The sequence below is a fragment of the Aricia agestis genome, chromosome 3, assembly GCF_905147365.1.
Source record: "Aricia agestis chromosome 3, ilAriAges1.1, whole genome shotgun sequence".
In the NCBI taxonomy this organism is placed as follows: Eukaryota; Metazoa; Arthropoda; class Insecta; order Lepidoptera; family Lycaenidae; genus Aricia; species Aricia agestis.
Genome location: NC_056408.1, coordinates 17,151,855 through 17,370,780, shown reverse-complemented (window position 1 = coordinate 17,370,780; position 218,926 = coordinate 17,151,855). Strand labels below are relative to the sequence as shown.

Below are 218,926 nucleotides of genomic sequence, written 5' to 3'. Positions count from 1 at the left end.
AAATATAACAATATTTTCTGGTATCTGGTATGCGGTATGCGTCGTGCATCAAATCTCACTCGCAGCCCAACTTCCGACTTCCGAGCACCAGTTTTTACATACGCGGGAAAGCCATGCTTCGGCACGAATGGGTCGGCTCGACCGGATAAATACCACGTTCACACAGAAAACCGGCGTGAAACAGCGCTTGCGCTGGTTTACGCCAGGTGAGTGAGTATACTGGAGGCCCAATCCCCTCTCTCCTTTTCCCTTCCCTTCCCTAGCCTCCCCTATTACCCTCCCTCTTAAAAGGCCGGCAACGCACCTGCAACTCTTCTAATGCTGCGAGTGTCCATGGGCGACGGAAGTTGCTTTCCATCAGGTGACCTGTTTGCTCGTTCGCCTCCTTATTTACTAGAATTCTAAGTTAAGTCTATACTATAATATTATGAATGCGAAAGTATCTCTGTCTGTCTGTCTCGCTTTCACGCCAAAACTACCGAACCGATTGTAATGAAATTTTGTATACAGATAGTCTATAGCCTGAGAAGGGACATAGGCTACTTTTTTACTGGAAAAAAGGGTTGTAAGGGGTTGAAAATACGAAAATTTGTTCAAATTAAGTTAGTTCCAAAAATGCATAATAGATGGCGCCGTGCGTCTCTTACATCGCGCTAACGCTTGCCCAACATCTTTCTGTAAGAAGTGGTATCATCATAAGTTCAAGTATATTATAAAATCCATTATTCCCCAAATTCCGGAAAAACGTCTCCTGACCCCTTTCGAATAATAACACGAGACTGCCAAGCGGCACTCTCCTTCCCGATGAAGCAAACACTTGGACCCATCTTTTATGGTCATTTTATGGAACGTACCCCAAATGATTTATATTTTGGTAAGTTTTCTTCGAAATTTAGTGGGTTTTAAACACTGACCTCCAATAAACAAGTACGCTGGACTTAATATCAATTTGAAATATCAATATTTTCGATTTCGAACGTGGAGGGTAGCACAAGACAGGAAAAACTGGAAAAGATTAGAGGAGGCCTTTGCTAAGAGGTGGACAGATGAGGAGGAAAATTAAATTAAAGACAATAATTAAAAATTGACTAATATATTTGAATAATATTGAAAAGAAAATTTAATTATTATATACTTATACAAAATTAGTTTAAATTTAATTGCAAAAAATATAAAAATGATGTATTAATTATTATAAGTAAGCTGTTATAAATGAAAATGTGTAATTGACAATATTGTAATTTATCTAGTATGTAATTGACATTTTATTTTGAAAAAAATATTCTAATGCTTAAAGGAATTATTGTAATGACTTGTCTGATTAAAGGCTTTGAATTTGAATTTGAAGTTTTCTGAAAAGTGAAACGAAATTTAGTGGGTTTTAAACACTGACCTCCAATAAACAAGTACGCTGGACTTAATATCAATTTGAAATATCAATATTTTCGAGTGATATCGATACGTGAATCGATATTTTATGGAAAATATCGGTAAAATTAAAATACCGTTATACAGTCCCTCTTTAAAGACGCTTTAGGAGAAAATTTTTTGAAGAGTTGGCAGCATAGGTCGCGGCGCGGCGCTCTCTCGTAAGAAATATCGGTCGATAAAATCGCGGCTGTGTGCAAGGAACGCGCGATATATCGCGCCTGTCTGAGGGAGCCTTTAGTTCTTTTTGTTTTAAATATTAAGCTGACAATTGACATGATTAAGTGTTCTCTGCCATATTATAGTGATAATTCACTAAACTCTGCGGGGCTAAAATGGTCACATTTAGCAATTCCTCTCAATTAACTAGCAAATGAATTGTCTATCTAAATAATTATGTCAAATTAGTACGAATTACTAGACATGCATGCAACGAAAGCAGAGTTGCATTTTGCGATTTAAAAACATGATTCATATTATGATTAGTATTGTGATTCATGTTATGATTCGTATTATGATTCATATTGTGAATCACATTATGATTCGTAAACTGGTAAATATATATTTTTAACAGTTTCTTAGGAATCGATACAAATATTTATTTATTTATTTTTAAAAATATTTTCGAGTGATATCGATACGTGAATCGATATTTTAAGGAAAATATCGGTAAAATTAAAATAGCGGTATGTAACAGTCCCTGTATAAAAGATGCTTTAAATAAAAGGAAAAATTTTTTTGAAGAGTTGGCAACACAGGTCGCGGCGCGGAACTCTCTCGTAATCGGTCGATAAAATCGCGGCTGTGTGCAAGGAACGCGCGATATATCATGCATTATACCGCGCGATCGATCGCGCGAATCGCGCCTGTCTGCGGGAGCCTTAAAACTACAGTTCGACTAGGCTTTATTTGAACGTGGGTGACATTGACGGGAGCGCTGCTGCTGCTGGTAAAGGAGAACCATGAGGAGAACTATTATATCTTAAACACATGTCAAAAATGACTTTTTTGCAATGCTTTTTAGTTTTTTGCATGATAGAAGCGTTTCTAATCTGTCAAGAAAGTGAAGAAATTAAAAAGTAGCAACATAATAGTGTCATCCCTTTCAAATCAATCTAAGAAAAAAGGGATGACACTACGACGTTGCCACTTTTTAATTTCTTCACTTTCTTGACACGTTCAAATAAAGCCTTGTCGAATTGTAGTTTTAAGACTCCCACAGACAGGCGCGATTCGCGCGATCGATCGCGCGATATAATGCACGATATATATATTAAAATTGTCTTTACTGCAAAAAACCACAAACTACTAACAAAAAACTAATAACGTCACTCAACGAGTGCGCTTTGAAACATAAACAGTTTATTGTCCAATTGCATTTGACGAGATGATTGGCCGGACTGAGACGATGAATCATGGAATTAATATGTACTTAGTTGTACGTAGTACATATTAATTCCATGCGATGAATTCAATGTATAGGTACTGGTTAGAGCTTAGGAACACTTTCAATGTCAGATTCGGAAACGTCATCATGACGCAACATTTATAAATTATAAGTGTCAATTCATAGTTCACTTTTCTTTTCTCGTCATTGGTATCCTGAGCCAGTAAATAAACAATTTAAATTAAATTACATAAGAATTTAAGTTAATTTCATCAAACTGGCATCCAGGAGATTACTGTTTATAAGCTTTTATAGCTTCTCACCAACTACGTATCGCACCAGTTTATATAGGTTAGAACTTCATATGATCGGGTGTTAAGATTATTGATTTTGTAGCTAGCAGATCATTGTTTGTTTATCTTCTCATCTTTTAACATATACCATATCGAAAATAGGGAACGAACACATAGGTTAACATCAATTAATTGTATTCGTTCAAGGACTGTTGTTCTTGTAAGTATATGCTATGAGATTACATATTTTTTATTCATGAGCACATTCCTACAATTATTTTTATATAAACTGGATTTTAAAAAGGAAAGTCTGAGTAGAACACTTCAGATATACCTATGTAGACATAATTTATTTCCTATTCTTTATTTTTTCTCTATGTTCACAATATTAGCTCTACTTTTGATAGAAGAATAATTTAAAATCAAAGTAATTATTCTACTCCCTTTAACGGCGCCGATAACTCGTGATAAAATGTAGTTATTAAGTGTATACAATTTATATGTATGTTAATCAATATATTATATTGTATGGGCCCATGTAGCCTGATATAAATAAAAATAAAATAAATAAAATTTAACATAAGAGTCATGAAATCCATCCATCCATCATATTATGTTTAACCTAAGTTTGTAAAACTGTTGTTTACAGTTACCATTTGAGTCAAAGGCGACAATACTCGGGCATGACTGTGCCACAGTGCGCTCCTCGGTCTCCGGGCCGAGGGCAAACCCCTCTTGATGCCCATCCTGGCTCAGGGGCTGATACACCCAACCAGTCTATACTCAAGAGATATGACAATATTGTCAAGAGCCAAGAAGATAAAAGAAACTACAGGTAAGGTAAACTATAGTCTTTATATGTTATGCTTTTATATTGTTTTAAATTTACTTCATATTATACAAATTACTCTGTGAAATATGTTTCTTTATTTTTTTTTACTGCTCCTATAAATATTGTGTAACATAGATAAAATATTGTCTTACCTGTATAGTGTAGCCATTTTAGTATAATGTAGGTCTGTGTAGTCATATTATTGATTCAACATTTAATTTTCAGGGGTCTCCAACTGTCAAATCGCATGAAGGTTTTGCTGGTTAGTGATCCCACCACAGACAAGTCGGCTGCTGCTATTGATGTCAATGTTGGTATGTACACATTAAGTAGATTGAACAGGAACATTTAAACTTCTTAGTTCTCTTATTAGGTAATAAATTATTGTAGATGTTACATAAAACATGGTAATTACTTACAGCAAAGTTTTACATCTATATTGTTTTTATGTTAAAACTTAAAACTAATACATTGATGAAATGGAAAAATTACATTGTTTACATAGTTAAATATATTTTTTAAAAGCTTGAAAATACAATTTACAGTTAATAAAATTGTCCATTATTTTTCTTGGGACTCAAAGTGGAGTGGTGAAAAAAAACTGATTTGGATTACATTCAATAAGGATAATATTATCCTTATTGAATGTAATCCAAATTGGTTCAGCAGTTTCAGTGTGAATAAGTAGCCGACAAGTAGACATTTAATATGTAACATAATATTATATGGTCTAGTGGTTAGAGCGTGGCTCTCAACTCCACAGGTCGTGGATTTGAATCCCGCGTTGGAAACATGTTATTTCCAAGTTTTAACGACAGTGCAGGCTGATCATATGATTGTCTGACAAGTAAGATGATCCATGCGTTGGATGGGCATGTTAAAAGTCGGTCCTGCGCTTGATCTATCGCCAGTCGTGTCGGTCTTCCATCCCACTAGGTTATGAGAGTGATAGGAATAGCGAGTGCTCTTGTGTACTGCACACACACTTGGGCATTATAAAAACTACTCCTGTGTAACAGGCCAAATTCAATGAAACTGGCCACCGTCACCGAAACCGGTGTGGGGAGTATTATTATAAGAATTTTTTGTTTTTAGGATACTTAAGTGACCCAGAAGAGTTACCTGGGTTGGCACATTTCTGTGAGCACATGCTGTTTCTTGGGACAGAGAAATACCCAGAGGTTTGTAATAGCTTACTTTTTTAATAATATTTATGCTGATGCAAGGGACATGTTTTTTTAGTGGCATATTGAGCATTCAAAAGAATTTTGAGGAATGTAGTAATGTAAATATTCTGTAGTGTTTTGTAATGGGACATGTAAACCAAATTTCACATTTAGTTACATAATTATATACTTACTTTAATGAAGATTATTTGCTCATTACATTTTTAGGAGAATGAATACAGCAAGTTTCTCTCTGAACATGGTGGGATGTCCAACGCCTCAACATCTTCAGATCACACAACATACTATTTTGACGTCCTACCTGCACACCTCGGCAGAGCTTTGGATATGTGAGTTGAAATTACTTCCCAGACTGGCTAGAAATTTGGAATCCGGCAAAGGCATTTTTTCTTTAATAATTATAATATAGTATATTATCTAAAAATTACTTAATAAACTAACTTAAATCTACTAATAAAGATCCAGATATCATATGCTTAACTGAAACATTTGTAGAAAAGGGGACAGCGGCAAATATTCACTTACATAACTACACTTTGGGTGCGTTCTATACTAGGACAAAAAAACAAAAAAGAGGTGGTACCTGTATACTTGTCAAAAAAAAATAAGTTTTCACACTACACTAATATTGACTTTTCATACTCTACTGATAATGATTTTGAATGTTGCGGTATAGAAATAGTAGATCTGAATATGATTATCATCTGCATATACAGAACCCCAACGTCAGTAGTCAATACGTTTTTTGGAAAGCTTGACACGTTATTACATAATTTAATAAAAAAAACAAATAAAAATATTATCATTGCAGGAGACTTTAATATAAATCTATTTAAAAAAACTAAAGAATCGGATATCTTACTTGACATTACATCTAATTACAATCTAAAAATACACTTTAATCAACCTACAAGACATATGACATGTATAGACAATATAATAAGTAATGTGACTAATGCTAATAGTGAACTCTTACACCTAGGTCTATCTGACCATAACACTGCACAACTTTTCTCGATACCAGTAGAAGGATATAAAAGCAACATACATGCCAATATATATTATATAAAAGAGCTTATAATAAAGATAATATAAAAAAAATTAAAAACTATTTAGCACGCATTTCTTTTAATGAATGTTATAATTTACATGATTTTAATGACGCTTTTAATAATTTCTATGACATGTTTCTACTTTTATATAAACTTTGCTTTCTCGTGATGCGTATAAAGGTTTCTAAGAAACACAAAACGCCAAACTGGATCACAAAGGGGTTAAAAATAAGCTGTAATACTAAACGCAAATTGCAATTTAGTGCCTATCGAGATAAAAACAAAAATACAAAATATAAGTACAAAAAGTATAGCAGAACATTAAGAAAATGCTTCAGATGTGCCCAAATAAAGTCTCACACAAAATACGTAGCAACAGCCAAAAATAAGTGCAAAGCTTCCTGGAACATTGTAAAACATATCTCGAACAATAATAATGAAAAAAAAATATATCACGGAAATAATTAATTTAAATAATAATAAAGTTGACACGCCATTAAGGATTGCAAATACATTTAACGATTATTTTATAAAAACTACTAATGTTAATATTTCGAACTCGGCTTCTAAGGCAACAAGCAATATTGTTGAAAATGCTACCAGCATTTTCTTAAGTCCATGTACGAGTGATGAAACCAAACAAATTATCACTTCTCTAAAGAATACTAGCACAGTTGGCTATGATGAAGTCTCTACAAAAATAATAAAGTAATGTAAAAATGTATTAGCTCCAGTTTTGGCAGCACTTATAAACAAATCTTTTACTGACGGCGTTTTTCCTGATAAATTAAAAACTTCGATTATTAAGCCCCTGCATAAAAAAGGTGATCGTAGACAATTAAACAATTATAGACCAATTACCTTAGTATCAATTATGTCTAAAATATTTGAAAAGGCTATGCACAAGAGATTAACTTCCTTTATAAATAAATTCAAATTACTAAAAAATTAACAATACGGATTCCAGAAGAATAAATCGACACAACAAGCTTGCTTTAATATTACGAATCAAATTATTAACTGTATGGATAGTAAACATCATTGCGTAGTAATGTTTATAGACATGACTAAAGCATTTGACTTTGTTTCTCATAAAATATTACTAGATAAACTTAGCAAAATGGGTATTAGAGGACCGGCTCTTGAGTGGATTAAATCATTTCTAAAGGATAGGATGCAATACACAGTCATAGAACACATCAACTTAAATAATGAATTAGTAAATAGTAAATCTGAAAGTCTATTAAATAAATTTGGAGTCCCTCAAGGCTCAGTGTTAGGTCCACTATTATTCCTATTTTATATTAATGACATTCCCATTATGACTAATTATAAATTAACATTATTTGCTGACGATATAACATTGCTATTTACATTCAATAATAAAACAGACGTGAACAAAATCGAAAATGACATTAATTTAGTACTTCATCTTATAATTCAATGGCTTACATCAAATAATTTAAAAATGAATATTAACAAAACAAAATATATACAATTTACAAACTATAGTAAAAACCATTACAATTAAAATTACAATATAAAAATGAAATTATAGAACGAGTAGATGAAAACATATTTTTGGGTATACAAATGGATAAATATTGCAACTGGCATGCACACGTAAACAAAGTATGTTCTAAACTAAACAGATTCGTATATGTTTTGAGAAGACTTGCGTGGACAGTAAGTGCTCAGACTGCAATTATGGCCTATCACGGATACGTCTCGTCAATCCTTCGCTATGGACTAGTAATTTGGGGAAATTTAAACCAAATAAATAAAGCATTTATAGTGCAAAAAAAATGTCTCCGAGCCATAGCAAGGGTTCCACCATATGAATCGTGTAGGCCTTTATTCAAACAATATAATATAATGACCTTACCGAGCATGTATATTTTAGAAATATTCAAATTTGTAAGTAACAACAAGCATATCTTTACCCAATTAGTAGATCAGGTACCTACCGACGAAATTTTTTAGAAATTCGAATAGGTTAATCATAGACAAAAAACCAAAGACGAGTGTTTTCTTAAATAATGCATATGCAACGTGTGTAAAGATTTATAACAAGGTACCTGCACACATAAAATCAATGACAACAACTAGCTCATTAAGGGAATTAAAAAATATATTAATACAGAAAGCATATTACGACATCAAAGAATTTCTTAATAATAAGTAATAATTATTAATAGAACTACTGTAACTAATTCAATTTTATTTGTGACATTTAAAGCCCTATTTTAACTTCTCTGACATTATATTTTGCTTAATTGTATTTATATTCTGACATGATATATTGACTATTATTGAAATTGATATTACTTTGTAATGAAACTGACATAATATAAAATTATTTAGATTATACTGTATAATATTATGTTTTCTAATGTATAAGTAGTTAGATAAGTAGTTGGTTTAGTTTTAAGGTTATATTGACATGCGCTAACTTTGACATTATTTTAGATTATTTGACTTTCTTTACTTAATTTTGACATTTGTAATAATGAGAAATTACTTAGAATATCTTACTAATGAATGATAATAATTACTTATAAATTATCTGTCGTAAAAATGTATGAAAAACTTAATAATTTCATTGCACGCCATTGTTATGGTTCTACCATAAGAATTATTAAGACCTTTATATCAACAACATTCTGGCAATAAAGACATTTGATTTGATTTGATTTTGATTATTGTTAGCAAGAAATTGTTTTTTTTTTCTCCAAAATCATGCGATCAGTCTTTCAGACTATGAGCAGATGAGTTTAACGAATTGTGGCAGGCGGAGATTGTTCCCCATTGGGCACATCTCTATATTGATTATTTTGGATCTTAATCCAGTGTGTCTAAGTCCAGGATATTTCGCCTTTTAAGGCGATTAGTAGTGTCTCTGTGTAGGAGCATTTGAGCCAGCTGATTTGGGTGGTTTTTTAGCCGAAGTTTGTACTTTGTGCTGAGCATTTTAATTTCCTCTTTCACTGTCTGAAGGCCCAAGAATTCGTGTACTTCTGAGTTTTTAATGAACCATGGGGCGTTGCACATCTGTTTAAGTACACAATTTTGAGCTCTTTGGATTATGCTTATATTCGAGGCACTTGCTGAGCCCCATAGTTGTAGACCCCATAGAGGTCCAGATTCGCTTGATAATTGATTTATATATAAGCAGTTTGTTGTTAATAGCCAGTTTAGATGTTCGTCCAATCAGCCATGAGAGATCTCTTGAGCGGATGTTCAGCTCTTTTCTTTTGGTTTCAATGTGCTTCTTCCAGGTTAGTCGGCTATCAAGATGCATACTCAGGTACTTAACGGTATCACTTTGGGGAAGCTCTCTTTCTCCGAGTTTTACTGATGGACATTTGTCCCAACACAAAGTAAATGTTACTTGGATGGATTTGCTAGCACTAGCATTTATCCTCCATTTTTTGAGCCATGAGTCAATTTTTGAGAGACTATTCTGCAATTCTAGCGAGGCTATTGTTGGGGATTTATTTGATGCTAGAATGGCTGTATCATCAGCATATGTTGTAACTCCTTGGGTCTGAGGCATGTCAGATGTAAAGATGGTATAAAGTACTGGACCGAGGACCGAACCCTGTGGTACTCCTGCTAGTATATTATAGAAGCCAGATGTGCTGTTACCTTCTTTTACTTGAAAAATTCTGTCAATGAGGTGAGAGTTAAGCAGATGGTAAAAAGAGTGCGATATGAGTCGTTTGATTTTGCACAGCAGACCTTTGTGCCACACTCTATCAAAGGCTTGTTGAACGTCTAAAAAGACCCCAGCACAATACTCTTTTCGTTCCAGGGCCGCTCTTATGGTGTGACAGACTCTATGTACCTGCTCTACTGTAGCGTGTTCAGCTCTAAATCCAAACTGATGGTAAGGCTTTGACACGAGTCCAGGAGTCTTTTCAAGATTATCTTTTCTAGCAGTTTCGAGAGAATTAGCAGTAAGCTGATAGGTCTGTAGGAAGTTACGTCATGCTGTGGTTTTCCCGGTTTGTGTATCATTGACTGGGAACTGGGAACCATGACTTGGGAAACATTCCATATTAACGGATCCTACTCTAAGTATGCTGTTGAAGAGCATTGTGAGGTACAGCAAACCTCTCTTCGGAAGTTCCATGAGAATCTTTTTGTCCATGAGGTCAAAACCTGGTGTTTTCTTGTCCTCTTGTGGATTTGTTGGTTTTAGAGGTAAGTCCATTTGCAGGGGTTGTTTAAGAGTATCGTCGATGTCATTTTCAGAAAATGAGTGTTATGCTTCATTGGGAGTGAATATTTTGGCTAGGTGTTCTGCAAAAATATTAGCTTTTTCTTGAGCTGATCTCGCCCATTTGTTACCTTCTATTCTTATAGGAGGCTTAATAGTTTTTGGCTTCATACTGGACCTGGTTGATTTCCACAGAGAGTAGTTTGTTGCCTTCGTTGCTGTGAGAGATGTTAAGAGTTCTTCAATCGTAGCATTTTCGGCCTCGGCGATGCAATGCTTCAGCTCTCGTGTCGCTCTATTTAGGGCGGTTTTGTCATTGGGATGTCTGCTGTGGTGCCATATCCTTCTTAGTCTTCTTTTTTCTAGAATTTTTTTTCTAATTTCAAGGGAGACCACGTTTTGCCTTGGCTTATTATTTGTAACAGGGAGGGGTGCTACTCCAGCATGCCTCTTGGATTACCTCGGTGAGTATTTCAGCTGCGTCTTCTATATCTTCTTCGGTTTTTAAAGCTACTTTTAATCTTAAGTGATCGTCTACAATTCGTCTAAAGTTGTCCCAGTCAGTCATCTTACTGTATAATTTTGACGACTTTTGTGTGTATAGCACAGACGAGCTCACTGTAAGGATTACAGGCACGTGGTTAGAAGAACCGTCAAGGCATGTCTCTACTTTATGAAATAATCGAGCTAGTCCTTTCATCACAAAAAAGTCTATAATGTCTGGAAGCCTATTAGGGTCAGTAGGCCAGTGCGTCGGTTCGGCTGGAGTAATCGCGTTTATTTTGTGTATCTCCAAGCACTTCTTGAGCTCCCTACCTCTTGTGGTAGTTAATCTGGAACCCCAGTGTACATGTTTGGAGTTCCAGTCACCTCCAACTATAAATTGAGTCTCTAATTTTTCAAAGAACTCTGTAAATTGCCTTTCAGTAATTTTATGTTTAGGTGGGCAATAAATTGAAGCCACATTAAAGTTTCCATTTTTTGTGTAAATTTTTACCGTGGTTGCTTGTATGTGTTCTGTTTGAAATGGCGGCATTTCATGGTGTTCTAGTGAAGATCTTACTAATACAGCTGTTCCTCCATGTGCCGTGCCGTCCGGATGATTTGTGGTATATATGTTGTAATTTTTTATTTTTATTTTGTTATTAGATGTAAAATGAGTCTCAGATACTAATAATATGTCTAGGTCATGATATTTGATAAAGATTTCAACTTCTTCTTTGTTTGGGGATAGACCATTGGTGTTCCAAGTTGCTATCTTGAATGTGTCAATCATTTTGTCAAGGTGTTGACAAGTGTTGTGAGAAGCCCCATTAAGGTGCTCATTTGCTGCAGTATGAGATCAATTTTTTCCGCTTGTTTTAGGTATAGTTGTTCTAGTTGGTTAGTTGGCAAGGTTTTTGCATTAGGTGAGTCATTGGTCCCGGGGACGTCAGTCACTTTGTTTTTTGTTACATTTGCATAGGATTTTGATGCATCACTTATTTTATTCACGTCCTCTTTAGATATGGTATGCATTAGTTTAGTGGGGTTTTTCTCGGATTCGTTTCGATTGTTAACAGGCCTACCTTTATTTGTTCTTCTGGCCATTATTTCCTTATACACCTCACAGCCTTTGTAATTGGCCGGGTGTGGACCAAGACTCAAGGCACATATTGCTGGAGTGTTTTTATCTTTCTTTGGGCACTCCCGAGTAGCATGTGAATCTGCACATTTAAGACAGCGATATGGCCGCATGCAATAATTTTTTGAATGCCCAAGTTGTTGACATTTCTGGCACTGAATTACGGTTGTCCTTTTTTTTGGATCTTCTGTGGTAACAACTTGGTGATAGATAATTCTTATTTCTCTCGCAGCATTATTGTTGGGTCCATTTACTAGATTTACAAAGAAGGTAGAGGTTGGTTTTTTATTTGGTCCATATCTACAGTTTATTATTTCACCACAGATTGTATTGCCTGTTTTCTCGAATGCACTTTTAATTTCGTCATTTGTATGGTGTAAATTTTTTATGACTAAGCGACAATTTCTTTGATCTTTCCTGTTGAAAGTATGACCAATAAGTCCGTTATCTCTTATTATTTTAATTAATTTTTGATACACTGATATACTTTCACTTTTTATGCTTAGTTGATTATTATTAATGTTCTTGTATGTGAAGGATGTTTTATCTGTAGCACTCTCCAATAGCTCTGTTAGCTTATTGATATCCTGTATGCCATATAGGATTATTGGTCTCGGTTTGGGAGTTCTTTTCTTAGTTGGTTGGTTTTCCAAATTGGGCTCGTCAATTGGCAGGGTCTCATATCTGTTGGACGTTATGATGTGCTCCGGAGATTGAGAGCTCGACAACTTTCTTCTTTTTGGGTTCCGTGGGGTTGGGACTTTTTGCCAGTCTGGTGGGCCGGGAGTAGAGTTGTAGGTCTCTTGAGAGTCACTGGCTTCTTCATTTACATCTTGATTACTGATTGATGGGGCGGAACCCACTGAAGCACTCCTAATGCGAGTGTTGAAGAGACTGGGGTGGAAAGCCTGCTGCACATACTTTTTGGTATGGGTGGTTCTTCTTTCTTCTTTATTAATTCTTCTTTTGCTTCTGTATCTTCTTTACCTCCTCTTGAATTAGAATCTTCCATAGATAACAAAACATTGCTCCCCCCCAGAATACGATGGGAGCTGCCTGAGTTGGACTCAGGGAGGGATTCTCCGGCATAGCCGGTACCCTGCTGGGGTAATTTTTCCTTATGTTTTGTCGCCATGTTTTGTATTTTTTCTTAGGGTTTGTTTCCCTCAGGGTCTTATATCGCTGGCGTTTCCCGGGTGCCAGAGCCACTCTTTTAGAGGAGATTTAATTCCTCTCGGCGTGTGGTCGCCGTGGTACAGGTTCCTTAACCGCCGCCTGTGACTCGGCATTGCTGCTTGTTTCGAACCACCCAGGGGACACGTGTAGGGTGATTCTTAGGAAAAGATGGTAACTCCTACGGACGCAAGCAGTATCATCCCCCGAAATTGTATAAAATACTTTGCATACTAGCTGTGAGGAATTTCAGGAAACTAAATGGCGCCCGTAACACTGTTGCGCAGAATATCAGTTATCTCGTGGGCACTGGAAACCCTATACAGCAGATGTTCCTAAACTCCTTTATTTCGTGGCCCCCTTTTAAGGTATTGGTGTATACTGCGGACCCCCTGTAACCCCCTCCCCCTAAAATACTAATCCATGACACTTGCTACTATTTTAAGATTTTTAGTAACAGTCGCTGTGCTTTTCAACAAATTATTCGCCTATGCCAGGGATGGCGAACCAATTACACGCGGCATGAAATTGTGACCACGTCAATGATCACAAATGTCTATGACATCACTTGAGTAATTATTCAGAAAAGTGGCACGTTTCTACGATATATTTGAGTTCAAGCATGTAGTTCCCGCGTTGCTAGCAAGGGGACTTTAGCTAGGCGGGCGGGTAGCGCGGCATCGGCGAGTCTTGACACACTCTTTCTGTATATTATGGAATATGTAAGTTCTTACAAAAATAATTTCTGAGCTTCTCATAACATTGGTTGCCATAGGAGAAGTCAAGTCGGGTCACCATATACATTTTTATACGAGGGCTGCTATTTATGTATCCGGAACTGGCCACTTACAAGAACAATATTTAAAAAGTAATTACAACATTTGAAAATAGAACTCTTTGGTTGAAGAATACATTTTGTTTCATGTGACTGTCAATTATTTTTCCATTGTGGCGTCATTTTGAAAATTGCGTGTCTTCATTTGCCATGGATTTAACGCGTGAACATTTTCGTGCAATGATTTACTACGATTTTCGGCGTGGGCTAAATCAACAACAGTGCTTCATTCAACTCACCGCAACTTTTGGAGATGAAGCACCATCAAAAACCACTGTTTATCACTGGTACAGTGAGTTTAATCGTGGGCGGTCTATGCTCACGGATGAAAATAAAAAAGGTCGCCAAAAAACAGCTGTTGTCCCACAAAATATAGATGCTGTGCGGGAACTAATAATGCGTGATCGTCATGTTTCATATCGCGAGATAGAGGCGTCCTTAGGCATAAGTATGACGAGCATACATAAGATATTACACGAACATTTGGCTGTAAAAAAAATATGTTCGCGTTGGATTCCGCACAACTTGACAATCGATCAAAAACGGGCTCGTGTCGATTGGTGCAAAAAAATGATAAAAAAATACAACCGTGGTACGTCAAAAGCCGTTTATAATATCTACACAGGTGATGAATCTTGGATCTATGCATATGACCCCGAAACTAAACAACAGTCAACGGTGTGGGTGTTCCAAGATGAGCCGAAACCAACAAAAGTTACTCGTGCAAAAAGTACTTTGAAGCAAATGGTCGCCTGTTTTTTTGGAATTAATGGACATGTGGCTACAGTGCCATTAGAGAATCGTAAAACGGTTAATTCTGAATGGTATACGACCATTTGTTTACCAGAAGTCTTTGAAGAAATAAGAAAGGACAACCGACAACGCAGAATCATATTACATCACAATGCTAGCTGTCACACCTCAGCTGAAACAACTCAGTTTTTGGAGGGTCAAAAGATCGAATTGACTGGTCATCCGCCGTACAGCCCTGATTTGGCACCTAACGATTTCTTTTTATTTCCATACGCGAAGAACAAATTACGTGGTCAACGTTTTTCTAGCCGCGAAGAGGCTGTTGATGCGTTCAAAATGCACGTTTTGGAGATACCTCAATCAGAATGGAAAAAGTGCTATGAAAATTGGTTCCAGAGTATGCAAAAGTGTGTCGATCATCGCGGCAAATATTTTGAAAAGCAATAAAACCATATTAAATGATATATGTTTGTTTCTTTTTTTAATTCCGGATACATAAATAGCAGCCCTCGTAGACCCCCGTTAACGACTTGTGGACCCCCATTTTTTTCCACGCCAGCGTAGATACTTTGGAAATCAATGCTATACAGTTTGCTGCATTGTAAATTATACTATATCCTTTCTCGGGCCTTAAAGTATCTCCTTATTTATTTAAAATAAATTCTTTATGCGGTATAGGCGTGATGAGGTAACAGACAGACACACTTTCGTATTTATTTAAATGTATGTATGTATTAAATAAAGTGAAATATAAATGTATATTTCCTCCACAGTTTCTCTCAGTTCTTCATATCCCCACTGTTCACGGAGTCGGCTACTGGTCGTGAGCTAAGCGCGGTGAACTCTGAGCACGAGAAAAACGCGTCGTCAGACACGTGGCGGCTCGACCAGCTCAATAAAAGCACTGCCGCACCATACCATCCCTTCCACAAGTTTGGCACCGGTAAATATCTGCTTTATAAGGCGTCCATTACACGGTAGGTTTTGCTGCCAGTTTTACCACAGTCATGACTGTGAGTGTTTAATAACCTGCCGTGTAATGCAGTGACTGATGGTTGCATGAAATTAATTGACAGTTATCTGGCTATTTTGGTTTTTATGTCATGCAACCATCAATCATGATATTTGAGTAAACGTTTAACCTATCAACTCCCAAGCGGCCGAATTTGACCGCGTAAATAATACGAGTAGATTTCCAGGAATCAGCAATCGAAGGATTAATGGCATTTCGTCCATCACGCGTCAGTAGTCATTCAGTCGTCCATAATTATCTTGCGTGAAAACGTGTATTCTTTGTGAAGTATTGTGAAGTATTTGTGTGACTGACAATCAGTCAAACGAAAGTCATGATTGATGGAATTGACTGACCAGGGCATGACCGTCTAATGTACGCCTAAGCGGGCTCCTAGACAATTTATCAAATAAGTTGTTAAGTAAATAAAATAGAATATTTTATTTACTTAACAACTTATTTGACAATAAGATTGAAAGGCGGGCGCGTTCAATATTAATCCTAGACGCACACGCAGATTGCACAATCACGTATGGTGCAATATTATTAATAACATAATATTATTATATTGCACCATACGTGATTAAACGATGACACAAGAAAATTTATCGTCTAGGGCCCGTTTAGTATCAATGCAAACCGCAATGCGACCCGTAGATGCATTTCTAAATTTGTATCGACTTGACAGACTTTAATTGCTTGAGACGTCTTGCCTGTCAAATCTATACAAATTCGGGAATGCATTTACGCGTTGCGTTGCGGTCTGATTTGTTCCTAAGACGTATAAACAGTGCGAATAAAAAGTGAGCTCAGGCCTAACCGAACCTACACTAATTGCTCTTTGTAACGTTATGTAATTATTATTTAATCTTGCAGGTAATAGGGACACACTAGAAACGATCCCTAAACAAAAAGGTATCGACGTAAGGAAAGAGCTACTCAAGTTTCACCAGAAGTGGTATTCTGCTAATATCATGACACTCGTCGTTTTCGGTAAAGGTTAGTTTTAACGCGTTTGTCACTGCTATACATATATAGGAAGAGTAGAAGTTGCTGATGATCGATAGTGTTGCTATTCGTTGTATTTCCAAGCCTCTCCAATCTCCATTAAATTCCAAACGAACAAAACCAAATAGTAAGACTGATAGTAGTTAACATCTTACAGAATTTACTTTGTAATGAAAATAATGTAGCCACACAAGTAAGGTAGTACTTGGTACACTTTAACGGGCTTCCCAATGCCTTTATAATATTTTACAAATACCGTTTACACTAATTACATTTACAAATAACTAAATTTATGTTTACTTTCAGAATCCCTCGACGAATTAGAAGAGATGGTGGTGAAATTATTCTCCCCCGTGGAGGACAAGTCCGTGACAGCTCCGTCTTGGCCGGACCACCCCTTCCCTCCGGAGTTGAGGAGGAAGCGAGCTTACTGCTACCCGGTGAAAGACCTCCGATCACTGTCTATCGACTTCCCCATACCGGATACGAGGAAACATTATAAGAGCGCAGTAAGTATTTTACTATGATCAAGATCTTTGATGCTGCTATGAATGATTTATATTTTATACAGTACTAGCTTTCCGCCCGTGGCGCCGCCCGCGTGGATATCGGTTAAATCGCGTTTCAAAATGAAACGTACCTATTTTGGTGAGGGATACTCACACACCACGTACTGGCGCCGTTGTAGTACATGCTATGTATCAGAGATGGCGCTGTATGCGAAAAATAATTTTCCCTGTTTTCCTGCTTTTCTCTTGAAGTTTTTTCTGATTTTTTTTTTCAATAGACCTCACGGAGCCCGAGACCTTTCCAACAAATGCAAAACCGTGGAAATCGGTTCGTGCGTTCTGGAGTTATAGCGTCAGGAAGGAAAACCTGACTTATTTTTATATATTAGACTTAGGGTGGATTCGACCAAACTGGAGTAAAATTTTACTCGAGTATAACTGTCTCCTAATCTAAGAGTAAGCTGGTTTTGCTTTTTTCCAACTTCTAATCCAAGAATGAGGTAATTACACGGGAGTAAATATTTACATGGACTATTTTGGTGGAGTAAATATTAAACTGAGAATAGTTGCACAACAGGCTTCAACTGTCACGGTCGGTGTCATTGTGAACTATAATTGACATTTTATTTCATACTCTTTGAGTAACTTGGTAAAATTCAAACGATAATACCCTAGAGTAAATTAAAGGAGTAAAATTATTCTCATGATAGTTATACTCGTGTAACTTCAAGTTTGATCGAATCAGGCCTAAATGATGCCCGCAACTCCGTTGTGCAGGAATTCGTTTATAGTGCTGGAGCCGTACATTTTTCTGAGATAAAAATTATCCTATGACCTTCCCCGGGACTCAAAGTATCTCCATGCCAAATTTCAGCAGTGTAAGCGTAAAGAGGTAACAGACAGACAGACACACTTTCGCATTTATAATATGAGTATGGATTCTCTGAGCTTACTTCACTGTGCCATTATCCCAGTACTGTAGTGCCTAAGACAAAATGCGGTTTTCTCGTAGGCATAGTCCATATAAATAATTATGTTGTGTCATGTGCGGATTTCTTCACATTGTTTTCCTTTATAATTTGTTAGTTGATTTCTATCAGGTGACTCGTTTGTTCGTTTGCCCGTTGTTAATGTAACATACATAAGATCTCGCCGGTCGTATCGGTCTTCCGTCCCACTGGGTTATGAGAGTAAAGGAATAGAGAGTGCTCTTGTGTACTGCGCATGCACTTGGGCACTATAAAATTACTCCTGCGTAACTGGCCTGGTTTCAATGAAACCGGCCACCGTCACCGAAACCTGTGTGGGAGCTATTATTCTTATACTTGAGATGAGAACCTGTTACCTCTCAAATAAACCAATGGTCCATCAAATAAGCAGAAGTAAATGCATGCTCTTGACTTCAATACTAAGTAATAATGAACCGTTTTCAGCCAGGCCACTACCTGTCTCACCTGCTGGGTCACGAGGGGCAGGGCAGCCTGCTGTCGGCCCTCAAAGCTCGCGGCTGGTGCAATAAGTAAGTTGACAAAATTAAAATTAAATACTATAAAGTTATAACCACATTACAGCATACAATTTGCATGAAAATAAAAGCTTGTCGCGCGATTTGTAAATACACTAGTATCAATTTAACCGAGTAAAAACGTGGGAGAGCCGTGCTTCGATACGAATGGACTGGCTCGACCGGAGAAATACCACGTTCTCACAGAAAACCGGCGTGAAACAGCGCTTGCGCTGTGTTTCGCCGAGTGAGTGAGTTTACCGGAGGCCCAATTTCCTACCCTATTCCCGTCCCCACCCTCCCCTATTCCCTTCCCTGCCCATCCCTTCCCTCCCCTATTACCCTATTCCCTCTTAAAAGGCCGGCAACGCACCTGCAGCTCTTCCGATGCTACGAGTGTCCATGGGCGATGGAAGTTGCTTTCCATCAGGTGACCCGTTTGCTCGTTTGCCCTCTTATTTAATAAAAAAAAGTAAATTGATATTATATTTTTTATTATTATATAAAACCTCGCGACTTTTCAGTCTGGTGGGCGGCACCCGTATCGGCGCGCGCGGTTTCGGCTTCTTCGGCGTACAGGTGGACCTGACCGAGACCGGCGTCAAACACATCGACGAGATTGTGCAGCTCGTGTTTCAGGTACGTATCCTTACTAATATTATTAATCCGAAAGTGTGTCTGTCTACTACCTCTTAACGGTCAACCCGCTACTGATTTTGATATAAATGTAAATTTATTCTGAATAAAAAATTAAAGATGCCCTAAGTCCCGGAAGGATATTATTGTAAGATAGAAATATCCCGGAAAAATTTACGGTTCTCGTGCTATTAGATTTCTGTGCAACGCTGGGGAATAACCTAGTATTATATGAATAGTAGGATTGCCATGACGCGAAGACCAAGGGCCAGACATGGTCACGATGTCCCGCCTTAGCAGGGGAGCTCGTGGCGTCGGCATGGGGCTGCCGTCGCCCATGATATCGAGTCCCGGGTAGGCCACGATGCGCTAGGTGTTCCAGCGCATCGTCGCGGAGTAATGTGGAATGGTGTCCATGAGTTGAGCCTGAAGAGGCAGAGGTGGTGGGGCTGCGGTCGTGTATCACGCGTTTCCCGGTAGTTCCACCTGCAGGAGCAGGAACTCCGTTGGGGTTTTAGTGGGCAGTCCCGGGTGCGGCTTCCGTCCGCCCCGGGGAGTCCCACAAACCTCGATGGTCCTCCCCAGGCCCCAGGGATGCATAAACGCATTCCCCCAACGAAAAAAAAAAAAGGATTGCCATGACCCTACAGTTTAACTGTATTTACAGTACATCGAGATGCTGAAGGCAGGGGGTCCGCAGCGGTGGGTGTGGGAGGAGCAGCGTGACCTCCTCGCCATGGAGTTCCGTTTCAAGGACGAGCAGGACCCTCGATACTTCGCCACGGGGCACGTGCACGCGCTGCAGGTGAGAGAGACAGATATAGAGAAAAAGACGCCAGTGCATGGGTGAGAGAGGGATAAATAATAATAGGGTGTGATACCAACACTACTCTTAACGCTAGTCAGCATAAGACGTGGAGAAAGAGATAGATATTGAAAGTAATGTATTTGACATGCCATGACATGACATCACTGGACAAATTAACCATTTTGGTTTTCCTACTATATTAGATCAATTAATATTGTGGGTTTCTAAGTCTCATGGGCATAAGTAGCTTTTGACTGGCTAACGTTAACTAGTTTTACTTTTATTATTATTTTTTTATATATATATATATATATATATATATATATATATATATATATATATATATATATATATATATCTTCAGCTTTAATATATATATTAAAGCTGAAGAGTTTGCTTGTTTGTTTGAGCGCGCTAATCTCAGGAACTACTGAAAGTTACCAAAACTCTTGTCTGCTTCAGGAGTACCCCATGGATGACGTGCTGAGCGCGTATTACCTGGTGTCGGAGTGGCGGCCGGACCTCGTCGACGAGCTGCTGGCGCTGCTCACACCGGACAATGTCAGAGTCGGCGTCGTCGCCAAGTAAGAGCCTGTCCACACGGGCGTTGCGTCAGCGTTGCGTCGACGCAGCGCTGCGTCATTGCAGCGTTATTACTTATTACGAAGCAGTCTTAATGTTAACACCCCCTCCCGCTTCGTCTCGGGGGCTGCTGTCCGTCATATTTTGTGCGTTGCGCGCTGCTGTCACGACGCAGCGCGCCGTGTGAACACCTTGGTTGTTTGTATGTAAAACAACGCAACGGCAGCGCTGCGTCGACGCAACGCTGACGCAACGCGCCGTGTGGACTGGCTCTTAGGGTCAATTCAGACCGTAAATTATTGCAGTTATTGAATGAAAATTTTGAATGGGGACTGATAATTGTCTACTGACAGTCATACAAAAGTCAAATCTGTATCCACCAATAAGTTGGTTATAAAACATGATATCTCTTATGGGCCTTTTCTATTCAGCCCTGTAGGGATGGGAAGTAGGAAGGGATTTGAGCAGGGAAGTGGGGAGCGCGAGAATGTAAATAGTCACTCGCGCTGCCGCCTGCCACTCGTCATGCCGCTGCCGCTGCCCGAAGCGGCAAGTATGTAGAGGGCTGAGTGTAAACGCTCACTCGCGTCGTCACTGCCGCAGTAGTATGCAGGGCAATAGCCGGCAGCGCGAGTAGCGGCGGCAGTGGCCGAATGTAAACGTCCCACTGGTTTAGACGTCAAAATATTGGAGTATATTGTGATGAGACACGTAAACTAGCTTTTACATTATTTATTTTGTTAATAGACTTGTAATTGTTATTCTTTTCACAGATGTTTCGAAGAGAAATGTACCCAGGTTGAGCCGTGGTACGGCACGAAATACCTACAAGAAGACATTGAGGAGAGCACCCTTAACGTAAGCATTTTAAAGATTCTTCCATATTTCCATACTAATATTATAAATGCGAAAGTGTGTCCTGTCTGTCTGTTACCTCTTCACGCCCAAACTACTTAACCGATTTTACTGAAATTTGGCATGGGGACACTTTAAGTCCCGTGGAAGGACAGGATACTTTTAATTGTGTAAAAATGTACGGTTCGCGGTCGATTAACGAATTTTGGCGAAACGGTGTTGCGGGCGTCATCTAGTAACTAAAATAAAGTATTGTAAAAAATCATGCAGTGATCCGCACCAATCAGTGTTTGTGCGTCTTTCACTCGCGCACGCGTACAAATTAGAGTACGATAGCAATATTTGCGACCGGACTTTAGACTCATATATTAAGAGTTTCTGGCCAAGCCTTATGCATTCTGTGATGATGATGATGATGTTCCAGCAATGGAAGTCGACGAAGCCGACGGAGGAGTTGCACCTGCCGCCGCCGAACGAGTTCATCCCCACCAGGTTAGACCTGGAGACCAGCTTCGATCCCACCACTGATGGCATCGAACCCACCATTATTAAGGTAATTACTTTTATGTTTTTAAAATCTTCAATTTTTGTATTGGTGTCGTTTTTGGCAAAAAAGACGACGTTAGCAGCTGCTCGTAGCTTCGTGAAAATGATACATTTTTGAATGTATAATATGTATATATATATATATATATATATATATATATATATATATATATTTCTTTTTTTTTGCAATATTATGTTGTAACTAACTGACCCAGAAAACGTTGTTTTGCCATAGAAATCTAGTATCAATATAAAGTAGATAAAAAAACTATTCTCAGGACTAACGAATGTATACACAAAACTTCATTAAAATCGGTTGAGCCGTTTTGGAGGAGTTCGCACAAACACTGTGACACGAGAATTTTATAAATTATATGGTGAGGTAATAATTATACTTTTGTTTTCAGGATACGCCGCTTATGAGACTGTGGTATAAAAGAGACAACGAATTTTCACTGCCGAAAGCATTTATCACATTGGATCTAGTAAGGTAAATAATATTTGCTAACATTTTTAGTAAACATTAATTTAAATTTACTGCTATTGTAAGTTGTGGTAAGTTTCACATTTCTGTCCCTGATGTGGCTGTTCGTACGCTGATCATATCGTTCAGAAAAATTGGATTAAACTTGGATATAAAACAATTTCAGATTTTTTAAAACTTATTGTGTAAAATAATATAGGGTTAACAATAAAAATATTTAAAAACGAACTATACCAGATCCAACATAATCAGAGTATATAATGTGGCAAATGTTTTATTGTCAGTCCCCTGGCATACTCGTCACCTGCGCACTGCAACCTGTGCTCGCTGTGGGTGCTGGTGCTGCGGGACCGGCTGCAGCAGTTCGTGTACGCCGCCGAGCTCGCCGGCATACGGTGGAACATCTCCAACGGCAAGTTCGGCCTCACCGTGAGTATCTCCCCTGGCACAGTCCCCTGGCTTATTCGTCGCCGCCCACTAAACCTAGTGTGACCCTGATTGTCGGCCCAATACCTTGCTCCAAAGCCAAACGAACCTAAGGTTCTAATAATGTATGATGCCTTGGTCATACTTTCAAGATTGGAATACACTAAAGCCGGTTCCTAGTATGTCGAGCAAATACGTTATTTATGTTACACATATCGTGCCTATTTTGGCTAATTATAGCATTCAAACGATTACAAAAAATTAGAGGGGCATACAGGCCCCATAAAACTTAACTGTCTAACATGGCCCAATGTTAAAAGGCCATTAGGTGACATACAAATTGAAAACCAAGTGATATTTGTTTTTGCATTATTCACAGATAACAATAGACGGTTATGACGACAAGCAGCACGTGCTGCTCGAGAAGATCATCGACCACATCGTCAGCTTCGAGGCCGACCCCAAGCGGTTCGACATCATGAAGGAGAACCACATCAGATCCATCAAGAACTTTGACGCTGAACAGCCCTACAAGGTAAACTAGCTGACCCGGCAAATGTTGTTTTGCCATATAAATTATTTCTAGTATCAATATAAAAAGTAGATAAAAACCTATTCTCAGGCCTAACGAATGTACATATAAAATTTCATTAAAATCGGTTGAACCGTTTTTGAAGAGTTTGCACACAAACACTGACACGAGAATTTTATATACAACACATTGAATGACCTGTACAACGTGTCATCCTTTTCTGTTAACCCATCAATCCCCAAGCGGCACTCGGCTGTCGCATAAAAATTGAAAATCTGTTGTGTCTGCGATTCTTACGATTGAGGTATTACGTGTCTTTTCCAAAAGTAATAGACATTGACAGGACATTCTATAGCGTATCCATCGTGTAAATATTTTACCACGGTTACGTGCTTAGAGTGACAACAGTGTACTCGTGCTGGAGCTACAGAGATAAATAGCGATGAGTCAATTGATATCTACATGATCTGCTAAGGAAATCTAAGAAAATTGCCTGGAAATATCAGTGACACAGCTTGGATTATAAAGTTTTTACTATATTGTAGCATGCTGTGTACCAACAAGCGCTGTGTATGTCGGACATCGTGTGGACCAGGGGCCAGCTCGCCGATTCTGCTAAGGGTAATTATAAAAAAACTAGACGACGCCCGTAACTCCGTTGCGCCAAAACGCCTTATAGCACGGGAACCGTACATTTTTCCGGGTTAAAAAGTATTCTATGTCCTTTCCCGGGACTTAAAGCAACTTCATGCCAAATTTCAGCAAAATCGGTTCAGCGGTTTGGGCGTGAAGAGGTAACAGATAGACAGACAGACACACTTTCGCATTTATAATATTAGTAAGTATGGATATACTATAATATAAGAGTTACACGACTGTTAAGCAGGAAGAATTCAGCTAGCCTGGATTCGAGCTAGGGCTAGTTCAACTCGAATCAACTCGAGCTACAAACTCGAGTTGATAAAGCTCTTGTTTGGATTTAACCAAAATGCATGTATAGTTGGTTCAACATTCTACAAAGACTACAGCAGTTGGAACTGAACAGTTGGTCTGAACAAGCACTAAAACAGTGCTTGTTCAGAGCGGGCACCGCGTGATTTGAACCCGCGCGGTTAAGGCAACGCCTTGATAATTTGGCTGTAGTGATATCGATTTTTCTCAGCAATGACTAAAGCTAAGAAATTAAAGTTCATTGTCACTATTCATCATGTCTTTGTCTTTGAATTACCCATAGCATAACACGATTGGTCAACTTTTATAACACATAATAATCAATCAAAAAGGCCTCTGTAAAAAAGGGATTGCTATTTTTCCAACAGGAGAGTGATTTAAGCTTCCAAAATTTGTAAATAGATTAGTTAAAGCATACACTTTAATTTGCCCATATCTTATATGAAATGTGTTTATGGTTTTTAAATTACGCTACAAAAACCATTTTGTCGCTTACGCCTCTTCCATTTTTTGCTGTTTTATTGCTTGTTTTCTATGAGAGGCCAGGCCGGCCTCTCATAGAAAACAAGCAATTTAAAACATATCCAACACGGTTTTTTACTTTAACACGGCGTCACCTTAAACAGCTCGCAGCTTATTACCATGGCGTTCACACTAACCGCTCGGTTGCTGTATGGGAAACGCGCGGTTCCCGCTGTGTCGGAACTAGCACTTATTGCAAGGTTTTATAGCAGTGTTAATTTACAGATTTAACCCCGGAGGACCTAAACGAGTTCGCGGCTCGCCTGATGCGAAGCGTGCACGTGGAGGGGCTGATGTTCGGGAACATAACGCGGGAGCGAGCGCTCGCCATCGCCGACACTGTTGAGAACAAGTAGGTAATGGCTGTGGATGTTGTTACTGACTGTTGTGAATGTAGAAACTCGGTATAGGTCGCACACAAGTTTAAGGCCGCGTTTTCACTGATGAGGAGCGGGGCGGAGAGGAGCTTAGCGGTGCCGAATTGACCAATCACCATGCTCGAAATCTCCGCTCCGCTTCCGCTGGAATAGCACGATTGGTCAATTCGGGCACCGCTAAGCTCCTCTCCGCCCCGCTCCGCGTCAGTGGAAATGCACCCTAAGATCGCTGTGCGCCTTATACAATTCGTACAATCATCACACTTTGTTTTCACAGGGTTATAAAACAAACAATAAAAGCGTAATTGCAATATTATCGCGAGCTTGAAACAGACTTACAGAATAGCACACATAATTCTGTACTCTACCTACGTTTATGTACGGAACTTTGTGTGTTTTGCGATTATTCCTTGCATAACTCCTTTTTTCCTTTTTGTAGTCAATTTGACAAAAGTTATTGATTACTCGCGCTTTCTATGCTATCTTTTAATGGGAACAACTCACAATTTATGTCCTTTTATTGCAGGTTACCAAAAGACGCGACACCGCTTTTAGCGCAGCAGTTACTGCTGTGCCGAGAGGTAGAAATTGAAAAAGGTAAGCGTATTGCAATAAATAACTACTTAACTCCTAAAGAGTTCGAATATTTTTATATGGAGCCTGGCATATCTAGCCGCCGACCATTTTGATTTTTTTTTCAAAATTTCGGACCAAAATTTACTTTTAAATATCTCGGAAACGTGACACTTTAGGATACCACTTTTATCGTGCTCGAAAATTTTGAAAAAAATCAAGATGGCCGTAATCGTAACGATTTACGATTACGAACCTTTGTGGCATAGGCCATCTTGATTTTTTTCCCTTTCTTATTCATATCTATAGCTTAAAAACTTTATACACGGTGTAACTAAACTAAGTAATAATATGGGTATGTGTCCCTCGTATAGAGTTTACTGTAAAAGTAGCAGCGGTGAAAGAGTACCTTTTTTCAACTTTTGTATGGGCAAACTCATGACGCTGGCGCTCTTGCCCATGCAAATCACAAAAAAATGTTGCTCTTTCAGCGATGCTTCTTTCACAGTGAACTTGACACACCCTAAACTTATCACTTCGGGCCTAAAGTATTATCACTTAGTTTTGTTACACCTCGTACTGCTTAAGGCTGCCTTCACGTTAAGTCGCAAGCTTCGCGGCAGCCGCGCGACATCCGCGCGGCTCCATACTAAAACGAGCCGCGCGACTCGTTTTAGTATAGCAGTCGCGCGGCTGCCGCAATACTCGCGACTTAATGTGAAGGCAGCCTTAATAACTTTAGGACCTACAATAAAATATTTTAATAATGAATATGTTGTCAGGCGCGTGGTACCTCCGCTCTATCGAGAACAGCGTGCACAAGTCGTCGTGCGCGTCGCTGTACTACGCGTGCGGCGCGCGCGAGACCCGCGCCAACGTCACGCTAGAGCTGCTCGCGCAGGCGCTCAGCGAGCCCTGCTTCAACGTTCTAAGGACCAAGGTGAGGGGGGAGAAATTCACTGCGTTTCCACCAGAGATGTGTTGCGAGGAATTGTTTGCGTGTTTTTGAGAACCAAGGTCACGTCAATGAAGCCATTCTCTTGGTTCTCAAAAACACATTCCTCGCAACACATCTCTGGTGGAAAAGCAACCTTAGGGTTGAGACAGATAGTAAAAGATGGAGAGAGCACGATAAATAGAGGGAACAAAAAAAAGAGAAAGAAAGAGACAGAGAGAGAAAGAAAAAGAGAGCAAGAGCAGCAATAGCTCAGTGAGCTAGGCATACAAAAATTTTAAGGCCACCCTTTTTAATGTGATTTATAGTAAAATAGATGCTGTTCGCATTTTTCCTCGTCGCATGGACGCCATGTATCTACGTTTTAGCGTGAATAGGTAGCATGTCAACCACACTTTTTCACTTATAATTTTTACGTAATTTACTAATTTACCTCAGGAGCAACTGGGCTACATCGTGTTCAGCGGTCTGCGGATCTCCAACGGCGTGCAGGGGCTGCGGTTCATCGTGCAGAGCGACCGGCACCCCGCATACCTCGAGCAGCGGATAGAGGCGTTCATTAGGAGCCAACAGGTTGGTTTATTCATTATTGTGTATATAGCAGTAGTAATACAAGAAACTAGTTACAAAAGTTTGTTACTTTTAAGAGAAATACCCAAAAATTTGAACGCTCGGTGTCAACTAATGGTCTTGTAGGGTCATTTATGTTCAAGTGTCCTTAGGATCTAAGACGCTTGAGGACATTTAACGTAAGGGTGGGTGGCAAGAACGGACATTTGATCGTATTTATAAAATTGAGGTATTTGCATTTATGACCATTTTAGTTTTTTTGAGGGCTGTACTCCATGGTTTGAGAGTAGCTATTTTAATTAGGTTTGTGCCATTTATGTCCTGTAACCTACCTTTATCTTGATACACTAGTTGCTGAAATTTTACATGTCTGTAGCCATCTTAAATATTACATTAACCATTCAATATATTGTACGTAATATGTTTCGACAGGAGTATTTAGAGAACATGAGTGAGGAGGAATTCCTGAAGCACCGCGCGGCGCTGGCGGCGCAGCGGCTCGAGCGGCCCAAGCGGATGGCCACCAAGGCCTCGCGCGCCTGGAGCGAGATCACCGCGCAGGTACGCACACCTTCAGCTGCAGAGTGTTAAGAGAACCTTAGGATTGTGAAGCTGACCGCATCGCATTCTAGAATTTGTTGTATGTAATGATGTGAAACCTCACACATTCGTCCGCACCGTACGCGCCGCATTTCGTGAACTATGCGGTGCGTTCGGCGCGTACGACGCTTACGGTGCTGATAAATGTACGATTAGCATAAGCAGGAACTTTCGATAGTCGATCGTTACGCTAACGAAATTAAATTTTAAGAAAATTATACAAATTATACCATCTATAAATATCAGCCTTTACTAAAGTGGGCAATAACGCCCCCTTGTGAAGGCCTAAAGGGAGGCGACTCAGAAAAAAAATAGGGGCGTTGTGTAGAGGCTTGGGGGGTGATTTGTAATTTCATTTCATCTGGATGCATTTGAAATTAAATGCATCTATTCCCTCACATTAGTTTTAATTTTTGGCTAGCAAGTTTTGGAGGCGATTTCTTAGAATATAATATTTTGTCAAACAAAAGTCCCGGAATTCCGGGATTGGAGAAAAATCGGGAATACAAATTAAGTCGGTGGTAATGGTAAAAATATGGTTTGAAAACGACTAATTTAGAATTTTGTATTAATTTTTATAAATTTTGCAGCGAAAGCCCCTTAATTTATATAAAGATATTAAGTAAGTAGGTGATACAATGGGGGCGTTAAAAAATAATTTGTTCTTGAAGTGGGCAGTAGACAAAATAAGTTTGGGAACCCCTGATCTATATTTTTGACATTCAGTTATAAACAACTGACAATTGCTCTTGCTTATCCCACTTATCAAAAAGGAAGTACGCTGCAACCTCGCCCATTATTCGTCCGCTGATGTGATTGGAATTACGACAGTACAAATAGTATTTTTCAGAATTGTGTAGGTAGATCTTGCATAATAATGGCACAGCTCAGTATATATATTTTTTTCTAAAAGTTAAAGATACAAGACGTAATTGAATATCAATAAATTGCAGGTGTACAACTTCGACCGGCCGCGAGTTGAGGTCGAGGAACTGAATACCATCACCAAGGAAGAACTACTGCAGTTTTATAAGGTCAGTTACAAGAATTACGTTATGTCTCATCATAGAAATTAATTCAAAGACGGCATAATATTATGTAGGAACATAATATGATTTGCATTGAGTGTGTTCCTACTTCCTACATATTGCTTTTTTTTTTTTTCTTTTTTTTTTATGAAATAAGGGAGTGAAACACAGCGCAAGCGCTGTTTCACGCCGGTTTTCTGTGAGAACGTGGTATTTCTCCGGTCGTGCCGGCCCATTCGTGCCGAAGCATGGCTCTTCCACTTATAAAACTTATAACAAGTAACTTCGATATGATGTTGTCTTACATGATACGTCAAACAGAAACTTCTGTTGCTGGTGCTGTGTATGTCAAAATACCAGATATTGGTCCTTCGAGCCGATCAGTCACTTTTTTACAAGCTAATCTTCTGTCACAGAAGCACATATGCGAGGATTCCACTGACCGGCAGAAGCTGTCGGTGTACGTGGTGTCCACGGCGGAGGGCGGCGCCGGTGTCATGGAAAAGGAGCAGGAGGAAAATAAGGTAAGTGTATTTGTTATGTGAGTTGTCACTGATGTATTGTAACAACACTACTAGTGCGAACGATTGTAAGTTGTAACTAATTCAATGCTTTACGTATTGTATTTAACTTCTTAACGAAAATTAGTGATGAAAATGAATAGAATGGAATAAACGTTTATTTACAGCTAAAATAATTATAAGATACATAATAATATTAAATAAAAATTAAAAAAAAAACAATAGAAATATTACAAAATAGTGAAATAGCATAACCGCAAATTGGACCAAACTCGGCAGTGTTGGCACACCCAGCAGGCAACCAACGCCGGTCTTCCGCTTGACCCATTCCGTGACCTCACAGCCATCCCAACTTCTAAGTGACAAGTCTTACATAATATGACATAACTCAAAAATCATTAATTATTTGCATTAATTTACAATCAAGTGTAAACCATAAAGATAATATACCTAGCGGAATAGAGCAACAATCTCGAGCTGTCAATCGTAACCAAAATTGGTTTCATCTGTGTGTAAAGATATAATAATAATAATAAATAATATTATTATTATATCTTTACACACAGAAGATATGTGTACGTATACACTTACACAAGCATGATTGAACATGATTTCTATGAGATTAAATTGTCAACGTGCGGTACGTGCCGACTGGAAGTCAAAAAAAGAGTACCGCTGTCATGTATCACACGTCTCTTTTTACCACGCACTGATAGTGACATCTCTCTTGCTCAGGCCTTTGTTTCTCTATTCCGCTAGGTATATTAACTTTATGGTGTAAACATGCTTCATTAAACATAAAACAACAATTAAATTGATTTCAGTTTTCACCAACAATTATATTAGTAAATGATATAAAATGTATATCATAAGACGCTCAACGTTGCTAATACCAGTAGCTCTACCATGAGTTTTAAGCTATAGTATTTATCGATACCGACTACGTAAATATTTAGTATGGCTATTTTAGTTCCGAGAGTGACCGCTAGAGGCGCTGTAAAATTTGCCATACTAAATATTTATGTAGTCGGTATCGAGTATCGATAAAAACTATAGCTTTAAACTCATGGTAGAGTACTCCATTATATAAGTACGCTGGACTTATGATGCCCAACTGCTTTTTGTGCCTATTTGAAGCGGAATCAGCGCCCCCAATGCGGGGAAGAGAACTAAATCTGACGTAAACATACTTGCAAATGGCCGCTTAATCGCTATTGGTTGTAGAAACTAGTTTTAGTTCCAAGTACTCTCACTGCTGCTATCAGCGCCAATATGGCGACTTTCAAACGTCATTTTAACGTCAGATTTAGTTCTCTTCCCCCGCATTGGGGGCGCTGATTCCGCTTCAAACAGGCACCAAAAAATAGCTGTCATTCCAAAGGGTATCATAAGTCCAGCGTACTTGTATAATGGAGGTCAGTGTGGTAGAGCTACAGTAGTGCGATATTGTTTCTGTATGTACGTGATTTGTATTTATTACCGCGACGGCAACGCAACAAAGATAAATAATGCGTTAGTTGCAACAACTCAAAACAACCGAACTATGCGACCTCTAATAGTAAATATTCTACCTTCTTTTTAACTGACTTTTAAAAAAGGAGGTTCTATATTCGGCTGTATTTTTATGTTAAATATTTTTTGCAGGCGGTGAAAATAACAGACCTAGTGGAGTTCAAGTCCCGAAGAAGGCTTCATCCTCTACCAGCACCGTTCACCAATATACCGCGGAAAGGCGCGCACTGCAAGCTGTAGTGAACTTGCCACTTGTGTTAATACAACTTACGCGGGTTAGCTTATTGTAATTACTTATTTTTTTGAGTTGATCGCACATTTGTCAGCACCGTACGCACCGTACGGACCGCATAATACACGAAATGCGGCGCGTACGGTGCGGACGAATGTGCGAGGTTTCACATCATTTCATACAACGAATTCTAAAATGCGCCTCCTTCGGTGCATGCGTGCTGATTAATGTGCGATCATCTTTATAGTTACATTGATCTACTAAAAGACGCATAAAATACAATTGCCATGTTATTGTCACATAGAATGAATTACTCTAGCGAAACCTCACTAAAACGACACGACACGACGCGAAACTGCACGTTCCATGGAACTGACGATTGTTATACGTCAGTTTCACGTTTGTAAAACATCTGAGGCCCGAGTGTGAGTTTTTGTTTCACATTCGATCGTGAACGCGTTTGGCGTTTACTAAGATTTTATATGGGATTTGTACAACGCCACCTAGCGATGCTCACGGGAGTGAGCCCAGCTCCCATACAAAATCTTAGTAAACGCCAAACGCGTTCACGATCGAATGTCAAACAAAAAAGTCACACTCGGCACACCGTTCTATGGAAAGTGAAGTGTCGCGTCGTGTTGTGTAGCATAGTGCGGTCGCACCTATACCCGTCGATCGTGGAAAAACGAGACACAATAGAATTTCTATTGTGTCTCGGTCACCGGTGAGTGGTGACCGTATGGGGCTTGATGAATTAAAAGGTTTAACCATAAATTTTATTGTAATTTTATGAAATGTATTATTTCACCCCTACTAATAAAAATCTGTACCCAACAAATAACTACCAACTACCAAGGTCTGCTTACTATACAATATAACATTGTGATGCGACCGAGGTTTACGTAAGCCAATTTTCGCAAAAAATTAAAATTTCTAACACCAAAAATATTAAAATATGTATATAAAAATTTTATATTCTGACATAACATTGTGTTGAATGAGCACTTAAAAATGTTGCATACGTTTAACGTGGTTTTCATCAGCTAGCAATGTTCTTAAACTTATGTGTATATTTTGTACGTTTTATTTCAATTCTATATTTTCTAAAGGCCAGAAGTTAAGACTAAGTTTCTTACTAAAAAAATATTTACACAGCGGAAAATATGAACTACTACTCGAGGACATGTCGAAAAGGTCACAAAGTGCCTTTGTTTGACATGTCGAAAAGGTCACAAAGATAGCGAACCTTGAGTTAAATATACGCTGCGTAAATATTTTATTAGTGTCAGAGAATAAGTCTATGTTAATTAAAAAGACAAACTAGTTTAAGAATTTGTTTTATTTAAGAATATCAATTTTAAATTCATTATAAGTTGTTTTTGTTCGATTGTGCAAATTTAATCAATTTTACAAGATGGCGGCTTTCATTCTGATTTTACCTACGCGCGCCTTTCCTTTTCTTGTAAGCTACGAATAATAAAAACTAAGGAAACGTAACTCCCATACTTCAACGGTTTTGAATTTGGCTACTTTACGCACACAAAAATATGGAAATAGCAACGACACACTAACACTCTTTACGAAATAAAGCCGTTGACATTAATTGTCACTTCTATTATTTACACAAAATTGTGTACCGAATACATGCATAAAGTATGCATGTATTCGGGTCACATTTTGTAGACTCGTGGTCAATTTTTTTGACACAGTTACTCTTCCTTAGTTTTTATTATTCGTAGCTTGTAAGATTATACCACTGTGCTATTTACAATACTTGACATAAAGTATGGAAAATGCGAGCCGCTCCACTGCGGTGTGATATAATAATTATATGCTGTATGCTGTATCAGCCGTTAAAGGTACCGTTCCGATCAACGCGGTAATCGACCGCGACGGACAAAAATTCAAATAAAATGCCACTTTATAACCAGAGGTTTCATTTGGCTCAACGCCATTACAAACCAGCGGCGGCGTGGGTCGCTACACCGATGTCGGTACTCGGTAACCTATAGCCTAGTCCAGGGGTTCCCAAAGTGTGCACCGCGCCGTGGAAAGGCAAGAGGGGCGCCGTGAGTCGATACTCCACCATAATCCGGAAACCGGAAATATTATAAAATTAAATTTTAATATTAATTATGTAAAGCAGGTAAATGATTAAACTTTTAACTATTAACTTAACGTTGATTAGTTAAAAGATTAACGTTAACTATTATTTACCTGCTTAACCTAACTATTGTGTCCCAACACCGGTGTCCGATCATTTAATGTTGTGATGTATAGCATATTTTATTGACAAATTGGCTCTCAAATTTTCTCTTTCTCACGGTTGTAAAATGGCAGCCATTTTAGTTTTTCTCAGACTTTAACACTAATCTGACCAATACTAATGACACGGCGCTCTATTCTACCGGGCGCCGTATTAAATTGCGGCGTGTAACTGCGCCGCAGGTTGTAAAAGATTGGCAACCCCTTTCCTAGTCAAAAAAATGGCATTTTATTTGAATTTTTGTCGGTCGCGGTCAAATGGGATAGGAAAGTCACCTTAAGACAATAGAACTACTGTTTTCCAGCGCTGTTTGCAAATTGCAAGTAATATTAGCACTTTTGTAAAAGTAAAGTCGACAATTTCATAGTCAATTGAAGAAATGTGAAACGCATTGTTGTTAACAAAACTTACAATGTGATTGTTGCAAACTTTTAGGGTCAATTTATCTACCGCAGAGTCGAAGCGCATCGAAGCGAATTTCCAAAAACTGAGCACAGCGGGGCTAAAATGATCGCTTTGAAGAATCATGATATGAATCATAATATGATTCATTTTTCTAAAACCGCAAAATGCAACTCTGCTTGCAATTCATTTCTGTATTTTTGTACTGATTTGACATTTGTCAGTTTGACAGTTTTGACAATTCATTTGCTGAATTGATTGAGAGGAATTGCTAAATGTGACCATTTTAGCCCCGCAGGAAATTCAACCTTGTCTCCAGAGCGTAACGCACACATTACTTCTGCGAGACCAATCGGCCTTGGTCGGGCGCATTCGCGCGAAGTCGAATGCGCGCGCATTTTTAAATCCTTAGAAGTAATAAAGTGCGTTAACGCCTTGAAGTTAAGGTTGAATTTGTTTCAGTCAGTTTTGATAATTCGCTTCGATGCGCTTCGACTCTGCGTTAGTATAAATTGACCCTTAATAAATACTTATGTAATTAATAGTAAATATTACGTGAAGGTCAGAGCGAATTTATTACTGCAAACGCTGGAGTGCAGCATCAGCACATATAGTTAAAACGTTTTGTTCGACGTTTGACAAGGTTTCTGTCAATATTGTTATATTATGACGTGTGCAGCATTTCGGATCTTGGTCGGATAGTTTACTGTATGTGCTAGCAGTGCCCTCTGCTCCGACCTTTGCGATATATTAAGCGATAAGGACAAAAATTACTTTAGTCAAAAGTATTTTTTATAGATCCCTGGTTTACAATGCCCGTATAGTATGCACGTTTTAAAACTTAATACAATCTTAAAATATTCCAAACAATAAACGTTTTATTTATTTAAAAAGTTTTAATTTCTACCCCTCTAACTAAAAGCAAAAAATGTATTCGGACAAAATTATATTTTACTAGCTGTCCCGGCAAACGTTTCTTTGCCATTTAAAATATTTTGCCCGTATTTATTAAGAGGCCGGGGTACCCTCGAAAAATATTTAACATGTTAGAGTTATTTTTCAGCTTAAAATAGTAATTACCTAGGTTCCTGCACAAACATTTACTTCAAAATAGTATAGAGTAAAACACTAAAAAATATATAAAATAAATAGTACTTAAATTTACTAAGTACAAAATATTTTTTTTGTGTTTAAATATTTTGAAGTAAATTTTTATGCAGGAACCTAGGTAAAATTACTATTTTAAGCTGAAAAATAACTCAAACATCTTAAATATTTTCGTATGAGAAAATGATTTTGGTATTGCGTATGTATGAGAATTTCGAGGGTACCCGGCCCCTTAAAGTGACTAAATAAATAATTTACTATTATTTATTCAACAAATGCACTTATCAATATAAAAAGTACACAGTAGCCGATTTTCAGACCCACTGAATATGCATATAAAATTTGTTTAAAATTAAATCAGTAAAGCCGTTCCGGAGCAGCCCGCGGGCTAACATTGTGACACGAGAATTTTATATACATATAAGATTTTCCAAAAGACCGACAAATATCGAATGGTCTAGCGACCAAGAAGCGAATCGAACCACGTCGAAGAGTCAAATTGACAAGTCGAACGAGTGCGCGCGAATTCGCCAGAATGCCTACAGTGATTCGCTTGTGGGCGCATGGATGCGCGAGAATGTACATACACACACGGGCAAAATTAGCGGAACATAGGTAAAAAGGGCCAAAACTTGAACTCAAGTGGGTCGGGCTGTCTGAAAGCCTTTTTTATAGCTTCTAAGCTCATTCAAGAAATAAAATATTGAACAAAACTGGCAAGTTGACAGGTTTTTATAGCAATTATGCCCTAATAAGTGTTTTTCGATTATTGACGTTGTAAGTGTTCCTGATAAGAATGGCGTTTTAGCGGGGTGAAAGGTATGCTCAGCTCATTTGATTGTTTGGTTTTTGGAAGAACACATTGCTTAGATACAAAATTAGTGATTTCCCAGCATCTGCGACAGCTAGAGCTGTAACCACGATAGAAAAAGGTCACACCTACCGTTCGGTCAGTCAGGCCTTAGGTGTGTCGGCTTCCGTGGTTCATCGTAACTTTCAACGCTTCAGAGAGACTGGATCTTACGTTCGGAGACGATAACAAGGCAGATATCGGGTGACAATGGTTCAGGATGACCATTTTGTAAGGAAACAAAACTTAAGAAATCGACCTCAAACTGCTATGCAGACACGAAACCTGTCGGAACAGGTCCAAGATGAACGTGTAAGTGATTGTACAGTAAGAAGAAGACTCAAAGAAGTTAAATTAAACTCAAAAGTGCCAGCAAGGGCAACAAAACTTGAGACAGGACACCGAAGAGCCAGGCTAAGATTTGCGCGTGAACATCAAAATTAGACAAGTGAGTGAAATCTTGTGCTGTACAGTGATGGGAGCAAATTCTGTGTACATTGTATTGACAGGCGATAAAGAATGTGGATAAATCATAAGGAAAGCTACAGGCCATCAAACTTACCGGAAACAGTGGCCTATGATGCAGGCTTCGTAATGGTTTGGAGTTGCATATGATTTGGAGCCCGCATGGAGCTGATGATTATAGATGATGGTACTTTGACAGTATAGTGCTATAGCACCGACATCCTGGAACTGCATGGTGTGCCTTTTACACAGTTTTAGGTAGTAATTTCAATTTTATGTGCGTCTATAGAGTAAGAAAATCGTGCATTATTACCTAAACGATGCTGGCGTAGCCCAGGTGGAGAGGCCAGCGTGGTCTACGGATGTGGATCCGATTGAAGACGTGTGGCACATCAATGGGTGAACGGTACGAGTTAAAACTCCAGCTCCAAAATGTGTCCAGGAGCTCGAGTTGGCGCTACTGGAGGAGTAGGAGAATATCCCACAGGAAATGATTGACAATTAAAATGCAAGCATGGAATGGCGTATCCAGGCCCTCTTGAGATCCATAGAAGGCATTACACGCTTTTAACATGGCATTTCTTTAATAAAAATGGAGAATTTATCTTAAAAACTTACTACTGAAATTTCAAAGATTTTCTTAATTTTTTGATTTTTGCTGATTTTTTTCTATTTTTCACGTTTTTATGCCCTAAATTTATATAAAATTTATTTTTTAATAATCAATTAGTAAATAAATAAATAAATATATAAAAATCAGTGAACAATTTAAAAAATATTGAAAATTTTGTTATGTTCCTCTAATTTTGCCGGTGTGTTTATGTCTACGAAAACCGCATAGGTGTCTACGAAATCTATAGTGTCTACGAAAACTGTACAGCTGTCTACGAAAACTGTACAGGTGTCTACGAAATCTATGCATGTGTCTACGAAAATGGTACAGGTGTCAACGAAAATTGTACAAATGTCTACGAAAACTGTACAGGTGTCTACGAAATCTATAGTGTCTACGAAAACTGTACAGGTGTCTACGAAAACGGTACAGGTGTTTATATGATAACAGATAACCGGTCTATTAAGTGTACATAAATGTCTGCGAAAACCGTATAGGTATCTACGGAAACGGTACAGGTGTCTACGAAAACTGTACAGGTGTCTACGAAAACTGTACAGATGTCTACGAACACTGTACAGGTGTTTATATGATAACCGGTCTATTAAGACCGTGCAGGTCTCTACGAAAACTGTAATGTGTCCGCGAAAACCGTGTAGATGTCTACGAAAACTGTGTATGTGTCTACGAAAACCGTGCAGATGTCTAAACAAAAACCATGCCGGTGTCTTCGAAAATCCTTCACCTGCCTACAATTAAAACTGCACCCTTCCCAAGGAACTCTACGAGAACTTGTAATACAACTGTACCTAACTACGGAAACTTGTTAAATAGCAATCACATGACGGAGTAAATTTTGCCATATATTTTGGCAAAAATAGTTTAAAAAAAGCCCGTGATATATGAAATCGTTTTTCAATCAATAGCATGTTTCTCCGCAGCAATGGCCGCAATAAATTCGGCCACAGACGATAAATTCAGACAAAATGGCGGCCACACATCACCTGTCAGCGGCACGCGCCAAAACTACCCGCTTTACATATTCAACGGCTCTACGGGCTTAAAATAATTTCAAAGTTGATAAATATTTTATTTATTTACTTGAGCAGTTTTTTACGCTCTCATCATTATTAACTATGACCTACCTGTAACATAAAACCAGGGTCCACCCTAGTTTCCGATTTACACCTTCGATTCATTTTGATATTTAAAAAACAAAAACTTGAAACTCTACTAAACTGCCGTTTAATCGCATGTTTTGGTTTTCTCTCAAGTTATTTTATGATTGTACTAAAAGTGCGCGCGGTTTTGCCCGTGTAAAAACAGTTCCCACGGTAATCGTACTCGTTTGTCTACGCCTTTGGAGAATATTAAATGAACACAATAGTACTTCTCACTTTTATAAACGTAAAAATATATTATCTAAAATATATTTTTACGTTTATAAACGTGCTACGAAAGTATGACGTCAGTCTTTCGTAGTTTATACGCATCGGGAGACAACTTTGTTCGACAGGTATATTAAATATTGCGTTTATGAAAGTGGTTTCATAACAAAAGTTGCTTTTAATTGCATAAGTTATCGAATTGTATACAAATATTAAGAAATAAACGTTCGTCGCGCCAGTCCACTCTCGTTTTCTGTCAATTGACTTTTCCAATGTGCCAGACAAAGACAAGCAGATAGAGCAGGCGTTGTGTGGAGTTGAGTATTCAAAATATGGGTGACGCGTTCTAGAATGGGATTAAATTCAGAAAAGCATGCAGATTATGAATCTTGCCAAGAGTTACATTGGTATTTTTTTTTACACTGGGGCTGTGTAAATTTGCTAATAAAAAGGTAATAACTTTATAATAAGATTTCATGACATTTCTGATGAAATTTAAAAAAATAAGTATATTCAGCAGAACATAACACCTCCTCTTTTTTAGAAGTCAGTTAAAAATTGAATTTAAACAGCATATCATATTGTTGGATGCACTTTCGGTTGAGTAATTAGATCTGCAATACCTTTTGTCATTGTAATTACTACATACAAAACAATCGTAAGGAGGGCGGGCAAACCAGTTGGGCAGCGTAAAGGGCCTGTGTGCGCCCTGTCCCTACGTGCGGACAGGCCTGCATCTGTGTGCACAGGTATCAATGATAGGGTGACCAGCGCGAACGTTTTGCCACAAAATATGTAGCTAATGGAGTGGTGTTTTTGGTTAGGATCGCTTTTTCGTGGCAAACCAGTTGGGCAGCGTGAAGGGCTGTGTGCCCTGTCCCTACGTGCGGACAGACCTGCGTCTGTGTGCACAGGTATCAATGATAGGATTGATAGGGTGACCAGCACGAACGTTCTCTACCAAAAACACCACACAATTGTGTGGTGTTTTTGGTAGAGATCGCTTTTTCGTGGCAAACCAGTTGGGCAACGAAGGGCATGTATACCCTGTCCCTACGTCAGACCTGCGTCTGTGTATGTGATGCATAGGTATCAATGATAGGGTGACCAGAGCAAACGTTTTGCCACAAATGTGGATAATTGAGTGGTGTTTTTGGTAGAGGTCGCTTTTTCGTTGCCAGTTGGGCAGCGTGAAGGGCTCGGTGCCCTGTCCCTACGTGCGGACAGACCTGCGTCTGTGTGTGTGTGCACAGGTATAAATGATAGGGTGCCCAGCGTAAACGCAAAGTGACAGAGCGTTTAACGCTCTGTCACAAATGTGGGTATTTGAATGGTTGTTTTTGGTAGAGAACCTTTTTTTGTTCATTTGAATCAATAATGCGATACGATTTCTCGTCGAGAAGGAATTTTAGGAATATCTTATGTAAGACAGTTTTGTATTATGGGAGTTTTTAAAAATAGCTACTTATCCTTTTTAGGGTTCCGTAGTCAACAAGGAACCCTTATAGTTTCGGTCTTTCCGTCCGTCTGTCTGTCCGCGGTTTTCCTCGGATACTATAGGACCTACAAAGCTGTAATTTGGCATGAATGGACGTATTAATGATGCCGACAAAAAGTACATGAAATCTAAAAAAAATATTTTTTATGGTACCTTCCCTACACATCAAGCGGGGATGCATTTTTTTTCGTGTCCATCCCATCATGTAGAGTGTCGTTGGATAGGTTTTTAAAAAAAATATTATGAGCATTCATAGATCATTTTTCGATTTAGGGATCCGTTTGTGAAAATATATTAAGTGGAAAAAATCGTTTAGAGTCCCCCTCTGGCCTCTACCAGCTAAACGGTTGCTTCTAGAAATGTGAAAAAATTCTCGGGAGTAGGAAATTTGCTGAATTTAATAGGAAAACTATCACGGCTAAGAAGACTTCATAAGTTATTGATTAATAGTCGATCAACTAATAAAAATGTATTCGGCGAAGTATAAAGGAACTTTTCGTCCAAATTCATTTGAACGTAACTGAGATGATGTTGTTAGTAGTGTAAAACACGTTATAAATGTACATTTATTGACCATACAAAAATTATCAAAAACTAGTGGTACTACGGAACCCTACATTGCGCGTGGCCCGACACGCACTTGGCCGGTTTTTGGCCCTAGAGTTTGCAGGTCAATATGTATCTCTCTGAAACAGATCCAACCATTTATTTTGTTTTTGATCTAAGTACACAAAATATAAAAAAGCTGAATTTTTTTACTATTTAACTACCATTATAATATTATCTATATATTAATACGTGAGCCAAAAACTTTGTATCCCTTTTGGCGAAAAATGGGGAAACGTAGGGGAATAAAATTTTGCACAGTTATAGTTTATATGGTGAAGGAGTGCATCGAGCTAATATTATTTTGAAATTATTCTTTTATCATACATTTTTTAACAAATAAAACATTACACACACACTAGGAAAAATGACAGATTTTTGAGTGACAAGCCTATACATACGAATTATACTCTTTTATTTATGGTTGAAGTCTGTTGGCAACAAGGTGACAAATAATTGAAAATGGATTAGGTATTATAGTTTTTTTTTATTGAATCTAGACAATAATATAGATACTAGACAATGCACGGCCAGTCTGAGATCAGCTGAGACCCAGAGACAAGAGTTGAAAAAATTTGATAAAGTCAATATTTTTTTTACAAAATATCGGTAGTAGTCCTAATGTCGTTGAAACTAAGGTCGAATTTCGACCATTGGGTGATCTCTAGTATTTGATAATTCGTACTTACTATCTGACCCGAAAATATAAATTGAATAGAAGCTTGCAAGACATAATATAAATATTTATAATTACTTCAATTTTTTTTGTCTAAAACTAAGTATACTACCATTTTATTCTTTTATTATAATTTATTTTCTACTTTCCATACAATTTATCATTAAGTACTCGCAATTAAGCGACACACAGTTTTTCTAACTACCCACAATCAGCTTAATCTAATCGACCGTTAAGGAGTATGGGACTACTTAATCGATTCTGCCTCTTAAATGAGCTTTTCCCAAAATGGGCGATAACGACCCTTGTGGGCGCTAAAGGTTTAAAGGGGGGTGTGAAATGAGTGGGAACCCCTGACTTATATAATTAAAAGCGGGCAATAAATATAAAGTTTAAAAGTGAAAAAGCTTTCTTACACACAGCGTTTTGCTTGTTTGCTATGCGTTAAAAATTTTCATACGAACCGATCGGAGCAGGTCGGAACTACGTATCTTTGTTAATCTTTATTAGCTTTTCTCTCTATAAAACTTTAAATATTAATAGAGTAAGTATTTATAGCTTTCATTTGTTCTTCATTAAAGATTTTGTCGCCCCAACTTTTTACAACAAGTTTTAACCTGGGGGCAACACAAGACGTATTTGGGGGTAAAATATTCGTTGCCCCAGCAACACCGGCCCCCGAAGACTTGACAAAATAAAATGATTGCCCCCAGTCCGCGCTTGGGCACCGTCGTTTCCGCCCGTGTCGTGTGTTGTGTTGTGTGTGAATATACCGCGCAAGGAATATCTCTTCTACTATTTTAAATACGGTAAATATACACTATATTGTATATTAAAATATATTATATTTAGAATTATATATTTAGAGTTTTATTAACAATATAATTGAGCTTTCGAGAACTTTTGCGTCCTAACGGAAGGCTGTTTTGTGAAAATCGCTCAGCCCCGCTTAAAGTTTGACATCGAATATACTACGAATTCCGATAGTTATTGATTGAATAGTTTATTCGTGGGAATATTCTACGAAAGCTCCGGTTGAAAGCTCAACTTAATCTTGTAGTGTATATTGTTTTATTAACTTTCTATCGTATGTATTATCTTGTTTATCTTGTTTTATATTGTTATGGTATGTTTTGGCCCTTGGGCATTTTTATTTAGCATATTAAAGTTTACTGTACATAGGTACATGTACAATTTCTAGGAATGCTACTAATTATTTCTAAAATTAATTCAAATGAATACCAATGCGCTATATTTTTATAATTTTTGTATTTTTATTAAAATGTCATTTTCTTATGATCAAAGCTCAAAGAAACTTTACTGTAGGTATGAACATTAGGAAACTGGTCTTATACGGCTATAGGCCAAGCGGTAACTGGAGAAAACGAACGTAATCGAGATTTAGTACTTTTGGTGCAGACGCTTGGAAAACCTTTAAAAATTCATCGCTATCACTTCTGCAAGATATTTAATACCTCACCTGCTACTTGAAAATAAATCATTTCCACTTAGCTATGAAATTTTAATGCGCACCTACCCATTTAAAACAACCTTTTCTGATAAATAGTATGGTAACGGGCTACTGCTGGTAGTTACTAGGAAGGAACTGTACATTTTGAGGGATATTAACTATCCTATGTCCTTTCCTAGGACTCAAAGTATTTCTATGCCAATTTTCATTAAAAATGGTTAGCGCTTACGGCTTAAGCATGAAGAGATAATAGACATAAAGGCAAGACATCCTTTTTTCGCGAAAGTACGCAATCAAACGGAAGAAACAGAGTTAAAACTGCCTACAAAAAAAAAGAAAACAGTATGAGAAAGCAACTTTTATGTCATTTGATAATGCATTGTCAATCGATTTTACACATTCAAACACCCCACATTCAAACAAAAGGTTAACAACAAGGTTCATTACTAACATTCTTAAAGGTTCGATGACTAAACGGGTCAAGGAACTGTCAAAACTGACTCTATTTTATTGACTACAAACATTCTAATAGTCATTAGTTTAGTACTCAATATTGGTTTAAGTTTACAACGTTCAGCGCTCGGACTATTTACGACTTATAAATTGTAATTAAGAAATCATTAACTGTCCTCTAATAGTTTGCGTCAGGTTCAAAGAAACTTGTACCTACTAATGTCTAATTAAAGTTAAGTAGAGGTAAATGGGTATAAAAGTTTTAGTAACGACTAACGACGTTGTACTATCGGGGAAATTGATTCATAGATGGTGGACCTAGGTTATTTAGTAGGGTTATGTTAAGTTAATGGGTAATGGGTATTGACTATTGGGTATCAACGATTTAGTACCGGTGTTGTACTATCGCTGTGCAGATGGCGGATCTATGTTATTTGGTCGGGCTACATCAAGTTAATGTTAGGGTTATTTCTTAGCAATAAAAATATTTTCACATCGAATAGGTTTGCTTGTCTTTGAGCACAGCGCTTCTCAAACTTTTGGCGGACACCTTTCTAAGAAATAACATTTTTGACGCCCCAAAAAAAAATGTTTTGTGTTTGAATGAATTGTTTCCATGCGGCGGGGCTAAAATGGTCACATTTAGCAATTCCTCTCAATCAATTCAGCAAATGAATTGTCAAAACTGTCAAACTGACAAATTTCAAATCAGTACAAAAATACAGAAATGAGTTGCATTTTGCGATTTTAGAAAAATGAATCATATTATGATTCATATCATGATTCTTCAAAGCGACCATTTTAGCCCCGCTGGTCTGATGATAATTTATGTATCGCTCACGGAGGCGTTTGAAGGCGATTGCGGAGCCCCTACAGGTGGCAGGGGCTCCGCGAGTGAGTTTGCGGAGCCCGAGGCGTCCGCGGTGCTCCGCGGACGCCTCGGGCTTTGAGACTCACTCTTTGAGAATAGCATATTGGAAAAGACAAATTCAGTGGACCTTGAATAGTTATACCGTTGAGGTATATTATAGTTATACGCTTTATTAGTAGAAGCACAAGGAGTGTCAGAGTATGAACGCCAAAATGTTCACCACACACGCAACAGATTAATTAAATTCCTAACCTCTGAATCAATCTTTCGCAATTAAATAGTTAATGTGAGCTGTAGCTAGTGATGTTTATGTCGATTTAAAAGTAATATTTAACGTGTTATTTATGTTTGCAATAATTATTGTAGTTATGCTGGCGCCACTTTTATTGGTCACATAATTAAGTCGTTTGTGTATATTTTCCTAGAGCACGCTGCGACTTTAATTAAGTCCGATATTTCGTATATAGCAGCGGTTCTCAAACATTATTAGTGGGCGAGCCCTTTTAAGAAGTGACATTTCTAGACCCCTAAAAATAATGTTTAGTCTTTGAGAGCACTGTCTCCATGCTGGTGTCTGATGACATTTCTAAAAACACTATAAGTAGATATCGCTCGTAGTCTCTACAAGGTATTTGCGAAGCTCCAGGGATCCGCGGAGCACACTTTGAGAATGGCTGGTTAAAACATGGGCTGGTATAGTGAAATTAACATTTAAACTTTTTTTGATTAAACTGCGTTAAAAAGTTTTAAATGTCAAGAAAAAGAGAAAGAGTTTTAAATCAGATTAGGAATTTGCATATTCTTTTGGCATGGTTATCTTAATCGAAAAAAATGCGGATATATATATAATATGAACTTGATAATGATATTAATAATTAATAATCTTATTATATTTTTGAAAAACATAAACAACCTTCGAACTATTTTTTCCATTTATTAATGAGATATCGAATATCGATAAAAACGGGACATCGCTAGTTTAATTAAGGACCGATTAATTAACTGCCACACTAATAGCTACCGATTGGTAACAGCTGTTTGCTCCCACAGACTGAATCGATTTTATCATTTTGACTGTTTTCTTATTAAAAGAACAGTATTAGGGCCTGTTTCACCACTTCCTTAATATAATTGCCAGATAGGTTATCCACAACTTACCTGACAGATTCTCCATACTCTATCTGTCAAGTTAAGTTGTAGATAGCCTATCCAGCACTTATCAGGAAGTGATGAAGCCCCTTATAAAGCTTGTTATAAAGTTTTGATTCAGAGATCCAGACAATGGAATATTGTAAAGTAGTGCAATTTCTCATTAATAGAGACGCAATACCTTCTAGACCAAGGGTGGCCAACCTTTTCGACACTTGGGCCAAAATTCGGAAGTAGAATTTTACCCCGGGCCGCACAGCAGCCCGTGGCAGCCGCGTCCTCTCGGCAAAAAGTAGATAAGTTTGCGCGGCTAGCGGGCGCTCAGTACGTTATTTTAAAGTCAGCCCCACTTTATGTAGATAAAGCATATTGTGTTGATTTTAAAAGTAAAAAAATATTTATAGTAGGTATGAAAAAGGTTATTTTAGTACTTTTTTTACTTTAAAAAAATGTGCTCGGCTCCGCGGGCCGCAAGGTAACAGACGGCGGGCCGCGTGTTGGCCACCCTTGTTCTAGACGAAACTAATCAAAGCGCAGACTCGAACTTTAAATGAAAGAGCACATTATGACGGGCGCAGCGGGCCGAACAGATTTTCCATACATTTTATGACCTAACGCGCACTTAATAATAAAATATGTATGGAAAATGCGGCCCGTTCCGTTGCTCCCTGTACTGTGCGCTTTCCTAGTCTCGTCAATAAATTATTATTGTATCTCCATTAACGAGAAATGCTGCAATATATTAAATGACTTATAATGATAATCGAATGTTACTTAACTATTGTGTCAGAGTGAAATAATACTTCCAACTTAACGAGCTGGGTCGAGAAGACAATGGATATTAATTTAATCTACTCTCCACCCACTCTTAAATCTGAAATGAGATCCTATCTACAATTAAATGTAGAGATTTAACGCCATACTCAGAGACATTTAATTATGATTAACGGGGGTGACTAACCCAAAATTTTCGATTTTATAATTCATTTTTATACTTGATAATAAGCCCCGAATTGTTTTATTTTCTAAAATTAGATACTACATTATATTTCCAAGAATTCGATCTGGGCAAAAACACGATACCATACATTTTTCTCGATAGAAAAAAATCACAAAGATGCATGATCTAATTTTCACGAATTTTTCATTTATTGCCATAACCGTACGTTGAACTAAGTTATCACATTGTAACATTGTAAATGTTAACACATTGTATAAAATTCTGTCATTGAGAAACCGACCTAGCGGATTTTTAAAATGTTGTGTTTACTAAATAATATTATAATTAAGTACATCTACAGTTCGGAAAATCGAGGCACAAAACTTCAAAATATGTAAAATTTGAAAAAAATATGTATGCAACGCGCCTTGTTAGTTAGATTATACTTAAGTAAATTAGTATTTTCGTTTCGCAAAATATTTTTTAATATTTTTATAATTTCGTCTAATACGTACGGTCTACTGCAGTCTGCATTAGATATGGATAGCGTTTACAGTTTTTACATTACTAAAACAAAAGGAATCCAGTATTCTAGTATTTTTGTGTACATAATATTTACATTTTGTGTTTACATAATATTGAGTAACGACGCATTTGTAACTACATTTTGGCGAGTGTTCATATTGTGAGAGCGAGGCCACATTGCTCTTTTGCGGTGCGGCGCCAGTCTCGCTCCGACGCATAACGTACATTTTTTTTTTTACATAAGCCAATACATACTTCGTCGCCGTACGCAGTACAGGAGATTAGTGTAAATAACGGTTTCGCACTACGTCCGATCCGAACCTGGATAAAATGGTCCTGAGTAGTGAGTACTGAGTAGACGTAGAACTAACGCACTAACTGCCGCACTCAGAATTCAGATACATTTAATGATAATAATTAAACTTTAATTTAATGAATAGTTTGACAAATAATGTATGGGGTTCATGTCAAAATCATAACTTTATTACAGTTGACTCATTAATTTCTATGAGTGCGGCAGGTAGAGCTATTTCTAAGATTAATAATTGGGAGGCTTATAAGTTATAGCCTATATTATGTAAGTTGTAACGCTGAACACTGTCTTGTATTGGGTTATCGAGCGTCGACGCAGATGTGGTACAAATTACAATGCGTTATTCTGCTCAGACGACGCACCGCACCGAAACAGTGTGGCCTCACTTCAAGTGCGTCGTCGTAAGCTTATGTAATTGACTTGCAAATATAAAAATATAAAGTTTGAGCTGGCAGTGTCACTCGTTGCGTTAACAAGAGTTTTATTTCCGTCGCGATTTGTTTACTTCGACTTATTTTTAAGCTCTTTTGTTGAACGTCGAAAATGATTTTCCCTTTATCCCGCGAGACGCGTCAGAAAATATTTAATTGTATCTTTAAGTCGTTCCGAAATATTCGGCTCAAAAAATACTTTATTTCTTTTTTACAAGAATCAGGAAGATTATATTCCAGTGGCTACAAAGATTGACGTTTTTCTAAACAAAGCGTGGTAAAATTGACGATGTTTTAGATCCCATAGTCTATTTGCGATAAGACGGCAGAAGATATCTTTGGAAGTCGGTTTAATTTGCCTAAATAGAGGAATGATTCTTAGTTCATACAGTATACCTAGTCCGTAAAGTCCATCAACATAGTTACTCTAAACGAATGGTTCACTCCCTTGATAAATATCACAACTCAACCCTCACATTTAAGTCCATTGTTTTAATATTTACTCAAACCTGAGTCATATTTTCTCGGAATTTGTACAACCGGTAAAATTATTTCACCTCTACATTGCCCAAATATTTGTGATAATTTTGTGGGAAAATAAACAGAGTTATCTGACATTGGCCGTATCGACTGATATCGACGTTATTATGCCACAATATAAGCAATTTACAGTAGACCGACTTCATATCAGACCCAATCGGGCGCACGCACATAGTGTCTAAACTCTAAACACACCATGCCGAAATTACGTCGCGTTATATTGTATGCGTAGCGTATTGCTGACTTAATCATGCCGAACTTCGGCCGCGTATTTTCGGCCTAGTGTGTTTGGACACTAAGGGTCAATTCAGACATTTCAGACCGCAACGCAACGTGTAGATGCATTTCTAAAATATTAGTATGGATTTGACAGATTTGCAAGACGTCTCACGCAATTGAAATCTGTCAAATCCATACAAATTTATGCCGCGCCGCGCCTCTCCTCGTCGCGTTGCGGGCTGAATTGTCCCTTAGGTGTGATTTTAAATACTTAAAAATAAAATATATCAAAAGATTGCAGTATTCCTAGGTCGCGCTCGCCACAGATTACATAGTATAATATGCGCTCGCGTAGAACGTTTTATGTTGAGCATAATATTCAAGAATACTGCTACGTTACTTTACTGTAAATATCTATAATGTAACTGCTTACCGTGAGATTTTGTTACACTTCGCAACTTTATTGAGCCGAAATTCTACGCTTCACGCGTAGAATTTCGGCTCAAAAAACCTGTAATTTTTTTTGAGGAATAAATGTCCTTTTCTGTGTCGCAATTCCATGTCCATCGCTATCCCGTCGCACAAACAATGGTCGCCGTCAGTCTCGAGTTGTAATAATTTACTATTATTTATTCAACAAATGCACTTATCAATATAAAAAGTACCCAGTAGCCGATTCTCAGACCTACTGAATATGCATATAGGTAAAAAGTAAAGCCGTTTGGGAGAAGTATGGTGACTAACATTATGACACGAGAATTTTATATAAGTACTTATAAGATCAAGTATAATAATATGTATATTTTGTATATATATTTTGTTTTTTTTTATGATGATGAACTAATGTTCTTCTATTTTAAATATGAAATGTTAAAATTGTACGAATAGTTATTTTGTATACAAGTCAAAGGAATTTGTTTTAAGGTATTTCTCACGTTTTCTCTTCCACGTCTAGACAGGAAATAATCTAGAATCGTATTTGCCTATCGAAGGTGTTGTACTGGAAACTTCTATCAAAAGATAAAATCGAAACGCCAATACAAGACGAAAAGTTGTTTAGGAAAATTGGTTTTACTTGGTTGTTGTTTGTATATTGTGTTTATAATCTTATAAATAAAAAACTTTATAGTTCCACGTATCTCTATATTTACAGTTGATTAAAAAAAATACCATTTCATGATTTTAAAAATAATTTAAAAATTAAGGGCCATAGGGTATAAATAAGTTATAATGCCATAAAAAATTGCGGATTCTAAGTAATAACTACTTAATAAAGAAATTTGCGCGCAACATCTAGTTTTTTATTCAAACATTTTTTAGTGCTTTTCCATGGATATTTAGATGCAATTAAGCTGATGATGATGAATGGGTCATAATGTATTCAACATGTTTAGCCCTCGGACCTGGCGGAGAATCGATAATGTATTCAAATCGTATGCGAGCCCATCTCTATTTGTATAAGTTATCTCCTCGCCGCAGAACGCGCTATTTACCAGTTAGGGCTGGGAAATTAAATGTCGATATTTGACAAGTTGACAGTTGACACATAATAATATGTAGCCGTACGTTTCCTTCAAAGTTTTAGCACGAAGTATAAATTCTATACATTAATCGTGGCCGAAATTTTAAAAACAAAATGATAAAAAAGTAACAAAAAATCTAGTTTAACTCTAAAATTTAATTGCCAAGAATATTAATAGTCCTATTATAGCTAATAGCAATAACTAAATTTTACGATACACCCAACTCATTCTCATAATTTTTTAAAATACCGCGAAGAGGTTACAACCGAATCAAAAATGCACACAAAAAAGCGCACAAAAAGCCAATAAATTCTACCCTTGATTTCACCGCCTATTATAATTTTTTGTTCAATTGTTTGTCCCGTTGTTCGTCCCGCGGGCGATCTTTGTTAGACACGGTGTGAGGTGGCTTCCGAACGTTTACACGTTTTGACAATTTCATTTACTCGACAACCTTACAAAAAGACAATAATATTGACATTACACTGATAAAGCCTGAATAACCGTGGAGAAAGTTAGGTTTTGCATTGAATGGGCGTTACGTAGTTGACAATAGGGAGACAATAAATGACTTTGGGTGCTACGAGGTACATTCCCACCTACATTGTGTGCAATATTCACTGTGCAGAACGCTCCGGATGATGGTTTGTCTGATATTAGAACAAAATAGGTTAACAAATTTGCATGGAATTCAAGCTGCATACCGCACGATTAAAATCACAGATGTAATGCTTTAAAATATTTGTCGTTTACACTTCATTAAAGCGAATAAATTAGTTAAAGTTACCAGTAACTTTGACGAAAATATCGCTCGATATGCAACATAATATCAGAGAAATAATAATTTATGTGATTAAAAATTTATTTTAAAATTTTTTAGTCTCGCTATAACTCGAAAACGACTTAACCGATCTGCCGATTTTAGTCTTGAAAATATATTTGTGCAGTCCGGGGAAGGTTTATATTAGTAGGGAATTGAGTTTAGATCACCGTTTTATCAAGTTACATATAAAAGTATCGATATAATGATATCGACACGGCGCAACACTACGCGATCCGCTATCTCGGCGTGCAGCAGCCGCGTTGACTCAGCGCTAATGAGAGAGTACTAATTTGCTTCTATTGCCTGGACCGGGGGGAGGGACTTTTACTTTTTAAGGGACATAGGCTACTTAGTATGACACCGACGTAGTCTGCAGCTTGAAGGCTTTATTCAAATTAATTTGTAGTTGTAAGTTTTATTATGATTCGTAGGCAAGAGGGGAGTGATATAGTCCCTGCAAATAAATAATAGATAATTTAAAAATCAATGTACTTTGTTAAATAACTTTTAACGAAGAAACCAGAGGCGTATATTTGTTATACCTACAAATTTATGAACGAAAACATACTTAATTAACAATATCTCAGTAATTTTAGTGATGTGAAAAGTTTCGATAACTATCGATAATTCAAAGCGAAAGCTTGAAGTAATAATGAATGAAAACTGTAATCTCAAAGAAGTTAGATTTATAAATATTAAATAAATACTTAATTCAATTCAATTGTATTTACTAATAACCGTAGCATTGAGCCATTGACTAACAATTTATCAATTATTATCAGTAAATGCTACGGTGGTCACAGCTACAAATAAAGTCTATTTTTTTCGTGTTCGCTGAAATCTTTCACAGTAAATATAATATTTTTATAGCGAACAACACAATTTTCAGAGAATGGTTCTCTGAAAATTGTTACACACTGAAAAGATTTTAATGCAGTTTTCAGCAATTCATCGCCTGTAAATAATCAAAATGGAGATTTTATTGTGCCACTTCGTTTATTTTGTTAGGTCGGTTGCAATTTGCCGTTTCCCGTGACGGCAATAAACATTTAACAGTGGCGACGTGACCGGAGTGAGGAAGTGTTAAACGCCACCACCTTTACGCAGTCGGGCAAACGTTTTCCAATCTGCTTCTTGAATAGCCTATTGAGACGATAGCCCTATTGACTTAGGGCTTAAGAAAAGACCTATTGTATGCCCTGAGTGTCTACGCTTAGGCTTTGCACTAGTGCCTAGAGCAGTTTTTTTTTAAATTTCAGTTGCACACTTTGTGGTTTGTAATTTTAAGAACGTAGGTTTTAACTTTTTGTATTAAGTATGGTAATAAATAATGAAGACGTAAGTGGAAGAATCGAACAAGTAACATTTCGTAACATACGGTCAATAACTCATTTTTTCCCTAATTATTTTAATAAAACTTGTGACTTATTATACTTCATAACTTAACATAATATATCTGGCTACACATAATTATAATTAATACTTTTTCTTCAAATATTTTTTCCGGCCCTAAAGCCTCCATTAAAACAAAAAACCGGCCAAGTGCGAGTTGGACTCGCCCATGAAGGGTTCCACAGCAGCAATAAGGTTTATTTTTATAAAATTAAGAGGTTTTTGATTTATTTCCATATTTTAGTTGATTTAATGAAAGTTAAATTAAGGTTTACCATTTATGACGTATAAAAAAACTACTGGCTAGATCTCGTTTGAACCAATTTTCGTTGGTAGTTTTTGTAGTAATGTACATCATATATTATTTTTAGACTTATCATGCCCGTACTTTAGAAGTTAGAGGGGGGGGGGGGGGACACACATTTTACCATTTTGGAAGAGTGTCTCTCGCAAACTAATCAAGTTGGAAAAAAATGATATTAGAAACCTCAATATGATTTTTGAAGACCTATCCATAGATACCCCACACGCCTAGTTTAGATGAAAAAAAATTTTTGTTTCAGTTGTATCTATGGGGACCCCTAAAATTTTTAATAATTTTTCCATTTTTGTATCAAAATCTTAAAGCGGTTCACAGACTATATCTACTTACCAAGTTTCAATAGTATAGCTCTTATAGTTTCGGAGAAAAGTGGCTGTGACATACGGACGGACAGACAGACAGACAGACAGACATAACGAATCTATAAGGGTTCCGTTTTTGCCATTTGGCTACGGAACCCTAAAAACGGGAAGTTTTTTCATGTTATCTTACCCTATTCATCCACTCACGTCTTGAATTAAGTATAACAAAGCCATTTCTTTTAAAACGCATATAAAATAAAATAAAGTATATTAATATACGAAAATTACTATAATAAAGTTGAATAACATTCTCTATCTGTAAAACACACACCGAATTTGTATGAAATCATAAAAAATCTAATATATTATGTCTGTAATGTTTTGATTATGAGTTCAACCCAATTCCAAAACCCACAGACCACTAAAGAGTTACTTCATAACCACAGGGGTCAGTTATTATGTAAACACCCAATAAAAAAATTTAATCAAATAATAAATATTTGGAACCGAACTATTTTATTGCATATCACGATTCACGCTGTGTTCGGAGGGCGGTTCTAAGAAAGGATCTTGATTACAGATAACCATTGTTTCACCCACGTTTCACCATTTTTTATCTTTCACATCCATGGATACTAATATTATAAATGCGAAAGTGTGTCTGTCTGTCTGTCTGTTACCTCTTCACGCTCAAACCGCTGAACCGATTTTGCTGAAATTTGGCATGGAGATACTTTGAGTCCCGGAAAAGGACAATAGGATAATTTTTATCCCGTAAAAATGTACGGTTCCCGCGTCATAAACGAATTTTGGCGCAACAGAGTTGCGGGCATCATCTAGTAAACTATATTTTAACTAAGGTTGGATTGCACCAACTAACTTTAACTATAACTGTAACTTTAACTACAATGCTAAATATCAAATCTTTGGTTAAAGTTAAAAATGGTCGCCATCAAGACGCCATAATATTTAACCATAACCATAGAACTCGACAAGGTTTTAAAACGTGTCGAAAAAAGGAACTAACACTAACGCTGTCGTTATACAAAATCGCCATTTTTGACAGTTCTCCTTTACCAGCAGCGCCCCCGCCCACGTTCATTTATAACCTTGTTGGACCAGCTGTCATCTCTCAATTTCTCCGGTCAAAGTTAAGGTTGAAGTTAAAGTTAAATTTAGCCTTAACTATAACCATAACTTTCACCTTAACTTAAACGTTAACCACTCCTCTGGTGCAACCCAACCTAAGAGTAGATTTACAGAACCCTAAAACGGAACCCTAACCAGCTGACTTTTTGTATATTGATAGTTATATAATTTAAGAGTAACATTGTCCTACAAATAGACCAATCCATATTTTAGGACCATCAAATCAAAGTATGAAATCCATTCTATCTCTGTTAGCTACCACTTTCAAGATTTTTCGCAGATATACAATTGTTGTTCGTTTTATCAAAATGAAGCTACTCACAAAAATTAGCTTGATAGTAATTAAAAAATAATATTCTGGGGATCCCTAACTAAAAGGAATTGAAGGGTAAATTAATCATAATAGAATGTATTTTTTCTTGGTGTAGTAATTAATTTTTCTTGTATTTATTTTGCTGCAATAAATACTTCTTAGTTCTTTCGTCGTTTTCGGAACTATAAGTTGACAAAATTTTATCAAATTGGTTCAGCTGTTGAAACGTTAACACTTAATAGACAGGCACACTTTTGCATTTATAATATTTAAGTATGAGTTAATTTTAACAAATAAAGGTCGTGAAATTTTGCAATGCAACCAAAAGGTAATAAATTGATCCATGAGGTTACGTTACGAGTACATAATAATATACGGTACTCGGCGAAACATGGTAGTAGCGGTCATTGACTTCCTGTTAAAAAGCTTGTCATTTTCTATATAAACCGCGATTGATAACATTTCACATTTCATTGTCAATCGCGGCTTACATAGAAAATGACAAGTTTTTGACAGGGTGTCAATGACCGCTACCGCCATGTTTCGCCAAATACAGTATTGTGGTATAGGTATAAGTGAAGACTGAAGAACCACGTTAAAGGGAATGTCCGGACAACATGTCCTGTCCAATCCCGTCACGTGGTCACAACTCCAGTTTCGTCAAACAGAGACCACTCTAAATGGTAAAAAAACGTGTCGCGATGTCGCGCGGTGTTAACGCGACGCTCACGGCCCGGCTTATTGGCTCTCAGCTCTAGGGATGCCAAACTATCGATATCAATAGAATTGTAGCTGAATAAAATTCAGCTACAATTTTTTTGGCTTTATTTTTATGTGAATGCGGTACAGCTCTAGGGTTAACAGAACTATAGATTTGGACAGAATTCTAGCAGAAATTATTCGAATAATTCTTGATGTAAATACAAAAAAAATAAGTTTAAGGCAAAGTTTGAAGTTAAAAGGAGGCTTAAAGTTGATTGAGTTTCTGCAAAGACCGCAATGACTAATGAGTAATGTAGTAGTAAGACTAGTGAGTCACCAGCCACCCCTATAATATAATTAAACTAGTAATTATTCCGTTTAGGGTTTTCCTAGAAATTTAAACAATAATGTAATTTTTGAAGCATTTTGTAGAAAGATTCTTCGCGATTAGAACTTTACATGGCAGATAACAGTATTTTATATACTTTTTTAGTTCTATCTCTTTAAGAGCTCACCTGACTCTAAAAATCAAACATCGTCCTTCTCTCTTCACACTCACGCCCGTCTTTCATATGCCAGGTGAAAAAGGACGGCGCGGAATCATCGCCGAGTTAGTTTTACTTGAATAAAAGACGAACTATAATGATTATGAAAAAAGTGTTTTGAGCAAATTTAGGTTTTATCAATACCTTTTTAGATATTAAAAAATATTAAAGAAAAGACAGCAAACTTCGAAGATCCAAGCAAAAATGTGTCTAAAACAAGGTTTTTTGTAAAAAAGAAACTATCGAGTATTTTTTGAGTAATCGTGTTTTCGTCTTGAGCATTTAATCTTTATGAACTGAAGTTACTTGTGTCAAAAAATCAGTTTTCTAGACCTTACAGATTTTGAGATCTAGGTTAAAGTATGTAGTCAAGTTAGGGTCATATCGGCTCTTAATTTCGTTTACCACCTGTAACTTTTGAAATGCATTTGAACTCTGTATGGACAAGTCCCACCACTAGAAGACAAATGTTGACATATCGATCGACCGCGTCACTAGTGTAGAAAGCTTCACCCCTGTGTCCACGGAATGCGTTCTGATGATGTATGGGCCTCCACCACCTGGTTTCTTTGATTTATCGCCAAGATAAGACATTCAACCGGTTTTCTGGTCACAAACTATAGAATGCAAGTGGTAATTTCTGTGAAATATTGTAGCCATTACGTATCAATGTTTTAAAGTTATAAGTTCACTGCCTCCTAAACTTTTACTGTTTGTTTCACAATCTACAGATTTTCTTTCTCTTTTACCAAGTATTAACAGGAACTGTGAATTTCTTGGGCTAAAAAAAGTAAACTACTTAACTAAAAAAAATATCTTATTTTCTTCCCTGAAACCAAAGTGTTTCCCTACCAAAATTTATTAAAATTGTTTGGCGATTTAGACGTGAAAGGTAACAAACATACAGATATACTTTGGCATTTGTAATATCATGGTAGAATAGTAGTTACACAAGGTAACAAAAGAACGATAAAGATGATTGTCCAAAGCTACAATTTACAAAAACGTCTCTGGAGCTTAAAATGTCGGAGCAGATACTCGTAAGACACCAAAAACGTAGCCAGCGAGGACCCTCGAAATTAATTTTGGGAATCGCGCTTCCATCTTACAGGACAACATAATCCCTCCCTTTATTTGACCATTATTTACAGCTGCGCGGGATCCTGTCATTAAAATCTCATTAAAATCGGGACTTCAAAAACTTGTTACGTAATGCGACAGTATTTTTGTTTTCATCAGTTTTCATCGCGTCTGGCCGACGCTCTTTGAAGAATTTAACGAAACTCGTCACCAGCATTACTGAACGCTTACATTCTCATAGCTACGGATTTTTCCATGATTGGACGAACATTACGCCGTTGTTCATCACTTTATCCTGCGTATTGATGTCTGTTAATCGTCTTCATCGCCCTTTAAATCATACTCAAGTCAACGATATCAAAATACTTAAATACGACGTATGCCGTCAAAACTGTAGCAATGTTTTTGTATGCAAAATGTGTATCGAGAAAATATTGTCGTCTTTTTTTGTCTTACAGTAATAGCATATACTACGTTCTAATTCGATGACATAAGTTTCATTTCATGTTTCAATTCTTCGATTAATTAAACCACTTGGCGTCTGGCGTTAGCTAATTAAACGCGCTATAAATCTTTCATCAAATTTACAGAAACCGGGTATGACACGAGGTTATTTTTCTATTTACATGAGTAATGTATTAAATATAATATCATTAATATTTAAAGCAGCCTGTTGCATCGGGAATTGAAGGCGCGACCTCATCACATAAATTAATCTGCGCTGACTCGGCTCGGTCCCGCTGACGTAAATTCTCATCTGCTCAATGAAGCAGATTCCTGGTTCAGAGGGATTCGTGTCACGAGTATTACGGAGATATTCCTTTATTAAAATGCGTATGATTTAAAAGGTCGTTGTTCTATCAAAATTTTACCGAGCCATTGCGCTGCGAATAGACTAAATTGTAACTTTCTTATCAATGGATTATACATAAAATGTGATTCTAATGGGTATTTAATGTGTATATGTTACTGTAAAAGCTCGAACTGCAGTAAATCCTAAGATTTTCTAGTAAAACCTAAGATCTACCAATTCCTAATGGTAAATGTCCGAAAAGGTTTGCGATACGAACTTTTACCACCATGTAGTTGGTAAATCTTAGGATTTACGTTAATGGCACGGTATATGTTGAAAAAAAAAAAAAACGGCCAAGTGCGAGTCGGACTCGCGCACGAAGGGTTCCGTACTGTTATAGAGCAAAAACAGGCCAAAAATTGTGTTTTTGGTATTGATGTACCTACCTGTTTTGTCTAGAAGTTCATTAAGGTTAATAATTAAGAATTACTCATTGTTTTATTCCTAAAACCAACACTTACCAGTTGACAGTAGTAAAACCTAGCATATATACCGAATTGAAATGGTAAATGTTCGAAAAAATCGTCGTATTTTTAGAAATACTTACATTTACCAACTCGTGTCGGTAAATCCTAAGATTTACACTCAAATCTTAAGATTGACCGAAATTCGAACTTTTACATTAACATATACATATAACTATGTATCTCCAAACACAGCATATTTAAGTCATTGAACAGATTACGTTGATATTGCCTGAACAATGAATAATTGTAATAACAATTAAAGCCATCACTAGAGTTGATCCAAAAATCCGCCGTCGCGTCGTCTTATCAAATCATATATAATATACTCTACTCGGCGAAACATGGCGGTAGCGGTCATTGGCTCCCTGTCAAAAATTTGTCATTTTCTAATTTCTATACAAAGCCACGATTGACAACATCTGACACTTCATTGTCAATCGCGGTTTTTATAGAAAATGACAAGTTTTTGACAGGGAGTTAATGACCGCTACCGCCATGTTTCGCCGAGTACAGTATAGTTATTTGAAATCAGAACTTATGAGGTTACTATTTTCTATGACAAGTCTTTAAATAGCAAGTACCTAAATACAACTTGAAAAGTAATAAATATCATAGTTGATACAATATTATTGGTGTAGTGATCCAACTAATAGATGAGCTCAGGAAAAGTTTTCTTGTACGAACTCGATGTGGTTAACAACATAATATAATGTTAAACTTTCAGACTGATATTACATCAAAAGTAGCGATCTAAGATTAAAATCATTCCGATACCGGATGTTTCTAAATACGATTTGATCTCATTTAAGAACTATTAACGTCCGCAGTTACTAGTTTTGCAATAAACGCTGCTCAAGTTTCGACGAATAAGAACTTCAGTTATATTTTTCTTTGAAGCTACCGATACCAGTTCAGATGATTATTATTTAGTTTTGACTGAAAAAAGTCTGTGATTTAATTTATCTTTCGAGAATATCTTTCTTAATCATATTATAAAGAGAAAACCTTAATTGTTTGTTTGCTTGTTTCGAGCTCCAAAATTATTATCGTTATGTAATTTAGCACTTTGCCTAGCGTATTAGAACACGCATTCGGCTTATAAAAATTGAATAGTAGGTTCAAACTTTGAAATTCAAAGATTACATTTGGGGATTAATTGTTTACTCACTAATCCTTTGACAAGTAGGTACAAGTGACAGATGACAGCGATAGTGATGCGATAACGGTGTTTGTCGACATCGATAGTTCACGGCTATGACATGATACCGTCAATATTTGTCTATAATATTAACATTCACAAACACGGAGAAATGTAATTGAAAATTTTACATGGACATTTTGACAAACGTGATGGCATTCATGTTAAATAATATTATAAAATATCTGAAATTATATCATACATAACTGTGTTTGAAGTGGTTTTCTTATTTAGGAGAATCGTTCCTTTATTTTCCCATAAAAAGTTTACCACGATGCGAGTCACACAACTTGGTATTAAATGTCAAAAGAACGAAATTAGCCAAAAGGCTAGTCACCAAGCCTTTTGGACCATAGTAGGTAGGTAGGGCAGAGCCAGACATAATATTATTATAATAATAATTATTAATACGCGTAACATGTCAACCTAAAACACAGACAGTATTATTTAATAATTACTTCTGTTACACAACTTCCTCATTTGCGAGTGTCAGTAGAGCGACACTCGCTATTTATCAAGCGGAGGTGAGAAATATATGAAATGAATTTGTCTCGTCGATAGTAAGCTAATTAACTTGTCACACCACTATCTGTAGACTGTAAGGCTGGTTGCATATTATTGGTCAATAATAAAAGAATCGGCTCCAACGATTTTCATTCATGAATCATTTCTAGAAAATGTTATTTTCATCGGATACCGAGCAAAGCTCGGTCAAACAGCTAGTTATATTTATGCCCGGTTTCTTAGGTATTTGATTGGAGTTTATGAATTGGCTAACGTCAAAAGTTTAACCAATTTCTGCATAAACTCAATTTCAAAAACCTGAGATACCGGACATTAATCAAGTTCTTCCGTCGACTGCTAACTGATAAAGCTAGTATTTTTCACGAAAAGCTAGTAAGAGCTCGTCCTCCTAGAAACAATTGACAGCGTCGTCTTACATTATCGAACTTTGAAGTAGTTTGAAGTGAGATCTCTCATTATACACTTTCAAAATTAGAGTTGTCATAACTTTTCGATAGTGTTACGAATACGCAATTCTTCCTCTATTGACCTAGCGCTACGTCGCGAACATCTGCAACACCAGTACACACGCAGATGCATAAATTAGAGGCAATAAGTGATCGCTTTGAACTTCTCCGTGTTCGCAGCCACTCGCTCAATTGATTTGACATTTGCTTATTAAACATTGCTCGTCCTGACATTCGCACATTGTTCGAAATTGGCAAGGTAGACTTTTGTGAACTGAAGACTGAAGAGTCATAACTCATAATAAACGTTCATCATTAAACTACAAACAGACGATCGAACTTGGTCTGAGCTGGACCACGAATACGGTGCGCTCCGAACCAAGTTTTTTCTATTGTCTTTTTGCTATTTAACTTTCAATGTATCGAGAACTTTGCATCGACCAAAGAAAAAGTTTTACAAAAAACCAGATTTAAATAACGTTCGTTTTGTGTTACCTACAGGTGTACATGAGCACTGGTAAGTGGTAACTTACCATAATTTATTCCGTTGGTATTCTGATCTAGTCCTACTTACTTTGGAGACATAGTTATTATTGTGTTAAAATATTTTAAGATCTAAACAGTGATTTCTAACCTTGCAGCAAGGAAATCTTACTACACCGCTTTTCATCATGTTATGTACATAGCAAATATTTAATTATTAGAGAGAAAACAACGCCTCAATTGGTATTTGCTTGTTAATTTAAGTATATTTACAGAGAGAGACTACAGCTATTGATATATCTCACGATAGGCGTAAATACACACACACAAACACTCACGTTCATACACCTATAATTTCTCAGTGAATGAGAAGTCGACCAAGCTCATAGTGGTAGGCAAAGACCGAGTCTGATAGGGTTATGTAACAAAAGGAGGCTGCTGAACGAGATCGATAGAGATCTGATCCTGCTCGACATTCCCACCGACATCGTGGCAATGCCGCAAGTTAACAGATCGTTTTACTCCCTGCTACTAGGGCTATATTATATGGAGACATAAATAGTGCCTCCATGAAGAGCTCTGTCAGAGCAATGTGCTGGGAGAGCGGCGGAAGTTTTTAAATAGAGTTTCCGTGTCTCTTCTATGTGCGGAAGTCTGTCAATCGCAGGGGTTTTAGTGGGTAAAATTCCCACATATCCTACCCAGGAATCTTTTTGAAGATTTCCCCTGCGTCAACAAAAAAAGGGGTATGTAGCAGTAGACCCCACCCGTATCCGTGGTAGAGCCATATTAAAAACACAGCAGTGTTCTTGAATTTTTGTTGGAAATAAGTTTTCCGCACGCGTGACGTCATATTTGTTCTGCTACGTAGAAAGTTCCGAGTCCAAAAAATAAAATTCTCACTAGAACACTTGTTTCTCTCATTGTCATTTGCTCATCATTTAATTTTCAGATGAAATTGTGGTAAATTGTCGCAATACCGTTCTGATTACTACATCGTGTGTCACTCCCCTTACCTCTGACCACTCATCAGCATAATCACTCGCGTCACACAACAATATTAATCATTAAGATCAATTAAACTTATGATCAAATGGTGGACCAAATGGAGAAATGTTACTATTTTATAACAGGATTGAAACTATAGAATATTTGCATCCCATAGGAACCGTACATTATGAAATATTTCCCCTATTTTTAAGTAACATACACCCTTCTCAGTAGCCAGTCTCATCCAAATCAGTCCACTGCAGTTTTGGAAGCAGCAATAAAACATATCCTCTGATATTAACGATTGAAGAATTATAGAGATCACATTTTTCAACTTATCTTTAATACGAGTTCAAAGGTCGCCTTACAACACTCATTAAGATAAAAATCGCGCCCCGCCCACCCATTTGTAGCCTAAGCGCCACACAATAAATAACAAAGGTCCAAAAATGCTACCTTGGTGCACCCCATACATCATCTAAAGGTTAAATTATGGTGACTCTGTATCGTAAATTCGAAACTAAATGGTTTTTTACTAATTGTGAAATGATATTTCGAGATATAATCGATAATATGCTATAATTAATAAGTAATATTAGATCTGAGATTAATAGTCGTTTAATAGGATTGTGAAATGGCTTTTTAATATGCTCAATATGTCATGAAATATACATATGTGTGGGCTTGATTAAATATTTTGTCATGAATCATGGTAATGTCATTTGCATGATTTTGTACATGATAGGTATTGGCCCACTTCTAATTTTCACCATTGCATCTGCTTTGTGGTCAGGAAAAGGGAAATGTTAGAAGGAAGATACAGAAACTTCCAGCGCTTGGTAAATTAATATAGTAAATAGACATTTAGGCTGTCTATTTTCGATTTTTCTGTTCCTGACGCCACGTTATCTTTCTCTTCTCTTCTCTTCTTCTTTAGCTTTCTCCCATCATAAACACTGTTAGTTTTTATTTCATTCAAAAAACTTAACAAATCTAATCAGGATATGATTCTCAAAGCATACAATATACTGCCAAGATACTGCCATACCATTAGATGACGCCTGCAACTCCGTTACGACAATATTTGTAAGTCGCAGGGAACCGTACATTTTCCGGGACAAAAAGACGTATCATATTATTACGTCCTTTCCCTGGAATCAAAATATGTTCATCAGTACAAGATTTCAACAAAATCGGTTCAGCGGTTTCGGCGTGAAGAGGTAACAGACATACAGTAGACAGACAGACACACTTTTACATATTTTTAACCGACTTCCAAAAAACGAGGAGGTTATGTGTTCGGCTGTGGTTTTTTTTTTTAATTTTTTTTGTATGTTCGTTAATATCAGTATGGATATTCTTTAAAAACATCCCCCTGGCGCATAGGTTAAAAAGGAACAGACTTTTTCCAACAATATTGTTTCAGCTGTCCCTAGCTTATGTTCGTCAATTTATTGCACAGGTTTAGTATCGTGTTCAAGTTTACGAGTACGCGTAATCATATTAAGTCCATATTTTATCGTCGGCTGAGTATGGCTTCGTTTTATGTTTTAATAACAAGCTACGGTCCATCCCGAGTTATTCAACCTCGAGTATCTATGATAGTAATCCTTAAGTTGTTGGTATTAAGGTTCTGTGGGGGTAGAATAGTTTTGAACAGAACAGCTTTACGATAAAATCGTCTTGGGAGTTGAGACTCAGTTTAGCTTTACCTAGCTGCCTTTAAACCCTTTTGTTGATGTTTTGTTATTACAAAATATTATTTATTGTACAACCTGTACGTCGGTACTTTTACAATTTACATTTTACACTGCAATTTACCCTATTACATAAATGCCCTATATTCTTTATTTTCAATTTTTCAGACAAAGGTTAAACATTGTACTAACTATAACGTCTGGATATAAAACTTTAATTCATATAGGTAATAGGTTTATATAATATATATTTCGCTATATATATGAATTAAATATATATTATATTTCGCTTTACTTATTATTTGTTTTGTATTTACATCATCCCAGTTTCATTGCTTGTATTGTTCTTTATTGTTGTTTGTCTTCAAAATTGTCCTGCCCATATTTTACTTCAACCTTAGAAGATTCAAGTTTGATAATTCGAGACGCTTTAACGATTTTATGTTTTAGTTCATAAAGATCGTAATTTGAACAATCTCGAGTTTTATGTGTTTTCATCATACAAATTTACTTTCTCATGCAATTTGTATGGTCAGCATATTTCCTACGGTCCTGTCGGCATTAATTTCGTTAAGAGGGCGACTAACCCAAAAAATCAAACATCGTCCTTCTCTCTTCACACTCACGCCCGTCTTTCATATGCCAGGTGAAAAAGGACGACGCGGATTCATCGCCAAATTAGTTTTTTCTCAATAACTCGATAAAAGTATAAGCACATTAACTAAGATACAGCGGACAATCTAAACACTAAAAAATACAATCTAAAATATACAAACTTAAAGTATAAAGCTATAAAAAGAAAAACTTCCCCAGGTCGTCCCCATCTGGCAGAGTGCCTAGCAAGCTGACAGCATTGCCACGTTGGATGGCAATTGCTATCCGCTGTGCCAGGTAGCTCCCGGCTCTGGGGTCTCGGGTAGCTTCAATAAGCTTTTTAGATATCTGTCTAAAAAGCTTATGTGCCCCCGGACCCCATGCGCCTAGGGTTTCTACCCCAAACGGTTCAAATATGAGATCTCCGCTGAGGTTCTCATATTTGTGCCGCTTCAGGTTTTCTGCCTGGTTTGCGGCTGCGCCCGCACAGCTCGAGGTTCCCTGGACATGGGACGGGGCAAGTGTGTCGACACAAGTAGCGTCCCACACAAGGGCCCGTCCCACATTCCAGGGGACCAGGGTCATTCCGTCGGGTCTCTTCCCATCGTCGCGCGCCAAACCGGAGGGCTCCAGTATAGCTGGCATATCGGCAGTGACAAGAGCCCGACGAATGAGGTCGTTCAGGCTGTGATGCCGCGAAAAGCGCCCAGCGCTTCGCGAGCAATACAACCCGTGGTGACCGTAACTGTCTACGTGCGCGCCGCAAACACACTGATGGGGGACGACATGGGGAGCACCAAGACGCAGGGCAGTTGCTAAGCGGAATGTGTTACGGTCCAGCAATGTTCCAGTGTTTTTAGATGGTAGTCCCTGCAGCCAAGCTCCCGATTCCCATCTCTCCACAGCCAAAAGTCGAGCCCGTTCTGCGGCACTGGTAGACGTGTTTAACAGTTTATTACACACCAGTTCGCAGATGGGCCCGTCCCAGAGCCTTTGGGAAGATGTGTTCTCGGGGACCTTACTTCCGGCATTAGCAATGTCCCAGGCATCCTTGGCCTCGTCAGCAAAAGGAATAACTAAAGGGCTCTAAAATTCTGGTTATTGTTGCGCGATTTGCATGGACTGAGGACAAGAACGCCGGTAATGCTGTGTTTTCCGTATTCCCAGGCCACCGAACCTTACGGGGAGTGTAGCTTGGGTCCAGGAGCGTTCATCAAATTTGATGTTTAAAATTGTGGAAAGCGTATGTTTTAGGGTGTCATCTAAGCTATGGAGAAGTTGTGGAAACTTCCAGAGCTGACAACACCGCAAGACATACGTAAATTTGGGGACGAATAAACAAAATCTAATCAAAGTGAATGCCATATGACTGTTAATTTGGAGGATTCCTTTTTTGTTGTACTAGGTATTGTTCAACTTAGGGAATAGTGCAAGTTTCATCAAAATCGGTTCAGTAGTTTTGGAGACAGGGAGTTTTAATTCTCAATTACGTACAATTTTGAAGTCGGTTTTATCTTTTTAATTAAAATACGGTTATGTTGAAAGGTACGGAGATACTTTGAGTCCCGGGAAAGGACATAGGATACTTTTTCCCGGAAAAATTTACGACTCCCTCGCGATAACCGAATTTTGGTGCAACAAAGTTGCGCGCGTCATCTCTAAGTCTAGTATAGTTTTCTCTCTTCCCTTCTAGTTCTTTACTTAGTAAGGTACTAACTATAGGATTAATTCATTTCTTGAGCAAAAGGTCAAAGAGATTGGAATGGTAAAGTTCCACAAAACGAGTTCTCTTGAAACAAGAGCTATCCAAATTCCAAATTCAAATTCCCAATTCTTGGATTGGTGTCGAATTTATAAAAGTAATAAAACTTGTAAACAATACCCAACGCCACGCTTAAAGCTAAGCCGATTATGACGCAACACTGATATTATCTGAACTTAACACTTGGAGTTGTGTAACTACTGTGCTACGCCTCACCGGATCATCATATTTTGTGATTATTGACTTTATCTTTTGATTTATTTTCATCACCTCTGTCAATATTATCATTAATTTTATCGTCTATTCCCATGCAAGACGTATTTTCTCTCGGGGTCTTTACACCAGCAGCTTCGGAAGAAAGAGAGGAAACGTAAGTTGATCTTTATAGTTTCGTATGTATTACCTTTTCCCATTTCTATACAAAAGTAACTAATCGTCTAGATTAAGTATATAAATTTTTGTTTTTATTGTTATTTTGAGCGTCTTCTTTCTGAAGAGTTCTGCTTTACTAAACTTACCCTTATAGGGTATGCAGATGACTGTATGCCAGACTATGGCGGAGTTGAGGTCATTATTCATGCGACTATACCAACAGGGAGTGAACACCATGGGATTGGTAGATCCCGCGTCTGAAGAGTCATACCTCGACTGATGTCACCAATAATTTAATTCGTCGAGGATGCGAAAACCATTTCCTCATGTTTGTTTTCCTTGTTTATTGATAACAACAACAAAATTACCTATTAAAAATATTACTGACTATGTATAGAAAGGGGTTCTCTAACATGAAACGGTACTGGGATATAACAATAAATAACCTAACACTAACCATAATTGAGATGTAACCCGTAACCACAGCCTATCCACATCAATCCCAGAATCGGGAATGCCCTATAATTATTTGAAATTGGAGATAAAGTTATTACGGTAGCTATATTAGGTAGTTTTTGTTACAAACTAGTAATACATACTGCTTATTAAAAGGAGTCCACACCGCCGTTTTTCCATACAAACGCTGTCCCCTGTTTCCTCCCTGGATAATGCCGGTAGAGTTATGATTTTTTTCCTGAATATCTATGGCCACTATTAGCATGTCCCTTTGTTTTCTTTTTTTTCATAATTTTATTATTAAAAAAGATAAGAACGTCCAAAAACCCAAAAAAATGGCCAGATTTTCCTCTGTGTTCAAACACCCAGAAAACAAAACTGGCTAAAATATACAAAAAAAAATAAAACATAGGAACACAGCTCAAGCCTTGCTTTAATTCTTAATGAAAAAAATACTTAAATCAGTTAAGTTTTGGAGAAGTAATCAGCGGACAACGAATCGAAGATTTTCTGTTATTTTATTAGAACTTTTGTCGTGTTTTCTTTATCGCGCTCTGCGGTGGGAGACTTGAGATTGGTGAGACAGCAATACATTTTCAAATACCTATTTTCAATTTCTCTCGCCCCTGGTGTATCCTCTTAAGTAGCAACATTTTTCTTATACTCCAACACTACTTGAGCCGCTCGTCTTTGTCTATAATGTCAAAAATTTTATTTATAATTTATTTAAAGGCTTAATCCCATCCTAAATTACTTTATCTTTCAGACGCATTGTTCTAAGATATTGCGGCAGACATTTCAATTCTGGATACCTCAGATTTTGAAAATAACACTAATTGTGATTTGTGAGTATAGCACGTACAAAGTTTATTATTTTAATATCTGTCTTTAGTGCTGTGGAAACAAGATAGGCCTAGGCTAGAAATTCTTGATCTGGTGAAAGAGGTAAGCTAAGCCTTCTTCATAATATTACCTATCTTTCTATCCGGTAACCTTGCTAAAACTTTGAACAAAACAATATCTATCCAATAAAGACACCCTCATTGCATGACATTCCTGCAGACACAGAGTGGCTATATTATAAACTATAGCCTCACGCGAGCCCCCGCTAGGCCTGCGTCAGTCCCTCGTCAGTCCCCACTCTCCAGTCCCCAGTCCATGTGGCCCTCGCGTGCATGTGGCCTGAGTGACCGGACCATACCACCCACGGGACAAAGTGAAAAAACACTGGCGCCACCCAGCGAGCGTGTTTGCTGTACTAGTTTACTCATTATTGACTGCACGTTAAAATTACTACCTTTTTGTCTGTCTGTTATTGGAGATTTTATGAATGGAGGCTGAAGTGGCCTTTACTAAACGAGAGCTAATAACAGCTTGCAGTGAAAAGTTGGGTGTTTTTTTCTTATGAAATGGTCTAGGAAACAATAATAACTAATATTTTGACCTTTTATTGTAACTAGACAATCGTGTATATAATATTATATCTTCGGTTTTCGCTCAACGACTGCAAGTATCTCCATAAGCACGTGGTTTTTCGAGGAAAAAAAATAACCTAGGTCTTATTTCTGTTTTTTTATTTGTTTCTTTGAACTCAACAGTAACATAGTACCAGTCACTTATTATACAGTTTACTACTGAATATTAGTAAGTAGTATTAGTCCCACTAACTAGTACTGTACTTAACTACTTACACTATTCATTGTTTTATTAAAACGTGAACTAAAACGTAATTTCTCACTACAGATTGAAACAACTAACCGAGGTAACTATAAAGTTAACTTAACCGCTGGTTAAGTGTTAATTAATCTAACTCGCGGGCTTAGCAGCCGCTAACTGCTCGTTAATAAACGGCCTATTACGATGGTGAACTACTGTTTATAGTTAAAGTTATTACTTAAGTATGGTGTCAAACATTATAAAACTAAAGAAAATTAAAAAGGAAACTATGATGACTTTAGAGATGTTTCATAAATGTGCAACGTGATTAAAGTTTAAACCGAAAGAGTTACCGCCCGCGTTAAAATTGAAACAGGCAGCTTGGTTCAGCTGCCTGTTTCGATTTGAAATCTAGTCCAGTTTAAATGTGAATTGACCCAAATTCATCGAATCTAGCTAAATCCTTCGATCGTGGATTCTTGGAAATCTATAGTTATTCTATTGTGTCTCGCTCACCGGTGAGTTTATGGGCCTTGTTGGGTTAAATCGCTTGACATAGTATCAAGTCCGTACATAAATTTGACTTTTAACTTCTCTATCAAAACTCTTTACACTGGCTATAGTAAAGAAATGGCGCCCCCTCAATTTCCCTATATTAAAGTTTTGTTGTGCAGTTGCCACCTACGCAACTGTAAAGCGAAGATTTTATCAGCAGAGCCAGAGTATTGCACATTGTAACTTATATTACTCCATTATGGATCTGAGTCACGTCAGATTACAACCAAAAAATACCTTACGGATTCAATTACATATTTTTGACAGCTGTCAATAAAAAACACTGAAAAAGAATTTTATAAACTTTTAGGTGCACGCGGGTGCCGCACTATGCAACAAGACACGACGCGACACTTCACTTTCCATTTCCATAGAACTGACGATTTACAAATGTGAATCTGACGTTTTGCAAACGTCAGTTCTATGAACGTGAACCCCACGTTCCAGATGACGTTAAAAATGCTCACGCTCAAAACCGTAGTTTTTCCCGTTCCACTAGCATGTGAGCGTCAGTGATACAAACCCAAGTGGAACGGATTATGGAGCGTTTTGAGAAAAGTTTAAAAAAAGAACATATAATATTTTTTTATACATACTTACATTGAACAGAACTTGGATATTACGATCCTTTTCTTGAAGTCGTAAATAAAAGTAATTGTTTATAGTTACATATTTTATTTTACAAATAAAATACATAATAATATATTTGTTTCGTTTTTAGTATTACATTTTTTACATAAGTAATCATATTTTAATATAGTTAAACTTTTATTATATTTCAGTTTTCACATTGAATCATATTTCAATAACAAACCACATTCCTACTTTGCATATTGACTATTGTCACATAAAGTTTTTAAGTAACAATACCGCGTAATACTAAGTCAACAGGTACGAGTTACGACTCAGGAGAGACGAAAATTAGTAGGTACTTAATATATTTTATAAGAAATCATTTGACCATTCATTTAAAACAATTTCTTTTCCAATCAAAATATTTTATTACTTAAATATTATTTAATATTATAATATTTTTATTAATGAAATAATATGAAGTTTTTTTGTCTCTACTCTCTCATCAAAACTTTCCGAACATGGCTTTCGCGATATAGTTACGTTAAAATTAAAAAAAAAAACTAGAACGACCACTTTGACCCATCTTCGTCGAGGGTCGTTTTGAGCGAAAATGATGACGTCATGAGTGACGTCATAGTCGCGATCAACACGACCGCGGTCGTCAAATGGAACGGCAGAAGGGGACGTTTTGAGCGTTTTGGTCAAAATTAACGTCTTCTGGAACGCAGCCAGTGTGTCGCGTCGTGTCGTGTGACGTGTCGCCTTAGAAGTTTAGTGCGAACCTTTGCTAGTTGTTACACAATTTTAAGGGCCTGTTTTTCCACTTACTGATAAGTGCCGGTTAGAATATCCAAACTTATCTAACAGATGGAGTATAGAGTATCGGTCAGATAAGTTGTGGATAACCTATCCGAATTCCGACACATATCAGTAAGTGGTAAAACAGATGCTAAATATTAAACATTTATAAAGTCATTATTTTTAAACTCACGTACAGTAACAAGATGTGAAACATGAACAGTTTGGTTGTTTTTTGAGCTTTGTCAGTTATCAGCTAGTCCTAAAGTGGCCTATCTGATATACTGTCAAAGGTAGAACGTTGACAGGTTTATCGGCCAATCATAGTGTCATCCAATGCCAAATTTTTGTGCATCATAACGTTTCATGATTCATCAGTCATCATTCCCTTACATATAAAGTACTTAAACAATCCCACTATAGGTTCTTACTTTTTGTCCATAATTGACAGTCACTACAATCCAATGGAACCAAATCAGTTCATTCCAGTGCATCCAGTGCCCGTTTACTAGCAATCCAGCACTGGATTACTGGATTGGAATAATGTAAACCGGCCATGACATGAAAATAGTATAATCGGGCACTGTTTCAATCGTATTAAAAATCAAACAACCTGTCATGAAAAAAGGCTTAACCCAAAAACAATATTGAATCATCGAAGCGAAAACTTCGTTAATTTTCCCGCCCCGTCGCACATATTGGATTATAATTTATAACCTAAAACCGGAGCACTTTTTCCTAGTGAAACAGACAAACAATGGGTAATATTTACTCATTAATTGTCTGTTTGGACGGGATTGTTTGTTCTAATTACGTAAAATTGACGTTTCATATTTTCAGGCTCTCATTTCGCCATTTTGATTACAGTTGGGCGTAATAAAACGAGAATGAATTGTTGAAGAGGTCTTAATTAGGTTCAGTCAGTATTAATATAGTTATAATTTACTTTAATTTCAGTGATTTCGTTCACAAAACATTCCGTTCGTTCCGAAGAAAATTAAAATTACTACTTAATTACATTTAGCTACCCCAATAACGTGTATTATTTGAAATGTCTAAAAATACCCTTAATTGTATATTATGAACGTCTAGAATTTTTTGTGATGAATTTTGTAGATTTAGTTATATTTTTTCTAGTATTCCCTTTGACTCTACAATAACTCTAAAATCCTTAAAACCATGACAAGAGTAATTAAAACCGTAATATATTTTTTCTTTAGAATTACAACGGAACCATATAAAGAGGTGTGTTTTGTGATATTCGCACTCAACCCCTCGGCTACCACAGGGGTCTGTGTGACCCCACTGACCGATACAGGTACACATTAATTGCGTAACAGATAAAATCTACAGTTCAGTTCCGCCCCTCATTTTATTTTAGGTCATAAATTCCACAATTAATACGCTTTTATACGGTTGATTAGATCATTTTTTTACAAATGAAATTTAAATAGAATAGCGTAAACGTGTAAACAAATTAATTTATAAGACTTAAATGTCTACATTGGAAATTACAATATAATTTTACGAACACTACACAATTATTATCTTTGTTAGTGAATACTGATTTTAATTGCTTTTAATTTCAAGAATTTTAGATATTATGTAGCTAGATTATTTTAACACTGCAATCATGTATATATTCAAATGGTGTAATGTTTGGTCCTCGTCGGCAGCAGTAATTGTAAAATCAAAAGACACCCTCGTGCGCCCCAGCAGGGGTGCGCGCCGCCTGACCGGTTTACTACCGGAATTTTAAACTACATTTAGTTTTAATCCCGTGCAACATACGCATGCACGAGATTATTAGTGTACTTATTGATTACCCTCGGTATTTTAGGGTTAAGAATGAAAAATGTCCACCCAGATATACCTACACAAACACTAAATTAGTACAATATTAAGTTTTCTGTTCTATTTAAGTATTATTTAATTTGTTATTTTGATGACAGTTTTTATTAGATGGTTACTAGAACAAGAGATTCAAGAAAATGTAAATAAAGCAATTTGTTTACATATTAATGCTTCATTGGGTAGTGTATTTCTCTAAAACTACGATAGTTTCCATACTTATTAGCATTTATACTACAAGCTACGAAGAAAGTAAACTGCAATATAGATCCATGAACGTTATTATAAATACTTACAGCAATTCAAAATTGAATTTAAGGTGCGTCCAGACGGCGCCACGGCTGCGTGCTATAGTAAATTAGTAACTTGATTCAGCTTTTCTATTTAATGGGACACCGGAAAATTGTATCTGTGACCCACCACGTATTATGAAGACAAATGAGGACATTACTGTAAACATTTGAATTTAATGCTGGACATTAGCGTTCATACGTAATATTGTCAAAATAATTCATAGTTAACATTTAATACATCACTAGCTATTTGACCGAGCTTTGCTCGTCAAAACACGAATAAAACGACATTTTCTAAAAATGATTCCTAGCTAGATCGAATTATCGCCCCCGAAACCCATGAAATTTAGTACATATATAGATATGTACTAAATTTCATGAAAATCGTTGGAGCCGATTCCGAGATTACAATTATATATATACATATATATATATACATATAATTATACAAGAATTGCTCGTTTAAAGATATAAGATACATGCATTACACTTATAAAAAGTCGAATGTTTGTGAATGTTTAATATCTGGAATGGCTTTGGTAGAGTTTAGTAGAGAGAGGCCTAAAGCCTAAGCTCTAAATTATTTGACAGGCTACTGTTTATTTCGTAAACGGTAAAAGCAGTGGCGCCATTGGACTCAGTAATAACTAGGCCTTAAAACAAAGTGAAGTATTGCACAAAGGAAATAACTAATGAAGAAAAAATAATGCAAAACTAAAATAGTCGAAAAACATGTGTCCATTTCGAGAAGTGCGCAATAGAGTGTCTGTCAACCCCTCGGTGCAGCACGACCCCAAGTCCGGAGCGCGGGATTACTTAGCCCCGGTGACTGAGCAAGATGAAACATCACATATCAATTATCCCGTTAATCACCGGATACTGGCGGGCCGAGAGTTACGCTAAACGTGTCCTTACGACAAATAAATACTGTTAAATTGATGCTATATATTTCATATTATGTGGTACGCGTTATTTTCCTAAACAACTAAAGTTTATCTTATATTTTATTGCCTTACCCGTAATTAACTTTCAATTAAAAATAACAGTATTTTTTTTAATTTTAATGTAAAACATGTTGTCTTATGTTTTATCTCTTTATTTCCTTACATCATTACAATCATAATATGATGCTCAAAAGTTTAAGATCCTTATTAATAAATAGATCTTCGCTAGTAATAAATAATAATCATCCAACCAAAACAAATTCTCAACATAAAAATTAGAACGCCGAAGGTATTTAAATAGAAATAAATCAGTTTTTGCCCCGAAAGCTCAAATATCATCCCAGCCTGACCCATGTCAGATTTCATATGCCACAAAAAATGGATAAAACCACAAAAACTGAGACAAAAATACACTCATCTCTTTTTAAGTGTGAAAGACAAATGAACGGTCCGTACGGTCGATGGTACCCCGAGTGTGTAGTCAAGTGTTACATATATTGTGTGATGTGGACGACCGCGGGTTAAAGTCCCAATAGCAACTTACTTACGGCCGCTTTCAATATCCTATCTATCCATAATCCTTGCTACTAATAGATAGGCAAATCTATCTTTTTGTCCATACTTGGGTTTCAATAACGTACTGGCAAATACTATTTCCTATCCCAGTTGCCTATCTATCGGCGGGAGGACGGATAGCCTACTTTGTTACCTGCATTTCAATTTGATTTTCTACATCTCAAAATGAACATTATAAAGATATAGTTGAAATCTATATTCGTTAATGCGAAAGTGCGTTTGTCTGTTCGTCTGTTAACTCGTCACGCATAATCCGTTAAACCGATTTTACACACATACTTGAGTCCTGGAAAAGGACATCTGACTTACAATCTTGAGGCTAACAACTTTGATATTTTAAAAGTATGCTGAACCTTAAATTTCGCTCGCTAGAATAATATTTTCAGCATTCGACTTTTTCCTTTTGCAATAAAAATCTTAAATTTATGACAAAAGTATGTTCTGCGTTTTAAAATAATGAATCACTTCCATAAATTTCGCGCCTAAATGCGCCAAGGACAGACGTTTCCTTTTCTTTTTTGTGGTTTTTGGTAAAAGATGAAAGTTTAAACGTATTTTAATACTTCTGTTAAAGTAAATATTTCTTTAAAATCTAAAGTTTATTATATTTTATGTGACTCAATAAAGATCGATAAATTTTTATTAGTTGTTACGTAGTTTACTAGACTTTGCCGGAGGCTCATGGCCGCCTTCGTAACTAGACTATCCTATAGGAACTCTACATTTTGCTGCGATCTAAACAAGTTTATGTCCTTCCAAATAAAATAATCCAGTGACTTTGGAGCCCATGGGGAACAAAACACACAAACCAACTAGGTACGCCACTTTATAATATTGAGTAAAACTCATCTCACTCAATGAACATATTAATATCACTAACTTTGACCGAGCTTTGCTCGGTATTCGATAAAACACGAATAAAAAGACATTTTCTAAAAATGATTCTGGGTTTAACGACTTTCGTCTTTGCCCGATACGCAAAAAGGCTTGACCGGCAAGGACAAAACTTTGTAGAACTATTACCTTAAACATACTTATTTCTGATTTTTAGTATAAACTCAACACAATCTAAGTTCAATTCATGAATAGATTTTGTTAAGACGCAATACAAGTTTCATGAAGTCAAGTTCACCCCTCTCCCTTATAAATAGATTAAGGCTCCGTCTCCAGAGACCTCATTGTCTCCCCCTCCCCTCTAGACTTACTAGAGGAGGGGTCAATGACCTGCAGCTTTCGCCGCTGGTTCAATTGGTAGTTATTGGTAAATGCGTTTGACCAATAATTGCTCTATTTTGTGAGGTGAATTGATGGTCGTTGAAATTGGACAATTACTGAGTTACTTACGTAGTATAGACTTACAAATTAGATATTTTTACTGCAATATGTTTGTTGTTAGAGTCGATTATTAAATTATTACTGTATTTCTAAGAATAATAATATCTAGCTAAAATCCAAACTTATGAGGGCTCGCGTCGTCACACCTTGACTGAAGATAATCTGTATTATAATACATCTACATATAAATATAAATTACTATGCTAAAGCACAAATCAATAGGCGTGATAGTTTTTCCGAATAGTGTACCACAAAATGTACAGATTATGGGATATAGCCTAGCTCACTTCGCTCGCCCTGATTATAATAAAAAATATGCCACAATTAACATAAAGTCGCACAGATTTTGTACACCTTTTGACATTTTATATGTCTTGATTCGCCGTTTGTACTTTAGAATAATTATGAAAGTAGGGGTACATAACCTTTGGTGCAATGCGCATATTATTATTATCACTGCAACCAAACAAAACTGCTATTTAGTATAACAAAGAAAGTGTTACTGCTGCTCATAGAGCTTTTACAAAGTTATTCTATAGGGTATTTTTATCTTGTTCTTATTGCTCTCGAAAGAGGTTTTACTCAAAGAGTCCTTAACGATTTAGCATCAAACAACTCAGCCCGATGGTATTCAAAAGCTTCGAGGCTTACACGAAAGCTCTATTTATCTTGTCACGTCGGAGCTTAAAAGCTTAGTTTTTTTGTAATGACCGATGCATTTTAATGTGCCTTGAAATTACGGAATAGATTTCATCATTTTCGACTTTGGAAGCTGTGAAATTGTTTTAAATTGTCGTTACTTTCATTCATGTGTTAATTTAATGATAGGTAATCTATGTAGTTCAATGGATAAGAAAATGTTGCTCTTGTGCTGGGCCCCCGCTACTATATGTGCAATATACGAGACTGAGAGACTGAGAGCCGCAAGGCTACGAAGAGCCTCAAGGTGGAATCTTCTCGGCTTGGCAAGGACGAAGGCAGGAGGTGCGATGAGGAGGGCTTCATACTGGTGGAGAGGAGGAAGAAGCCCGCCGCCCGCAACCATCGCGGCACCGCACCATATGTACCTGAGCTGCGTCTGCGGAGCGAGGTCCCCGCGACGCCCCTGTACATATCCCGCCTGCACTGGTCCATGGAGGTCCAGGATGTCATGGACTACATCCAGAAGAAGACGACACTGCGCCTGAGGGTCGAGCGTCTGCAGTCTCGCCACAAGGTTAACTTTAGCTCCTTTGTGGTGAGAGTACCGACGAATCTTCTGTCGACTTTCGAGGCGCCGGAGTTCTGGCCGATGGATGTAGTCTATCGGAGGTTCCGGGGGAGACTCCGGAACGAAGCGAGTCACGTCGCCGGCAAAATGTGACAGTGTTAATTTTTAAGTATATATAAAATATGTATGTTAGTTTTAAGGTATTTATTATATAATTATATGTATGTTAGATTTAAGGTATTTGTTATATGGGCCTCTGATGCCTGAATTAAATGATTTGATTTGATTTGATTTGATTTGAATATGTGTACAATACACACGTGTGCCATCCTCTAAGGGCGCCAAATCGTCATCTTTAGGGGTGCCAAAACCGAGGACCCAAAAATTTGCGTCAAGTATAGTAGATACATAATTTAGCTGAAGCCTTCAGCAAGCTGCACCATTTATATTTGAGTTTTAAAGTTAGACTCAATGTTCTTATGTTTTGAAATTACGGTTTTACGGTTTAAAATATAATTTATCATGAAACCAAATGCAGCGTTGAGGGTAGAAGTGTGTTTGACAGTTGACAGCTCGTCGTCCAAGCGCGAGTCGTTAATCGTTCGGCGCGCGGCAGCAATGCGACAAATTTAAATACTCATTAGCCTGTCACTGCTTCCGGATTAGTCAGCGTGAAGACCCTGAACACTTGTCACTTGAAGTAATAATTATTAGAGGATTATTATAACGCACTTTTTTCGGAAAAAATGCCGAAATTACTAGATGATAAACTAAGATAAAACATTACCCCCATCTCTTTCGAAAATGTATGCCTGCTTCTGCTGTTTAGTTTTCACTCCTGCCGGCAGTCTGTTGCTTTTATAAAAAGCGTCTAGAATTTTTGCTCTACACTTTTGCCTCTTTTTATTATAGAATAGAGATTTCTGGTATTTTGGCAGTCTAAAGTACCAGGAAGTTTGTCCAGTGACAACACCTAGTACTTTGCATTATCCATTTAGTAGAGTTCAGAGATTATTGATTGTATTTCTTCTTGATAAATGATACCTATATAGCCGAAACTCCAGGTATTTTGGACTACGCCTTCTATTTACTATTTGAACTATCCCAACAATTCAAATGGTAGTTAATGCGTAAATATAATAAAAAGACTTAACGAGCACCCGATCCTATCTGCTGCGGGTTACGTTACGACAGCAGTCGTCAACTGGTGGCTCTATATACAAATTATAATATTCAAAAATTATTTCTGAGAAAAATTACGTACAATTATTGGTAATATCTTGTTAGTTGTTATGTTGTGATGATTAATTACTGTAATTAATGTACATCAGAAGAGCTGCAGGTGCGGCCGGCAACGCGCCTGCAGCTCTTCTGATGCTGCGAGTGTCTATGGGCGACGGAAGTTGCTTTCCATCAGGTGACCCGTTTGCTCGTTTGCCCCCTTATATCATAAAAAAAATCATTTGATACTATTTTTCACAAAATGCATTAAAACATAAAATAATGATAACTCATCTGAAAATTCTGAAATAGCCCTGACATTTGGTAGAGCTGCTCTATCACAGTAAAAACATTATGATATAATTAAAATAAGGATTACCTACATTATTCCGATCCAGTGATCCAATCAAGCACTGGATTACTATAACGTAAACGGGCACTGAAATGCACTGCAATGCAATTTTGAAAAAAAGGGCTGGATTGGATCACTGGATTTATTATAAACCGACGATTTTGAAGAGAAAAATCAACAAAAGCAATTTAACAAAGACATCAGAAACAACGATTTTACCCTTTAGAGTTTAGGTCATCGACCCTGCCCTTTAATTAGATTTACCACACCTATCAGTCACTCTATTGACAGTTGAGATTACGTAAGAAATGTTGACAACCCCTGTCACGAGTGGATCAGATGAAGGCATGCGTGGATCTGACCCCAGCGCCTAATGTGGTCACCAGCTGCGATAACCCAAAAAGTTCCATAACACTATGGTATATGGTTGATATTCATTTGACTACAACTCCTAAAGAATTTTCATCAACTGCACAAATAAATTTAAATCCTACCACAAAGAAAATACAGCTCGAATTCTATTGTTTTTTGTATCTGTTGCTTTGAAAAGATTTATACAATTTTAATAAACGTAAAAGATGAAGATAATTTCATCAAAAATCTTTGTTTAAATTTCATAGATCTTTCCATAGATGAATATTTTTACAGATCCTTATTAATAATTAGCCTAACCTTATCGAACTTTAAATAATATTAAATGTATATTAACAAATAACAATACTTACCTATAATATAAGATAATATTAAAAAAAAATAACGTCGTACGACTATCAAAGCAGATTCAAGTATCAAAGACTCTTTGATTTGAAGAGAGTTCTGATTTCTCACTTCACCTACTTAATAAAGGAAAGAACACACTTTTCCGGAATTAAAGTGTAATATAATATTATGTTAATCAGAAGGCTTTCACGTTAAATAACTAGATACGAAACATATTGAGTATGTTCTGAAATATTACGCAGTATACTAGCTCATGACATCTAGATTCTAGAGGCAACTCTAAACTGTTGATCTGTTTCAAAATATACGTCAGTGCATTCATATGACTTTATTGGTATGGATGTAATACGTCACACTTGTCTCACAAGTATCACACCAGTATAAGCGTCGGTTACATGACGTCATGAACACTAGCAGTATACTGGGTTTTATTTCGGAACCTAGGCATTGTAGATACATTGTGCTATTTAACGAGAAACTCAATAACTTATAGACTGAGAGCGAGTGTCCGCAGACTTACATTAAAGTAGCAAACTCAATATTAATGTCAGGTACTTATACTTGCCTATACTATTACATCTGCCGTTGATGGAATGGGCATTTACTATTAGCAACGAGGAATCCTGGGCTGCTTCGCCCGCCTAAGTAAAGAATTTTCAGGGAAATTTCCGCAAAAAATAGCCTATATGTGTACACGTCGTCTATTCTATACTTATGCCAAATTACATAAAAATTGGTCCAGTATTTCGTGAGACTGATCTCACGAAATACTAGGAACACGAATCAGTATACCTGGCATTAATTTTGTCACTTTACCGTAAGTCTACCGAATACTCGCTCTTAGACTATTGAGCTTGGGACTATTTCTAGAAAGCACAGAGTTAAGGTTATTCGTAACCAGTTGGTTATCTTATCAGCAGCATCTGCAACCTCGTTTCAGATCAGTGTTTACCGTGTGATATCATGTGCATGTGCAGAGATGAAATAGGAAGTTGTGTAATTATAAGCTCTTAGCAATAATCCTCTTATTATTAAAAAAACAATAATGGACAGATTACAAATTTTATAGTTCTTTAAGATTTATATTAATTAATTAACTATTAATTCTATTAATTAAATAACTGTACATTTAAATAAAGTGGTATTTTTTAAATCATTAAAGCGGTAAATGCTTATTATTAATGATTGCTTAGATTTTATAGAAATTCCTCGGCAGCGTCAGAAGAATTATATTTCTACAATATTATAAAATTGCATTAATCGACTAATTAATTTTAAAAATACTTTATTTGCACAAAAATAAGTCATAATGACCGTTTTTTTTTCAATTGCAAAAATATTATAATCAGCGTATCAAAAGAAAGCGTTCGACAAGGCCGAATATCTCTTTCTTCGTTCCCAAATATTGCAAATACATGCCCGTATGTGATTCATGCAGATCAATATTTACACGGAGTTAACACTAACACGCCACGTCTGGTGTTTTTCGTTCCCATGGGCATGATCTCTTTGTTAACATTAGTATTGATTAGGTCGTGTAATCATCATTTTCGTGGGATTTTCGAACGGCCCTTCCAGGAGGTTCGAGAAACTTATGTTTGCCTTCAATTTACGTTTCACCTTCTCTTAGTTCTAGATTTTAGGGAGAAGGTTTCTGCGCGATCTATTTCTTTAGTGTCTTAATTTTAACCTGTCCTTTATTTACCTGTCGTTTGGGTAACGAAAATCTTAACTAGATAATATGATATTAATAAGATCTCAAAATCAACTCACAACTTATATTGATATATCATATATTATAATGACTGGTTTATTTATTAGAAAAAAATATAGATAGAGTAACGTCATCTACGTCAATTTAAAATGTCCTAATGGCGCCAAACAAACTCCGAAGGGCCATATTTTACGCTTTTAGCCAATCGCGTTATAATTTACCATGCCTTTTATGCAATGTATATACAGTGTGTAACAAAAATAAGTGATAATACTTTAGGGTGTGTACGTGTTCCTTGTAGAGAGTCCACTGTGAAAGTAGCAGCGCTGACAGATGATTTTTTTTTCACTTTTGTATGGGCAAGGGCCCGAGCGTCACGAGTTTCCCCATACAAAAGTTAAAAAAAATTTTGGTCTTTCAGCGCTGCTACTTTCACAGTGAACTCTCTACAAGGAACACGTACACACCCTAAAGTATTATCACTTATTTTTGTTACACCCTGTATAGGTCTGTGGTATAAAATTCTCAAAGAAAACTACAATAAACAATCTTTTTCATATTCCATTCATATTCCAGCCTTGTTTATTACCGTACCTTTAATAACCCCGAAAACTAATCTAAATAAACCTATCAGTCTATTTACTGCTTCTAAAAGAGAGTTCACGAGTTCACCGTAGTCCGTATCGAATCGTGCTACATTTCCCCATCAATCAAACCCCGACTTCGTTATAACTCATACCGTATAAAGGTAGGAGTCCCCCAGGGATCGATTATAGCGCCTCTCCTATTCTTAATATATATCAGTGATAACTTACAAAACTAATATGGTATGTATTATATCTAGCTGATACACCCCACGGGAACCGAATGTTTTTCTTGGATATGAGATACTACTTTTGTTTATACTATTTATAATATTAGTATGGATACAATCTTCAGCTTTTTCAAGCCTGTATATTACAGGCTTGAAAAAGCTGAAGATTGTATCCATACTAATATTATAAATGCGAAAATGTACCTGAAATTTGGTATGGAGATACTTTGAGTCCTGAAAAAGGACATAGGATACTTTTTATCCCATAAAATTTACGGGTCCCGTGCAATAAAGGAATTTTGGCGCAACGCTTGCGGGCGTCATCTAGCTAATCAATCAGATAATTTTTATTCAGAGTTAAGTTTTACAATATTCTTTCTGAACGTCGAAACCACAGAACAATTAAAACACCCCCGCCCACTTACCATTTCTACTGTTTTTATTGTTCTGTGGTCGAAACTATAGTGCCTATGATACATCCGTAAAATGATTACAAGACTTCGCCAAAAAAGATTAAAAAATGGCTCTCGTAAAGACTTACTATTGTGTTCAAGTTGGCGTATAAATCAAAGTACAATCCGAAGCTCGTTTCAATGAAGGACGTAATGAAAGTATTTGATGGTAATACGGCAGATAAATCTTCGGCAGATAAGATGTGACACGCCCTGATGGATGGTAGGATGTTCATTGTTGCGACATCGCGTAACTTATGACGCGGCGACTCGTTTGCGGCCTAGAGGTCTTTTAAAATATGCTACTATATAATAGGACTGGCAACTAACAGGCATTAGTGTCAAATATTCATGAAACACGGGGCTGTTTCTCCACTTCCTGATAACTGCCGGTTAGGCTATCCACCACTTAACTTGACAAATAGCGTATGGGGAATCTGTCAAATAAGTTGTGGATCCCTTTTATCAGGACTTTATCGGCACTTTATAAGGAAGTGGTAAAACAGGCCCTAAATATGTTATATGACCATAATATGATGAGTCTAGACCTAGACACCTAGAGTCTAGACGGACAACGAAAAATTAGACACACAAAGGAAAAATTCTTCTATTTAACTTTCTGTAGATTCGAGAACAGCATCCTATGAGCAACGAAGATCACCAGATTTGATCACCATTGTCTATCCCGAGTATGCAGAGGTTCCTACAGTAATCAAAGACAAGACAAGTTTCAATTTTAATAATTAATTGTAGCAAAGCAAAATACGTCTTTTGACTTTTGAGACATCTCAAGTCACCATAGACATAATCTTATGTCTATGCAAGTCACATAGTCAAAGATAATATTCTGAAGTACAAATTCTGAAATAGGTAATTAAGTTTAGTTAAAATAAATCGTGATTGTACCTAATATAAATAAATGACAATAAACATGGTCGACATGGCATTGAAATTTTAACCATTCGCGTAAATCCATAGTTATAATTATAGAATTATAGGTAATTTACTTTATAATTAACAAGTGTAGTTAACGTTAAAGCCTGCGGTTAACATGACCAAAGGTTATCGTGATGGCTTACATTTCGGGCGAAAATTATTTTCCTTACAACTTTTATCGACCCTTGAGCTTAGAAGAAAACTCTAAAGGTTACAATCCATACTTATATTATATAACTAGCTGTCCCGGCACACGTTGTTTTGCCATAAGTATAAAGTATCAAGATCGATTGAACAGTTTACGCGCAAATCATAAAAGTATATCGTGCAGTAACCATACATTTTTCCGGGACAAAATGTATCCAAGTTTCGTCTTCGAGACTCAAATAATCTCTATGCCAAATTTCAGCAAAATCGGTCCAGCCGTTTACGCGTGATGTCGTGACCACGCGAAAATGGATTCATTTTTATATAATATATAGATATAGTGCCTGTCTGTCTGTCTCTTACTTCCTGAACCGATTTACTGAAATTTGGTATGGATATACTTTGTCTAAAGATGTTATTCATTAATCATGACGCCCGCAACTCCGTTGCGCCAAATTGCGTTCGAACCGTAACTCTTTCCGTGATAAAAACTATCCAATGTTCTTTCCTGGGACTCTAAGTATATCCATAAAAAATATCTGGGACTCTATATATATCCATATATCCATAAAAAATCATCAAAATTGGTTCAGCGTTTTAAGCTTGAAGAGGTAACAGACAGACAGACACGCTTTCGCTATTAAGTATAATATTAGTATGGATATCTATCTTTCGCTCTATATTCAAATACGTCTTAGCCATTTAACTGATAGTCCTGTCGTCAGTCGTTCAACTGAGGATATACGAATTGGCCAATAATAACATTAACGAGACCTAGATCAGTTCAAATCTGCAATTAGTCTAGGACAGAGAGTTAATTTCCTATTGCGCAGGGTCGGCAGAACATTTAGGGTCTGTGAAATTAAGTGTACTATAATTACTGTAATACTGTTGTTAAATAGTGACGCTCTATCATAGGCTATCCTTGTCATGCTCAATCGAAGGGTTTCTCAATGAAAAGTAGTAAAGAACTAAAATGTACATAATATCTTATATATAAAATTCTTGTGTCACAATGTTAGGCCGCGTACTCCTCCGAAACGGCTTTACTGATTTTAACCAAATTTTATAATATGCATATTCAGTGGGTCTGAGAATCGGCTACTCGGCACTTTTTATAGTGATAAGTGCATTTGTTGAATAAATAATAGTAAATTATTACAACTCGAGACTGAAGGCAGCCATTGTTTGTACGACGGGATAGCGATGGACGTTGCCATGGTGACATACTTATTTAGTCACTTTAATAAAATACTTTATATGGCAAAGAAACGTTTGCCGGGACAGCTAGTATTATATATTATATAAGTCAAACTACGCTATAAAGTATAAGTAGAGTCCCAGACCCTAACCTGTAACCATGGAGCATTAGAAATTTGAATCGAGTAGACGATATTCAAAATGAAAGAAATAAGTGAAGCCGATAGAAATTGAGTTACAATAAGAACCCCACACATAAGTAATTGCTACAGAAATGTCACTGCTATAGGATTATAGCAGTGACATCTGCTATTAAAAGTGTTTTTTCAGTCCCTTCATATATCTTGTTCATGGACACCGTTATTTCAGACAAGAGAGTGCCTCCTAGTATTTTTTCCACCTAAAAAGAAAATATCACAACTATTTCGCCAAATATTCCCAGTAAGTGAAAGTTATAGTTATAAGGGAGTATATTTTGCCGTCGGTACAGCGGCGAGCGCGTGGCGGCCGTCCATCTCACTTACTCTCCCCCGCACTCAATCTACGTGGACTGATGGTTCTCATTTACATCTGATACTCTGTAGCTAACTAAAAATGATGATGCCATCGGGGAAATGTCACAAGTTTTTTGAGAAAGAGAGTACGTAGATAATAATTTGCGTATTGAGAATTCCCTTAGTGCCATGTAGAAAAGCAAATCTGCCGCAGATTCGCTTTTCATGTTGGCGCTAACTACGAGTACTAGCAGATTTTTTAATGGTCCGGTGTGTCCTGTTTTTAGCCTACCTTTGTGGTCACCTCTGGCGCGTTTGATTCTTCCTTTTTGGTAAAATAACTTTGTTATCATTGAATACTACTAACTACATAATATTAGCTGACAAAAGTGTCAGCTAATATTATGTAGTTTTTAATTTTAGCAAAGGAACAAAGGTTCCTTTGCTAAAATTTTTAACAGTTTAGTCGTAAAGAGGTAAGAAACAGACTTTCGCATTTAAATATACATTGTGCACTGTTACTACACAAATTTTTATGATTGACCTAAACCAAATAAGTAAAACTTGTTACTTACTTAAAAAATCAACTATAATAAAGACATTGACGTCCCAACTTCCAATTAGCTAACAACTTTACCATCAAATTGATCTGACCCAAAAGTCTTTGTGAGGCGAAATAAAAAAAGGTTGACATTTTAATGAAGTTTCATACAATTTCACCTCACCATTGTCACTGGGCCACAATAAGACGGGAGCCGCAGACCGCCGCGCAGTAAATGCCACGTCAAACAAAACACAAAAACGTTGCTACCACAGCGATGTAATATAACTAAAATAGTTTTACAATAATGAATACTAGCTATTTGACCGAGCTTTGCTCGGTATTCGATAAAACACGAATAAAATGACATTTTCTAAAAATGATTCCTAGCTAGATCGATTTATCGCCCCCGAAATTATATATACTAAATTTCATGAAAATCGTTTGAGCCGATTCCGAGATTCCAATTATATATACATATATAGAATTTATATGTATATTACAAGAATATAAGATTACGCAAAGGTCGGAGCAGAGGGCGCTGCTAGCATATATACAGTAAATAATTATCGGATCAAAATCCGATAGAGAAATAAGTATGGATCTATATCCATTACATATTTCTCTATCGGATATCTATTATATAGATAGATCGAAATATAATGCTAATAAGATTGTGGAAATTACTATCGTTATAAGGGTAATTCGTCTACAGGGTTTTTAGTTTCTGTTTTTCTATGATAATGTTAATATTTATTAGTAAAATAATTATATTAAACAATATTATATTTGATTTCTCTCCACACTATTATCGATTTTAGCCTTTTTAGTTTTTTCTGTTGGTTAACTCTTAGAATTTGTAAGAGGTACTCTTTAACCATTGATTAACGGAAGCTTTAAAGTTTAATTTACTTTGGTACATTTAGATGTATTTAATAGGTAGTGATTTTAAAGTTTCATTTAACTTGTTTTCATTTTATGATACATCAATGCTGCTGTTGTAATTAAAACGTCAGCTTTCCTCGTCAAATTATAAGGAAATGCAAGTGTGGATGAAATGTAATCTTATTTGTGTAACAATAGAGATTAGATTCCCTTGCTCTATGTTATGATGGTTTGATATGGGTACAATAATCAAAGCAAAGCCTTCTACGAATACGTTTTTGCCAGTCGAACATTACTGAAAATACATATTTAGTAACTCGGAGTTATGCCCATCTTCATGAAAATGTCTAGACTTATTATGGATTTAAATCTTATTATATAGGTATTGAAAAAAAAATTGAGGTAGATCAAATGCTAAGTTATATTTTTTTGTCTTTTTATGTTAAAATATTAATACTAAAATATTAGATACAAGGAGAGGATAAAGAAGAATAGTAGTTATGAGGAGCTTTATATAAAATATTAAGGGCCTGTTTCACCACTTCCTCATAAGGTTATCCACCAATTAACTTGACAGATCAAGTATGGAGAATCTGTTAAAAAAGTTGTAAATAGCCTAATAGGCTAGGCACTTTATCAGAAAGTGGTGAAACAGGCCCTTAATCTCATGAAATATCTGTTATGTACAGCAAATGTACCGTAATATTAATGAGTATTTTCTTCAAATTAAAATAAAAACTCTTCACAAAGTTCCTTACTGAAAATAACTATAATAAAAAGCAACAGCAAAACCGAAACATCCCAAAATCACCAATCTCTCATGGCCACCCTAACGAGGTGTGAATTCAAATTTCGAACAATGGCGTTTGACAGCTGAATGGCTTTTCTTTTTTTTTTATTAATTCAATAGAGCTGGCAAAGGATTTAGTCTGCCGGTTTTTTGTTTGCGATGAAATGATTTACGAACGAGTGCCCTCACGATGACTTAATTGAAACTTAATGTTCCAGTAATTAGCGTGAGAAATGGTACATGTTGAACAAAAGATGATTTAATAAACCTTTTTACATTACCTAGTACTTTTAGGCGCAGCGCAGACGACATACTATCCATGACACACTTTTTAGTCCGTGGAAATAAAACGTATGCAATTATATGCAGTAACGCACAAGTCTGCGCCTGTCTGTCTGTCGTCTGCGCTGCGCCTTAATCTTACAATTTTATAAAAAAATGAATAATTTTGTGTACTTACAGCTTTCGGTTGCTTTTATGAAGATCCCGTCAAATAATTTTTATTTAATAACTCTTATATATCCAATTACAATTAATTTATTAAGGCTATTAATTTAACGATTTAATAAACCCTACTTATGCATACGGGACGTCGTAATATTAATGAAGCGACACAACACATACACTCACACTCTTTGTATGTGTATACACAGACACGCACATTACACAAATACAGTGTGTAAGTCTGTGTGTGTGTTCATATACAAGCAAGTACATTATCAATTATCTCCGAGTACTGAACCCGTAAATCTGATTTCAATAACTCAACCGAGTGACCTCACTTGACCTCAATAACAACATTGGTGTTTTATTGAAGTATTGTCAGCTGTCCACAAATAAAGGGGGATCATTTTTAAAATAAATAATATTATTATTATTTTGTTTTTAAGTTTTTTACTTCTCCTGTTGTCGTGTGTCAAGTTCAGTCTGGTTCCAGCGTATAACACCAAAGGAGTAAGTAAGTATAGGTATGGCGTATGTATTGATCGCTTTTATTGTGTTTTTTTGTGTTATTATTATTATTATTATTTTCATGTTGTATGCTGTATGGCCTGTAGGCTGTATGCCTTAAAGGAATAAAGGGACTTTGTCTATGAGTGAGCTGTGAGCAGTTATGGGTTTTGTAAAATACATTTTAGTACGACTAAGTACATAATTATTATTATTTCGTCCGTTGAAAATATGGGACTGAAAAGCCCATGAAAAGACGCTCTACGACAGTTTTAACACTTAAATAATGTGCTTGATAGCAGTCAAGCCATGCGATTGTTGGACGTTTGTTACTATTTTGCAGAAACTTTACTGTAAGTACATATTATTTAGATGTTTTATTTTAGTATTTTTGGCAAGAGCTATTCGTTCTGAAATAGCACAAAAATTAGGTTAAGTTTTATTATTCAATATTGTACGTATATTAAGCGGTAAAAGTGTTTAAGTGCAATCTAATTGTTTTAAGTGCAGCAATAGCAATTTAGCTAAATAACTAATTAAGCCAAATGGCTACCTCTGTAAAACATTAATCACTAAGATTTTTTTAAATGCATTACGCACTGAGTGCGCATTTCCGTTTTAAATTTGAATTTCGAGGCTCAGTGTTGCTATGCTTTCCTATTTATCTTCTTTAATTTGATAATATTATGTACACAGGTAGATTTTAAAATGTATACTCACTAAACACAAGCTATTCCTATAAATTGGCCTGTAGAAATATTATGATTATTATTTATTAGGATTCAGGGCATGTTTCACCACTTCTTGATAAGTGCCGGATAGGCTATCCACAACTTAACTTGACAGTCTATAGAGTATGGAAAATCTATCGGATAAGTTGTGGATAGCCTATCCGGCACTTTATCAGGAAGTGGTGAAACAGGCCCTTTTCAGATTTATCTGGAAACCAAAATATATAAGTCGTTATTAATAATCGTTATTCTTAGCTTTGATCTTTGATATACTTGACCCTAATTTAATGAGTATTTATAGAGGTAGGTACTTATTTTAAAATAATTTATCAAACAGCAAATAATTTCAGTTTCCCCATAAAATGCTCGTTCGAATTTCGTAGAACTGTAATTTTATTGCTAGCAACACCGGCCGGTAATAGTCATTATGATAAAACGCAGAAACCACTCAAGATAATCCGGGATCGAACCCGCACTTATGGTTTATCGGGTTTAATGGATATTACCCAACTGCTACAGTTCTATTGGGGATGCAGTTTTAATGCATCATTAATAGTTCTGACGAATTACTTTAAATTTTATGTAACGTCAGAGAAATTGGTTTATATGGGCAGATGGCGGACATAATTTGGTTGTGCTGTATCAAGTCAATATTCTTCGGTTAGGCTTGACATGATATTAAGTTTACACAACCTAACCAAATTACATAGGTCCATTTGTCTAAGAATTAAACTCTGATATTACAAGGCGTTGCTATAATTTATGTATTTAGTAAAGTTATATAATTAATATTATGTCATTGTATTCGTATCGATCACGCATATTGCTATCGCGTTCAGCATCTTACGACTTTAGAATGGACACATATTCACGTTTACATAGATTTGATTTCGTCCGCGTTAACGCCGAACGCGTAATAACAAATGTGACTAATTTTCACCGGTTTTTCCATATTTTCCATTGATTCTTCGCTTGTATAGGTCGCAGATGTTATAATAGCCTTTTTTATAAAATAGGGGGCAAACGAGCAAACGGGTCACCTGATGGAAAGCAACTACCGTCGCCCATGGACACTCGCAACATTAGAAGAGCTGCACGTGCGTTGCCACTTGCCGGCCTTTTAAGATACCTACGCTCAATTCTTGAAGGTTTGCAGTGTCGGATTGGCCTGGAAATACTGCTTAAAGCCTTAAAGAACAGCTGGAACAGCATAGGCAGGCTCAGTCGCAGTTGCAGGGTCGCCATGAGATGTGCGAGGCTTGGGAGTCCAATCATAAGTGTGTTGTCCTTACGAATGCCATTCATTGAATGCAATTAAAACGTAATTACTTACTATTGCTATTACACAATAGTCAATATGAATTACACACACATATAAGGGAAGTGAAACATACAGTAATATAAAGGAGCTTACACACTCCTCTCTACCTATTCCTCTCCTATTCCATTTATCACTCGATAAATGGAATAGGTAGATAACCAACACAAAAGATACAAACAGTAGTTCCTGAGATTAGCTCTATCAAACCGTTAACAAACTCTTAAGACTTCTAATCAGGTCTTCTACAAACAACCTGATTAGTCTTCAGGACTAATCAGGTTAATATTTTAAATTTTGTAAGGCAGGAATTTCATAGGAATTCCGATGCGTTTCTCCAGTAATGTTCAACACTGCGAGTGGGCGGAACATGAACCAGCATGTCGCATGGTTACAGGAGACAGGTCAATCTCCTTATAAAATGACGACCAGATCTCGGAATCATAATCTGTATGGTAACATCGTCTGCAGACTGCAGACTGCAGTGCAGCCCTCAGGGCTTAATTACACCTACCGAGTAGATTGAGAAGACAGTAGACTCGGTCCAGCACTTGGTATGTATTATTGATGTGTTGGGCCGAAGGCACTGTCTCGTCACTCTGCAAGTCTGCACTAAATACTAAACATAAAAGCAAATTACTTTGGGCAGCCCTACCTTTGTGTCTGAAGTCTGAACCCAAAAACGGATTGTCTTGACCTCGTCTAACGTATTCGTCGATATCGCGTTGTCGTCTACTATTAATCAGGGACGAACACGTTTGGTAACTGGGCGTTCAAACGTACGCGTTTTCTGCTGTAGCGTTTGGGTAAACACGCGAGCTGAATCCGCGTACGGATAAAACGCGCACGGCTGAACGCGTCCTTGTTGTAAGACAATTGTAGCAGAATCAACATTCGCTCTACCATAGCTGGGCACCGTTAATCAAATTGTTTAATTCGTTAATCGTTAATCCGTTAAAAATGTTAGCTTCGTTAAACGTTAAAGCGTTACATTTCGAACGAATTAACTCAAGTTAACGTTAATCGTTAATGCGTTAATGTATGTAATATGGCCTTGTTCTAACTTATATCATTGCGTAATAGTGTACATACAAAACCTGTTGGTTTAAGATTTTGAAAGTTAACAGGTTAGGGACAAAACAAAATACTTCTATAATTATTGTTTTCTACCTAACTAAATTATACTGCACTCTTCTTTATCAACATGCAAATGATTTATAATAACAATAAACAAATCACTCTCTCTATAAGCACCCGCGCTGAGTAATGAAATGATAAAACGAAACAAATCTCTTCTCACTCGCATGCGCCTAAAAATGTATCTAGTATTGTTTTTGTTTCGTCTGAACCTGTTTTCGCACCGCGCCGCGGTACTGTGCGGTAAATTTAGTAGGCATTGGATCAACGATTAACGGACTTCTGCATATTAACGGAAGTTAACGAGTCCTTTAATATTTTTAAAATTAACTTAAAAGTTAATCCGTTAATCAAAATGTTTACTTCGTTAATTAACGATTAACGGATTAACGAGTTAATGCCCAGCTATGCGCTCTACATATACCTACCATTGTTGCAGATGACTTAAAGCCCGGCACGATGCGAGTGCTGCTGCTGGTGGTGGCGGGCGCGCTGTGGACGGCCGCGCTGGGCTGCCCCTGGGCCTGCTCCTGCCGGCCCGGCGCCGCGGACTGTGCGCACCGGGCGCTGCTGCACGCGCCGCGCCGCCTGCCCGTCGACGCCCACCGCCTGTGAGTACAACACTATTTTTTTTTTCGGGCTTTGGCCCAACACTAGAGACCATGCACGGTCCCAGGAGAGCTGGCTGGGCTGGTTAGGGCAGGCAGGGGTCACAGGAGAAATTACCAGCTGAAAATGTAGGTTACTAGTATGTAAGTCCCAAAATTTGAGGCTTGGACCGCGCCTGGCCATGCCATTCACCATTGTGTTACTAAGACAATTCCTCCTCCTAAGATATATTATGTAGGACCGGCATTACATGCCCATCCGACTCATGGATTATATTACCTTATTTCAGGCTGATTAGCCGATTTTCTTATTAGACAATCAGGTGATCAGCGTGCATTGTCTTGACAATACTTGGAAACAACGCAGTATGTATTTGTAACACGGGAAATGGGAATTGAGCCCACGACCAGTCAAGAGCCACGCGCACGCTTAAAGCCTGGTCTACGGACGTTGTTACCATGAAAGAGGTGTAGTTAATTTAAGCCATGGTTAAATCGATTTGATTATGGCCGCATAAGACGAAATACACTAGTTAGTTTTCCTAGTAGGTAAAGCGACAGAGCGATTACAGTGATTACACTGACTTTGAAGCGCACATCGTTATGGACGGACATACAGTAAACAATAGCGATCAACTAATATCCAACAATTCACATAGCGATGCCATCAACACGTCTATCACTATCAGCCAGGAGTGCGAATCGAACGACAAAAGTCAATTTTCAACCCTATCTCCATAGCAATAACATCCAAGGGAAGCATGTGTCTCGCTCGCACACTATCCCCCTCCCTCTCTGCGGCACGTGCGAAATCCCATAAGTTCTGAAAGGGGAGGAATTTTCCGGACTCTGCAATAGTATGCTCCTTGATGGAGATTAAGGAATGCGCAGAGAAAATTAATTATTTCCTTACGCTGAACACATGTTCGTGAAATCAAATGTTCAAAAAAATATATTTTTACTGTTATTAGGTAGGTAAGTAGGTACTAATTTTATTACAATATACAACACGCAGAAATTAAATCGACACCAGCTTTCATAGAGTTTTAAAGAACGGGTACCTAGTTATAGTGCGTCAAAAAAGTGAAGAAATTAAAAAGTGGCAACATCGTAGTGTCATCCCGTTCAAATCAATCTAAGAAAAAAGGGATGACACAACGATGTTGCCACTTTTTAATTTCTTCACTTTCTTCACGCACTATAACTTCTGCTTGTTTTGTATAAATTTGTATTTTGACGTATGTCAAGCCTTGGTCAAGCCAAGCTTTTAGATAATATTATTTTGTATTAGGATACTTAAAATATTTCCTAAACGTTATTAAATATCTTTATATAGATATATTTTGACTACGACATGTTTTTACGAGTGGGTACAGTTATACAACTGATAATTAATTTAATTAAAACTTAAATTATGTTACATAAAACCTTAGAATATTATGATCTTAAATTATAAGCAATAACTCGACTCAAGAACACATAGCTCGTTTATTATCAAAAGAAACAGTTTTATTATATTCTCCGACGTCCCAATTCCAATTAAAATATCAAAACATATATCAGAAATCAAATATGTCTGTTGCTCGGTTACTCTATATTTTATACTTCAAATAGTCGGGGCGGACGGAGAACACTTCGCACGAAAAGTGTTTAAAATTATTTTTAAAGTGCTTGCGTTTAGTTTAAAAGCTTGGGGTTAGAAGAAGCGCGTGACAATTTATGAAGATAGTTAATTTAACCGAGAAGTACGGCCCGTAGCCTCTTAGTTCAATTCTATAGCTTTAGTATAGACTATAGCGGTTATATTGTGTGAATAACACGGCACGATCGTTGACAATTTATTATACGAGTACCAACTACTTACAACATTTACCATACAGAAATGAAAGTGCAATATTTGTAAAATACACAACAAAAGATAATCTGATTTTTTCATAGGCAGATGACACACCTACGTCATTTGGTCGAGCTATATCAAATCAATATTAGACGTGAGACGTCTGGGATTAACACAATCCGACCAAATTACGTAGGTCTATCTGCCTAGTGCCTATCAATCAACAATGTGGTATAATGTCTAAAATTTTATCCTACAATTTTGGATATACTACAGTTAGTATAAAAGTGCCACTAATAAGGGAATCTGTGTGTACGAAAAATATACAAAGACATAATAAATTGTAAATATTGATAGAGGGGTACATCACAGCGTAAAACCGCACCACCATTCCGCAAAAATATTGAACACTTAACTATAATTACAAGTGCTCAATAACAATTTTATCTCAATTCTTTATCTGGAATTATTTGACTGCCTTGCCTTTAACTGCACTTACATTAATGATTACAACCGGTCTGACTTTGTTAACTTGTTTTATATTGAAGTCGATTAACACACATTTACAATGTGCCACATTTCAAGTCTCAAGATGATACCTTATCATTAGAAAAAACAGCGTGCTGCGTTTGCAAATTCGTTTTTTAAGTGACAGCTGAATGTATTTTTAGCGTTTTGCATTGACACCTGTATTTTTTATTTACGAGAAGCGCAGGTGACATTATCTTACCATTTTTGGTTCCTAAACACAGCACAGTTTAAATTATTATTACTTACTTTAAATTATTCTACTTATATTATTGGCCATAAGTCAGATATTTCACGACTAGACACATTACATCCACTAAGTATGAACATTATAATTATAATAATTGGATAAATACTAAGTAGCGTAAAGGTTACTTGGTTCAGTTGTAATTTATACCAACTTCATGTATTTAGCATCATTGCTATATTATTTAAATGATGACATGCATAATAGCTGTATTTTAGTAAGAATAGCTGCATTTTAAATGTGGTTCGTGCGCATTATATTATGAACTGTATAAAATAGCATTTTCAGAACAAAGCAGAATTGGTTGTCTGTCTGGAATCTGGATTACATGCTGTAGCTTTTTTAAAGTAACATTCATTTTATGTTTGCGAATTGTTTACATAATACATTTTCTCAGTTTTTTTATGTACAGACATGAAATTTTAATTCTGACTCTCTTATAAATATTTTTGTAAAATAGAGTACAGACGTATCGCATACAACTTAAAAGTTAAAATTATTTTCAAACAAAAAACAATGTACTTACTATCAGAGAAGTTGATTCCTATGCAGATGGCGAACCTAAGTAATCTGGTCTCGTTATGTCAAACCCATCCGACCGATTACAGCTAACAATTAACATTGAATTGACATAAGCCGACCACATGACGCAGGTCCGTCAACTGCCTAGGAATCAATTTCCTCGATGGTGGTAGTACTTAATATATATATGTAAATAAATAAAAGAACTGAGATATCAATCAACTCCAGTCCTCCATTTTAACATTATAATATCACTTGTGAACTCGCCTGTACATCAGCCACATTATGGCCCTACATTACGAGCATGGTTGAATTTATTATTAATTGCCTTTAATTACTGTGCGGAGAGACTTGTGGCTCCACACGAGCTATGAACTCCTTGTTAACTAGATTTTATTTAAATTAACTGGGTAAGATATTCATTAGTCTTATCTATAGCTTTAACTATTAGCTTAAAAATACCTTGTGTATGTGTAATATATATCTTTACTATAATGAGAAATGAATCTGTTCCGTAAAAAGTACTTGTATTTGACCAAAATAAGTCAATATTTAATACTTGTTATTGGTCAATACCAAAACAAGTATTAAACACCTTATAAAGAAAATAATTAATGTAAATAAAGCCAATAACACTGATGATGATGAATAATAATAGCTTACTTAGTCTTATTAAATATACACACATAACGTAAAAGTAAATGAATCGATAACTATAATATTATGTACTTAAATTCAATTTTCCTTTCAGTTTTCCTTGAACACTAACAGTACATTTAATAGTAATTTGTTTTTCATTTCCTCACTCGATTTCCATTCATCTTTTGTTCGTGAAGTTTCCCTCGTGTTGTGCGGGTAGTTGTACATTTTGTACAATCTGTATCGGGGGCGGGGCGGGGCGGTGCGGGGGGGGACGCTTTACATACCGCCGCCTGTCTTGTACAGGGTAAGCGCACACAGAGATTATGACATGATGAATTAATGATTCGTTCAGCTGTTATTAGGACTTTCGATCTTAAGACAATCTGACACAGTGACGCTAGAATGAAACCGAGCTGATAATAGAGTGGAACATGTTCTTTTCTATTATCAGCTCGGTGAAGGTCGTCATAAGTTTGGATCTTAGATCATATTATCCTTATTAAGTGTGAGTTGCGAAGTGGTGATTGGTCTATTCGTTTACTATCCTATTAAGTAACTCTGACAACGAAGACAAAATATCGAATGACGAATGAATTGGACAAATATTAAAACAACTCTCAAGTCTCGAGCACTTTGAGTAGCCGTTTAGGTTTTAGAGCGTACAAAGAGATACTATTAAAGAAAAAACATTTTTTCTGATACAGTCGCAGCAGATGCAGATCGGCTGAAAGAGGTCAATGACCTTTCGAGTTTCGATGAGTACTGAATGTTATTTTATTTCGTGAAAACGTTTTATAACTTCGCAATTCCTTTAAAAAAATGTAATTTATTATTATATTATATTTATTACAATATATTTTAACATCTTGCCTTAACGTAGAAATTGTTTACATAATGTTCGACATTGATTTTTCATTTTATTTGCTATCTCTACATGTAACTGGTCTGTGAACGGATGTGGAATTGGATTGGCAACATCAAACCTCTTTGTCTCGACTTACACGCGATTACCTTACTACTGCGCGCTGTAAAATATGGCCTTTCATCTCGTTCCTTTTGTTCACTCACTCGTTCAATTATTCATTCACTCATTACTTATAGGCCTATTGGGTGGAATATATTAATTCGTAAAATTTAAGTAATCGTGATATTTTTGACTTAATTCTTTAGTTTTTACTAGCGACAAATGACAATTTTCTCAACAGAATTGTTTTTGATACATTAACATTATGTATTTACTTTGTGCTTTTTCTAATCTTTTCTGTTTAACAAAATATGTCTTTAAAAGACACATCACACAAAACAACAGAAATAGTCTTCTAAACTTCTATATTAAAATTTTACTTCAAACTATTTAATTAAATTTATAATTTTAAATATATCTTTATGTTAAATCAAGAAAATAAAACGCCAATAATTCAATAAAACACCATCAACTTGAATAAACTGACTTAATTTACTTTTAAAGGCATTAAACCTTTCTCTCAACCTCTGATTTGAATAATTTTGGAACATTTTATATAGGTAACAGGGAATTTTATAATACACAAGCAATTGTCAGCTCATGCTACCCTCCCGCAGATACGGAACCCTCGAAACAATTCTAGCTGAGGTTAATATTTAATATTCCACGCAGGAACTCCATTAGAATCCGAGTGTACAAACAGAGGTATACTATACCAGTGGCTCCCAACTTTATTTGTTCAGGGACTACTTTTATACTTTTATTGTTAACGGGAACCGCTAGGAAGGCATAAGAAAAAAGCTGTAAAAAATTAAACATCAAAGCTCAGTTAGAATTTACATAAAAGAAAACTGTACTATTGTGATTTCTGCGCTTGCATCAGCTTCTTCACGATGTCGGCTATCCTAGAACTAATGTTATTGAGTGAGTATTGCAAATCATTCGCGGACCATATTTTGGCTTCTGTGAACCACGGGTTGGGAAGCAGTGCTTTATACAGAGTAGAAATATAGAGAGCGGTATAGGGAGTACCTCAAGGCGATACTATCGGTCGCAAACTCTTTGCTGTAGGGTGACTATGTCTGAAGGAATTTGCGGATAATGTCTGCATAATTTAGGCGTAATAATATTTAAATATTACTTATAATGTGGACTTGAGCACTTTTATTTCTTTTTAATTCGGTTGAAATGGGTAATAGATAAGTTTTAGATATAGGTACAAACTACAAAGAAAGAAATAACTCCGTGGATGTTAGAAAAAAACACAGAATTATGTCGCAAATTCTGTGTTTTTTTTTCAAATCCAACGCGCGCGCGCGTTTAACCTAACCTACGCGGTACGCCACTTTTGCTTATATTATCTAGTTTCTACGAGTTTCGCTGAGCTTTCTTGACAGGAGTGTTTTCGATTGGCTGGCATCGAATCGTCCCTAATCAACAACGGTGTTGAACAGCTATTTTTTGTCACACTTTGTAGTGCAATGTCATATTGTGTCAAATAGAGCTTATTTTTTTATTTTTTATTTTTAATAGATAAACTCCTTTAAAAACCCCTTAACTTTAACGTAAGTGTAACTTAGTAGGCGTGTTTCAGCAGCCAATCGAGGCCCGCGTGGGGTCCAGTAGTAAATTATCTGCCCGATAACCGATACTTAACGATATTACACATTTCATTATCATTAGCGGCAAGCGGCAACTAGAACACTCTGATTGAAATAGATCGCTTAATGGAGATTATTAACTTGATACTGAGGGAAGCAGGGTAAAAGTAGGTAGTTTTTCTTGTTGATGTTATTATTATGTTATTTCTTGTTATTTAAATAAAGGAGCCATATGAGTGTGTCGAATGGCTGGAGTATTAAACAGCTCGTGCCTGACCTTTTTCAAGTCGTGTCCACTAATTTCACTAGATTACAAGACAAGAGAGTATGGTTATGCATTATAAAATAGTTTCTGTAGTGCACATTAAAAAAATCTGCAATGACTAATGAGACTCTTTACTGTCACCGTCACCGAAAACCTTCTTTAAAAATTTTCCCACAAACTACAGTGATCATAGTCACCCTAGTAATATAAAGCTATGTCCTGCGGCAACTCTTTCCGAGCGAGTTCGGTGAGGGCCTCCCCCCGCCCCGCTAAAAGCTCCACCGATTACATAGGGAAATGCGCTTAATATAAAAGCTTTTTGTGGTGTAAGCTCTCGTGTGAAAGCTCAATGAGGGCTTGGACTGTCATGTGGACATGCAACTGAGGTAACGTGTGTTAAGCATTTTTTTGTTCAAGCTACAGTTAGAGTAAGTATAAAAAATGAATTATCTGTAAAAATTGTCAGGAAAAATATTTGTTATAACAACACTGTGATCCATTGTAAATTTTCACGAAAAAAAATCGATATCAGTTTGAGCGGTTATGGTAATGGTTAAATATGACGTCCTTAACCAAAGATTTGACATTTTTCACTATAGTTAAAGTTACAGTTATAGTAAGTTGGTGCAACCCACCCTAAGCTATCTATCTAACAATCGTCTGCTGGTACTCAAAACATCTGTATTTAAGCTCTATTCTGCATAACGAATTTCATCAAAATCGGTTGAAAAGTGGAGCTGGAGAGGTAACAAAAATGAACACTGAATAGTACTTTTATGGACAGTTGGATATTACTTTCATAGTTACCAAAATTACATTATGCAAATAAGCTAAAGGGAATATTTTATTTTTATAAACTCCTCTCCCTCTTGCTCTAAGTAAATCAAAGAATTTGCATACAATTTTATTAAATCCACCAATTCCGCTATAACTGCCCCAATCGCTTCATTATCCGCCCAAGGAAATAACGAGGAAAACGAGAAAATTCAAACGCCCCGAACGGCAATCCCAAAAATCACAACCGACCTCAGCGAAATTTCCCGGATCCCAAAAAAACGGAATTTACGGTAAATAAAAACCGCTTATTTTCCGGCCGACTAAGTCCGACAAATGGGCGCGTTTAATTGAAATGGGGTGAGAATCCCACTGTCTCCCATTTCGAATGCTCTTATTGATTTCATTTTTTAAACTCCCCCATTTAAGCTGGTTAACCGCTTTTCAGATGAATATGTTACCAATTGCCTCCTTTTTGCTGCAAAAAGCTGAAATATTATTATTTTTGTGCAGCCTTATTAAACTTTTTACTTAATTTTGCTGAAATATTTGAGAATTGGTTTTGCTACGGGTCTACTTGTGAAAGTACAGCAGCCTTAAAAAAATGTGCTATTCCAGAGCTTAAGCCACACTTTCGATCATGTCAGCTTTCAAACAATAAAAACTAGATCAAAATCGGTCCACCCGTTTGGATGCTACGATGCCACGGACAGATACACACACAGACAAACAGACAGACAGACACGTCAAACTTATAACACCCCTCTTTTTGTCTTAAACCATACCATAACAAAAGCAGTAACAATTCATCCATTTTTACACCTGATATGAGGATGGCGGCAGAGTTCGTACATAGGGGCGGAAAATTTAAAGTGACCGTGTAAATCCGGCCCATCACATACCTGTTCAGTATTTTAAAATGGCACAAAAATGTTCTAGAACAATCCGGAAAGGCACAAATTATGATGATACAGGAATAATGACAATGGCATTCTATTCCGGCTGCAGGATGGCACGCCGCCACCTGGCAGAGTATTTTTCAGACCAAACAATTTGAAATGCGCGGCAGAAACGTGGCCGGGACACACAGAATACTAACGGCTTTTGTATTCGCAGGACCAACTTGGGTGACTATGACACTGGAAAATTTAGGACATGTGTTTTTCAATTAGGTGTGTGTTTTTAGATAGCGCTTTTTGTGATACGTCTAGCTTTAACAGTAGAAACATATTATTAATGTGTTTAAATTAATTCACAGTATGATTCAAGTAATATATTATTTTCATAATAATTTAACAACTCAGGGCGGATTCGACCAAACTGGAGTAAAATTTTACTCGAGTATAACTGTCTCCTAATCTAAGAGTAAGCTGGTTTTGCGTTTTTCCAACTTCTAATCCAAGAATGAGGTAATTACACGGGAGTAAATATTTACACGGGCTATTTTGGTGGAGTAAATATTAAACTGAGAATAGTTGCACAACAGGGTTCCACTGTCACGGTCGGTGTCATTGTGAACTATAATTGACATTTTATTTCATATTCTTTGAGTCACTTGGTAAAATGCAAACGATAATACCCTAGAGTAAATTAAAGGAGTAAAATTATTCTCATGATAGTTATACTCGTGTAACTTCAAGTTTGGTCGAATCGGGCCTTATGTAGGTACTCGTTAATCAATAATTGTAAAAAAAATAATTTCGGAATGAAACGTGAATTCCTGGTTTTTAGACGTAACAAGTTAACAGAAAGACAGACAGACACACTAATTACAATGCTATTATGGATTTAAAATTAATTTAACAAAGAAACAGTCCCTCACAAATCGTCCGTGTGGACATTCTATCTGCAGCTGATTTTTGGAAGCGCTCCAGCTAGCGCAATGCGGCTCGTTGATCAAACTTATTAATTTATATCCACACTTCCCGCGCCCCGCACCCCGCGCTCCTCTCGCACGGCACGGCCATTCAGCAAATTGGGAAAGATATGCCACGTGCACATGGGCTCTGCAGCCTTACCCAATATTCGTTAAAAAGCTAAGAATATTTTTTTGAATTGACTTCGTACTTTGAGATACATACTTCATTTACGGAGTATTTTGAGAATCGTGCCTTAAAAGTCTGGACCGAGGTGCATTTAAATTTAAAATATAGTCAGAAAATAATTTTCCGTTCAATAAAATCTGGATTTCACTGGGATCATCGCTTAAAATAATTTTTCAGTTAATAATTACCCTAAGTAATGGGAGAACATCTTAAAAAAATTAAGAAAGTTAACTCTTCTAAGCAATTATATAATATAACCCATAGATCTTTAACGAAGTGAAGTTTAGTCTGTCAATCATGTTCAGTTAATATCCGTGGATGAGTTTCACTAAACTCCCGGCGGTATCACCCACGCCGTGATAATTGAAAGCTTAATACCATTAGCCTGATACCGTCTAGCCTGGGGACTCCCTACTCCCCGCTCCTCCCCACTCCCCGAAATTCCCCGAAACTCCTCAGCCCTCAGAGGAACTGAAACTATTTAAACGCTCGCAAATTCCTAACTCAGAGGATACAAAATACTGTTATGAATATAAGCGCTAGAAATTCAAATTTTAGTTTCACAATATTGTAATACAGAATAGTGAATAGTGATTTATAAATTATAATAATATTTTTCAAATCAAAAAACATACCAGGAACATACAGTATCTAAAACACAAAATAAAGTTCAAAAAAGTAAGTTCAATGCGATTAGGTTCAAATGTGACGCGAGGAGTCCATTAAAAACAAAAATTATGGTCAATGCATTACGACATGTAGTAAATATTATGAGAAATTATGAATGCCAAAGGCAACAGTATAATATTATGGTAATTAATAAGTTACAGTAACAGTTTACCTAAGCTACAGGTATAAAGGCAATTCTACTAGTACTTTCCGAGTATCAATATAACACTGTTAAAAGTTTACTAATACAAGAGATCGCCCAATGATCGAAATTCGACCTTAGTTTCAACGACATTAGGATTACCTTTATTTTTTGAAAAAATATTGACTTTATCATATTTTTTTCAACTCTTGTCTCTGGACTCAGCTGATCTCAGACTGGCCGTGTAAGCATTGTCTAATAGTATCTAATATTTAATATAAAAAAAAAAAAAACTATAATTCATTTTCAATTTGTCACCTTGTTGTCAACAGACTTCAACCATAAATAAAAGAGTATAATTCGTATGTATAGGCTTGACACTCAAAAATCTGTCATCTCTCATGTGTGTGTGTTGTAGTGTGTGTAACGTTTTATTTGTTAAAAAAATGTATGATAAAAACATAATTTCAAAATAATATTAGCTCGATGCACTCCTTCACCATATAAACTATAATTGTGCAAAATTTCATTCACCTACGTTTCCCCATTTTTCGTCAAAAGGGATACAAAGTTTTTGGCTCACGTATTAATATAATATAGATAGATGAAAACCAGTGTTCAAAGTAGAAAATACCGCAAATTATAATATAAAATTAATTATAATTGACTCGGTTTAAGTGCGGGGCTAATTAATTATAAAAACAGGCGGCTGTTTAAAAACAATTCATCTTGAAGTTAATGAATGCGTTGTGAGCGCGACGGTACCTACTCCAACTTATAATGAAACGAGTTTCGGGTCTCGGGACCTTGTCGGGCTAATTATTTAACTGACAGCGACGGAATAAGGAGGTTATTATCTTGATATTACTAGGATTGACCAAAAGAAGATAGTGAAGAAATCTAACTATATGTATAATCAAAATTTCAATATTTTTGTTAGTCTCCCTAAAACCCGAGAACCGCTGAACCAAGTCTTGAAATATTCGTAGAAGTCCAGGGAAGGTATGTATTTAAGGAGGGAAGTGATGACGACCTCTGTGGCTCAGTTGAGTCAGTTGGTGGGCTATTGGTAGCTCAAGCCGAGGGTCGCGGGTTCGAATCCCGCCGACGAAACAAAAAGTTTTCAAAGTTCTTGGGTCATGGATTTGTATTAAATATGTGTATAATATAATAAAAATCTTAAATATATGTATAGTAAAAAAGTATTAAATATATTTCCGTTGTCTGGTACCCGTAACACAAGTCCTTCAGGTACTTAGCACGGGGCCAGACTGACGTGGTCTGAAACGTCTATAAAAAAAGTGATACGAAATTCACTGGCTTATGTAGGAAAATAATATTAATACCTCGATCGTGGGAAAACCAGACACAATAGGTATTCAATTGTTATCGCGGCCCACTTAGCCGCGGGCCGCTTGGGAGTTGAAGCGATGGACGTGACACCTCACCTCAGTGGAAATTAGTGTCACCCTAAATACACCTCCTCATGATAATGTCATCCAAGTGACACACAAGATGTAAGTAAGTACTCCAAAGTCACTGTGCCATCGCTTAAACTTTTGTTTTATTTTTATTAATTAAAAGCGTCTATTGGTTTTATTTGTGGGATGTTATATATAATTAATTTCAATATTTAATTAAAAATGTGGATTCTGGCGTGAAATTTGTCGTGGCAATTGAAATAAATCAGTTTATTATCAGTTATTGGTCATCGAGCCGAATTACCAATGATTACGCAACACACATAAATAGTGATGTAAAAAATTCAATATCGATATTTTTCATTGTCTCGCAATACGGATCTAGTTAATATTGAACTACCATCAACTTTTAATATTTTTTTTTTTGTTGTATGAAATATGAATATTAAGTACGGTACTTAAAAAAAACTTTTTAGGTTAGGCTTACTGTACCTAACTGCTTGACGGACGCAATGAAGGCGATGAATTTTGTTACAAAAAAATCCAAAATTATTTTTTCTAGCTGTCAAAAAAGTCATTTACTGACAGTCTGAATGACAAATTAGCACAGTACAGGGCCTGTAGATAAAAAAAATAGCCTATGTCCCTTAACGTGGTCTATTCTTCATGTTTGCCAAATAACATAAAAATTGCTCCAGTAGTTCTTAAGAATCTAAAGATCATAAGCAATCTATACTAGTCTATACTAATATTATAAATGCGAAAGTATCTCTGTCTGTCTGTCTGTCTCGCTTTCACGCCAAAACTACCGAACCGATTGTAATGAAATTTTGTATACAGATAGTCTAAAGCCTGAGAACGGACATAGGCTACTTTTTTACTGGAAAAAAGCGTTGCAAGGGGGTGAAAATGCGTAAATTTGTTCAAATTAAGTTAGTTCTAAAAAAATCATAATAGATGGCGCCGTGCGTCTCCTACATCGCGCTAACGCTTGGCCAAAAGTCTTATTAAAAGAGGTGGTATTATCATGCATTCGACTTTCGAATTTTTTCGATTGTTATTTCTTTTATACGTTATTTAATAACTCAGTACTTTATTTATGCAGTGCTATCAATGATAAATAGTTTATGGGTAAAGTTGTGTGATTGGGGGGCTAAATGAGCTTAAAAGTTTGGCATAAAATATAAAGTTTTATTTAAAAAAATTTAAATAATATGTATTATGGGCACACTTGACACTGCAGCTGTTTAGATTTAAGGGGTACCAGGGTTTTTTTATAAAAGCTTTTGACACCAATTTTGTTGACATCGCGCGCCATAAACTGAAGTCCACGCGGACGAAGTCGCGGGCAACAGCTAGTTTCATATAATTTCCCCCGTTTTTTCCACATTTTCCTCTATTTCTTTGCTCCTGTTAGTCGTAGAATATTAAAATATAGTCTATGGCCTTTCTCGATGAATAATCTGAAACTGAACTGAACACTGAAAGAATTTTTAAATCGGACCAGTAGTTCTTGAGATTAGCGCGTTCAAATAAGCCCTTACTCGATCAATGGGCCATCCAACAGTAAAAGAATTTTTCAAATCGGACCAGTAGTTCCTGAGATTAGCGCGTTCAAACAAACAAATAAACAAACTCTGCAGAATTATATATTAGTATAGATAAAGCCCAATTCAAAAAACAAGCTTAAATTATAGTTTTATTTCTTAAAGTAATTTTTATTCATCGTCTTTGTAGTTTGTCTATTATAGGAAACTAGATTATTGCTGCAACTCTGTTGCGTCAAATTTCGTTAATCCGGAGGGAACCGTACATTTTTCCGAGATAAAAAGTATCCTATGTCCTTTCCCGGGTCTCAAAGTAGCGGTTTGAGCGTGAAGAGGTAACAGACAGACAGACAGACACACTTTCGCATTTATAATATTAGTATGGATGCCACACGTCATACAAAAACAACGGATCTTGAATTCCCTGGTTTTTATTAAGGAGGGTACCTAGTCACAGTATATCAATATTTAGGGATATGTCATATTGCTATACTGTGACCTAGTCGATTATAGTCGATACAGTCCCAACCCTAGCATGTTGATCCAATAATTACGAGTGCAATTAAGTGAATATACATCCAACATCCATATTAATTGAATTAGTCAACGCAATAACTTTATATTGATGTATCGACAACACTAATTAACAGCTATAAACAGCCGATTGCCGAATCCCAATAGGGATGTTCCTGCTCGATACTTTTTTTTTGTTATAATAATATACTACTATTTTATATAAATTTGTTATATCATTACAACCCTAAAAGTAAGTTTTGGTACTCGACTGAAATTGTTACTCATGCCGCTATTTTTTAAATAACTATTACTTGGGAGCTTCTCACGCAATCCTGTCATCCAAATTCCAATAATAATTATGCACGCAGGCGATTTAAGAATTATAGTCATTTTGAGTGACGGCTGTTTCTTGACAATGTAGTCTACCGCGCGCCAAATCCTTGAAGGTGTGTAGTTCTCGACAACTATTAAACTATACAATGCAGATTAAAGCTCGACAAGGCTTTAAATGAACGTGGGTGACAACTGACATTGACGGGAGCGCTGCTGGTAAAGGAGAACTGTCAAACAATGTCAAACAATGTCAAAAATGACGTTTTTGTATGATAGAAGCATTTAGTTCCTTTTCTCGCCACGTTCATATAAAGCCTTGTCGAACTGTACTAAATTATCGATAAAGGAATATCACATCCATAATAATATTTCAAGTTCGAAAGTCTGCCTCTTCTCGCCTAAACTGCTGAACCGATATTGATGACAGACATGAAGATACTTTGAGTTCCGGGTAAAGATACTTTAGAGTCCCGGGCAAGGACACGGGCCAGGCCACAACACTGCGTTTCGGCGTCGTATCGCAAAAACAACATCGCGAATTTCCACGATGCGTTCTGCGACGTCGTAGATTTTTACGATGCGGCGCCGCAACGCATTTTTGTGGCCTGGCCCATAGGATTACATCCTGAATTGTACGACTTCACGCTATAAACTAACTCTTAGAGTAATAAAACTTCCTCAAATCTACTGTTATAGGGTAAAGCGTCTGTAGGAAGTCCCGTGCATATCAAGCGGGTTCCCACGGTAACCTGCGGCTAATTACTGCACACTACTTTTACAGCTCGCACTCGCACTACATTTTATTACTTCTCCATGTGTATAGTATACTATACACTATATATGTGTACTCATTAACTTGTCCACAGTTAATGTAATAAAATCAAAGGAAAAGGAACAATTTCTAACGTCATTTAATGACGGTAAACTTGCCATCGTTAAAGGTGGTGGTGATTACAATTATAAATTAACTTATTTCATTTAAGGAAACAAAATTGCGCAGAGTCACAATAGAAGGCAAAAAAGACTTGAAACAGCGTTTTAAAAGCATGTTACTTTGCGGCAGCCATTGAGATATAACTAGGTACGAGTACGTACTAAGTAGTACTTATAAAGTTATAACTCAATGACGATGACGGTAGAATGCAATGTTTTCCTTGACCGAGGTACGTCAGGTACCTACTAACTCTATCACCGATCAATTGTACACACATACCTACTACTTAGGTACGCACAGGAATTCTGTGTATAATTCTCATTTCTAACAAAAAAAAAATGTAGCTATAAGCGGTACACGTTCTATTTTCCTTCTTAATAAAGTAATTTAGATTTTAATGTTAAGAAAGTTATGTTTAAGCCTAAGCCTATACTGATTAATGATCCAATGCTGCCAATTTAAATATTATGCATTAAACGAGCAATAATGAAATACTGTGCACATTAATTTAGTCGCAGTTTTTGTTTACATCGAAATAAATGGAATATAAGTACAGAAGCCTGAGGCAAGTTAAGTTGAACTAGTTAGTAGCTAGCGGCTGGCGCTCACACTTCAAACTATTTCAAGTAATGGGTCCTTTTAAGCAATTAGCAAGTCGGTGGCGATCACTCAAACACTTTGGCCGCCATTTTGAAACCTCTTACGAAACTTCAAAGTGCCGATTTACACAATATCATGTTTTCCGATTGCTTTTAAGTAAATAACTAAATATAATTATCTTTGTTTCAGAGACCTGCAAGGGAACAATATAAGCATCATCTTCCAAAGCGACTTTCAAAATCTGAAGGATTTGAAAATATTGTAAGTAAAACTTTTCAATAAAATTTTCAATCTCGAAATAACTTTTCACCTTTTGCCTAAATAGCAAGAACACTTTGCATAATATTTTATCACTAAATAATAATGGTGGTTCCCGAACAAGTGGTAGGCAACGTAGTTTTTGCGTAGTTTCTTCGTTCGACTTTCAAAAAGTGTATCATGATACCCATTTTGAATAAAAAGATATTTTACTTTAATGTAACTTGGTTCAAAAATTTACTTTTGTCAATTTAAATCTTTCGAAACTTATATCCAGTAACTTTTAACTTTTTAAAGAATATAATATTAAGAAGGTACTAAGCAGCGGATGGATAAACGATGCCCAAGACGGTTGGAGGAGCAACGAGGATGATGAAAGGATATTGACTATGTCTCTGCTGGTTTCAGACAACTATCGGAGAACCAGATCCACACCATCGAGAGGGACGCCTTTCTCGAGCTCAACTCGCTGGAGCGACTGTAAGTTACGTCGTGACAAAGTTACAGATTGTCAAGAAAGAGTTGATAATGAAACTAAATTCTAAACGTTATTACGATTTACGATTATCGATGGTGGTTTCTTCTTCTTGTATTTCAGACAATGTTTAAGTATAGTCACCCTGATGCAATTTTGAGGTTTTTATAATTTTTACTGGATTTAAAATTGTCTAGCGTCTACTCTTTTTTGACAAGCTGTACGATCGTATGCAGTGTGACTTTAGACCTACTTAGTAATCTGTGGAGCGACGCGGTGACTTTGCAGTGTCGTACAAATTCTGTGTTCATTTCAGGAAACTGAGCAATAATCGGCTGGGACACTTGTCTGATGGCCTATTTGTGAGATTGAGGCATCTACAGCGTTTGTGAGTAGTTGGTATGGGCCCCGCCGGACTACCCGCTTGCCCTCTCTTGCTGTTCATTAGGGTCTTGCTGTGATGGGTCCACTAATATTAAACACCCCGTATATTGTGACTCGTCTAATGCCTGGGCCTGTAGCCGAGACGTTTTGTTTATCGCTTGTTTATAGAATCGCCGATCAATATGTATGGAATTGACATTAGACGTGTCGAACATTAACGTCATATTGGCGAACGGCGAATTTTGAGCGGCGATTTTATAAAGAAGCGTTAAAGAAAGAGTCTTGGCTAAAGGGTTCTGAGGTTATTTTACAGGTTTATCTATCTACTCAATAACAGTTTTGGTTGGCGTTAGGGCCTCTGTTAGCTGAGGCAGACGTTTGCCGCAGATCAATTTTCGCAATACGCGCCATCCACCGTGGGCGTCCGTCCTAGTTAACAGAGGACCTTAGAACATTGACCAAACAAAATGTTGTTAAATAGATAAGCTCCTGTCAAAAAACCGGGCAATAATCTTATAGAAAATAATATAGGTACGGGTTGTAACACTTCATAATCTAGTCGAAAATGCATAAAATCCAATTTTAAAGTTTGTAACTATTAAGATTGTAGTGTGCTTTGTAACTACTAGGTAACTATTAAATAAAATATACTAATAATGATTTCGTAATAAACTTTAAACGTTTTGTCAAGTAGTATAAGAAGTTTACTTTTTAGTCTTTTGAACTTACTACTACAAGCTACGCCACTTACAATTTAAAATCTACACATCTGTCATTCCAGCCGGTTCTGCGGGGCTAAAAATTAAAATGGTCGCTTTGGAGAATCATTTTATGAATCATAATATGATTCATTTTTTAAAAATGCCAAAATGGTCACTCTGCTTGCAATTCATATGTCTAATTCGTACTAACTTGACATTCGTCAGTTTGACAGTTTTGATAATTCATTTTCTGAATTTATTTGAGAGGAATTGCAAAATGTGACCTTTTTAGGTCCGCAGTACTGGCTTTTACCTACATGTTTAATTTAAGTTTTATCTCAATAATCTAGTGAAAAAATGTCATTAAAGTCCCAGTGTGTCATACTCCCAAAATCTTGCATTTTCGACTACGATCACAAACTTCTACTAACTGGGCCTGTAGACAAGTGGCAAAGCGCTAACGCTAACGCTAACGCTACAAAATGTATGCGATTTGACATAAGTCATCGCTTCGCTAGCGAATACTAATATCAAATCCATACATTTTGTAGCGCTAGCGTTAGCGCTAGCGTTAGCGTTTTGCCACTTGTCTACGGGGGCTGAACGTACAAGTAACATAATTTATAATTTCCATGAGCTTCTAACATCACAGTAATACAGTAATTTACAGCAAACGAGGTGGAATTGACTGCTGACTGTGTTCATGTACAGTTTGCCTTTCATCGCATACATTACAACACAAAATTAGCTACTATCAAAGACATTCATAGGCAGACGACGAACTTATGTTATTTGGTGGAGCTATGTCAAGTCTTTAGCTATGTCCACACTATGCGCTTTCGTCTTCAATTTTCGTCATTTTCTTTCATTCAACTTTCGTTTTGGCGCGTTCAATAATTGAATGCGTCAACAAACGCAACGCCAACATTGTTATTTTTGTTTTTTGGATACGGTCAGAGGGCATGCGTCGCAGGCATGCCTCACTTTCGCTGTTGACTGCGTTATAACGCATGCCCTTGACGAACAGAAAAAGGCTAATTGTGGACAAAACTTTTGGGCTAGACACAACCCGACCAAATTACGTAAGTCCACCATCTACCTATGAATTATTCTCTGTTACTACAAATATTTTATAAACGTAACGTTATTAATATTAACACATAAACGCTTGTCGCTCTACATTGAGTATTGACACACGTTCTGCAATGGCGCGGCCGCACATGCGTCTATCGTACGAAGCTTCGTGCTATGAGACGATACCATTGGACGATACACGCAGATCGTCCAATGGTATCGTTTTAAGCACTAAGCACTACGCATGTGCGGCCGCAGCATTAATGTCACTCAGAAGCATGGGCGTACCCAGGCTCTGGGCCAGGGGGGGCAGGGCAGCTGCCCCACCCCCCCCTCGGTACGCCCATGCTCAGAAGTCTTCCTCCTAGTTACCACTATCAAGTATCAACTATCACTTACACTTCAACAAATACTCTTCACTACCTTTACACTCTACACTTTTCAGTCAAACTCTACATGGAGGCAGTACAGTGAATTCCGCCAGTCTCTAGGTAACCCGGTGCTTGAATCTCGTAACTACCCCCCTGCCCCCTAGCTTCACCCCCACCCCCTCAAGCGGCTCCGACGACTTTCGCAGATGAAATTTAAATTGACTTCTGTTTTCCAATATGTAGAGAGCTGGGTTGCTAGCTGTCAAAACTTTAAATTTTCCCGGATTTAGGCAAAATTATTTCAATGATGATTGGCATTCTAGCTCGGTTTGTAATACTTTAATGTTCCATTATAATTAATCGGGGTAGAATTGTTAATTTCTTGTAAGTTTCAAAAAAATTAGATACTAATTATAATATCACACACAAATAATAATTATTGTCAATACAGTAATAATTATTATTATTGTATTTGAATTAATTACAATAATTGAATAATCTACGTTAAATGTAACAATGATCATAGTACCTGAAGTCCATTGCCCCAGACATAACATGAACCATTATAGTTTTCAATATTATGTTATTTCATTTTAGCTGGTTGCTATGTTCCATTCTCGGTAACGTTACATTCTAGACCAAAATAAATCAATAACATTAAATATTTACATCTTACGACTTTTACACGTCTTGATCGATTTCTCTTTTTACTCGAACTTTATTTTTCTATATTTAGAAGTAGAACATTCTAAGGGAACAAGCTTTTGCCCGCAGTTTCGCTCGCGTTAAGAAGTATTATTATATACAAACTTTTCATTTGAACCCCTTGGGGTTGGAATTTATCAAAATCCTTTCTTAGCGTATGCCTGCGTCATAACATCTACCTGCATGCCAAATTTCAGCCCGATCCGTCCAGTGGTTTAGGTTGTGCGTTGATAGATCACTATGTCGATCAGTCAGTCACCTTTGAGATATTTGATTAGCTCATAAATAAATAATGTTGCACACAGAATATTGACAGAAACGTTGTCAAACGTCGAACGAAACTTTTTGTTCACTGCCTGTGCTGGTGCTGCCGTCTGGCGTGAAAACATTGCAGTAATATCAATTCCCGGTTTTTAACGTTTTGGAAAGGAGTTCTTGATTGACTTACGTCAAAACGTTAACCAATCAGCAACGCTATTGAAAAGATAAACTTCAGAAAGTGAACCTTAGAATAGGTTATATTACTGCAGTGTTTTCATGCTAGAAGCAACACTAGCATAGACATTTTTTTTTAATCGTCCCGGTCGGGACAACTAGCATAGACAGTAAATAAAAAATTTTGTTCGAAGTTTAACAACGAATATGTCCATATTCTAATATATAACGTGTGCAACGTGTCTGATTATATTTTACTGTAGATATGTCCTAGTAGCGACCTCTGCTCCAACTTTTGCGTAATATTTCCTGAAATAATTTTTAAACAGAAGTCAATTCGGCGAATTTCAGTCCAAAAATTCAGTAACCCAGTCTATCTAACATGGCCCTACACGTCGCTTCACCCTACGGCGATCCCGATGGGCTTTCTATGGTGTATGTGCTAATACCATGGGTAGCTTTGTATGTTCTGTAAATAATTAAGCTAGATTTAATACTAGCTAAGGTACCAAAATGATAATAATCCCTCATCCATGAAAGCTAGATAAGACTAGTTACTACTTGGTATTTTAATTTTTTTCAGGTTTTAAAAAACATCTCAAAAACCCCTGTTTATTTTTAAATGTGTCACGTTGTACAGCACGACCATCTTTCAAAGACTTCTCGACAATCTTCAGTTTTCTATGAAAATTACAATTACAATATTAACAGAATGGTCCTGCTGTACCTACTTTAAATAATTTAATCATGTTAATTCCTATGCTAGTTCTGGATTTATGTATAGGCAGTCATGGCCTATGGGCGGCAGCGTCCTATATCGTCCTAGGGGGGCGGCAGCAGCCAGCATCCTAGGATGGGGGCAGAGTTCGCATACAGGGGCGGCAAAATTAAAGTGGCATATACTTATTTCAAAAATCTGGTCCTGCTCAATACCGTCATATTAATAAAATAGCCGTAAATAAAGGTGCCCTGTATAACTCCTTTCTAAAAAACATCAATAACCCCAGCTGGTCAGCCGCCCAATCTCTGACCGGATGAAGTACTAGTACTAGTAATAAGATTAACTGGCCCACAATGAGCGTACGTGACGACGCGGCTAGTGATGGGATCGCTTTTTATCGATAAAACGTGACGCTCAATACGCGCCTCGGAGTTACGGCGGCTGGAGAAAAAACGTGCTACTTCGACAGTAGTATTGTACTACTTACTGATACAATGATAAGTGTTTTTGTAATCCAAATAAATGATTTACTTTTCAATAGCGTGCTTAACGAATCTCAAAATTGTATTATCAAAATAACGAGGCATATAATTTAGTAACAATTTTGACATTTAATATATTCTAGTTTTGTGTCTCGATTCGCCGTTTGGACTACTTTTTGTTCTTCAAATAAAAATGACACTAAGAACAAGAAATCACAAATTATTCTGACTTATAAGAACTCTGAACTCTAAAGAACACGGTGCTTATTTGCCAATTTAAAGTTTTAAGTTGAACTTTTGACTTCAGACATTACAATTTCATTTAACTTTAAGTTTTCATGAGACATTTTCTCTCCGAAACTACATTTGAACTGTAGTAAAAACTTCGTTTTTAAAGTAATTAAGAATTTTCTTTAACTAAATAAAGTTTAGTATAATAAATCTAAAGTATACTAAGTTTCTATTCGTCTAAATATTGTTACCATTAAAAACTAAAGTTTTACCAAATGACCGACCGTTAATCGTGGCAATTAACTTGGTAGCATTATATCAGGCCATACTGAAAATGACTTGAAGTCGAGTTTTTTATTACAGTAGCTAGGCATAAAATATATTATGGCTGATCAACCGGTAAATTACATTCTCAGTTACTTTTTTGATAAATAATGCAGCTTGTGAGACATACATTCTTCGCTAAAGATTTATATTTGTAGAATCCTACTTTATTTGAATTTATGTGGCTATGAAAGTAAACAAATGTTTTATGTTTTAATAGAATTTGTATGGAAATTTAAAAATATTGTAACGAAAGAGTTATAAACCTAATGCGCTTGGGAATTTAGCCTTGGGCTTAACTTTATCATACATTCATACATGATACAGTCAAAAATAAAATACGATACGATAGTCACTATTTTGTTTTAGTATACTATGGTCTATGATATTATTCTTGTCGTACCTACCTCAAAATTACTAACTCCTTGAAAAATGATCCTAACAGCCAGACAAGAGACAATAAATCTAGCTTAAGTTTATTAGACTTCTTGAAAAAAAGTGTTTTCACAGCATTTAATATAAACTGTAGAACACTTAAACCCAGTGTTTAGATGGATCTAGACATTTAATTAAAAGATGGTGCGTCGCAGATGTTCTGCTCGGCGACGTTATCCCGGCTTTGCTCAAATTTATTTGTCTCCAACTTATCTCATAAATTAAGAGCTCTATTTCTTTCACTAGAAAAAACAAAAAAAAATGCTTTAACGAATAGCTTCTTTACTTTCGTAGACTACTTTTTAGTGAACTGTTATCTAATATATAAAAATAAGTCGGGTTTTCCTTCCTGACGCTATAACTCCAGAACGCACGAACCGATTTCCAAGGTTTTGCATTCGTTGGAAAGGTCTCGGGCTCCGTGAGGTCTATAGAAAACAAAATTTAAAAAAAAACTTCAAGAGTAAAGCAGGAAAACAGGGAAAATAATTTTATGGTAAAACAACATTTGTCGGGACAGCTAGTGATTTATGAATAATAGTGGCTTGTTACTTGAAGTTAAAAACTACTATATTTCCTTTATTGATCTACATAATTCGTTTTTAATAATACTAATTAAAGGTAATTAAAAACTTCATTTCTATAAATCGGAAATCGGAAGTAAAACGAATGTTTTATTTACTTGAAATATGTCAGGTACCGTATACGCCTATAAAAATTTGTTTAATTATAGAATTGAATAATAAGAATGGAAGAACTGTTTATTTGCCACTATAAATACTGTAAAAAAAACAATTAAAATATTAATTACAATTAAAATTATCGATATCGATACGTATTAAAATTATTATTTAAATTTATCGACCGACATATGTAACATCACTAAAAGGTAATATCAAGGAGCATACCTATGGTGACAGGGTATGATATATGCGCATGTGAACAAGGATAGTTAGACGTTTTTATTACACTGTTCCACTTATTGGTTCCGTATGTCCTATGTCGTAAGTCTTCATGTGGACATCTTTCATGTTACTATAATATTATTATGCGCTGTGCCATGTCGCACGTTTAAACAGATTTAAGGATATTCTTCCTTTTCTACAGCGGAACAAAATATGATTAAGTAAGTATTTTTTTATTAAGGAATTCTTGTAGATGTTACAGGTTGGAAATTCATAAATCCGCGAAAAGTGTTGAGTGTTGTGATCATCTAGTCTTAAGTTCTAGAGATTTATATTATCATTCGATCTATTTATTACGTTAGGAAGTCTTTATCATGGCCATTCCATCAATGCTTACCATAAAGGTTGAAAAACTTTTAAAGAAACGCTGAAGCATCCTGAAAAATTGTTCCTGAATATGGAATATGTGTGAGTAGGTATCCAGGAACGGGGTTAGTAGTTGAACACGTTTGGGGGTTTGTCCGGGGTTCACATCCGGCGAATTAATGCGCGGCCACGCCGGCACGAGGACGCACATAATGCGGAACCGGAAGTGCTTGCTGCAATCACATAACGTTGGTACTCCCGCGCCCGTAACGTTGCTACTTCCGTTGAGTTTTAAAATTCCGAAAGATTGTTACAGAATTTCCATCGCGATACTATCAGCCTGGAATCTGGATACGTTTTCCTTTGTACCTAAACAACCGATAGAGATAATATGAAATGTTGATTCCCAACAAATATAGAAACGAACTTAAATCGGTATTTATAATATTATGTTAATTAGATGATGCTCGGAACTCCGTTGCGCGAAAAGTTATCGCGCGGGGACCGTGCATTTTTCCGGGATAAAAAGTACTTACCTATTCTACGTCCTCTCTAGGGACTCAAACTATGTTGATAGCAAATTTTTTTTGAACTTATGAATTTATAATATAACGAATGTTGGTTTTTCACATTCGCGAATGCGTTTGACAGGTTTGACGTTTCGTGTCGGCCATATTTAAATTGCCGAATCGATATTGCTTATAGTCAGCCAAGAAAGTGAAGAAATTAAAAAGTGGCAACATCGTAGTGTCATCCCTTTTTTCTTAGATTGATTTGAAAGGGATGACACTACGATGTTTCCACTTTTTAATTTCATCACTTTCTTGACAGACTATAACTGAATGAATTTAGTCACAGAAAGTTCATTCTAAAAGTTTTGTTTTGTTTTGAGGTTAGTTTTATGTTTCAAGTAATTGTTTAGTTTTTTAGTAAATAGAAATTGTAAACTTTATTTAAGAATGATAGTAAAGTAATAATATACAACTAAATGAATGCAAACCTAACATAGTTGTAACAAGGCTGATTAATGTTAGATTCGATAAAATCTCTGAAGTTCTTTTTTCATAAATGACTAATGAGGGCTAATCCGGGGCTTAACTTAGGATGTAGAAGTATGATTTACTAAAATTATCTTAGTGTTATATTGTATTATTATATTATTTCAAATGCATGCATATAATAATTTCCTTTTTGATTATTAAAATATTCGCATAATTTTTGCGAATGCGAATGCGAATATCACTTATACAAACACTAATAAGTAGGTATGAATAACGTGTCAGATGAAACTATTAGGTAGGTAAGCATCCTTTTGGTTGCTATAGATAGGTTTTTAACCAAACCAGAAACTACGTTCTCATTAAAACGTTGAACCAGAGACCAGATGGTTGAACGTAGGTAGGTACGTAAGCCCTTTTTTAATCCACTCACAAAAAGTAGGATAGATATTATTATGTTCGTCTGTAAGTATATTTTTTTGTGTGCTCAACGATCACTTAGGGTGGGTTGCACCAGAGGCGTAGTTATAGATAAGGTTATCGTCAAATATGGTGTCCATTATGGACTTTTACTAGGGATTTGACAGTTCATTTGACATTTTGTTATGGTTAAAGTTATAGTTAAAGTAAGTTGGTGCAACCCACCCTTAGCTGATTTTTCTTTATCCACACTGCACTTGTCCAAAACAAACTAGCGATGTATTTTACACTGCCAAATAAAAATTCAATAAACAGCGGGCATAAAACACGAATGTCACGGGACATTTGGTGAATAATTCGACGATCGCAGAGTCCCGAGGGAGGACCGCGCCATTTTGAAAATACGCCGACACTTGTAACACCATTGTGCGCGTTTTTACTTTTTAAACGTCTTTTTAAGGGTCTGTGAAGTCGAAGAATGAGGGAGATTCGAAAGAGTAGAATGTTATTGTTACAAATTTTCAATAGGTATACAATCAAATTCGGTGTACATTAGGAACTAAATATAACACTGTCTGTATAATTTAGGTTTATTTAGGCCTATGTACTTTAAACTGTTCAGTGTTTACTAAGGGTATATCATACATGTTTAGGTAGGTATTCACAACTAAAGAGTACCTACCTAAACAAGTAATTTTATACGGGAAACATGTAAAAAAGTTTTGAAAAATGACCCCAGACGATAGTTAAGGCGCAAAACAACGTCCAAATGTCAAATTAATCAGAAAAATAGCATAATTTTCCCCCCAAAAGTCGTTCGCTGAAAAGGCTTCTTGTGTATCAAATGACATAAAAACAAACAGCCACGGGCAAGGGGGCTGAAGCTTCATTAGGCGGGGTCTACACGACGCTGAAGTTATGTTTCAGCGACAGTCAAATTTTACCAAATAGGAGACTTTTTTACCTTGCCTTGCATATCGTAAAATTCGTACGCGATTAGTGACAAAGTGGCGTTAACCTTTTCTTATAATATCACTGTTAATTAGTATAGTAATTTTATTATTCCCGGATAAACGAACGAACCGGATCAACTGATTAAAGAAATTTCGCTTATTAGGTAACAGGTATCTAGGCATAATGCGACTTAATTCGCACCATTACACATTAATAAAATATGATGATTATGTTTTGTTGAATGCTGATTTATAACTACAGCTTAACCGGTTATTGCTTTTGCTTATAAAGACATTAACTTTCTAAATCTTTTATAAGTACATAATTTGATAATTTTAATTTTCATTGATATTAATATCTATACTTACTTAATACTTAATATTCTTGGTAAAAAATATTGAAATAGGAAAAAAACATAATGCCTGCACACTTTAAAATGTGTGAAAATAGTTTTTAATGTAAGGAACTTACAAACGATCAGATAGGATAGAAAGCGATTGCCATCACTACGAGTAAACATAATATTAGTGCATAGTATATCAAAATACCTCCACACAATTAAATTGCCGACCAAAATAATATCGAATTCGGAGATAGCTATTTTGGTTTATTTTTAAAGCTTTGTCGGAAAGACGCGAGTTTTAAGTTACGGCATTCTTTATATAAGCGCTGCCGGAAAAGCCACAAAAATAACCACAAAACTAATCCGACGTGTGAAGTGTGAAAACGGCTTTATTCCCGCCAAATTGACATCCCTAAACCCGCCATTTCAAAAACAACTGCCACTCAAAATGGTGGATATCATAATAAAAGGTCTCCGTGGCATTTTTCTATTATTTTCATAGTTATGTTGCGATGGTTGAACTAAAAGAGAAAAAGATGTTCCCCCATTTGAAAACCGTAGCTATTTGATAAAAATGTAGCTAGAGTTTCATGAGAACTTTATTTATTTGAAAAGTGTATTCTTATTTTTAATTTAGCAATTATTACACACCGGAATATTTAGTACTTTGGGAATTTTTATTTACTTATTCACTTTCTTTGGAAGACTCCTCGATCTTTATTTTTATACATTAAACCTTTTTATTTTATTTTATTTTATTTTAAGACTAATTTGTCTATGAAATCCATTTCACTCAGCGGTATCAACTCGTTAAGCCCGCTGGTTTCCGGCGTCAAGATGGCGGCACATCCGGTGCCGCTCAGTCGACGTCTGACAGTCTTCCGGAGCGGACGTATGCCACGTTACTCCGCTGTAATTGAGGCTTCCATAATAGATTTAAGTCCTTTGTTTTATCATACTATAATGGGACTGAAAGGCGAGTTAGTTGTACGTATTATTTCGCAAAGAAAAGTACTCTAGTCTTTAAGCCTTTCTATTGAATAGTAAACCTTTTACTGTTTTGTCTCGCAGGATCCTACATAGTAAAGTTTTTTGGCCACAAAAAGCTTTAATCGTTGGTTTTATTCTCTGCTTAGCGAGTACATTGCATTAATGTGTTGTTTATAAACTGTGATTTTATAAAAATCGTTTAAGTATAATTTCTTACCTAATAGTAATTATTAAGTAAGTAATCAAAAACCCTAAGTTGTTACAAAATAGCCTTTTGCGAACTTTGAACTTTCTTAAATATGTGGTAATTATGAATACCACTCGAAATTAATTTCCTTCCGACATTTTGTGGCGTGACATAAGATGGCGGCGTTTCCGGCGCGCCATTAGCGTCTACTGACTTAATTACTTGCATTAATTACTATATAGAGTACCCTATATTGAATATTAGCTCTTATTTGCGATGCGGGCGGTTAAGTGGTGGTAAGGGGGAGAAAAACCGACTAGAAATTCAATATACTTTAACTTATCTACCTACTTATAGGTATATGTAAAACTAGCGGGCCCGACGGACGCTGTCCCATAATATCAATGAAGATTCAATTGTCAAATCTGTACGGTGGTAAAGTGTTCCAAATTTTTTTAATTTTTCACAATATTTTATGAAGTTTTTACAACATTAACAAAGAACGTAATCATGGTTCAGCGGTTCTCTAGACTAGCGCTTATACCAACACCACAACAAGGTTTGCTGTTTATTTTTATACTATCGAAAATCTAGCTTCTTTTATTTGAAGAATTATGATGAAAGAATTATTTTGTAATTTACAGAAATAAAACTTCTAAGTCATCTATCTGAATAATAGTCGATGTTTTGTTAACATTTCCTCTGAACACAGTCGGAGTCGTGCGAGCGTCCATTAGTATGTTCAAGTAGCCCGTGTAACCTTACCACAAGAAATAGGCTAAGCTGCTAAGCGCCTCGTTATGAAAAGAGCTTTTACCCTCGCCGAGGTTCCTTACGTTCCCACTAATTAGAACTGAGTATTTTTCACATACAATATAGAAAAGACCTTTAAAAATATCGCCCTGCATGTAAAATACATATTTCATTCGTGTATTAAATAGGTCTCGTTATTTAGGTCTTTGAACTAAATGGTCTCGGTTTGCAAAGTTTATTTAGTTAACATTTATAAAATCACTAAATGACTTCCACAAATTATTAAAATATTGTGCGGGAACCGTACATTTTTCTGGGTTAAAAAGTATGCTTAAGGGAGATCGCAGACGGCACACTTTTTGTGTGATCGAGTCTGCGGCGCACATACAGTCGGCATGGCGCGGCCATGCAAACTACGTATGTGCGCCGCAGACTCGATCACACAAAAAGTGTGCCGTCTGCGATCTACCATATCCTTTCCCGGGACTTAAAGTATCTCCATACCAAATATCATCAAAATTGGATCAGTATCTTAGACATGAAGGGGTAACAGAGAAACACACATTTGCGAATTTATAATACTAGTATGGAAGTATGGATTACCCTGAAAACGTTTCTTATTAAATTGTGTGCAATGTTGTTAACCGACTTCCAAAAAACGAGGAGGTTATATTATGTTTGGCTGTGGTTTTTTTTTTTTTATTTTTTTTTTTTTCTATGTTCAACGATTACTCCGCCGTTTGTGAACAGATTTTCGAAATTTTTGTTAGTCTCTACATAATATTATCGAACTCTACAAAATTGACGGCAATATCTTTATTGGCGAACTTATAAACTCAAATTATAACTTCTCACACTCGCAACCCCATTAGGAATAAAAAAAACCATTCCTTTGTTTTTCGAAAGAAGTTAAAAGGTGCATTATCGGCCATTGTTTTCCGCCATCTTGTTATCGAGTGGCGGGAAATGGCGCCATTGGCGGTTTTAAGATTCGGCTGTTTCTTTACTTGTTATTTTTATTGTTTCTTTAAATTGGGGATCTATTCAGTATTCACAAAACATATTGCGAGTTGTTTCTTTTCAATTGATCAATAATAATTAATAACATACTTAAGTCATAACTCATAACATAATACATTCAACGTTATTTGTGTTTCAAATATATTTGTTAATTAAAAAAGTTTTTTCGACAATGTTACAGATATAACAAAATTATAGATTATCTATACTAATATTATAAAGCGGAAGAGTTTGTTAGTTTGTTTGTTTGTTGGAACGCGCTAATCTCAGGAACTACTGGTTCGATTTGAAAAATGGTTTCATTGTTAGATAGTCCATATCTAATTTACGCGGGCGAAGCCGCACGGAACGTCTAGTTCTAAGATAAATTGTATCAATTATAAATTATAATTTAATTCAATAGACTTACAAGCCGCCGCTACGCCGTAGGCGTATCCGTAGGCCTCGTAGAATGTCGTAGACCTCTCTACAGTATTATTATAATTATTATTGTGATCTTTTCTTTTGTTTAAATAATTTATAAATTACTTACTTATGTCTATTAATTTTTAACGGCACCCAAAAATATCGAACATTTATACTTAACTCATTTTTGCAATAGGTACCTTTTAATAATAATCTTATACTATTTCTCGGTCTGACTTTTAAATTAGTTTTTAAAAGCTTTGATTCCTTCGGAAAAGCACTTATTCCATCAAAAAATCATAAAACAATTATCATTATTGCCACAGGCCACAGCTATTAATCTTTCGTAGGAATTCCACACAATTCTGTCGAGTTAATAATTCATACGAAACGAATTGTGGAGTAGAGGACGGACGTGATAGTATGAATATTTTAGTAACGACTGGCTATACAAGTACACTCATAACTTCGTTTGCCGAAATATTCTGTCGGGACTATGTTTTGTGACTCCTGGCAGTATGAACTTTTCCTAGTTAAGTGTTTTGGTACAGAAAAATAATTTAACAATATAAAGTTGAATTCTATTGTAATATATAAAAACTTGATAAAAACACTGTTTTGTCCCTTAAGGGACAACTGTCTGTTCAGCCATTTTTTAACGTATGCAGCATATATTCTTCCATTATTCTTTTATTCGAAAATTCCTGTCAGATATTTATGTTTTTCTAAAAAAAGCCAATATCCCAAGATTATATTGATGTACTATCAGATAAGTTGATTCCTAGGCAGATGGCGGACCTATGTGATTTGGTCGCTTTAAGTCAACCCCATCCACCAATCACAGCTAGCATTGAATTGACAAAAGCCGACCACATGACGTAGGTCCGTCAACTGCCTAGGAATCAATTTCCTCGACGGTACATATTTATATGATAAAGTACATAATATAACATGTATCAACTTCCCAGCAATGCATGGATAAGTTTAAGCCACATGTACCGTGTATCTTGCAGGGACCTCAGCCGGAACGAGCTGACGGCGATCAGCCGACGGACGTTCCGCGGTCTGACAGCGCTGAAGAGCCTCCATCTGGATGGCAACCAGCTCAAGTGCATCGATGAGAAGGCCCTGGAACACCTCAAGAGCCTCGAAGTGCTGTAAGTTGGCTCATCCTATTTTGATCCCCAGCTTGCAGGCACACCGCCATGTCACATGTGCATTCCAAACTCCGAGAGACTTGACTATATGTATGTGTTCCTTGTAGAGAGGTCATTGTGAAAGTAGCAGCGCTGAAAGACCAGTTTTTTTACTTTTGTATGGGGAAACTCGTAACGCTGGGGCGCTTGCCCGTACAAAAGTAAAAAAAAAATTGGTCTTTCAGCCCTGCTACTTTCACAGTGCACTATCCACAAGGAACCCATACACACCTTAAAGTATTATCACTTAGTTTTGTTACACCCTGTATACAGACCTGACTATAGACTGTTATAGATATAGACCTGCGGTGCGACAGTAATGCAACAGGCCATATGCACTCCGATCTGCAAAGGGATCCGCAGGATTGCGTTACTTGAGACAGATCCGCAAGATGAGGATCTAACAGCAAATATATTCCTAAAAGGCTAAACTGTTTTGCTGTATCTAGTTCCATACGGCCCCTTTGTCGACTTTTCATCTAGGTGTTACCTAGATAAGAGAGTATATAATATAATAGGATCGTAGTTCCTATTTAATAAGAAACATGTTAACTACTTTTTCACGTTTCGTCACCAGTAGCTTAGAATCAATAATATAGGAGAGCATTGTTGTCACAAATTCACCATCCTAATGTTTTTCCAGGACGCTAAACAACAACAACCTGACGTACCTGTCGCTGGAGGCGGCATCGGTCGCGCGTCTGCACACGCTGCGGCTGACGGACAACCCCGTGGTGTGCGACTGCCGCGTCGCCCGCCTCGCCGCTGCCGTCCGCGCCGCAGGGATACTGGGAGTTGGTGCAAGGTAATAAACGATCAGATTAGGACTACACGTTACACACATACTCCCGAAGTTGACAAGTCTGATTTAATGATTTTGATTCAATCAAAATCGACATAGCATTGTCCAAACCATTCCTACGTTCATTGACCAAATGAGCCTTTTGATTCTGGGGAATTACAATTTGAGCGCATCGTGCCGGGAGTACCAAAAACCAATCCAAAAACAAAAACTATCGAGGTCGAGTTGATTCTATTCTTGATTGTTTCGGCAGTTAGGGGGCTTGATGGATGTCGCGTTGCAATGCCTTGCTTGCAACATGCATCAAAGGGAATAAATGTGCAACCGCACGACCACGTGATAATAAAAGTTACGTAAAAGTTTATATACATTAATTTGTACTTCATTTCAGATGTCAAGCACCGGCGGCTCTACGCGGTGCTCTCCTCACAGAGCTGGAGGCACATGAACTTATATGCAACGGTAATTTGATTAGTACTTAAGGAGATTATTAGTTAGCTCAAACCTAACACTCACCACTCACCAGTGACTCTACTTAGGTTAGGTTAGGTTAACCCAATTGGCGATAACTACATTGCAGCAGAGCAATGCGAGAAGTCACGTCCATTATATTCTTTATTGTAAAAACGTCAGTTGTGTGAAACGGGAAGTGTCGCGTCACTACTCTGCAGCGGAGCGGTGTAGTGTCGCTTGGTGCAGTCTCACCGTCAGCTGCTTAACTGTATTCTATCTCGCTCGCCAGGTCCGAACACAGCGGTGACAGCGGAGTGCTCGGCGGAGCCGCGCTGTCCACCGCCGTGCCGCTGCTCGCCCGACGGCACCGTGGACTGCCGCGAGAAGCTGCTGACGGAGCTGCCCACCACCATCCCCCACCGCGCCACGGAGATGTAAGTACACAGGGACCGGCCATAGGGTGAACTAGGCAGCCGCTCAGAGCACCAACTCCAGCACCTCAGGGGTCAAGAAAAAAATAGCCAGCAAGAGGGCGCCATAACCCGATCTCGCTTCATCCTAAAACTTGCCTCGGGCCGACAATAAGTATACACGTATAAGAAAGTTTGGTCATATTGCATTCGCTAGTTTCGAAAGCGAAGTTAGATAGATGTCAAAAAATAAAAATATATAGAAGTAATTGACATAACACATCGCTAAGTATAATGGCGCTTGCGATGCGTTATTTTAAATCCCATATACATTTGGCATTTAAATTCGCTATCAAAATAAGCCAATATATTTGACTAAGGTCTATCTCCATCTCTTTCCAGCCGCCTGGAACAGAACGAGATAACCGAGGTGGGTGCGGGCGCGTTCTCCGCAGTGAAGCGAGTTGCGAGGATCGACCTGTCAAACAACAAGATCGTAAAGTTAGCCGCAGACGCCTTCAACGGCCTGACGCATTTGACTTCGCTGTAAGTATTTAATTGTTATATATTAATTGTTTAATTAATTGTTATATATTTAATATATTTATTAAATATATAATTGATACCTTGATACCTGCAACTCCGTTGCGCAGAAATTCTTTTATCGCGCGAATATAGTTATTTTTTCTTGAATAACAAGCCCTATGTCCCTTCCCGGAATTCAAAATACATATCTCCATACCAAATTTCATCAATATCGTTTCAACGGTTTGGGCGTGAAGAGGTAACAGACAGACTCACTTTCGCATTTATAAATGCGAAAGTACTCCATACTAGCTAATATTATAATATTAGTATGGAGTATCCAGGGTTTAACAATAAGTTATAACAGAAGCTTGTCAATTAATTACGTAATTTAAGGTGTAAAAGTTGGCCTTATTTTGTTTTTTTTCCCCAGCGTGTTGTATGGAAATAAAATAAAGGATCTGCCATCGGGCATCTTCCATGGATTGACTTCGTTGCAGTTGCTGTAAGTTTTTTGTGCATTTCCAAATAAATAAAATAACAAAGTACAACATTACCAACTGATGGAGTACTCGTAGTACCTACTGAGGAGGTAATCCTTTATTGACTAAAATAAATATTTAACTTACAGATTACTGAACTCCAATGAAATATCGTGTGTTCGGAAAGACTCCTTCAGGGATCTTCAGAGTCTGAAATTATTGTGAGTGTATCCCGTACCTATAACATGCGAAAGTTAACTAGACACCTCGTTCTAATTAAACTGAACTAAAACCACAGAATACATATTAGTACACTAAGGGTGGGTTGCACCAACTTACTTTAATTATAACTGTAACTTTACTTTAACTTTAACTACAATGCAAAATGTCAAATCTTTGGTTAAAGTTAAAAATGGACGCCATCAAGACTCCATATTTAACCATAACCATAGAGCTCGACTAGGTTTTAAATGCACGTGGCGAAAAAAGGAACTAACGCTGTCATCATACAAAAACGCCATTTTGACCGTTCTCCTTTACTAGTAGCGCCCCCACCTACGTTCTTATAGAGCCTTGTCGGACCAGCAACGTCTTCTGTCAAATTCTGTGGTCAAAGTTCAGGTTAAAGTTAAATTATTAGCCTTAACTATAACCATAACTTTAACCTTAACCACGCCTCTGGTGCAACCCAACCTAAAACGTAACATAATATTATATTGTATTTTTTTCTAACAACTTTATATCCTTTTTAGGTTTGGTCCTTCGAGAGGCCTTTTTATATCTTCATTTAAAAATCTGTTCTTTATAAAAACTTAAAACCAACTCGAATGTACCTATTATTTCAGGTCTCTATACGACAACAACATACGGTCGATACCGAACGGGACTTTCGACGCGCTCACCGGAATACAAACGCTGTAAGTTTATTCCGAACTCATCCCGATTTAGTTACAAATCAATGCATGTTATACATTAGCCAGTTGTCGTGAAATTAGGCCAGTAACAACAGTTGACCTGATTTCATGAAAACTGAGATAAAAACTTGGACAAGTCTCCAAAGTTTCTAGCGGATTGTTTCGACAAAACATTAAGGGCCTGTTTCATCACTTCCTGATTCATGACATCAGTGCCAGATAGTCTATCCACAACTTAACTTCACAGATAAAGTATGGAAAATCTGTCAAATGAGTTGTGGATAGCGTATATGACACTTTATCAGGAAGTGGTAAAACAGGCCCTAAGTAACTATATAAATTGCTTACTAGTGATAATATTTAATTTTACGGAGTACTATTCAAGGTCTGCCTGTCTTGCTCATCATCTGAGAATTTTCGGATCTATTCTTCAGTATTAGCAATTGCCAATAAAAACCGCTAGTAAATACATAAATTCCTATCCAAAAACCTTCAAAACCGGTCATTAGTGGCTGGCGGTACCCACAATTAGCTCCACATTCCTGCATCGCGCTATCGAAGTTTTTTAAACACGTGGGCTTTGACCTGACCGGGCGTGCTGTCTCGCTCGCTCGGCTGATCTTCCTTTGCGGCCTCCACGCATATCTCACAATTCTGTCATGTGACGTTTCCAAATTCCAATAGGCCAGACAAAGATAAGCACACCTTGAATAGTTATATTTTGATGTGTTTATTAGTAAAGTAAAAGATACCCCTTTACATAAAATGTCATGTATTTCCAGCCACCTCGGGCGCAACCCGTTCTCGTGCGACTGCTCGCTGCGCTGGCTGGCCGCGTACCTCCGCAAGAACCCCATAGAGACGTCCGGCGCCAAGTGCGACACGCCCAAGCGGATGAATAGGAAACGCATCGACGCGCTGCGGGAGGACAACTTCAAGTGCAAGCGTATGTACTAGCTGAGTAAATCCCATCGCTATAAGTGACATGTCACATGAGCATGATTTTGATTCGTTGTTGAAACCACCGAATGCGATTTGCTACTTGTTTCTTTTAGTTACGCTTGGATATTGCTTTGAGCTAAAGTAAAAGAGATAAGCTTATCAATTATCATATAGAGTTCATAACAATTAAAAAACGTAGGACACTGGAACAGTTGTGTTTGAAGCGGTTCTATTATTTTGAACGAACTACTCATTTAGTCACTGAATTTTAAAATTATTGACATACATATTTTACTGAGGGTAGTCATACATTTCAGCGGGCGAGGAGACGGGCGAGGTGTGCGGGGAGGAGGCACCGTGCCCCGCAGCGTGCGCGTGCGCGCGTGTGGCGGGCGCGCGGGCTCGTTCCGTGCGTGTAGCGTGCGCGCGCGCCGCACTCACCGAGATACCACGTGATCTGCCGCTCGCTACGCACGCACTGTACGTATAATATTCTTATACATTCTGTGATTTCCAGTTTTAGCACTTTTAAATGGCTCAAATGTCAGAAAACTTTTCAATGACTTGTAATTACAATCAAGTTAATTTATAATAATAGCTGTATCTTTGCCGATGAAATAGAATATAAAGCAAGCTTACTCAGTACATCCCGGTGAAAATATATCTTGAGACTGGATTTGATGATTTCGTTACCTACGGCCGTGTAATCGCATGCCTACCAACTTAGTCTATAGACATTTTGAATGGGTTGCACTAACTAACTTGCAAAATGTAATAATAGTTCATGTCATATAATTCAAACAATAAATTACTAAGACATAAAATGCACTTGGTTTCAGAATAATGCCGGAAAACAATCTGGGACGTATCAAATCGGACGGCATGTTTGGCCGCCTGCCAGAACTCACTAAATTGGACCTTAGAAATAACGGTGAGGATTACACACTTAACATTGTGAATGTACTGACGACGTATGTCTGGATGTATTTTTGTTTCACTTTCACATTCTCCACCTACATCCATAATAAAATACCTATTACCAATGCCTGTTACCCTTTTTACTGCAAATTGCTGTTTCTGTTGGGTTTTGTTTTATCGTATTTCTCAGAAATCGAAATTATGATGATAAGTCCAGTCGCGTAACAGTAATAAAAGTGACGCTAACTTACGTCCTACCTGAGTGCTTACTCAAAATGCATTCATATGAGCGAGCGAACTGCGATTGAATGCCTCCCCTCTCACGCCGCAACTCTCCGCTCCACGTTTAGGTACGAAACTTCTGAACATTAGCGGCCGATCGCTCTTGTGGGGGGGAGGGGGGGTGCCTTTGCGAGGCCCTGGGCGGCAGGTCTTTGTGATGTCCTCTGTCTTGCGAAAAAATACCTTGCGAGGTCCCTGCAAGAGCGAGGCTTCGGGCGATTGCCATGTTGCCACCCCCTAGGGTCGCCACTGTCAGTAACATAATATGATTGTTTACACAGGTATAACGGTGATCGAGGACAACGCGTTCGACGGCGCGGCGAGCGTGCAGGAGCTGTTCCTGGACGGCAACATGCTGCAGACCGTCACCGACAAGATGTTCCTCGGACTACACAGCCTCACTGTCTTGTGAGTATTACCTTGAGGCAAAGCTTCAAACATTGAAAAGGCGGCAAAATAGCTATGCCGTAATCCGCGAAGGGCAAAAAAGTGCCGAAAAAGCGATAGAGAGATGTTACGAAAAGGCGATGAAATTAAACTAAAACAGCAGATTTCTTTATTGCGGTCACCAACCTCAACTTTAAGTCCCGTTCTCTTTACACGTTTGGCCCCTGCATACATAGCGAAGAGTTAAGGCTCATATAAAAATTTAATCCTCGGTGTTTTTTCAATACAGAGTTTGTTAACTATTGTATTCGAAAATACGCAAATAGTTTAAAGAAATGGATTTAACCACATGATTTATAAACTTTGTTTTTCCAGGTCCCTTGTAGACAACAAGGTGAAGTGTATCACACCCGGCGCCTTCGACCACATGACCATGCTGACTGCTCTGTAAGTTTTTTCACACCCTTTTTATCAGCAATTTAAATATGGTTTGGAAAATGCGTTACAAGAAAAAAAACAAAAATAATATTATGATGTACAGTTTCATTAATTGTAGAGTCGTTTTTTTTAGGCACCAGTGTTTCACTCGAAAAAAGTTTTAGCGAACTTTAGTACTCAATGCATGTTTTTTCCGGATACCAGTAAACATGGGTTCTCATGGGTGTATTAAGCATTATTATGGGCATTTATTGTCATTTCGTTTTATTCCAGGTCTCTGAGCGGCAACCCGCTACAGTGCACATGCCACATGGCGTGGGTGGCGCCGTGGCTGCGGGCACGCGCGCCAAACTCCGGCGCCGCGTGCGCGCACCCCCCCGCGCTGCGCTCCACACCCCTACACCATCTAGAAGCGGCTGACTTCAAGTGCACACGTTAGTTATTTTGCTTATTTAGAAAATGGTCCTAAAGAAAACATAAATTAGAGATACTTACTGTAAATACTGGAAGACCTAATTGAGTTCAAGTCGTCGCGGCTGTACCCCAAACCCCATTGTGTTTTTCTCTAACAACCCCAAAAACCTCCCAATCTTCTCAAATCTCAATTGTCCCCTTATCGCTTAAAAACCTTTTAATTTCACTGAAATCTAGGATGGCTGATTACACGTAACACGCGCTACGGCAAATTATAAAAGCGACCATATTTGTTTAGCAATCCAGTATTATTTTTAATTTTATGTTGTACAAATAAAACATTTGCTATTCTTTTCTATTCTATACATTGTGTGTTATTCCACAGCGGAGGACTCAGGCTGTCTGCCGGCGGAGTACTGCCCGGCGGGCTGCGCGTGCGCCGGCACGGTGGTGCGCTGCGCCCGCGCCCGCCTCACCGCGCTGCCGCCGAGACTACCGCCGTATACCACTGAATTGTAAGTTATATTTTCAAACTTAAATCGTCACAGGGGTACCTTATTCGATAGACGAGTAAACATTAAAAATCATAAGACACAAACAAAACAAATTAAACGTAATATTTAGAACAATCTTCTGAAAACTTTGATAGTCTTCAAGTATGTACGTACGTTGCGTACTTGGGACGTGAAGTTTGTTTCACGGGTGCTTGATTGTGCAAAGCGTTGCTGTAGTTGAAACGCTCAACGTTGAACATTATGCCACATAATGCGCTCTAGTGCTGTTCGAAAATAGACTTTGATGCACTTAAAAAACTCCGTCTACTCACTTAATACCGTCCATTTCTGTCAGATACTTGGAATCGAACGAGATAACGAGCATATCGTCGGAGGAGATCCGCCACCTGACGCAGCTGACGCGGCTCGACCTCTCCAACAACCGCATCTCCGTGCTCTCCAACAACACCTTCGACGGCCTCACCAAGCTCTCCACGCTCATCGTCAGCTACAACCGCCTGAGATGTGTGCAGGTACGAGTATATACCTCTCTGTCGGACACTCGGAGTCGAGCGAGATAGCGAGCATATCGTCGGAAGAGATCCGTCATCTGACGTAGCTGACGCGGTCAGTGCGTTGCCTTTTGAATTTGCCAAACGCCAATCTGGAGTAGTTAGTATGTTTGCAAATTATGGTACCTGTTTGGGTTGAGTGTTTTAGGTTTCAAGCCTGTGGCCGAGTCTTTAAAAGTCCGGACTTTCAACGAATTGTCAGCCGAGCTATCAAACACCCACCCTAAGCATGGGGTTCCTGCATAGTTCATGTGGCTGATACGGCTTTTGCTACGATTGTGTATGTAAAGTATATAAAAGAATTGTGAAAAAATATTACTTATTTCTGTTGTAGCGCGACGCGTTGAAGGGTCTGACGCAGCTGCGCGTGCTGTCGCTGCACGGCAACAACATCTCGCTGCTCGCCGACGGCGTCTTCCGCGACCTGGAGTCCATATCACACGTGTGAGTACCATTGTTCTTCGTTTTTAACAGACTTCCAAAAAAGTAGGAGGTTCTTTACTATTCATCAATCATCGTGCTTGAGAAATGCTGTTGGCTTCAGTCTCTTTTAAGAGTTCGTTTCCATCGGAGCTGCGTTGTGCTGAACTTTTAAGCAGTGGTTCTCAACCTTGTGGCATATTATGAATACCTTGTGTAATCACTAATAAACTAAAGTTTTAGTGAATTGTGTTAAGTTATTGACTCAGCCTAACACTCGTCTTCACACTGTCACCCGCTCCCATAACCTTTTAGTCATGAGGGACCATCTTACCAAATGTTTGTCTTGCCGGGGACCACCCAGTTGGTTTACCTAAATTAAGGGGGTTGTTTGATAAAAAAAATAAGCACAACTTTTAAATAATTAGCACTCATTTTTTCATTTGGCAAAAATCTAAAAGTTACAGATTTCATTTTTTAATTTAATGTGATTTTTGTGACTGCTTACTCTTTATTAACTTCTGACTTCTCACATTTTATTAGGATGGCTTCGTGGACCACTTGGAATGGCTTTAGGGACCACCAGTGGTCCGCGGACCACCAGTTAAGAACCACTGGTTTAAAGGCTAAAATAGAGTCGCTTCAGTTGCCTGATCTTGCTAAGCGAAGCGATTTTACTTTTTATATACGTAAATCTATTGACCCAGTAATTTACGGCTGATGTTCCAGGGCCCTGGGCTCGAACCCGCTGTACTGCGACTGCTCGACGCGCTGGCTGTCGGAGTGGGTGAAGACGTCGGGCGAGTACGTGGAGGCGGGCATCGCGCGCTGCGCCGACCCGCCGCCTATGCGCGACAAGCTGCTGCTCAGCACGCACTCCTCCGCCTTCATCTGCAAAGGTAGACTCAGGCGTTTTCGCCACTTTAAAAATAATGATGAATGAAATGAAGTAAATGTGTTTATTTCCGATTTGGTTACAAAATAACGCTTTCTGGGAAGTATATAATGCCTACTGCCGTTCGGCAACTAACCCAGCAAGAATAACTGGTGGAACCGGCGGATCATGTTATCTATCTCTTTCTCAGATAATACGAAGTAGGCATGATTTATTTACATAGGATTGTAGATCACCTAGACAAGCGCAAGTGGGCTATTATATTGACGCTCCAATAATAAGATAATCAAATCCTATATTGTTCAATGTCCATAAAACTAAAATGGGCCCAAGTTCATAAGACCTGTTCTATTAAATCGACGCATAATTTTTCATAGGACTATCAGAGGAATTAATGCATAGACAGAAAGGCTACGTAGTTTTGTTGCGTCATATCAAGCTCCCCCATCTCCACACATCAACTAACATTGATTTGACATAGATCTGCAATCGGCTGTGAATCAATTTCATTGATAGTATACCTAACTAATTCATAGTTAAAGACCAGAAAAAGTTACCTACAGTTTTAATGTAATTCCCAGGCTCACCGCCAGCTGACGTGGTATCAAAATGCGACCGGTGCCACTCGCGGCCGTGCGCGAACGGGGGCACGTGCACGGTGAACGCGGGCGGCGGGTTCACCTGCGCGTGCGCACGAGGCTACCACGGCGAGACGTGCGCGCTGCAGATAGACGCGTGTTACGGCTCACCCTGCGCGCATGGCACTTGCCAGCTGCTAGAGGAGGGGAGGTTCCAGTAAGTACCTATTGTATATCACAAGTAACAGATGTACGGTGAACCCACCTCCCGGGTTCATTTGACGCGGGTGGATTGGACATTATTTATTGACTCGCACACAATTATTCGACTTAGCGAGACTAGGCATAATGCTATTGTAGATCAATAAAGGACGAAAAATGAAGTTAGTCCATCGGAATAGTGGTTCTAAACCTAGCAGATTTAAAAAAAAATGTACTTTAAAAGCTAACCTAACCTAACCTAACAAACATCCTAATAATTCCAGTTGCGCGTGCCCGGCGGGCTACACGGGCGTGCGGTGCGAGGTGGACATCGACGACTGCGTGGCGCACCGCTGCCAGAACAACGCCACCTGCCACGACCGCCTCGAGGGGTACTCCTGCCAGTGCGCGCCTGGATACATGGGTATGTAGTTTTTGCAGTAATAATAATAATAAAAATTCTTTATTTGCACATTAAAACATAGCTCAATACAAATATATTAAAAATAAAGGATTTGCGCAAATTGGCGGTCTTACCGCTACTAGCGGTTTCTTCCAGACAACCAACAGAGATGAAAATATGACATATACGATAGGAACAGGAGTCTAGTATTTGGTTCTTGGTGTAGAATCTAAACTATATATTATATAAACTCTTCTTATACTTTACTGTAGACATTTCTGGGTTATGCTTTTCTGAACTTTAGTATTTGGACTGAAGCCCGAAAGTCTTATATTTTGGACTTTCGGGCTTTATATTTTTTACGTCTAGAGAAGGTGGAGAATTAAACTCGATTTACTGATGAGATGTGAGATTACCGAAATATATCTGTTGTTTTTTATGACGAACGATATGCTAACGACAAGCTGTATATGACATTGTTTCTTGTTTCAAGAATTAATGGAATGGACCACTATCGGAAAACTGTGTCGAGTCACAAAGTTGTTGGCGACAGTATTTTAATATAGCCGCATGCTTTTTTCTCCATACTAATCTGAATATTTCAGGTGAATACTGCGAGAAGAAGATCCCGTTCTGTACGAGTGAGTTCAACCCGTGCGCGAACGGCGCAGCGTGCGCCGACCACGGCAGCCACTACACGTGCACCTGCCCGCGCGGCTACTCCGGACAGAACTGCACAGTCAACGCCGATGACTGCGTCAACCACATGTGCCAGGTACATACAACTAGTTACTAGCCTATAATAACCACTTAACACACTGGTAGCTACCACCAGATAAATTGATTCATAGGCAGATAGATCAACGTTATCATTTGGTTTCGTTATGTCAAGTCAAAGTTAGGGTCAATTTAGCCTGCAAGGCGACGCATAGACGCATGTCTAAATTTCTATTGGATTGACAGACTTCAATTGCGTGAGACGTCTTGTCAATCTGTCAAATCCATACAAATTTAGAAATGCATCCACGCGTCGTGCTGCGGTCTGAATTGACCCTTTTTTTTAAGAGGGTGAGTATATTTCTAGACTATCAAACTTTTTTCTCATTAAAATGTATACATTTTAAATACATATTATTTTTCATAACAATGGCATAATATTCCAATTCCAGAACGGCGCAACCTGCGTGGACGGCCTAGAGGAGTACCGGTGCGCGTGCGCGGCGGGGTACGCGGGGCGGTACTGCGAGGCCGCGCCGCACGCCGCGCTCGGCACCTCCCCCTGCGCGCACCACGACTGCGTGCACGGCGTCTGCTACCTGCCCGCGCTCGCGCTGCACGTGAGTACTGTCTACGTGTGCGGCGGGGTACGCGGGGCGGTACTGCTACTGGATAGAAAGGGGTGCTGAAGGCAAATAAACTAAATGACCTAGACCTAGGTCATATAGCAGCAGCGACGGCGTGGGTCGCTAGGCCAATTTCGGTAGAAAATTCGGTCGCTTGCGGCAAATATCGGATAGACCTTCAGTTAAACTCTATTTTTGACTGTAAGATAATATATGCCCAGTATAAATATAAATAAAGAATTAGAAAACATGTAAAAAATATAGTATTTGTACTGAACATGCTGTTTTTAGTACGGTGGTAGTCTTAACCATGTCAAGAATAATGTATCGTGTGCAGTAATTTTATTTTATTTTGTAGTTTTGAATATAGTTTTGGTTTTCCACCACTATATTCAAAACTCAAAATAAGGATCCTTTCAATAATTATTGTTTATTACTAGTATAAGTACGTATTTAGCTAGATTTTCAGTCAATTGAATAAAAAGATCAGTTTTTGTTGAGCAGGATGACATTATGATGGAGCGACCGCTGCTCGCGCCCGCCAACGACTACCTGTGCAAGTGCGCGCCGGGATACTCCGGTGTGTAGCAAATCATACTTTAACGATTACTTATTTATTTTAATGAAAAAGATTTAGACATAAACTCTACAAGTTTTGTTAAAGACTTCATACAGTGAGGGTGTTTGATATTATACAACTTGTTAAAATATTGTATATAATAACATTATACCTTTTGTCCAGGTCGTCTCTGCGAGTACCTCACGTCCCTCACGTTCAATTACAACGACTCGTTCGTGGAGATGGAGCCGCTGCGCACCTCGCCGCAGGCCAACGTCACGCTCGGTGAGTGAGACGGAGTTACAAGATAACATAAAGTTAATATACCTAGCGGAATAGAGAAACAAAGGCCTGAGCAAGAGAGATGTCACTATCAGTAACACTGCGTGGTAAAAAAAAGAGTGATATATGACAGCAGCACTCTTTTTTTGACGTCCAGTCGGCACGTGCCGCACGTTGACAATTTAATCTCATAGAATTCATGTTCAATCATGCTTGTGTAAGTGTATACGTACCTACACATATTTTTCACACAGATGAAAACCAATTTCAGTTACGTTTGACAGCTCGAGATTGTTGCTCTATTCCGCTAGGTATATTAACTTTATGGCAGATAATAATATTCTTACTTGACAGAGACAACGTTTATAGAACCTGCTGAACCAATTTATTTGGCATGGAAATACGGAGACTATATTTCTAGGGACGGGAAAGATATAGTCAGGGTTCCCTAGAATATTTTTTTTATTACTATGAAGCAAATTTTTGTGGAAACTTCATTTTGATAAGACGCAAGGGCGTACCCAGGATTTCAGCTTAGGAGGGGGGGGGGATACCTGTTTCGAGCAGATGGTCGGTCTGGTATATTGAAACAAAAAGTCATGAATATTGACTTTTATTATGTAATCTGATTGATAGATTTACGAGTACAAGATACAGATTATATACGATAAACAATCTCGATTTTGGTGTCGCAGTGTTCAGCACGACGCAGCAGCACGGCGTGCTGGTATACTTCGGCGCGAGCGAGCACCTGGCGGTCGAGCTGTTCAACGGCCGCATCCGCATCTCCTACGACGTCGGCAACCACCCCACTTCCACCATGTACAGGTAGCACGAGACCCGCGTTCGATCGCTTCATTTTTCTTTGTAATAAAATTAAGAGGCTTTGTAAAATTTTAGAATCTTAGGGCCTGTTTTACCACTTCCTGATAAGTGCCGAATAGGCTCTCCACCACTTAACTTGACAGATGAAGTATGGAGAATCTGTCAAAAAGTTGTGAATAGCCTATTCGCTTTATCAGAAAGTGGTGAAAACAGGCCCTTAGAATTTAATAATTCATACTTACTAATATTATAAACGCAAAAGTGTGTGCGTCTGTCTGTCTGTTACCTCTTCACGCCCAAACCGCTGAACCGATTTTGCTTTTTGGTACGAAGATACTTTGAGTCCCGAGAAAGGACATAGAATAGTTTTTATCCCCCCCAGTACGGTTCCCGCGCGATAAACGAATTTTGGCGCAACGGAGTTGCGGGCGTCATCTAGTCATTTGTATCAATTGTATACCTACTTCGATTGTCACTCGCATGAGCACAAGATGTCTTACGAGTGTGAGAGATCAATTTTGAGATAAGATACAGGAAAAATCTTGCATATCTTCCCAAACAAACCTTTTAGCTCCTAAAAATTCAGGATTCGATAATTGTGCCGGCGGAATACGGCATAATATTTCTATTGCGGCACAAGTAATAATGAATATGTTCATATTCAAGTTTCGAGATGGTGTCCGACGGCGGCTACCACAAGGCGGAGCTGCTGGCGGTCAGGAAGAACTTCACCCTGCGCGTCGACGACGGACCCGCCAGATCCATCATCAACGAAGGTAGTAGTGCTACTTGTCTAAGGGCCCGTTTCACCGCTTCCTGATAAGGTGCCGGATAGGCTATCCACAACTTATTGGACAGATTCTCTATACTCTATCTGTCAAGTTAAGTTGTGGATAGCCTATCCGGCGCTTATCAGGAAGTGGTGAAATAGTCCCTTAGTTATGTATACCTTCAGATCGTTAAATGCCTTAGTATTTTCTAATCTAATATTTTCTAATGAAGAGCGATTTACGATTTCCCTTCGACTCGAATTCGGAAACGCCTGGCGCAGTCGAGAGCATGAAGCGTTACACTTTGGAAGTATTTGCCTCGATGACGATAATCGTAATAAGAACTGTAGCTCTACCATGAGTTTTTTTTTAATTATAAAATTAAGGCCGTCTATGGACTGTTCGCCCATATCCTTTACCTCTACCATGAGGTTAAAGCTATAGTATTTATCGATACTCGATACCGTCTACGTAAATATTTATGTATTTAGTATGGCGATTTTAGTTCCGCAATTAACCGCTAGAGACGCTGTAAAATTTGCCATACTAAAAATTTACGGTAGTCGGTATCGAGTATCGAAAAATACTACAGCTTTAAACTCATGGTAGAGCTACTGTTCTAATATCATTACTGGTGTGGGTAGAAACGGGTGGATATCTAATATTCGTGCTCAAGTAAAGGAGACAAAAAGCGATTGGTTGATATTCTTAAAGTAATCTTTGTTTTAGTGGTATACAGTTAAAAGCAAAATTACTAATCTAGTCACAAATTTTGAAAAGTTTTACTTTTAATAATGTGTGTTGCATCGGACCATCGTAAAATCGATGCCGCCTTCTAAACGTAAACGCAATCCGTTCAATGGTTTATGCTATGTGACAGGGAGCAAGGAGTACCTGCGCCTGGAGCGGCCGATGTTCATCGGCGGCGTGCCGGCCGACGTCGCCAAGGACGCCTTCACCAGGTGGCACCTCCGCAACATCACCAGCTTCAAAGGTGCGTTTCGACATTATCACGTATTATTATTACTAGCTATGTGACCGAGCTTTGCTCGGTATTCGATAAAACACGAATAAAATGACATTTTAAAAATGATTCCTAGCTAGATCGATTTATCGCCCCCGAAACCCCCTATATACTAAATTTCATGAAAATCGTTGGAGCCGATTCCGAGATTCCAATTATATAATAATTGTGGGTTTAGGACACTAATGATTAACAGCGACCATATAGAAGAATTGCTCGTTTAAAGATATAAGATAAGATTATTCTAGAGCATTTAATTATTATAGACGTTTAAAAGAAGCGTGTTCTTTAGTTATACCTCTGAAGTTAATAATATTTAATATATATAAGTATTATACAATATACATAGGTACATACATAGATTAATTGAAACATTGTCATCAAAGCTGCAGTTAATTCGGTTATTATATCTTTGACAGAACTCTTATATCTACGATTTGTGCCTCACTCCCATAGATTATTCGAGGCTAAGCGTAATAAAACTTCAAATCGCTTTTTTGGAAACTGTGTATTTTGAAAAGAAATGACTTAACCCTTTGACTGGCTACTTATCAGTGACAGTATCTTCCCAAGTTAAACATTGTGCTCATATACATTACACTCCAGGTTGCCTGAAGGAGGCGTGGATCAACCACAAGCGCGTGGACTTCCTGAACGCGGCGCGCAGCTCGCGGACGGGCGCGGGGTGCGCGGGGGAGGAGCCGCCCCCGCCCGCCGTCAGCCCCGCCCAGCTGCAGGAGGACGGCGCTCACGTGCCCGTTAGTACCAACTACCACACACGCTAATTTTGTATGAATATACAAGGTGTAACAAAACTAAGTGATTAATTTCTGGTGCACGTACACACCGTACGTGCACCAGAAATTAATCAGCGTGTACGGGCCACGGGGGTGCTCTGTCCCCAATCCCCCATTCCTTTCGTCCAATACTGTGAAAGTAGCAGCGCAAGACCTTTTTTTTTCACTTTTGTATGGGTAGTGCCCCAGCGTCACGAGTTTCCCCATACAAAAGTGAAAAAAAGTTGTCTTTTAGCGCTGCTATTTTGTTTTACTTAACTTTAGTTACTAGTACTTAACTTTAGTTGCTGTGCCAAAGAAATTATATATTTTTACCTACATATTCCTATAGTTTATAAGAACAAAGAAAAGGCAACATCTCAGGACGATCAATGAAAGGAATGGGGATTGGGGACAGAGCACCCCGTACACGCTGATTACGTTCTGGTGTACCTCCAAAATTTTCATTTGTCTAGAGTTCTAGAGTCTAGACTCTAGAATCTAGATGTACCTTGAACTTAAAAAGTTTGCGGAACACTGATGTACATTGGCCCCTAATGGACAATTTAAATTGAAAAGTAAATAAAACCTTATGATTGACGGGCGTTCGAATTTTTCTGATCAGAAATTCTTATAATGTGCGGCCGGCCTAAAAGGTTGGCAACGCCTTTGCAACTTTTCTGACGGTAATCGCTTTCCATCAGGTGACTAGTTTGCTCGTTATTCCCCATTTATTTTAAATTGACCCTACCAACGTGTGTTCGCAGGACCCGTGCGTGCCGAACCCGTGCGCGCGCGGCGGGCGGTGCGTGCGCGAGGAGGGCTCGCCGTCCGACTACACGTGCCGCTGCCGCGCCGGCACCGCCGGACCGCAGTGCGAGCTGCGCGCCTCCGTCGGTCTGTACACACCCTTATATGTTAACTACTTGGTACCCCCAGGTTCGTTTAACGCGCGGTAACCGTACATTTTCGTCGAGATGAAAAGTATACTCTTTATCGAGACTTAAAGTATATTAATTCATACCAAATTTCAACAAACCTGTTCACCGGTTTGGGAGTGAATAGGTAACAGACAGACAGACACACTTAGGCATTTAATGTAATTATATGTAATGCATATGTAAATGTGCAGATACACCCCCTTATCTTAATTAAACCTTACATATTTACACAGAAATTAACAATATTTGTCTTGTCTGGCACATTAGAAAAGTCAAAGACAGCGGATCTGCGTATTCAACGTGCTGCGTAAATATTAAAATTGGGGCCAAGGGTCAAATAATTTAACTTATTTATTGTTGTGATGTAGGAGGCGCTCCGGTGATCGCCCAGAGCAAGTACCCGCCTCGGAAACAGATCATCAGCAACGTTCAAGCGTCGCCAGGTAACTATATCATATATAGAGCTTGTTGATTCTTAGGCAGATTGCCCCAACGTACTTTGGTCGCGTTGCGTCAAACCCAACTGACGTTGGTCTGTCAACTGCCTAGGAATCAATTTCCTCGATGGTACTTGTATATTATGACCAGATCACGAACGGCAATGCGCAGCACTGCTGCTGCTGCCGATGAAAATGGTTTTCCAAAAAATATCTTGGGTTACTACTTACAGTAAATAAGTTTATGTACCGTAATTGATCATAAGTTATAACTAAACGTGAGACCATACGACACGACACTATTCTTTCCATAGACTTGTCAGTTCTCACGGCGCGTAATATCATGAGTCGCGCCGCGCTAATGCAATGCAGCGTTACGACGCCGTGCCAGACGTTTTACAAACGTCAGTTCTATAGAAATTGGAACGTGAAGTGTCGCGTCGTGTCGTGTCACTTTAGCGCGGTCTCGTTCTAACACATAATGTAACACTTCAACTAACTTGTATCTACTTGTCTGTCAGCTGCCCCCGCGCACAAGCCCCCCGCTGAACCGCCGTCCCCGCCCGCCTCCACTTGTCGAAAGGTATGTTGTAAACGCACGTTATCAAAACGCGCATTGAGCGCTTATCCTCTGAATATGTCCTAAGGGACCTATCAGACAGAGACCGGTCACGCGTTCAAGCATTCTCCATTCGCATTCTACGTTCGAGCGGTCAGTCACTCAGGAGGAATTCTGACGAGGTTCTGACGCCTCCTGTGTATATAACGTAATACAACACAAATAACGCAACACTGATAGGTCCCTAAATGATTCTTATGGCGTTGCACTATCAGCTACATTTGATCGTTTGAAGTAATTCAAGTATCAGCTGCAAGGTCCTGACCTTTGTTTAATTTAATTTGTACAACATTAATCATGTTTTCATAATTGTGCTACCCCCATTAACACATCTGTGTGTTATAGGAGGCGACGCGCGAGGTGATAACGGAGGGCGGGTGCCGCAGCCGGCGCGCGGTCCGCGGCGCGCGCTGCACCGGCGCCTGCGCCGCCGCGCCCGTCTGCTGCGCGCCACGACGCACCAAGAAACGGAAGGTAATAATTGACAAGTACTTTAGATTGCAGCGGTTCCTAGATGGTAGGTTACACGGTCAGTCCATCAGTCTGACGCTGACGCCAGAATTATGGCCGGAAAGTACGTAATAAAAATATGATCAGGTAGTCAATCACACGGTTACACGATCATTCTACCGCCATACTGGATCAGGCTGATGGACTAAACTGATGCCAGACTGACTGTATAACCCTTATGTATATGTATAACTCCTACTCTTTTTGGCTGGTGACCCAAACTATTTAAGCAGGTATCGTAAAGATTAGTTTTTATTTAATAAGATAGATAATATTATTCCTAATAGCTTTGTCCACGCTGTGCCTCTTTCTGTTCGTCAAGGGCATGCGTTATAGCGCAGTCAACAGCGAACGTGAGGCATGCCCGCGACGCATGCCCTCTGACCGTATCCAAAAAACAAAAATGATAATGTTGGCGTTGCGTTCGTTTATGCATTCAATTATTGAATGCGCCTAAATGAAAGTTGAATGAAAGAAGATGACGAAAATTTAAGACGAAAGCGCAGTGTGGACATAGCTATTAAGTAGGTAGGTACTATGTTAATAGTAAAATTGTGTCTAATAAGTAGTTTTTATTTTTCAGATACGTTTGGTCTGCCCCGATGGTAAAAAGTACACCAAAGAAATTGAAATTGTAAGAAAATGTGCGTGCGGCAAGAAGTGCCCGAAAACCACGCCGTTTCTACACTGAACTCGCTCGCTCAGCGCTAGTCATAAACACTACACACGATGTATCAAAAGTCTGAACACCAGAGTACTCGGTCGAAATGTATTCGCTATTTCGATAACGAAGTTAGATGTGATACGTATGGGATATCGCACGCATCGCAAAATGTGTTGGCGCTTGCGATGCGTTATGTCAAATCCCATACCTTTTTGACATCTAACTTCGTTATCGAAAGTGGCGAATGCATCATGACTAAGGTCAATTCAGACCGCAACGCGACGCGTAGATGCATTTCTAAATTTATATGAATTTGACAGATTCGCTAGACGTCTCATGCTCACAAAATCTATCAAATCCATACAAAATGCCGCGCCGCGCCTCGCCTCGCCTCGTGGCGTTGCGGTCTGAATTGACCCTAAGGATTGATTCAAACCGCAACGCGACGCGTAGATGCATTAATAAATTAGTATCGATTCGACAGATTCGCAAGACGTCTCACGCTGACGACATCTGTCAAATTCATACAAATTTAGGTCGCGTCGCGTCGCGCCTTGCCTTGAATTGACCTTTAGAGTACATTAGGAATACTTACAAATCCAAGGTAGAAGGATATTTGTGTTGTCATCACGCTGTGAATTAAATCGATGCAATAGACAATAAAAACAGATTTAAATTTACGATTGTATTAACCATGAATTATGTTAATATCAAGGAAAATGACGAATTACACTTTTTATATCCCATATTGTCGATCGCAGATTGAGAACTTTCGAACCGTAGACCGATGGATGTTTGGGTTTCCTCTATTTCAACTCTCAACAAATCTGTTGGCGACCGCAACAAGCTTACCTAATTTGAAATGACGCGCCCCACCACTTCACTAGTTGATATAAATGAAAACTTTTTTATTGTGAATACGATACGACGCGGGAGGGGCGCGTCATTTTAATAGACAAGCGCTATAAAATAGTTTCTAGGTATACCATTATTTATGGCCTAAGCGACTAAGAAATATTGGCCTAACTTATTTGCCATAGGGCGAGGAGGTCCGTCGAATATACTCAAGCCAACTGCCATTTTACAAGGTGTCGAGCATAACGACTTATGTACCGCGTAGCTATAATGATGTACCCGTTAGTGTAAGATTGTAACTTAAAATATTTCGTAAGAAACGTTTTGCATTTATTTACATCACAAATTTCAATTTTTACATTGAGATATATGTAGCAGTTATAACTCAATGAATTTTTAAAATGATTTACAAATCAGCTGCGGGGTCATAGACTCTTGGTTTATTTTGCACCACATCAATAGTGTTTTTTTTTTTTTACTTAAACGTTTAAATGAACATTTGTGTAGTTGATCTTGCAAGAGTTATATTTCAATCGCTCTTTAAATAAGTATCATTATGACATGATTATTGATTACGTTGTGTTCATTGGTTTTGATATTCAATACTCTTTCATAGGTTTACTTGTAAAATTCTTAGCGGTAAGTTTAATGCCTAACCATAAAATATCTTGCCAATAATGTTGCTACATTGAATTTTAAAGTTTTAAATACACCAGACATTAATATATTAGTACTAGTTTTTAGGTTTCAGGACATGTTTTAATTTATAAAACGGAAAATTAATTTTATTACGAAATCAATAATAAAAATATAAATATAGTTAGGGTCAGTTTCAACCAGGTGCGACTTGGCGATGCATAAAATATGACAAAATTGAAATATTAAATCACACCATTTGACTTGCGATTCTCGTTTCGGTGTGACTGACCCTAAGACCTAGGAATATAAAAGACAATCAGCGACGAACAGCACTTTTATAATAATATTTAAATAACTGTAGGTACTACGAGAATCCCCCTGTAACTTTAGATAATTTTTACAACATTTAATAACGTCGACGTCCTTTTGTAATATAAGATAGTTAATTATATTTATTGCTTTTGTTAAAGTATAGAAGTAGGATCATGTAATGTAAATTGTAGTTAAGTATTGTATAGGATATACTTACCCCTTATTAACTTCAATATTTGCACAGCGAATATACAAAGCCCTTTAGCCTGGACCTTTTCTTCATCGCTTCTTTATAGAGTCGCCGATCAAAATGTATGAAATTGACATAAGCGGTCTTTAATATGACATTGACGTTCGACTCGTCTTCTGTTAATTTCATACATTTTGATCGGTGATTCTGTAAAGATGCGATAAAGAAAACGTCTCGGCTACAGGCTAAGGTTTGCTTGTCTTAGAATGGTATTCGAAAGTCACATGCCAGACAACGACAACGAACCTTTATAAATGCTGCGTGCACATATTTATTGCTAAGGGGCTTAGTATTTATGCCACAGTTACAACCATTCCGTATACTAATATGATTTCATACGGTCATTTTCACGCATTTTATAACAGTATTAATTTGTTATAAGAGAGAGGAGAGAGATCTAGGTATAGCGAATCACTGATTTTCTCATTTGTAAGTATCATTTATGTCAAATTATTTCAAAATCTCTCTTAGTTTTAAGAACCTACCTGTCATCGTTTTTACTGGTGATATTATCTAGTTATCTTTATTTACCGTATAATTTATAGTTTTACCTAATTGCAAAACAGAAGTAGTCGATAGATTGACTGGAATTATAATTTGATGGTCTTAAAACTTTTTTGAAAGGTGGATATTTTTTTTTATCTGTAAATAAACAAAATCCACAAAAAGTACATGTTACCAGTAAAAACGAGCATATTATTTAAGCTTTAAGTTACGTACCTAGAGTTGCAGCTTGTATGTGGAGTTTGCATGCGCTTCTAAATAAAATTAATTATAAATGAAATATTGTGTAAGAACTTTATTTATTTGATGTATTAAAAGAGGATGTTAGACAATGTGGTGTTTTATTTCACTTATAGATATTTTTGTAGTGAAACTTCTTTACGCTCACTTGACTTGGGGAGTTAAAGCTGGTAAATGCTTGACGAGAGCGTTAGGGTCAATTTATATTAGCATTTAGCACAGAGTCGAAGCGCATCGCAGCGAACTGAACATAGCAAATCCAACCTTAACTCCTAAGCGTTAACGCACAAGGCTTCGGTCTGTATTTTTCTAATCCGAAGCTGCCTCGCGCGGCAAGGCCGAGCCACCGTAAGGCCGAGCCATCGTAAGGCCGAGCCAGCATCGACGCTCAGTTTGACTTGAAGTCGAATAGAGACCGCGCGCAAACGTACCGAGGCGCCTTTGAGCATCGACGTCGTTGACCGACCGACCGAGCAACTACCGCGCGAGGCGGCTCGCTTGGTCAGTACGCGGCTAATGGTATAGTAAATAGTTCAAAAAATTCGCTTGTCATTTAATCTAAAGCAAATTGAACTAGATGACTGCGAGCATTTAATATTATGTCGTGTAACTATAGTAATTGTAGCCAGAGAAAAAAAAAAACAAACTGTATCATGAGTTATATTTATTAAATTAAATATTCCTTATACACTAGTATTAATATTTCATCTCTTACAAATAATAATACATACTTTACACAAGTAAAAGATACACTGGAAGAATTTTTTCAGTTTACCATTGTTCAATAGTAAATTTTTGTCGTTGTAAAAAATCTCAAACCGTCACACTAAGCGGGCATGACGCGTGCTTGTAAACTAAGTATATCTATACAATTTTTAATACACCTGCATGTTAGTGTTATGTGCAATTTGATGGGTATAAAATAAATTCCTCCCTTGTATCCCTCAAAATGTATGTACAAGTTCAAACTTAATATGTAATATTTTAAACCAGCGTAATTTATAAAAATAAACTATGTAGTTAGTTCGAAAATGGAAGACAATGTTAAAAATAGGTACGTTAGAGGATTCGAAGGATAAATGTGATTTTTTGAGAAGAACTTTCGTTTCCAATGATCGCTCTTACTTATAAACCTCATTCATAATTGAGTGAACTTTTAAAACATACTTATGTATGTAATAGAATGACAAACATTAGAAAAATAAAAATTTAATACAGTTTAACTGAAAAGATTCCAACTCGTGTTTTAATATTGTAAAAAAATATTTTCGAACCTAACTAAAAAATTGGTTTGCGTTGCCATTAAAATGACAAGTCGTCCTCTATCCTGTAACCGTGCTATATTTAACTATCCATTTTAATACCACAAGAAAACAGCAGTAATAAGTTTTATTGCCATGTCGTGGCCCTACTTAATATTTACATTATAGTAACTCGCTTCCTCGACCGAAACTCGTTCTAAATCATTTCGAACCGATTTGGATCATAAAACTACAATTTCATCCGAGTAGCTAATAAAAATTATGTTACAAAGGCTTTTATCAATTACATAGTAAAAATACAGTCTCTTTAGGAAATTTATGAAACTACTGATTAGCTTTAAGCAGTAGAACGTATGAGATACTTTGTACTATACCTTCTACTAGTATACATTTGAAATGCTAAATTTAATATAACGATGAGTTTTGTTTTAAACTGTTTAGAATGCATCTCGAATAATGTTGCCCTACGAAAATAAAAAAATGTTTCGAATCGGAACTGTCAGACGATATCGCTATTCTCTGAAACAGCAGCAATAATTATTGAAAAGGTTTGGATGTTATGAAACAAACTATCTTAGTAATTTAAGACAAGAATCGAAAGTTATACTAACGTGGGAGAGCCATGCTTCGGCACGAATGGGTCGGCTCGACCGGAGAAATACCACGTTCTCACAGAAAACCGGCGTGAAACAGCGCTAGCGCTGTGTTTCACCGAGTGAGTGAGTTTACCGGAGGCCCAATCCCCTACCCTATTCCCTTCCCTACCCTCCCCAATTCCCTTCCCATCCCTACCCCCCCCCCCCCCTATTACCCTATTCCCTCTTAAAAGGCCGGCAACGCACCTGCAGCTCTTCTGATGCTGCGAGTGTCCATGGGCGACGGAAGTTGCTTTCCATCAGGTGACCCGTTTGCTCGTTTGCCCCCTTATTTCATAAAAAAAAAGTTATGAAAAATCAGTAGCACAATATATTATCAATTGACATAAAAAAATTAAATCAATAGCAAAATAACATGTTTTAACCTCCAGTTAACATAATATTATAAAAGGATGCTGTTAAGCTTTCGTGTGCATACTAATTGTTCTGTAGATGATTTAAAACAAGACTGCATTAAAAATTCAAGACAAATTATTTTCGTGGGTGGGTCAATACAAAAATGCTTAACAGCGACAAAATATAACACTCGATCGTTCTTGTGTTATTGTCCAGTTTTGACACAACGATCTCAACATTTTTCTATGATTAGAGTCCGAGTTTTTGTCATTTGACGCTTTGAATGGTATGCATTGTTGATAAGACCAAAAATAGCGTAAAGGTCGGAGCACAGGGCGCCACTAGCACGTATCTACAGTAAATAATGCAACCAAAATCCGACACTTTGCACACGTCATATCAGAATGTTAATAGACGATGGAGATGACGAAAATGTATGGGATTTGACATCTAACCTTGTTATCAAAACTGATACATTTTGACAAAGGGCTCTGGTCCTTAGAATTTAATGTTAAAGTATCCAACGAGATGACTGTCAATTGTTTGCATTTCTATTCGGTTCGCTATATTAACGACAGTCGACACCTGCTGAGTAAATTTTTAGTAGGGCACGCGCTCGCTTGTCACAAGTCAGTCTTAAGACTATTGCATACAAAATACATGCAGTACAGACTTGAGGCTAAACTGTCTCAAGAGTCCCAATAAACGCCCGGTGTAAAACTAACGTTTCTTTATTATACAGGTGCCGGCTGACAGCGGGCGACATGAAGCAACCGCAGACGACGTGTCGCAGCGACACTACTGGTTTGTATGTATTTCTATTGCCGCGGCCGCACATGCGTCTATCGTACGAAGCTTTGTGCTATGAGACGATACCATTGGACGATACACGCAGATCGTCCAATGGTATCGTTTTAAGCACGAAGCACTACGCAGGTGCGGCCCGGGCATAAGAAATAGTCTCCGCAGCTAGCGACACTTATTCATAGAAATACATAGAAACCAGTAGTGTCGCGACGACACGTCGTCTGCTGCCGCTTCATGTGGCCGGCTTCCAACTTGTACCTTTATGCACGCATCAAAAGAATACTTTGAAGTTGGTTTTATTGCATGATGCATCTTGAGATATCACTGTTCAGGAGCACCAGTTTACTACTATATACTACTTATTATAAAATTTCGGGAAAAAATTTCCACACATCGTCTGTCACTGCCATACGAATACGAGCCCTCAATAACAAGAAATCCACCCTGTGCATGGAGATGTTGTACAATTAAATGTGTTTCGTCCTCGTCCGACGAGCGACAGGAACACGCAATTTTAAAACTTCTGTATACACATGCGAATTTTTTAGGGCGAGCACTCACTCACGACAGACTACACTAAACACACGAAGATGCGCAACCACAAAAAAATATATTTTGTACAGCAAAATCGGCTTCAAGACTGTCGCGTCTCAAGTGAGTGCGCGCCTTTAGCGAGGGGGCACTTCGTCCAGCGCTAGTCTAGTAGCGGGGGGAGTACCGTACAGTCGTGAAGGTCATGGTTTGCACGGGCGCGACGCGGTGTGCGGCGCGGCGCGGGGGCGGGGCTCCCGGGGGCGGGGCGCACGGGGGCGGGGCGCGCGGCGGACGCGGGCGTCGCTAGCAGGCGAGCGCGGGCGCGTCGGGCTCCAGGCGGCGCACGCGCACGCGCTGGCGGTAGTGGTACTCCTTGAGGTACGCGCGCAGCCGCCCCGGCAGCGGCAGCTGCTCCACACCTGCATCGTAATAAACACATTACAAAGAGTCCACTTCAGACGCTAAAAGCTCTCTACTGACAGTATGAGTTTAATAGGGATGGTGCAGGAGCTATTGGCGGTAGCACTCGTCTAACGAATAATTAATCAATTTTAAGTTGCGGATTTGAGAGACTACTTAGCAGCACCAGCGTGGTGGGTCACGTGTTCTTAATGTCGTTTTTTGCTTGCTTGTGTGCTTGCGCGTGTGGGTTTACCGTCGTATGTGGTGTGGGAGACGATGACGGCGCGCGCGAGCTGCTGCAGGGTGAAGGGCTCGGAGCGCGGCAGCGGCGCCGTCAGCATCGGCTCGAAGAACATCACGCACGCCGGGTCCTGCAGGCGGAGCATTGCAATGCAACATTAGAAACGGGACAGAATGGACCTAGGATCAAGCATGCTCTGGATTTGCCAAGCGCGTACACCCGAAAGGGACAGAAGAAAGGGGCTCAGTATGGCTTTTACAGCCGGTTAAATAACAAATAACCATGTTAAGTTTATGCAGAACTCAACTACGTCTTTTCCTCACTACATAAATTACTATAAATCACATAAATAAACGAAGTAAATATCGGTCGCAACTGAGTTATTAGTCGCAAGTTTTCCTTGTGACAGTTGTGACCAACAGAAATTCTGACAAAGACAAAAAATGTTGTTTCCGTCCTTTTCATTCCTTACAGTTTTCGTATGTTGTGATTTCGTTCACACACGGTAATAATAATTACGTAGCAGAGCATACTTCATCCTAGGAACGGAAATACTGACAGATTTAAGTGACAAAATGGCGGATTTCCTTTGTCTTACCGTCACTTTGTCTATTCATACGTAGAAAAAAACTATTGTTATGCAGTTGCGGTCTTGGGCGACGCTAGGCGACCGCCCAAGGCGCCGGATAAAAAGGGGCGCGGAAGGCCAACTAAAAGGGGCGCCATGTGGCCGAGATAATATAATCCACTGGACTCAATCTCAACCCTAAAAAAATGATGTAATGTATTAAAAATACAAGCTCAGATCGTATAAACTTACTTAAAATGTACATAAGAGCCCATCCATAAAGTATGTACTTTATACCGTAATTTATGGATGGTCCCTAAGAAGTTATCGACTCAATATAACGTGCACTGACCTTGTAGTGCTCGATGAGTCCGGTGACGGTGGTGGCGGCGAAGACGGCGGGGTCGTGCGAGTCGAAGCTGAACCGGTGCTGGTAGTGCTCGATGCGCGCGTGCAGCGACCGCCCGTACTTGCGGAACGACACCGAGAACAGGTGCTCCTCCTGCGCCGAGTCGCGCAGCAGGAACGTACCTGCGACACGATTTATCTCTATACAGTTAACTGTGAAGGCCGCGTGGATAGGAAAGCTGAAAGCTTTCCTACTTAGCTCCTAAACGTGAATATATATACAATGTGTCCGTCCCGACACCGGTGTCCGATCCTGTTAAGTATATATAATTTTATTTAACATATTATCAGCTTAGTTCATAATAAAAAAAAAAAGAAATTGTCTATGTTATGTGTTCTGTGGCACAATACTTACTTGTTGTGTGTGCTCTATGGTTCCTCCCTTTTTGTCTAATGAAAAATAAAGTGTTACGTTGTGCAAGGGAAAATCTCAATTTCATTTACAAATAATTTACAATTAATCCACCTTAATCATAGTAATCAATAGGTTATGTGGCCCAGTTCATGTACTGAAATTGAAGATCAGTGAATTTAAAGTAATAGTGCACAATATTTCGCACCGAAAATTTGGCCGGCAAAATGGACGCGCGGTCAATGTGTGTTGAGAATTTTGACGGAAACAATTTCCATCAGTGGAAATTTCAAATAAAGTGTGCTTTGAAAGCCAAAGGTATCGATATAACTGTAAAAAACCAGAGGGAGAATGTGGAACATGGTCCAAAAATGATGGGATGGCCATGTTCATTATAACCTCAAACATGGACCTAAATCAAATAACTCTGATAGAAAATTGTGAAACGGCAGGAGACATTATGTCAAAACTAGAGTCCATATATGCACAAAAAAATGAACTAAACAAAATGATAATACACGAAATGTTTTATCAGTATAGGATGTCACCCAATGATACAATTGCACAGCATGTTTCTAAAGTTGAAAACCTGGCAAAACAGTTGAAAGAAAGCGGCGAAACGGTGAGCGAAACTGCTATCATGACGAAAATACTTGGTACTTTGCCTGCTAAATACAGAACACTTCGTCAAGCTTGGTTATCATTGGACCCGGCAATGCAAAATATTACTAACTTGACTGCCCGCTTACTTGATGAAGAAGCAAGTTTAACATGCGAAGAGGAGCAAGAAACAGCCTTGTTAGTGACTAATTCCAAAGAAAAAAGGCAAACAAAGACAAACAAAACGAACGGCGTTGTTACAGAAAGGACGCGTGCAACGGAGCTTACAAAAAATGTGCCATTTTTCGTAAAGTTTTGGCTATCCGGTCTTCAATCCAAAAGTTCGTTGCTAAATTATGGTGAGTATTTATCATTTTATTGTTTTTTAAGTAGAATTCTGTGTAGAATTAGCAAGTGCTCTCCAGGATTGTATACTTGGTTTACGTCTAGGACGTCTGTAAAAAAAGATCCGGTCTTTCCTCCCATTGCCAAGTTACTAGTCCGATCTTAAAGCACTAAAAAAAATGCAGTGGTTCTCAAAATTTTCAAATATACAATTAATTTAAATTATTATCCAATTTATTAAAATTAAGTCGTATCATTATTTCGTCGTCGTTTTTGGTACAGCAAAAACTTATTTACCAACGCATATATTATCTTCTTTTCTTAACACCTATTAACAATGATATATTTTATAAAAAAACTCAAAGCAGATATGTTACTACCGCGCGCGTAGTGAAGCTTTAAATACGACCCAATTGGGTCGTCTTTTATTTAGTCTGTCTCTTTTATGTAAATGGCATTTCGTATCTTTTGTTTCACTTATCTGTCAAATTTGTCAATGTTGTTCGGAAGAGATTTAAGCCGGAAAATAGTATGAACGTAACAGATCTGTATAAGTAGAATATCATTGCCTATTAAGTATAAAACTTCTACTAGCTTATAAGGAAATGTGATTTTTGTACTTGTATAAATATAGTCTCTAAAGTTATTACACAAAGTGTTTATAGTTTAAGTCCACAACGAGAAGTACCGTTTTTGTTATTCTTTTACTTAATTTTTTATATTACTTTAATATTTTATTTAATAAGCCAGTCTATGTATTTACCAAAAGAATAATAAAAGTTCATTAAATAAAACCTCCAATTTTTTATTTCATTTTTGTTTTATAGTATGATTTGTGACAAATTTAAATTATGTACCTAGCAATAACCCACGCAGGTAAAGAATAGCACTGGAACACTATACCTGTCAGGCAGCCATTTTTACTTCCATCATTTATATGCATGGATTCTAAATTAGGTATATAGGTAGTGTAATTATATTTATCTATGAGTTTAGTTCAGTTCAGCCCTAATTTAGCACATAAGTAACTATACGTCCGGTCTTAAATCTTCCGAATGCTACATTGCTACCAAAAATGATTATTTTTGGAATAAAAAGCCAAGCCAAAATTGTTATTATATATTTGGTTATTAGTGCAGCTAAGTGCATAATAAAGAATTTTATTGAAAACTTTTAAAATCTTTTTTGTCGCGAAATCTTAAAATTCTGCGCCACTTTGTCAACGCCACCAATATTCGCCTTATCTTTTTAAAGTTGGAAGTCGGGGCATTAAAAATTGAGAGGTGGCAACATTGAGCTTCTATAGTCTATGGCCAGCGCCTTGCTGGACGCCATTTAGAATGCAAATGTCATGTGAACGTGAGTGTCGCCACGTGTACACAGAATTTTCGAGACAAGATTTTTGAGCATAAAAATGTAAGTACAACTTTTAAACAAACCACTTTCAATGTACCATGTGAGAAAAAGTGAGCCATCTTTTCAGTTATCGTTCAAATCAAATTGAGCGTTATTTCCAGAGATATCTTGTGAATTTTCACGATAGCGTTGGAGTGAACAAACGCCACCAAATTTGTACTTCACCACCACCGGTGGCGCAGATATCCACCACCTCCACTACGCTACCAAAATTAGGGTTAGTGTCCACTTACATTTTAAAGCAATAGAAGATGTATATTGTAAATACCTAAATATATTAAAAAAAATTGTGCTATAAATGTTTATCACATTAAGTATAGGTGAAGTAAGTATAAATGAATTTATGGTAAATATAATTGCCGTGAAAGAAATTTTAGTGTGTGTAAGTGTTAAGTGCTAGTTGACTAATATATATTTTTCAAAAAAAAAATGTGTATTACTACCCTTAAAATTATTCGCCACCATTCTACGCCACATTCATCAGCAAAAATTGGCGGCCTGACCCATTGACGATTTGTTTTTTTTTATTTTATTTCCACTGAGTTCATTTGCCGACCATGTTGGCAAAGAACAGAAAGAACTTACCGACGACGTATTCGAGAAGTTGAAGAGCAGGTTGACCGAGAAGACAATCCACCCAAAAATCCAAATCCAACACCTAGTGCGTTGGATTTGCCAGGTCTTCTTTGCGCACCATATTCCAAGATTGTACATGTGAATCTCGACGTCGGGTTTCCGAAAACATCACTTTTCGCATGCTATGCCGCTACAGTTATTTATACCAGAAAGTGCGCGTGTATGCAGTGAATATTTGGAGCAAAATCTGTGGTACTTACTGCCTTTGCAAGACAATGCATCTACAGAGTTTACTGCTGCACAGATAACAAGTATTTTTTCAACACTACAAAAACGTATTTCTCAAGACATCATTGATTTTGAACAGTTTTGCCTCAAAGCCTGTTTGCAGAATTACTGAAGGCCTTACCAAGCCTGGCAATAAACAAAAGAAAAACCATATTGGCCGCAGTATTGGTTAAGTTAAGAACGAGAGATTCGAACGCAAGGCGTTGAAACGACATTCCAGATATTATTTCAATGGTTGATGGTTACAAAGCGGATGCAACTCCCTTTTGGACGATTTTGTGATAAATAATGAAATAATGAAAACAGTGCGTTCCACTGGTTTTACCACATTATTTTGGACCGTGGATTCCGCGATTCTGTGGCAAATATCGAATCGTGTGTTTATGTAACACATATGCCAGAAACAAAGTATCCAAATGAGACTCAGTTAACCACAGAATAGACTAACAAATCAAGACCGATTGCGATTTGTCGTTGGGTAGTTGAAGTGGTCAACGGAAGATTTAAATGATGTTTTCGACTGCTGCGTAATATCTATAATAATAGCGCTCTTAGAAGCATGTTCGATTATTTTAGGATCGCGGCAACCATACTAAATCGCTTTCATGTTTTAATTGAGGAAAACCCACATGCTAAGAGACATTTTGGAGATTATACATGAAAGGAATAATACACTAAACAGATTGTCAGAACTCGTAGAACGGCATAATTACAACCGCAGAAGTGATCAATTCAGGATGATGACAGCTGATATGGACGAGTTCTAGAGCTAGAGCTGCTTTTGTTCGCTCTTGGCATATTATATCAATTAAAGCAGGCAAGAAGCTATTACGGGGAACACATCCTTGATAACGTATCCTTTAAAAATGAGCTCAACATTGATCTGAGCGATGAAAACCTGACTGAGTTACAGGAACAAGGATTTGATTTATGGACGATTCGTGGGCAATTACAATCCCGGCATGTCAGAGCCAGAACATATTATACATAAATTGTGGTAGATAAATCACTTGCGGGAAGACGAGCAATCGCCCACTATTACTGTACATGTATTATAGGAAAAAAAGATTGCCTGCTGTTCTCATATTATGTGCATTATATGGTACATGAGCTGCTATGGTCGGCATCTACAAAGTATAGCTTTAGGATGAGAAAATATTATTATTCTGCCAGATGATGGTGATATTATTTCACAATAAATAAACATACTTACACAAAAAAGGTATTTTTATTAGAACCCCTTCTTACTCATCCAACATTTGAGGCAAGGGGAATTCGCGTCAAATTAGAAAAACTTAAAACTCTGTTCATGGTCGTATTTTGGAACGCTATTTCGGAAAGGTTAAATAAATAAAGGGAGTGTTCAGATTCAGAGCTCATCTATAGATGTACCTATTGACGGTATCTGATATATATCGATCTCTCGTGGAGTTTGCAGTGGCACAACGAGAAAACTTTGCTTATTTCGAATAAAAGGCAAATGAGATGCCGCACTTAAGCAATGTCAAGGTGAAATAAAGAGACAAACCAAAAGAACAAAAATGACGGATGGAACAACGAGTGGAGAACTTGAAATACTCTCCGGCTAAAGATAGAGTTAAAACTTTTCTGGTCATCTTTGGAAGACTGAGAGCTGATTTACAGAGAAGGCAAACATTGCTTAGTAAACTTTAAAGATTCTTCATTTTTAACAAACAATACCTACTGAACTTTCAAAACAAAGAATTACCAAGTCTTTCGTGGATTATTACACCGATGATTTAAAGGACGATTTTATTCAAGAATTTGTGAATTTTCAGAGTCACATTTCCTCTCATAAAATTACATCGAATCAGATATTATAATGAATTCCTTAAACTATGATGACATTATCGACGAGTTAAAAACCCAAGAAAAAGATCTCGTACAACGCATTATACGATTTGCTTACATTGGTATACCTGTTACTCCAAAAGTCATACGCAGACAAGCATTTTTATTTTGCGAGAATTATGACATTTAAGTACAATTTCAACAAACTTTAATTATTCCTAAAAATAAAAATTACTTTTTTGTTCTAGGAAACCTGTACTTAACATTATATTATGAGTCCTATATATAAGTGTGAGCATTGTGCCTGAGCATTTTCCACTATTTAAGCATAGTCAGTTTTCCCACACACTTCCCGCTTATTGGTCATTACGTGCCGAAAACAAAACACTATACTTCATAGAATAGAGTATAAATAACGTGACGGAACAGCGAATAAAAATAATACAAGATGATGCTGCGGTAGTTGGCAAAAATATAAATGATAAAGGGCAAATCCCTCCAAAGGCGGCTCTTTAAACAGCAATTAGATGAAAAGGAATCACAATTGGCATTGCACACAGACATAAGGTGGTTGAGCCGAAGAAAGTTTTTCATTACTTGATTAGACTAGACGCGCGCATTCTAGCGAATTCGCGCGCCCAACGTTGATTGGTATTGCAGAAGTAATGTGCGCGTTTATCAATTTAATTTCCCTTGTTTTGATTGAGGTGGATGTAAGCATGCCATAGCTTTTATAGCATGGCTGCATCGGCGTAGTGAAGATCCATCAACAACTAGTTTCGAGTGATACTGGAAAAATAAATTTTGTCCTCAATTGGTACTAGCCTGAAGTTTATTTAGAAGCAAAGGAAATTTCTAAAGCTTCTACGAGTAAGCTTGTGCCAATATCGGTGAATACTGAAAGTTTCCTCAGTGGTAAAAAATAATTGTATAATAGTTGGTGACACATACAATAATTTAATGAAGTTTTATGAAGAGCCAAACAATGTAGGAAAATTGAAAATAATTCAGTTAACAATCTCCACTACATAGTATAAATATTTTAATATAAAATTCCATGGCTAAATAGGTAAATTGCTATTTGTTTTTTACATTCAAATAGTAATGGTTTATAAGTTTGTTTGTTTGTTGTAATATTGTAGGTAAGTATATCGATTTTGACGATTCTGAATAACTAAAAAAAGTGTGTGATTGAGACACCTTATACTATTGTCAATTTTTTGATTCAGACGACTGCGGTCGAGCTCTCGAGAGCTAGAGAGCCGTCACACCTCTATTATTCGCAGCGGCCGTCGGCCACTCGAAGAGCCCTTTTGATGGGCTGCTCCCTGGACGGCCCCGACCCGGATGTCACTCCTGTCCAACAGTAAGTATAATATTTCCTTCTACTTACAGCCGGTTGCACCAAAATTGCTGTGTTTACAAATTCAGTTTTACGTTTTACTTAAACTATTCCGTTAATATTACGAAAATGTATGATGCACCAAAAAACACGAGTAAAAGTAACCGTATAATTGATTGCTATACGTATGATGCGTTAATTTAACCATTTTACCTTAGTAGTTTTTTAGTACAATGGTAGTTTTTATTTTATAATATGTGGTAAGACATACTATTCTTGTGTTATGTCAGTCAGTTCAGTAGCTTTGAGTGTTTTCTGGTGTTTTTTGTTTTGATCCAAATACTTTTACTTGTTTTCATAAATTCTTAATGGAAAATATTATTTTTGAAGATGATATTCTGCAAGAAAAGTAAGTAACTTACAAACGGAATTGTTTGCCTAATATTCTCAAAGAAAATTAACTAATGATATGGTTTTCAGAAATTGTGCAAAATTTAATGAGAACGAGTTAATTTTATTTAATACTCTAATAAAAAAATACAAGCATGTTGTATTAAATAAGCAAACAGATGAGATAAATTTTATTACAGAGTTTATTACTTGTGTTTATAGTGTTAAAACATGTGTTATTTATGTTTAGGCAAAGCTATACCAAAACAAAGAGACGAGGCATGGCAGTAACTAACTGTGGAATTCAACAATGATCCTGCATGCTCACTGCTCAGTAAGCAGAAGTACGACCCAATTAAAGAATAAGTGGGACTACATGAAAAGGAATGCCAAAAAGGTAATAAAATTGTCTGAGGATAGGTAACTTTTAGGTGTATGAAATACACATGTTTTTATCCCAGTACCACAAAGCAAGTGCTCAAGGAATGGGGTCACAGACTATGCAGGAAGCAATGGGCTGAGACCCCTGGCCTTGAACACTCCAAGGCACTAATTCCTGACTTCAACAAGAAACAATCAGAATTAGTGCTCACCTTGGGTAGGAACCAATTAAGAATCCTTACCAGAAGCCTAACTGGGCACTGCAAGCTCAACAAACACCTAAACAGAATGGGTATTTGTAGCATAACGACTTGCAGATTCTGTGAGGAGGAGGATGAAACACCTATTCACCTTCTCCTCGACTGCCCTGCTCTGCTACAGAGCAGGAACAGGCACCTTGGTCGCCACGAATACTCGTTCACAGAGGAAATTAGTGGCACCAACCCCAACCATATCGTTCAATTTATGAGCAGTATTGGGTTGGGGATGATACTCTAGTGCGAAGGAGTCACAATAGATCCTCATGGGTCGCAGTGACGTCAGGGCTACAGCAACCTGCCTTCTTTTAAACAAAAAAAAAAACACATGTTTTCATTTTCTTTATTAATTTACAGGATGTAAGCTGCTTATAAAAGAGCACATCGGCAGACGGGTGGTGGAAAAGGTCCTGCTCCACTCGATGACACAACTGCCATTTTAATAGACACAGTGCGTGAATATAAAGAAGGAACACCATCAAATTTTGATTCCTATAGTAAGTGATAAGTTATGATAACATTAAACACACAATAATATGTATGATCCAGATTAGTGGGTATGAAATCTAACTAAGTAGTAGTAGGTACCTTCAGAAAGTGAATACTTATCATAATATCGGACAATACTTTTTGATCCCACCGCAGGTTCAAATACTTTACTGTATTAGTGTTACTTTAATGCATATTAGTCGATTCTATAATCTTATTTGCCAGTAATTTTAAAATATTTTAATATTTCAGAGACCGTCTCAAGTAACATTATAGTGTTGGGTAATGATACCATCGACTTTTTGTCGCCGCCAGCCACTGTCACCTTACCAGAACTTACTTAAATTCTATTTTTATTTTACTATTTCTAATAAATTTCTTTCTATGATTCACCTATTAAACAATTTTATTACAGAATCTTTCGAGAACACTACCAACTCGTATTATATGCAGCCAATTTTGTGTACTACACCGAAAACAAATAATAAAATTGATGCTATATCAATCAAAGGTAAAGTAAATTTTCGTCCATTGCTGGATATGGATCAATACACTGTTTGATTTGTTTCTGTAATCACTTCTACACATTGCAATGTTATTAAATAAAAGTATTTCTGGTTTCCAGATCAAAGTGATTTATGTAAGAGTTCTTTACTTATCAAGGGACAGAAGATGAATGGTAAGATATATAACAATCTTCACTGCATATTTACGACCTCGAAGGTGTAGTAGCTTTAGTTGAGTGCCTGATAATCTATAGGTCCCGGGTTTTGATTCCCATCGGAGCAAGTCTTACTTGTTTCGGTCTGGTCGTGCTTCGGAAGGCACGTTAAGCCGTTGGTCCCGGTTTCTATCGTAAGATGGAAGTCGTTAATACCCGCCAACTCGCACTGGACTGGAGGGCGGTGGGTTAATAGTGCAAACTCTTCAAGTTTATAACAAAGGCCTGTGCCCAGCAGTGGGACATCTATAAGCTGATGTTAACTGCATAGGGTTGTAAAATGTAAATAGCTATTTTAGAGCTCTCATTCCCAGGGTTTATAAGTGTACCTAACGGTAATTATAATTTACAGACACTCCATTGGTACACGAGGTCAAATTTCGTGGAAGTAGCAGAAAAAAAAATCCAATGTATGAATAAGAAAGAAGATATTAATAAGAAAAAAAAACATTGTTAGAGGTAGATTAGAGAAAAAAAAATTGCTAGAGTGTGATGCACACAATTCAGAAATTGAGATAAAACAATTAATTAAGAAAAATTGGTGTTAGAGTTAGTTTTATTAGAAAAACAATGTAATAAACATAACCAAGATTTAAATATAAGATTTATTCTCAATATAAAATATTTATATAGTACTTACGCTTCGCCATCGGCTATTTCTAACATAAAGAAATATTATCTTATTGGTAATAGTAACAGAAAAAGTAGCTCGAGTGAAGCCGCGTATACCGGTATACAATAAGTTATTGCCTAGCTTGTAGTTTTTATTATTGTATTTTCAAAAGGGATCGAGTGGTTCAAAAGAGTGGTTCACCAGGGGGGTGACAGCCTCTTTCTAACCAGTGCGTCCGTGGCCTGCAAAAAAACGCCCGGTGGCCACGTCCGTGTGTTGGAACCCCCTAAACCACTATGGTAAGTTATTTTCGAACATATTTCTTGACATTGGCAGATTCATGATATAGTTTGGGTTTCAAAATAAAATTTGTCTGCAGTGTTAACGCTGTGGAAAGGGTTGAGGCCATGGACCTACGAGGAGGTGGATGAAGTAATGGATGCCGCACCAGCTGGCTGGCGGAACTGCCCCAGGAACAGAACGGAGAGGCTGATCCAAGGGGGGAAGGTGAGACGGAGGGGTGTTCCTCCACTAATGTCCCCAAACCGAGTACTTCTACAGAAGTTGCGGCCGATAAAGCTTCAGGCATTATTAGTATTTGCGCTACAAATATTAGTAATTATGAAGGCTTACCGAACGCCTTACTAGGAGTAGGTAGGAGTACGCTTATTAGGAGTAGGGTACGCGAATTCGACGAATCCCCAGTCGATGTCACTAACTTGGCTACATTAGATAGGAACATCCCTAACGACGACGAACTAGAGGAGCCCGTTCGTCAAATTATAGGCGCCATGGAGAGTGTAATGGCAGAAGCCGATAGTCTTCCTGGCGTGTCGACTAGTTATGACTGGAAAGAAGACTTTGACTCGTTCACGGGCGTTCCTGAAAATTTTTCAGGTCCTACTCCTGGACCAGTCAAGGACTATGATACAAGGACATTATAGATCGTATCTTTCTGGAAACTAATCGATACGCTAAGCAGACGGTCGACAAGATGAAATCTGAATGCACACTGAAACAAACATCACGTCTGCATAAGTGGACTAACACTGATGCAGACGAGATAATGGTATAATTTCTGTTTTTATGTACATGGGGATTTTTTTTTTTTATGAAATGAGGGGGCAAACGAGCAAACGGGTCACCTGATGGAAAGTAACTTCCGTCGCCCATGGACACTCGCAGCATCAGAAGAGCTGCAGGTGCGTTGCCGGCCTTCTAAGGGGTAATAGGGGAGGGTAGGGAAGGGAATAGGGGAGGGTACGGGAGGAAATAGGGGAGGGTAGGGAAAGGTAAAGGGTAGGGGATTGGGCCTCCGGTAAACTCACTCGACGAAACACAGCGGAAGCGCTGTTTCACGTCAGTTTTCTGTGAGGACGTGGTATCTCTCCGGTCGAGCCGGCCCATTCGTGCCGAAGCATGGCTCTCCCACGTCAAGAGACGTCCGTGTTGTCCGTGGATTGATCCACAGACAAATCAGTATGAGCATTGGAAGGCAGACGATTACCTGGAGATGCCCAAGTTCAGGCAATTGATGTCTTACAATCGTTTTATTTTGCTGAGCAAATTCCTTCATTCGCAGATAATTCTGATGTGAGTCAGAATTCGCTACCAAATGAAGGAATTCGGTTTTTACCTTTACGCCTCCTTTTATAATTTGGACAGTTTCATTTCTATCGACGAGTCTCTGACCTTATTCAAGGGCCGTTTGGCCTGGGTCCAAACAATAAGGAATTTGCTGCGCGTTTTGGAATTAAATCTTACGAGCTCTGCGTCCGTCTCGTCAGTTTCTTTGATGATAGCCACTGTTGCAGACGGTGCTCTATTGCCACCATATGTAGTATACAAAGTTCAAAACCTGTACGACACATGGACTTTGGGCGGACCACCAGGAGCAAGATACAATCGCACGCAATCTGGTTGGTTTGATGTAGTAATATTCGAAGATTGGCTAAAACAATCATTATACCATATTTCAAAGATAAGGAAGGAATAAAGTGCTTAGTAGGCGATTACTATCATCGCATCTATCGATGGAAACAATAAAACTGTGCCACGAGCAGAATATCTCGTTTATTTTTTTACCTGCCAATAGTACTTCTCTCACATAGGTAGTTGTTTTAGTTATCTGCCAAAGTGTTAGGCACGTATCTACCTACTAAATTGTGAAGTTGACTTGATACAAGTATTTTGTTTGGAAAGTGCAAACCCTAACGTTTTTTTCTATTCACCCCATAACCGTTCCACTGCAGCGCAGACATATTATGTCTGCTGTCAAAAAGTTGCCAACTGCATACCAGACATAATATGTTCGCTCAGCTGTGATCTCAAATTTCTGCTTTACATTACATTATCTGTGAACGCAGCCGTGTAAGAATGAAACGGAACACAGTAAGATAAACAAGGACGGCATATTTGGCGCCAGCGGACCGGACTTAGAATCCAGTCATTCGCGCGAACGATTTGTAAGCGCGATGCGAGAATTTTGTCCGGCCAGTTTTTGTGTTTTTGTAATGGATTTTGTGGATTCCTGACTAGGAAAACGATGAACAGGTAAACTATAAACTGTATTTAATTGTTAAACAGTCTAACTAACAAGATTCCAGTATGAAATTTGATAATTAACTAGCATGCCATAACCCAACTAAAACTTTTGAAGTTCCCGGTATCTTTCCGTGATTCGTTTTGTAATAAAATTGTAGTAATTTGTTCCAAAACTATTTATATTAACTGGTTCTACTAATATTCTAGTTAGAATAAGTGTTTTAATATCAAAATATCAGCAAAATTACCGAAGTTAAGCATAAATTCGATCGCCGGTATCGAGCGAACATAATATGTCTGCTCTGCAGATCGGTAAAAGTTGGTGATTCCGCCATTTTGGTCCGGGGTTGAATAGTATGGATAGGGCTTTCGGATTTTTTCTTAATTGCGGTATATATATATTTTTTAATTATTTGAATGTCACTTTTAATTACATTGCACTTTAGTGGTTGGAATGTAGCAAAGGGTGTGCAAGGCGTTTGGGACTTAAATTTATTTTACAAAAAAATATTCTGCGAAAAAAATAAAAAAAATAAAGCGAATCTGGAGGTTCTGACGATGACGAAGACTCTGTACCTATCTTTGTGCCGAGGGTGTACCAGGGGTACATGGAAACACCCTTGGACGAAGAACGGGAGGAAGCACCTTCTGTACCACTAGCGGAGGAACGTGATGGTTCTCTGAAGCCCAACAACTTGTTTAGTTTTGTTTGGAGTCATTTCCCTGACGATCCAATACCTCCAAATGACCGTAGGGAACCATTCACTAAAGTTGGTGTCAGCCCCACTGAGCCGTCTAATGCCCGTTTTCACCAACATCACCTAAACGGTTACCTAAGTAAGGGTCCCTTAATTTAAGGGACCCTTCAAATCATCCCCTACCTTGCATTCCGTTTCACCAACCTAAGAGCTACCTAAGTAAGAATCCCCTAGTTAAGTGACGTTTAGTGCGGGGATCGATGCAAATGTTAATCGATGAATTATTCGAGTTGACGATTTTATTGATATTTGCCAAAATATATAGCATAAAACAATTAATTATCATTATCAGTTCCGTTGACATCGCAAGAATAGGGTCTTAACCTTGTGAATATTATGTTAACTACAAAAATTGCAACTTTTCTTGGCTGTGCTGCGAATGCCCTTGCCTAAAAAGTGACATAAATGACACTTGACAGCTAACAGAGTTAGCTGTCAAGTGTCATTCGCGTGAAATCGCATGTTTATTTTGCGTGTTTATACTTTATTCTCGATTTACTTCATTTCCATATTTTCGTTTGCTTGTTGATTTTTTGCTTTCGTTTACAAATATAAAGTAATAATGGCAGAAAAAAGGAAACGCGGTCAAAACTTCTCATTAGAAGACAAAGACAAGTTAATTAAATTATTAATACAACATAAAGAAACCATATTAAATAAAAAAACAGATGGGACCACGAATGAAGCGAAGAATAGTGCTTGGATAAGCATTACGAACTCCTTCAATTCAAATTCAAACACATACAGGTATGAGTTATAAACATTCCTTAATATGTACCTATTTATTATTTGATAGAAGTAAACATAATCTTTAATTACCATTCTAAATTTCTAACCTAAAAATCAGATAACTGAAATGTATAAATTTCTGTTTGTTTGTTTAGAAACAGGGAATCATTGATGAAAATGTGGGAGAAGTTAAAAAGCGAGAGCAAAAAATATTATGCTCAAATAAAAAACAGTACAAGTCAAACAGGGGGTGGCCCATTAATTTTAAAAATTGACCCTGTACTGGAACAGGTTTGTGCTATACTTGGGCGAGGGTGCACAGGTGTGTTGGGAGTTCCAGACTGTGATGCTGAATCTGGACAAGAACAGACACTTCCTAAAATCATTTGTACCCAAAATGAGCATTTTGAACCTGCAGTCGAAGTACCAAAAGTGCAAACAATTGTCGAACCAAAATTGCTTGAGGTATATTAATTTGCGTTCTTCAAAATAACTCTTAAACAGATGATAACAAAATACTATTAATTTTATAACCTTAATGAAAAAAAAATATTTTTCAGACACGAGAAGAAACTTTTTGTAAGAGCCAGCCGAATATTATAGAGGGCATCATCAATATTGATGAAAACTTAACTGTAGAACCTAAGGGTGATGTAAGTAGATATAAACTTTGTATATTATATTTTGTAAATAATTAGTTCTACTTTCTCCCTCCGCCCGTCCATCAATGGGTTGGAAAGGTCAGGTAAATAAGCTTTGATTAGGTACTCCGTTACTTGCCTTTTACAACATCCACAATAAGATTTTGAATGATGCTATTCTACTCGGCCGGAAACCTCGCGGCTTATTAATATATTTTATTTTATTTCTTAGGGTGCCCAAAAAAAGCAGATTTTAATAAATAGAACTCCACTGTGGTCACGAAGGCGGCCTCAGATACAAAATAATAATGAACGTAGCGAGGCAACTGCTACAGTTTCCCATAGCATTCAAAATGTGTATAAGAAAAGGGAAACTGTGGAGGACCTTAAGGAACAATTATTATTAAGGGAGGAATTAGAATTTAAGAAAAAATTGTGCCAGTTACAAATAGAAGCAGCGACAAGGGAGGTGGAAATTAAAACTGCGATTTTGGAACAAATTAGAGGTAAATGCTTATTTTTATTGTTATAAAATATAATATTATAATCATACAGTTAGAGACTGACTCAATCAATCTTCAAAGTATTGAGTCATCTGACTTCTTTGAAAGCCATAGACAGGATCATTAATGGCAATCGGTGGACGGGCAATTTGATCGTCATTAATTAGACTTTCTAAATTTGGAATCGAACCGTCATTTATTGGATCATCTTCTTTTCGAATTATACATATGTTATATAAAACACAACATGCCAGCATAACACGGATAGCTGTTTCCAATCGTAGTCTGATACCCACTGCTAGCTCAGGAAATCTTCTTTTAGGGACTCCATATTGGCTTTCGACTACATTTCTTGTTTTAATGTGAGCATCATTATACTTTTGTTGACCACGTGTAACAGGACTTAGATAAGGAGTCAAAAGATGGCTCTGTAAAATATATAATAATGTCATATCAGTTATAACTTTTAATAAATTACCTAATAAAACTTTTATTTGTTTCAGGTGGAGGTTTCTCTTTGAATAATTTATTTGGAGTGCAAAATGAAAAAAAGTAATGATTAAAATTTTACTATTATTTATAAAAAGTCATAGTTTTATTTTACCTTCAATGGATATCCACTGTCTCCTAACAAATAATTTCCTCTGTATTCACCTACTTCAAACTTTGAATATCTCCGACTACTTTGGTATATGGTAGCATCATGAGTTGATCCAGGCCAGCGTGCCACCACACCAGTCATCAATAAATTTGCAGTGCTTATTGTTTGCATATTAATGGACATATAGCCTTTTCTATTTCGGAATAGTTCGGCATCATCTCCTCCTATAATTAAGTACAGATAGATTTAAAAAAAAATCTAGTTCATATAATTAAATGGGACACGAAATAGAAAAGAAAACACCCACCTGGCGATTAAATTTTTATATGTGTACAGTCTATACATCCTAAAACATTCGGATATCGAGCTATTCTGTAAAATTCTTCTTTCACTATTTGTTGTTCTTCTTCTGTGTCTGGGAATTGTATAAATTCGCTTCGCAGACCTACAATGGCATTGGACACTCTCTTTATAATTCGACTGCAAGTAGAAATACTGATGCCATTTAGATCTGCTATAGATAATAATTGATTGCCAGTCGCATAAAATCTCAGAGCACACAAGAGTTGATTAATCGGAGCCACAGATTTATTTCTGTAATAATGGCAAAAACAAAGATAAGTTAGTAAATAGAAAGTTTAGCAAGTACAGGTAAATATAAATAGGTACCTTGGTGGTGGTACACACATCATGCAATGTTATCAGATTCACTATAATGAATAGGTACTTACTTGTCATTGTGGAATTCTAATAAATGTTCAATCTTTTGCAATATAAATATAACACTCTTTTTTGACAACCTGTATCTTATGAAAAAGTCTTTTTCATCATATTTTACAAAATCTTTTGACCTATTAAGTACGATAAATACGAGGCCGACTAAATAAATTTCGGTTGCTTAATAATTCTATATTTTCAATAGCTTCTAAATCTTCAAATAAATCGTGATCAATATCCATTTTTATCTTATTTAACCTCCCCCTAATGGTTTAGGTGTCACTTAAACGTCGGTGAAAACAAAACTTGCGTTAGGTGCCCCTTATATTGGCTTAAGGGACACCTAAATTTTAGGTGGTGTTGGTGAAAACGGGCATAAGACCCCTATTTCATCTTCACTTCCATTTGGAATGCCGATATAATGAAACGTATCGTCAAAGAAACGAACAAATACGCACAGGACGTCGCATCCCACAGAATGCGCAATAATACGTTGGGGCCTCAGAGTCGTATTTCTAATTGGTACGGCACCAACAATGAAATGTACTTATATTTTGCTATAATTTTAGCAATGGGCATGGTTATTAAGTCAAAAATTGAGGAATACTGGACCGCCGACAACGATATTTTTATTACACCTGGTTATCGTGCACACATGTCCTTACATAGATTCCAACTTCTTAACTCATGCTTACATTTTAATAACAATTCGGACATGTGTGTACCGGAGCTCAGCCCTGCTGAAGCCAAGCTCTTCAAGATTGAACCCATCTTACTACATTTAAATCAAAAATTTCAGGCTATGTACACAATGGACCAAAATATTGCATTAGACGAGAGTCTGATGCAATGGAAAGGCTGGCTTAACATCTCCCAGTTTATATCGAACAAAGCAGCCAAAGTCGGTGTAAAAACCTATGAGTTGTGCGAGTCGCAGACTGGATACCTATGGAGGTTTGACGTCCACGCCAAAAAACATATCTCTCGAGACCAGAATAATCCTCTGGATGCGTCCACGCCAAGCATCGTGCTGGATCTGCTCCGTGGTCTCGAGGGATATGGCTATACGGTCTTGGATGGACAACTTCTATAATTCCCCGGCCCTGGCTCGCCAACTCAAGGTTTTGGGTTCTATGTGGTGAAAACCGTCAATTTGTGCCCCAAGAGCTAACAGCCCTAACAAAAAATAACATGAAAAAAGGCGATATAGCTGGGTATACGTCGGGTGACGTGGATGTTTTAGTGTGGCGCGATGAAAATCGAGTTGCATTAATCTCTACGTACCACGGCAACCAGACAAACATCTCGGAGGTCAACATTAAACCCTGCCTAGTTGTCGACTACTGTTGAAATAGCAACACAAATATTTCTTTATAGTCTGTAGATCAACTTGTTTTGTTATCTGTGGTTTCTGCAATACCACTTCCTTCCTGTAAAAATGGCTATCGGTACACAATGTGTAAAGTTTTGTAAAATCATAAAAATTAATAAAAGTGAGTTAATTCAAGAATTATTGCTGTTTAATTTTAAAGAAATCTCTTCTATAAACATATATCGCAATAGTTATGGGCCCAGATCCCTGTTTTGAAGAAATCTGAAAATTACGAAGCACCGAGCACGAGGTAAAGCAAATTGCAATATGTCGGCGAGAGAGGCTATGAAGTACAATATACCACAATTTGATGGTGAAAGCTTTAATACTTGGGCATTCAGACTAAAAAGCATTTTAAAAGAGAGCGGCTGCTATGAGACAATCATACAGGATTTTGCAGATGAAAAACTCGAAGCAAGAGCCCAAGCTATCATAATTTCTGCAGTGGCGGATAGCCATCTAGAGTATTTGAGGAGCGACTCAGCATTTAAATGTTTAAAAACTTGGAAGAGAGTTTTAAGAATCGAGGCACGCGTAGTAAATTGTTCCTGCGAAGGCAATTGAGCGAAATGAAATATATAGAATCAAAATATTTAAAAGAACATCTCACTAAAATGCAAGAAATTATAACACAATTAGGGGAGGCAGGATCTGTCATGTCAGAGGAAGAGAAGGTCAACATTTTCTTACTGTCCATGCCAAAAAGTTATGAAAACATAGTGACTGCGTTGGAAACCATCGGAGATTTAAAACTTAATACTGTAAAAGACAGATTATTATTGGCAGAAGAAGAAAAAAGGAAGCAGTGTTACAACAAGGATATTGTCACTTCAAGTGCATTCTCATGCTTTGTATGTGGGAAACCAGGATATAAAAAATTTCAATGCCATAAATTACAAGGAAACGGATATAAGAATTTCAACACCGGACAAGGACAAAGTAACGGGCCAGTATACAACACTAGACATGGTTTTCAAAGAGGACGTGGACAAAGAGGTCAAGGATTCTATGGAGGACGTGGACATACTTTCAATAACCGAGGTAGAACACAAGGTGGCCATGTGAATTTTGCGGGTAATAATCCAAATGTATTTATGTGCTACGAGGAACAATATAATTGTGAAAATAACTCTTCTATTCATTTTTGTGTGGACTCTGGGTGTACAAACCATTTAATTAATAGCAAGGAACACTTAATAGACTATATTGAGTTAAATATACCTAAGAAAATTGCAGCAGCCAAAACTGGGGTTAGTTTAGAAGCAGTCGGGGTTGGAGGTATCATGTCAAGTGGGTAAGATTTTAAACAAATTTCTTATAACAAATGTTTATTATATACCTGATTTAAGAAAAAAATTGTTATCGGTATCAAAAATGGAAAGTGCTGGTTTTAGAGTAGTTTTCAGTGGAGGTAAAGTAAGAGTTTATAAACAAGAGAACTTGATGATGATAGGTAATAAAATAGACACATTGTACACACTAAACTTGCAAAGTATTCTAACTTCATGTAATTTTTCAAGTAAAATTAATAATGATGAGTATGACTTGTGGCATAGGAGGTTTGCTCATTTAGGAATTAATAATTTGAATTTATTGGTAAACAAAAATATGGTACATGGTTTGACAGGATTAAAAAATAAAACTATAGAAAATAACTTGTTATGTGAGCCCTATGTGTTAGGGAAAATTAGTAGACAGCCTTTCAATAAACCAGGAATTAGAGCGAGGCAACCTTTAGAGCTCGTGCATACTGATGTATGTGGACCTATCTCTCCACAAACTTATGATGGTACAAAATTACTTTGTAACATTCATTGATGATTTCACACACTTTACAATAGTTTATTTAATGAAAAATAAGTCAGAAACTTTTGAATATTTTCAGCATTATTATAATTTTGCAACAAGACATTTTAATAGAGATCTTTTAAAATTGAGAATTGATAACGGTAGAGAATATATATTTTCAAATGAATTTAAGAGTTTTTGTAGTAGGAACGGAATAGTGATGCAGTACACGGTGCCATACAATCCGGAGATGAACGGAACAGCGGAACGAATGAATCGAACATTGATGGATAAAGCTAGAACTATATTGATTGACTCGGGAATGAAAAATGAGTTCTGGGGAGAAGCAGTTTTGTATGCAGCATATGTGACAAACCGAAGTCCAGTTACTGGAAGATACAAAACACCAAGTGAAATGTGGGAATGTAGGAAACCAGACGTATTGAATTTAAAAATATTTGGATGTATTGCTTATAATTATATACCAAAGGAATTAAGAAATAAACTAGATCATAGAGGTAAGAAAATGATAATGATTGGATATAGTACGGCAGGTTATAAGCTATATGATGAACAAACAGGAAGAGTTATGACTGCGAGACATGTTATCTTTGATGATGAAAAATGGAAGAAAGTAAAAGGATTAGCTAACATACCTGGATATGAAGAAAATGAGAAAATAGAAAGCGTGAGAGATAGCACTGAAGAGGAAATAAATGAAGTTGAAAGACAAGAAAGTAATGAGAAAGCAAGAGATGAAGTAGTAGAAATTTGTAAAGAAGAGAAAATTGTGGAAAATAGAGAAGAAAGTCAAGAAATAGGAAGAGGAAAGATAATAATGGAAAATGAAGAAACAGGAAGATGAAAGAGGAATAGAATAAAGCCGAAATGGCAGAATGAATATGTAACAAGCTTTAGTGATGAAGATGATGTCATGTATGCGTTTTTGTGTATGAATGATGATGTACCGTTTCCATATGAAGATATAAAGACAAGAAAAGATAAAAAGGATTGGATGAAAGCTGTAAGTGAAGAATTGAAAGTACTAGATGAAAATTAGACTTTTGAAATAGTTCCTAAGCCAGAAGACAAGAAATCATTAAGTGCAAAGTGGGTATTTACAAGGAAGGATACAGGAAGAGAAACAATATGTAAGTCTAGATTAGTAGTACGAGGTTTTCAACAAGAAGAGAAATTTGATGATGTCTATTCACCCGTATTAAAGCTACAGACTTTAAGGATATTGTTATCTGTGCTGTGTGCTGTGCTGCTCAACGAGATTATCATTTAAGTCAGATGGATGTGAAAGGAGCATTTTTATATGGAAATATAGAAGAGGAAGTATACATAAAGCCGCCAGATGGCATGAAAGTGCAACAAGGATATGTACTAAAACTAAGGAAATCACTATACGGATTAAAGAAATCACCTAAATATTGGTATGAGAAGTTTAATAACACAATTATATCATATGGTTTTAAACGATCAAATAATGACTATTGCTTATATTACATAAAAGATTTATACTTACTATTGTATGTCGATGATTTGCTTATAATAGGCTCAAACTTAAATAAAATAGAAGATTTAAAACAATTTTTGAAAACTAAATTTAAAATGAAAGATTTGGGTAGGAATAATATAATGTACTTAGGTATATCCATTAAAAAGACCTCTATGGGAGTAACTATTGATCAGACTAAATATTTAACAAGTATTCTTGAACGTTTTAATATGAATGAATGTAAGGGATGTGAAACACCAATGGATGCAAATTATAAATTTGATGAGAATGGAGTTATTGATTTGTCATATGAAAAACAATGCCGATCATTGATAGGGTCACTTATGTATGTTATTGTCGGATCAAGGCCAGATTTAGCCGCATCTGTTTATTATTTAGGTAGATTTCAATCTAGGCCAAATATTGAATTGTGGGGATCTCTCAAACGTTTACTAAGATATGTAAAACATACAATTAATTTTGCATTGTTGTATACTAAAGATGATTGTAACATGCCTTTATTAGGGTATGCAGACGCTGATTGGGCTAGAGATTTAGATAGAAAATCGACATCAGGATATATGTTTAAAGTTTTTAATAATACTGTTGTATGGAAGTCTAGGAAACAAAGTACTGTTCTGCCGTTGTATAACAAAAATGCCGTTAAGTGACATTTGGTAGATTTTCAGGTTTTGACAGTACATGAATAAGAAAAAAATTCTCTATCGACCTATATAAGCGGTTTTTTGATAAGTAGAATAGTTTCGGAAATAATATTAATGAAAATGCCGTTATATTACCCTTTTTTGTGCATGTAATACGCTTAAATGACGTTAAGTCATATTGGGAGTCAATATAGCCGCTAATGTTCATTAACTTGTATTTTTATTATACTTTTTTCTTGTGATTGTTTCACTAGATTGCCGTTATACGGTATTTTGTACACTGTAAAGTGATTAAAGTACTTTAACTATTTTATTGTAACTCTTTTTTAATGCAGGACTTTATGTTTGCTAAACAATAATGCCGTAAAGTGAAAAAATTAGACTTAAATGTGACTAACGAGTCTTAACGGCACTATAGCTTAGCATTTGGTACATTTATATTTTTACTCAATGAACGCTACGAGCCAGTAACGGCACTTATAAAGTAAAATAAAACATATTTTAAATTAAATATTAGATTTAAGTGTCGCTATCTCACAATAATACGCTATAATGCCGTTAAATAATCTCGCCCGGTGAGATCCTAGTTCCGCGGTCAGGGGTGAAATCAGTGCGTCGCAGGCGCTTACCGAAAAGGGACGTGTGTCGCTCCGTGCCTGTTCCCGCCAATTTTTCGACGATGGCGGACGTGAGTGACCATCGGTAAGTTCGTTCAACTCAAAGACAATAATATAATCACTACGTGGTTCAAGTTTCAACTGAATTTTGACATGCCTAAGTCAGAGTCCTATGTACTTAGTTGTCATAATTTTATTATTATTTTTAATATTTTTCATATTATACTTATAAATAAAATGTACATAAATCGTGTAAGTAATTATATTGCATTAACAGTATTAACACACAATTCATGTACATAGTTATGTATATATATATATATGAAAATAATATATGAAAAATATTAAATTTAATAATAATGAAACTACATACTTAATAAAATTTTTAGGATTCCGTACCCAAAGGGTAAAAACGGGACCATATTACTGAGACTTCGATGTCTGTCCGTCTGTCTGTCTGTCTGTCCGTCTGTCTGTCTGTCCGTCTGTCTGTCTGTCTCCAGGCTGTAACTCAAGAACCGCTATAGCTAGACTACTATTTTCGCTCTATAGCGGTTCTCTTCGTGCGCGAGTCCGACTCGCACTTGGCCCATTTTTTACTTTATAAACTACTTGTTTGGTATTTATTAATGTTACAATATCTTCTTCTTCTTGTTACAGAAACTTTACTATCGCAAGCTGGAGAGCTAAAACTATTTTAGGCATGGTAAAAGATAAGCCAGAGAAAAAATCTGAGATTACCATGAGCATATTAACGCCGAATAATAGCACAAATAAGAAATATAATAATACTAGCCCTGACTACATTGACAGCTTATTTAGAAGACATTATTCAATGACCAGTAATATTTTTGATACATTCTGTGAGTCACAAACAACATACCTACAACTCGCATCATTGGACAAATTTGGATACAAATAAGTTAAAGAAGGCCTTATTAACCGAGAGCACCCTAAATCGTACAAATAATTCTAAATCTGTAAACCCAATCGAAATCAATTTAATGTGTGATGAATTAATGCCACCAGATTCTCCTCTCGATTTAGCAGCGCAACAGCTGAATGCACAAGTAACTTGTGATAGCAGTCCACATGATTTTGATTCCGACGATTCTGTTCGTGACAAAGATTACATTCCATCTGATTTTTCCGTAAGCCCTATGCCAGATGTATGTGAAAAAGAAAGAAAAAATAAGAAGAACAGGCCGCAAACCAACTTACCAACGGATGTAGCGAAGGATTTGACTATGCAAACTTTGAAGCGAGGACGACGACACTCAGTTGGTACTGCTTGTTGTAAGAAAATTGTGCCCGAGCGCCGATTCCTCCGCAATACCGCTGATAGTAGCTATTATTGCATGTTGCCTATGGATCCTGAAGCCCAAAACGATTTTATTTATCACAAAAATACAGTTTTGGAACGATCTCGTAGAAATTCAATTGGTCCTACTTATTCCACAAAAACTTCGCCGGAGCGACCATTTCTTCGTAAGCGTTGCAGATCCGCTGATGGTAATTATTGTTCCACATTACCTGAAATTGTCCAAGCTCCACGCAAACGAAAAAAATATGATACTTCTTTAAAACAGAGAAAATTAGATGCTAAAAATGAAAAGAAAATGAAACATGATGTCAAGCCCAGCTGCAATGAAAAATGTTATAAAAAATGTACAAGTTTTTTTAATGAAGATGAAAGGAAAGTAATTAATAAAGCGTACTGGGATATGTCGTGGCAGGGGCAACATGCATTTGTAGAAGCTCACACGCATGTTGTAGTGCCTAAAAGAAAAATTACAAGTGAACCAAAACGGCGGCCTAAGAGAGGCTTCGTATTGAAGAAGCAAGACGGAACTAAAATAGATGTGTGTAAAATTTTTTTCCTAACCACTTTAGGTTACTTAAGGGTAAATGATAGAATTCTACACACAACTCACAGTGACCCGTCAACAGATCAACGAGGCAAACATCAAAAAACGCCACAATTCGATCGAAATCTACTAACTCAACACGTGGAATCTTTTCAGCCGTTAGAACCGCACTACAGGCGTGAACATGCACCTTTACGAAGATACTTACCGAGTGACATTAGTATAACTCAGATGCACAAACATTTTTGTGAGACTTACCCAGATAAACAAATTTCGTATAGCTTATACAGATCGCATGTCAAAAAAATGAACATATCTTTTACTACTCTAGGCAATGAAGAGTGTGAATTATGCGAAGGTTATAGTTTTCACAAAAAAGAAACATCACATGATGCCACTAGCCAGGTAATTGAAGAGTGTACAGTTTGTGTGAACTGGGTTCAACATCACCAGAGGTATACTAAGGCACGGGAGCTTTACACAGCACACAAAGAAGAACCCCAAAATAATTCTCATGTTTTTTATAGTGCTGACCTGGAAAAAGTGATCATGTTGCCTAGATTGGAAACATTCAAAGCCGCAATTTTCTGTCAGCGCCTTGTAGCATACAATCAGACCTTTGCACCACTTGGCAAGATTACTACTGAATGCAAACCCCTAACTGTTATCTGGCATGATGGCATTGCAGGCAGAAAACAAGAAGACATAATGTCTGCCTTCTATCATTTTCTTATGCGTAGTAGAGATATTGAACAGGTCCATATCTGGCTAGATAATTGCAGTGCGCAGAACAAAAATTGGCTTTTGTATGCAATGCTAATTCATATGATTAACATGAGTGAAGACATTGCTACAAAAAAAATTACCCTCCACTACTTTGAACCCGGCCACACTTTTATGAGCAGTGACCAGGTACACCACCAGGTAGAGTTGGCCATGAAGAAAAAAGGCAAACTCTACGATTTCGCGGATTTTGAAGAGTGTGTATCTTCAATTAACAATTCCAAAGTAACTGTACAGTCCATGTCACCCGAAAATTTTTTTAACGTACCTAATTTCGTGTCACAAAGAAGGATACAAACATCCAACCCAAGAGCATATTTAAAAAATATGGTAGAGGTATGTTTTACGCGTGGCTGCTATGATCTTCTGTACAAGAATAATTTTGAAGATACCATTTATACTTCTCTTCGGTTTATGAATGATAAATACCTGAAAAACCCACGTATCATGACATTTGAATTCAGAACTGAACCGAAATGTATTGAACCTAAACGAAAATATGATATACTCGAAAAATTATCAAACATAATTCCTCCTCACAAATTAGTATTCTGGAAAAAATTACCAGTAAAAGAAAATGCACGTCCCGGTACAAGTTCTGAAATTAGCAATAAAGAGTAATAAATAATAGTAGTAATAAATAATAATGTAGGTTTCTTGAGACTGATTAAATATTTTAAGTTCCTATTAGATGATAATGTTATTTTTATAGAGTATTATTTTTATTCGATAAAGCTGTTGTTAAATTTTTTGATACGTTTTTGAGACACCTTTACAAAGTATTATGTATAAGGATATTAATTTTGTTTTTGGAATTTTTTATGACTTTTTTCATGGATGATTATTACTTTAAAGTTTAAATAATTATACTATATAACTTCAATAGTATTTTAAAAAGATAAAACCGACTTCAAATTTTGTACGTAATTAAGAATTAAAATTCCCTATCTCAAACTAATAAACTTGCAGTATTCCTAATATTATAAAAATATAACATACATACATACACTTTTGAAGTTTGGCACATTTGTTAAGAAGCTGTCATAGATTAACATATTATATAAAAACTGGGCAGTTCTGGAAATATTACATACATGTACGCGTCGAATTGATAACCTCCTTTTTTTGAAGTCGGTTAAAAATATAATTTTATGTTAAAAATAACATTTGACTTGATTTGTATTTTGTAGTTTCATTAAGTTTTATTTTATTTAGTTGTGTTGTTTTTATTTGAGACACAAAGACTTAAAAACGGCCGTCTTGCATTAGGCAATAATTATAATATTATTATGTAGAAATGTTATCGTGCCTCTTACCCACCTAATTAATATCACATTAATTAGGTGGGTATTAAGTCAAGAGCTAAACGTCCATACAAATTAGTTGTTAAGTATAATATACTATAATAGAGCTATCGAAGATGCTCAATTAAGTACATAATAAATATGTGATTTACTAACTTGGGTTTTAATTTATTACAAAATATGATCCCTATTAATTAATACTTTAACTCCGTATAGTTAAATATCACAATGAAATATTTTTCGCTTTTTATCGCTATAACGCCGTTAACGTAAAAAGTAAATAGTGTAACGGCGTTTTAGCGGAACAATGAGTGGAGTTATTCATATACATTTTGTAGTTTACTAGACTTAAATGCGGTAAAATACCAATAACAGCACTAAAGACTAACGTAAGTTAGTTCTGTGTTACTTGATATTAAGCTAAATCAGGGTTATGTACTATAGCGACATTTTAACTAAACATATAAAAAAATGTTTGTAGTGTTTTAATAGACAACGTTTTATTAGGAATAGAAACACTAAAATGCCGTTAAGGTATACGTAACGGCATTTAAGTCAAATTATAGAAGAAAGAAAGAAACATTAATGATGAACTAAAACGAAAAACGGGTTTTTTTTAATTCATAAATACATTTTAGAAGATCACATATTAATAGATAATAAGTATCTCTTTTATGTATGTTCTGGTGCTTTTCGATCTCAAATCGGTTTTGTCATTGAGGAGTTACATAGGTTTAAATTTTTACCGCGTTTTTTGCTCATAACTCAAAAGTAGGTTTTGGTAGTTAACGGCATTATAGTCATACCACGGCAGTGTTGCCTTAAGCACAACTGAAGCGGAATTTGTATCATTATGTGAATGTGTTATGGAAGCTTGTTGGATGTTAAAATTACTTGCAGATTTAAATATATATTAATGTTAAAAATGTAACTATTTATGAAGATAACCAAAGTACTATTAAAGCTATTAAAAATCCTGATCAGAAAAGCCTTAAACACATGGATGTTAAATATAATTTTATAAAACAGAAGGTTGAAGAAAATATTGTTACTGTAAAGTATGTTAATACTAAAGAACAAATCGCAGATATTTTAACTAAACCTTTGTCTAAGAATATTTTTAAAAATTAAGTTTCTAAATTAAGTTTGTGTTCTATAAATGTTTAAAGTTAAACTTACAACATATTGTATTAGAGTATGAGTATGTTGAAGTTCAAAGTAGTTATTTACTTTTGTGAATGTTGAGGAATTTAAGTTTGGTAAGTTTAATAAGTTTAAATGTAAGTTGTTGTGTATGTATATGTATAAGAAATGTTTGTGTTGAGGAAGAGTATTGAAATAGCAACACAAATATTTTTTTATAGTCTGTAGATCAACTTGTTTTATTATCTGTGGTTTCTGCAATACCACTTCCTTCCTGTAAAAATGGCTATCGGTACATAACGTGTAAAGTTTTGTAAAATCATAAAAATTAATAAAAGTGAGTTAATTCAAGAATTACTGCTGTTTAATTTTAAAGAAATCTCTTCTATAAACATATATCGCAATAACTGCAACATAATGATGGGAGGCGTCGACAAAAAAGACCAACTTTTGTCGATGTTTCCTATCGAACGAAAACGAACGCGGGTTTAGTACAAGAAATTTTTAAGAAGGCTACTGAACGTGTCGATTTTAAATTCATTTGTTATTGCCAAAAAATCCGGTTCCATTCAGCAACACCGAAGTTTCAGAATTAACTTAATACAGTCTCCTCAGCCGGCATAGCACACCAAAAGCGATTCCACTTTCGACGAAAAGTCAGGTGTTCAAAGCCAAAATGCACCTGCTGGAACATCCCGTAGGCGCAAATAAAAGCCGATTGCGCCGCAAGTGTTGCGTGTGCAAAAATCTCACACGCTTTTACTGTGCCGGCTGTGTAAAGACTGTGTGCATCTCCTCTTGTTTTGTGTCTTTACATTCATAGTTATTTTACATACATGGTAGCCTTATAAAAAAATTTCAACGCCAATTGTTCTCCTATTCCACACTTTTTGTTTGATATCCATATTGAGGGAGTTGTTAAAAATATATATATTCCACCGTTTTTTGTTGGCGGCCATCTTGGACCGATTTTCATCAATCAGGTCTCGGAATAAAAACTGAATATAATCGCATTCGTGTCTTATTTAACCTTAAAAATACCCCCAAATCTATACGTAATTTGCCGGGCGCTGGCGACGCCGGTATCAGCCTATATGTTCAGATGCTCTTCTTGTAAAAAAAATGTATGAAGACTTAACTACTTTTAATTAAATACAAAAGAATAATGATTCTTTAAGTAAAATAACCAACTATTTCTTCATAAAAGCGTTTTATTTACTATATCTTAGGGTTTAAATGGAAACATGCGGAACTTAAATTGAACTTTAAATTGTTTTTCATAATGTTGCCAACAAAAACTTAGGGTGTGTAAAAAGAGCTCACTGTGAAAGTAGTAACGCTGAAAGCGAAATAATTTTTTTGTGATTTGTATGGGCAAACTATGTCGCTGGGGCGCTTGCTTATACAAATCTCACTATCAAAAATAACATATTTAAACTTATAAGTACATTCTCGCCTTGAAAAAAAAAGAAAATTATTAAAAAGTCACGTATCCTGTATACACTGACTTTTAAATAATATAAATTAGGTAAAGTACTTTCTCTCTTGTGCAGATTTGATCAGCGCGGCAGCGGGGCAAAAATGGTCGCTTTGGAGAATCATATATTGAATCATAATATGATTCATTTTTAAACTCCACTTTGCGTGCAATTCATATAGTGCTTCGCTTCGATTAATGATTGGTCGCCGCGCGCGAGAGACCAATCATTGATGTAAGCGAATCACTATATGAATTGCATGCAAAGTGGAGTTTAAAAATTAATCATATTATTATTAATAATATGATTCTCCAAAGCGACCATTTTAGCCCCGCAGTTAATGAAACTGAACAACTCTCCCTAAGAAACACAATATGTTGCCTGACAACAGAAATATTTCGACTTCCCATACAAATTCTATGTTCAGTTGACTAGCGTCACTGCGGAAAGTAAAAAAAAAGTACAGAAGAATCAGAAGAAAGGTAGGAGAAGTGGCTGCCCAGTTGTTTAATCTATCCAAGCCTTCACTTCAAATGGAGATAATCGATTTGCAAGAAGATGTGTCTTTGCAAATGTATAAAACGGTATCCACTTAAGAATTTTGGGCCAAACATGTTCCAGAAAAATAATTATTGCAAACAAAACTAGCCATCAATATTGGCTCGACATACGTATGTGAAACATCTTTCTCAAAGATGATTTTTTTTAAAAACAAATATCGTGCGAGATTAACGGACGCCCACCTAGAAGACTAATTTGCTGTTCCTCTCGAGAACCACAGCATAAAAAACTGGCTCAAAAGACTTGTAAGCGATTACGCGATTTAGAATCACGATACACGGCTATTACTTTTTAATTGGCCAAAACGCAAGTATCAAGACGTCTTCCGCCGCGTCATCTGGCAACACAGGAACGCTAGCAACACCGGAACTTCACTTCTCTTCACAACCCATCCCTGGCCAGGGATGCAACAACTATTCTTCTAAAGACGTAATAATGTTATTTATCTTATATTTTACATCTAACATCTAATACAGTCCACAAGTTTAAGTGATTAACACAAACAGACTGCCGGTGTAGTTTCTCACATTCATTTTAGGTCTTGTATTTTGCAATCCAGAATTTAATAATAGAAAAGACTTAATTATTATGGTCATTTGTTTTTTCTGGACCTCGTTAAAATTTTCCCAAAATATCCGGACCCCACCTATAACTACTTGCCGACGTCTGATCTAGGATGTGGTAACGTTTTGAGTCGTATTAATTATATTTGAAAGAGGACACACATTGTAGCATCTAATAAGAAAACAATCTAAAATAGACGACTGTTAAAAGGTTCATAAGAGATACTTGTATCACAATCCAGCGCTATATTTGTAACGTTAGCTACCGTGGAAATGCCCATTTCATTTCTTAAATTGGACCCCGAGTGAAACCAATTGATGACCTCTTGTGTACCTATACCTAGTTACAGCAAAATCGGTTGTCTGAAGAGGTAACAGTAAGAAACAATTTAATAATAATAATAATATAATATAAAAATGGATTTCCAATTGTGTTAGTAACGCTATAACAGCTGAATGGATTCTGCTAATTTTAGTCTTAATTCTTCAAGCCCCATAAGAGCACCGGTGATCGCGACAACAATAGAATACAATAGCATTTCCTGGAAACTGTGATCGAAGTATTAAAATAATCCTTGAAGTCCAGGGAAGGTTTTTAAGTCGAAGTTCACCGGGAAGCTAGTAATAATATAAGTATAGAAGCACCCTGCACCACGTCATTTTAAAGTAAATCAATAATTATTGAAATATAAAGCTAGCAGTGAACTAAAATTGACATACCTTCAGGTTTATTGTCGAGGAGTCTCTCTGCCTCGTACCTGTCCATCTTGCCCCAGTAAAACGAGCAAGCTGTGATCTCTTGCAGATCAGGCACTAAGCAATGCTTATAGTCCACCTGAATCACAAAAAATTAAGCAATCTTCATATTGTGTCACGCGACAGTTATCCTTATATTGTATGAATACAATGATCGGTAATAGTTCATAATCTTGAAATATAACGACTATTATGACAATTGACAAGTAAAGAATTCTCCTTCAACACGTCAACACCTACGATGACATTCTATCTCATATTTCAAAATTACATTCAATGTAATAATTATAGAATAACGGCCGTTCCCAATATTTGATCTATCTCTGGTTTTGCCCTACTAGAGTTAGGAATAGCTCACAATTGACATAAAATATATGTCTATAGTGTCTAATGTGAGTTATTCCTATCTCTAGTAGGACAAAACCAGAGATAGATCAAATATTGGGAACGGCCGTAAGGAGATATACTTATTAACTGGAGAATTAGCATAAATTCCAGCTAGAAAAATTGATTATCAAAAATATAATGATAGTTTTATTTTTAATAAAATCGAGATGGCAACTCCTTCCAGCATTTTTCGCTATAGACAAAAATTCCGGATTTTGCTTACAAAGTCTTTGTTTTACCTGTAAGTCATACAATTAAATATTTAAAAATGCCGTAAAATATGACGGAGATACCTTATTGTCTCACCATTATTCAACACAACCACAATATTGTTTTGAAAAGAGATTAGCATTTCTTACGCCGGTTCTTCTCGCCAGGCTAGGTCCCTAGCCGGTGGGGGGCACCATAGCAGACTCGACGTTAAAAAATGTATTCAAATAATTTATTTCAGATTTTCATCCACAGTGTTAGTAAGAATCGGTCTTTACTTTAGTGTTAGCGACCAGAGCGAGGCATCTCTTTCTAATGACTATCTGAAAACATTATGTATGTGCCTTAGCGAACGCCGAACATTGACGAGGATAATTCCACATACCTATATAGATTTTATAAATATATTCTCATTTGTCTGACCTGCGTGTGTACTTTGGTGTAGGGATTGTGCGCGTGCGCGGCGGGATAGTGCGCGTGCGGCGCGCCGGACAGCGGCGGCGCCCGCAGCAGCAGCGCCCGCAGCTCGCCACCGCACACCACCTGAAAATTTACTTTTGTAGTGCACGATACAATGGAAAAAATCATCTTCCAGGCACTGATATTTAAAAAGTTCTTCTATCAGATAAAACTAGGCATTTAATGCATCAATTGCGGATGATTTCTATCAGAGTATTCAAATTTACTATCAGAATTCAGAAGATATTGTATAAATCATCAACAAAGGATGCGAAGCCCTTATTTTATACCTGAAACCGTCTGATGGAGCCATCCGCGGCCTGCGCCAGCTCGTTCCCCCGCCCTTCCTGCGCGGGCTCTCCGTCGCTGCAACCACGAACGAATAATTCAAAACACACAATAAACTCGGTTCCATTTATATTCAAGCAGTGGCGGCCCTAGGGGGTGGCGAACAGGGCAATCACCCGGGGCCTCGCTCTTGCAGGGGCGCAAGGTATTTTTTTGTAAGAAAAAGGGCTTCGCAAAGACCTTCCGCCCGGGGCCTCGCAATAGGTAAGGCCGCCACTGTATGTAAGCCTATGACGAGTTGATAAAATTACCTTCTAGCTGCTACGGAGAGAACGTAAACTTCTGCTGTCGTTTCTCCATTCTCTCTGCTAGCATCCGAATCTGCAAAAACAATGAATGTAGTTTTTCTATTTATTTAACTATATGTAATAAAAATAATTTAACATCGAAATCATAAACCGACCTGTATTTATGACTAGAGCATCTAACTCTCTTTGGAGGTCTCTCGCACCGAGTGTCAACACTGCTGCTAACCTGTAATACGACAAAGCATTTAATATATTCTGGTCATTCTGCCTAATCAGTCAATTTAACACGCTTTTATTTGCTTAGGCTGTGTGTATGTGACGGGATCTTTGAGCACGATGTTTACCTATCTTCAGTAGTCTAATTAATTCGAAACTGCATACGTGTTAAGAGCCAGTGTCAATGCAATAATTTGTTAAATTTTTAATAAAGCGTGTGCTTATAGTTTTTTTAACTATTATTAGGTGTAATCAGGTTGTATGTGGGTCTCCCAGGCGCTGTATCTACCCACTAACATGGTTGCGGAAAATATCGGTCATATTTCTAAGTGTCCTAAAAAAAATCCGCCTGAAGCGAATGTGTTCATTCAAAGTTGGTATTGTACCATCGAGGAAATTGATTCCTGGCCAGTTGACAGACCAACGTCATTTGGTCGGATCATGTCAATTCAATGTTAATAAATTTTGTGATCTGTCGGCTGGGTTTGACGTAACGCGACCAAGCTACGTAGGTCCCCCATCTGTGATCTGCCTAGGAATCAACTTCTCTGATATTGCAACAAAAATATTTTTAGATACAACGGTGATCGTTACTTAGTGGTGAATCTAATAAACTTGTGACTTATTGGTTAGGGTTTATATGGTTTGTTTTATGAATATCATAAAAAATACCTGTCATCATGGCAAGAATCGCCGACTCTTCGGTAAGCAGTGCAGACACAAGCCGGCCTGCGACGCCGACAAGCACATTCTCGACCACTCAGTCTGAGAAGCAAGACATTATTAACTTTAAGAGTGCCTACAGACGAACGGCACTTGTTGACGGCACGCGTCGACGGAAACCGTCGACGGTAATTGACGACTGTCGTCGACTGCAGTCGACAAGTGCCGTACTGCAGTCGACAAGTGCCGTTCGTCTGTAGAAAGCCTAACGGGATAAGCATGACTGCAGTAGAAAAATACAAAAGAACTAAAATATTTATAATATTATACTGTACACTTTTGAATATATTTTTTTTAAAGTGAAACTTCTTTAGACACGCTAACAGTAAAATTTCAAGGTCGTGTCATGAAAAAAAAGGGTCGAAATAATAATAATAATATTTTAGACAGAAGTTTCTCTTTTGCCACGTGTACTCTGAGCACACGCTCTTTTCTTAATCTGTCACTCCATCTTTTCTGGAAAGTATCCCTGGTGGTCATGTTAAGCGTCCAAATAAAAATTTTCTACATCCTTATAACTTCTACTTTTTTGTACTTACCAGATGACGCCCGCAACTTTGTTGCGCCACAATGCGTTTATCGCGCGGGAACGGTACTTTTTTCCGGGATGAAAAGTATCATATTGTCCCTTCCCGGGACTCAAAGTATCCCCATACCATTTGTCAGCAAAATCGGTTCAACGGTTTGGGCGTGAAAAAGTAACAAGTAAACAGACAGACAGGTTATCTCATGCGTTAGAGTGAGGCGTGTAAGAGGCGGGTAACAAACCTGTCCGTTACAGCGCTAACGTATCTATGAACGCTGCTGGGCGACTCCACGTATCTCCGCCGCTCCCATGCTCCGCAACCACACGTACACTCGCCGCCTGTCACAAGTTGTACATTCAATAATAGTATTTTTTACAAGCGATAATATTCCGATTTTATCGCTTCAGACTGAGCTATTGTATTACGACTTCCCCAAACATAGGCGCAAAAAAAATTACTAAAAGACAAAGGTCTCAATTTTTGGTTTTTTATTTATAACTAAAAAACTATGCGTTGTAGAAAAAATATTCTATCATGACATTAAAGCTTATTAAATTCTCTATAAATTAGATTCTATACAGTTTTACCAAATTCTCATCCGTTTTCGAACTACACGCTCAGGAAAAGTCAAAATTAAAAAAAGCTTTATTTTTAAATATTCCTTTCTATTTCTGTTTGAATAATAGCTTTATCGCTAACCCTACATCCCTCATCCCCTCACCCATCCCCTCATCACACCTCTTAAAGTGGCAACGCACCTGTAGCACCCCGTGTCGGATAAATAACGAGTGTCGAACGATTTATTCCACAAAAATGCTTGTATTTTCAGATTGGCGAAAAAAAAATTACACTTTTGCAATGGTATGGCGGCCATTGGGACCTGTCGGAAAAGTATGGCAAGGTAATTTTCGTGAATGGCTACTCGACGATGATTAGCTATGCAAAAATTAGCCTGGTACAATTTTTTTTATTAAAATTAACGTATTCGCGTCGGTATGGCAGGCTGTAAGCCGCATCGGACAAGTTTTTTACGCTTTCGTCTACTTATTTTTTTTCGACTTTAAGAAAATACAAGCATTTTTGTGGAACTAATCGTTCGACACTCGTTATAATATTTTATCCGACACGTTCGATTAACGCCCACGCGTTTGGGCTGTCGGTGCGAGCGCTATGACCATCATTTTCCTTTTTGCCTTTACGTAATTATACCCCTGTAGAACCGCCATACTGGCACAAATGACCAAGAATTTTGTGTCAGTATCTCCAGGCCTATAAGGTTCCCGCTTCTAAGCGTATTCTACAACTACTTTGTGGACTGTGCTATAATCTATACTAATATTATAAAGCGGAAGAGTTTGTTTGTTTGAACGCGCTAATCTCAGGAACTACTGCTCCGATTTGAAAAATTCTTTCAGTATTAGACAGCCCATTTATCAAGGAAGGCTAAGACTAATAAGAGCGAAGAAATAGACGAAAAATCGGGGGAAATTATTTGAAAGGGCTTATCTCACGAACTACTGGAGCAATTTTTCTATTATTTGGCACAGATAAGAAGTAGACCACGTGAAGGATCGTAGGCTATTTTTTGCATAGATTAAGTATTATAGTATAGATGTAGTCTTAGCCCGTCATCGCGTGGCCATTTTGTGCTTATTTCCATACAAGTAGTGTGCGTTTATGTTCTTGAATATTTCTACTTGTCGATTATTCCGAAGCACTTTATGATACAGGAAAGAAAGTCAATTAGTTCATGATATCGATTTACTATAGTTCAAGTGATGAGAATCCGTAAACACACGTAAAAAGCTATGCAATTTTTATAGCCAAATTATTAATTGATGTGACATTTTTAGCACTAATGCCTTATATAGCACAAATAAGGGATTAATAGACTTATAAATTATCTTTTTAGCTTACAAAAATACCGATTGAAAAGCCCAAAAAACGTTGTTCAAAACTTACGTATTTAATGTTAAATCCACGTGTTTGAGGCATTCTTTGGCCATTCTTATGGTTTATTATTTAGCGGAACCACAAAACTCAACAATATCTAGCATTAAATATTCACTAAAAACATTTATTAACACTTTTATTACATGAAATATGCCGACCGACTCTTTTGTTATGTCCTAGTAAGTAGGACATAACATTACACGCTTTTGACGCTTATACACCGATATAAGGCTCTCTCCAGTATATAGTACCTCAATGATTTTTTGACTAATTTGTCTGTGAAATATCTAATTTACGCGGGCGAAGCCGCGCGGAACGTCTAGTGATATATATTTTTGTAACACAAGAGTTGAAATATCATTGTACTGCCGGTTAAATAAATGCACTTACTATAAAATGCCACAACACTTGAATATATTTACCTATATTTTAAATGTTACTCACTCTTTCTTGAGGTTTGCTGCCCCATCGTATAAAATACTTTGTACTATGTGTAGTTCTTCCAACGAACAACCATCTGAAACAATAAAAATATTATAGTCAGAATTACAATATGATTATATTTCTTAGACCCGATATCTTCGTTTGCGTTTTACCAAGTTACTCGAAGAGTATACTATGCTTGGTATTATTATCCCTACGTCCCAGACAATACGCGTTGAGTGTTAGTTGAGTTGAGTGTTAGTGTTAGTTTAAGCATAAATGAATGTGTAATTGCTAAAGGATTGTCACATTTTTTTCCAACTTTTTTGATTGTATTGCTTGTATCACTTGCCAACACGTATATCTACATAGTTTTGTGTTATAACGGCACTTGTTCGTGCAATATTCATACAGGGACAGCTCGGCCAATATAGGGTTAAAACGGGACTTGTCCAGAGAAACGTGCCCTTTATGCTTTAAACTAAAAAAAAAAGAACTGTCAAACTGTCAGTCAGTCAGTCGTTCGGCGGGGTATCGTGAATATTGTGTAAAATGAGTGAAAGAAAAAGGAAAAAAGGCGTTCGCTTTAAAGAAGAATATGAACGGAACCGAATTAAAAAATCCAAAGTCACAGGAGAGAGTCACAGGAATTGGAAAGAGCGATTTGTCCCTGATAGAAATGACCCGGAATGAATTAACTGGTAATTGATTTCAACGAAGTGGAAATCTTTTTTAATTTTATAATATACAATAGTGTTAGTGCCTAATGTTCGACTGCTAGTGAATAAAGTTTTCAAGAGAGTCAGCAGGTCTTTCTCTCCAAATCCTTCGAACCCTAGCACTTAACAATAATATATGACCAGTGTAGTAAATAGTATACAGTTGGCCAACGGACACGTCTAGACAGAGCAATAGTGCGGGGCGTGCGGGGTGAGAGAGACGCGGTAGCGATCCTAAGCTGCCATATACTCGCTTGGGAGACGTCAGCCGGGGTTGACGCTTTTTAATTTGATTGTTTTAATTTGATTGTTTTAAGTGGTTTGCGACCGACAGTGTTTCGTTTGAGTTGTATGTATGTACTTATTTAAAAAGGCTCATACTACATGTGGTGTGAGAGACTGCATGTCTTATATTAATAAGAATATGAAATTTCATCACTTTGCAGACACTGAAGAAAGGTAAGTCCATTATTATTTTGTTACGTTGCTAGTTTGTGTTTGAATGTTTTCTGCGTAATAAGAATAAGTAAAATGGCGAACAGTTATCGACGCTTTAGTGCTTGTTTGGCCTACTAACCATATTGGTACAATTTTACAGGAGACGATTTTTTTGTTTTTTTTTTTTTTCGTAAGGCTATATTTTCTAGATTTGAAAGTCTTTCTATTAAGAAAGGTAGGTATTGTATTGTATGTATTAACATACAATACTATACCTATGCATTGATTGTTACAATTTCCATCTGAAGATTGTTATGAATTATACCTGAATGTGGAGGTTGAACACTAGAGGTAAGTAGGCCAAAGTGACTGATCATATTTTGTTGCGTGCTTGTTACTACTTAAAGTACCCTGTAAACGATCGTTTGACAAACTTGTTTGATGAAATTTACGTTTTCATCAAACGGCAGCGCAGACGAACAAACGTGCATCATACAAGTTTGTCAAACAATTCGAATCGGTTTGAGATCATGAGATCTTGTTTGGCAAATTGATGGTTTCAAGGATAACGGTGTTTACACTAACATCTTGTATATCAAAAATATCTGATATTTTGATATTTATTATAAATATCGGATGTTTACCAACCCTGCAAAAGCTAAAAATGTGAAACTGAAAGGAATTTTCGACGTTTGGATTTACTAGTTTTTAGATTGCGATTGTTGAATTTGACGATGTAGTAAATTCTCATGCGTAGATACAGTTTTTCGATTTAAGATGGTTGTTGACGACCATAACATTTCTTTTAGATCTATATTTTTAGAAAATTAGTTAAGAAGCGAAATTTTTATCATCTAAAGTATTCTAAAGCATTCTTCACTTTCAAAAACCACACAATTTGACAAAACCTTTTTCCAAAACCAAAAAAAAATTTTTGGTCGCTTCTAAATTTTGGTCACAGTCTCTTTTAGGTGTAAAGGTGAATAAGTCATATGAGTCATATAAAAGCAAAGGCAGCAACATCCATTTTTTTTAGAATTGCAACTTTGAATGCAGTCTAACAGTCTAATATCATCTGCATACAATCAATATAATAGTTCCTTACAAAACCAGCAACAAACCCTATAAAATCATCATTTTAGTTAAAGGTTAGTAGCAAAAACAGCAATATCCCACGTTGTTCACTGCAAAAACAGCATCTTCCCTCTCGACCAATCAGATGCCCGCATTACGCATGATTCAATATGGCGAATTTGTTTATCAATTGCTCGTGCGTGTAATTTGGATCAGTGATTTAAAATAGAAGAAGTATTGTTTTATCCATAATTATTGAAATAATAGCAAGATGGACTCTTACCCTTCACCTGTGAATAATAATTCCAGTAGAAAAAGAAATGCTGAACCCGGAAAATGGAAGCGAAATTTGGCCAAAAGACAGAGGTAAGTAAAGTGTGACTACGAAAGTTTGATATTTGAGTTTTTATCCGGCCATGTTTTTCACTTGTATGGATACAACTTGATAAAAAAAATCTGTTTACAAGTAATTTCACAGATTTTTAGGTATGTGTATAACGTATTTAAACGTATTGACGCTAAAAAAAATCGTTTCTTCGGTATCGTAACCCGAGTCCGTTTTGCTAAAAAAAGTTATAAAAACTTTTTCGTGTAAAAACGGAAAAATAGTAATTTTAAACTTTTGATCGTTTGATTAGGCACAGCGATACTAAAGGAACGGTTTTAAGATTTTGCATTAATTTCTAAATGTTCATGTAGATAGCAAAATTCTTATGCATGGGTGTTTACACACGGCGCCGCAGCGGCAGCGGCACCGCCGCCGCGGCGGTGCCGCTGCATTACTCATCCTTATATTTCTATGGGCCCTTACACACGGCGCCGCAGCGGCACGGCGGCACGGCATCGCCGTGTGTAAGGGCCCATAGAAATATAAGGATGAGTAATGCAGCGGCGCCGTCGAGGTGGCGGTGCCGCTGCCGCTGCGGCGCGTGTGTAAACACCCTTATGTGCCCAAGACAGAAAGGTGTGTACTGAATTGGGAGGCCAGCAGTGGGACACGGCAACTGAAGCTATAAAAAACTGTCTGCCTAATTATTTGTATATTTTGTTCTAGGTATTCTGCCAAAACTCTGCCAAAAAGATTGATGTGTACCCACAAGAAAACATTCAAATGTATGTCTCTAAAAATGAGTGACGTTAAAGATTTCTTTGAAAGTTTTTATGCACAGCCAGATAAACAGAAGCAAGATGCTATGCTACTAAAACATTGCACGCCTATTACCGTCAAGCGTCGCCGTTGTACTAACTCAAGCAAAGCGAAACAAAGATTTCAAACCAAGTTTTACATTTATAGTAAATCGGAAAATAAGAAGGTACAAGTTTGTCAACGCTATTTTTTGACAATTTTGCAAATAACGAAGTACAGAGTCCAAAGAATTATGAAAGAATATTACGACACTGGAAATCTTTTAACTGAAAACAGAGGAGGCGATCGCGTTTCTATGAAATATACAGCAAAACGAGAAGCAATCATGAGCTTCATTAATAAGATCCCATGCGAAGAACCCCACTACTGTCGAGGAAACACAAAAAGGTACTATCTTTCTTCGGAGTTATCAATCAACAAATTATGGAAGATGTATAATTCTGAAGCTGTCGATGACTTAAAAGTCAAAAAATCATATTTTCGACGTATTTTTAACACAAAATATAATCTTTCATTTGGAACTCCAAGAACGGATGTATGTGCTACTTGCTTAAGATTTTCTGAAGAAATGAAACGAGAAAAAGACGACAAAGTACGCGTCGACTTAATGACGGCGCAAAGAGTACACAAATTAAAAGCGAAGGCGTTTTTCGAAAAAGTGAAAGAAGAAAACACAGACTTTATAACGTTTTCTTTTGACTGCGAAAAAAATTTAAATTTGCTCAAAGTTCCAGACCAGGTAGCATATTACCTGAGAAATGTTTACCTATACAATTTCACTATCACAGTTGGCTCATCAAAAAGTAAATTGCTTCCTGAGAATGTGTTCGCATACTGCTGGACTGAGGAAAAATATCCCAAGGCTGCAAATGAAATAGCTTCAGAATTATATCATAGGCTGCAAAATACGGACTTTAGTACAGTGACAAAAGTCAGACTCATTTCAGATGGCTGTGCCGGTCAAAACAAAAACACCATCATGCTAGCTATGTTGTCGAAGTGGTTAACTGAAGCACCACAAAATGTCAAAGAAGTGGAATTCGTATTTCCCGTTGTAGGACATTCTTACATACCGCCAGACAGAGTTTTCGCTCAAATTGAGAAAGAAGTCAGAAAACATGAAGTCATAAACGGCCCTCAAAAGTACTTGGAGGTTATATCAGGGTTCAGCACTGTTAATAAATTAGGAGCAGAATGTGAAGTTCTCGATTGGAAGACAGCTTCACAAGAAGTCTTTAAACCAGTAGGTAAATGGCACTTTCAATTTAAATTATGCAAACGTTTTGTTTTAAGACGTTCTATAAGAGGCCAGAATGTTTTAATTGGTGGACATCTGCACTACAAAACTGATGACGGAATTTGCAAAAATGTTTGCAAAAAAGGAAAGTTAAGTTCCATGATAAATCCTTCAAAAATAAATCCAACATGTAGGTTAACTGACGCAAAGAGAAAAGACACTTTAACACTGTTAAAAAGTCATTGGGGCAACAACTGGGAGCAAAACCATGAATTAATATTTTTTAAAACTCTTTTACAAGAAGCTGAAACCACTGAAGGCAGCGAAGAGTTCTGTGAACTACAGGAAGTAGATATAGGCGACATGCGTGTGTGATTTTTTAAAATTAATTATAAGTGTTAAATATTTACGCATTAATAAAAATAGAAACTTAAACAATATCTTTTTGTTCTACTAGCTGTACCGGCAAACATTGTTTTGCCATATAATGTATTTCGCCCATTTCATGAAAATAGATTAAGTAGTTTAGGCGAAAATCATAAAAGTTTATTGTGCGGGAACCGTACATTTTCCGGGACAAAAAGTATCCCTTGTCCTTTCCCGAGGCTCAAAGTATCTCCATACCAAAATTCATCAAAATCGATTTAATGGTTTACGCGCAAATCATAAAAGTATATTTTGCAGTAACCGTACATTTTTCCAGGACAAAATGTATCCTTTGTTCTTTTTTGGGACTCAAAATATCTCTATACCAAATTTCAGCAACATCGGTCAGGCCATTTACTCGTGATGTGGTGACCAAGGGCTTTATGGATTCATTTTTAACACGCTTTTATTAACTTCACCTGTATGTGAGCTTGTTTGCTTGCTTGTATGTAACTCTCTTTTGCGCGCCTGCTGCCTTCCTTTTAAGAATATTGAACTAAAAAGTTAAAAATAAATATAGTTTAAAAAAACTAAAAAAACACGCTTTTAAAGAATATCGAACTAAAAAGTTGAAAATAAATTTAAATAATTGAGGGAAAAGCGTGGGGCGCTTTGTGCCATAATTTTCGTATATCGAGCACCCCACGCTTTTCCCTCAATTATTTAAATTTATTTTAAACTTTTTAGTTCGATATTCTTTAAAAGCGTGTTTTTTTAGTTTTTTTAAACTATATTTATTATTTATATACATTACTTTAACATTCCTATTTATTTCAAAAGTATCAAGATTATTTACGTTTATTGCATTCAAAAATAAGTTACTGCAAAAATAGCAACATCCTAGCCATATTGGTGCAAAAGCAGCAATATCCAATTATTGGTAGCAAAAACAGCATCATCCGAAATTGATTTGTATTTTTGAGGATTGTCTTGGTTTATATTGAAGTTATTTTTTAATTTTCATAATTCTAAGATAATTTTACAACTATAGACAAACGTAAGCTGTGCACAATAATTGTAATATGCGACCTAAACAAAAAAAAAGGTTACTCACATTTCAAATAAACTGGATGTTGCTGCCTTTGCTTTTATATGACTCATATGCTATAATATATGCATAAGTAATATGCTAATTAATGACACAGGCAGTGACGATGAAATGTCCGACGAAGACGGCGAGGAAGACATGGCTCAGCAGCCACTGCTCGTGCCCAGGGCTACGAGGATTTTTATGTCGGAGAAAAATTAGGCCGAGGAGGTGGTGTAAACATCAGATTTAATTGGCCACTTTTTCCTTCCACTTTCCTCCAACCCGAGCCCAGGGTTGAACGCGAGCCTGAACCCAGCAGCGCCGAAATATGACCGGTCAATAAATTTGATTTCAGGTGGAGAGGGTTTTTTTCAGTCAACTTTCCTGAGGTAAAGGGGAAACCCTTCTGTGGCCTCATTAGTGGTCCCACATTAGAATTTGCCAGCCCATACGAAGCATTTACGGCGATATGGGATCGCATAATTATGAAGCACATAGCTGTCGAAACAAACCGCTACGCGCAACAGGTAGGTAGTGACGACTATGTTGCACGAGGGTTCCCTTGCCCCAAGAAGCCGCATCGCTTCTTGGCGAGACACAGACACGGACGAACTATACATATTTTTCGCTGTTATCCTGGCGACCGGGATTATGGTGAAATCATGTATAGATACCTATTGGAGCTCTGACCAGGGCATCCTTTCGTCGCCAGGTTTTGCTTCAGCAATGGGCTACAATAGGTTCCAGCTTCTGTCAAAATGCCTACATTTCAGCGACAATAATAATTGTAACCCCAACGAAATGACGCGATCAGAAGCAAGACTTCTTAAAATTCGACCCATCATTGCTCATATGTAAACATGCAACATTTGACTGAAGATGTAAGATTTCTTTTTCATTTTACTACTACTACATAAATTAAATATTATTTTCAGGTACCACCAAGAACAACATGAAACCCATCTTTCAAAATTTTGTAATTACATTAAAAGGCAAATTAGAAAATTTTAAATCGAAAATAAAGTCTCAGAAATAACAGATCGCAACTGCAAAATGCCTTTCACAGTCACAATTATTTTTAAAAGTGATAAAAAGTATGCCTGATTCAATAAAACATTCACAAATATGCAACTTCAGTTTAAAAAGAAACCCAGAGGCAGAAGATTTTCATTAGATGAAAAAATTATGGCATTATCCATTTTTAAGTAAGGGCCCAAGGTTTACAAATTTTTGAGTAAATTGTACTTGAAAAAGGTTGTAGAGAAGTTGCCACATGAAAAAAGAAAAGTTAATATATTATTTGACGCAATGGCCCTACAATCAAGTCTTGAATACGACTCCACTGTAGATAAAATCACAGGTTTTGAGGACTTTGGTGTTAAAAACACCACAAATATCGCCGACCACGCATTGGTTTTCATGATAAAATGTATAAAAGGAAATATAAAACAACCAATTTGCTTCACGTTTTGTCAAAGTACAACAAAAAAAGATACATTAAAGATACTCATTACTAAAACAATAAAAGAGTTACGCAAAGCTAAATGTTGTTGTGGGAACAGTATGCGACCAAAGCTCCACAAATGTGAGCGTTATCAAAGGCTTACAAGAAGACACCAAGACACCTCCGAGAAGGAAAGCAGTTTAATTCTGTTACTTTTGAAATCGACGGAATAAAAATTTATACATTATTTGACGCGCCGCACTTATTAAAGGATTCAAGCAGCCGGAACATCTTGTACATGAACCACATTTGTAGAGGATGTTTGATTTTTGTGAATTGAGCCAAAATATGCGCCAAGCCAACGATAACACCTTCGTTGATCTTTGAACAATATCAGAGTAGGCAAACTAACCTTAGAACAACTGGCCACGTTAGGTACAAGAAAAATAACTATTGAAACAAACGATTATGATAAAAAAGTACATATATATCCCACGTTGAAACAGGTAGTCATATAATACCAAGATGTCGGAACGTTTAACGTTACTTACTAAAATGTACACCATCACAGCAATAGATACATCCACAGAATCGAAGACATACGGACAGACCCCGAAACCTGATCATTTACCTAGTGACCCCAATAGGACTGGGGGTATAATAAACAGGGCTTGTACCATGAAACTGTTTTGAGACCCAAATAATCGGACGAAAATGCCGCCTCCTACTCTAACAAACGCGAAATGACGTTGTTGGAGCAGGACGCGGGATTCTTATCCGATTGTTTGAGTCTCAAAACAGTTTCGTAGTAGGCCTACTGCATCAAATTGGGTATCGGCTCCCGAGTAATGCTTCGTATTCGCAATTTGAATGTACACCAGGGTTTCGTAAACGGAGCGATGGAAGTGGTGAAGGCCTTCGAATGGCCTGCTCTTCGGCGCGATCAGTTGGAACAGGGAGAACAGCCAAGCATTGTTCTCATACAATTTGACGACGCATCCATAAAAGCAGATAGTAACGGACTTATCAGAATCGAGCCTTGCCGTACTGAATTTGACGGCTTGAGGGGGTCTGGAAAAATTCAGCGCAAAATGCTCCCGCTGATTCTTTCTTGGGGTTGTACTGTACATAAATTACAAGGTTGTACTCTAGATAAAGCAGTTATCGATCTAGGAAAGTCATTGTTTGCTAAAGGACAGGCCTATGTCGCTCTCAGTAGAGTCAAAATCATAGAGGGATTGTTTAATTGTAAGTGCCTTGGATCATAATAAATTACTTAAAAATCCACATGACAGTCGATCGTTAGCAGAATTAGATAGATTAAGAAATCTTCCCAGGTCCTCTTAATATATGAAACATTTAATCTATTTATACTAACGACCTCATCCACTAATTCATGACCCATTCGATGCCATCGACGCAAATGTGCACCGCTACTACGAAATACTGGGAGCTTCATACGGGGAAACCGTTGCTATACGCGCTACGATCCACGTGCTACGAAATAGTAAAATAGGATATCTCTACATATTACTATACGCAGATACATAAGTCAAAAGAGATGTCGTATGTCAACTACCTAGTTTTTAGTTCATCAATTTAACTTTTGTTAATATTATGCGCCATAAATACACTTTGACACCAAAATGGTACAAATAATAAAAAGTAAAAAAAATAAAACCCAACTACGACAAAAAACGACGCGGAAAAAGACGTTTACAGAAATTCTTGACTGAATCTACAGTGGCACCTATAGATCAAAGAGGCAAGCATACTAACAGGCCTAAAATGTTACCTTTACCTCTAAAACATCTCATTGTTGAACACATTAAGTCTTTTAAAGCAAGACAATCTCATTATTCTATTTGAAAAAATCCAAATAGATTATATTTGCCAGAAACTTTAAGTATCAATAAAATGCATAATTTATTCATTGATCAGTTTAAGATTAGAGTTCCATATAAAGCATATTGGTCCATATTCACTACAGAGTTCAACATTAAATTTGGAGTGCCTAGATCTGATACTTGCACAGCTTGTGATCAATTTCGTATTAAACTCGAGAGTAGACTTGATGAATCTGAGAAAAATAAAATTATCACAGAGAAGATTCTTCATCTTCTAAAAGCTGAAAAGTTTTATGAACTTAAACGATTATGGAAACAAAGGGCACGAGAAGGTCAAGTCACAGTGATATCATTTGATTTTATGCAGAATTTACCATTACCACATATTCCCACTAATACTGTATTTTATTGCAGACAGCTCTGGTATTATGTGTTTGGTTTGCATGACCTCAGCAATGATGATGCTTCTTTGTATTGTTATCATGAAGTTGTTGGGAAAAAAGGACAAAATGATGTAACTTCGTTTTTGTTTCAATATTTAACACACAAAGATGTAAAACAAAAATTTGTGCTCTTTTCAGATGGATGCTCTGGACAAAATAAAAATTATGTAATGGTTCACTTTCTATATATGTTAGTTCACTGCCTTCATATATTTGACAGCATTACCTACATCTTTCCTATCAGAGGACATTCTTTTTTGCCAAATGACCAAGACTTTGCTATTATAGAAAAGAGGAAGAGAAAAGAACAGGCTGAAACACCAAGTGATTGGGATTCCATCATGAGTGGATGTAGACAGTCTCCAAATCCATTCAATGTAATTAAGGTAGATCAAAGCATGTTGTTTGACATCAAAAAAGCAACAGAGCCATATTTCCTAAAATCCCCAAAACCAGCTGTACAGCTAAAAATTTGAGGATGTACAAAATAAACAAAGAATCACCATTATTGTTTGTGAGAGATCATTATTCTGGTCCTTGGCGGTCTTGCATAATCAGAAATAAAAAAAAATGCCCCAAGATATGACATTAAGCCCTATCTACACAAAGCCTATCCCAATAAATACTGCCAAACTAAATAATTTGCAAAAATTTGTCCCATTTTTGAAAGAGTCTAACCAACAGTTTTATTCTACTCTCAACACCACCGATGATGATGTAAGTGCTGATGTTGATAACTCGGATAACAGTAGTGGTGAGGAATAGGTGTGAATGATTATTGTTTTATATAAAGCACCAATAAATACTAAATATATAAATTGCCTTGTCTTTTATTTTGAAATATTTTCTTCAAGAACTACCTATGTCACATTTTAACCTCCAGTTTCCCATCAAAAGTAACCTTTCTCACTTCCTTCTCAAGTTTAGCTCAAGATTTATATAGGAATTCAAATATTTAAAAATGTTCAAAATATCCAAAATGATAGCTAATATAGTGTAAATCATAATAAATAGCAAGTAAAATATAAATAGTTAAATAAGGAGATGTGAAAAAGTTTTTTGTTTCTACTGCAAAACTAACTAATTTGACAAAGTTGGTTTTTTAAATAATGTCTTCAATTTAGCGCGGGTATGTGATGAACATTTAAATAGCAATTTGTGGGATATGCTTTATGAAGCAGAAAACTCAATTTCTACTTTTACTCCCGAACAAATAGCACATGTTTTCTCATTTGTGAATGCATTTAATGCATCCTTTGATTTTGAAAATCCGTTAGAAATAGATGATCGGATGTTTTTCTACTGGTTCGGGTACACAAAGGAAAAATTCCGCACATTATTAAATGAAGTTCCACGTTTAAATGAAATGCGGAAAGGAACATTAGGCTTAGCCTTATTGCTTTTAAAAATGAGAACCGGTGATCCCGATACTAGAATATCATCTTTAGTGGGAATGCCAAGACTGGAGAAGGAATGGCAATAATGCCATTGTTATTTGTGATGGTACATACATTTATATTCATAAAAGTTCCAACTATATGTTTCAAAAACAAACATATTCTCTACATAAGTACCGTAATTTAGTGAAGCCATTTTTAATAGTAGCTTGCGATGGGCATATTATTGATATTTTCGGTCCATACAAGGCAACTACATCAGATACTGATATTATGGCTAGCCTTTTTTCAGAAGGTTCTGCTCTAAGATCATATTTTTTAGAAGACGATGTGTTCATTTTAGATCGTGGCTTCAGAGATAGTATTAGTTTATTAGAAGGATGTGGGTACAGAACCTGTATGCCAGATTCGCTTTTAGAAGGCGAACGCCAATTAACTACAGCTCAAGCCAATGAGAGTCGCTGTGTAACATTATGTCGATGGGTAGTAGAAGCAGTGAATGGTCATTTTAAAACTAATTTTAAGCTGTTCAGACAGGAATATTTTCATTTAGCCCTACCTAATTTGTTGGAATTTTTTTCAATTGCAGCGGCTCTCTTAAATAGATTTGGCGTTCGCTTCCAAGACAATCTGGCAAATATGGTTAATGAATTACATATGAATCGACGCACATCTTCATTTCAAAGCATTTCTGCTGATAGGAATAATGTTCTATACTTCCCAGTTATGGAATACAGAGATTTAATTCTTTTTGCATTAGGGACTTATCAGATCAGACAAGCCCGATCCTATTATGGGGAGCACATACGTTTTCACGGGGGGTATAGAATAGAAGTGAGTACAGAGCCAATAAACTCAACTGATTACAACTTCAGAGGCAGTGATGACGCTAGTTTAATAAGAGGGAGGATAAAATCGAGGCATGTTAGTCGAAAACAATATTTTGTTTAAGTTTTAATAGATAATAATATACCTGGACGAATGGGAATCAGTGAATATTGCTGTAATTGCCTTGTTGGTCGACGTACACTTGGATGTTGCGCTCATGTTATGACCATAGTTTGGTATTTGGGATGGGCCAGATATCAAGAAAATATCCTTGCACCAGCAACTTTTTTAGATGATGTCATAGTTTTAGAGGATGATGAGGAATAAAGTATTATAAAATCAAATTATTCTTGTTTTTTTATATAATCCTACCTTATCCAGATGCTTCAAATGAATTGTTTTTAGAAAATGTGTACTATGTAATTTGAAATATTGAATAAGTATAATAATAATACTCCCCACACCGGTTTCGGTGACGGTGGCCAGCTTCATTGAAACCAGGCCAGGTACGCAGGAGTAATTTTATAGTGCTCAAGTGTGTGCGCAGTACACAAGAGCACTCTCTATTCCTTCACTCTCATAACCCAGTGGGACGGACGACCGACACGACTGGCGGGAGATCAGGCGCAGGTCCGACTTTTTACATGCCCATCCGACGCATGGATCATCTTACTTGTCAGACAATCAGGTGATCAGCCTGCATTGTCCTAACCAAACTTGGAAATAACATGTTTCCAACGCGGGAATCGAACCCACGACCTCCGAGTCAAGAGCCGCGCTCTATACCACTAGACCACGGAGGCGTTGAATAAGTATAAGTAAGTACTTACAATTCATTTTATGCACTGCTATTTGTAGCAAAGTACATATTACGAATGTGAAGCAATTTTGAAGGAAAATAAATTCAAGACTGCATCCAGATAAATTCAAATAATTTTACTTAAATGGGGGCAGCACTGGACTTAATGAATCCTCATAAGAAACCTTCCTAAAATCCTTTTTCGACATATTAAAGTACGCTAAGAAGCCTTTGGTAGCCCTGGCACGACTATTTATTCTGTTAGATATCATTTCAAGCTATAAAAGCATGTGATACATTTTGATGACTGATGTCTCCATAATATCTTCCCTCAACATCCATATTTCTCCCTCTCACTATTCATAAAGTTCAAGTTATTAAAAAAGTTATCACCAATCTAAGTGGGATCCACATCCCGTTGCTTAACTTGTGTTTTCATTAATTATTTTTGACTAGCAATCGTAACCTTCATTTCTCCATCAGTTTTTTGAATATTTAATAATGAATACTTACATTATTATTTCATGGTACATGCATTAAATAATAAGCTAAATAATTACATAACCTTCAAAACTTCTAAGTATGATAACTCAAAAACCTGGCCTTCTAAAATCACGATTTTTTTTCTGAAAAATCAGTAATAAATGCTCTTTAAAATAAGGTATATTTTACTCATAGACGCTTACTTTATTTATGACCTAAATTCGTCTATGGGAAGCTGCCCTAGCTCTTTAATATTCCTTAGAGAAAATCATATTCCATATAAAATACGATTAACGAGAAAGTGACTCGATTTTATTAATTAGATCGGCGGCAGACGCTTAAGGACGCCAGTCCTTAAGTGTCTGCCGCGGATCTAGCCGCCAGGCTGCGAAAATACTTGCACTGTGAAAAAAGTAGAGTGTCGCCGTTTGTCACACCTTTGTGATTACACAAAAATAAAAATCGTAAACATCGATACTAGCCCTTAAACGTTTTTATTTACAGATACAATTTAACGACCAGGAGTTTATTTGCCATCCTTGTGGGCGACGCGAAGCCTATCCACCGCGAAACTGTCGAATATAATTTTCGTAACCCTGAAGAGCTATCTGCAGTACAACCTGCAGAACAACACGCAAGACAATCTACGACACATCTATCGCGTTTTAAGAGCACCAAATACATCTAATTCATGCAATGTCTTTGGTTGCCAAGATCAGTCGCGCTATCGAGTTCCTTAACATATGAAAATACGTCTGCTACATGAAAACTATTATGTACCGCCTGCTGCACGAATATGCCAAGAACATCTTCAATTAACGACTTTGAAGTTTTATTGTCAGCAAATAACATCAGCCATGATTTCAACGAGGACCAAATCATGGATATGATGAATATTTTAAGATCTTGAGCAGATCTTTTTTCAGGTCATCGGAAGACTGGATTTTGAAAATATAGAAAATATGGATTATAACTGGTTGCACAATAGACCAATTTAATGCAATTTTGGAGCAAATGCCGTCGTTGATACAAACATGCAAAAAACCTAAGAGTGCATTGGCTGCCTATTTAATTAGCTACGTACTGGTGAACCAGACACAAGATTGGCAGACATGTTGCATATGAGTCGAAGAACGCTGGAAAGACTACTTAAAGCAGCGAGAGAATGCTTAACCCGTGACTATGTGCCAATCCATTTAGGATGGGATCATATGAGGCGTCTAGTTCCAGAAACCGCCAACTCCATTTTTTAAAGATTTTGACATTTGAATGTGGTTTAAAAGAAAAAAAAAAGTAGTTTACTTGTCTCTAAGTACTCAGATCCATACCTCGCCAAATCCAATACAAAAAGCTGCCTAAATTAAACGGTGAATTTCAAAATCCGCCAGCTCCAATTCCGAGTTAGTTTCAGACCCCGCCACCTCCTGTCGACCAATCAGTGAGCTGCTTTTTTAATACAAATCATTATGGCGGAGGAGCGTCTTGCGTGTGTTTAGTAGTGTAATTTTATTTTGATTTTGGCGAAAATAATGTGTGATTTAGTAAAAAATGTGGAAAAAGCTGAACCTAATAAAGGCAGAAAAAGGAAAAAGCAACCAGAATTATGGGAAACGACCAAAAAGCGTGAGAAAAGGTAAGAGAAAGTACCACGATTTGTATGGCTAATCGTTTGAGATGACAGTTGGAATAATATACAGGTTGTTTTTTGTTTCTAATGTTATATGATTATGGCATGTTTTTTTTTATCCCGAATGAAACTACGGCGGATCGCTCAATGAATGAAAAAGATTTTTTAATAAAAATTTTGAACATGTTGGGTGCTGACTGCTGTTACTGCTGTATCGATGCCTTTTCAGGCAACCATTCTTGAAAAGTCTAATAATGAAAAATTAATAAATTAGTAGAATGTGCCTCCACAAAGAGACTGAACCTAAATAATTATTGAGTTAAATCGGCCAAGTGCGAGTCGGACTCACGCACGAAGGGTTCCGTACCGTAATAGACCAAACATAGGCAAAAAATATATAAATATTAATATATTATTTTTATTTTATTAATAATTTATTTATTTAGGACCAAAAACAGTTTTGCATTAATTACAACAATAGGTTTGGACATTTAAAAATACTAGCTACATGCAGTAACTAATTACAATTGGTCACAACATGCAATTAACATCATAAAGTAAACAGTAAACACAATTTGAAATAAAAATAAACATATCGATAAAAATACAGATTTTAAAATAACAAAAAATATACAATTCATTAAGTTTAAATAACAATAATAAAATAATAAAAATAACAATAATAAGGGTTCAATTGTAAAATAAATTATAAAACGATTTTTGAATATAAATTATGTAAAATTTAAGTTAAAAATGCTTACTAAAATACTAATTAAAGCGGCAAGAGATATACTTACACAATCTGTGAAAATTTCAGAAATCTAGCTATAGCGGTTCGACAACAACAACATTTTATTCTTGCCAAATGGGTAGGCAGAAACCATTGAACCTTACTGCCATATACATAATTAATACATCTTTTATTCCAGGTATACCTGAAGGTATGCCTACTGATTTACCTACACCACCGACGTGCAGACATAATACAAAATCACTTAAATGTGGTAAATTTACAATGGCAGACTTAGGAAAAATTCACGCAGTATTTTATGCCCAAAAGAAAAAAATCTACCAAGATAATTTTATTTTGCAACATTGCATCTACAAAAACGTCAACCGACATCGGCCTAAGAATTCGTCACGTGTACCAAAAAAGATGAGCGTGGAGTACATACTACCAAAACCAACGAGTGGAGGTCAAGTGCGTGTTTGTAAAGCAGCATTTCTGTCTATATTAGGCATTAAGAAAGACAGAGTATCCGGAGTTTTAAAAAGGTCATTTAAATCATCTGGAGCTCCTGCTAAAGAAAACAGAGGAGGAGACCGAAGATCTCAAGCAAATGCAGAAAAGTGTCTTGCTATTTGCTCATTCATCGAATCACTTAAGGGCTCTGAGTCTCATTATTGTAGAGGAAAATCTTCTAGTCGTATTTACCTGTCGAGTGAACTCAACATAAAAAAAGTTATGGCGGATTTATAATGAAAGTGCAGAAGAGACAAAAAAAGTGAAGCAGTCATATTTCCGAAACATATTTAACACAAAATACAATATTGGGTTTGGATCACCTCGAACTGACGTATGCTCTCGTTGTACTGAGTTAAATGAAAGGATAAAAACTTCTAAAGATCCTATGCAAAAACAAGAGTTAATAACGCAGAAAAGAATTCACTCTTTGAGAGCGAAAGCCTTTTATAATATGTTAAAAACAGCAGAGGACAACGTGACAACAATTTCATTTGACTGTCAAAAGAACATGATGCTGCCTAAATTACCAGACCAATCCGCTTATTTTAGCCGACAAATAAATTTTTATAATTTTACGGTTGTTGTTGGTACCTCAAAAAATCAATTATTAAAGGGAAATGTTTTCATGTATTACTGGAATGAGTCAGAAAGTCCCAAAGGATCGAATGAAATAGCGAGTGCCGTATTTCACGCATTGAAATCGATTGATATTCAGCAAAATATCGATACAATTCGATTGTTTGCAGATGGTTGTGGAGGGCAAAATAAGAACAGTACAATGATTGCCATGTGTAGCAAATGGCTATTTACTCATGCTCCTCGACACGTCAAAAAAGTCGAGATTATTTTCCCCGTAGTTGGGCACTCCTTTTTACCTCCAGATAGAGTTTTTTCCAAAATCGAAAGAGTTACGTAGAGTTGAAGTCATTACTAACCCGAAACAATACCTTAATATTTTAAAAACTCATGGAACGCCATATCATTTAAGTCAAGATGTGCCCATATATGATTTTAAAACACAATGCACCAATATCCTTAAGCCTCCAGGAACATGGCATTTTAAATTTAATTTATCAAAGAGATTTTTTATCACTCGTGGTCAAACCAATGTATTCGTGCAAGGAGAAGAGAATTATAGAACAGAATTAAATGAGCGAAAAATTATAACTAAAAAATCAAAAACCATTTCCAATATAGACCCAATACCTGTCCCATATGGAAATATTTTGAAAAAGGAGAAAGTTAATGATGTTACAAAACTGTTGGCCAAACATTATGGATCAGCATGGAAGGAATTGGAAGATCTTAAATTTTATGTGGACATTTTTAACCGTAATAGCGGCGATGTTGAGGCAGACGTACACGATCTCGAGTGTGAGCCCGTCGAGGAAAATGAAAATTTCATTTAGATAAAAAGACACTAAACTCCCTAAGCTCATAAAAAAGCCTTAGTACTATTTTCATAAATACTGAAACCTACTTGCGTGCGGAGCTGACGGCTTTTGAAACTAGACGCCTCATATCACAAGAGAGCAGGTTGTGGAAAAAATATTTTTATCGCCAATGCACTTTTTGGGGGCAATTTTGGAGATGCGATGAAAGCAATAATTGTTTGTGATGGTACTTATGTATTTATTAAAAAAAGTGCTAACTTTTTATTCCAAAGAATGACATACAGTCAACATAAGTTTCGAAATCTATTGAAACCATTTTTGATAGTCTGTTGCAATGGTATGTCACAGGACCTTACGCAGCCACAACATCAGATGCGACTAACCCCAAAAATCAAACATCGTCCTTCTCTCTTCACACTCACTCCCGTCTTTCATATGCAAGGTGAAAAAGAACGACGCGGATTCATCGCCAAATTAGTTTTTTCTCAATAACTCGATAAATATACAACATTTAAAAAATCCGCTAGGTCGATCTCTCAATGATAGAATTTTATACAATGTGTAAAAATATTAACTTAGTTCAATGCACGGGTATGGCAATAAATGAAAAATTCGTTATAATTAATGCATCTTTGTGATTTTTTTTCTATCGAGAAAATTTTAAGATATCGTGTTTTTGCTCAGATCGAATTCTCGGAAATATAATGTAGTGTCTAATTTTAGAAAATAAAACAATTCGAGGCTTATTTTCAAGTATAAAAATGAATTATAAAATCGACACTTCCACCCGTCGCCCCCTTAAGTAGCATGCTGAACGCTGAAAATAGTGCTTTTAACTGGTTTTTCAGACCAGGTAACGTTCTAATATTAGACCGAGGTTTTAGAGATGCTTTACCTGATATTGAAGCTTGCGGCTATGACATGCATATGCCCCTATCTGTAGCAAGGGGCCAAACGCAACTTTCGATAATAGATGCCAATTAGTCAAGAATAATTATGACTATTTGTCAGTGAGTATTATATATGTGTATAAAATCACATCATCTAGTTGTAGCTGTCCAACAATTTAAAAAGATGATAAAATTAAATATCTAGGTGTGATAGTCGACCAAAGACTATCATGGCACCCACACCTTGAACAAATGGCCGGAAGAATTCGAAAACTTAATTGGATTTTTGAAACACTTTTTTATTATGCCCGTTTTCACCAACCGACTCCTAAAAGACTCCTAAGTAAGAGACTCTTTAGTTAGGTGGCCTCTTAAATCGGCACCTGCCTAATTTCAACAAACTATGTTCAACTCATGACATCAACTATGTTGTAATGTAATGCGTGTAATAATTGTAATCCACAAGTTTGATGCATTTCTAAGACTTTTTAAGGTTCATTAACTAGCGTAGGTATCAAATACCAATAAACTTATCAATTTCTTGCCTAAAACACAACTCTTTGAACATAATAATAATAAGTACATAATTATCTTTTTTGTTGTCTCCTTCTTCTTCTTTTTTTTAATTGCCCACTCAGTGAGTTGCCAATGTCAGAAAATTCTTTCTCCTCTAGACCGCCATGCTTGATGATAATATAAACATGAAGGAGTGTTATTTTCTCAGTATTTTGATAAAGGGCTTATAAAATAGCAAAAAAATATAAATAAAACCATCTACACATTTATAATAATTATTACCTTTAAATACAATAAATCGATGCAAAAGTTACTATTCCTACATTGACCACGTTATTTATTAGAAAATAGTATATTTTATAATAAAAAATATCAAAATCTTTTTTAAACTATATTTTCATCTTGATTTACAATTTTTCAGTTAGTCATTATGGCTAAGCCATTTCAATTCCTTAAAAAAAACCAATTCCGTTATGTCAAATTTGACGTTCGTTTTTGACATTTCACCAGTCATAGACAATTAATACATGTTATGTCCACTAATATTCAGAAGTAAAAGTGGTTATGATACCGAAACAGAACAATTCAGTTTACAACTGATAAGTGAACTGCGTGGAAATTGCGTGGAAGTGACAAAGATAAATAATACGGGCCCTGAACTCAAAACTCCCAAGACTGGACACTGGATATGACACTAATCTGATCGATGTCTATAGCCAATATGTACACACGGCCTCTAGAATCAAGATGTCGACTAGATCTTGAGAATATAAACGAGGTTTCTGAGGACGAACTGTGCTACTGGACTGGTCTGAATCACTCACAATTTGAACAATTATTTCAACAAGTTCCATCTCTTCATCGTCAGTCTGTCACCCCAAGAACAGATTTGCGAGTATATTTGTGTAAAATACGCACAGGGGAGCACAATACAAGACTTTGTACAACATTCGGTTTAGCAGAGACCACCATAAGAAGAAAGCTGCATTTGGCGAGGGAGTGTCTGCTTGCAGACTTCGTTCCTGTGCATATAGGGCTAGAACACATAACACGCACTGAAGTGATTAGAAACAGGATTTTACCTAATTATATATTTGGAAGCAATGCATCGCCTAAAGCCTTAGTTATATACGATGGCACGTATTTATTTGTTGAAAAAAGTACGAACTTTTTATTTCAACGCTTAAATTACAGCTTACATAAATACCGAAACTTGATTAAGCCATTCTTAATAGTATGTGCTGATGGCCACATAATACATGTAACAGGGCCATATGCTGCTACAACCACTGATGCGGCATTTATGAAGCAAATACTGCAAAATCATGACCAGCCTACAGAAGACAATACTCCTTTACTTATTTGAATGCAATAGTATCATTGGAAGAGCACGGCTAAGCCATATAGTCGTGCTCCAGCTTGCCACCATCTAAGCAACGAAATGAAACTCAACTCACTACTGCAGAAGAGGCCAACAAATCACGACTAATAACCATGTGTCCTTGGGTTGTAGAAACCGTGAATGGCAAGTTTAAAAATAGCTTTAAAATCTTCCGCAACAGAATGTTCAACAATATCTTGACTAAAACATTCATGGATTTCAAAATAGTAGCGGCTTTGATAAACTGTTTTCAGGAGCTTTACGAAGACAGTAGATTTACTGATGATTTTATTGCATCGATAAACCGCAACATACATAAAACAAATCTGTTGGCCGCGTGTGTTTTAGAAAACAACTTGAACAGGCAAAGAGAATCATTTACTAGACTGGACGCAAATAATCCAGAAGTATCAGATTTCCCGGAACTGACGTACGAAGATCTGATAAAATTCGCTATAGGCACATGTCACCTCAAAATCGCACGTTCGTACTGCAGCGAATACACAAAGAGAACTGGCCTATATGAAATCGAGGTTTACAGACACTCAGAACAAATAGATATGATCGAGTCATAATGTCACAGTCGCATACAAACAACATACTGATTCGCTGCAGAATTAATTCATGGCATTCAGATCAAAAACTTAATATACCTATTTGTTATTTAACACTGCGGTTTCTGGAATCGAGGCAGTGAAAGAACATTACTGTTCCTGTTATCATGGGAACAGAACACTGGGAAGTTGCGCCCATGTAATAAGCGTCATGTACTATTTGGGTTGGGCTAGACTCAACGAGCGTGATTTAGACCACCCATGACCCAGCTCTAGGCTTAGATTTTGTATTAGTTGATTTAGAAAACTAAGTCCGTCAAACATTTATATATTCTGTCAAGAAAATAAAAATATATATTATTTTATAATCCTTTTTCATAGTTTCGAAAATCTTGTTTATTTTTTCATAGTTTACAGTATAGTACATACATGACTATAAGCCATAATCACTAATTACAATAATAATGAACTAAAAAGGAAGGAAAGGAAGGAAGGTTTCTCTAAAAAATATAATTTTACATAGAAGAGCGCCTATGAAAATTCAACAGGCAAAAAATCTATGTTAGCATGTGAATTTATCAATACCGAAACTATATAAAATTTTTGCTATTTTTACTCTAAAAACTGATCTCCATTACTTTGGCGCCGGGCCTGGGGTAATTTTGTATGGGATTTGGCGGATCTCCTTTGAAAAGATTACATGCTCATTGTCAGAAAGAGGCCACAGTTACCTCCCATGTGATCGGCATTTTGCAATGATAGAAAAAATGCAAAGACGGATTGAGAAGTTTGAAACTCTTGAAGATTGGACACACAAGATTTCTGAAATGTTCAAAGTCGTTGAAGTTACAGGTGATATTATGATAAAAGACTTCACAACACAACTAGAATACAATAATATACACTAGTATATAAAATTCTCGTGTCACAATGTTAGGCCCCGTACTCCTCCGAAACGGCTTTACTGATTTTAACCAAATTTTATATGCATATTCAATGGGTCTGAGAATCGGCTTCTGGGTACTGTACATTTGTTGATTATATAATAGTAAATTATGACAACTCGAGACTGACGGCGACCATTGTTTGTGCGACGGGATAGCGATTGACGTTGCCATGGTGACGACATACTTCAATAAATATATTTAATTTCAATAAATTAAATCTATTCAGCGCTAAATTGTTAACAATAAGAATTAAATCAAATAGTGAAATTGATGAAAAGCCAATGCTGAAACACAATTAAGACGTGAAGTGTTGTTGTGGTACGCTAAAACAAAAAAGTTTGTGAGTTGCGCGACTTTGCAGATTGTTTCGATATTTTCTATTATAAGGTAAATAGAAGGTACGTAAATATTTAATTCGTTGGTTATCTCAAAACAAAAGCCGTTTTTTTTATGTAGGTACATGGTTAACTTATACAAATACAGTTAAAACTTGTAAATATAAATGCGTAATTTTAAAGTCGTACCGTACTCACTTTTCAAATATAATTTTATTTAAAAACAGTAAAAAATGCAAAATAATCTTTAAAAAGTTGATATTCCACAGGTACCCTGTGAATCCAATACACTGTATCTTAAGATACAGTGTATTGAATTAACAACGTTTATTGGACTTCTTTCAGCCTGTTTTAACTTACTAATATCACAGTTTTTCTAGTCAGTATGAAAAGTACTGAGATATTATTATATGAATTACACTGTATTTACTCAAAACTTAAGGTCTAAAACGGCAAAACAAGGTATTCAAAGATGCAGTGTATTGCTGAAATAATTTCGACGCGTCCCAAGATACAGTGTTTTGTCATAACGGTTAGCAAGAGCCTCGCGTGACTCGAACGCGCCAATCAGAGCAGTGGCGGGAGTCAAGCTTAATCATTATTGGTTTATCGAGTGGGTTTTGACTGTGGTGCGTAATATTTGTTTATTTACAAATTGAAAGCCGTGTAATGCGCTTGCAGTTTTTTGTTCTTGAAGTTATAAGTGAGGTTATGTGATTATTAGTTCTCAATATGAGTAGTAATCGTAACAAGTTGTTGATTAAGTTATCTCAAAACAGTGTACAACATTATAATAACTCTAATTGCGCTACAATGGTGTCTAATATAAACCGTGATCTGGAAACAAACACGAACCGGCCTACTTGCATACCTTATGACCATATCAAACCTGTACTACCCGTAAGTAACCCTGAGTACTTTCCGAGTTTTTTTGAAGATACAGAACATAGAAACTACACAGAATTAAAAACTGTCGATGTCGTTGGGTCATCATCGATTACGCATAGCTTTAAAATTACAGAACATATTCCGATTGACCTAAACGACGATATTGAATTACCAGTAAATAATGATTTTGTCACAGTAACAACGAAGGCTGTTATAGAGCAACAACCACATTGTAACGAAGTTACATTCATCCCCACTACTGAAACTAAAAAAAGGAAACCAAATGTAATGGATAACATTAATTATGACGAGATCACACCAATAACCGAATATAACTCTTCACTATCAATGAAACGTAAAATGACAAGTAATGAAGAGCCAGTTGATATAGAAAATCAGGAACAGGTAGAAATTTTACAACCTAGAAAATTAAAAAGACTGCGAAATCCGAAAGATATTCTAGAAAATCAGAAACAGAAGCATCCCATGAGACCCATCTTGCAGTAACTGTAAGAAGTCATGTAGTGAACACATAAATGATTTGAAGAGAGAAGAAATATATAAACAGTTTTGGAACATGGATCGGCAAAGGCGTCGTGATTTTATATCTAGACAGGTGGAAAAAACAACAACTGCGATCAAAACTGCTGGTTCAAATTCTAGAAGGCATAACACATTAATCTGGATGCTTGATGAAAGAAAAGTATGTAAGCGCTTTTTCTTAAGTACGTTAGGCTATTCAAATGACGAAGTTGTTCAAGCAGTCTTAAAAGCTAATTATATGACAAGAAATGTACATCCAAAAGTAGGGGCAGCACCAGATCCTCGAGGGCATCATCCACCTTTGACTGCATTTTCTAGTGATTACCAACAGGAGATAAAAAAATTCATCCTAAAATATAAACCCATTCATTCACATTATAACATTCAACATGCCCCTAATCGCCGTTATCTTCCAATAGTCCGAATTACTTTTTCCTCGATTTATAATGATTTTAAAACTTACTGTCAGGAAAATTCTATGAAAACGTGCAGTTGGACCCATTTCCATAAGGTGATTAAAGAAATGAACATTTCTACTGCAGAGCCAGTACATGACATATGCACCAAATGTAAAAATCATAAAACGGCGCATAAGTCAATGCCACTTCCTTGTAATTGTGTGGAATGTATTGATTTGGGTCAGCATTTAAAAAACAAAAGGAATTCGCGAAGAGATTACAAACTGGTGGAGGAAAAGTGTGAAAACAGTGGAAGTAAGGACTCAGTTTATACAGTTGATATGCAGAAAGCTATTCAAATGCCCCTATTGACAACAAAAGAGTTTTATTTCTCTCGCAAACTCGTACTTTTTAACGAATCTTTCGTTCCGCCAGGAAAAAATAAGACTGCCGTATGTATTCTTTGGCATGAGGGTGAAAGTGGCAGAAGAGCATATAATGTGGCTACGACTTATATATTTTTTCTGAAAAATTATTGTCGTGATCAAAAACATGTTTACTTTTTCCTTGATAACTGTAACGCTCAAAACAAGAATAAGGTTCTAATATCAGCCTTGGTACGGTTAATAAACGATAAAACAACAGATATTGAAACAGTGACATTAGAATATTTTGAAAGTGGTCACACATTTATGGCAGCTGACACTGTGCATGCGGCTATTACCAAAAAATTTAAAATGACTGGAGAAATTTATGATTTTGACGACTTTGTACACAACATAAAGACTTCGCGAAAAAATATGGAAGTAGCTATACTAACTCACAAAGACATGATAATGTTTTCAAATGACTCGAAGCTGTCATATCCAAAAGGGTATAATATTCATAACCTGAAAGTCATAGAATTTAGAAGGGGGCATCTTTCTATTTTTGCTAAGAATGATTATGATGGAGATTTTAAAGAAATACATTTTCTGAAAAGAAAAGAAGCGCAAAAAATATCTAATGAAATTTCAATTGGCAAGGCAATATTTGAATCATTAGCAAGAGAAAGTGAAGCCAGGGGTGTTAGTGACATTAAGAAAAAAGAATTACTAGAGCTTTGTAAATCTATGCCTCCGACAAGGTCAATATTCTATAAAAATCTCGTTGTTTCGTCTGAGCCTGACCTCGACGATTACAACGATGAACCAAATACTTAATGTCGTGTTCACAGAGTCATCATTTATTACGATTATATAGTCTATATTACGTTTAAGCCTTAAATTTTGTTTTCAAAGTTCCTATTAAGCTAAGTTGAGTTTTTTGTTTTCAAAGTTCCTATTAATCTAAGTTGAGTTTTTTGTTTTCTGAAACTTACTTTGTTTTGTTTTGAGATTTTTTAGTATTTTCTAATTCTTTTGAAAACCCGTAAGACTGATTATTATTTATTACTGATAAGAGTTATATGACATTGTTTAGATAATTTAAATAATTACTGTAAAAGTATAATTTCATTTATAACAAGTTTGTTATTTTTGTTAAGTTGAATTACTTAATTTGTTTTATAGTTATAATATGAAAATATTATACGATTAAAAATAAATACTTGTTTGTTTTTAGTTTTATACCCATCACTTATAATACTTTTTATAATTACCTGTCTGCTATAATGAATCTCTTACCAAGTCAATACCATGTAACTATGAGATACAGTGTTTTGCTTTATAATTTTTTACGTTCGCATTCTTATGCTTATTACGACCAAACAAGTTTTCTATGATAAATCAATATATTTGATATAAAACATACTTGGCTCGATAGCTGATTTAAATACCTTTAAATTGATATCAAACACTTAATATTTACTAACCAACGATTTAGGTAATCATTCAAAAACTTAAAAAAAAACATTGGCTTCTTTTTCTCAAAATCAGGTTTTGGCAGTTACAGTGTATTGGATCCACAGGGTACACAGCGGAATTAAGATTGACGTTAAAAGTATGTAAATATTGTAATCGTTCATATTTTTAGTATGTAAATATTTTGCAGTGAATCTTTGTACAGGAACCTAGGTAATTACTATCTTAAGCTGAATAATAACTCAAGTATGGTAAATATTCTCCTGATCTTGGTATTACGTTTATATGAGAATTATATGAGAATTTCGATAGTACCCGGACTCTTAAGTGTTATTGGTTTTTCAATGCAACCAATTAGTGACATCTACTTCTGTATCTTGCTTGTTAGATTACTTGCACAATTATTGTGTCACTGAAGAAAAAATACCTCTCGTTATTTACTCAGATGGCTGTACAGCGCAGAACAGGAATAACATTTTGGCCAACGCTCTCTTGAATTTCAGTATGCTTACAGGAATTAAAGTCTTACAAACATTTTTAGAGGTTGGCCATACTCAAATGGAAGTTGATTCTGTACATGCCTGCACAGAAAGGAAATAAAGTTACCGTTTGATTATGTAACCTTGACTAAAGAAGCCAGGCTTTCCCCATCACGTTACGAGGCTGAAGAGTTACAAAATGTGTTTTTCAAAGACTACTCAGAATGCCTCAGGTAATCTTCGCTGAGACCTGGTCGAACTGTAAGCAATCCGTGTCACTGATATCAAAGCAATTTTCTTTATAATCCTGAAGGAATTATAACAGTAAAAACAGACTTTTCAATTGATTGGATAGCGATAGGGAGAGATGTAAAATTTCTAAAACGAAATGGCAACATCTACAAGGGACTGTCGTTCGTTTTACGATAATGTGCCATACAATACTGCTTACATTCCTATTGCCTTCACCAAATAAGTAAAAATGTTTTAGTTATAAGTCATTGTAAAGTTGATTTTAAATGTATACTTTCATTCACCTAAATCGATGAAGGTTCAACGAAATCGGAGGTTGTGCCTGATTTTTGCCTTCATTAACTGTACTATTTAGCCAATAGATGAAATATTGAAAAGTGGGCGGAGCTTGACAGCCCCTCACCCCGCAAATTGTCACGCGTCGTTTCATAAGGAAATTTGATTACCACCCTCCTCTTTGTATTAGCTACGTGGATGCGACAAGTGCCCTCGCTGGTTTCAAATATACTGTTCTGCGTGGTCGACCCTACTAGTACGGGGGCCCTTGAACAATTTTTTTTTATTTCTATCAAGCAAATTTTTTGAGTAGCTTTTTTATTTGCGAAACGAACACGAACAACATTTTTATTTGCGAAAAATCTCGAAAGTTAGCTAACAGAGATAGAAAGGATTTCATACTTTAAATTGATGGTCCTAAAATATAGACTGTTTTATTTGTAGGACAATGTTACTCTTAAATTAAATGACTATAAAAGGCCAAGCGCGCACTAGCGGCCAGGTCGCGGTGGCCATCGAAAGTATCCGAAGCAAGAAATTTTATAAAAAAATTAAAGAATGCACTGAATTGTCTCAAAAAAATGAAAAAATACTTTTTCTTTGTTTTGATTACATGGCTGTTACAGATTTGCCCCGTATTTAAGTACAAGATGTCTATTATTTTCGTCAACTGTCTGTTAATACATTTGGAATTTATAATTTAGGTAACAACAGAATACATACTTATAAATGTTTATCATGAGGGAATAGCTCACAAATCGCCTGATGATGTATGTTCTTTAATATTACATTATTTAGAAAATTTTGTAGACAAAGAATATGATGAACTTAATTTGTTCTATGATAACTGTGCAGGGCAGAACGAGAACCACGCCATGGTGAGATTTCTTATGGCACTTGTGGAAAAATGTTCAAAAAAATCCACTTGTATTTTCCAATGCGTGGTCACTCATTTCTTCCATGTGATCGAAGCTTTGGCTTAATCAAAAGAAAATTAAGAAGGACTGATCGAATTTATACTTATATATAATTGTGGATGAATATGTGCATTCTATTATCATGGAATGTTCACAAATAAAAGATAAGTTTGTGGTATATTTACTTAAAACTGCAAATATTTTAAATTTCCCAGAATGGTACCCAAAGTTTTATTTTAAGAATAAACTTAGTAAATCAGCTGAACGTGGGCAACTGAGGGAGAAATTTATGATTTTCAAGTACCATCATTTTTATTTTGATGCACAACATCCGCACAGCGTGGAAACAAGGGAATTTATTGATGGCTTGCAAAGATTAACATTTGATTTGAGAAAATCAAATGTTATTCAAATGCATCTGCCTTCACAAAAATGTATAGTAGTCCAATACCAATAGCAAAAAACAAAATCACTGATTTAAAAAAATTGGAAGAATACATTCCCGCAGAATATATGGGTAAGTCTGCCAAAATTGTCAATTTATTTGTGTAACGTTTTTGTCGTTTTTTTCTGCAATATCTTATGGTTGGAATATCCATTAAATTTTAGAGAATATCTGAATAATAAGTATACCGTCGAATAATTAGACGATAGTCCCTTGCTCTAATATTAATATTGTTGCGAAAACCCTTCAATTGACTTGTTTTATCGATAGTTTAAAATAAAATATGGCTTTTTATTTTGTTTTACGTATTATTTGTGTGACGAATTTTTACCCCAAAAGTACTATTTAAAGAGTCAACGTGCAAATGCAGTGTTAAACCGGCAGCACTGTCATCAAAAAAATTAAGAAAAAAAATGCTAGGTTTATTATTTCAGGAGTAAATGAGTCTAAACTGGTCGTAACGTTTTTATGTGGAAAAAAATAAAAGTAAATGTGAATTCTAAGGTAATAAACAGATATTTTAATGTTGCTAGCGCTGAGGTAAAAGGTATGTTATAAATCGCCCATTAATGCCTAGTTGCAATAAATAACTGAAATATAATCTAAAATTGTTGTAAATTCTAAGTCTTTTGTGTTGCATTTGTGTTACGATTATGTTACATTTGTGTTATCGTAACACAATTGATCTATAAAGCCGAATGCATAGTGGTATTTGGACGGCCATACAACGTGTAACTAAATTAACGCATAGCTTGAAAACTACTACTCGGGCTCATCATGACAAATGACTTTTGTATGGAAACAACACTGAAAATGTGAAAAAAAAAATTGGTATTTTATTTCAACTGACTTCACTTGAAAAGTATGGAACAGCTGATTTATTTTTTCACTATTTCATTGTTACTTCCATACAAAAAGTTATTTGTAATGATGAGCCCTAGTAATGGTTTTCAAGTTGTGAGTTACTTACATGTTGTACACCTGTGTCAACCAACCAACCCAGACACACATTTTATCTTGTATTAAATCGTCTTACAGAAATAAAAAAAATAAAAATTGTAGGTAATTTACTTCACCATTATGAAACCACCTTTATCCAAAAATGGTGTCACTTTTGTGTAACGGTAACACAAAATCTTTTGTGTTACTATTTGACAATTCTGGCGGCCTTACCCATATGACATACTGGAATGAGATTTTTAACTGGTCATCCGTAAAAAAATATTTTAATATGTTATCATAATTTTGTTACCTACTAAATAAACTTCTCTGTCCTTTATTTGGTTTTAATTCATCATTTTATGTCAAATTGAATGTATTGAACTCACTCAGTTTTATGTTAAAGGGAACATGTCCATAATTAATTACAAATAGGGCACTTGTCCGTGACTTTTTCTCTTTCATAAACTATAATCTAATAAACTAAAACACATTTTTATAAATGAAATAATAAGATATATATACCCTTTGCCTTATTACATAAAGTAAATATCTAAAACCTTCAAGATTTTAAGTTTATTCTATTTTTCATTAGTCCTGTAAAATTAATTCCTCAAATTCTTATGTGACAAGTGCCCTTTTAGTAATTAGACATTCATTTATCTATACATATAAATAAAATTGAAGTGTCTGTTTGTAATATTGAAAGAACCGTTTCTTACTACATCTATATGAATGTACTTACGATACATATACCAAAATAGCATTTTTTACAATTTTTGTCTATCTGTATGTCTGTCTGTTTGTTGCGGCTTATCTCCGAAACGACTAGGGCGATTTTGACGGGACTTTTTTTGGCAGATAGCTGATGTAATAAGGAGTAACTTAGGCTACTTTTTAACTGAATTTCGATAAAGGAGCAGGATATATTTTATTTTTTTATATATTTTGTTCGGGAAAATTCTCTCTTTCTTATTATGATCTTCGTTATCACATTTTGCAAAATTTGCGATGAAGTCGCGGGCAACAGCTAGTTATGTATACAATTTGTTAACTATATATATATAAAAATGAATTTTGAATTGTGTTAGTAACGCTAAAACTCGAAAACGGTTGAACGGATCGGGCTCATTTTAGTCTTAAAATATTCATAGAAGTCCAGGGAAGGTTTTAAAGTGATACAAAGTTCACCAGGACAGCTAGTAAGACTATAGTAGTACTTATTATTATTATATAATAGCATGGTATTGATATAGGTAAATAGTTTTTTATTGTTTAAGAAGATTTATTTCAACCTGTTGATCGTGGAAAAACGAGACACAATAGAATTTCTATTGTGTCTTGGTCACCGGTGACCATAGGCGCTTGATGAATTAAGTTAATTCTTTCCTAGAATACCTCAGTTACCAATTATAAGACTGATTGTTAAAGATTTAATAATAAGTATTCATTTGATTGCTAAAAACTTCTTTTAATTTATTCTAAACTCCGTACTTAATTAAATCGTAATGCTGCTTAGTGCTAGTCTAAATCTAAAACAAAATATCACAACGAAAACTAGCTTAATTATTATTTTCCGCATATTCATAAGGTGTGAAAAAAAATTAATACTAATAATACTATTTACAGTACTGGCTAGATTTTCCAGTAACAAAAATAAAGAATATTGTTTTGATTGCAGAATCAAGGATATATCACACAGCACAGATATATCCAAAAAGATGAAAAACATTTACATAAAGCAACATTGCTATAAAAAATTATATACCGGTAAACCGGGGTGAATAGAATTGAAGAGGGCAATAGGAATAAATCTTAGGATAAGTTTTAATCTTTTTTATGGCAAACTCAGTATCCCCAGTAAAAAACCCGCAACTTCATAAATTTGTTGATATCATTCTCTTTAGTCTGGCAAATTTTTATGTGTGGTTACATCGCTAAAACTGCCAAAATTTAATTTCAAAGTTGACAACAAAAGAAGTCGTTTTGGACGAGCGAGTTTGAACCTCCGTATTTCATCTCACAAAGGATAGCTTTAATTTATGACACAAAACTTTATTTAACTAAATGCCTAATTAAAACATAAAAATAAGTACTTACTTAGGTAACCTACTTGAGTTTTTTTCACTTGGTGCCTACTTTTAAAAGTGGAAGCCCTGGCCATAATTTCTATTTCCCTCGGTCTCGAACCTATTATCCCCGTCAGGGGTAAATTGGAATTCAACAAGGTTTTATTTGATTTTCTCAAAATATAAAGATAATTTGGTAATCTAACGCTATCTTACTTCTAAAACCGCTTACCATACATTTGCAAGTATATCTTGAATAACTCTGATCGTAACAGAAGAAGGTTTAAATTTTAATTGAAGGGGAAGATTGTACCAATTTACCCCGTTTTACGGTACCTATGTAGGTATTGAAATAAATAAAAACACCACATGAAATGCAAGGCAGCCATCTTGGAAAAGTTAGTTATTATTCCATGCACAAAAATTGCAATAATTTGTACTAAGAAATACTTACGACTGTCTTAATTTTAGAAGCTGTAGCTGTGATGCCTTGTTTAAATCGTTTTCGATAAATTCGCGTTCGATAAGCACAGACAGTCCATTTCACCTTTCACTAAACGTTATTATATTCATCGAAATTATTAATAAATGTAGCACTATTTAACACACCAAAAAATATATAGTATTTTACTTCACAGTTTATTTTATTTAAGTAAAAGAAAAGCCCAGCAATTTATATTATCATAACAAAATAATTTTTATACGCAAAATGCAAAATGCAAATTACAGTTCACGAATGACATTAGTTTTTTTTATTAATGTAAAGCAACTAGGTAATTCTTTAAAGTGGCCCATTCATTATCCTACTTTGCAGTCCGCCGTGTAGGCCTGCAAAATGACGTAGCCCACACATTATCCTACTTTGCCGTCCATCTAGGGATGTGATATACTTGCAAAATTCAATATCAGGGCTTCTAAGTACGAATACGTAACGAAACGAAGTATATAGGCATGCTCTACTTGGAAAATTAAGATGGTTTTGTTCAGAGTAGAACCTTCTAAAGTGTAATTTGAGGGAGAAACAATCGTTTTTTTAATGACACGGCTCACGTGTCATAGGCCACACGTTAAAAACATATATGATACGGCTGCCGCATCATCCGCACTAAATCAGTTAAAGTATTTATTTATTTACACGATTTTGCTCCTTATTATTGCCATACATATACAGATTGAAGTCCTATGCAAGTATTTTCAGGGCGCCTTAGTGATTCAAAGGAAGGTTTATCAGTCTAATAACATTCATTAAATAGCGGAGAAATACTGTTATTGTTGGGGTTTCTAGAGTCTGGCTAGCGAAAGATGAGACTGGCTTTTTATTCCAAAACTGATTATGGTAACACTGTCATTAACGTCAGTGTCACCTATAGCATCTGATGTTTGTGTCAAAGTGAAAAATATTTCTGTGATTTACGTGATTTTCTAATTTAAACGTGACGAAAACTTTGAAAAGAGATTTGCGAAAACTGCTTTTAGCTATGATTAGTAAATACGAACAAAAAAGAAGTGAAAAGGATGCAATTTTTTAAAAAACAAGATTGTTTACATGAAATATCCCAGTGCATTGGTAAGTACAGGTAAAAGATTTTGATACTTTCAATTACAATTAATTAAAATCAATATTATTTATCATTTAATTGAATTTATTGTTTTGCAGGTAACATGAATGATGCAAAGGACAGATCAGTTATGCAAGTTAAAATATCAAGCATAAATAAATTATGAAATATTATGTTCCAAGAAGAGTGTTTAAAGACAAAATCAGTTCCCTGATGAGATTTCTTCTTAGACCGGTAAGACCCTAACGTTACAAAAAAAAATAATACCTGAAAGCAACCTTGTTATTGAATGCTAATTTTATATATGAACATATTTTCAGATGTCAGTGTTTGTACCCTAAAAAAGACTAAAAAAGAAGGCCACATAAATAAAGGCGTATGGTTACGGGAGTTTGACTGGGAGGTGTCAATGCATCCACCGTATAGTCCTGACCTTGCACCTTCAGATTTCCATCTGTTTCAATCGCTGCAGGATTCCTTAGGCAGTGTCAGGTTGACATCACAAGAGGACTGCCAAAACCACTTGTCGCAGTTTTTTCATCAGAAGCCCCAAAATTTTTATAGCAATGGGATCGTGTCCCTACTAACAAGATGGCAAAAAGTTGTCAAACAAAATGACACCTATATATTTTAGTCAATTGTAAATAAACTTTATAAAAAAAACCTGTCGAATGTTTATATAAAATGCGAAAAAAAATTCCGCAACCTTTGATTTTCTGTGTTGTTTTTCCATCTCCCCTTAATCCTTGGTTTTTAATCACCTTGCAAGGGAGGGTTATTGGTTTCAGGCACGTACAAGTATGTATTAAATAAACATATTTGAGTATAATTAATACAATCTATGATGCTTGCGAGTAATAATATAATATTATAGGAAATTATTTAACATTTAAATTAAATTATATTTAAACTTAGAAACAGTAGTGACAATTTAGCTTAAGAAAATGAAGATAATTGTTTGGTTAAATTATATTTTGTAATATATTTCATGATGTACGGTAAGTATTAAAGAAGACGTTTTA

At 36.8% G+C, this 218,926-nt stretch overlaps 4 protein-coding genes and 2 long non-coding RNA genes across 9 annotated transcripts; 3 read left to right on the top strand and 3 right to left on the bottom strand.

Annotated features, from left to right (window-relative positions):
* Positions 1 to 2,993: 2,993 nt before the first annotated feature.
* Positions 2,994 to 31,771, top strand: LOC121725572 (insulin-degrading enzyme). Of its 2 annotated transcripts, none has more exons than XM_042112587.1 (26): positions 2,994 to 3,166; positions 3,758 to 3,943; positions 4,166 to 4,254; positions 5,036 to 5,121; positions 5,335 to 5,456; positions 15,560 to 15,729; positions 16,675 to 16,797; positions 17,113 to 17,315; positions 18,749 to 18,834; positions 19,344 to 19,458; positions 20,123 to 20,260; positions 20,726 to 20,847; positions 21,619 to 21,703; positions 22,125 to 22,253; positions 22,654 to 22,736; positions 23,015 to 23,159; positions 23,536 to 23,691; positions 24,234 to 24,309; positions 25,387 to 25,513; positions 26,065 to 26,135; positions 26,894 to 27,051; positions 27,505 to 27,639; positions 28,069 to 28,197; positions 29,190 to 29,270; positions 29,681 to 29,788; positions 31,430 to 31,771. In XM_042112587.1, exons 2-26 carry the CDS (start codon positions 3,792 to 3,794, stop codon positions 31,535 to 31,537), a joined length of 2,997 nt encoding a protein of 998 aa, XP_041968521.1. In that variant the 5' UTR covers positions 2,994 to 3,166; positions 3,758 to 3,791; the 3' UTR covers positions 31,538 to 31,771. The 2 variants fall into 2 exon arrangements, with proteins under 2 accessions (XP_041968521.1, XP_041968522.1); XM_042112588.1 differs by lacking the exon at positions 2,994 to 3,166 and adding an exon at positions 3,173 to 3,328.
* A 10,367-nt stretch (positions 31,772 to 42,138) lies between these two features.
* On the top strand, positions 42,139 to 141,393 carry LOC121725569 (protein slit). 2 transcript variants are annotated; one of them, XM_042112584.1, is made up of 38 exons: positions 42,139 to 42,209; positions 90,943 to 91,114; positions 106,888 to 106,959; positions 107,365 to 107,436; positions 107,748 to 107,819; positions 121,649 to 121,792; positions 122,475 to 122,636; positions 123,025 to 123,095; positions 123,376 to 123,520; positions 123,899 to 124,042; positions 124,455 to 124,526; positions 124,653 to 124,724; positions 125,349 to 125,420; positions 126,200 to 126,363; positions 126,677 to 126,839; positions 127,199 to 127,290; positions 127,841 to 127,967; positions 128,322 to 128,393; positions 128,658 to 128,818; positions 129,184 to 129,313; positions 129,648 to 129,825; positions 130,199 to 130,308; positions 131,014 to 131,183; positions 131,761 to 131,974; positions 132,243 to 132,382; positions 132,967 to 133,136; positions 133,531 to 133,698; positions 134,209 to 134,284; positions 134,447 to 134,548; positions 135,241 to 135,373; positions 136,037 to 136,146; positions 137,021 to 137,134; positions 137,771 to 137,922; positions 138,708 to 138,837; positions 139,250 to 139,324; positions 139,840 to 139,901; positions 140,283 to 140,411; positions 141,031 to 141,393. In XM_042112584.1, the coding sequence occupies exons 2-38, from the start codon at positions 90,963 to 90,965 to the stop codon at positions 141,136 to 141,138; spliced, it is 4,500 nt and encodes a 1,499-aa protein (XP_041968518.1). In that variant the 5' UTR covers positions 42,139 to 42,209; positions 90,943 to 90,962; the 3' UTR covers positions 141,139 to 141,393. The 2 variants fall into 2 exon arrangements, with proteins under 2 accessions (XP_041968518.1, XP_041968519.1); XM_042112585.1 differs by lacking the exon at positions 107,748 to 107,819.
* On the bottom strand, positions 57,687 to 88,338 carry LOC121725591. 2 transcript variants are annotated; one of them, XR_006035404.1, is made up of 3 exons: positions 88,327 to 88,338; positions 73,524 to 73,619; positions 57,687 to 57,702 (listed from the first exon to the last, which is right to left on the bottom strand). It is a non-coding gene; the product is annotated as an uncharacterized LOC121725591 (long non-coding RNA). The 2 variants fall into 2 exon arrangements; XR_006035403.1 differs by lacking the exon at positions 57,687 to 57,702 and adding an exon at positions 67,270 to 67,283.
* A 6,413-nt stretch (positions 141,394 to 147,806) lies between the features above and the next one.
* Positions 147,807 to 216,970, bottom strand: LOC121725581 (suppressor of cytokine signaling 5-like). The gene is made up of 12 exons (XM_042112604.1): positions 216,800 to 216,970; positions 185,118 to 185,190; positions 182,962 to 183,058; positions 182,143 to 182,235; positions 181,410 to 181,480; positions 181,258 to 181,327; positions 180,949 to 181,024; positions 180,623 to 180,742; positions 179,567 to 179,681; positions 149,070 to 149,248; positions 148,162 to 148,279; positions 147,807 to 147,925 (listed from the first exon to the last, which is right to left on the bottom strand). Exons 2-12 carry the CDS (start codon positions 185,140 to 185,142, stop codon positions 147,810 to 147,812), a joined length of 1,080 nt encoding a protein of 359 aa, XP_041968538.1. The 5' UTR covers positions 185,143 to 185,190; positions 216,800 to 216,970; the 3' UTR covers positions 147,807 to 147,809.
* On the bottom strand, positions 164,590 to 165,313 carry LOC121725594. Its single transcript, XR_006035406.1, has 3 exons — positions 165,215 to 165,313; positions 164,791 to 165,077; positions 164,590 to 164,707 (listed from the first exon to the last, which is right to left on the bottom strand). It is a non-coding gene; the product is annotated as an uncharacterized LOC121725594 (long non-coding RNA).
* LOC121740540 lies at positions 187,540 to 191,386 on the top strand. The gene is made up of 3 exons (XM_042133279.1): positions 187,540 to 187,693; positions 188,382 to 189,721; positions 191,283 to 191,386. The coding sequence occupies exons 1-3, from the start codon at positions 187,599 to 187,601 to the stop codon at positions 191,384 to 191,386; spliced, it is 1,539 nt and encodes a 512-aa protein (XP_041989213.1). The 5' UTR covers positions 187,540 to 187,598.
* Positions 216,971 to 218,926: the final 1,956 nt, after the last annotated feature.

Coding starts and splice junctions, on each gene's coding strand:
- LOC121740540 (XM_042133279.1), top strand. CDS start 187,599: ATGGACTCTTACCCTTCACCTGTGAATAATAATTCCAGTAGAAAAAGA. Junction 187,694..188,381: donor AATTTGGCCAAAAGACAGAG/GTAAGTAAAGTG, acceptor ATTTTGTTCTAG/GTATTCTGCCAAAACTCTGC. Junction 189,722..191,282: donor AGAAGTCTTTAAACCAGTAG/GTAAATGGCACT, acceptor TTAATGACACAG/GCAGTGACGATGAAATGTCC.
- LOC121725581 (XM_042112604.1), bottom strand. CDS start 185,142: ATGGGGCAGCAAACCTCAAGAAAGA. Junction 183,059..185,117: donor GCAGCAAACCTCAAGAAAGA/GTGAGTAACATT, acceptor AACTTGTGACAG/GCGGCGAGTGTACGTGTGGT. Junction 179,682..180,622: donor ACACCAAAGTACACACGCAG/GTCAGACAAATG, acceptor TTTGTGATTCAG/GTGGACTATAAGCATTGCTT.
- LOC121725569 (XM_042112584.1), top strand. CDS start 90,963: ATGCGAGTGCTGCTGCTGGTGGTGGCGGGCGCGCTGTGGACGGCCGCG. Junction 121,793..122,474: donor CTCAAGAGCCTCGAAGTGCT/GTAAGTTGGCTC, acceptor ATGTTTTTCCAG/GACGCTAAACAACAACAACC. Junction 135,374..136,036: donor CCCACTTCCACCATGTACAG/GTAGCACGAGAC, acceptor TTCATATTCAAG/TTTCGAGATGGTGTCCGACG.
- LOC121725572 (XM_042112587.1), top strand. CDS start 3,792: ATGACTGTGCCACAGTGCGCTCCTCGGTCTCCGGGCCGAGGGCAAACC. Junction 24,310..25,386: donor GCTCGCCGATTCTGCTAAGG/GTAATTATAAAA, acceptor GTTAATTTACAG/ATTTAACCCCGGAGGACCTA. Junction 26,136..26,893: donor AGAGGTAGAAATTGAAAAAG/GTAAGCGTATTG, acceptor ATATGTTGTCAG/GCGCGTGGTACCTCCGCTCT.